The 226,474-nt window shown below is 37.5% G+C and overlaps 3 protein-coding genes across 19 annotated transcripts; 1 reads left to right on the top strand and 2 right to left on the bottom strand.

Moving 5' to 3' along the window:
- The first annotated feature begins 22,389 nt into the window (after positions 1-22,389).
- caska (calcium/calmodulin-dependent serine protein kinase a) lies at positions 22,390-221,268 on the top strand. Of its 17 annotated transcripts, none has more exons than XM_030125743.1 (30): positions 22,391-23,131; positions 91,978-92,090; positions 105,203-105,308; positions 111,466-111,543; positions 111,733-111,805; positions 135,503-135,605; positions 140,135-140,310; positions 140,557-140,679; positions 145,402-145,485; positions 145,659-145,758; positions 147,609-147,626; positions 147,797-147,918; positions 163,685-163,762; positions 172,092-172,139; positions 176,330-176,410; positions 184,195-184,383; positions 185,863-185,941; positions 188,655-188,740; positions 194,958-195,026; positions 198,442-198,510; positions 201,573-201,608; positions 205,550-205,591; positions 206,099-206,295; positions 208,063-208,178; positions 215,970-216,050; positions 216,133-216,213; positions 216,300-216,502; positions 216,587-216,670; positions 217,791-217,817; positions 219,665-221,268. In XM_030125743.1, the coding sequence occupies exons 1-30, from the start codon at positions 23,073-23,075 to the stop codon at positions 219,839-219,841; spliced, it is 2,898 nt and encodes a 965-aa protein (XP_029981603.1). In that variant the 5' UTR covers positions 22,391-23,072; the 3' UTR covers positions 219,842-221,268. The 17 variants fall into 17 exon arrangements, with proteins under 17 accessions (XP_029981612.1, XP_029981605.1, XP_029981614.1 ...); XM_030125744.1 differs by having other exon boundaries at positions 215,985-216,050; XM_030125752.1 differs by lacking the exon at positions 198,442-198,510 and having other exon boundaries at positions 22,390-23,131.
- Positions 117,990-125,774, bottom strand: gpr82 (G protein-coupled receptor 82). Its single transcript, XM_030125762.1, has 4 exons — positions 125,635-125,774; positions 123,018-123,868; positions 120,618-120,746; positions 117,990-118,866 (listed from the first exon to the last, which is right to left on the bottom strand). Exons 2-4 carry the CDS (start codon positions 123,861-123,863, stop codon positions 118,624-118,626), a joined length of 1,218 nt encoding a protein of 405 aa, XP_029981622.1. The 5' UTR covers positions 123,864-123,868; positions 125,635-125,774; the 3' UTR covers positions 117,990-118,623.
- gpr34b (G protein-coupled receptor 34b) lies at positions 129,716-133,253 on the bottom strand. Its single transcript, XM_030125763.1, has 3 exons — positions 132,907-133,253; positions 131,489-132,104; positions 129,716-130,476 (listed from the first exon to the last, which is right to left on the bottom strand). The coding sequence occupies exons 2-3, from the start codon at positions 132,100-132,102 to the stop codon at positions 129,927-129,929; spliced, it is 1,164 nt and encodes a 387-aa protein (XP_029981623.1). The 5' UTR covers positions 132,103-132,104; positions 132,907-133,253; the 3' UTR covers positions 129,716-129,926.
- Positions 221,269-226,474: the final 5,206 nt, after the last annotated feature.

The following is a 226,474-nucleotide window of genomic DNA, read 5'->3' on the forward strand; positions in this document are numbered from 1 at the left end:
CATTAAAAATGTGTCCATTACATTCCTACGGCGTGTTTTTCAACTCACCTGTCTGGAGACGGAGCACCGAGGGATAGATGAAATTGAGCAAACACCAAAAGATTTTTAATTTTTCAAGGCAGTACATTCATTGTGAGAGCGCTGCTGCAAGACTCTTGAAATGCACTCATGACACACATCAATGGAACAAAATTTGAATGGAGTTTTGAGAGCAATGCAAGCAGAAAGAATGAAATTATATAATATTCTACCATGGACGTACAATACGAGGCACACAAATAATGTGTTTTGAGTGTTTTATAACATCCTTGTTCTTTCTGTTTAGGAACTGATGACAAATCACAGTCAGATCATATTCATTCATACTCACATTAGTCAGTTTAATATATAAGAACAGACAGCTAGCAAAACAAATAATGATAATAACGTACTGCATGTATTTGGATGAAACTGATGTTGTTCTGCATTGCATTTGTATATATAAGTGATTAATTACATAAAAATGTTTGTTATAACTGTGTAACAGCACAACAGGAAAGAGAAAAACTAAGGATCAGGCTCTCAGGTTGTGTGACCCTATGCTCTCATTGGCTGGCATTCTATGACGCTGTGCTCTGACTGGCTGACGTTCTGTGATGTTCTGCTCTGATTGGCTGGTGTTCTATGACGCTGCACTCTCATTGGCTGATGTTCTGTGACGCTGCGCTGTCATTGGCTGGCGTTCCGTGACGCTCTACTCTGATTGGCTGATGTTCTGTGACGTGACGCTCTCATTGGCTGGCGTTCCGTGACACTGCACTCTCATTGGCTGATGTTCTGTGACGCTCTGCTCTGATTGGCTGGCGTTCCGTGACGCTGCACTCTCATTGGCTGGTGTTCTGTGACACTGCGCTCTCATTGGCTGATGTTCTGTGACGCTACGCTCTCATTGGCTGGCGTTCTGTGACGCTGCGCTCTCATTGGCTGATGTTCTTTGACGCTGCGCTCTCATTGGCTGATGTTCCATGACGCTGCACTCTGATTGGCTGATGTTCTGTGACACTGCGCTCTGATATCCTGGCGTTCTGTGACACAACTCTCTCATTGGCTGACATTCTGTGACGCTCCGCTCTGATTGGCTGACGTTGTTTGATGCTCCGCTCTGATTGGCTGGTGTTCTGTGACGCTCGCTCTCATTGGGTGCTCACAACAAATAAATGAATGAATGAAAAAAAGCCTATTTTGTTCAAAATCATGGCTTCCTGGTGCTTTTTTAAGGCTAAAAAGTCAAAAAAGACTGTTCTAGGTAATTTGCAAATGCCCATTTTCCTGTGACTTTAATAAAAGAACCCTCAAATCATCACAACTTTCACCGCAATTTTTTTAATAAGCTGCCGCAAAATCAAGCATTTTAGGCCGCAACAATCAAAAAAAAATCCTGCAAAATCCTGGAGGGACTGAATAATAAAACAACACATGTACTGAAACACCAGCACTGTTACAAACATCTTCATTCTTTTACCTATAGTACTACCTAAAACCCCATATGTGTCATCCATTTCCAGTTCAGGGTTTCTGCAGGTATCATCAAATGTAATTTAATGCTTTTTAATGCTGTTTTTAATGCCACTTTAAACAAATTTCATGCCCATGTCCAACTGCAGATACAGTTTTATGTAAGGTTTTATGACAGTTTACCATCGACAGGCTTTAACCAGGTTCTGAATAGTTCCTCCTCCAATCACTTCTGCTGAAACTTGCATTTTCCTATTTTTCCGACATTTGCTAATATTTCCTCCACTCTGTCACCACAGCATGAGTACACTCACAGCACATTGCCTTCCAAGTATCCTGTGTTGTGACTTCATGCACCAGCCATAAACAATAGCCAGTTAAAGGGTTCCACCTGTCAATCATCACACTATACTTCCAATCAAAATTATTAAATGTTTATAATGTGAATAACAATGCTTTTTTCCATCAAGTGTAATTAATTTTTTAATGCCTCTAGACATCGGATTTAATGCTTTTTAATGCCATTTAAGGCCTTCATTTTCAGAAAATCTTTTTAATGACTTTTAATGCTTTTTAATGACCCACAGAAACCCTGTAGTTACCCCTTGGCCAACCTCGAGCTGAAGGGGTATTGTAATTGTTTTCTCATCTGTCTGTCCTTCTGTCTCTTCATCTGTCTGTCCATTCAACAGCTTAATCACATTATCTGAAGAATGCATTGAGATATCTGCACCAAATTTATACTGTGGATGCATCTTGGCATGGAGCAGAAGCCTACTGAAAATTGGTGACCGTGACCTATTTTTTCAAGGTCAAATGGCAACATGCCCTTTCAACAACGTAATCAAATTATCTTAAGAATGCATTGAGATTTCCTCACCAAATTTACACATAGACAATCTAATGTAAATTATAGGGCAGTAACTTTCAACAGAATCTTACACTTCAGGGTGTATCAGAAAAAATAGACTCTCAGAAAAAACAACATAAAACCAAAATGCGAAGACATTTTGAAAATCTGGTCCACCAGTGTCCTGGGTCAGTTTTCATGCTTCAGTGAACAACACTAATTTGAATTGTGCACAATAAAAGTCTTTCATACATGGAAGTGTAAGGGTTAATATGAGATCTGTCCCCATCAGTGGCAGCTGCTCGTTGTTCAGACAGGGGAATGTCATTGTTGGCTTACATCAAAAAAATTGTCAAGTTATTTAAACATAAATTCGGCCCTCCGTTCCTTTTTAAGAAAATGGTCAGTGACCTTATCGTACCAAGTAAACAAGAAAATGTTGAAATTACGTTAAATTGAAACAAGGAAGTACATTGAGTGTGTTTTATTTACAATGCAAGAAATGAACAAGTAATTTCGTAGTGGTTTCTCTCTCGATTTCACAGCAGAATGTGCGACGATATTAAACTGAACTCTGTCAGTGAAGGAATAGATCTCAAACTAGCTGTCAATCAAATGGGATTCAGCCTTTCGACTGATCCTCCAATCAGCACGTGGAAGCCTGGCGTCCAGCCCAGCCGAGCTCCGCCCACTGCTCCATTCACCCCCAGAGATGCCGGGCGTCCGGGGGCGGGACAACATCGTGGAATTTATCCAATTACCGTCCAGTTTTGAGGCAATGAAAAAAACTGTTCCACTCAGTCCCATTGAAGAGCATGGATGCTGAGCGTCTACGGGCAAATGCACTGAGCAGAGATCGAATGAGAAAACAGAGCAACAGGAATGTATGAGAAGTGAACAACATCGAGTCTGTTGGTTTGTGATAAAGCTGATTCTGAACGAACTCGTCTGTGAGATGAACATGTTCTAACACATTTGTCGTCAATGAAATGTCAACACAACCGAACATATTTAACCATTTAATTTTCATAATTTTAGGGGAAGCCGAGCTTCCTTTGCAGTCTATGAGAAATCGCCTCTGGTCCCCATGGATTACAAGTTCCATTGGTCTTTTACTTGCATGCATAAAACAGGAAAAAATAATTACATGTTAACCCCCTCAAGTCAAGGTAAATGCACATGTACATGTCAAGGGAAAAGAAATAATTTTTTTTTTTAAATGAACTTTTTTCCATCTGTCTGGCAAAAAAGAAAAAGAAATCTTTGTAAGTTTTAGTAGACAGTATGAACCAAATCGGCCTATTTTTAATGTGATGATTAGTGGATTACAATCACAACAGGATACATGTTATATGACACTATGGTAACATCTTAGGAGAACATATTTCTTATGTCATCTATAATATCTGCACACTTACATAACAACTTAGCAGAGAACCAATATTATTTACCACACTAGTTCTGCATCTTTTCTGTTTATGCATATTAGGTGTAGCTTAAATAACTGTGTTTTCACTGCTTATGATATTCACAATGTGCTTACCTTTTGGCTTTTTTTCCCATAATTTTTAAGGCGCTGTCTTCCTGTAGTTTAGACTTTATTTCTAACCCAGCAATATTTATCTAATTCACTTTAATTAATAGTGTTTGGCCTCTGATCATTTTTATATTGTTTTTATTTCAACAGGCATATTGGATTTTCCTGTTTGGTAACAACAGATCCAATATTTCTAAATGAGTTGTCCTCGCCTTTGAGAAAGACCGAAAAAAAAATGTTGCGGATTTTCAATGCTAATATTTTACATCACCAATGGAGTGAACTACTTTTTTTTCTATCTCCATGGTGATGCATGGCAAGGTTACGTTTTCTTATTTTTTACTGATAAATATAAGCAAAATCAAATGCTTTATAAATGCTGTAACTCACCTGAAAGCTAAGATGTCATTCACACGTTACTTACCATCCTATATGTAGGGAGATGAAGGGCTTTGAGGAGAACGACAGCCGAAAAAATAGAAAACTAAAATCTGCTGCTGGAGAGACAAATATACAGGAGACACCTGAGGTGAAGAGTATGCTTATACCATCAGAGATACAACCAAGAAAACAGTCCTCATTCTGCCCAAGGCTAAAGTAAATATATATTTTCTCAAGCTTAGTAAAGATGGATGGGAAAAAGTAGAGAAAAGACAAACTAACACAACCACATGTGTTGCGTTCAGCCTTAGGTACCCACCTCTGAGCTGCTCCATGTCAATATTACAGGACCTGTTTGGTCTAAGGGGAGCGGGAAAAAAAAGATCAAATGCTTCTCTGGTGGAAACCAACGTTCAGTGTGTGTGACTGCATTTACAAAAGACAGGTTTTCTAAACTCAGACGCTCCATTTGCCATTCTTCTCATACCTCCCGCCCTCTTTCTCCCCATTGCTCAGTGTGTCTCTGATAAGCACTCTGCAGACAGCACCTTTGCTGCAGTCAGCGAGACAGATGAGCTTCCTCTTCCTTCCGCACACAACGTGAATACATGCACAAACACACACGCCACACCTTGGTTTTCATTCATTATGTCAGACCCACTAGTAACCAAATTATTCATCCATCCATTAGGCCATGAAGTTCATTGATCCAGTGCATGTTAACCAGCATTGATTTCTGCTTTATTAATAACATTAGAAGAGCCACTACTCAGGGTGACGACAGGTCTCTCTGTTACTGGACCGGGCAGGCTTATAATGATCACCCTCTGTGTGTTTTTGTTTACCTCTGGGACAACAGAGAACACAATTAGTCTCAGCTCCGTAGAAGAAAATTGACTTGCTGATGACCATTGACAGTCCTCGTCTCAGTGCAGGAATAACATTTGTTGGCATGAGCTTGAAAACAGTGGGGGGAAAATCAAGTGATCTCTAAATCAACGTGAAGAATGCACATTTTTAATCAAAGAGCCAAGTACTTAGGCATACCCCCCTAAAGTGGCTTAGTGGGAAATAATCTTTCAAGTTCAAGTCTTCATTTAAAAGTTAGTGCAATGCTGTTTTCTTCTGCCTCTTTGTTTCTCCACCTGTGGAACAACACTCCAAAACAGCCCATAAGTGCTAAACAGCTCACAGGTCCTTTGTGGCTGGGCATAAAACTTGGAGAAAGTGTTGAAAATTGAATAGAACGGAAAATAAATGTATTATACACCCCCACAGTTGTTTCTACAAAAACAGCTTGTTATAGTTGAGCCACATACTGTCAGAAATGTGACAAGTAGGGATGTAACGATATGAACATTTCATATCACGGTTATTGTGACCAAAATTTTCACGGTTATCATTATTATCACAGTATTATTGAAATTGTGCTCAAAATGTTCAAAAAGTACTAATATACACACTGAAATAATTTAACCAAGTTGTATTTTGAAGAAAAAACAACAACAAAAACACCAAATAAAATAACTGGCACAATATCCTCTCTGTTGCAGAAACATTCAAATATTAACCCTTAGTGGTCTGAGCCTATTTTGTCCATTTTTCAGTACTTCTGATTTTGCCTTTATATACTACATAAACAAATGTTTGCTATACCCATGTTTGGAATCTTTTTTTCAGCACAACTTCATCTATATCATCTGACAGTTATTTTTTTTCACTTTAACCTACTATAGCAACATAAAAGGACAAAAAAAACACCCACAAAATATAAAAATACAATTTGAAAAATGAATATAATTTATTGCATAAATAACACACAGATGCTTAACGAACCTTTTCAAAGACTTTAGAAGTGAATATTGGTTCCAAATATTAGGTATATAAAATTAAAATTGTAATAGATTAAAACTATACTCAAATATTTGACATAAAAGCAGATCTTTACATAGGCGTTTCTTCTGGAAAAGTACGGTAATCAAACACGGTTTTCATGATAATTAGAATTTAAACGGTAATACTAACCGTCTGCAATTTTACCGTGGTTTATCATTATACCAGTAATCGTTACATCCCTAGTGACAAGTAATGCAAGACTAATCATATAAAATTACTTTAACATCACTTTTGATTTCATGATGAACGCAAACAATTATGCGCAAATAAATATATAATAAAAGGGGAAAAAATCAGACAACTCCAACTTTACATATTTAAGAAAAATGATGAAGACAGCATCAGATTGTTACAGAAAAGACAAAAACAGCTCCTAAATGTATTTCTGCAGCAGCAGAATGATGCATTCTACACGCAATGCTTTTCCTAAAGCCTCCTAGTGGGTAGGTTCAGTTTATTCTGCTCTTGAAAAATGGAACAAGCTTTGCTTTAGACTCAGCCAGGGGCAAGACATAATATTCCAAACCCAAAACCAGCAGAGGATATCATTAAGCAACACTGTCATGATCTGCCTCTGATGTGTACATGTGCTTCTCAGGGCAAGATAAAGAGTGAATCACACATCAGAAGTAAAATTCAGCAGTGGGTGATTAAAAATAGTTTTTAAAGCAGGTAAGCGTAACACATCATGTTTACTGGAGTCTGTCTGAGTCTCAGCTTTAAGTATTTTATGCCTGACTCCAGGTACTTAACAAGTTAAAAGTAGAAACATTACAATAGATCCTGCAGGTGTTTATGAGCTTATATATAGTTTGTGTTAGAGTCTGTTTTTAAGGACATACGTTGATGGCTAACTCCAAGGCGTAATTTGAGCTGGATCGGGATCTGGCACCTCCAACGTCAGATCCCGAACCTATTTCATTAGGTCCGACACCTCTATGAAAAAATAAATAGCCTAAATGAAAAAAAAAAAAAAGTTTATTGTTATCTGTCTTATTAATCTTTACTCCCCATTGAAGTTGTACAAAAATCTTGTGTTCACATGCATTTTTAGGTAAATTTTAAGGGAAACATAGAGGGAGGGGACAGTCTAAAACGCTTTATGTAAAAAAGCTCACGTGGCTTAATGTCCAAAAACTGCGATCAATTACACTGGGTTACAAAAAAATATTTTTTGCAAGTTGTCTAGGTTTTTTCAACTGAATTAGGACCATTTTGCACCGCTAAATCCAAAAATGACATTTGTTTTTCTCAATCAGGTCAGGTTTTTTTGTTAATTTGATTTTGAAAAATTTGATCTTCTCACAAAATTGATTATATTTTTGTGACTTTATCAGTTGATTTTTTTATATAGTTCTCACCCAAAATAGGTTTTCAGAGAAAAAAAATCTTTTTTTAACGGGATTCTTGTTAGGTACAATGGTGTATTCACCGCAGATGTAGCAGAATACGTCAGGCTTATTTTTGCAAGATCTTCTAGTCGAAGCCATTTCATTCACCTGTAATATTAAAAAAACATTAATCATGAACTGGCAAAAGTAAAATCTTCAGAGCTCGTTTATTGCAAGAAATATGAAAGAATTTTGTATCATATGATGTGAAAATGCCCATAAATGTAAGCAAAAATGTTAAAAAGCCAATATGTAGCATAGTTCAGAAAGTTGACCTGATTGAGCAAAATTAATGTGATTTTTGGATTCAGCACACCAAAGTGATCCTAAATCAGCTCAAAAAACTTAAACAATAAATTTGTTGTTGACCAGTGTTATCACCAAATTTCGTGTGGACATCTCTAGTCATAACTACTTTCACCTCTGCAAAAATCAAAATGAAACCCTCACTTTTATGGATGCTATTTGCATTAAAATTTTCTTCTCCATAGGGGTACATTGTAAAACAAACAAAAAAAACCTTAAGGTAGGTTAATGTCTGAAACCAGAGATCAGTCATCACCAAATTATGCATAGACATCTCTGATCATGTCTACTATCACCTCTGCAAAAATCAAAACAAAAACCCCAATATTATGGATCTCAACAATTTGTATACGAGAGAGAGAGAGAGAGAGAGAGAGAATTAATTAAATAAATTTGGTGATGGTTGATCGTAGTTTTGGGACGTTAGCAACATTAAGTTTTTTTACAATGAGCATTTGAGACCCCCCCCCCCGCATTACGGCACCTCCCACTTTACAAATTAGGCACTGACTAACTCCTTTTCTAGCCTATAGAAACTACACACTTATTCCTATGTAGGGGACTCTTTTAGGACTTTTTCAGTCATACAGTTTTTCATTACCTTTCATGCTCTTCGACAACACTAACCATGTTAGTTTAAAAATAAAGTTACCCACCAATCAGTGGACAGAACAACACAGACTCCATCATAAAGTTCATGTAAGTAAACAGACGTGCGAATTTTACATATTGACCCTTTAATAACAGATGAAATGTTTATATTTTATGATGCGTTGGTTAGTAAAGATGTATCTCACTGAAAATGTAAACTAGAGGCAGACAGGTGTCAAACATACGGCCCGTGGGTCAAAACCAGCCTACCCAAGGTTCCAATCCGGCCCGTGGAATGAATTCATGGGATGCAGAAGTTACACTAAAGATGTTAACAATCAAGGATGTGAAAATCATTTTAGTTCAGGTTCCACATACAGACCAATTCAATCTAAAGTGGGTCAGACCAGTGAAATATTATTATAATAACCTATAAATAAGGACAACCCCAAACCTTTCTCTTCGTTTTAGTGTAAAAAAAGTAAAATTACTTGAACATTTTTACATTTATAAATTATCCTTCCATAAAAAAATGTGAATAACCTGAACAAATATGAACAACCTACAATGTCTTAAGAGAAGTAAGTCACCAGACACCTTATTTTGCTTAAGTAGAAACATGTTCTCCCCCTTCACACAAAAGCTAGCTTATAGAAGTCTTAACTCATATCAAACATGAACTGCGGGTTCTAGTAATGTTTTCAACAAAACCTGGTAGCCCTTCGTAGACTACTTAGATAGACTTACTATTCACTCAGAGAGTGCCTAGATGCGCCCCCGTCCTCTAGTTTGTTTTAATTACCTCTTTTAATTTCATTTATTTTATTTGTAAATCCAGCAGTGGTCATATGTGTGTGTTTTTTGTTTTTTGATTTTTTTTTTTTTTGGTTTGCTTTTGTTTGTTTGTTTGTTTTTTCTTAACCCTTTCATGCACAAATTATGAGAACCTTAATCAAAATTTTTTCCTGAGTGTTTTTATTCCTCTTTTGGCATGAAAAAAACAATGTGATTGAAAAATGTATTATTTCTTCTGAAATTTATTATTTTCTTCTGAAAAATAAATTTTAAAAAATTAAATTAAATTAAAAAAAAAAAAAAAAATGGAAAAAAAATCTTATGAACCTATTTTTCATGAAGTTGCAAAAATGTCCACTCAGCTGGACACCACATGTTTAATTTTTGACGCACAGAAACATGTATTTATTGATAAATTGTGTGAAAACTACGGGGAGGGCTTGTGATTCTGGGGGTTTATGCTCATGAGAGATCTACATAATGTTATCAGTTCATGTCAGAAAAGATATGTAGTGTCTTAAAACTTTAATAAAGTTGTGTGTAAAAAAAACAACAACAACGAAAAGAACAACAACAAAATCCATGAATATTCAAGAAAACAACTGTAGAATAGCTGTCCACTGTAGTGACCAGTATACATGAAAGGGTTAATAGTGGTTTGGGCAGGGATAACAGTTAGTTATGCTTCTTTCATAGAAGCCGTTCTGGCTTAGAATAAACCTGTTGTTGTTCTCAATATACATTGTATAAGACAACTTCCTATTACCTTTCAACCAGAACACCTGGAAACATTGCACATGTCAGATTTTGCTATGTGTGCACGAAAATCCAATAAAAAGATTCATTAAAAAAAAAAAAGAGAGAGAGAAAGGAAAGTAAGTCCAATTTTAACAATATTCCGCCTGTTATTAAATCTTCTGTGTATTTGTAGACCTGGTATGATCTGTAAATTGTAATGTAAATAGTAAACTGAGGCATAATATTGTTAAAATTGCACTTGTTTTTCTTAAGACTTTTTAGGATGTTTATGTCATTCAGATTTTTAAGCTAACTTTGTAGACATAAATATTTTCATAATGGGACTTTACTTTTTTCACTGTTGTTATTTCACTGGTCCAGCCCACTTGACATCATATTGGGCCCCTGAACTAAAATGAGTTTGACAACCCTGCCCTACAGGATAGAACGGTTATAGATAATAGAAGACTGGCTCAAGAATTACCATCTCACTGTTTTTTTCTTGTCTTTTCATTGTTTGTTTTAGTTTTGCCATCCACAACTTCACAAAACAAGAAAATAAAAAGATTGAATAAGGTTATTAAAAGAGAGTACAAGTGCCTTCCACTTTTACACAGAAGAGAAAAGATATAGAACACACAATGTCAACAGAGCCGAATGAGATTATGCCGCCTTTCAGCAGACGCTCCAGGGTAGCCGATAACTTCCATGAGATCACAGGAACGTGGAAGATTTGTACACTGTCTGTGATCGTCCTCCTCCCACATCAAAAGAATCAAGTCATCTCACAGTGGAGCACCCACTTTATTTTTTATACTTACCATCACTCATACTCACTTGTCACTTTATTGAGTCAGTGCTGTTAGAAGCCAACTACTGTGACGATATCTCCTATTATTATGTCATCCAAAACATTTGTGGTGTTCCTTACCTGTCGCACCACATTTGACAACTACAAAACTGGTTCGTCTTTGAAGTAAAACATAAAATAATAGTGTTTTTACAGCTACTATTGCTGTGCTGTGTCCCCGCAACATTAACTGGTTGTTAAAGCACAAGTGTCTTAGTGTTTCTTACTATTCTCCTGCCTCGGATAAAGAAGCACAATCCGCTAACTAACATTCTCACTGTTTACTGCAGTATTTATTTTTATGACAATGTTTTAACACATTTTCAAAACAGCTACTTTAATGCATTTGAGGAGAATTGCCAATTATTTTAATTTTAAAGCATTTTTTAAAGCTTGAATAGACTTTTCAATTTATTAACATATCGTGGTTTGATTAGCTTTGCACAGAAAGGACAAATTGTTCTTCAATGGACTGAGCATTTTTAATTTTATCAGTGATGTAGTGGTCCCTGGAGAAGTGGGTATACTCTCAATTTTTGCCTTTTTTTTAAAAAAGTGGTCCAGAAAAAAATGCCCTGCTGTAGAAACAGTGACAAGTAAAACTACTCTGTTCAGTTTACCCAAAAATCTGTCCATAGTATTTGCTCACTATTATAATATTATCATGACCTGATCAGGAGCAGCAATACACTGGTTACTCAAGCAGCTGCATGAATGTAAATGTATTCAACATGAGGAAAACATAGGATAACGTTAGCCTTTCATAATGTTAGCCTTTCATAACATTAGCCTACTCTCACAGTTTGACTACTGGTGACAACATCTCTCCTCTAAGTGTGCAGTCATATTGCCAGTAGTTTAACAGTGACTCATTCTGAAACCACCTTAAAACTTACCTCACAATCATCTATTCCTTTCTCTCGATACGTGTCACTCACTTGAAAGACATTTATTCTGCCTTTCTCATTTGCATATCCAACTAGAAGCACTCGGAGAGCGCAGACCTCCGCCAAGGCTGATCAGTGGCCCCCCCCGTGGGCCCCCCCACGCCAAGGAGGTTATGTTTTTGCCAGGGTTTGTTTGTTTGTTTTTCTGTCTGTCTGTTTGTCTGTCCGTTAGTGTGCAACATAACTCAAAAAGTTAAGGACAGATTTTGATGAAATTTTGTGGTCTGCGCCCCCCCTGTGGGCCCCCCCACCCCCGATCACCACCAAAATTTAATCATTTCTTCCTTATCCCATTTCCAACAAACCCTGAAAATTTCATCAAAATCTGTCCATAACTTTTTGAGTTATGTTGCACACTAACAGACAGACAAACAAACAGACAAACAAACAGACAAACAAACAAACAAACCCTGGCAAAAACATAACCTCCTTGGCGGAGGTAATAATTGCGCATCTTTCAACGAGACGTGCAGTGACTTGTCAGTCAACTGGGGTGGAACTGGCACCTGAGGTGTCCAATCAGGTTTGAGAGGTGGCTGGCTCTAGTTACCTCCGCCAAGGAGGTTATGTTTTTGCCAGGGTTTGTTTGTTTGTTTGTCTGTTCGTTTGTTTGTTTGTTTTTTTGTTTGTCTGTCCGTTAGTGTGCAACATAACTCAAAAAGTTATGGACAGATTTGGATGAAATTTTCAGGGTTTGTTGGAAATGGGATAAGGAAGAAATGATTCAATTTTGGTGGTGATCGGGGGTGGGGGGGCCCACGGGGGGGAGCCACTGATCAGCCTTGGCGGAGGTCTACGCTCTCCGAGTGCTTCTAGTTAGCAATATTTTCCTCAGCATGACCTGCCCTACTCTGCCTCTGATTGGCTCATCAGTCCTCACTAAAGTTAACCAATCTAATCAGTGAAGGCAGTGAGTACTAGCCAATTAGAGGCAGAGTAGGGTGGGTCATGGCTTCTCCATCCTAGGAGAAAAAAATTGGCAATTTGTCTTAGATACTACTGAATGGTGCACATCAGGGGGATTTAGAAAGCGCGTATATGCAATGCTGGCTGAAAAATAAGTAGGTGTATGTTGTATACCGCCGTACACCCTGGACTACACCACTGACTTTTTTTTATGTAAGGAATGCAATTCTTTACCTCTATTTTCAACTAATATCTCTACCTCTACTTGAATAAACTACTTGATCTATCTACTTACATTCTTATGAATAATAATGCTGAAATTGGAATCTATGATTTCATTTTATCTGCAGAGAAGAGTATTATATGTAATAATGCATGATTTACATACAAAGCCTCTCCATATGCCTCCACCTGTAAAAACAGTTGCATAATGTCTGTGGAAAACTGAGGAAATAACCCAGATGAAGTCATCTGGGTTATCTCAGGTTGAGTATATGTGACATCAAACCCCACAAGGTAAATAGGTCTGAGGTTTCTTAATGGTGGAGTGCACAGAGGTGGAAGAAGAAGTATTAACTAAACCATACAGGGAAAAGACTCCCCTGCAAGTAAATGTACTGCATTCAAAACCACCTTAGGTCGATGTTTGGAAGTGTTATCCACAGAATTCACTTGAAGTAAAAGTAGTCTCTGTGCATTAAACTGTTTTTGGATTCATTGTAATGCTGCATCGATTTGTATTTTGCATTTTACTGCTGCAAATGTTTAAAGCTGAGCTCATTTTGGCAGACTGAGGTGGCATCGGCAGTGATGCGACTAGTGTGCTGGGATGAAGAGGGAGTTGAACCAAAAACATTAAGCTCACAATTTACTGGTTAGTCGTTCCTACCTTCATTAGTTGTGGGTACAGATGGAGAGAACAACGCCACGGATACAAGGGAAAGCTGTTGTTGTTAATGAAAACTAACGAAATGGCGAAAACTAGAATTGAAAAAACATTTTCGTTAACTGAAATAAATAAAAACTACAATTAAAAGAAAAAACAATAACTAAGTGAAACTGTATTGTGTGCTTACAGAACTAACTAAAACATATAAAAATGATGGAGAAAATTCCCTTTGTTTTCATCTTTGTCAATGTCGGATTGATATGAAATCGATTTATATCGCTCGAGCAAGTTTAGCTGGCGGCACCATATGGCACTTCACCGCCCGTCACTTCGTGTCTCTTGTCGTTTAGAGTCGGCTTGTCATCTCCACTCTACCTGGTAACATGGAAACTAAAGTTGAGAGAGGGTGGCTGGGCTCTCCCACCACCACACTTCCACAATGGGAGGAGCCAGAAGAGTTGGTTTGGCTTTCTGGTCAGGATGCATCATGGAAACCTGGAGCCATACTGACCAGATGGAGGGATTATGTCTCTCAGCTGGACTGGGAACACCTAGGAGTCCCACCCCCGGAGGAACTGGAGGAGGGGGCTGAAGGGAAGGAAAACTGGGCTTCTCTGCTTTGGATGCAACCCTGGATGGATGGATGGATGGATGGATGGATGGATGGATGGATGGATGGATGGATGGATGGATGGATTACTGTTGGTTAGTTTAATCTACAGCTTCCCATCCAACCTTAGGGTCGTGAAGATGGTTTTCATGGGCTGTTAATAATTTAAAAAAAAAAAAAGGTAATACTAGAAAAGCACTTGAAGAGCACAGACCTCTGCCAATGCAGATCACCCCCACCCACCCCCCGATCACCACCAAAATTTTATCATTTGTTCCTTGTGCCAGTATCAACATTTCCTGAAAATTTCATCCAAATCCGTCCATAACTTTTTGAGTTATCTTGCTAACAGACAGACAGACAAGCAAACCCAGATGAAAACATAACCTCCACTGTTCCTTGGCAGAGGTATTAATATGATGCTCATTTTAGGCATGTTGTTCTTACCAAAACCATGTGTTCATTGTGAAAGATGCAACAAAACAAAAACGGCAAAAAAATATAGTCATATGTTCGGGATTTGTTTGCGTCTGAATGCACTGATGCCTTGATAATGTTACTTGATAAAAGCATCTGTAGATGTTATCCCACTTTCCCTGACTTACATCGCAACATTCCAGCAAAATGGATTCAACCCAACATTGTTTAGATGGTTGAAAAGTTAGGAAAAATGGAAACATTAAGGCCATTAATGACATGATTTTGTAACTGTGAGCCCAGAGGAGATGCAACATTTATCTTTTGAGTCTCCACCTGAAAAAAGTTTTGGAACCACTGATCTACAGCTGTGCACCAAGGTTATAATAGTTTTGGATTTTTCATTATAGTTTAGTTTTATTTAGTTTTGACTTTTTTTTCTCTAATTCAGTTAGTTTAAATTAGTTTTTAGAGCAGGTTTGCTAGTTTTTATTAGTTTTTGTTATTTTCTAAATGCTTAGTTTTAGTTTAGTTTTAGTTTCTTTATATCTTTTATCTTCTTCACCGTCAAATTCAAATAAATCCCAGACAGGACTCTGCTGCTTTCTCCCAACTTCAGTCTACATGTTTCCAGGTAGAGTGGGCACGAGAAGACGACTAAACGACAAGTGACAAGAAGTGATGGACTATTAAATATCCTAAGATGCCAGCAGCTAAAATTGCTTGAGGGAAATAAATCGATTTTATATCAATCCGACATTGACAAAGATGAAAACGAAGGGAATTTTATCCAGAATTTTTATACATTTTAGTTAGTTTTGTAAACATACAATACAGTTTCAGTTAGTTATCTTTTTTTTTCTTTTAATTATAGTTTTTTATTTATTTCAGTTAACGAAAATGTTTTTACAATTCTAGCTTTCGTCATTTCGTTCGTTGTCGTTAACGATAATAACCTTGCTGTGCACCATGTTCTATAATCTATATATCATCATATGTTTGTTGAGATGTACAGTGAGAGCCCATATCTCTAAAAATTCAACAAGAGTTCACAAGTTCAGCAGACAAGATCAGAATAACAGTCCTGGTTTCAGGTTTGTGGCCATGCATTTTCAAACTAAGACTGGCACTTTCTTGCAGAATATAGTGTGTGTTTGAGTGGAATATTACCACAGTCCCTTCTCTCAACAAACAGCTCTACAGAGCACTGGGGTTTTGATTCCTCACAATGATGACGGGGGATAGGAGCTAAGAACACCTGAAAAAACACACACACACACACACATACACACTCCACCGGCCCCCTGACTGAGACTAGAAGGGTGTGTTGGTTATAGATAAGATTTTCTCTGATGTCCTGATTTCTCTTATTTCTAAGCCAAATGGCCTCCTACTGCATCACATCACAACATCCCCGCTTCTTCAAATGCACACTCAACCTCACATGACCAGAAAGGGCACACGTTTATGGGCTTCAAATGGTACAAATAAAAGATTTTTGTGCCACAAAAGCAGGCAAAGTCTACCATGTCAGAACAATACTTACTCTCTGTAGCTGCTATGGGGCTTATTTAATTACAACAAATCCTTTTTGTTGAAAAGTCATAAATAAAAGAACTAGCTCATCATCTTGGGTTTACTAACTCTGCTTAATTATTCATCCAGCATTAATTAGGCAATCAGCTGGCAATGTATTTAGCTCAACAGAGCCCATAAAATATGAATAGCCATCACTTGTCTGTATGGTGTGGCTGCATATCTACACTTGCTCACTTACAGTGTTGGGATCTATTTTGTGAGTAGAAACATACTGTGAAAGATGAACACTTTGAAGAAAATTCAGCTTAAGAGACAAGATATATCGACACGCACAGACACAGGCTCACAATGCAAGCCTATTACTTAACCTTTATGGCAAGGATGTCAAACTCATTTTCCTTCAGGGGACATATTCAGCCCAATTTGATCTCAAGTGCACCGAATCTGTAAAATAATAGTATAAGAACCTAAAAATAATGACAACTCCAAATGTTTCTCTTTGTTTTAGTGCAAAAATCCCCCATTAAATTATGAAAATACTCACATTTATGTATATCCAGACAAAAAAGATGTGAATAAGCTGAAAAAACTGAAAAAGGACTGCGATTTTGACAATATTATGCCTCATTTTATCATTTATACATGTGCATTACGGATCAGATCTATAAAGACAAAAAACCTTTAGTAACAGGTAAAATTGTGCTACATTTTCTTTAGATATTTCAGGTTCTTATTTGTCGGGTAATTCACATTTGATTGTTACAGGATAGTTTGTAAATGTAAATATTTTCATTATTAGATGTTAATGTTTTTTGTACTAAAACAAAGACAAAAATTTGGAAATGTTATTATTTACAGGCATAATGTAGTATTCTTTTTTTCACATCAAACCAGGAAGAAAATTTGCAGCCGTTATTTATAGGTTATTATGCTATTATTTTACTTGAGATCATATTTGTCTTTATGTAGAACCTGGATTAAAACAAGTTCGACACCCTTGATAGTGTAATTTTTGCACTTTACAAATTCATCCTGCGGGCCGATTGGAACCTTGGCCCATGGCCCACATGTTTGACACCTCTGCTTTATGGTTTATTATCATTTGCTTAAATGTCAGTCAAATAAAAACACAATGTACTCAAATTTACAATTAAATATTAGCATTAATATCACAGTATGACCTAAACCAGGGGTGTCAAACTCATTTTAGTTCAGGGGCCAAATTCAGCTCAATTTAATCTCCAATGGGCCAGACCAGTAAAATAATAACAGTGAAAAAAGTAAAATTATATTATGATCAGGTTTATATCTACAAAGTTTCCTTAAAAATCTGAATAACATGAACTTGAATTGTCTTCAGTAAAACAAATGTAATTTTAACAATATTCTGCCTCGGTTTACCAGTTTATCATTTATAGATGTACATTACAATCGCACAAAACATTTAGTAACAGGCAGAATGTTAGTAAAATTGCATTTACTTTTCTTAAGACATTTCTGTTTGTTCATATTTGTTCAGGTTTTTCACATTTTATAAATATTTTCATGTAATTTTACTTTTTTACACCAAAAAAAACACACAAAAAATTTAGGGTTGTCATTATTTATAGGTTATTAAGATAATATTTTACTGGTCTGACCCACTTGAAATCTAATTGGACTGTATGTGGAACCTGAATTAAAATGATTTTGACACCACTGATTGTTAATATCTTCAGTGTAATTTTTGCATTTCATCAAATTCATCCTGCGGGCCGGATTGGACCCGTTGGCGGGCCGGATTTTGCCCCCGGGCCGCATGTTTGACACCTGTGACCTAAACCTTTAAAATAAAAAAAGTGAAAATGATTGCCTAATGTTTTTTTGTACATACTGTAACAAATGATCTGATATGACGTAAAATCACATAAAGCCTAGGAGTACCACAATCATAACCGTAAAATTAAAAAATCCCACCAGAGTATAATACTATCCTGGAAATAAGGTTGGGTTATCAAAATAGTGTAGACATGCAGCAAGGTTGAAGATTCATCCATGAGACCATACCTGCTTCTCTTATTAAAATCATTTTAATTCTGTTACCAAGTTTTTTTTTTTTACATGTTCATGAAAAAAAAATGTAAAAGGTCAATTCCTTACTATTTTCTTTTGGTATTAGGTGATTTGAACAATCATGAAAAAATTTGGTCCACAATTACATATTCCAGACATCTAATGATGAAAAAAAAAAGAAAAACCTCTTTTTCCCCATTGTGGCTGCAAAAAAAAAAGGAAAGTTCTTGTTGGATTCAGTGCTTCATTTATGGAGGGTCAAAATGGGATATACTGTACTTTATTACTTTATCTTATAATCAATGTATTCCCATCATGCACAGCAAATAACAGGAAGAGGCTTTATTTATAATGGTTTATGTTTACCGTTGCTCTAGTGGATTCTGGGCGTGATTTTTGTTGCATTTCAACATCTATTGTAATGGTAATGGTAATGGAGATGTTTTGGTGACATACTAACCAGTCACAAGAAAAAAATGTTGCCGTTATATTATATTATATATTATATTATATATTTCTCCAAACTACAGTTACATAGAATTTCAACATTTCCATGCTGAGAAACTCCTGTAGGTTTGGGGGTTTTGGTTTAAACAGGAAAGGTGCTTTGGTTAGAGTTAGGAAAAAAACTGTGGTGTACATATTAATAAATAAATGAGTAATTTAAAAAAAAAAAAAACATTCTCTTGTTTTCCATGTATCTAGTGTCTTTTGTTGAACTTAGCAAAGAGTCACTGCTTAAATCTGACCCTAAATTCATTATTTCCCATTACCCACTTAAAAACCAGAAAAAAAATCACAGGAAGATGCAATCAGTTCTGAGCATTTGGAGAAACAGTGCAACATGACAGACATTCTAAGGCAGACCTGGGCAATGTGAGGCCTACGGGTCACATACGGCCCAGTAGGTGACCCTGACTGGCCCTCATTGAGGTTATTGACAAATTAAAATTGGCAGCCATGGCCTACAGGGCTGGAGAGTCGGCTTGTGACTGAAGGGTTGTCGGTTCGATTCCACAGACTAGAAAAATTGTTGGCTGATGTACCCTTGAGCAAGGCACTTAACCACCCCATCTGATATGGCAAGCCTGCTGCTCCTAGTCTGTGGTGTGTTCCTGCATTTTCTATCAATAGGTTAAAAGCAGAAGTTAAATTTCAGTGTGTGGTGCATGTACTGTAAAGCGTTTTCCTTGATTTTTGTTTTTACTGTCATTTGTGATGATTTTCTTTTTTTTTTTTTTTTTTTATTATTTTTTTTTGCCTAGTTTTGATTGTGTAACTGTTTTTTGGAGTTCAACCAGATGTCAAAAAGCATCTGGACTGATTTAGAAAAAAAGAGCCCAAAAACATAAACTACTGGACCCACATTCAAATACTTGCTGTAGTTCAGTGTGTTCCAGTTCACAGTTCATGTTCAACATTCTAAATCTTTTATTGATGTATATTCTGAGTGCCTTATTCAGTAAAAACCTGTCAAACTTCAATGCCTCTTTTTGTCTTCTTGTTATTCCACCCTGTTTTGACCCTTAAACACACAGTAAAACCAAACCACTGAAGAAAAGGAACACAAGCAGCTTTTATGACACTGAAACAGACGCAAATCCACCTGAAATCATGTCTCAGGGGTTAAAAGGTTAATTAACAGTATGCTGTAACTTTAAACTGCAGATGGATTATTATTAGGTTATGTGCACCAGTACATAACCCCACCAGTACATGTACAGGTAAAAACGATACTACTCTAGTATTTCTGCAAACATGTTCTGTTTTGTTTTGTTTTGTTTTTCTCTGTACATCTATCAAATAAAGGCATACATTTTTAAAACTGTTTGGACATACAGTGAGTAGAGATGGTTCAATGACAAATAGATCCTTTTCCTCTAGTTTTACTCATTTTTTTTGCGAAAACAGTAGTGACTTATAACTATAATCAGACTAAGTTTTATTTATTTATTTACTTCCTTAATGGTTATAAGTTTTCACAATGTGACACAAAATGCTGACATTTTATTTATTTATTTAATTCTCATTTCTGTATTTATTTTCTTCCTAAATGGTTATAAGTTTTCAAAATGTGACACAAAATGTTGATATATTTTACTGTCATTTATTTATTTGTTTGTTTTCTTTAACGGTTTTAAATTTTTACAATGTGACACAGCATGTTGACATTTTTCTCATTTATTTATTTATTTATTTATTTTCTTCCTTAATGGTTAGAAATTTTCAAAATGTGACACAAAATGTTGATATATTTTACTATCATTTATTTATTAATTTACTTCCTTAATGGTTATAAGTTTTCTCGTGACACAAAATGCTGACACATTTTATTATTTATTTATTTACTTATTTTCTTCAACAGTTATAAATTTTCACCATGACACAACGTTGACATTTTTTCCTCATTTATTTATGTATTTATTTATTTTCTTCCTTAATGGTTATAAGTTTTCATAATGTGACACAAAATGTTGAGATATTTTATTTATTTATTTATTTATTCAATTCTCATTGATTGATTGATTGATTTTCTTCCTTAATGGTTGTAAGTTTTCACAATGCGACACAAAATGTTGATATATTTTATTGTCATTTATTTATTTATTTATTTACTTTGTTAATGGTTATAAGTTTTCACAATGTGACACAAAATGTTGGCACATTTTATTCTCATGTATGTATGTATTTATTTATTTTCTTCAGCGGTTATAAATTTTCACAATGTGACACAACATGTTGACATTTTTTCATAATTTATTTATGTATTTATTTATTTTCTTCCTTAATGGTTATAAGTTTTCATAATGTGACACAAAATGTTGACATATTTTATTTATTTATTTGTTTATTTAATTCTCATTGATTGATTGATTGATTGATTGATTGATTCATTCATTCATTTTCTTCCTTAATGGTTATAAGTTTTCACAATGTGACACAAAATGTTGATATATTTTATTGTCATTTATTTATTTATTTATTTACTTTGTTAATGGTTATAAGTTTTCACAATGTGACACAAAATGTTGGCACATTTTATTCTCATTTATTTATTTATTTATTTTCTTCAGCGGTTATAAATTTTCACAATGTGACACAACATGTTGACTTTTTTTCATAATTTATTTATGTATTTATTTATTTTCTTCCTTGATGGTTATAAGTTTTCATAATATGACACAAAATGTTGACATATTTTATTTATTTATTTAATTAATTCTCATTTATTTATTTATTTATTCATTTATTCCTTCCTTCATTCATTCATTTATTAGTTCATTTATTTACTTCATTAATGGATCTAACTTTTCACATTGTGACACAAAATGTTGGCAGATTTTATTCTCATTAATGTATGTATGTATGTATGTATGTATTTATGTATGTATGTATGTATGTATTTATTTATTTATTTATTTATTTATTTTCTTCAGTGGTTATACATTTTCACAATGTGACACAACATGTTGACATTTTTTCCTCATTTAGTTATGTATTTATTTATTTTCTTCCTTGATGGTTATAAGTTTTCATAATGTGCCACAAAATGTTGACATATTTTATTTATTTATTTAATTAATTCCCATTTATTTATTTAATTAATTCTCATTTATTTATTTATTCATTTATTTACTTCATTAATGGTTATAAGTTTTCATAATGTGACACAAAATGTTGGCACATTTTATCCTCATTTATGTATGTATGTATGTATTTATTTATTTTCTTCAGCGGTTATACATTTTCACAATGTGATACAACATGTTGACATTTTTTCCTCATTTATTTACGTATTTATTTATTTATTTTCTTCCTTGATGGTTATAAGTTTTCACAATATGCCACAAAATGTTGACATATTTTATTTATTTAATTAATTAATTCTCATTCATTTCTTTATTTCCCATTTCTTTATTTCACACATTTTTCATTCATACTCCTTCGCGCTTCCGGGTCGGAACTCCTCTGGGTTTGTATCCATTGAAAAATCCAGAGGAAACTGTGGGCTGAGTGTGTGTTTGCGCTGTGCTCCTGCGCCGCCATGTCGGCTCTAAGCCTGTTTCCATCCCGGGAACATCCTGGGAAGCGGCTCGGCGCCAGAATGGAGGCCGGAGCAGCAGTTTCATAACCCCCGTGTGGGAGGAGCCTGCTTTTCTGGAAGCTCCGTGGAGCTGCACGTCCGGGGCTGCACACGGGCGACGGTGGAGAGGAAAAACACGAGCCCACGGCTGGAAAGTGCTGAGGAAAAGTGGATAACATTTGTCGGTTGAAGACTTGAACCCCACGGGCTGTGGGAGGGGGTGGTCCGTGGGTGCATCCGTAGAAACAGCCCGAGTGTAACCCCGGAGCTGTTGGGGATGTGCGGATCACTCCAGCCCACCTGGATCTGGATCGGAGCTGTAACCGGAGCCTGATGCGCACCGTCCACGGGGCTTTCGCACATTGAAACAGTGTCTCCTGAGTGGATCCGAGGCGCGGACACGGCACAGGAGTAGTTTTCCACACTGTTGGGTTTGTTTGACTCGCTTTCCAGACGGGGACTGCGTGGAAGGCGGGGCCGAACCGGCGGACTCCCAAACTGGATTACTGAGCTCCCCCTGTGCCGATTCACCCAAAGCGACGCAGCGATTTTTTTAGAGGGGGGGGCGGGGGGTCGACGAAAGAGGCAACAACTGGGATTGAGCCCCTCTTCTTTGAAACTCTTCCCCCCACTACTACCCTTCTGCTGTTGCACAACAACAACAAGAAGTGTGTGGCATTTCATTTGTCAGTCGGTCAGCTGCGCGTGGCCTTCGCGTCTCCAGTTACGAGCGTAATAGAATCGGGTTTGGGACGCATATTTTTGGGGATAAATTCCCCCCTCAGCCGGGGTTTGGACTATGGCGGACGACGACATTCTCTTTGAAGATGTGTACGAGCTCTGCGAGGTCATTGGCAAGTAAGTGTTGCATTGCTGATGTGTGTGTGTCAGTGTTTGACGGCTACGGCTCTGGTCACGGGGGCTTTCCAATTAGCTCCTCATAATAACCTCAAGGTATGGCACGCGCGGCTCGTGCGCACGCAGGCACGCGCACACACACACACACACATATACAAAAACGCGTGGGGATATTTGCGTCTTAACTAATGGCGTGTCTGTGGCTGTACATACGTTGACACCTTCTACAGTTTATACCCTTTAATTCTGTTTTTAATATCTGCAACATGCGTGTTTTTAGTTTTTTTTTTTTTTTTTTTTTTTATGAGTGAGTGCATCCACGCGCAGCATTAGATGAGATAGAGTTTTACTGTGCATGCATGCATTCGTCATCCTTTTGCGTGTTTTTGTGTTTTTACAGTTGTTCAGACCTACTGGACTTGGTACAATGTGTGCGCTTTGACCTAGTGGCAGTTGGCAACTTGCTGCAGAGATTAAAGGGCAGGGCACAAACCAACATGAGTCATGCACATAGCACATCTGGACATGGTTAGCATTTGGAGGTCTCATCCAGGCCACTTGGAATGATATTCACTCCCAGAGTAAGATGATAGTAGGGTATGTCTCTGGATGGATTTGGAAAATAGAGGTCCTAACATTCACCCCTAGCAGTGGGTATCCCTCATGGAAGCAGAGCCTTACATAAACCCCACATACACACCCCTGTTTACTACACAAACTATTTCCTATGCTTTTTTTTGCTCATAAGATTTGAGATCAGAATAAGACTTTCCATGAAACCTTCTCCTACTTCAGAAAGATAGTTTTGTAATTTATCCTGTATCCCTACATCATGTTTATACTCATGGCTCTGTGGTATCGACTGGTCATTCAAGTCTTAAAATAACACCTTATTCATCTTTTAATTCATACTTTTTTTTTTTTTTATCTTTAATCATTGTGAGTCCAGCTCTTCTGTGTTAAAGTCAACAAATGTCAGTCTTAAACCTGATACTGTCTACCACAGGGGTGTCAAACTCATTTTAGTTCAGGGGCCACATTCAACTAAATTTGATCTGTAGTGGGCCGAACTAGTAAAATAATGACATAATAATATAGAAATAATGTCAACTCCAAACTTTTCTCAATGTTTTGGAGCGAAAAAAGTAAATTTACATTATGAAAAGGTTTACATCTGCAAACTATCTTTTCAAAAGATGTGAATAACATGAACAAACAGAAAAAATAAGTGTAATTTTAACAATATAATGCCTCAGTTTATCATTGAAACATGTACATTATAACTTACAGATCACAGTGGCTCTACAAATACACAAAACATTTAATAACAGGTAGAATATTGTTAAAATTGTACTTACTGCTCTTCAGACATTTCAGGTTGTTCATATTTGTTCAGGTTATTCACAATTTTTTATTTTTTTTTTTACAAAATTATACTTTGTTTTAGTGTAAATACATGAAAATATTTACATTTACAAAGAGAAAATTTGAAGTTGTCATTATTAATATGTTATTATGATAGTATTTGACTCGTCCTGCCCACTTGAGATTGAATTGGTCTGAATGTGGAACCTGAACTAAAAGGATTGTTAATATCTTCAGTGTAATTTTTGCATTTCACAAATTCATCCGACGGGCCGGATTGGACCCTTTGGCGGGCCGGATTTGGCCCCCGGGCCATATGTTTGACACCTGTGGTCTACCAGCTGGAAAAATTTACCAAAAGTCAATTGAATAATCATATTCCTGCATAAAACCTACCTTTCCACTGCAGGTATGCTGTTTACATTTTGATCAACCTTGAGCAACTTGACTAAAAAACAGATAATTTAATAAAAACTCACTTAAGTTTGGGTAAAATAATCTTAGATCTTGTATTATAAAACAATAAATCCTACTTCCTAATATGTGTTGACAACATGGGAAAAATGATTAAAAAAATGATTAAGGTTAAATGGTGATATGTTGCTGCTAGATACCTTTCTCTCAAGGCGGTGTTTTGACAGTTGACTTGTTAAGCTAACCCGTGTGAAAGTAAATATGGCTGTGAACCCTTTTTGGATGACTACCAACCAGAGCTGATCACAGAATGGTAGCAGGATCACTTGACAAAGGCCAACCTCCAATCCTCTCCAGTCATCAGCCCTTTGTGTTCTTGCTTTCACCTTTGTTCCGCTGGTGACTACCTGTGCCAACCACACCTGGGATTTTCCGACGTGAATTTGCTTAAAGAAATCGAGCAACTTGATAAGGGAAGCAGTAAATGCTGAAGAAACACCGTCACTTTAGCTGTCGCGTTGAATGGAGATCGCTGGAGAAAATCTGCTGAAGGAAAACTGCTTCTTCTCCTTCTTACCGACATTTCTTTCAAAGTGCTGCTCTTGAATGAAGCACTTCATTGGGCATCCAAACATAAGCTCCATGTGAATTAGGAGCTTGGCAGGCCTGACAGACGTAGTCAGTCAGTCATAGCAGGCTGACTAGTTATGGGACGTCTGCAGTGTCACAGAGATGTTGACTGTTTGACGGGGTGATAAGACCTGCGCTGTGTTGAACATGTTTAAGCAAGCCTGAAAAACAGTGTGTACGCGTTTTATCCCACACAGTCATAGACAATTTCTTCATCTTTCATTCAAGCACACAGGCACAGACCTAAAGAAATCCCCCTGCGTTGGCTCCTTGCCTTACCACAGCCATGTATAAACACTCACCTTACCACAACCGTGCATAAATATGTACACATACCAAATCACAGTTTGATATACACGATAAGCAGATGTGTTAAAGTATGTGTTTGGGAACAACACTGTAAAATCAGCCACACACAAGCACTTGAGTTCTCTGAATCACAGCCTTAGTCATTGTATTCGACAGATTGTCTACAGATGCTTTCACACTGGCTCTTTGAGGCAAGAATGTTGTGTCTTTACTCCGACTCGCCTTTTAGTATTAAAGGTACAAACATGGAATGGGAGGCCATTGTTGTTCTGCTTGTAAACTGGCATTGGAGATACTCAGAGATGAATTGACATCTGTGTAAAAGGTACTGTCAGTAATTGTCCGCCAACGATTGATTACCTTGAAAGATATTGAAATGTAAATAGGGTTCGACGGACTATATGTATTACTGCGAAAGAGATCTTTTTTTCCTTTTTTTTTTTAGATGTATACTATGTTTTTTACCATCTAGTTTACTAATATCAACCAAAAATTTGGATTATTTACAAGACACATTAAAGTTTTACAAAGACATACCCTTTACTACAGGCTTGCTCTATTTGTGTTGTCCATGTCATGACAGATTAATTAAGATAAAGACAACTGTGGACATGTATTAACTGTCCAGTACAAACTGATTTTGGCAGAAAATCCACTTGTGGGACAAGTGTACCGTACGTCAGACTGTTTGACGTATTTTCCATGCAAACTTAAAAATCTTAGGTAAGAAACACTTGGCTAAGGACATGAGATGCTGTTGTTAAGTGTCTGCCAACTGTGAAGTCAGCAAAGTCTGGAATCTTCTCTGAGCAAAGGACAAAATCAAACAGCATTACTGTTTAGAAAACAACTCTGGTGTGGACACATGTAAATCCTACTAAATTCCAACGCTGTTTCACACCCCTGCGTCTTTAAATGTAAATGACTTGATATAAAGAAGTAAAGCTGGTACGATGAGGGGTCTTCTTAATGGCAGTTTAGTGGCTTATGATTACCCCCAACAGTCTCTCTGTGATAGTGGGTTGCTCTAACTACTGTTTGACTCTCCCCTCAGTATTACAGCAAGGTCTCCATTTGGTATAATGGTAGGGTTATCCTGCAAGAGTGAAAATCCCATCCCTTTTATAAAAGTGGCTAAATGATAGTGATAGTCTTTTGTCTGCACCTTGAAGGAATTCGGTACACTTAGCCCAGTGCCCACGCTAAGTTCCTGAACCCTTTATTGAAAGCATTAGGAAGGACAGAAGTCACCTGGGGAGCCTATTGTATTTGACTGTATTGTACAATGCTACAATCCACCAGGATTTTGGTTTTGTACCCTCCATCTTGGGTCTTTTTTCACCTCTTGGTCTATTTCTGATCTTCAGTCACTTGTGGACATCTCAGTCAATGGCAGGCATATACACGCTTTGTCTGTGAGCTGGCACTGATTTGTTTTATTTTATACCACCCTCTCTTGCTTGTTTGTTCATTTTTCAGGGGTTTGTGTCGGAAAAAAGCAAAAAAAAAAAAAAAAAAAAGATCATATATAAAAATTTTAAAAAGAGCTATTGATTTGCACTTTGCAGGAGAGAGAGCGATCTTTTATCAGCTGACCTGCTGTTCTCCGTGTGTATAGAGCTGCTGCAGACACCGCTTCCTTTTGGGACTGCACTGAAGTAGCAATAGTGGGTTTTGATCCAAGAAGAGAGTGGATTAACCGGAGGGAAACCCAACCAAATGACAACACAGCAGTCAGAAAAAACAGTACTTTAAAAGCCTCCGGCCCCAGGTCTCTCTCAGGCATGAGTGTGTGTGTATGTGTGTGTTCTTTTGGGTTGGACTCGTGTGCCATACAAGCCTATATATAGGTCATACTGAACAGTACTTGGAAAGCAGTGTGTTAAACACTGCTCTCTGTGCATGTCATGCTGTAGGTGAAGGTGCTTATTTGCGCAGATATATCTTTATACGATGCTTGAATTTTTGAGCAACAACCTCGAACAATCCCCCCCTCCTCTTTATCCACATGTATGTTTGAATATGTGTAAGTTGTGTACATCAGTGTTGTTGCTGTCAGATTGATCAGGCCTGCTCCTGTGCTTCTGCATCCCGAGGCAAAAGGAATACAACAAAATGGAGTGAGGGTGGGAGGGAGTAAATAGATATGTTAGGACGAAGGCAAAAAGAGCTTGCAGTGGTGATGGGATGAGTAAGGGAGGAGTGAGGGAGCAAGAGAGGTCAGGGGCACTGTAGAAGGAAGCAGTCCATTAGTTTGACTCACACATTAAGAGACATCCCCTGCCTTTAGGCCATGCTCTTTTGTAGTTCACCCTTGGTAAAGAGTTGTGCATGTGCCTCTGTTTCTCACAGTAGGGGACAAAACATAGCGCTCTGCATAAAGAAAGCCTCTGTTCGCCTTTGTTTTTTGCAGTCCTTGCAGCTTAAAACTGTATTGCAGTTAATACTTAGTGACAACAGCAAATGCTAATTTCAGTGGATTAGACCAAACATGCACAGAGTCCCAGGCCACTTTGGTTCTGATGCAGGTAAATGTAATGATGGAAAGGTTATAACATTAGAGTGCAGTCTAGACGATGTTAACAATATTGATTCAGTCATAGGCCATTGAGAGGCTATACTGCAACCATAGTGCCCGTCTCAGTATACTGTCGTCTCCTCTGTTAATGGAGCCAAATATGGGGCCTAATATTACCAAAATGAATGGATCAATGACCTCCCTGTGCTGAACATTTGGACAGACTGTGGATTTAACTTTGGATAATGTCCTATAACATACATTGCTGTAGAGCTCAGCCGCTCCACTGTGAATAGAATGAATTATCCCCCATTTGCATACCTCATGGCCTAGGAGGAGACTCGGGGGTGCTGTACAAAACCTGAATGTCATTATAACTCATGGGCAACGGAAGTGTGCGCATGTGAGTGCATGCTTATGTGTTGGATGTGTCAGTTGCGTGGTCTATTTTGTCCCTTTTCAGGAGGCGACAGGGAATAAAAGCCTCGCAGCTTTTCATGTGCATGTGTGTTTGTTATGATCCCACTCACCTCATGGACTGAACTGGCATCGCTCTGATACACAGGGAGTAAAATATCTATTAGGTTGCCATTTCAGCGCTGCATTTTTCAGCTCTGTTCTGGCATTTCAAAGTCTGTTCGTGCTAAAACGTGGAGCACTCAGCTGGATCATAACTGGCCTGTAGGCTTGATTTGTTTGTGGTGGTTGGTAGGAAAGGCTTGTCTTTACTGCCTCATGCTTGGCATAGATAGTGGCACTTCTTACCTTTATGTAACTTACTAAGTAATGTGATTGTTTTCTTTTGATTCTTGGTTGTCTGATAGTTTTTTAATTGAGTAACAGAATCTGAAACATTACTGCATAGATGGTAATAGGTGATATTGGTGTTCGACCAGTCTGCAGATTTCTTTTCATTTCCAAACCTTATTCTGTCTCAGCTTGGATTCTCTCTGTTCAGATCTACACCGTTCTGTCACCTTCACTTGCTGTTTGCATCTGCATCAGTGAGTGTCATCCAAATGATGACAAATAATGCCGGAAAGAGTGTGATTTGTGTCACAATGAAATAAAAAGACAGCTTAATATGAAACAACTGACATTGTTCTGTCATCTCACTATGTCATTGTGACACACAGCCTTACATCCAGGCTGAGGCACCGCTGGGTCTGATTGATGTATTTAGTAGATTAAATGCTACTGCGTGCACATTATCAACACCTAAGTGTGTTGAGTCCTGCGTTACTGCCCATCACCGAACATAATAGCCGCTGTGTTCACTGACTCTTATCTTGAAAAACTATTTTTCACACTATATGGATCATTTTGCGTTCGCCAAGTGGTTGCATTTCCTGCCCTGCTGTTTCTTAAATACATTCTTTTTGACTCCACCCTCATAAATCTATTTTAATTAGGAGTCCGAAGCAGTTGCTATATAATATACAATTAAGAAATGCACATTTTTATGTCATAATTCATCAACATTGGCATAACTGTTGTGACTGAATCAGGTCCGAGGCCTTGAGGGGGAACCCACGTGACGCTGCCTCTGGGGCATTTGCCCGCGCTGTGTGTACTGCATGAGCTTACCCTGTGTGTTAGGGGGTGAAAATCTGCTGAAAGGCTGGTTCTGGCACGCACAATTTCACATAAATGATATAGCAGAGAGATCTCACACTCAACCACTAAAATATTTATCCATCCTCATCAAGCTGGAGAAAACACCGCTAGCAGACCCTGGCTGTTCTTAATGTGCAGTGAAAAGTGTAAATGCTGCATTTGGAGACTTGTCTTTCAAAAGCCAGTTTTCTCCCGTTAAAATTGTTGCCTGTTATTACTTCTCAAAAGGCACCTTTCTTTTGCACCTTTTGATTTTAAAGCCCTGAATGTCATGTCATTAGTTAACTCAGTCGGCCCTACTCAACACAAGCTCACCATGTTTTAAAGAGCTGCAGCACAGAATGTTGTGAAAAGGCTTTGACAAACCATGTAAGACTTTGAAGCAACGCCACATGATCCAGACCAGCGGTTTGGTTCGATTCAGGGCGCAAGCTGTTAGTCAACTTCAGGTTTTTGTCAATACATCTCTTGCATTGAGTTGCTCAACCAACAACCCAGGTAGTATATTACTGAATGAAAAACTGCATCTAAATGGCACATTTTAAAACTGTAGCGACCATGAGGATTGGGAACCAACATTCCATATGTGGTATTTTACTGATTTTCAGAAAATTCTGTTAAAAATTTGTGATAGATTTGGATGGAAACCTGCCTTTTAGATACAGTTTTATCCATGATGGTAGCCCAATCAGTATCACTTACTGATATTTATTAACATAGTTGTCATTCCTTTGTAGTATGAGTGGTGTTCTGTGCATTATCATTATTCTTTCTTTTATAGACTGTGCCAATCATTGGTTCCCTTTAGACCAAGTATTATGTTTTGTTTTTTGTTTTGTTTTTCTTAAAAACAATCTAAAGCTGTTGTGTATGCAAGGCACCGCTGCAGTGAGAGCAGTGTAAACAGAGCTGTTATCCTGGGACCTCCTCTCACGTTCTTCATTTCCATCTTCTGTTTACATAGCAGGGAGAAAAAGCATACGTGATACCTACGCTTCTCTCTAATGAAGTAATCTATCATGCTGATGAAGAGGGAAGGGAATTCCGTTTGATATTATCAGTTCTATCATTGTTTGATTAGGTAAATATTTTCACTTATCTAAGCAAAAGTAGCTTTTACCAGAAAACATACTCTTTAAGCCGTACCATAGATAAGTTTGTTGTGTCTTTCCTCAGGCATGGCTGGAATTTGATATGAAAATTCTTCCAGTTTCTGGAACCTGTGACCAATTTACAAGTGACAACAGCCTTTTGTGTTAACATGGAGGTTGATTGATCGATTGTTTATTTCTAGTATCAACATTTAAAACCAATACAAGGAAAATCTGTATGAAAAAAGAAAACATATTCGAAAAGGAGGATAAATTTCAACTTATACACTCCCACTCCCACCCCCTCACCCTATCTTTTTACTGACCATAAATTCCCATGTCAGCACCCATAAGCAAACTTAACAAGTCTTATACATATCAAAATAAATTCTGAATTAGCCTTCACAAAATACAAAATTGCTATACATATCAAAAACAAGTGGTGCCAGACACAACAAACCCTGGCCCTCGCACATATTTTTATTGTATTATTATCCATTATAAGGAAATGGGAAGATTTTAGAAATTCATAAAAAAATTGAACTTTGACCTGCTGTTCCCAAGATTTAATGAGATCCATTCAGGGTCACTGGTGATCTATAACATCAATTGGGTATGAATTTAACAAGTAGTTTTGCTGTGAAATTTCGCCCATTAGAAGTAAATGGAGGGGGGGGGGGGGGGTTTAAAAAATTAATAAAAATTTAAAATTTTGACCTACTTTTCCCAAAATGTAGTGACATCTGTCCTTGGTCACTGGTAATCTATAAACCAAATTTTGTATGAATTCAACCAATAGTTTTGCTGCTAGAGTGTTAACAAAGAAACCAAACCAAAAATAATACCCCTTGCCTCTCCTTCGGGGGCGGGGTAATAAACTCTGTCCATTTCACAACAGTTTTACACACGTTTGAGATGTCTTCTTTAAGGAACTGAGCTTTCTGTGGAGTTACTTAATTTGCTTGGCTTCAGAAGCTTACATAACAGCTTTAGGAGAAAGAAAGAGGCTCAAAAGCTGTAATCTTAGAAGCGTAATTCAAAATTTTATCCTTGAGTGTTTTTATTTTACTGTCAAATTCTGTAGGTTTTGCTTTGCTTTTTTTTTTCTACCATGACCAAAGAGGAGCCCAGATTTTCACCATCGTCTGTTTTTGTCATAGCTGCTCTGAGCTAGAAGCAACTTCTCATGAAGAACATGGAAGCAAAGCAGACAAACGAGGCTTATTCACCAGTTCTGTGCATTGTTTTTTTATGTGTAAGCAAGTGTGTCTCAGAGTGAGGAATGGAGTTTGTGGTCACAGCAGGTTTCTGTTGGCTAACAAGCTGATACACTACCATCATTAATGTATAATTAATGAATTCGTTTTCAGCTGACCCACTGTGTGTCTAAACGCTTCCCTGCAGAGATGTCATGTGTGTATAATTAGTCTGAACAATAGGATTGTAACACAGGCACACATATAAGTGGTGCCCAACACATATGACATCCATAGGGTTTACAAAAACACACAACAAATACAATGCATGATGGGAAAACACTACAGACCAAATCACTGTCTTCTTTTTAGACTGTGTTTTTTTTTTTAACCTCTGCCAAGTGAAATGGTGGAGGGTATGTTTTTATCAGGGTTTGACTGTCTGTCTGTTTGTCTGTCTTTTAGCAAGATAACTCAGAAAGTTATGGATGCATTTTCATGAAATTTTCAGGAAATGTTGATTCTGGCACAAGGAACAAGTGATTAAATTTTGGTGGTGATGGGGGGGTGGGGGGACTGATCTGCCTTGGTGGAGGTCTGCGCTGTCTGAGTGCTTTTCTAGTTACCTCTGCCAGGAGGTATTGTGATCCTTTGCTTTGTGTGTTTGCGTGTTTGTTTGTGTGTTTGTTTGTTTGTTAGCAGGATAACTCAAAAAAATATGGATGGATTTTCATGAAATTTTCAGGAAATGTTGGCACAAGGAAGAAATACTTAAATTTTGGTGGTGATCGGGACACACACACACACACACAACAGATCTGTCTTGGCGGAGGTCTGCGCTGTCCGAGTGCCTTTCTTGTTTTTTAATAGATGGATGGATGGATGGATGGATGGATGGATGGATGGATGGATAGATAGATAGATAGATAGATAGAGAGATAGAGAGATAGATAGAGAGAGAGAGAGAGATACTTTATTCATCCCAGAGGGAAATTTATAGGTTCCAGCAGTATCCACAAACTTTAAAAAAAAAAACTTAAAAACAACAATAGTAAAAACACTTAACATTTCCACAAAGAGTCGGTGCAAAGAAGACTGTTGTGTTAAGAGAGTCTTTGCAAAGAATAAGTAATAATATGTTCCATGTGGGGCTGATTTGCCAAATGTCATTAATTCAACTAATCCATTTTAGAGCTATTTTTGTCTTTTATTTTTTACTTTATTTTCTTTGTCCTGCTGATGTTCAGTTGAGGCCTTTTCAGTCTAAAACCATTTCCATTCTCCATGCCAAAGCACACACTGTCACCTGGGTTACAGCAGGGGCCTCCTGGAAAAACAACGCCCACCATGCAACACAGAGGGAAAAGCCATTTTCTTTTCAAGCCTTTTTTTTTTTTTTTTAGACTTTTACATAATTCATACCTTCAGCCCATATGGATTAACGTCTTACTGCTGTTTTGTGAAGAAACCTTTTCGCTTCACCCAAGTTTGAGGTGAACTGTTTGAAGTCCAGTTTAGATTTAATGACTGTCATTGGGAGCGACATGCTTCCAATGACAGTCAGTCCAGTTATTTCTGTGGCAAGAGGAGAGTTAAAAAGGTGGGTGTTGCAACCTTTCATTTCAAATGCCCCTGTGGTTGTGATAACAGGATAAACCCTGTTCAGACCTGGCATAAGAATGCATCTCCACATGAATCTCGAGTGACCACTTGTGATCAGATCTCACTTAGCTGCTATATACGCACATAAACATGTACATCATTTCCCTCATGTAAAGACCAAATTTGATGTTGTTTTCAGCCAGAAATAAGAAGATTGGTGCACTTGTGTTTCTCTCAGATCATTGTTCAGTGAATGAGTATGTACTTTGCTGATGGAGGGGACATGTGTGTGTGGCCCAGGGTACATTCATGTTCACAGCGCTAAAAGAATGTGGCCCAGATATCCCTGATTGAGGCCTGAGGGGTCAGATCTCAGTGTGACTTAAGTGCATCTTGGGTCCATCTCGGGTCCATTCACATCTGGTGTTAACACTTCCATCTCAGACACATGGTAACAGCAGGTGTGAACGGGTTATTTAGTCTCTGTTTTGCCTTTCAACAGACAGATAAAAACATCCGGCATTTAAATGTAGTTGTTTTTCAGAGAAGCAGAAAATTAGAACTGGACCTAAGAGGGGTCCTTGAGGCTTACCCAGGGCTGAGAAAGTGGATTGTGGTTTGATCTGTGTGGGATGTAGTGAGTGACTACGCCGATATCAGATGCAATTGGTCAGATTTGTTTTTAAGTCGCTGGCATCAGTCTAATTTTTTTTTGTCTCCCCTCACAGATTCAACCTGTTGTTTGCATTATGTGTTTTGTTACAGCAATTACACAGATCAGAGATGATGAGGTTGTGTACAATAAGGACATGTTCTGGTATCCTATCTGTTTTGCCCACTTTGGATTTATTTTAAATATAGGTGTGTCTGGCTCAGTCAAATGCATAATTATGTCTAGAAAATCATTGTGGGCCACGTTCAGTGATGCACGACTCAGTTGCTGAAGCAAAACAGCAATATCAAGCATCTCCAAAATGGATCCCTTTTGGTGTGATATTGTCTGTAACACTAAGTCTGTAACTCTTTTGGATTAATAGCGACATAATTTACTGAACTGGAAAGGAGTTCCATTAAAGCAGCAAATACTTATGATCATAATATCAACAAACATTTGTAAATAAGACATGTTTAGGTGATCAGGTGGGATGTTTCATTCACTTCTGCATGTAATGTATAATTTTTAAACCTTCTTAGTTTGCCTTAAAATTGAACATCTTGCCCTCCTCGTAGATTCTAAAGCTTGATGTATTTTATGCATAAATATAGGTATGTTTAATATATTTCAAGCTACAGAATCTACAAGGTGACCAAGAATGTTATTTTAGATTTTAAAAGTCAAACCTAATGATTTTGCTGTATTTTCCAACATGATATTCAAATGAGTTCAGGTCAAAGGTCATGTTTGGTCTTTATATGCAGCTGGATACTTATTAAAGGCACTATTTAAGTATTATATGCATGATAATATATAGCCTAAGTTGATAAAATTGCATAAGAGCTTTGATGTGATTTTTAGGAAAAATTACTGGTGCAAGGTGGTGTCACATGGGGGTGAGTTCAGCTGCTGCTGTAGCAGCATCTGGAGGTTTAGATAATCGGAGAAGATCAATAAATGGCATCATAAAATGGATCCTTCTTTAAATCAAAAATTCAACTATTTCTGAATAAGTCTATGAATGTGGGCCAGGTAGGAACAGAAAGGAAACAAATCCTTGAAGGCAGTAGTTCTCAACTGAGGGGGTGCGAGCACAGGATGGTAGGGGGAAAAAAAATCCCAACTCCCTGGCTATTAGTACAAAGGAGATGCAGCAGATTCCCCCCATGTCGAAATGCAAGGGGTGGACTATTACAGTGTTTGTAAACGGGGGTGGTACCCCCACGTAAAGATCCCATGTAAGTTTCAACATACAACAGAGGTACACGCTTTCACATACTAGAGGCATATCTGTCCACCCCCCGGGGCACAAATTAGTTTTCGGGGGGGGGGGGGGATGATGAGGTGAAGGGGACTTTATCTACAGAGCTCTATGACCCACCATGTCCTCCACATACAGGTTTGTTGAGTCACTTTTAGAACTAGAAGCACTTGGAGAGCGCAGACCTCCGCCAAGGCTGATCAGTGGCCCCCCCGTGGGCCCCCCCACCCCCGATCACCACCAAAATTTAATCATTTCTTCCTTATCCCATTTCCAACAAACCCTGAAAATTTCATCCAAATCTGTCCATAGCTTTTTGAGTTATGTTGCACACTAACGAACAGACAGACAGACAGACAGACAGACAGACCCAGGCAAAAACATAACCTCCTTGGCGGAGGTAATAACGTCCACCCCCCCACGGACTGGTTCCAAATTTTTTTGGGGTTGGGGGGGTGGCAGGAGGCTCATGATGCCGTTAGTGGGCCTGTTTTCAAAAAAGGTTGAGAAACACTGATTTAAGGCAAACCTTGGCTGTTTTTTTTTTTACTTTAATGTAAGGTTTCCAGAATCTTTCTGCCTGTCATTTATGTTTTTTATTTACACACTTTATTTAGTTTGCATTCCATTCTGTAGTCATAATATCTTAAATGCTGCAATTACAATGGAAATTCTTATCTACTGGAGAAAAATATGAGCCTATGTATTATTTGCCACTGTTCTACCAAAATGTATGGAGATATCATTTTGTGCCCATATCCCCCAGCCTGAGGCTTACCAGACGTAGCCTTGCTTAGTTACTGTAAAATGCGTATTGAAATGTGCAGGATGAATAGAAATGGAACTGTTCATTGCCTAAAGCTGTCTTTCTTAGTGGCAGGCCTATTGTTAATTGTAGCAGGCATGCATGCCTGCAGGTATATTGCTATAATGGATGATATTTTTATCACTCTGAGTGTAAAGCTCCATCAGAGCACACGCAGATTTTCATTACCCATAATAGTAAAATATCAGCCCATTTTCCTCTTTATCCTTTCTGTCTCTTGAAACATTCTCTATTCCACACTCTTATCTGATTGGTATGTGCAAAACATAATTTAATTAAGCTCTATTTATTAAGGTAGGTCAATTAAGAACAAATTTACTTACACTGTGTGTGTGGCCAGACAGGTGGAGGCACCGCACAATAGTTTTGTAGTTTTGTGCTGCATAGCAATTTTTTAAATGAATTCTGAACTTTAAAACTAGCCAGTGCTTTTGGTCTGACTTTTTAAAGCCGTCTTAACATTCACCTGATGTTGTGTTTATCCCCGCACTGCAGCACTTCAGAAAAGCACTTCGGCTTTGGTGTTAAAAATGCACAATGATTAAATTTGCCTCCATATTTCCTGGAACATCTATATGCTGACCGCATCTTATTAGTTTTAACACTGAGTGATGTGCTGTAGATGTGGGATTCATAGATCCTGGCCTGTCAGCTACTACTTTAGCTATTAATCGCCAGTGCATTATGAAAGGGGTTTTGCTAAATAACTGAATTATTAATATGAATTAAGGTAAACCATTTTTTTGCAATTTGATTATGATGTTTTGTATAGTTACAAGTAAAAGCTAAACACATACATGAACAGGCATGTTGAGTTACACCTTAGAACACCTAAGAACATCCATATTATGGGTCATTTGTCGGTCCAGGGTCAAATATGATCTAATATTCATGGATTGCCATAGATTGAATAGTTCATTGGAGTGTAGGGCCTGTTGATAATAGATTTAAATGCTGCAACATTTCATATCTGTCTGTATTGATTATTTTAAGGCTGATATTTAGGCCTGAGTGAAAGCTAATGAATAAGGGTGGTTTTAGACTGATCTTAATGGTTAGAACTCAATAAACACTTGTCAAATACTTTGTAAATTTAGAGTTAGAACATCCAAAGCAACTAGGATATATGGAAAATAAACCCAAAAGAAAATCAGTGGTAATTATTGCACTATTAAATTACATCACAATAATTGCCCTTTATCCCCCAGCCTTTATAACATAGGATAGTGTTGTTATATTTAACATAGACATTATTGTCTGTATTGTATAGATATTGTCACTTTGGTGCCATCTTTCAATGGATTATTGCTGAGTTAATAAGGACTAAAAAGGAAGAAAACATAATATGAACCTCAGTAACTATAACTCTTATTTACATGTCAGTAAAATCAGTTTTCCATCAGTAACAGAGGTTATTAAGCCCATAGGGAGTGTTTGTTGTGTATTTGTGCTCTCAGATGCTTCAGTCTGTTAATTCAGCAGGTAGTTATTTACTTGCCTATAAAACCTCCAGGATCTAACAAGGTATTAGCCCATTAAAACTTAGTGGCTGTTAATTGGAGGGCATCACACTCTACTACCCTTACTGTGGTCTCTCAAGACCTGTTATGTTGAAGAAACCTCAGGGCTAAATATATTTTCACATGTGAAACCTGCCATTTATTTTATTTGGCATATTTGTGATATGAAGGTGATTGTTATTCTTTCAGTGTACCATTGTCTATTTGCGTCACTATATTCTATACAGCTATAAACTGGTGTGCGGTGTGGCTGTTGCTCACTGAAGTACACATAGTTATACTTACAGGTCACGTTCATGTTCAAACCCATTCACAGGCACCCATATTTTATGACCGTATGTGCATTTTCAGCGAGTCTCATATATTTTGATGGCCACCCCTGGAGAAAACTTGAACAAATGATAATTTAATGCAATCTCTCATTATTGCTTTTGTGCTGAACACGTTTTTTACGGCAATAATGGGCCCTTCGAAAATAGTAAGCTGCCGTTGCATTTCTAGTGATAAACAGTGATCACACTCAGCCAACCTGCCTCTTGTATTGATTCAAAGAAGTCATGTGTACTGGGTAAGCTGATTTATAAAAGATGCACAGATGTTCACCGAACATGAAAGTGAAAGCAGTTCTCTGTTGATTTAATTTTAGTTGGAATGCTTTGGGGTCAATTTTATTTATATTTGCTTCCTGGATAAGCAGAGTGAACAAGGGCCTTATTAAGCTCCTTATTTTGATGCACAGGTTTGGAATATAGCTCAGCATAGACGGGAAATCAGTGTTCTGTTTATTTAACGCACATTTGAGTAAACTGTTCTTAAAATACCTAATAATACAAGTCCTAAGTAGTTTTGGGCAGAATTGTCATGATTTGGCCATAAGCCTTACCTGTACCAAATAATAATGACCCAGGACACATTCATCTGCACAGTGTTAGAAGAATGTGTGGACCAGACCATCTCTGAATGTGGTGTGAGGAATCAGATCAATATTTATCCTCATGCGTATTCTGTCCATTTACTTAGAGCTCACCTCTACTGATCAGATCACCCAGGATGCATTCTGGAGCCTGGCATGAAAAGCATCTCAGTTCAGGGTTTTCACAACTGTTAAACGGCATTTTGGCCTTTTTGACAGCATTTTTGACACTGTTACCCTTACCCCCCGCCCCAAAGGGGAGGCAAGGAGTATTGTTTTTGGTTCAGTTTGTTTTCTTTAACACTGTAGCAGCAAAACTATTGGTTACATTCATACCAAACTGGGTTTATGGATTGCCAACGACCCAGAATAGATCTGATTACATTTTGGGAAAAGTAGGTTTAACTTACAATTTGTTATAAATTTTTTAAAATCTTTCTTTTTCCCCTTTATTTATAATAGGCGAAATTTCAAATGTCTATAAAAACATCAATTTTGTTTCAATTTGCTTCAAACTTGGCACATATAGAGGCAATTGTTATACATCAATCTGGCATAAAGCTAAATATGTATTTTTTTCATATTTTGGGTAAATTTTTTTCAATTTTTTCCCCCACCATTTACTGAACATTGTGGTACTCTGCCAAAAAAAAGCATCCATGAAAAATGTGTCATTTCTAATGAACTCATTCTGGCAAAAACAAACAAACTTGTTTAATAAATGAATGCCATTGATGAACTGATTAAACTTGCTGTGGGTTAAAATTTTGAGCTCTGGGGGTGGAAGTTAGAGTCTATGACCTTGAAACAATTAAGTAATAAAAGTAAATAATATCAAAACAGAAAAAAGTCATGAAAACATACTGTGCATTTATTTTTTCAACTTCAAGTATATTATCACAACACAAGGGTGTATAATATGCTTCAATATGTGCGAGGGGAGGGGTTTGTTGTGCCTGGCACCGCTTGTTTATTTATAGTTTTTTGGGTTTTTTTGCTGATGTTGTAATTATAATGATAAAAATGATGAGCTTTGATCCTTTAATTGTTATACCCCAAATAATAAAAAATAGAACAAGCAATTGGTGTATGATTTATAAAATGGCTACTCTAGCTTGTAAAAATATACATGATGCTGCCTTTTTTTACGAAACCCCCTCCCAAGCGCAGCCAACCTGGCGAATGCAGAGCGTCTTAGCCCTCTGGGAAAACTGTGATGTGTCTTTCTGTACGTTTGCCTGATTTATGATCATTGTCTCACAGTGATTCATATCTGAATAGTATATGAAACGCTGTCTAAATATATATAGCAGGATAAATACTCATACTAAGACTTGAACGTTATGCTGCATCTATTCCTCTGTTTGTTAACCCATAAAGACCTAAACGTCCACCGGCGACCAAAACCATCTACTGAACTAAAATGTTTAATATCTTCTGATCCACTATTCCTATCAATGCATGTAAATAATTGAGGTGAAATACAGTTTCTCATCTTTTCAGGGTCATCAGATATGACCCTTTTGGATGTTCAGAGGCTCTGTAGAAGGTGGAAACACGTCATATTCTGCAATATTGATTCACCAGTAAAACCCACGTAGACTGACAAATGACTGTGGTTGTAAATGCTTGTTTTTAGGTTTAGTTGTGATATATTTTGCTGAAAAAGCCATGTTTTCTTTAGTTTTCTCTGTTTTGATAATGTCCTTTGAATTTACTTTGAGCAGTAATGAACATCTACATGATCAGTGAATTAAATATTGGAAAATACCTGATTTACACACAAAAATGCGAAATGCAGGGGATAATATTATAATAAATGTTGATAAATCACATAGGAAAGAAAAAAATTCATTTGGATGATGGGTCTTTAAGGGTTAAGTCTGTGCTGTGTCGTACAACTGGGCTTAAATCATTCATTGTGTGTGTGGAGGCGATTGGGTGTGGGTTACAGAGGTTTGGTCAGATTATTTAACAGCGTCCTACCATCAATGTAAAATATGAAGGATGAAATGTAAATAACACGGTGCGCAGACTAGCTTATGAAGCAGTAAATATTTCGGTGCTCATTGAGGTGGATGGCCTCAACGGGCCGCAGCCACATTTAGCAGTATGGCTGTGTTGACATATTGTCTGACAGATGGGTGACACATGCTCTGTGCCAGCCCCATTGTAAGTGCAACTGGGGCTTGGTGACAGAGGCATGGAGCAGGACTCGCTGTGGTAAGCTGGGTGGAAAACCACATTGTCTCACTGAAAGCTGCTACAATCTTTCAGTACAATGCACAATTACCACTTCACCTCACTCTTCATGCTTGTGTTCCACTCTCTGTCCTTTACTTTAGCTCAAGTCTTGCTTAAAATATTAGAGTATTAAGTGTTAAATCTATTATTTAACTTGATTAGTTCATTCAGGCGGTAAATGACAAACAAATTGTGCTTTGTAGCTATAACAAGTGATTTAGTTAAAGTCGTTTCCCAATTTTCTGGTTTATTGTATATGGTGGATTTTTATGCAGATTCTTATAACTGAAGGTAGAAAAAGTGGCACTAATAATATCTCCTTTATTTTTTTAGTGTCAGCAAAATACATTACAGACTTTTTCAGGTTGAAGTGGACTAATTAAATACGGATACACCATGACAGATTGACAGCTGATCAATGAATCATATTTTCACTATCATTACCATGTGAAAATGCACAATAAGCACATTGTAGAGGTGCACGACGAAAAATAATTGCATTTAACCCATCAGCACCCAGTGTGACATTTGTTGCAGTTCTCAAATGATTTTTTCTCTATATTTAACTGTCCTTTAAGTGGTTTATCACCATTTATTGTAACATTATCTTCTGTATTTTGTGGGGGTTTTTTTCTATGAAAATCAGGTATTTTCCAACATTTAATTTACTAAACCTGTAGATGTTCATAAAGCACAGAGTAAAGTTGAGGGTTATTATATTAAAACAGACAAAACTGAAGAAAAAGTGACTTTTTCAGCAAAGTCTATCACTAACTGAACAGAAACCCAGTGTGTCCATCCACTGTCATTGATCCAACTCCATGAGTTTTACAGATGAATCAATGTGTTATTTATTTATTATTTATTTATTTATTTAATTTTCATCTCTTCGATGAACTGGTGACATGTCTAGGGTGTACCTTGCCTTCGCCCATAAGTAGCTGGGATAGGCTCCAAGTGACCCCTGTGACCCTAGTGAGGATAAAGCAGGTTCAGAAAATGAATGAATGAATGAATGAACATTTAATTTTCACATAGTAAAAAACATACACATAATACATGTTAGTTAAAAATTGTGATGGATGGTTACCAACAGCCCTCAAGGGGCTTAACAAGTGGAAGCTTCCAGATTTCAAAGTTTATTTACAAATGCAATTAAAACTATAAAAAAAATATTTGCAAGCTGCATGAAAGTACATTTTCAACAAATAGAATTCCATGACATACCGAGCTTAGAAATGTATCCCATGTGGAAAATTACAGTCAGTCAGAAGCAGAGTTTTCATTGCTTTTTTAAACTGAATTTGAGGACGCTCTGTAAGAAGAGTTGGCAGATTATTCCATATTTAATGTTGTAGAAGATGACAGTGTTTCCACGGTAATTACGTAGCCTCTGAACGTCCAAATGGGTCATATCTGATGACCATGATAAGGTGACAAACTCTATTTTACACCAATTATTCACATGTATTGCTAGGATTAGTGGATCAACAGGTATTACACATTTTAGATCAGTAGATGATTTTGGTAGATGGTGGATGTTTGGGTCTTTATGGGTTAAAGACATTACACATTCTAGCTGTTGGGCTAGTCTGAGTGTATGTATAAGATTAGCTCAAGTAAATAGACTCATGATTATTATAGTGAAGTTGCAAATCACAGTATTGTCCACAGCAATCAAAATGTGACTTTTTCCCCCGTCATCTCACAGCCCTGGTTTGGTGATTGGCTTATCCAAAACTGACACGCTGCTCTCACCACAATCCACGTGGCGTTATTGTGTTTGCACTGACCTAACACATGCACAAACAATCCACGCAGCGTGGGCTTTCTGACTCTTTTGTGTCCCTCCTACTCGTGCCCTTGTGCAGCGTCTCTGCCTGCGTTTCATACTGTCAGTAGCTTAAATGGAGCTGTCATTACTCATCACTTCTAATCTTGTTAAGAGCAGCAAGTGTTGGTGGCAATGTCGTTGCAGAGAAGTTCCTTAAAGTTTGTGCAGCGGTGACAACAGGACTGAGGATGAATGAGGGAATGGTGTCACTGTCGCTTTTTTTAAATTGTTTTTTTTTTTTTTTTTTTTTGGCCTTCCTTGCCCTGCCATCTGGAGCACAGTGGGAAGCTGACGGTCTTCAACCACATATGTTCTGTGTCATTGCGTGTGGGTGTGTCGGACAATACGCTTGACAATATCCCGCTAAATCTGTCAGCTAAGGACACACGCACCGGCAGCCACATGACTCAAAAACACCCAGCTATCATAGCCGTTCACCTTCTCCCAGACTGAAGTGCAAAGAGCCACCAGTCCCCGTTGTTAAATCACTGCTTGTTTGTTCATTTTGCTCGGTGTGAACGTGTTTGTGCTTACCCAGCCAATAGTCTGCCAGAGATATGATAGAATGTGCGACTTGTGGCTGTTTACACACACGCTGCTACCCTCTCAAATATTTACCCTCTTCTTTTCCAATCTGTGGATACACCTCCTACCTGTTTGCTGCTGGGGCTGGATGAGTGGGAGTGATGAGAGGATCAGTTCAGATCAGGTGCTTTCGGAGGAGGAGGTCGTCGTAGGAACGTTAGGAAGACACATCGTGGTTGACAGTTACTTAGGATGGATAGAACATATGGGGAACAGTCACTAAACACTGTTATTTTCATCTGTGTAAAGCTGTAATAAACTGTGATAAACTGTGCTCCGAGTCCACAGTAAATATTTTATCAACCACCTAACCACATCGCCAGCTACAGTATATAGAATGGTCAAAATCATGAGGCAATAGGTGTTTTTCTTTGCTCTAAAATGCTGAAGGCGCTGTCACCACACCCAATCATGAGATCAGTGCAGTGTCAAGTGTCAAATGCCACAAAGTGTTGAAAATGGAAGCGTCGTCCAGCAGCTTTATTGGACTTCTGCAGGCGTAGATATCGGTTTTTGTCCTTTATAAGACTTAGGCATGTCTCCTAAGCTAAGGAAATAAACACTTGCTGACTTTAGCCGATATTAGCTGATATTTCTCACCAATAACCACATTAGCTGTGATAGGAATATGTGTGGGTCATCTGTTATGTCTGGTTTTAGAATCGCCTATTTACATGTGTGGGTAAATAAAGATGTAGAAAATATATGCTGGTTTCTAATTTTATTTTGCATAGTTATCAATACCATAATGATTTTGAATGTTATTTATTACTTAAAAAAACAGAAAAAAAGATGTGTATTAAATATAGTAATGGAACATATGTCACCAAAGACTGATAATTTTATCAGTATGTTGATAAAATCTTTGATTATTATGATTATTCTTATGGTGCATCATCCTGAACGAACATCTCACTCCCTTATTTTTTTGGATACTCACTCTCACTCTACCATGAATTAGTGTCTTTTAAAACTAAAATAAAAATGATATCAGTTTCATTTTTGGATATAATGTACTCTTATATATTAAGAAATGTGTGGCATGCTAAATATTTGCACTTTTTTTGAGGAACAGCACTTTTTGGCATTTTTTCCAAACCTGGAGTAACTCCTGTGTATTTTTCTTCACTCTGTTACTTTAACAATGATGATAAATTCGTGTTTTTATTAAATATTTGGTTATTATTCCTTCATGGTATGTTAAAGTACTTGCTTAGACCTACAATTTGAGCTATTATAGTTGCTGCTTAATTCATTTTTAAAAACACATATGGAATGGTTAGTATTGCTGCACAGTGCTTTCTCACTCCGTTACTCACTTGGCCACGCCCAAATACAGCAGTTCTACAGGACTGAAATAATTTTTATCAAACAATGTAAAAAATTCCTAGTGCTGAGATGGAAAAATTGGGAAAACCCTGTACATGTTAGAGCCACCAGGACCAGAAACCACTGGGACTTCATTGAAAAAAACAAACCTCATTTCTCTCAATCTGAGATGTTTTTCTGCATTATTTCTCACATGCAGGTTAGCAGTATGCATTAATGACAAACACAACCTTTCAGTATAACCACGTAGAACAACACATAGGCTGAACAGAACTGGAGATCATGTAGTTGCAGTAACTTCTGATCAACCAGGTTTCAGGGAAAAGTCATTCTAACTATAGCTCCAGTGTGTCACAGAGCTATGATTTCATGCCTTTCCAAAAATCCTGAGCATAAAAAGGATGAAAAATAGTTTCCACAACCCTGTAGTTGGATCCTGCAGACTCAACCGTCAAATAACTTAACAAATAAAATCTAATAATAACATTTGTGTGCATTTCTTTTTATAGAACAGTCCATTGTCATGTACATATTTGCTTGTTACTAAAGACCTTATGTGTTGCCAACTTCCATCCTGACTTCAGTGTGTTTATCATTTATCATTTTCACCACACCGTAAGGGTGTTAATCCACTGAAATAAATCATATGGCTGACTTGGCTTGTGGCGTTGTCTCCCATCTTTCTGGTCAGACTGAGTCATTGCTTCAGTGCGGCTTTTAGAAAGTAGGGCACTGCTAAGTAAGTGGTGTAAACCGTATATAAAAAAGGATGCTGCTGTACTGTAAACTGAAAAGAAAGGCAGTGCAGTGTCACTAATTTAATTTTCCAACAGGAAAAGGAAAGTCTTTCTTTTAATAAAATGACTAGAAGGATTTAGAACATTGTCTATAATTAAAGTTGAGACAGTAATAGTTCCGTGTAGCAGGTGCAGTATTCATAATAATCATCGGAATAAATGAAGAATTACGCACCTGTAGGGTTAGCTGCTTCCTTTTGCTGCTCACTCGCAGTCTGAGCAACAAATACATCCGATATTTAGCTGCATTCTGTCTAAATAAGGATGCGGAAAATATTCTTTGGATGGAACACCACTCGATAATTATAAGTGTGAATAATTAGAAAGGCTGGAAATTCAGAAAATGGTTGAAATACTGCAGTGTGTGATTACTCTTTGGTTAGGTGGAGACGCAACAAAAAACAAAATGCAATGAAGTGACTTTTTGTTCAGACAAAACATGGATTAGAAGTGACAAATATGGCGTATACACAGAGCCGTGTTTAAAGCAAAAGGCCTGTGCAGAATCTTCCATTTGCCCTGTCTATTATGTTCTCTGTAACCAGGCTTTCCGTTGTATTTTCCATTGCTAGAGGTTACGCTAGTGTGGGTGCCCGCTTTTCTGTAAAGTGTAATCAGTTTGTCACTTCATTTGGATTGGAACCTGACTAGTGTGGAGCACAGAGGATCTGCTGTGGCTGCACTGATTCTGTGAAGGTAATGCTCAGTGGGTCGGTGTGTGTGTGTTAGTGTTCCAGGGACAGTCGTGAAATTTCAACTTGAAGCATAGGCAGGAGAGAGGAGTTGAAATGCGGTGTTCTCCTGCACTTACACACTCATATTAGACACGCACACACACACACATACACACACACACACACACATAGACAGAGTAATAACAGCACCGTTCAGCAGTTTTCCCAAGCCTTTTATAAAACCTCTGGGCTCACCTCTGCCAAAGCAGCGGCCTAAGCCAAGCCCCTAGCTTGTTGTTCAGCCATGTACATGACACACACACACATACACACACACACACTTATTTTAGAGCGTGTTGGATTACTCTGTAGGGAAAGCTGGCCGAGGTAAACATAAAGTGAGTGACTTTTGAACTAACACAGGTTATTTAAACATCCCCTCTTTACAGCTCCTCTGTTTGGCAAACAAACAACACACATTCCACAGCCCACTGTCACACATGCACACTATGCTTACACACAACCCCATATGGTTGCCCAGACAGTATTGCAGTGTTACAGTTGGCTCTTACTGATGCTTTGCTGCCATATGTGTGTGTTTACATAGCACTTGACTAGAAGGTAGTGTGTGTTTGCGTAGTCTGATATCTGCAGCTCAGGCTCGTCTCCAGCCATGCCCACTGTGTGATAGTGTTTATACATGATGAACCAACACAAGTAATTGTATCTAAATAGCATCTAGCCATATTGCCATTACCGCATAAATCTGTCGGCGCTTGAGGCTCAAAGATCCTAGGAGAGTCTACAGTCTTGTGCAGACTGTGTCATTCAAGGCTCTGACTAATTATACACATTTAAAATCCCATTCGCACATTTACAAACGCATTCACAGTCACACTATACTTCATTACTTGACACAAATTATATATAAATCAGCAGCATTCATTCAGTTTTTCTGTCTCTTTTTCTCTCTTGTTCAAGGTAATTTAATCCAACATCTTTCCGTCACTGTGCAACAAGGTTTTGTTCTGTGTAAGCCTCTAGATCAGGGAAGTCAAGGCAGGCCAAACTCCCCCCCGCCCAAAGAGTCCAATCCAGTCTGCAGAAGGGGTGTTAGAAAATATCGGTTCTGCAATGTATCGCAATATTTCATTTCACAATACTGTATTGATATTAAAAAGTACTGTATCGATATTTTTAAGTATTTATTCAAATGCAGATATGGCAGAGGTTTCATTTTCTTTTTAATTTTTTTTTTTTGTTTATATTTTATTTATTATTATTTAACACTGTTTTAATAAATAATGGTTATTTGAAGCATCCTAAAAGGACTTTTTACTGTCTGAGAGGCAGATGGTAGTTCCTTTGTTGGGACAAAAATAATGTTCCAATGTCAGTTCTGAACTAATAGAATATGAACATTGTGAGCAGGATCTTAAACTGTAATGTCTGTAAAACATAATTTAAATTTTAACACAGGAACATTTTGTGATATAGCATTAGATCCTGTTGTGATCAAATAAAAATGTGTTTAGTATTTGTGCAGATTTCTGGTGTAATTCAATTCTTCAAGGAAATAATCTTTTTTTTTTTTTTAAATTGCCTTTTTAACAGTATCATGATATATTGTGATATATCGTATTGTGATCCTAGTATTGTGATTTGTATCGTATTGCCAGGTTCTTGGCAATACACACCTGTAGTCTCCAGGATGAATTTGGAAAAACCAAAAATTACACTGAAGATATTAACAGTCAAGGGTGTCAAACTCATTTTAGTCCAATATGATCTCAAGTGGGTACCACCAGTTATATAATAACATTTTTTTTGATATTCCATAAATAATGACAACTTCAACTTTTTCTCTGTTTTGTGGAAAAAAAGTCAAATAACATTAAAGTTTTTACATTTACAAACTATCCTTTAAGAAAAAATGTGAATAACATGAACAGATATGAAAATCTGAAATGCCTTAAGCGAAGTAAGTGCGCTTTTACCAATATTCTGTCTGTTACTAAATGTTTTGTGCCGTTTGTAGATCCACTGTAATCTGTAACTATTAACGTACATGTGTAAATAATAAACTGAGGGATAATATTATAAAAATGGCACTTATTTTTGTTTAGAAATTTGAGGTTGTTCGGGATTGTTCAGGATATTCGCATTTTGTTAAAGGATAGTTTGTAGATATAAACATTTTCCTTATGTAATTTGCCTTTTTCACTCTAAAACATAAAGAAAAGTTTGGAGTTGACATATTTATAGGTTATTGTGTTATTATTTTTCTGTTTCTGCCCACTTGAGATTACATTGGGTTGTATGTGGGCCCTGAACTAAAATGAGTTTGACACCCCTGCTCTAGATGAGGAGTGAAAGTTAAAAACAAAGTAAAGTTATAAAATTATTGACAGAAAATATACAGAACATAAATACACTGAAATAAAGTATAAACACCTTGGAATGAAACAGCACATGTAGTGTAATGTTTAAAGAAGTTCCAGTAGCATCAAAACTCTGGGAAAAAAGCCTCTTTCTTTCCATAGAAATTTCTAACTGATCCAGTAGTCAACTAACTTGTCAGTGTCATGTTTGAAAGAATTACTAGTCGTGTTTTGACTGTGTGACAACCAGCGTCTCAGCCAACAGTTCTCAGGCTGATGACCTGCAGCTCCAGGCATCACTGCCACGCACTGGTCTGATTGGCTGTCAGATCACATCAGGGAGTCGCTTGTCAAAAATTCTCAAGTGTCTGATTGGCTTATGGCAGTGGAGCTGACACCTATCTGTCAGTGTCTCCTTCAGACCGATGCACTGAAGACACTGTTAAATCTGCAGCTGTGTCGGTTGGAGGATAAAATGAAGACGAAATGCAAAATTCATTAACACTCAAAGATTAAGATTCTGAGGCTAAATGTACATAAAATGAGCTAAATCTGAAAAACATTTTCGTTACTCTCACAACAGCACTTTTGACTGTACTTGACTGAGAATTTATCACTAAAGTTTGGCAGTGTTTTTTTTTTTTTTTATTCCATAAAAGAAAGATTTGAGTCATTTAAGACAACAAAACAGGCCAATATATTCCAGCAACTTAATTTTGTCTTCTGTGGGAGACAAGAGACAAAAGGACATTACATTACAGGAGTGATATTTTGCTTTTTTCTTTTTAAATGGAATTATGCATTTTAAAACATTTCCCTGTGGTCTACATAAACTGTAAATGCTCTCCTTGGGTCTGAATTCTTCATTAATTCAACTCCACAGGTCCATCTTCAACCCTATTTCTGAGTAATAACACCAGAAAGGTCGTTTTCAGCGCTGGCCCTTTAAATGCACATGAGCCACTTTAGGCCCCACCCCCTCCAGGTTGTTGGCTGTGTTGTGCTGCTCTACCCTGTTCAACCACAAACTGAACATTTTAGGTAATCGACTCAGAATTTGGACATATTTTTATTATGGACTACAACCGCGACTGCTAACAAACAGTTATGTCGTACTCGGAGAAATGTTCGTCAGAAGTCTTGACCTTATATGTGCAAATGTCATGACATAACTTGTTATGAAACGTAACAAATTAAGAAGGAATTAAAACAGACTGTAGAAATCCACTTGATTTTTCCCAAAATGAATTTAAAGATAGTTTTGCAGCACCTGGAGGGTTCAAATTCAAACCTTATGAACTATTAGGGTCCAAATACAGAAATAAATGTACCAAAGACTAATAAAAGTGGGTTTAGCAAAATATGACCCCTTTAAGGAAAAAAAATAACAATGTATCTTAAAAAAACTATTGCATTATGTTGTTTCCAATTAAGACAGTTATTTTATGTAAAAACAGCCAAAACTTTTACCTTCCTGGGTCTCAGGAGGATATGTCTATTTAATTTTGAAACAAGCCATTTTATGTTGCATTAAAAAGTAAAAAAAAAAACAAAAAAAATATGTAAAATCATAACATAAGTTTAATTCAGCACATGCATAGTTATACATAGCACAATGCACAGTGAAATGTGTTTTTGTCACAGTAGCCAATTATAAAGTACAAAAGAAAAATTGACAGATAAAAAAAAATAAAAATTTAAATGTATATCTAAAACATGTAAACTTAAAGGGGGTCCTAAATTTACAGTATTGAAGAAGGGTTTGCAGATGAAACCGGTCTAATTTAAACTGACCAGAAAAAGCCCAAATCTTCTTCAGCTTGAACCGCTTCAGTCGACTGAGAGGTTCAGTTTGGAGGTTGTGACACTAGGAAGTACAACTGCATTGCCTCCTTTACTTCCAGCTGGGCCAAAATTTGCCACATGCTGTTCTCCATCTCTGTCCCCATCATTTTCTATGTGTGCAGAGCCATACAATACGGCTTCCCAAGGGGCAATTTTCTTCTCTCTAACCAAAAATGTGTGGCTGCTGTTTTCAGATGTATTTCTCAGTGAGACTTCCTTCAGTCTCTGGTTTGGTGTGTTTCAAGAAAAGGAGTGATTTTAATGTGGGTAAAGCACTAAAACAGAGAAGCAGAGAGCAGATTGTAATGAAACGACTAGATTATTTACAGATGACTACATGATAAAAACAACCTCATGGTAGTTCAGGGGCCACATACAGCCCAATTTGATCTCAATTGGGCCAAACTATTGAAATAATGGCATGATAACCTATAAATATTGACAACCCCAAGTGTTTTTTTTCTTTGTTTTAGTGCAATAAAAAACATTAAATAATTAAAATGTTTACATTTACAAACTATCCTTTCACAAAAAAGATGTAATTAACTGGAAAAAAACTGAAATTTCTTATTTAAACAATATTATGCTTTAACTCAGGGGTGTCAAACTCATTTTACTTCAGGGGCCACATTCACCCCAATATAATCTCAAGTGGGCCAGACCAGTAAAATAATAACAGTGAAAAAAATAAACTTACATTAGGATAATGTTTACATCCACAATGTTTCTTTAAAAATCTGAAAAACATGAACAACTTCAAAAATCTTTGGAAAAACAAGGGCAATTTTAACAATGTTCTGCCTCACTTTATCATTTACACATGTGCATTACAACTTACATGACAATTACGAATACATAAAACATTTAGTAACAGGCAGAATATTGGTAAAATTGCATTTACATCTCTAAAGACATTTTAAGCTGTTCATATTTGTTCAGGTTATTCACATTTTTTGTTTGTTAATATAAACATTTTCATGTAATTTTACTTTTTTTTGCACGGAAACAAAGATCAATTGCTATTATTTACAGGTTATTATCATAATATTTTACTGGTCTGACCCAATTGAGATTTAATTGGTATGTATGTGGAACCTGATTTAAAATGATTTTAACACCATTGATTGATAATTTCTTCAGTGTAATTTTTGCATTTCACAAATTCATCCTATGGGCCGGACTGGACCCTTTGGCGGGCCAGATTTGGCCCCTGGGCCACATGTTTGAAACCTGTGCCTTAACTTATCTGTAATACAAACATTTGGTAATCGGCGTAATATTTAAATTTGAAGTATGGAATTTTGAACTAACATGAATAGTTTTGACAATATTGTGTCAGTTTATTATTAACATAACTTAAGGATCAGAGTGGATCTACAGATGCACAAAACATTTAGTAACGGCCAGAATATTGTTGAAATTGCACATAATTTTCAGGTTCACATTTCATCATTCATAGGTTATGATGCTATTATTCTACTTTAGATCACACTGGGCTGAATGTGGCCCCTGAACAAAAACAAATTCAGTATCCTTGACTGTTAATATCTTCAGTGTAATTTTTGCTCTTTGTAAAATCATGCTATGGGCCAGATTTGAACCTTTAGAGGGCCAGTTTTGGCCCACGGGCCGCATGTTTGTCACCTGTGCATTATATGGTTGTTCAGCAGTGTGAGCGTGAAAGACGCAGCGGTGTAAGCCGTTCAACTGTCCTGACCCGTCCCACTGACTCCTATGTGTTGACCCCACAGGATGTCAGCCGCTCTCATTCATTCAGTAGTAGCATAGATTAAAGAGAAGACATTAAGTGCTTGTTGCTTTGAGCATGTAATTATGAGTGTGTATGTTTTCAGCCTGTTTATGTAAGCCATACATGACCTCCTAGTTTAAGAGTGTATGTGTGACCCCATGGTGTGTACGCATATGTAGGCTAATCTTAGCTTTAGCACTTGCTTCAGCCAACGATGAGGATTAAGAGACATAAGACGAGTGCAACTGGACGGCACTTTGTAGTAAAAGAAAATACAGATCATAATGTTGACACCAATCAAACGGAAAACCTGAAGTGGTGAGTAAAGGTTAAATACAGGAAATCTGTACTCACATCAATAAAACGCAAATATCCACATTATCCATTAACTGTAAAATTCTTTCTATAAATAAACAGATACAAGCAGGTGAATGGTAGAAAACACCACTGTCCCTGTGTTTTTGAAAAAAACTGGAGCACTTAGCGAGTCCCACCTCTAGCATGCAGATATGTATGTTTAATGACAAAGTGGAAACCACAGTACTATCTATAAAAGCACGAATATGAGCTGTAAGTGGGAGGGGTCCATGTTAATGTTTAACCATATATTCCCAAATGGCACTGAAGACAAGAAACAAAGCAACTGATAGGTGTAGAGAGACAAGGGGCAATGTGTAGGAGACAAAACGAAAGTGGCAGGAAACATACACACTTAACAGCCAACAATAACTGGGCATGTAGCTGTTATTACAAACCATCTGATTGCATTTATTTAGCAAATCATCACAGTGATTGGTGTAAGAACTGGACCTTTTATTTCCATCTGGACCAACAGATACACTTCATTCCTGAACTCTGTTTGTCCACTTCTATTATATAATAAACCTTATAGCACCACAGCATTGCACTGCAAAAAAGGAGTGTCTAAAAACAATATAGAAGCACTATATCTAAGGAAAAAGGTACTCAAAACAAGTGGAAGTATCTGTCCATGCAGCGAGATAAATTCACTTGACAAGATTTCTTGAATTAACATTGTTAAATCTAGTAATAAGATTATAGTGTAAAGCTGAACACTTAAAATAAGAAATTAGCTCTTAAAACAAGATCAATTTTCTAACACTTTTAGATCTAAGTTTGTTTGTTTTTTGTTTTTTTTTAATCTTGAGAAGAACCAAATAATTTGTAGTGTGCACATTGATGTTATATGCCAATTTATGAAGTATTTTTACAATCCTATCATGCTGAAATATAATGTTTGTTTATCAAATGCTAGTAATTAGCTCTTCTTTATTTGTATTGTTAGTTTCCCACGATCTAATATTTATCTGGTTTGTCTTTGTCCACTGTGGGCATCTTATGTAAGGGGATTAACTCACTTAAACATAATACGCGGTAGAAATGTACCTTTATACCAGATGCTACCTGCCTCTGTAAACAACAACTCAGCCCCTCTGTAAATATAAGCCAAAGGAACTAAAACACTATTATTCTTGCATGATTGTACACTAATAGAATTATAGTAATAAAGATTGTGCTCCATTTCTACAGTTAAATCCTCCTAAACTACCCTAAATGTTTACACATTTGACCTTTAAGCTATTAGTAGCACACTAAATGAACAGGATTAGATAAATTATCAATTACAGTTATATACATGAGTAATTCATTTTTTATGATCATGTCCACACTAATGAATAATGAGATTAAGTAGATGTTTGGGCTGCTCATCCACATATAAATTCCATTTTAGGTAAAAAAATAACAAATTTAAAACTGCAATTTGTGTGTGTCCGTGTGGACAGGAAAAACAGAGATGACATAATGCTTCATTTTTGTTGCTTTCATATGGACAGATTTTTCTTTTTTTTAAAGGAGGAAGAAGTTATCCATTCAGAAAAATATCCATGTCAGTGTGGACAGGACATAAATACACTTAATACTTTTAGAATGACTAAAATAGACTGTACTGAAACATCATACAAGCACTGTACCACAGAAATCGTTACTTCATACTTTTTTTTTTTGTAAATTTCACTTTCTATCGATATAACTAAACTGACCATTCTGCTAGAACTCAATCTTAATGTTGTGCAAATGTTAGCCAGTATTAGATAGCAGTCGTCCTGGCTGTAAGACTTAAGTCTGTATAAGCTGTGATACTGAGGCCTCCTGCAGTGTCATAGATTGAGAAGGTGCTCTAGAAAGATATATGGAGCACAGCAGGCATGATCATCAAGAGACTAAATCTTGCCTCGTGGTTTCATCCTCTGTGCACGCTGAGCGTTCAGCATATCATCTTGTCATTAGTGCTGTGCCCCCTGACCCCACCATAGCTACGGTGGGGGAGTGGATTGAAGGCCATAATGCAACTCACAGACACTGAAATGGGAACGGCAGTAGACAAGGTAAAGGTCAAAGCTTTTCTTCTCACTCAGAGGTCCTGCTGCGATAGTCAAGCGCTTCTGTCTGTTTCCAGAGTTGAGGGACGCAATGCATATGGGGGCTGTAACCACAATGCACTTAGGATCTGAGATGGCCTTTGCAAGCACGCAGGAACATATTGTGGTGAAGAGAAAGGCTTTCTACACAGTATTGAGTTCCTTTCCTCTGACCCACTCTCTGTCTCACACACAGTTTCTCGCAGACAATTGACTGTGTAGCATAGATTTAGTGTATTCTGTGTGGAGCGCTGATTGGAGCCGGAGCTCCGGAGAAGCATCTGTGGCATGTAGATCAATGCAGACTCGCACAAGAAATCAGATATAGGCTTCTGCTATGTGGCTTTGCCTTTGACTCTGAGATGGAGATCAGAGGTTGGAAGGGAACACTCTGAATCCTCCTGTAAGGTTAGGCTGTGTCAGGACGCACCTCCACCACCGCCGATGGTGCAAGAATAGCACGACAAGTGAGCAAGATGGTGTACAAGGTGGAAAGTAGTGTTTTACAGCGGACCCGGTGAAGATCGTAAGCAAGACCTGTCAGGTTGTCTGTTTTTTTTTCTGTAATGGAGCCATGTGTGCACACAGATGAGACACTAAGAGCTGACCGCTGCTGCCCTTGAAGCAGGAAACTGAAAAGAAAAATGGGTGACGAGCGTTTGCAGAAAGAAAGAGATACTTTTACCCTGGATGCCATTTTTTCGTTTCTTCAAGGTTAACCTGTGTTTCCTCTCGGTCACAGAGTAGAACACATTCTGTTCTTTGAATTACACTCTCTCTGTCCGTCACTATTTATTTTTCTCTCTCTCTCTCTTGTTTCTCTGTTCAGCCTTTAGGCCACTAAACTTCTTCTTTCTAGTAGAAAAGAACAGAGTAGTGATTGAGTTCCTTTGAAGTCTGTCTGAGAACTTGGCAGAAACTGGCGGACTGGCAGGGCTGCTGAGTACTGGAGAACTTGCACAACTGGCAGAAAGCTGGACTGAGAAAAAGCTGATGCTGTTCTGAGTGTAATGATAATAGGAGGACTCAGGCTGGTATTAAAAATCTAGCCCAAGCATTTCATTTTCATGATGAATGGCCCAGTGTTGTGTTTATACTCTTAAGGCATGAGTTAGTCACTCAGTGTCTTGTCTTTCATACTGATTAGCACAGTGAGTGTTTTCTCAGTCAAAATGTACTTTATATGAATGTGTTGTACAGTAATTCACATATGTGTAAACCAGGGACATTGCAGATTTATGTTCTGCACTTGTAGACGTATTTCAGACCAATTTAACTCATATGTAGCCTGGAAAGTAACAAAGTCTAACATACAAGAATGTACCTAATTAACAGTTTCACTGCAAGTTTTTGCACTAGTGAGTACTGGGCTGTAAAAAGTCCAGCTAAGAACATTTATTCTTGCTGCTTTTTTCCCATTCACACTATTCAGGGATTGACCAACTGTGGACAAATAAAAAGGCAGAGATTCCAGAATGCATACTGTTAATTGACCATTTGTATGATTTTGCAACACTGTCACTGATCTTAAGAACAGATTTTGTGAAAATGTTCATAATTTACTGAGATGTAAAACGACTGTATTATGGGAGGAAAAAGCTGATATCGCCTCACTTCCTCTCTTCATTAAAAATAGCAGAAATGAACTACCATGTAAAGATTTAGAGCAAACTCATTAATCAGTAACGCTGGAAGTGGAACATCAAACTGGCTGCAAAAACTCTAGACTGGGCCAAATTTGTTCTTTTTGTTTTTAGTTATTATCTATTATCTATCTTCAGCATGTATGATTCCAGTTGAAAACCCTACTATTACATAGTGGCTATTTGCAGCATTTTTCTAAACATTTGTTAAATTGGCCAAACCAATTAATCAGTCTAGTGTTCTTCTAAAATATGAAAGCGTTACTGTCTTCTTTTGTTTTGGTAAATGATTCTAAAGCTCAGTCGATTGGAAAACTGTCATCCATGTTTCATCATTTACATCTATCTTATGTGACCTTTTGGAAATGCACAAAAGCCTTTAAGTGTCAGAAAATGAGATAAAATTACACTATCCATCTGCTCATTGTAATTTAAACAGTCACTTTGACTGACAAGCGCATGAATAACGGTGACTGGTTTATGTTTGTGCAACTGGAGAGGTTTAGACAATAAGTGTACGTATAGACTCGTGTGTGTGTGTGTGTGTGTGTGTGTTGCAGTGCATTCACTCATCCAGTCAGAATTTGAGTGACAGTTGATGGTTGACAGCTTGCAGGGTTTTTCCTGCATAGAAAATTACAAGGCGCCGGCCTCCATCAAATTTCCTGTTGCCTCGAGGTCTCGACAGATCTCTAATGCGCACTTTCGTGTACAAGACTATTTTGTAACGAGCTGTGCACACTGTGTGTTTCTGTCATACATGTAGTGCAGTACTGATGCGCTGGTGGAATGTCTAAATGAACGCCGCACTGGAAAAGTTTCTTACCGTCCCAAACTCCTCAGGGGCTCATTACCTAACCAGGCTGCTACCATTAAATGCTACATGATCTCAACCAGTTGGTTCCTAATGTATCATAAAGTCTGTCTATACTTATAAGAGTTATAAGGTAGTAACACTGAGGCTGTGTAGTCTGAATGGGACGGTGTGTGTTATTGATTCACCCATGTGTCAACTGGAGCTTCATCTTCTGTTTACACACTTTACAATAAGACTAAACTTAAACTTACTAATGGCATTGCATAAAATGTCACATTGAAATACTTTATATTAAGAGTTTGGGTGAAACCCTACCGTGCACCCTACCCTGGTCCTGCAGACAATAGGATCTCCACCGGGGTCTGCTTAGTCTAATAAATGAGCATGAACATTTTTGGATTGTTTACTTGAGAAACACATGACTGCCATTTCCAAACTGTTTTCTATTCATATTTATACATAAATATTTAGAAGTTTTAAAATCCATGTGCCACTTTGGAAGAATATTTTTAGCAGCTGACTTCAGTGACATTTTAAGATCCCCTTTCTGACACTTTCACTTCAACGAAATGTTACTTTAAGTGGTGTCTAAACACTCATTCCTATTGGGCGGTTTAACACACTGATCTTTTTTTGTCAAGATCTATGAAAAATGTCTTTCTTGATCACATTCATTTTGCCATATTTTCCCAAAGTTTTGCTCACTTTGCATAAAAGCAGTGATTACCATAATATTTATCATTTTCTTTTATAATTATTAAAACTCGTAAACTAGGTGTTAACTTTAGCCAGTTGACGCTGCGGAACTACCTCCACCTCATTTTGAGCCAAGAAAAACCCTATCCTTTGCCAGTTTGCATCTGTGTTTGTTTTCATCGGTATATGAGTCTTTATATGTGCATATCCCGTCATGCTCTCCAAGCTGTTCCTGACTTCTAGGCATTTACAAAAGGCTTTGCATTAGCTAAGCCCTGCACAGGGGAGAGATACAAAGACAACCTATAAACACAACAGAAGAGTGAGTGCAAGTAACATAAAACAGAAGGGGGCAAATTAAAATAGATAAAAGAAAGGGCTTTAGAGAAAACGCTCCATGTGCAGAGCAGTAAGAAAGGCTGTCTTATGTACAGAGGGCCACGTTTTCACAAACTAAAATGTGTCTTTACTCTGTCCAATATGTCACTGTCTCCTTCCTCTGAGTTTTAACCTCTACTTCCTTTAGTTTTCAGTTCTCCTATTTTTATCCTTGGCTGTTATTAAACACAAATCCTGATTGTTCAGTAATATCTATCAGCCTTTTGTGTCATTATTCTGCACCGTCCTTCCCTCAGTGTTTATCGCACAGCATCCCTTTTCTCTTCTTCTCCTCTTCCATTCCCTCTCTCCCTTTGCCCATCCCCACAGTTACATAACCTTAATGCATTGTCAGTGCGAGAAATGAAACTATCCTTTTTGGAAAATATGTAAGGACTCGTTTTGAACATGGAACAAGAGACATGAAATTGCATAAAACACAGCTAAGGATTATATTAAAATGTACGACATAACTGTTGTTTTTAGGCTATGACAATGCTATGGGTGAGGTTTTGTTAGGTTTAAGGCTCATTTATGCTCGCCTTATAAATAGGTACGTCTGTTTCTAATGTTGTCATGCGTCACTGCCTTCATACTTCCATGCGTCCTGTTTGTTGGAATGAGCATTTCTCAATCAATCCACCAGCGGGCACAGCTCTTAATTAACATACTGGCCAAATACAACGAAGAAGAGTGAAGTTTTTTTGAGAAGAAGAAGAAAGTCAATAATAACAAACATGGTGACGACACAAGAGGTTTTACTAATGTGGGTACTAACGTTGATTTTGAGAAGGGTAGTTGTCATAAATATGGCGTAGTTTTTCACTAACTCACACAATTGCTCTTCAAAAAGTGCTGCTATTTATGGAAATTATTCTGTTCAAATCTCAACACTGCCTCCACAGTTCCTGGTGGTACTGCTCTGTATTCTCCGTCTGACTATGGATCCACAAGCTCCCTGAAAATGGACAGAATTACATATATAATGTACGCAGGGGACAGACAGAACGCTCCGTCTTTCATAAATGAATGGTTGGGATTAGGAAAAGATGTTGGTAAGGGGTAAAAGTAGTGTTATGTGATGGTTGTCCTCATGGTTACAGAAATAAACACAGTCTGACTTAAATATAACTTTAACTTCTGGTTTGAAACAGGGCACAAACATGAATCTTCTTTGACAGAGTTTTGTTACTTCGCCTCCTCCCACCAGCTAAACCAACAGTAGATTTAGGTTTAAAATGAACAAATCCACATTTAAAATCAAGCAGGGCTCTGTCGCACAATCAGAACATAATCTCAGTTAGAAGATACAAGTGTATCAGTATAAAATGAAACTAATGGAATTTTTTTAGAATTGAGACGCATGTTTACACAAATTGAGTTAAATTGCTTGTTAACTAGCTAAATTATGTTACTCATGGTGTCTCTGCAGAAAAGCTATAATTTCTTATCCTTTGAGAAAAACTTGCATGTCGAATTAATGGACCAATATAGCCATAGAATATTAAACAGTGTAGTGGAATATTATAACAGAATCACCGGACTAACCTTACTTTTCTTATCACATCATGTCATAATATGAGGACATGGAGTCGTCACTGAATGCTCAACTGGAACATGAAAAAGGCTGTAAACTTTCTGGCACTGAGAATTAAATGTGATTATTACATGTGTGGATGTTTAACCATTGGTGCTTGTCGTACTTTATGTGGGTCTAAAGTTTGTGGGTGTATTTTGCCACCATTCGTTCTCATTCCGTCCTTTCTTGTCTTCTTGTTTCACTTTCGGGCAGCACAGAGAATTAAAGGTTCAGGACGGCGGCGAGCTTAGAACAGTGATTACTGACCAGTGAAATGATCCTCATGGCCCAATGAATCATGCAGACACACACACACACACACACACACACACACACACACATAGAAATCTCTGGCACCGCAGCGGAAGTTTGGGAGCAGGGTTACGTAAGGAGACTTACAACTGAAGTGTGTGTGAAATTTGAGGAGACAGGGAGGAAACCTCCTGCCCCCGACTCATCTGAACATTAAAAGCCAGAACTGCGAGGCATTGTGAGTTGTGTGTGGGCGGAGGAGGATTAATTGTACATGTGAGCTCATTTACATGTCTCTGTGTTCATATCAACATTCAGTTATGTGTGAGTGTGTTTGCATGTGCATTTGTGCGTTTTGCGTGCCAAATCTCTGCTCAGTGGGCTCATTAACTTTTATAGACTGCAGCCTGAGCAAGGAGGAAATGGCTGAGCCAATATGCTGACCACTGTGCAGATTCACTTCACAGAGGACATAAAGTACACACACACCCACACACACCATTTTCTCGTTTGCGCTCTCCCCTGTCTGTCTCGATCTAGGACATGATTAATTGCTCTGAGAAACAAGATTGGACTCTTCATCAGTGAAAAGACAAATTCATGGTTCTTTTGTTGGTACGAATCCAGCAGCTTTTCTGTTGCGCTTACCTCACCCTTTCATCATTTAAATGCACTGCAGTGTTAATCAAAAGTTCGATTGATTGAATTGATTTCTCTGTGCCGAAGCCCTGCTGTGTGAGCTATGGTTTTGAGTTTGGTTTTGTACAGGGAGGATGCCAGGGGTGTAGTGTCAGAGTTTCCACTCCTTATTTCGGGGGATCATGATGGTTTGTGGGCAGCTGAGTGTATCCGAGCAGCAGAGGCCGATGGCTGTGGTTGGATTCCCAGCAGAGGAGCTACCGGCTTTTGGGAGGTCTGACTTGGTGTAATAACCCTTTAGGAATGAATATTTCTGTTCTGTGTATGAGTCTGTGGCGCTAACCGCTGTTTTGTGGTGCTTTGAAAATAGACCCCGTCTAACACAGGACACAGTATCCAGCACTGTCCTAAATCTGAACCCTCAATATGAGCTTTTCCTGCGCTTTACTCATGACTTCATGCAGCCATGACCACACGACTAATTTTGAAACGGCACTTTTGCTCTCTTGGTTTGAGATTTAGCATGGCTGGAGTAGGATTATATTTTTTGCATCTGAACAAAGGGATGATGGGATACCATTTTTACGCTGGTCTGTGATTCGGAAATGTCCTGCTCACAACACTACCTGTTTAGTTTGGTCACACATTTAGTTACAAACAATTCCAGTTAATTCTGAAATGAACTATTAGCTTTATTCCCTCCTGTTCATTATTAAAATCACCAATAAATATGGTTTAAATAATATGAAATTACTCTGTCTATACTTTAAAGGTTTGATGTGTGATATTAAGTGAAATCTCAAGGGGCAGTGTCAGATTGCACGGCTCTGCCCTCGCCTCACCCTCCCCTACAGTGGCCGCTAAAGTGCAACAGGACTTTTTTTTTTTTTTTAGAGACAGTGATTATTTTGTCTTTACTTGTTTTTTCTGGGTAATGGGATATTTATGGTGGGTGACAGTAATGCACCTTGATGCTGGATACCACCTGCCATACCACTGAAAAAATGGAGAAGTCTCTTAGGAACTAACATGGCAGCACAAAATAGTGAACTCTGTGGACCCGTTTCTTTTGTAGAAACGGCTCATTCTTAGTTAAATGTGGAACACTAGCTTCTTATTTTAAGGTGATTATACACTAATGAAAGGCTTTTTGTGTTGGAGTTTGTGTTATTTTTAAATTACGATTAATCTCCTTGGTTACTAATGATCTATCGGTATTCACCCTGAAAAAAATAACATACCAGTTGACCCCTAAACTGGAACACAGTGATTTGAACTGTGATAATAGTTTCATGGCCCTCTTGAGCTGCTCATTGTTGGCATACTTTATTATTTCCCTTGTCTTTGTTTCTGATGCAGAACTAGTCTGCACTGGGAATCAAGCCTGAGAGCTCCCAAATTAGAGCCAAATGAAAAACACAAAGCAGATAATCAGACCTTCTGTTTATAATTTCACAGCACTTTATTAATGAAAAAAATTGAACATTGCATCAATACAGCTGATTAAATTGATGATCATTTGCTTGCTTGTATTTGCTTTTTAGTGATATGTCTTTAAATCCCTATTACGGATCATTTATAAGTTTATCAGGCCTTTAATCTGTTAGTGCTATTAAGAGAGAGCCCACATTTTCCACAATATTTCTCTTGTTCGAATTAAAATCCTTCCTCTGCAACTAATAGATAATATTTAAGTTCATGGATGATCAGAATGGATGTTTTCATTATTATCTCTAATCTGCTGGATAGAAAAACTATGAAAAGTTTCAGTCTATGGTCCTGCTGTATAAAAGCAGACGTAAAATCAGTATTCTCCCATTTTTTTATAGATAGCGATTAGGGATGGGCGATAAAACGATAACAGTATATATATCATGAAATAACTTTTCCTCAATAGAAATATGAGACATGCTCGATACAATTTCGATATAATTCATTTGTCCATGTTTTGACAGACATAAGAATACTCAATCATAATTATGTAGCGCCGCACTGAACCAAACACGCTAGAGCCACGGCAAGTGAGTTTGACACACACAGTACAGGTGTACGAGCAGCTGCAGCACACACACTAATGTTTGGGCTGCAGCGGGAGGTAATGGGTGTTCCCTCAGGAGAAAATGTGACCGAGAACTTGGGCAACTGGGTTACTGAAAAGTAGAGTGCAAACCGTTTTGGTTCCAGTGTACAACAGAGGCATAGAAGCCAGGAGTCAGGCGTTGTTGTTAAGTTTCACTTTCGGTTTACGGCAGTTATGTAACGCACCCCCACATATATACCCCCGGCATTGTTTGGTGAAGATGGTCTGTCTTGTTTGTGTTCTCTTTTAAAACTTGAAAGCTTTTGCCTGGTGGTCAGAATTTTAGTTTAGTTTTAAATATATGTACCTGTTTTATTGATCTGAAACAGTTGTATAATTAGGGATTTAAGACAATATCGGTTCTGCAAAATATTGTAATATTTCATTTCACAATACTGTATCGATATTAAAAAGTACTGTATCAATATTTTTAGGTAATTATTCAAATGCAGATATGCAGAGGTTCATTTTAGTTTTTCTTTTTTTATGTTTTATTTATTATTTAACACTCTTTTATTAAATAATGTTCATTCCTTTGTTGGGATTGAACTAAAATACTGTTCTGATGTTAGTTCTGAACTAATAGAATATGAACATTTGAACAGGATCTTAAACTGTAATGTCTGTTTGTTCAGTTTGAACACAGGAACATTTTGTGATATAACATTAGATCCTGTTTGGATCAAATAAAAATGTGTTTAGTATTTGTGCAGATTTATGGCGTAATTCAGTTCTTCAAGGAAATAATTATTTAAAAAAAGAAACAAACAAAAAAATTGCCTTTTTAACAGTATCATGATATGTCGTGATATATTGTGACATATCGTATTGTGATCCTAGTATTGCGATTTGTATGGTATCGCCAGATTCTTGCCAATACACAGCCCTGTGTATAATGTTCTTCAGCACATCTGTCATGTTCAACCTCTGACACAAAATCAATCACATTTAAATCAAAAATAACCTTCTGATGTCTTCACAACTAACATATGAGTAACAGAAAATTTAAGCTTGACAAAAATAATGATTTGATTTATATTGTGATACATATTAATACCATCTGGTATGAAAAAAATTGGCATGATATGATTTTTTTTCCCATATTGTCCAGCCCTAATGAAGATATAACTGTGGCTTTGTTCTTCCACGACATTTTACTACATTATTAAGAAGAAGAAGGCATTTTGTATGCCTTCAGAAGTCTGTGTGTAGCGGCAGGCATCAACCCTAAACATGTTGTTTTCTCCTGGGGGAGAGTGCCCTTAAACGCTTTCTTAATGGGCCCCCTCTGATCTAGCAAAGGCCCTGCAGCTTATCAATGATTTAGCAGAGGGATGATGGCGTGGACCTAATGGCTCATCCACTCCATTAATGTTGCAACACATTACAGATACACACATACACGGCAGGATCATGACATCAGGCTGCAGCTGGGTCCTCTATTATCTGGGGACATCAAGCTGTATCTGTTTTATTTAATTCCATGTAAACCGTGCCGTCGAGGAAAGAATAATCCAGAATACCTGCAATGATTCAACTTCCCCCGAGTATTATAATCTTGTACAAATTTGACTATAAGAACGATCTTTTCATCATCCTTGCATAATGCCCAGTTCAGACCAATGATTCACAGTGAGACGAGCTGAAAAACCTGTCAATTTATACCAATGCGCCTAGGCAAGATGATGTACTGTTTCCATAGCAAAGACTGCCTTTCCTTCTGTTCTGTTCCGTCTGGTGGTTATTCAGGCTTTTCGTGAGCTGGATATAATTTATAGGGTCGTTAAATATGAATGAGGATAATGATTAGTGAGTTACAGCTACTGTTACATTTCTTGTGTTGATGCAAACATTAAATAACAGGATTAAGAATTTGTTCTCTGCACTTCTGTAGTTGTTCCATCCACATAACCACATGGACAAAGCAAACACTAACTGTTGTAACAGGACTTCAACAGGGGAGGGGCTAATGATAACAGTGGATTTTGAGGATGGGTGAGCTACTGCACATGGCTACTGACAAGAAAAAAACTCACTATACAGTCGCAGCAAAAAAACATTAGACCATCAGAAGTCATCAGAAACAATGGTTATGCAATCAAGTACTAACTGGGTTAATACTAAACAGTATTAACCCAGAGGCTTCAGCCAAGAAACGCACATTCACTGTGTCACAGCTTTGCTTATCCGACATAGTGTAAAGGTAAATAACATCACAGTAAACATGGTAAATGGTAAAAATGACAGAGCAGAATGGTAAAAATGGTAAAATTTAAATGGAAAAATGTGTGTACGAGTTTAGCTAATGTCTATTCCATACAGTATCGTACCCACTTTGGTAACACACAGTCGCAGAAAAAATTATTAGACCATCAAAAGTCATCAAAAACAATAGTTATGCAATCAAGTACTAACTCCTGTGTGCATCATGTGAGTAAAACAGACAGAAAAGAAAACATGGAATGCCTAAAAGCACTGTTTTTGGCAGTATAATGCCATAGATATTGATGTAAGAACTGATTTTTGGTTATTATCAAGAAAACAATGGAAATGGATAGATATCAACTCTTAGATTAAACTGTTATGAGCTATTTTTGTTGTTATCATTATTATATTTGTCCAAACAAATGTTCCTTTAGTTGTACCAGGCATTAAAATGAACAAGAAATTGAAGAAAACAAGGGGTGGTCTAATAATTTTTTCCTCGACTGTATAGGCTAACATTTAACCACTGGCCTGACAGAGCTGAACTGAAAACACTGCAGCCTTTCCTATAACATCCTCTTTTGTTTTGCCACAAATCTTAGGTCTGTCACATCACACAGCTGCAACGGGATTGTTGTTTTGACATATTTTTTCAGGGTTTGCAAATTCTAAGGAACAAAAGCAGAGAGCTATGTAACGTTCCTTTAGGTCAGCGTTTCTTCTTCAGTTTCTTTCTCCGTCTTGACGCTTTCACTTCAGAAATTTATCATTGCTGCTTTCAACGTACAGTAAAAGAAAGACATTTATCACTGAACTGATTGAGTGTTTACTCAAACAAGCCAGTTAATCTGGAGAGTGCCTCCCCTCTCTCTGCAGATAGTCCTGAAACAGCATCCGGCAGCAAATCTCACACTTGGCTCCAGACCCAAAACACTCACAGGATTGGACAGGGGGATTTTCTTTCCACTGGCATTTTCTGCTTTACTCCGACGCTCTCCCTCCCACATCCTCTTCATTTCTTCTCCAATCATTTGTTGCTTTGTCATGCTCTCGCTTTTCTGCCCCTCTATTAATTATCTTACCTATTAATTATTATAATTTCCTGGGGCTCCATTAAGAAGTTGTACCCTTCATTTGGGCTTATTCCTGTGCAGGGTGACATGCTTTTAAAATCCATGTAGCGTCGTCTTTATTTGCTGCAGGTCTCACCGTTTACATAAGACTCGCAGCTTAAATTCACATTAAGTTTACAGTCATTATAACTACATTTCTTTGAGTTCTTTGGGAAATCTTTGCAAGGCTGTCCAAGTTCAGGGTGAAAGCTGGGGACAAAGTGCAGAGATAGAGGTGAGGTCTCCTTCTACTTACCCATCTAGTAACTTACTGCTTAATTTTTCATCCATAGCAGCGTGGGAGGTGACAGGAAGACCCTCAGCTGTCACAGTTAATATTCTCCCGTGACCTCAATGGAAAATGCCCTGAATACAGTCAAGCAACTTTATGTCCTTTATTTCTTTTTAATTTTTGACATCAGTGCCCATCATTCTAAAGCACAGGTGTCAAACATGCGGCCTGGGGGCCAAATCTGGCCCGCCAAAGGGTTAAGTCCGGCCCCTGGGATGAATTTGTGAAATACAAAAATTACACTGAAGATATTAATAATCAAGGATGTTGAAATAATTTTAGGTCAATTCAATCTAAAGTGGATCAGACTAGTAAAATATTGTCATGATAACCTATAAATTATGAAAACTGCAAATTTTCATCTTTGTTTTAGAATAAAAAAAGTAAAATTAGGAAAAAAAAAAAAGTTACATTTGCAGACAATCCTTTTACAAAAAATATGAATATCCTGAACAAATAGGAACAATCTGAAATGTCTTAAGAGACGTATGTGGAATTTTAACAATATTCTGCCTGTTACTAAATCTTTAAGTTGTGATGCACATGTATAAATTCTCAACTTAGGCGTAATATTGTTAACATTGCACTCTTTTTCTGAAGAATTTTCAGGTTCATATTTGTTCATGATATGTTAAAGTACAGTTCGTAGGTGTAAACATTTTCATAATGGAATTTTATTTTCTTCACTCAAAAACATACTGAAAACTTTGGAGTTGACATTATTTATAAATTCTTATCCTATTATTTATATTATTTCTCTGGTCTGGCCCACTTTAGATCATATTAGGCTGAATGTGGCCCCTGAACTGAAATGAGTTTGACACCCCTGTTCTAAAGGATATCAATTTGTAAACTGATACATATTTTTACCCCCTTTATTTTTGAGGAATGCGGCATAGATTTGTGACGGGCTTAGGTCATTTATTCAGAGGATTTAAAGCTTTGTATTTGACGAAAAACTAAGCATTGCGGAATAAGAAAAAAGCTAAACAAATGTGCTCACTGATGAAATAAGTCAACACTTGTTTTGAGTTAATCAGTCACATTTTCTAACGGTTTAAAGTGACATGAATAATCTTACTGTTCAGAAGTTTGCAGCCACCAGTGGCTCACAGAGAATCGTTTACGCTGACGCTTTACAGTTTTCACATTGTTTCAGCTCATCATGTGTGACAGCTCGTAGTTTTGTCCGTTTGGCAGATTTACTCTTTGTTCATTTCTCTAAAAAAGACGTTGGGAGACGATCTGAACTCGTCTTCAAGTCATTGTGGCTTTATTTGTTCAGTGGAAACAAAACACTTTACATAGGCTCCTGCAGGTTAACGTAGAAAAAACAAACACCATTAAAGCGGGCACTAGATCAGCTTAATCTATTTTTACTTTAGAATAAGCATTGTTCTATTTAAAGTTATGATATATTTTTCCCAGAATGGTTAAGAGCTTCGTACTGTCTCTTATTCTTATGCACTGTGGTGTTAATTTTAGACATGTGGTGTTTCTTATTATAGACACTGTGTGGATTCCCTCGGTAGTTAGCCCGCTGCTTCACCCCTCACCTGACACTGCCCAGGTACAGCACACCGGAGCAATAGGAGGTTGAAAGGGAGAATAAGTAGGAATCTGTCAGAGGAGACCACAGTGGGACTTCCTGTCACAACTAATCATCTTCAACCACAACCCTTTGCCCTCGCTTTCTCTCTTTCTCTTTGGTTCGTTATCATTGCCTTTTTTCCTGCCCTTGCCGTTTCTCCTTTTTGGGACAGTGAGCAGGTAGTATATGCATATATCGAGTATGAAATTTGTGTTTATTGTTTTTGTGTTAACATCCAGTGTGTGACCCTCTTTTCTTTTAAACATGTATGTTTGTTGTAGGGCTGCATGCACAATATTGGAAAAAACTGACATTCTGATTTTTTTTTTTTAACCCTGCGATATGAAAAAGTACTCAGAAAGATACAGGGGTTGGACAAAATAATGGAAACACCTTCACCTCAAGATGATAATGCCCCAATCCATACAGCTAGAATTGTTAAAGAATGGCATGAGGAACATTCTAATGAAGTTGAGCATCTCGTATGGCCGGCACAGTCCCCAGACCTCAACATTATTGAGCATTTATGGTCAGTTTTAGAGATTCAAGTAAGACGTCGATTTCCACCGCCATCGTCTCTAAAAGAGTTGGAGGGTATTCTAACTGAAGAATGGCTTAAAATTCCTTTGGAAACAATTCACAAGTTGTATGAATCAATACCTCGGAGAATTGAGGCTGTAATTGCCGCAAAAGGCGGACCTACACCATATTAAATTATATTTTGTTGATTTTTTAAGGTGTTTCCATTATTTTGTCCAACCCCTGTATAACAGCTGTGTGGCGCTGATGTAAATGGTCAAACAAATTAGTTGTGTTTCCTCTCGTTTTGTGGACAGGTGCAAGACACTGTTGACGCAGAACAGTGTTTCAGTATCATCCTTCTTGTAGCTCAAATAATTCCAGATAACTTGCGTTGCTTTTCTTTTTGGCACCAAGTCTTCATTTTCGGTGATTTTCTCTTCGTTGCTCATTTTTCAGTGTCGTTACCAGCGACTCACTCCATGTGCAGGGACGTGGTCTGCTTCGGCAAACTTATTAAGAAGGATTGTGATTGGTGGATCGCTGCGTGCAGTGTGTGTCAGGTACCCAGGTTGAAATTAAATGAGAACATGTTGAGTTCATTTGCCTCCTACATTGCAGGGCCTGCGATATGACTATTGCGCACACGTACATCGCGATAACGATACTTAAACGATATATTGTGCAGCTCTAGTTTGTTGCAGTTGGTACACAACAGGGGGCAGCACCAAGATTAGACCAAATTATGATACATGAACAAGCAGCTTTTGCTCAGTCTTGAATATATTGTGGTTAATTTTTTACATAGTTCTGCAAATATAGAGCTTAGTCACGGTGGTCAGAGAGCTGAATAGGTAGGTGGTGAGGTGGAGTTTGATTCTCAGTCAACATAAAATGTGGAGTTTTTCTTTCCTGCATCAGCAAGTTCCTGTAAGACTTAAGTCAGGCTTCTTGAAAACCTCCACTGTGTGCATTTGTGACAGGATCCGGGTGAATCTGTTCTCTAAATGTCTGTGTTCAGTAGATAATGATCTTCATAGTCATACAGTGTTGGCGTAGTTTTAAAATGGGCACATATATATGATACGAGAGCACAGAACAGTATCCACAAGTGATAAAAGTTCTGTTGCACACACACCAATATAGTCCCTCGGGCAGAAGGGTGTGACGAACAAGTTGAACTTTGGACAGTGGTTGATGTCTCTGCTGTTTAGTCAGTCACTGTTAACGCCTACAGTCTCTCATCTGTCTCGTATCTCGATCCCTTTTATGTGTCAGAACCAAGAAGTTAAAAAAAAAACAGTAAGACATGAGCCAAGTTACTCAAAATCTGTTAAGTAATGTGTTAACCATGTGTCCAACTGTGTATTTTTTACAGAGTACTATAACCACAGGGGTGCCAAATATACGGCCTGTGGGCCAAAACCGGACCACCAAAGGGTCCAGTCCGGCCTGTGGGATGAATTTGTGAAATACAAACATTAAACTTTAGATATTAACAAAATATTCTTTCTATCCTTTCTTACACAATATCCTTTTACAAAAATTTGAATGGCCTGAGCAAAAATAAACAATGTGAAATGTTTTAAGAAAAGTAAGTGCAATTTTAACAGTATTCTGCCTGTTACCAAGCGTTTTGTGTTTGTGTAGATCCACTGGGATCAGAAAGTTGTAATGCACATGTGTAAATGATTGGCTATAGCTGTATATTGTTAAAATTGCACTTGTTTTTCTTAAAAAATTCCAGGCTCATGGTTTTTCATGTGATTCACATTTTTAAAGGATACTCTGTAGATGTTAAAAATTTTTGTGATGTAATTTTACATTTTCACTGGTATTATTTTACTGGTCCGGCCCAGGTGAGACCATAATAGGCTGTATGCAGCCCCTGAACTAAAATGAGTTTGACACCCCTGCAGTAGTATAATATAAAATACATCACCGATATTAGGTTTCATTACTAATAGAAGATAACAGGTAACATGTCGACTTTAATCATATTTACTTTTTTATGGAGAATAGTTCCATGAAATGCAAAGTGAGTTCCAGAGGGGGTACATCAGCTTATTGCTCAGGGGACGCAATTCTTTTTGTTCTCTTTTTGTTATGAATTACCATTTTAATATTGTCACAAACCTGATTCCATAAAGACATATTGAAATGGCTACATATGATGATGAGCCTTGGGTGTCAAACACAAAATACCGTGTGTCAGTGAATACTTAACCGTGATTGATTCTGAATCGTGACTAAGTGAATAGAGGAAACATCAGCCAACATCTCCAAAATCTCAATTTGCTGAGTGAGTGAGCTTTAACAGTTGTGAGTGCATGGAGTATTAACCCTGCATCTGTCACAGCCATGTGCCTCAAGAACCACATTTGTTCCTGAAAACTGAAATTGCCCCTAGCAAGGATGTCTTTGCACTCACAGTGTTGTATAAAGTACTGGAAAGTCATACTTGAGTAGAAGTACAGGTACCGTACCAAAAAATTACTAATTACTAGAAGTTCAAGTCACCAACTGAAATTGTTGTGAAAAATTTACGACCGCAGGTGGGATACATCTTTGGTCCCTTTGATGCTCTTCCTCACTGTACTCTGGCATGTTGAATTTATGTCTCTGTACTCCCATCTATGTAGTGGAGCTTCATCAAGTAAACGCACACAGAGTCAAGTCAAAGTTGGAGATCCAGCAGAATTGGAGCCGCATAAAGTGTTTATTCATGCATAAAATAAACACTGAGTTGACATCCGCAGAAGCAACTGACTTTTCAGCCCGGGAGACCATTTTTATATTGTCAGAAGTAGGTTGGGTTTAGCTACAAACCATACCCATTTTTTATCGTATTTTGAGCATCAATCTAGTCACGTCGGAAACCCCCCTTTTTTTTTTTTTTAGCTTGTCTCCGATAGGGTATGGTTTTTTTGGTGTCTGTCAGGATTGGTCAGAAAATACACATATGCAGCTAATTCCCGGTATTAATTTATCATATATTAATATTAAACTTTTTCCCAGAAAATGTAAAATATTTCCCAGAATGTCCAAAATTTCCACTCACGTGTACTTTTTTTGTATATCACATTTGCCGAAACTTTCCATGAGCTCACATGCTCTTTCTGCCCGCCCTGTTTTGTAACTTTCCACAATTTCACGTGTTCTTTCGATGGCTTCACGTGTTCGTTGTTTGGTGGGTCTCCCAGGAAAAAAAAAAAGTCAGCTACTCTGATGCAATCCACACATTACACTAAGAATAACTTCTGGCATGCAAATGAATACAGGTTAAATACTTTGGAATATAAATTGAATACTTTTGATTAAAATACAGATTTTTTGACACCACAAAAGGCTAAAGTTAAAGTCTTTAAGTTTCCACTATATACGTATATCAAGTAATCTACAATTAAATGTTAGGGATGCTCCGATATCGATACCAGTATCGGGCATCGGCTGCGATACTCAGTGTGTGTACTTGTACTCGTACTCATAAAAGTAATCCGATACAAATGCACCGATACCACTTATGGCCGTGTGACATTCACAGTTCAGTGCAGCAGGTACGAGGAGAAGGAATAATGTGTGAGGAGTGTGAAGAGTGTGGAGATTTTTAGAAATTAGTGACGGTGATAAAAGTAATGCTGACTGCAAGTAAAAGACACAGACAGATACAGATGCAGCGTTCTGTCCATCCTCTGCGTACATTCCATCCGTTTTCCAGGTGCTGGTGGAGACAGAGAATACCACCAGGAGTACGGAGCGGTGCGGACCACTGCCAGCGGAAGTGAAAACAAAACTTATCACTCATTTCTCTACCTGCTGAAGCTAAGCTTTTAACTCTTTAAGTGCCAGACAGTTAAGGGGATAATAAGCCTTAAAAGTGCCACAGAATTTGGCCGTGTTTCAGTATTTCGCGTCCTTTTTGTAATATTTGAAGAATCCTGCAGGAAACCGCTCGGTAACATCCGACCGATTGCTGATTAGATCCAAAACGCACCGGACACAGCCGATTCATTATTGATCGTAATTTGCATAATTTATAATAATAATAATAATAATAATAATCTTTATTTATATAGCACTTTTCATACATTAAAAACTGTAGCACAAAGTGCTTTACATATCAGTTTAAAAATCAGTACCGCCCCCCACCCACACCCACCCACTCACCCGCACACACACACACACACAAATACATGCAAACCCACAAGCTCACACATACTTAAGAAGACTGACTGAGCACGGGTAGACCAGAACAAAAATGTACAAGTAAAAGTAAAACATCAATTTAGGAGGCGCTGTCTCAGGGAGCCATCCGCACCAGGATGCAGCCGCCGACCCCGGCGACCAGGCACCAGCAACACAGCCCCGCATCCCAACTAGTGGGAGAGGGCCAACCCACCAGAAAGGAGCGGACCCCAGTGAGAGAAGGCGCCGCCACAGCCCCCGGAGTCCACAGCTGCCCCCCGGCATGGAGGGCTCCCTCTGATGAAACACCGGAGAATAAGAAACATTAAAAAGATATAAAAATATTATTCGGTCGCGTGACCTCAAATTCCCGTCTGCTTGGTCTCAAAAGGGGGACACAGAAAGAACGTCATCGAAATGTGAGAAAGAAATGGGGGTGGATGGTTTGTTTGTACACAAATATGGCGTGTTCTCCAAAGCCGATCTGATCGGCCCGTGGCACTTTACAGGTTGTTTTCGTAAAGCCGATTTAATCGGCCCATGGCACTGAAAGTGTTAAACCTTACCAGCGAAAACGTTGCAATATTAGTATCGCCTCTGTCGTCTCCGTGTTTGTTATTACTGACTTTCTTCTTCTTCTCAAACAAAAAACTTTACTCTTCTTCGTAGTATTTGTCCAGTATGGTTAATTCAGAGCGGCGCCCCCTGGTGGATTAATTGAGAGACACTCATTCCAACACATTAAATGTCAGTAGCAGCACTTTTTTTCCAGTCAGACTAATGACAATGTCAATAAAGCACATTTACAAAAGGAACTAAGAACTGGAATGGGATTATTAAGTACTCGTATCAGTACTCGGTATCGGCAAGTACTCAAATGTAAGTACTTGTACTTGTACTCGGTCTGGAAAAAAGTGGTATCGGTGCATCCCTATTAAATATACTCAAGTAATGAAAGCAAAAGCACAAGTAAATGTTAATAACTACCAAAGGCAGTCAGAATTTTGAATATTACACTGCTGTTAGGGTTAGAATGCTGACAGGTTGAGTATGGACTGTCATTTGCACTTGCATATTACGCGATTTGGCCCAATGGCAAATCAGCCTCCTGACTTTGTTGCAGTCGCCTGTAATCTCAGCAGTGAAAACACCAAATTTCCTTTCATTTACTTTTTATGAGTATTGATACTGTGCATTAAAAATGTATTTGAGTCGAAGTATGGAACTGAGTTCGGAAATTTAGTGAAGTAAAAGTGAAAATAAACAGAATAAAAAATACTCAGTAAAGTACAAATTCTCAAGTACAGTAGTGAAGCATTATTATTTAGTTACTATACAGCACTGCTCACAGACTCTGTTTTGTGTTGCATCATGTGCATCTGCTTTATGTGCTTGGATTGTAACTAAATCCTGCAGTTTTAACTCACTATTGTTTCTACAAAGCTCCTGCATATGTGATAAAAAAGTCAACTAAAAGCAGGAGAATAAATGGATATAACTTCTGGAGAACAGTTATTCTTTAATGGTGCTGGACTTGACCAACTTGTTTCTTTCCTCTTGTTCTCAACGACTGCCTTACACGAGCAGAAGTAAAACAGCTGAAAACCCTTGTGCATCACCTAAACTTTGTTATTGCTCACATCATTTGAACTGACACATATGTCTTGGCCTGTTGTCTTAAGCCTAGTTTATCTGTCTAAGCCCGGCCGCCTACTACTGCTACTACTGCACGAGTACATCAAAGCACATCCTACCATGAGGGGGTTTTAGGGAAAGCCTGTCTATTCTGCTGCAGTGCCGTCCGTGTGTGTGTGCGTGTGTGTGCGTGTGTGTGTGTGTGTGTGTGTCCGTGCATAGTTGAGGGCTGTCAGTGAGCATTGCAGGTGCTGGCATGTCCAGGGTTTTGCCTAATCCCCATGGGAGCGTAAATAAGCTGCCTAGCTCTGCTAACTTACATAACCACCCTGCCAGAGAGAGAGGAGGGAGAGATGATGGCATGGATACAGAGGCAGGAGAAGGTGAAGAATGAGGAGAAAAGAGAAGTAAAGGAGGCTGTGGAGGAATGGGAGATGACTGTGACTTATCTCACATCCTCACACATGTTGACTCTGTTATGAAGTGGAGATGTGTGTATCGGCAGCAGATCTGTGCAATATGACCAAACCCCCATGTGCTCATATAGCTCATTTCATATCCAGATAACACTGTAATACATATGATACACAACCTTCTGTTTAAATCCAGTATATAAATCATTTAAAATGTCGACAGGGAAAGGCCTTTTTCTTGTGAATTATAAATGAAAGGTACTTGTTATTGTATTTCTTGACTCGTCTTGTGTTATTTAGTGGATTTGTGTACAGTTTCAATGAAGCATGTAAAAAAAATATAAAATATTAAAGGTTCAGTGGACATTAATGAGAGGAAGCAAGACTTCTGCACTTCCCAGCGACTCTGTTGACAAGCTTTTTTGGCCCCAGTTTTCCATAGCGGCATAAAACAATATCATTCCATCTATCTTTATATTAAGTTATTTATTAATGTATGCTAAAAATAAATAATTCCGTACATGCATTTATGTATAAATGCACATATATATGTATTTGTCATATTTTGTGTTGGAAAGCCCAGCCTTATGTTAATTTGAACTCACTTTCTTATCTCCGTAGGGAAATTCAGCCTTATGGTCTTTGCCCATCGTTATACACAAACAGTACGGAGCATTAGCAATTAGCTTTAGCTCACAGTACACATTTGAAGCAGTGAGATGCTATTTAAGGCACTCTGGGACCTACTCTAGATCTTCATCAGTATTCTGGTCAAGGACATTTAAAGGAGAATAAACCTATATATGCCTATTTTTATAGTTTTTTTTAGACACATAAAGGAATGATCCCAGTCTCTTTTATGCAATGAGTCATATTTGTCATTAATGAAGCACATGTATTGAATTGCTGCCCTGTATAATCTGATGCCCAAAAACTGGAAATCGGTAACAGAATGGAAGAAATTGAAACTGAGTCAGATCACATCATGTGTCAGATGAAGCTCCTCTTTTGGTTATGAGCTCTGCGTGTTGTATGAGCTGGTCACAGCCATTCTCCTGTTCAGAATTACCCTGTTTTGTGTCACGCTGTGTCCATGTTTGTTTTGTCTCAATAGAAATTTTCCTCACAATAGCATCCCTGCTGTGTTAATGAACTCTGAATATTTCCATATGCTTGCAAAGTGTGTGATCTGCAACTCAAACTCTATATTAATTCTGTACGTATAAAATATATAAAATCCAATTGTGCTGCCCTTGTGAGACGAGGCTCACACAAGATCCATCACCACCAGTGTTCATTTCAGACTATCTAAGGGTGTTTTATGCATGGAAGAACTTCCCTAGCCCAGCAGCAGAGGGTTGAAATCAGATAAGATGCTAAAAGGAAGCTGGGGATATATTTATAAGATGGGTTATCACTGTGTCAAATAAAACGCTGAAATTACTGAACTAATAACATCATAAACTCTTCCAAAGCTCATCCGTTCACTGGCTGTGGCATTTCCTTCTTTTCCTTCTCTCGCTTTCAGAAATTATAAGCTCTTACTGTGAGTTATGGTTCTTAAATGCATTCACTTTTGTTAATAATCTCATCAGCAGAACGGAATAATTTAATAGCCTACAAAAAAGCCTACCTCACCATTTCAGAAATATGTGAATGATTTGTTAACGCTCCAAGTCTCAACAACCCTATGTGATAATGGCTGTTTCATGACAATGTAGAACTTACACAACCTACAAATAAACACTTCATCTGAATGTGCATCAGATCAGTGGCGATTTCCCATAGACTGCAAGGGAAGCCCGGCTTCCCCTAAAATTATGAAAATTAAATGGTTAAATATGTTCGGTTGTGTTGATATTTCATTGACTACAAATGTGTTAGAACACGTTCATCTCACAGATGAGTTCGTTCAGAATCAGCTTTATCACAAATCAACAGACTCGATGTTGTTCACTTCTCATACATTCCCGTTGCGCTGTTTTCTCATACATCTCTGCTCAGTGCATTTGTCCGTAGACACCAGGCGTCTCTGGGCTTCAATGGGACTGAGTGGAACAGTTTTTTTCATTACCTCAAAACTGGACGGTAATCGGATAAATGCCACGATGTTGTCCCGCCCCCGGACGCCGGGTGTCTCTGGGGGTGAATGGAGCTGTGGGCGGAGCTCGGCTGGGCTGGACGCCAGAATCCCACGTGCTGATTGGAGGATCAGTCGAAAGGCTGAATCCCATTTGATTGACAGCTAGTTTCAGATCTCCTCCTTCACTGATACAGTTCAGTTTAATACCGTTGCGCATTCTGCTGTGAAATCAAGAGAGAAACCACTACGAAATTACTTGTTCATTTCTTGCACTGTAAATAAAACACACTTATTGGACTTCCTTGTTTCAATTTAACATGATTTCAGCGTTTTCTTGTTTCAGTTACATAATTTAATCATTTCTTGTTCGAGTTTAATATCGTTTTGGAGATAGTTAAATCAATCAAACTGTTGGCTAGGTCGGAGTGAAAGGAGCATCTTTTGTTTAAAAAGGCTGAAGTCTTACACTCGCAACACAATGGGCCAAGGCCGTCTAAGCAGTCCAGCTCTGCTGGACATTGAGAAGACACTGGTCCAGTCCCTGGAAAAGACGCCTACTTGGTACGATAAGGTCACTGACCGTTTTCTTAAAAGTGAACGGAGGGCCAGATTTATGTTTAAATAACTTGACCATTTTTTTTTTTATGTAAGCCGACAATGAGCTTCCCCTGTCTGAAAGAAGAGCAGCCACCACTGCATCAGATACATGTCACAGGTTTTGGCGTGTTGGTGCTTTTGGAGCCCCATAATCCAGTGTTATACAGATATTCTGAGTAATACTTCAGTATTTAGGACTGCTTTCTCCCTAGCAACATATTATGATTGATAATAATTCTCACGTCTGATTTAACCTGCGGTGAACGGCGTATGTGTTGTGTCCACCCTCAGGTCTTTACTCGTTTCTCTTTGAATCTGTGCATTTGTATTCCTCGACCTTCTTCACCGTCTTTGCTTTTGTGGTCTTGTTCACTTCTGGGCCGTCAGGGTCTTGTACTTTTTCCAATTTTTTTTTTCTTTTTTTTATATTTTCTCTGTCTGTGCTTTGTTCGCTTTATAAACTGCAGTCTCATGAATTTTCCCTCTACACTACCAGAGCTTGTGTTCTCTGCTGTCCCCAGAGTAACAAACTGCATTTCTCTAAGATGTACATCCTTTTTGCTGCAATTTCTGTCACTTCATTACACTTACATTTATTGGAGATTAAATTACGCCACAGGTGGGTCAGGTCATAGAAGTTAGCAGTTTTGGGAGGTTGAAATAACACATCATTATTGAGGAAATATTAATTAGATCTGCCCCATCAGAGTATTTTCCATGTTGATAGCCAACTAGAGTGTTTCATCAAGTAATATTATTTTTATATGTATCTAGTAGGGGTGTAACGGTACAGAAAAAATTCAGTTTGGTACAGGGGTCTCCAGTTTGATACATTTTTGATACGTTTTTGTTTCAGTGAAGGAGACCAATTTCATTAAAAAAAAACTTTAAATATAACCGATCTTCACAAAACAGTGCCAGCACACTGCTCTTGTTTTGTCGACTTGTCTCTCTCCATTGACATAACGGACTGGGAATCCGAAATACTCCCAAATCACAGACCTTAGAGAAGACAGAGGGTCTTCCAACTCTGGCTTTGCACCTGTGACGCTGTTCTGAGCTGCCATGCTGGTTCACCTTCAGCATGTGTATGGTGCATGTCACTGTTATTCATCACAATATATAAGTATCAATATCAGAACAAACTTTGTCCATTACAAATAAGATGAAGTATGTATTTTGGGCGTGTGTAGAAATACCAACGCTGTGTCTCCCCCAGTCGCAAATTTTTTGGGGGGAGGGCAGGAGGCTGAAGATGAGGTGAAGGGGCATTTGTTCAAAATAGGTTGAGAACCACTGGTCTAGGATATCAAATATTGCACATGGGTTCCACCCTGCTCATACTGTGTGCGTTCCTCTCAAGGCTTGTGTGGAAACTTAAGGCAAGTGTTTGTATTCTTCACATAGGCTACTCTACACTGGCTCCCTGTCTCTCAGAGAACAGACTTCAAAATTCTCTTGCTAGCATATAAAGCACTGAATGGTTTAGGCCCAAAATACATCAGAGACGTTCTAGTCCAGTATGAACCATCCAGACCACTCAGGTCGTCTGGTGCAGGTCTGCTCTGTGTTCCAAAAGTCAGAACTAAACATGGAGAATCAGCGTTTAGTTTCTATACTCCGTATATCTGGAACAAACTACCAGAAAATATCAGGTCTGCTGAGAGTCTGAGTTCTTTTAAGTCGAGGTTAAAGACTCACCTGTTCACTGCTGCCTTTGACTAAAAGGATTTTTACTTTGCAAATTTTTTATTCTCTTTCGAAACTCTGCGCTGCAACTCTTACTTTAATATGTGTGTTTTTATATGTGTTGTTTTCTTACTTGCTGTTTTTAATCACCTTTTACATGTTTCTTTTATAATGTTTTAAATGTGTTCCTTTTTCCCTGTTGTTGTATTTCAGTATCCTGTGTGAAGCATCTTGAATTGCGTTGTTGCTGAAATATGCCATACAAATAAACTTGCCTTGCCTTTTCTTACATGTATTTGTTAGGTACACCTCTGTATTGTATTGAACGCCCTGAACTGAAACAGTTCAGTACAAACAAGTGCACCGTTACACCCCTAATATATATCATTTGTGTTATTTACAAAATCCAAACAGTGTAATAACATTTAATTTACATCATAAAATAACAATACAAAACAAAAACTCCCACAGACCTAAACATAAAATGCTTGACACAAAATGATTTGCTTAAAAATATACACTACTACCTTAAGTTTCAGCCAATTCAGATGTGATATCCAAAGGAAGAAAATTCCACAGTCTATAACCCGCTTCTTTGAGGATCTATGCTTAAAGGCTATATGTAGCATTTCTACTTTCAGATATTAAAAATAATCTAAAATTATCCTTGGAGTGTAAACGAGTTATGAAGTTATTTGAACAGGGGGTCGGTGGATTTATGTGAGGGAGTAGTGAGTCACACTGTGTCTCATGGTGAGGAAAACAAATTTACGATTTTAGTAGTTGTAAGTGTGTTCTCGTATAAGCCTTCCTCCTGCTGTTAAGAGTTTGGAAAAGAGGATAACAACTCAGTGGTGTATCTTATAATTGATCCAATATTTGATGAGAAGTAGGTGAGGAGCTGCTAGAACTACAGTGGTATCGTCTCCATGGCTCCAATAACCCCCTGATGCATGTGTGAAGGACATATAGTGTAAATTATGCTCTGAATAGACCTCTTTTCTTAGGCCACAACTTCATGCTTATTTCAGATCAGATGCAATGGGCTAAAACATCCATATAACGTGTACTGATGGTTAACATGAGTAAAGCTGAATGACTTCACTTACCCGGTGACGTGGGAAGACAAGCCACAAATGTGCTCCTTTTTTGGCACCACACTGTCATAACACGTGTCCTAAGGGGAGCTCGCGGCTACAGGAAACACTGAGAGGGTCTAAAAGTATGAGAAAATAATTTGTTCGTGGGTGGTGGGTGGATGATTTTTGTGTGTATGAGGATTCCATTGACACCCCTGGTCACAACAAGTTAAAAATTTCCTGTTAATTTCTTAAAAAACAAAAAGAAAAGGAAGGCATTTGAAATTGCCCTAGTGTGAATAATGTAGGTATCCTCATAATGATAGTGAGATATGACTGTGTTTCTGTGATGAAAGTAGAGAATTAAGGAAACCACCAGCTATTAATGTCTTAAACCTTAACCTCATCATCATCTCATAGTTATTCATATCTGAACAGGATATGAAACATTGTCTAAATATATATAGCAGGATAAATACTCATACTAAGACTTGAACGTCATGCTGCATCCATTCATCTGTTGTCTGTTTGTTAACCCATAAAGACCCAAACATCCACCGTCGACCAAAACCATCTACTGATCTAAAATATTTAATAATTCTTCATCCTCTAATCCGATCAATATATGTAAATAATTGGCGTAAAATGCAGTTTGTCATCTTTTCATAGTCATCAGATATGACCTATTTGGACATGTAAACACCATCATCTTCTACAACATTGATTCACCAGTAAAACCCATGGAGTTTGACAAATGATAGTGGATGGAAATGCTTGTTTTTGCATGTAGTCATTGATTTTTTTGTTGAAAAAGTCACTTTTTCTTCAGTTTTCTCCTTTTGATGTAATAATCTTTGAATTTACTGAGTTTTCAGGAACATCTATATTAAGTATAGGACATTAACCCTTTCATGCATGAATTATGAAAACCTTAGTCAAGATTTTTTTCCTGAGTGTTTTTATTCCTCTTTAGGCATGAAAAAAACCCCAAAAAAACAATGTGATTGAAATTTTTTTTGATGAACCTATTTTTTATGGAGTTACAAAAATGTCCGTTCAGCTGGACACCATGTGTTTAATTTTTGAAGCAAAGAAACATGTATTTAAAATGCAATAACAGAAAGTGATAAACTGTGTGAAAACTATGAAATAAAAACTGTTTTAATGCAGTTTATCTAATGTTTGCTCACATTTGATCATACTCTAATACTAGTTATTACTCACTTCATGGAGATAATATGCAAAAAAAAAAACCAACAACTTTTTGTTTAAGAAAACGTTTAATTACAGTCTAATAACAACTAGCAATTGATATACACTCAAACATGTTACTGTAGATCAGGTTTATATAACAACTGTAAGTGTTCTATCTGCACTTTTCTCTTTTATTTTATTTTAATTGATTATTATTTATGTTTATTGATTATGTTTTAATTGTAATTGTGTTTTTAACCTGTCTTTTTTCCATTTTTTTTAAAGCATGTGTATAAATTGTACAATACGAATAAATTTGCCTTATCAACAACAGCAAAGTTACAGTAATGGTATGAATGTCAGTGTATGAGATGATGCATAAGTGAACACTGCGTTGGCTGATATGGAACTAAAACAACAAACCCATGAATATATTGGAGAACAGATGTAGAATAACTGCCCACTGTAGTGACCACTGTACATAAAAAGGGTTAAATATATGGAAATACATGATTTACAGTGGACAATACAAAATAATATTATGATAAATGATGATAAATCACTTAACTAAAGGTTAAATCTAGAGAAATATTCATTTGGAAACTGCCACAGAAGTAGTACTGGGTCTTCATGGGTTAAACATGTCAGACCCAACCACTATTTGTTTACAATCCGAAAAGGCAGCAAGTGGTGATTATAGTGAGATATCTTGACAACAGTTGGTCAGATTGTCATGGATTCCTACTTTTTTCCATCCTCTGACCTTTCATTTACAACCATCTCTAAGTCAAAATTTCCTCCTGACAGGGATTGATATCTGGCTGGACTTTTTTTCTACCCCCACCTGACAGGAATACTGTTTGCACTAATGCAATTTTTACACTCAACACAATGTGGTGTCCATTAATGCTGGACGATATAATGGATGAATAGCAGAGCTGAAACAACAGCTGTAAAGCATCAGTAAGCAGGAAATTATATCATATTATTCAGTGCTGTAAGAGCTACAAAGCACTGTGCACTTACCGAGAGGGCTGTGTGTCTGTACCCTTCTTACTAATAGTCATAAAACAACAATTAATTACCCACAACTTACTCTCAAAGGCAGTAATACACCTGCAAGGACATGACCACACTGCAGACAGCCAAGGTTCTATAGTTATACTGTTGGGATATCTGTTGTTTATTTCTGTTAGGTTCTGTTTTACATTGCAGTTCACAAGGTAAAAATAGAATTAGTTACAAATATATAGGATGTGAAGGTCCATTTGTGGGAGAAAAACATACTGTGATATGCTTCTTCGATAATACCATTCTGTTCCAAAAGATACTTGACACCCTGCATTGTAATAAGTATAGAGAAAAACAAGTGGTGCCAGGCACAACAAACCCCGCCCCTCGCACATATTGTAGCTTATTTTGGCATCGATCCAGCTGATGTCAGCATATCAGTTGCCTCCATATATGTGCCAAGTTTGAAGTAAATTGAAATAAAATTGATGTTTTTATAGACATTTGAAATTTTGCCCATTATAAGTAAATGGGAGAAAAAAAAAGATGTAAAAAATTGATAAAAAATCTGAACTTTGACCTACTTTTCCCAAAATGTAATGACATCTATTCTGGGTCACTGGCAATAAACCTAATTTGGTATGAATTTAACCAATAGTTTTGCTGCTACAGACATGTGAAATTTCACCCATTATAAGTAAATGGGGAAAAAAAAAGATTAAAGAAATTCATAAAAAATTGAAACTTTCACCTACTGTTCCCAAAATGTATTGACATCTATTCTGGGTTTTTTGCAATCTATAAACCCAATTTGGTATGAATTCAACCAATAGTTTTGCTGCTACAGACACGGGAAATTTCACCCATTATAAGTAAATGGGGAAAAAAAAAAAAAAAAAAGATTTTAAAAATTCATAAAAAATTTGAACTTTTACCTACTGTTCCCAAAATGTAATCAGATGAATTCTAGGTCACTGGCAATATATAAACATAATGTGGTATGAAATGAACCAATAGTTTTGCTGGTACAGACATGGGAAATTTCACCCATTTTAAGTAAATGGGGGAAAAAAAGATTAAAGAAATTCATAAAAAATTGAAACTTTCACCTACTGTTCCCAAAATGTAATGACATCTGTTCTGGGTTTTTGGCAATCTATAAACCCAATTTGGTATGAATTCAACCAATAGTTTTGCTGCTACAGACATGGGAAATTCCGCCCATTATAAGTAAATGGGGAAAAAAAAAGATTTTAAAAATTCATAAAAAATTTGAACTTTGACCTACTGTTCCCAAAATGTAATCAGATCAATTCTGGGTCACTGGCAATGTATAAACCTAATTTGGTATGAATTGAAGCAATGGTTTTGCTGCTAGAGTGTTAAACCAAGAAACAAACATACCAAACCAATAATAATACCCCTTGCCTCTCCTTTGGGGGCCGGGGTAAAAATAAGTGACTCTGACGCAGTATTCGTCTTATGTCGTGACTGATGTGTGTTTGTGTGCTCCTCCTCCTCACTTATCTCTGTCTGGCTCCCCTCTTTTCCTCTGGCTCCCCAGGAGGTGTAAACATGTTAATGACATTCACTTAGTGCCGATTTTCTTTAATGTTTTCTCCGGGCTGTCATTATGCTTTCATTATTCCTTCTGACACCATCGAGTGTGTTACAGTCTTGAGCATTTGCTTCATATCAGTCTCCTTTTATCTGTATCTGTATGCTCCTCAGACATCAGCTGTTTATTCTTTTATTTATTTATTTTTTTTTTTTTTTGAGGATAGTCTTGTTGAATTTTTTTTTTTTTTAAACATCTCCTATACTTAAGAAAATTGAACAAGTCACTCAACCGTAACATCAGCTGACATGAAGTGGCAATCTAATCTAATACAAAATGCGACTTATCTCTATGAGGAGATAGTGACAACAGAGTCTGGGATAGAGCAGCTTAGTGCGACTTCCTTTGTTGTGTTTTCCATCGACCTGATTGACACACATGTGCGCAGGTAGGGCCGTCCCCGTCTGGCGTGTTCAGAGTACGAGTGATGCGGCGGACTTGCATGTGTCGTAAAGCTGGTGACATTTACGGAATGAGACGCAGTGTGATTCATGTACTGGTAAGTTGGGACGGGAGTACGGACGGCAAATCACCTTTTACTGCAGCAACACACACAAAGACGCAGATAGATGGCGTGCAATATAGAGCACCCTATCTTTTTGATGTTGTAGTAAATTCCCATTGGTTACGGTGACATGAACTGCGGGAAACGCTCCTTTCTGCAAGCCTCCTCCGACGCCCACTCTCGGGGTCAGTTATACTATCAACAGATTAACGTCCCGAGTTATAGCAACACCTCCTGTTTGTGAGGTCAGTTGAAGCGCAGAGTTGAAAGGTCAAGCGTTGCTGTGGGGTCATTAAGAGCTTATAGATGTAAACTGAGCGACTAAAGGTCACGCATGTTTACCTTTGACACCGTCTTTACTCATGTCTGTATTTAGTTCATATGTATGAGGTTTAGTTTAACCCGTAGGTTGAATAAAACTGCAGCACTACAGGCTTTCAGCGTCGTCAGAAACCAGCTCCAGGGTTTCTATGAGGTTGTATATGCTGGATTTTGGACAATATCATGTGTAGTTCTAACAGTTGAAAGTAACAACAGCAAACGTGTCCAGTGGGGAAATAAATAAATACATACATACACAAACACTTAAAGGAATCATGATGCTTTGTTTGTTTCTTGTAATGACAGCAGTCAGTTGTATTATAAATTACATATATCTCAGAGGTGTATGGGTGCACTCTTTTGTACCTTCAATACAATATGGAGGTGTACCGAACAAATACACGTAGCAGATGAGAAAAACGCAAGCAGTCTGAAAGCAGGATGGACTCATGTGCAGGGTTTCCTCTTTATACATTCAGCAGCAGCAAAAAAACCCAAAACATGACAACAGAGAGTATAACAGAGGCACAGAAGCCGGGCCGGACGTTCGAAGCATGTTAAGTTTCACTTTGAGTTTCCACGGGTTCCTTAACAGCAAAAAGGTTTTTATTTTTTCAGTTCAAGTTGGCAAAATTGAGTGAACCTGCTCCTCTTCTCCTTCACCGTGCCTCTACTGTGGTGTTACTGTGGGGTCACGTTCACAGCACCTCAGGGAATACTGTGAGGCGTTCAAAAACACTCAGTAAATTACAGTGTTTGTCATAAACGAACGTTGAACATACAAAAATACATAACATGTGGGGTGCCTGTTAATGCACAAATGACTGAACAATATTTTGTAGAAATGTCCTATGTCCCACAGGTAGTTACGGAGTGTACCCCCCATACCCCCCCTTCACTGGTCTCCTTCACTGTACCGAACCAAAATTTTTCTGTACTTTTACGCCCCTGAAATATTTAATCTATCCATCTGTCTAGTCCACCTATGTATTTATATATATATTTACACAATAGATAGATAGATAGATAGATAGATAGATATTGACATTTTATAACAGTTCATGATTCTCTTTCAGAAGGTTGTCATGATGTTTTGGCCCCAGTATAACATTATATAGCCTCATCTATAAAATACATCATGGTGACAGCTTATATTACACAATAACACATCCGCTGCATGCTTGACATTGACATAAGATACATATATGATCAAATATTAAACTTGTGTGCATTCAGAAGCCTTCCAGTCTGAACTGTTACTAAAGAAGACACTGTGTCACAATTGAACGGTCCTAGAGCCATCAACAATGGTCTAACTTTTGACAGCTCTAATGTAAGTTGTGGATTTGGTGCTGTGATAAATCTAGTGTGCACTGAAACCCCTGAAGTGCTACACCCCAAACTGGGGTTTACCGTTTCCTCACAGCCATGCCTTTCTCTTCCTGTCCATACTTCATTTCTTCTTTCTGTCTCCCCACTGCCTGCTTCCTTTTTGTCTTTCTCTTCCTGTTTTTTTTTTTTTGAGGATGTCTAAAGTATAGGAATGATCAGACCAGCCCATGTGCAGCTGACTTCCATTCAGCGCTATAATAGCTGATGCTTCGTGCAGCTGAGGCCCCATTCAACACCAGAATGGCTGCTCGTTGCCCAGTTCCGCCACTTGAGTTGTCTGTGGTTCAAAGCTGCTCGCTCCTCCATCAGGCTCTCCCTCCATCTGCCATCCGTCTTGGCTAATTTCATGGAGTTAATCCTCCATATTTTGTAGTATTGTACAACTGATGCATGTGAGGGATTGTGCTTCTTAATGTTTTTTTCTTTAAACTTAACTGGGCTGAATCTAAAGAAGATGCTCATCTACTCCAGACGGTGTCGTTTCTGAACAACCACCACAGATACATATATTTTATTTATTTTATTATGTTTCTCTTGCCAGCGTGTCTGTCAAAATCAAAGCAATTTCACACAAGATAAAACCGTATCATATCCAGTCCACATCTTCTATATTTCTGACCATAGAGAGATAAACGTCCACCATTTTCCCTTTTTCTGAAAAAATAAAAACTATGGTTAATAGTTAGAAATAAATCATTTTTCGATACCATCTAAATTTCATTAATTTATTCGTTTATTTGTTAGGGACAGTGCACGTTAACGAACATCTGTATTGAATCATGCTGGATTATAGCAAAAATACTAATTTGCTTACATTGTCACTTGGCACACAAGAAAAAAAACATACAAATAAGACTCAATAAAAGTACAACTCATTCAAAATACAACACATCATCAGCTACACATGTTGTGTTTGTCTATTTAAAATAGAATTTTACATGTAAAGGAACTTGTAGGTAGGACAGTGACATCCAGTTTTGTGTGAAACTGCTTAATGGACTGCATCTCTCAACTCATACAATATACAGCAGTGACACCAAAACAACCATTATCTCAGCATATTTCACCTCATTCATTACATGAGGTGAAAGTCACTACACATCTGGTCATACTGGAGCAGCAGAGACGTCTCCAGTGACTCTGAACAGACTGTGGAGACAGTTATGATGACATTACTTATGTGTCTTTGGGGCACATAGTCTTACATTTGTGTTTTGCACCAAACTATGACTTTGTAGACTTGTAAAAATTATCTTATAAATCAAAACATCATGGCTATGAATGATGGCATTATTCAAATTTTATGAAAAATGTACATGTCTCATGCTAAGTACTGTAATATGTTTTTTCCCTAAAATGACGTCTTATGTGGAACAACAGGAATGGGCCAGTACCAGCTCTATTGTGGGATATAACATGTATTAACATTCATTACCTCAGAAAGAAAGACAGCTCTTGCTCTGAAAAAAAAAAAAGAAAAAAAAAAGTCTGTGCCATAATAAATCAACACAACCATCATGATCTGCCAGATACTTTGTCCACAGTCTGTTCATACTCCATCTAATATCAGTACTAGCGATAATAACAATGATAATATGAACTCCACTCCAAGTAACAAATCCGTTGATGGAATTAATAGACTGAATAGAAGAATCCAGTCCCAGGAGGATATAAAGATCAAGGAACTGATTAGAAATATACATATTTGTATTAGTTTATTCACAGCAGAGTTGAGTTTCTGAGTGTGATGGATATGAGGGGGTGTTTTTGTGTCTAATTCCTGCTTCTCTGGCAGTAAACCAAACTAATCTTCAATATATGAACATAATTTAAGAGTTTTGAAGTCTTGAAGCCCTTCAGCATAATGTATGAGCAAAAACGAAATCATACAAATTTATGAAACAACCATGAATATGACTCAACAGATAAACATCAGCCACTACCATCTGTTACTGTCATGTTATTTGCCGAAAGCTGATGGCAGTCAACAAGGCCGATGTTGGCTGATATCAGTGTTTCGCAACAGCAAATTATGTTTCAGCCAACAGAAAAACAAAACACAATTTCCTGATGATGGTCCAGGTTTCGTTAAAAAGAATTTCAATAAGCTGTAGCACTTACCATCAAAACAGTGTTCAGTTTTTTAGTTTAAATAAATAACTAGTATGTAAGGTTACATTCAGGCTGTAGGAAAATCTGCTGTTTTTACTCATACTATCCTTTTTTTTTAATCCCTTAAACATTGTGGACAGGACAAATCACAATGCAGTGTCATCTGTTTGATTCACATTTTGGGCTTTCCGAACATACACCAGTTGCCGTTTTGCGCTCACTGGGTGAAAATGATGTCTGCCTTCCCTGTGTTTGTCCCAGCGCCCCGAGGGCCTCGTGTTCATTGTTGTATAGAGCGCAGACTTGAGCAAAGCCTGACATTTGCTGAACTGCGAAGAGGCCACAGAGGTGAAGTGACTGGACTGTAGCAAAGAGTGAGATAACGGTGAAGAGGAGGGCTCCACTGCATTACTAATGAGGGCTCTTTGACCCCGTGTACCTGCTCCAGCAAAACTGAAACACATTCCTCCTGGAGTTTGGAGTGTAATTTCAGATTTTTGTCTGGCTGTAAGTGCAGACTTTGTCACAATGACAAATTCATTGTTTGCGAGCTGGAGTTTTCTTTGAGTCGGAACGTTAGATTTCCCAGTGGAGTAGACAATATAAAGGACTTTGCAGAAATTCTGACGCATTATCTATTTTTCACACTCCCTCCTTCTTTTACAGACATCAGTAACCAAGAAAATGCCCACATTATACTCAGAATTTACTGTTTTCTGTCTGTGTGTGATGTGTAGTTGTGCTTAGAGGCAGTTTCTACAATAGGGAAACCCAGGAATGCTTCTGTTGTGTAAATCCGTGACCCACTAGCCTCTGTTTGTGCTGGAGAGCTACTGCCGGCTCCGCACATGGCTCAGCGTATTCAGAGTGTTCGATCTATGTTTATACCTTTACATGTGAGTAGAAGTGTGTGTGTGTGTGTGTGTGTGTCTGCTGCATGTTTGGGCATGGTGCCGTCCCACCTCACCCTTCTGACGCTAAGCAGCTTTTGCTTGATCACCATCTGTTCAACCAGTCTGTGTTTGTGCACCGAGGATGCCTCACACTCCTCACCCACTCGGGCGTATACACACACACACACACACACATCGACACACACATGCACAGTTGAGCGATGCTGTTTGTGTTCATCCCCAGTCAGTATTGCACTGTCTGCCTTAGCCAGGGGTGGTGTTTTGTTTAGCTGTGAAGTGGATGCGCTCACATTATCACGATGGTTGAGCTGAGTCTAATTTGCTGTGGGATGGGTAATTCACAGAAGGCTGCAGGTAGTGTCGGAGTTTGCGGCGCGTTTATGTTTATTGGATGGTTGCCGTGTCTCTGAGCAAGTTAAAAGCTGCTCAGCTGGTGAACCCAGCAAGTGGAGTGTGTTTCAGTTCACCCACAGGACACAGACAGATGTGAAAATCCACAGAAGCATACGATCTAGCAGCACACTGTTTCTTAGCTGTAATTGATTTTCTTGTTTTTTTTAACCCTTTGTAAGGTTTTAGGCTCTGAGATGAACTGGTGACATGTCTAGGGTGTACCCCATGTTTACCCATTAGTAGCTGGTGTAGGCATCAGCACCTCCACAATGCTCCTGACGATTAAGCAGTTCAGAAAATGAATGAATTAATAACGAATATTTTTGCTTTTCTGGCATTGACATAAAACATCATCAAAATTTCAAGCCCCAAAATGGTCAGATTAATGTTAAACATTTAAGAGTGTGTGGTTTTTATGCTTTAGGTCGGACTCTGTAGAGGTGTCAAACTTTCAAGCACCTCTGAACATTTACACACTTAATGAAATTATAGCAGATAGCAGCATTATATGCAAGGTAAAAAAAAAAAATAGAAGGCTGTAGGACGGAACATGTCATATATAGAACAGAATGTGAATCCACTTGAAACAACTTTGTGATGTGATATTGGGCTGTATAAATAAAACTTGACTCATGTCAACCTTTGGTGTCATATTTATCAAAGATATGTGTAGACAGTGTGAAGCAGGTCAAAAATTTCTATATGCTTGATCAGATAATGTAATGTAAGTAATAATAATAATAATGTAAGTAATAAATAGGGCTGGGTGATACGGAAAAAAATCATATCATGATAATTTTTTTTCAAATTGCTATTTTTGTCAAGATTCAATTTTCCGTTACTCATAAGTTAGTTGTGAAGACATCAGAAGGTTATTTTTTTTTACTCTTAATCCATTGGATTTGAGTGATTTTTTTTTTTTTTTTTGGTAGGTTTAAGGGCTGCCCTAAGACTTTCAAGGCCACAATTCTCATAATTTTCATCTTATTACACTTATTTGAGCTAATTATTTTCAGCTGATATTCATCTGTAGTTATCTTATAGACAACATCTGAAAACCCACATCCAGCTTCATCTCATTGTACCTGCATCATCTTGAGAAGCATAACCTTACCTTTCATATCATTGTCAGGTTTTTTTGTATTTTCCATAAATAAGCTTTATATATTCAGGGCATTTCTGTCAAATCTGTCCTCCTACAGTAATATTTATTTACCAAAGCATAAAAGGCAAAAAGTAAAGCAGTTTGTATTTCTGTGATTCAGTAGGTCAGTGCTAACTTTGTTGCACCCCCCCATCCAGCCTCCTATCCAGGGAGCCTCCTATCCTTTCACCCTCTGCATGCTGGGATCCTGGGACAGGCTCTAAAAATAAGCAATATTTATTTAAAATTATGATCCAGTATGCATGTTGTGATTAATTTATTTATGTTGGTGCTTCTGCCCTTGGTTCATCCTCACCTATCCAACACATACACCTAACACAGATTAATCCACTGTGTGTTACAAGTCAGTTCATGCTCATTATCCAACTACTGTGCAGTTTAGCTTGGAGCTTTATTTAGGAAGTATCCTCCCGCCCTATTGTTGTAACCCTGACCTCTGCTGGCTTGTTGGTTCTGACCTGCAGCCTTTCAGCAGCAGACCTCTGTTTATCCCATTGACTGAATGGGATGATACACTCGCTCCACGGGAGGTGTAATTCAGTGTGTGAACTCTTCAGCCTCAGCGATGAGAACGAAAAGAGCAGCCCGGGCGTCTCTGTGTGAACCGATATGCTGCTACACAAAACTGGTGTCCGTCGGGAGCAGACATAACCCACGCTCTGCTGCTGTGTACTCTCTGCTCTTTGTTTATGCCTCTGGGGTTAGAATTTTAACTTAACTTTTAAGCTTTAAGTAATAAAATGCAGAGAGGAAATGTAGTGCATTGACTTTTTGTCTTTTGAACATCAGTTCCTATGATAAGCTGTGGCATATTTGGAGAAAAAAAAATAGAACTGAATGATTTAGTATTGATTTTAGCCTCTAGTTTCGAATGGATATACACTGGTGCAGCGCAAATTAAATGACTGTTCTTTTTTGTTGGTGTTTCTTTGTTGTTTAGGGGCCCCTTCAGCGTGGTGAGGAGATGCATCAACCGAGAGACAGGACAGCAGTTTGCTGTCAAAATTGTGGATGTGGCCCAGTTCACCTCCAGTCCTGGACTCAGCACAGAGGGTAAGAGATCACAGTGCATTGATGTCAGTATAATTCATGTTCCACGGTGTGTTTTTTCCTCTTATCTTTTTAGGTGCTCATAATCATTACTAAAGAACATTACTTTTAGTAGCTTTTTAATCATTATACTCAGAGATTACAACAGAGGAGTCAAATATTTTTGTGTCTCATCTCAGATTTACTGTTTCTCTTAAAACTGCACTGAGAAATTTCCCTGCACTGTTTGTCTTTTGCAAATTCCACTGAAGATGTGTTAAACCATGCCTACAGCACTGGATCAGCACTTTTGTTTACATGAAACGTAAAGTGAATATGAAGCAAGTTTTGATCAGTTACGTGAGTAAAAGGTTCGCAATGCTAGAATTTACTGAAAACAAAACAAAAAACCATGTCCATGTACCATTAAGTGCATTAACTCTATGCTATAAAATGCAAAAATGACCTCAGGGAAGTGTTTTTGTGAAAATGGGATTTTTTTTTGTGTGTGTGTGTGTGTGTGTGTGCAAAATACATGAACAATAGCACAACTAAAAACTGTGGAAGCCAATGCACATAACATGGATTTTGCTGAAGTTTCGCTCATTAGCAGTGTAATTATTCTCCAAATCAATTTTTAGATACTCTTAGGGCTGGATTTACTAAGATCCCAATTTGCATGTACTAGTTTGCGTGTGCAGTCTAGAATTTTGTATGTGGGGTTGTTTGTGGGTGATTTGCTGAGAGTGATTGCGTAAATGGCAACAGGTGCAAACATGTTGGAGACATGACTATTTAAATGAGGGTTTTTTGTGCTTTTTGTTGGTTTGCAGCGTGGTGAGTTTGGAGAGATGAAAGCGCAATGCTACATTCGGCCCTATAGAATTAGAGGTGTTGGTAGAGGAAGCAAATAAACACTTAATGGAGTTACAGCAAAGAAGCCTTGTTTGGTCTCATTCAAGGAGTCCAGAGTGTGGAAACCTAATAAACCTGGCCATCTGGCACGACATGGCATTTAGGACTTCAGGCAGCACATCTGAAAAACAGGATAGGGAGAGCCCAGCTGTAATAGGTGCCGTACACTGAAATGACCCAGATGCAAAAAAATGTAAACTTTCCAGGAGTTTTGTCACTGCAGGTATTGCATGACTCCTTCTCATGTCTGGCTCCAAATCTGCTCTGACTTCCTCCGACAGCTCCAAAATGACAAGGCTGGATAGGCGAGATGTTTTAATGAGTGTTTCCTCATTCATTCCAAAAATGTTCACACAAGGGTGAAAAATGCCTTCTCTGCGTCTTGTTTCATCGTTTCGATGTCTCCTACTTGTGACAATAACCGCAGCCATGTGTGCGCAAGTACTCATACAAACCGCCTGCACCTCCCTTTGAGACGGGTTTAATATCGAGGCAGTTTCAATGTGCAAAATTGATTTTAAGTTTGATAAATCACTGCTAAATTAACCCTTTCACGCATGACGTCCACATTTTTCAACACGTAGTTTCAGCTCACTTTCCAAAAGGTTCTAAAGGCAATATTCTCCAAACCACATGGGGGCAGTCTATGTAGACCTGAAGCAATACAATGAAAGAAGGATCATCTTAGTTTTAGAATGTGGACTGATCTGTGATCTCTCAAAGTTAACCTCCTAAGACCCAGCCATGAGTTTACTGTCCACGTTTATGGACAAGAGTGTAACAGCTTTATACAACCCCCCCCCACAAAAATTAATAAATAAATAAGTCCACCGCAAAGGACATTCCATAAAAAGTCTAAAAAATGCATCTGAAAAAACTGTTGCATCATGATGTTTCCAATATAGGCAATTATTTAATTAAAAAAAAGGAAAAAAAAAAAGCAGAAACTCTATATCTTCTTAATTAAACCATATTTTAAAAAATGTAAATAAAAAATTCCAAATGCATTTCAACTTTAGCCTAATTTTGAGTAATAAAATCAATCTAAACAAAAATCTAGATACTTTTTTTCGTAATTCATGCATGAAAGGGCTAATATATTTACATTTTCTCCTCCCAGCACACGCACAACTGTGTGTAAATGCCCCATATTACATATTCATTGTGGCAAAAATACTAACTGGATGCAGACGCACTATTTTGAAAGACACAACCCTTAGTGCGCAGTTAGTAAATCAGTCGGTACATTTTTATACGCACAAACCTTTAGTAAATCCGGGCCTTACACCCTTTTTTGATACTTTATATTGTTATTGACAACTGTGCAGATTTCTCTCATACTTGTGGCGTGTGTTACTAATGTAGAGAAAGGCGGCTGAGTGTCGTCTAGACGAGTCGGCCTCAGGTCTTATCACATATCTCCCACTGGCAGAAGCTGCAGTGGAGGGGAGGGATGGGTAGAACAAGAGAGGTGGGGAGATTGAATTAAAGATATTTGAAAAGGTGGGGTGGGTGTTAGAAGACAGAAGGTGAACTGAGACGGCTGAAACCGATTTAAAGACAGGCAGATCTTTGTTAGAAAAAGAGAATGTGACCGGTGCGCTTGGAGACAGGTTTACTACAGTCTATATATCAAGCATGTATTGGGAGAAAATAATGAATGGCCCAACAGTATGTCACCCTTTCCTCCAAGTATTCATATATCTTTGCATGGACAGTATGTTTCACCTGATACGGCACAGCAACAGAAAACAGCACAAGTTCAGAAATTCAGGATTTTGTAAAAGAGAGCAGTTTATAGTGATTCTTTACTCAGTCAGCGCTTAATCTGTTCAGATAGCTCAAATGAACCTACACAGATTTATCCAAGTCAGAAAAACCGACTTAAAACACATTTAGATCACATTCTCCTGCCAGTGGCTGCAGATATGTGGTGTTTGGTCTGGTTTTATAAAGCTGCTTGGCTGAAACAACAATCCACAGAGCAAAAATTTACACATAATTATCTGAAGTGTAAATGTATAACTGCAATACAGTCAGAAAAAAATATTAGACCAACCTTGTTTTCTTCAGTTTCTTGTTCATTTTAATGCCTGGTACAACTAAAGGTACATTTGTTTGGACAAATATAATGATAACAACAAAAATAGCTCATAAGAGTTTAATTTCAGAGCTGATATCTATCCATTTTCCATGTTTTCTTGATAATAACCAAAATCACTTAAGTTCGTACATCAATACCTATGGCATTGTACTGACAAAAACAGTGCTTTTAGGCATTCCATGTTTTCTTTTCTGTCTGTTTTAGTCACATGATACACACAGGAGTTAGTACTTGATTGCATAACCATTGTTTTTAATGGTCTAATAATTTTTTCCATGACTGTATATTACCAAAAGTGGGTGTGATACTGTATGTAATAGACATTAGCTAAACTGGTACACACATTTTACCATTTAAAGTTATGTTCTGCTCTGTCATTTGTACCATTTACCATGTTTGCTGTGATGTTATTTACCTTTTACAGTATGTCGGATATGTAAAAGCTGTGACACAGTGAATGTGTGTTTCTTGACTGAAGCCTCTGAGTTAATACTGATAGCATGTGGATTAAGTGATGCTCCACTCACTGTGGAAGGAAAAGCTCCATGTGACGGGGATCTGAATTATCTCTGTTTCTGTAACACTTGACAGCAAAGCCTCCATAAATACCTTTCGACATATTGTAATTTAAGTGGAATAAAAGGGCATGAGACTTCTGCATGTACTCCTTGGGTGGGAAGCTGAGATCCTGAGCTTTTCGACATTATATAACAATTTACAGTAAAAATGTGATGTAGAAACTTCCACACAGGGTAAATAACACCTGGAAATAACAAAAAATTAAGCCATAATATGGATACTGAATGTTCAAGACCAGAGAGCATGTCTGATTAGATGGAAAATAGTTGAAAGTTTATTTCTGCTATCTCAAAAAGTTTTGTTATAGACATTTACAGTTCTTTCTGATAATAAATATGCTAAAAACTTAAAGTCTGTTCTTTTCTTTTTTTGCTAAAACGCACTGTTTTAAGCATTGAATTGCAAGAATTGGCAAAAAAGACATTTTCTGATGCTTTTCCATTGACCTTCAAATTGTGCAATTATAACTTGTGCATAAAAATTTACCTAATGGAAAAAATGACAATTTTACCAAAACACTCGTTTTTCAATTAAAAGTTTTTGCGCTGGCAAGAGGTGGTTTTTCAGACGTAGTGCAAATGGTATATCACAAAACTGCAATGGTTGAAAGACCTTTTTCTGCAACTAGAGTAACGTAAATAAAAAAAAAAAGTGGGATGTTGACGAATGTTACAACAAGTAAAGAAGAAAAGTTTTAAAAGAAACACGGAGCAGTATGTGTGGACACACCAGGAAACAAGAAAAGCACTCGGAGAGCGCAGACCTCCACCAAGACAGATCCCCCCCTCCCCGATCACCACCAAAATTTTATCATTTCTTCCTTTTGCCAGTATCAACATTTCCTGAAAATTTCGTGAAAGTCCGTCCATAACTTTTTGAGTCATCGTGCTAACAAACAAACAAACACGCATGCACACAAACACACAAAGCAAAGTGATCACAATACCTCCTGGCGGAGGTAATCAAATAATTTTTTAATTTAGTGCAGGATAGAGGGGTAATATGTAATAATAATGAATATATCTGTAAATCAACATGATATTTATGTTTGTCACCGTGCTTGCATTTGCTGTACATATCTCTTTTATTGTGTTGCTTCTGTTTTAGGGTCTTTACTTGCATCTTGTGTCCTGCTGTTGTGCCCTTCTGCTTTGTCTGTTAGAGCACTTTGTAAACTTCGTTTTTAAAGCTGCTATATAAATAAAGCTATTATTATATTATTTTTATTATGTTTATGGAATTACTTCATGTGTCATCTCATGATAATAAATAAGCAAATCATCGCGTTTGTGATTTAATGGAAAAACTGACATTACGCACTTCTGTTTTTTCGACATTTAGTAAATATCAGTAAAGTTTTCTACAACTGTCCAATGGAAAAGTGACTAATGATTGCAAAGAAAACCTGAAGACACCTAGGCGTCTTTGAAGGGTTAATCAGAAGAATTTTTTTTTTTTTTTTATACATGCACTTGTTGTACAGGATCTAGTGCGTCATAATAGTTTTTATCAATGGTTCTGAGAATTGTAGTTTCATTCATTCATTCTTTCAGTATCTTAAGAGCAGCACATTTTGAGTGTTTGAAGGCATTCAATCTTTCAAGGACAAAAAGCATCAACTAAGTCATGGTATTATGATGCTTTATCTATAGAAACATCCTTGGGAAACAGGAATCCCCATAAAAGGTTAGCCTATTATCTTAGAAACTGACTTCTTCTTCACCTCTGCTCTAATAAAGACTACTCCTTAAAGCTATACCTACCGATGTGGCATTTCTCACAGCACTCAGTAAAAGTTTGAACATGAACAACCCGCCTCCCTCCAAAGCCCCGCCCATTTTCCCCTGCTTGAGTTCTGAGACTCTCCTCCTCTCACCTGATGCGCTTGGACGAAGCAGAAGCGTAGGCCTGGTCCGCTTCGGTGTGTCCACGGACCCCTCCCTCAGTAATCAGATACATCATCCACCTGCCGCGGGCCCGCGGCCCCTGTTCCATCAGTAGAACCTGTATTTAAGGGTCTGGTCTGTGCAGTGCTGGGTCAGTGTCTTCACTGCACCACAGAGATGAGGTGTCCAGGCAACGGGCGCGCGCACTGTGAACGCGTGGCCTCCGCGAATTTTCCGTGGGCATTTGAGGTTTCATAGTCCATACAATTATCATCCTGCATAATCCTACATGTGTGACACCATGTACATGTACCTGTATGAGTCCCACCGTCATAAAAGCTGAACTTCCTGCAGACCTGTCTGTTTAGTCCAGTACAGCTGACTTCCAGACTTTTATCTCCATCCTTCATTCATCAGACTCCTGTTTGTTCCCCTTGGTTGTTGTTTCTGTTAATAAATCCGTTTTTTCCCTTCCACATGTGCATTTCAGTTTTATCCAAACACATCCTAGACAGTAGACTGTGGTCAGTGACAAGAGGAGCAGCACCAGTGAAGTGTCAGATTCAGAGGAACCCATATCGGATGCGGGGATGGCGATAATGGATGATTGACAGGAGGCTCAGCCAGGTTCGGCCAATTATTTCATTCAGACCGAATAAAATGATTGGTCAGACTTTTATCAGAAATATATGAGAATTAAACATTTGTGAATTTCAGTGCCTGGTGGATTTCTTTTACATGTTAGTTTGACATGCGCTTATTAGGAGCATTTTAAGATGACAAAAGAAAAGTGTTAAAATGCCACATCATACGGTATAGCTTTAAAAGCTGCCCTGAAGGACTATAGCAAACCTTGTAGCCTAACAGTAACATCGACTCCAAGTGCCAGTGTGTATGTTAACATGCATACACTAATTCATCTGTGCCTGTGTGTGTGTGTGTTTGCATGGTCATTAAACTCCCTAGTCACTTCTATCCTATCGCAGTCACTCCTCTGTAGCACTCAGAAATCCATCAAGCAGCACACTCTCTCCAGACACCAGCCGGCTGTTCTCATTATTAATTTGTTTTTATTTTCCCCCTTTTTCTTCGCCTGTAGAAAACAGAATAGCTCCACTTGAGTGGGTAGCTATAACGCGGCACCATAGCAATAAAACCAGTGCACACATAACGCGGATCGGAGTGGGGGAAATGGGTCAAATGGTTCACGTCTCGGCAATCAACTGACCAGCAGGGGCCTGGCACACACAAATACACACAGACACACACAAACGCACACAGACACACATCCGCTTGTTTCTCTTTGGCCTGTCCGGAGGTCTGTCTGATGAATAGGTCAAGCCGCTGAGGGGATGAAACAGAAAAGCTAACCAGAGAATGAGCAAAATTCATCATGTGCCATCGCCTACTCGCATCCCTCCCTGATTCCCTAACTCGCTCATTTTCTTCGCTGTTTCGTCTTTACCTCTTTCGTTTTTCACGCCTGTCTACCTCAAGGCTTATAAAAGCTATAGCGCTGATTGCTTTTGTGGTTTTGTGACTCTTACTAGTAGATTGTTGTGACATCTTGTGCTGACTGTCTGCGAACCCTCTTTCAGATCTCACACATAACACAAGCACACAGTTCTCTGCGGTGTAGCTGTGGTAGCAAGACCTCCTTCCACCGCAGACTTCGACTCCCAGCAGGAGTTACAGGGATCACTGCAGAGATCACATCTGTTTTCACCCCCCACCCCCTCTGCAGCTCGCTTATCTTTCACTCCGTCTCTTCCTCTGTCTCTTGAATTCTTCCAATTTTACACACTCAATTTCTGTCTTCTTCTTTTTCCGTTTTGTGTTAACACCTTTAAAAAAAAACATCTGTAGGACTAGAAGCAGTTGTCACTCCACATTAAGACACTCACAGCTGTAGAGGACATTCCCCATAAAGCACGATGGTATAAATAAACACTTGGAAGGGGATACTTTTGGCACCGTATTCACCAATGTATCATCAACATGAATACATGCCTGGATTCTTTTGCTGTTGGTTTATCATGTGTTTACCCAGTACCAATGTAGTACATGCACAATAGCAAAATTAGTCATATGCAAAAATACTGGATTCTTTTATAAGTTAATTGGCTTGACATTTTCAAGATGTATCAAGTAAGTGCAAAGTTGGACGTGACACGACAGGAAATGCTTCTTTTTTGTCTGTTTTTAAAAGCTAAAAGAATTAATAGAAATTACAACATCTCCTGGGCTGAAGATGACCCTCCCATTTCAACAAAGATGGGTTATGTGACTTCTTGGGCTTCATAAGGATAAAAAAAAATATTAAAACTGAAAACTGTATGTCTACGTTCAGAATGAGAATGAATATTTTTCTGATTTCATCTACACACCACAGTTTCAGTAGCATCCTGTTAGGTTTTACTGTCCACAAACAGATCAAATTAAAGATTTCGCTACTGCATGTTTAGAATTTATATCTTTATATAATGATGAACAACCAGACCGCTTATTCAGTCCCCTGTTTCTGTAACAGAGATATTGTGGCAGAAAACAGTGTTGCATTACATTTGTTTCCAGTCTAGTTTCATGAGCTGTAAACTAAATGTTAGGACTGTTCTGTGATACAGTCTGGCAATACTGGTGTTAATACTTTTACTGAATTTCAGGGGTTGAAAATGGTTCAGTATACCATCTACTGTTTTAAACTAATATCAGTTACACTTCTACACTTCTACAGATCTATTATACACTACTGACACTTTCTGCACCGTCATATTTTTTCCTACATAAATCTCTTAAACCACGTCGCCTTTGCTCAAAACTATCAAACGTTCTATAATTTTCAGGATTTTAACACTTCAAATCATCCTCAACTTTGAGGAAGGGCCTAGACTTAGAGATATTTTTACATAATGAACTTTACATATGTGTATATATATATATATATATATATATATATATATATATATATAATGAATGCTGACACCCTCTTTTAAGAGGTGAGTGTCCCACCTGCCTCAGCCCAGGGGGAGTCTGTCAACAACACTGAGCCGTATATGGGAATATCAATCCAAAACCAGTTTAACTTTTGAGTACAAGCAGTGTTTTTCACTGTATGGACAGGGATCCTTCTGTATTTTAAATGTAAAGCAACATCAAGTTCAACTCTAAAACTACATGTAACAAATAAATACATAAAATCATGTGAAATTAAGTCACATGTTTTAATGATTAAGTTCTGATGTTATTGTTTTCTGTCTGCTTGCTTGATAATTCTTTAAATTGATAATATAGTATGCACATAGATTTGTGCGACATAGATCAGCCTCTGGATCCGAGCCACTGTCACTGATACTCGATCCATGAGGATTCAGCATCTGACCAATATCCGATATCAGTTCAGGATCGGTACATCCCTTCTAACCTTAGAGATCTATCTAACATCACCGCTCAGGGATTTCCCCCATCCTTACTTGCACTTGCATTGATCCTCCCTCTCACTAACATCCACTTCGGGGGATTCTAAATGAAGAAAACCTTCCACTTCAAAAGAGCCCTCTGTGGCATACGTGCCTTGTGATTCTCTCTTTTTCATGTCATGTCATGAACAACTCCAGACGCGCGCGCGCACACACACACACACACACACACACACGGTTTATCTGTATATATATATAAACCATCCACAGCCCTTGTCCTGTTTTAAACCTATCTTGAAATTATGCAGTGGATGGAGGGTTCAGAGCTGAAGTTATACTAAAAAGCACAGAAAATTCTTCCCCTCAGTGTTTTTCTGAGCTGTGCAGATTTGCTAATTTGCTTCTCATCCTTTGAAGTATCTTTCATAATCTGCAGCAGAAGTTATAGTGACTGACACGAGCTGCAAGCTCACCAGATGACATTAAATATTGCACACTGCAATGCCCTTAAGGTAGCCACTTATCCGGGCTTTAGCAGCATTAGCATCATGTTAAAGCTAGCCCACGCCTCATGCCTGTCCTCTGAGGATTAGCTTAATGTTAGCACCGAGGCTCTCAGCACCACAAGTGGCCCATGGCTTCGACTTGGAGCTTAATTAAATGTCACTGCAGACAAAGCAGAACAATACAGTAACTTATCATTATAGTTCACATGGATATGTGTGTGCGTGGCTGTGATTGCACGCTCCTCTGATATTGTTGCGGAAACATCTATTAAGTCTCGCCTTTTTTTCCCTTCAGTGTTCACGTTCATGCGTTTATCGGCTCCAGGGGAGTGCCTCTTGTCATTTATACTGCACATGTTTATTTGAGCTGTGTGGCGATTTCAGCTGGAGTTGAGGACATCTGAAGTTAATGCTCTTTAGTATTTTCTGCAGGGTTTGATGTCTTTTTATGTTGCATGGTTTAGGATGAGTCGACGTCTGTTCTTTCCTTAGTCCCCTAAGACCCTCAGCTCAAAAAAGGCAAAGGAATACAATGGATTTGCATTAAATATGAATTCATATATCACAATAAAGAGAGACTGGATGGAAGAAAGAAAAGTGTTTCTTTTTCCCTCCGTTCCTATCATCCCTATCAGCACTCCAGCACTCAAATCATTGCAAGTCACCTTTTACTTTTAATATTAAAATGGAAGATGTACTTTTCTTTTAGTGCCATTTGTTGAAGGCTTTGTACAGTTTTTTTCCTGGTTTGACATGCTGTCTGTCAGCTCTCCCCTAGTGATTTCTCTGAACACCCAGCACGCCTTGTTCTTTTCAGCTTCAGTAAACCCCTCCATTAACCCTCCTGTTCATTAGGAACCAGTTTAAGTGGTAGATGCTTATTGGCAGGCACCAGATGCAGATCGACAAGAATGGGAGGGATACAAACAAACATCACTGAAGAACAGTGAAGACTTGTTCTCAATTTGCATATGAGACACTCCTGCAGATGAGTCATCATCACGGCTTTTCTGGAGCGCGGCTCATATCCAAGACTATGCTTTTTGCTTATCAGTTTCTGCTAACAGTAAGAGCTAAGCTGTAGAAAACCCCTAAGGCAGGCAGGATCATCTGAAATGGCAAGATGTGAAGCCGCAGGGGTCAAGTACTTAGACTGGTGCAGAAAGATTCATGTAAGCGTTTCAGAGATGAGATGGCAGAGGTACTAGAGTGGATGTCTTTTAAATTAGGAAGGTGTTGCCAGATTTGTTTCATTATGTTGAACATCAGGGCAGTAAATGGACTGTCCTGTGACATGACTGTGCCAAAGCAGATCAGATTTTTATGACTCAGAACATTTGATAGCACTGTGGTTGTACCCCCAAATACACAGTAATGGTTGACTTCACTTTGGGATTAGTGGGACCAGCATAAGGCTGTTCGATATGACCAGTATGTCATATCAAAACAAGCCTTTAGACTTTAGATACTTACTTATTCACTTAGTATTATTCATCTTGTAAGATTTGTATGAATTATTTTACAGGGTGCTGAGGAATCCTTAAAGGTCTTAATTGTGATTTTCCTAAATTAAGGCCTTTATTGTCCCTAAAACTGACCATGAATCCCTAAATCTGGGACATATTGGTCTTACAAATTCCACAGACACAATAAATGACATCGCTGTATTTGCTTTGGAAATCCTTATAAAGAATTTGTCAAATTTGTGGTAAGTTTTTATCATAACAGAGGTGGAACTGAGTAGACACCAACAATCGTTAAGGTTTACAACCTTTAGCTTTAGAAACTTAAACACCACTAGCAGAAACATTAGTCACAGTTAAACGGAAATGTAACGTTAACTGGATTGAAACATGGTTAAGATGGTTCAAAGCAATAACTATAAGAACTGTTGTACTGTTATGTAAGGTCCTAAATTTGATCAAAAGGCTTCTTCAAACTTACACATACCCTGTTTTAGTATTTGTCTTGTGAATATAAATCACATTCATTCCTTTAGGGTGTGTGCTGTTGTTCTGTGTCTTTCATATTCTGTGTTTTTAAAGTGTCTTTCTTGATAACAATCATACAACAACTTCACTGTAACTTTTTTTGATTCCCACATTGTGCTTTTTAGCTCTCAAAGTCCTAATTGAAGATTAGCATGAACTTTACTGTGATCCTATGCATGTATAATGAGGATTTATGTATTTGTAGATATTTGTGTCAAGAAATTGTGAATGTTAGTGAATACATGGGTAGTGTAGTCTCTTGTAGTTCTCTCATTATACTTCCAAGCCTTGATATCTTCAATAAAAAAAATTAAAAACATGTAACAGTTTGATATAGTTTTCATGGTGGCTATTGATAAGTAAAAGTATTATGATGATATTTTTGGCCTTGTCATTCAGTTCAATGCAGATAAACATGGATTATTTTTAACTATATGTATTTTTTTTTTCTTGTTGCATATACTAACCATGACTGTTAAACTCCATCTTATAACCTCATAAGACTGTTTAACTAACTTATGTATATTTCTGTAATCATAAAATTGTTAAAATATTGTCTAGTACAGGCTTTCTCAAATGGGGGTACGTGAAAAATAAAACACAATAAATACATTTAGTAATAAAATTAACACTCCTGACCTTATTTAATTTCAATATTTTTAAAAACTCTGAGGCCCCCTTACCCCCGATGTCAGAATAGTTTGACCCAGTGTGAAGTTACACCACATTTCAATCATCATCACTTGTCAAGCGAGTGTCAGGTAAAACTATGGACTTGTGATCAAAGCAACATGGCAACAACACGCATGAAACACCAAAGGAGGCCAAGGCAGAGCCTCAAAAGTTTCACCATTATATCAAGGATGCTGAAGCTAGAGTTGGGGGTACTTAGCTCAAAAAATGTACTTAAGGGGTTACTCAATTGAAAAAAGTTTGAGAACCACTAGTCTAGTACATATTGTACAAATTAGTTTTAATTTTGTGTCTTAATACAGTGTTTTAATGTATATTTGGTATCAATATTAGTGCTGTCAAACGATTAAAATTTTTAATCAGATTAATCACAGGGTTGCTGTGGATTAATTTTAATTAATCATGATTAAATATCATTCATTTTTAATCTATATTAATGACATTTCATTTTGCATGAGCAAACAGACTCAAGAAAGAAGGGAATATATATGTTCTTAATATGTTTATTAAACACCTTCAGCAATTTTCAACAAAACAACTTGAAATGAAACAACCGTTCCATCTTGGGTTTTTTTTGTCCTCATATTTCCCATCCAGAGGACCAACGTGCTTTTTATTGTCCTCCATCTTTATGGGTTGGTTCTGCTGCCTGTCACTACTGGATCGACTGCATATTTGTGCATGTGTGACAGTAACTCTACTTGGACAAACTGCCCAAAATGCGTTGGCAGAGACGTTTAGTCATTCTGTGCTTCAGATGGGTTAATTGTATTAAAATTTTTAATCAGATTAATCATGATGATGGATTAAGCCACGTTAACACCTTCATTTTGACAGCTCTTATATATATATATATATATATATATATATATATATATATATATATATATATATATTTTTTTTTTTTTTTTTTTTTTTTTTTTTTGTATTGAGAATTTCTTACACACTACTTTTATTATGCTTGAATGGAGTGACTGTACCACCTAATAATTTCCCTGAGATTAATAAAGTTTTGTGATACTGATTCTGATACTGTGTATTTGCAGATCTGAAGCGGGAGGCCAGTATCTGTCACATGCTGAAACACCCTCACATCGTGGAGCTACTGGAGACCTACAGCTCAGATGGGATGCTCTACATGGTTTTCGAGTTGTAAGTCCAGCGTCTACCTTTGAATACACTCTAGAAAACCTCACAACAACGCAGAGTGTTAAGGGAGGAGAAAAAAAAAGGGTGTGCCAGCATGAGAGGGTGGAGGTGCATGGGAGAAAAGGTTGGAGTTGGAAGAATGTGAGTTGGTGAAGTGGGCATCGAAGTAAAGAAGGAAAAAGACAAAAAATAGGATGACAACGTTGCAGGTTGAAGCAATAGCAGGACGGAGAGAAAGCGAGCCCTGCGGCGGTTTTATATAATCAGTGCTGATATGAGAAAGCTTGTTAGCTGAGGATGGGGGTGGGTAAGAATAAAGAAAACGGGGAGTACTGTGTGCAGAGGGTGAGCACATGACTGTATATACGAAGGGAAGGAGATGAGATTAAGATTTCACACTTGCTGCTACCTCTAGCTTTTCTCAAAGCTGTGCTTTCTCTCCCAGCCTGCTCTGTATCTTCATCGTTCTCGTTCTTCTGGAACTAATTCCTTTATCATTTAATTCTGTTATCACTGAACAGGCAAGTGCATAGTTATATGGCTCGATGCAGGGGGAAAAAAAACTTTCAAGGAAATGTGAGCTCCTGGGGATTTTCATGGTTTTGGTGTTCATTTGTGCAGAAGCGTCTGTTTATAGTGTGCATGCAAACACACACTAATGCACATACAGCATCGCAGGTAGATCTGATACGGTGCTGAACAGATACCCGGGTAAATAGGTAGATAAAGTCAGACAGCGTAATGTGTCTCACAGGTCTCACCACTGGTTAATCAAGCTGGCCTAAATGTAAGGAAATGAAATAAGACCTATATAAGAGCCCTGTTTAATTGGTGCAGAGTTTTGGTGGTGATAAAGAGTAGGTTTCAGTAATTGGGGGAAGAATGGGAACAGAATCTGCTGCAGCTAAATGGCTGGGTCAGTGGGAGTGAAGAAATTCTCAGGATGTGGTTGTCAATTAATTCATTATGTATGTTCAGTATGGTTGTATAAGAAGCCAGGGTCAACAGGACTATACAATAGCAGTGTTCAGGAGCCCAATGGCCACATCTTTAAGGTCCGTCTCCAGTGGCGTTTTGATGGTAAGACTTTTCTGTGCTTTGAGACATGATGTCACCGCTGGCTCGAACCTGCCTTGTAACCAGGCTGAGAATCTGTCATTGTTAGAGCTGTGTCTTTATCATAAATTACTCCGGAGGGATTGTCTTAAAAAATGCAGAATCACTAAACATCACCGCTGCTGCAGCAACAACAACCTCCCATCCTGAAAGCTAGCTCAACCATGTGCAAATATTCACGTTTTCTGAAAAGCACACATTTGAGCTCGATTTTTACACTTCAGATTTGTTTGACACGAACTCTTACTGAGTTTATTAAAAGATTAGGTGATTTTATTCACTCTTTTATACAATCCCAGAGATTCATTCTCAAATGGGGGGAGCATAGTGTGAAATTATCTCACTGCCACTGTCTCCCGCTTTTAAATTAAATTCCAGACAAATCCAGGTTGGCTCATAGATTCTCAAAGGAGAGCTCAATTCTTTCATTGTGTATCTAGATTTATAGTGTGTTGAAAATGTGGAGGTACTTAAAGTTAGGTGTCATAAAGTCGGTAGCTCTCTCTTGTATGAACAGTATGTGGAGTCCCTAACTGAAAGTTTTTCTGTGATATGAAAATTGGGGATGTGACAAATACATGGCATGAAAACCTGAAACAATCGCCTGTGAATGTTTCATATCAGACCACTGGAGATGTAAAGTTGCAACATCTGTTCAATAAAACGTCTGAATGGATTCACACCAGCTCATCCTACAGAGGATGCTAAATTCAGCATCATCTTGAGCATTGACATGTGTATACCTTAGTGTCATAGCCTCTTAAGCCCCTGGTACTGGAGGCTGCTCTGTCTGCGTTGCCGTGGTAATGCTACATGATGCTTGTAGCAATATGCACATGCTATTATGTCCACGTAACAAGAAGAAAGTCAGCTAAAAGCTCAACAAAACCAATTCACAGACAACCTAAAAAAACACTTAAATGGGCAAATAATAGACCGGTATCCAGAATGTCCTGAATGGTTTCATAAAACAACAAACCAATGTGACGCTAAGAGCTAACAATAAGCAGATCCAACAGTACAAGTATTATTTTTCTACCACGAAAACTTACTGAATGAGCTTAAGAAGAGTAAAATTAAAGGTTGCATTAGGAAGTGATGACGGCAAAATTTTCTTACCCTTGTTGTTTTATGATCATAAATTGACTTCATATGAAGGATACTTCTGTGATTGGCTAATAGGGCTGCAACTAATGATAACTTTAATAATTGATTAACCTGTAGATTATTTTAAAAATTAATCGATTCATCGGATAAACACAGAAGACAAAATTCTCAAAGATCAGTATTTAACCCAAAGCAATATTAGCTTCAGACAAGTCACTAATTATTACATCCCTGCAGTGGTTTTGGGTATAGTTAGCCTGCAACCTAGACTTGTTATGGCTAGAGACTAGCATGCTATAGTCTTCAACCAACTCTGATTATAGGCTATCAAGCTAGCATTGTATGTATTAGTTCCTGTCAATGATAAGTAATGTTAATCTGGTGGCCTGATAAACAGAGGTGGATGAAAATGTTATAATTACGACAATAGTGTCTAACTAGCTAGTGGGCTAAGATAATCACGGCACGTAGGCTATCTTAAACTAGGTTTACATTATGTTCCTGTGGTCATTGCAGTGCGATTTGCCTGAAACGTAGAGCACTGTGGGATTTTGGCCATTTTTTTTCTCCATTCAAGTTTTGTTACGTAAACGGCACACTACATTTCAGCCAAACGGGGCTGCTGTGGCCACCGTGAACATAGTGTAAACCTAGCTTTAAAAATCTGGCCCGGTATCTGACGCCTCAGTTCAGTCATGCTGCTCTGTGTTTTCCTCTGTTATACTACACGGCGTGTGGGTATGCCTGAATACTGACGTGCTAAAGACCCAATGAATAGACTGCCGAATTCGTTGCCAACTCTTTTAAAAACCCTTCCACTGCCTTCCACATCCACATCCCATAGACGAAGGCAGTGGAATGGGATCAAATTGACCCCAAGGAATAGAATCAATGTGGATCAACTTAACTGATTCATTTTTGCAGCACTATCAGCTAATCCATTGTTTTGTGTTACACTGAAATGATTCCGACGAGAAACAAATGGTCCAGGGTTTAACAGGTTACTCTGAGTCCTCTTTGTCCAGGTAAAATGCTACACAGAGCGGCTCCCTCCTGTAAGGTAATACATTATTTACTAAATAATATATGATAGCAGAAAGCTCAATCAGCTGACCCACCATTGTTACAGTGACATGATGTTCATTTTCCATAACATCGTTGGTCAATGTCTTTTTTTTTTTCTTTAGTGGTAAAAGAGCTCAGAAAAAATGGGCATTGTTAAGGCAGAGACTTTCATACTGGAGTATTCCATTATGTGTGAAAGGACCCATAACATAAAAACACAGTATGAAAAAAAACATTAACACCAAAGGCTATCTAAAATGACTGGGTTTATGTGGTGTATTTTTTTAGACTTGTGCATTTAGAGTCAGTGTTTGTAGTGATGGTTAAATTCAGAGACATCTGTATTCTTATTCAGTATCAACAGCCTGCTTTATTTGGTAACTTGGCATTGATGTCATCTTCACTGAATAAAAGTTATTTTATTAGAATGAAAACAGTCATAATGTGAGTAGGCATCATTTAATGTGATCTGAATAAACCTTTAATGCATTTCCACGCTTGGAAATATGACTTCTGCCTGAGTAACATCAGAGAGTTTCATTAGCACTGAAAGCAACTCTAATGATCCCACGCTACTTCACAACTTTTGTCATAGTTTCAACTGCGAGTCAGTGAAATGACATACTGACATTTATCAGGAAAGAATGAACTCACTATTAAACAGCTAATGTGTAAATTTTAGGAGAATTGGAACTTGATGTGCATAATAGTTTCATTCATGTATAATCACACAAAAACAGAAATGGTTTCGTTGGCGTGGAATGAGTCACTTCTATTGACAGTGGGTTGCCTTCCACAGATTTTTTTTTTTTTTACTCCAGATTTGAATGGACTTCCTCTTCTGTTTTAAGCCTCACAGTAGGTGGTATATGGCAGTAAGGTACATTAAAGTCATCTACTATTTTAGTGTGGACTAAGGGGTAAGGCCTCAACTCCAAAATGGAGCTTATGTTGGAGCAGCGGTGGGCAACTCTGGTCCTCGAGTGCCAATGTCCTGCATGTTTTTGATATTTCCCTTTTCCATCACACCTGGAAGCCATTACATCATTATCAGGCTTCTGCGGAGGTTGATGATGAACTGATCATTTATTGAACAAGATGTGCTGGAAGTGGGAAATATCTAAAACATTCAGGATACTGGCCCTCGAGGAGTGGAGTTGCCTCCCTCTGTGTTGGAGTATACTAAAGTTGTAATACCACTTATGGCCACTAGAGTTAGCTCACATACATTTACATTGAATATCTCTCTTTAACTGTTAAGTCAATGATTTTTTTCCAAGACTTGTTATCCTTGTTCTTTTGAACCTGTAATATGTGATCTATTGGTCTGTCTTTAGATCATAGCTCCATCAGTAAGATCTCAGATAGAATAGAAGGCAATGACATCTGCCATGTCAGGCTTTGATTGACAGGTTTGTATTACAGCTTACTTAACCACTGGACTTTCAGAGTTTCGGTTTATTCAACAAAATGCATTATTTCCTGAAAGACACCTCGACTGTTGTTGTGGTTAACAATGAAGCTACCATTTTACAGAGTCCGTAAGCTAGCGTTTAGCATTAGGCAAGGCAAGGCGGGTTTATTTATATAGCACATTTCATGTACAAGACAATTCAAAGTGCGTTACATAAAATATTAAAAGCATTACAGCATGGAAGCAATAAAAAGTATAGGCATGAGAAAAAGAAACAAACAAATCAAAACAAAATTAGGTAAACAGATAAAACAGATAAGCAGATAAAACAGATAAAAACTTTAAGCTTAAAAGAATAAAACTGTATTCAAATGCAGCTGAGAACAGGTGGGTCTTTAACCTGGATTTAAATAAACTCAGTGTTTCAGCTGATCGGAGGTTTTCTGGAAGTTTGTTCCAGACATGTGGAGCATAGAAGCTGAACGCAGCTTCTCCATGTCTGGTTCTGACTCTGGGAACTGACAACAGACTGGATCCAGATGACCTGAGGGGTCTGGTGGGTTCCTACTGAGTCAGGAGGTCACTGATGTATTTTGGTCTTAGACCATTCAGAGCTTTATAGACCAGCAACAGAACTTTAAAGTCTATCCTCTGACGGACAGACAGCCAGTGGAAGGACCTCAAAGTTGGACTAATGTGGTCCGCTTTTCTGGTCTTAGTGAGGACTCTAGCAGCAGAGTTCTGAATGAGCTGCAGCTGTCTAATGGGTTTTTTAGGTAGACCTGTGAAGACACTGTTACAATAATCAAGCCGACTGAAGATGAATGCATGGACTAGTTTTTCCAGGTCCTGCTGAGACATCGGATCTTTTATCCTTGAGATGTTCTTAAGGTGATAGTAGGCTGATTTTGTGACTGCTTTGATGTGTTTTTCAAAATTTAGGTCAGAGTCCATTACTACATCCAGATTTCATTAGCTCACCTCTGACCCTTGGAGATCATATAGTTACTCCTCTTTTGTCCAAATATGGTTAATTCTGGCTCCAACAAAAAAAGCAACATATTGACAGCCAAATCACAACCTACTGGCTTCAAAACCTCAGTCCGGACGATGCAGTCTGCATTTTCACTGCTAGATGAGACTAAATATCACACATTGAACCTTTAGATTCCTATTCAGTTTCAGTACTCTGCTGTCAGCATCTTCACCAGCCGTACTGATATAGCTGTTTCCACCTCAACTCACAGAGAAAAGACATAATTACAGCCTCTTTTCTACTGGCCACCACCTTCCATTTTACCTCCTCAGCCAATCATCGAGACGACCAGCGTTGAAGTTTTAATAAGAATGACCTTTCCCTCTCACCAAGATTCCTGCCCTGACCTTTATACCACACTGATCCTCATCTCTCTCTCTTTCTCTCTCTCTTTCTTCAATCTCTGCCTCTGTCTTTATTAGTATGGATGGAGCAGACCTGTGCTTCGAGATTGTAAAGAGGGCAGATGCAGGATTTGTCTACAGCGAAGCAGTGGCCAGGTGAGCTTTTATGCACTTGATTGATTTATTTATTTATTTGAAGATGCTCAATCACGCTGTTTTTTTTTTTTTGTGTTCAATACGACTCACAGCTTCGCACTTACACAAACACCGTTCAGAGTTTTATTTATTATTTGCTGCTGTCGTATTTCAGCAACACAACAATAACTGTAATGTGTTCTTTTATAGTCACTACATGCGACAGATCCTCGAGGCACTTCGATATTGCCACGATAACAATGTCATCCACCGAGACGTCAAGGTATTTACGACTTTAAATGCATGGGATAGTACCCCCAGTGTATGTAAAATATATTCTAAACATACCCCAGTAGAAAAGCAGAGATGTAAACATTAAAAAATTAATGATAGCTGAATTGCACTTGGCTTTAAGGTCTGTCTCTGACAAGACAAACTGTCTGCTGTGAAAGTTACAGATCTGCAGCACCAGCAGTTTCTGACTTGGAGTTCAAGTTCACTTACACTCACAGCCGCACAGCAACAGATGATATTTAATGTCATTTCAAGGGAAAAAATGGTAAAGCTGCTGAAAAAAAAGAGTCACCAGAGCCACATTCAGGCAGCCGTCCTAATGAATGTATGGGTTTTTATTATTAATAGTTTGTGTTCACTGAAAGCACACTGTGACAGGATAATGAGTGGCTTTCTATTGGTGCTCTGTAGGTGTTGGTTTGTTACCTCATGCGTGACAGTGTTCAAGTAAAACCTTGAAAACGCAAAGAAAAATCACAGATGTAGCTCTCACTGCCTGTTCTGGTGCACAGTCTAAAAAACAGCTGTGTTTGTGTTGGCCTCTATGTTACAACCAATTCACTGAGGTCATTTGCATCTAAAAATGTTCTACCGCTGAGTTACTTCATAAAAGCTGATTTCTAGAGTTGCAACGAATCAGGTGTTTTGTCTTTGTCATTGACTTTTAACCCATAAAGACCCAGTAGTTTTATTTTTGTGGCGGCTCCCAAATGAGTTTTTCTTAAGCAATTTATCACCATTTATTCTAATTTTATGCTCAGTATTTTGCATTCTTTAGTGAAAATCAGGTATTTTCTTATATTTAATTTACTGATCATGTAGACGTTCATAAAAGCTCATACTAAAGTTGAGGGTTAATGTGTCAGAATCAGAAAAAACTAAAGAAAAAGTGACTTTTTCAGTAAAATATATCAATAACTGAACAGAAAAACAAGCATCTCCATCCACTGTCATTGATCCAACTCCATGGGTTTTACTGGTGAATCAATGTTGTAGAAGAAGACTGTGTTTCCACAGTAACTACGGAGCCTCTGAACGTCCAAATGGGTCATATCTGATGACAATGAAAAGATGACAAACTGTATTTTACATCAATTATTTACATGGATTGATGGGATTAGTGGATCAACAGGTATTAAACTTTTTATATCAGTAATTGATTTTGGTCACCAGTGGATGTTTGGGTCTTTATGGGTTAAACATTAACATTTTGCAGTTTCTCAAAAGATGCCCCAGGTTAACAAACTTTCTTTTTCCAACAAATCTCAGTATAAGGGCTCCATTTTTTTTTATTTTTTTATTTTTTTTTTTTTTACAAATTACTAACAGCTAAAAATAGGATGAACTATGCTATTGCTATATGAATACTATATCAGTAGCAGATTTGTGATCACTTGTGGCTCAGTCTGACCAAAACCACAGGGATGTGTTATATTCATTTGACAAGTCACCTCCACTAATTAGATTCTATGTGCAGTGTTATTCACTTTCAGTGACGAATGTGTGTATGTATGTTAATTATTAATCTCTTAGGTGTTTGTATGCTCTTGTCATTTCCTTGTTTACTTAGTATTTGGAGTGTATAATGTAGTTTTTATGGCTCATTATCACAATGTTAAGGCTTTTGTAGAGCCCTTACAGGACAGTTGCAGCATTGTTGTAGCTCAGTGGTTCCCTTTTTTCAGCTCAACATTCATAAAATCAACTTTTTGTCTCTTCACGACCCAAATTTACAAAATGCATCATGAATTTCCCTAATATTAACACTTCTACTGACTTGTTTCTAACATTTTTATGTCATTACCTCTGTTACGCCAATTCCATCTTGTTAAAGTATGTTTTTTTTTTTTTTTATCTTGTTGCATCTATTGTAGGTCGATGCGTCTTTTACGTCATTTTTGTTTCATACCACTGTCTCCATTCACATACATGAACTTTTCTGCAGAGCATTCTTGTACTATTTCAAATAAGAAATTGAATTCACATGTAATATAATTGTTCTATATTTTACTGTTGTTGTCCTGTAAATACAGCACAACAACACATTTTGTATCCTGAGTTCTAAATTTGGGAAAATCACCTGTATGCAATTGGGATTCTATAAACTAAACTAAACTATTGTTCCTAATTTCATTGAACACACAATTACAATGAAGGGTGTTCTGTTCTAAACTAAATTTTATGCAGCTGAGCCAGTGCAAACTGACGTATATCCAAAACTGAAAACTGTTAAAACAATCAGTACATCTCTGACCATTTCCATATTTGATATTTTGATTTATTTATTTTTTTTATATCAGTTTTTTTTGTTAATTGTTATGTGATTCATTCATACATTGTCATTCATTTTGCATATTTTACACAGTGCTTCTGTCTGCTTCATTATCCCTGAATCCAAAATATCACACAAGACCTTTAAATGGCAGCCTTTTGTGATTACCACGTGTAATTGCAGGGGTTGACATTGGAATTGTGCAAAAATTGTCACAAAAAAACAGTTTGTCATCTTTCAGCTTGACTCTGTCATTACTCTGTCCTGTGTAGGATCCACACATTTCACACACTCACTCACTGCTTTCAGTACCTCACCTTCAGGCTGTAGATATTTGGTTACATGCTTCCCTATGTGTGAAATATGCTTACATGTTAATCTTTATTCTGTATTTTTTTTATTATTATTAGTTATACCAACACTTCCTGTAATAAGCAGAGCCAGTCAGGTTTTATAGGAGGAAAGCATTTTATGCAAACTAAGGCTTTGCATTCAAAGTGGATTCTCTTGTCTGCTCTATCGCACTCTGCACATTCACAAACAAGCATTGCAAAACACAATTCCCTCTGCAGCCTCCCCAGTTGTGAGTTTAATGGTTTTTATGTGATATTCACCGAGCTCAATTGCAGCACTTCTTTTTATATGTGTTTTACTGCCTTTTCCGAGTTGCTCATAATGCATATTTTATTGCCACAGTCAGTTCTGTTCTCAGTTTAAGGATTACAATCTGTCTCCCCAGTATTGTGCTTACGTATTAGTCACAGTAGCCTATACGTTCATATCTGTCCGTCTTAACTCTGCCGCTTGGCTGTGCTGAATCCCCGCTGAATAACAGTCTCATTGTTTACATGTGAGTGATAGCTAGCCTGTCGGATCAGAGGAGCATACGATTATATAGCTACTGTTTACAGATACGTTATGTGTATGTGTGTTTTCACTGACTCTTCTCCTTATGAGAGTGAGGTCTCTATTTATTCCCGATCTTATTTCCCCAGGAAATATCTACAGCAGTAAATAACATTTTCTCCCTTTTTAGTAAAAACAGTAATCATGATGTGGCAGCCAGTTTTCCCTTGTCTGGTTATGCTATAGTATGCTGAAAACTGGACGTTGTCTTCCAGATCTGCTCATTTTAATTCCTTAAATGGCTAAAGGTTTCATTAGCGTGTGTATAAATATATGTATATGCGTCCCTGTTCTCGTCAGCCGTACCAGTGTGTGTAGCTTGTCTCACTGAATGTTAAATTACCTCAGTTTTATCTCTGCATAATAGTGTTAATGTGGGGGCAGCTAAAGCCAAAGGCTTACCCACATTGAAAAGATATGGTTTCTTCAACTTCCTCATAGTTCATATCAGCATTTCAGCACAAATACACAGCCCTATCTCTCACTTTTCAGTACATTTACTGGAACTAAGAATATATTTAGAACCATTGCTTCATTGTTTTAGTGCAGGGTTGTCTGACCAACTGGTTTTCGTTTAAAGTAAAAAGAAATGAATCAATGAACTGATTATCCAGTCAACATTAAAATAATCAACAGGCACTTTGACCACTAATGTACTGTTTAAGTAACATTTGAACAAAATACCTTTTTGTCTTGGTCTGTTAGTCTGATAAGTAATTGTAGACACTGTTATGGAGCTTAGAAAAAGATATTCTGTTATTCACTAAGTACAATACTCAGATTACTAATAAGACTATGTCATATATGACTGACGTCACAAAAAAAAAAATAAATAAAAATAAAAAAAAATATATATATACACACACATGCATGAAGAATAGAGTTTTTTCATGGCAGGAGGAAAACAGTTAACAGTTGAAACACACAAAACCGAGGTCCAGAGTCTGAAACGGTTAAATGGTAGTAACTTTTAATACTTATATCAAATACACTTGTGTTTTCTTCCACAACAAGTCAAAATGTGTTTTGTGTAAAAGGTCAATAGACCATAAATCAGTGGAAATGAAACGTGTCTGTCTGGTGTGTGAGCCACAAACGCAGCTGTGACATTGGTCCGGGTTTGTGTTCACTTCCATTATCACCTTTTAGCGGTGACTCTGTGAGCTCCTGTCTCTGGCTTATCTGATGTACCCTTTACTGAGACGCACACAAAACACAACATATACGGCAAACGCATGCAGCACATCAGTGACAAAGCTGTCCTTGTTGAATATGGATTAGACTGAGAGTGTACCACATCTTTCCATGCATGAAAGTCACTGAATTCATTTCAAATTCCGATGTACATAAATCACCATGATGTCTCAGTATTTATCTTCCTCCCCACTTCAACAAAGACCTCCAGCTGTGACAGAAGCACCGATTTGTTTGTGTTTGTGTGTCTGTTTCTGTGCATCTGTGTGTGGCCTTTTGCCCTCCCGTTGCCACAGACGGTGTGAATGCAGATGCACCACAAAGTGATAAAATTGGTTTGCCCATCTCTGTTTTGAATATGCAAGACTGAGAGCTGAAAGCCAGTGCAAAGTCTTTCCTGAAAATACTTGTGCATCCGATGTTTGTGCTATAGCTTTCTGCTCTGAAGTTGAGGTGATGCTGATTTTTTTGATCTGCAAGGCAAGGATCCTGACGTGTTGAGAATCTTGAGGAATTCATAAACATGGTAAAAAACGTTTCATGTAAACATGACACAGAGCACACCTATAGCTTCCCTTACAACAATAGTATGACTTTTTTTCTCCAGGTATACTAAGGTGAGGCAAACTGAAAGACAGCAGGTTTTACCTCTATGAATTTTATAGTTGGCTTTCTAGACTATAACTGCATCTCTGCACGAAGATTGAAACTTTTCACAAACTTCAGCTTTACCTTTTGGTGGCTTTTCTGTGTGTCGTGTTTGAACTCTGACAGAGTACAGAGTCTGTGTGTCTTAAACTGGTTTGTGTGGGTGTGTGTCACGTTTCAAGAAGCTGGTGTTGGTCAGATCTACAGCAAAGATACTAAAGATAGACTGACAAGTGTTTCAGAACGCATTTCAGGTAGTATAATTCTGTTTTAATTAGCATAATAAACAATTGGTTTCTTTGTCGTCTGTCTTAGCATGCAGATGCAGTGAGTTTCCCTTTTCCTTTGTACTCATAAATGATGAAACCTGATAGTAATCTACTCAGACTTAGTCTCAGTGCACAAAAACAGACTAATGTAATTGTCAGTGTCTTTGTCTATATGTCAGGGCTGCAGATGAAATGCCACATTTTACAAATGAAAAGGTAAAGGGGAGATACTGGAGAACAGCCTCATTCCCCACTGACTACTTGAATGTCAGCTGTTTTTACAAGGTAAAACGACCACAGTCCGCTTAGGCCTCTTTGTAATACACACAGAGGACTATAAGTAACAGCACTAAGTGCTGTTTCTGTAGTGATGGGTGGCTTTATGGCAGGGCTAACTGCTTCTTTAATGAGATCGCATGGGCCCTTAAGGTGTCAAACAATAAAATTTTGTTATTGAGGTTTTGCAGTCAAACACACACAAACACTGCATATACACTCGCATACACAGATCTAAATTCTTACACATACTGCTGTTTATAAATGCTCCTCAGCTGTCTGGGATTGATGCCATAATTACATGTTTGTGTATTACAGAGTTTGCCACATGGTGTCTTATTTTTTTGTGTTTTTGCTGTTGCTTTTGTTGGCACAAAAAGGACACAACTTAAAAAAGGAAGTACATAATGCATGCAGTGTTCCATCTTTGCACATCTAGCGATCTAGCGTCACCTTAACCCAGCAGTCAACTCAATAACTTCCTCTTGTCAGATGTCTCACTTTATCTTTTCAATGCAGCTTTAATAAACAAAGTAAAAATACAACTACAGTATAGCTTCTGCACCAGCTGGTACAAATGACACAGGCTATAAAGGTAAATGTGCAAGTAAGTGAGTTTATTTTAGTCCTAACAGTTTCATACAGGATGTTAATGCGCATTTGTACAATACATACAATAAAGCCACCTCACTTTAAAGAATAGTGCTTCCCATGATGCAACAAACAATCTGTTTATGCTTATACACACAGCAAATAAAGGACGGCACAGAAGCAATTAAACTTTCTTTCTGGAAACGTAATGTTTTAAATCATCTCTCCATCCCTGACATTGTAGTTTGTGATTTATTAAAATGTCTCAGATCAGTGACTCCTGGCAGAAAACTCTGTGCATGACCTTCACAGTTTGTTAGGGTAAAATAATTGAAGTTTTAAAATACAGATGACAGTGTGAAGTTGTAATACTCTCATGCAAAATTGATCTGAAAAGCTGCTGGACTCCTGGGAACACACAGGCCACATGTAACAAAACAGTGTCATCTTGGAAACTCAGTTCTGTGTCACACATCTGCACAACAACACCATAGTCTCTGCTTAATCAATTAACACTGTAAATAAAGCTCATATGTACAAAATACTTATATCTAGCTGTTGCTCATGGTTCATATATTATATCACAAAGTATCAAAAAGCATATATCGAAACAAACCAAAACCCTAGCATTAGTTTGATTCTTAAAAATGGCTACAGGACACTTTCTCGACTTGAGCCCATAGTAGCAGTAGGTTCATTCCCGACCCCCAGCTGTCCAGGTCTAGGACTGAGACTTCCTGTAACTGACCAGCACGGTTGTTTCTTTACAGGAGCATTTTGGTCAAATCCCAAAAGTCTGAAGGTTTGTTGGCGGAAGGTTTTGTCCAGGAGGAAATACATCACAGGGTCGGTTGATCCCCTCAGTGCAGCGAGAAGAAGGAGGCCATTCTTTACCTAGACAAGATGTGCACTTCAGTGTATTTTTCTATGATGAATGAGTTTGTTAATATGGCTAATACTTTTTGGATTTTAACATTAAGCAAATGACATCACATAGCACAGTGCAAGCTAGTTTAATTTTTTAGCTCATCTGCATTTTTATACACTCAAAGAAGTTTCATCGCATTAAAATAAACTCATTTATCACAATATTCTCCTGAGACCAAGCAATGCATTTTTGTCCTCTGTAGGGGACAAGAGTTTCATGGCTTGATTAAAAATAAATAAATAAATGTTGTCCACTGCGAAGGACATTTCATAAAAAATGCATCTAATAAAACTGTTGCAAAATGATGTTTCCAATAAAGGCAATTATCTAATTTTAGAAAAGCCAAAACTTGTACTCACCTGGGTCTCAGGAGGATATGTTTAACTTAAGGGGTTATATATAGTATTGATATTCCAAACTATTAACTGTAGGAGGAAATCATGTACCATAACACACTTAATGACTAAAAAAACCCCTATCAAATATACGCTATGTATCCACAGACTGTATCACTCACTGAATAAAGTATAAAGATCATTGTTTACACACATCTGTGTTATGGAATCATCAAGTTTTGTTCTTCAAACTAAAATTCAGACAATCAGTCAAACTTGCACTGTTATAATCTTCACATGTTGCATCAGATGATAGTTTACATTATAGCTGTTAGCTTAGCTCTGTTTTTTAGCCACAATAAAACCACAAATCACCCCTGTTTTCTGTGCACTTTGTACTGCCAATAACATCAAACTCCATTCTTTTCATTTACAGTTGTGTCCATTAGCGAAAACAACAACAGTGGTTCTAGCTTTTAGCACTTCGTCATTTTCTTTGACTCTAAAAGTTGTTTTTTTTCGGTTCTCATCCCATATCGTCACTTTCTGATGTTTTGGTCTCGTGGTCTTAATGGCATTAGTTTTCCTCCCCACCAGCAAAGACCAACAGACTCACTACTCCCTCTAGTGGTCACATAAATCCAACGGCCCATAGTTACCCCACCCCCCGAAGGAGAGTCAAGGGGGTATTGTTTTTGTTTCAGTTTATTTGTTTGTTTGTTAACACTCTGCAAACAAACATCTGTACATCTTTTTTTTCTCCCATTTACTTATAATGTTACTTACATGTCTGTAGCAGCAAAACCATTGCTTGAATTCATATCAAATTGAGTTTATAGATTGCCAGTGACCCAGAATAGATGTCATTACATTTTGGCAAAAGTAGGTAAAAGTTCAAATTTTTAATGATTTTTTTTTTACATCTTTTTTTCCCTCCTATTTACTTATAATGGGTGAAATTTCAAATGTCTTTAAAAATATAAATTTTTGTGCGAGGGGCAGGGTTTGCTGTGCCTGGCACCACTTGTTATGAATAAATTCAGTTCATATCGCTACAATCCAATGCAGTTGCATCTAAACTTCACCGCATCTTATTCTCAGCACTCTGACAATTGTAGGTTATTTTTTTAATATTTCAATTAAAATTACTACATATAGTCCCTTTAAGTTGTCTGCTTCAGCTCTTTAGTTTTATGTTGGTACCATATAAAAATATACATACATTTTTTTTTACCTCGACTTGAAGTTGAACAAGAAGTCAAGTACTCTATAGTATTTGTTCCGTGCCTTTAAATATGCAAAGGTGTGCGTATCAAGCTCAATAAAACTCTTCAGTGTCTGCTTCAGTTTATATTTGTGCTCGGTGGATGAAATGTAATCACCTCAACGTGGGTGGAGAGTGGATGGCAGTGGGTGCCGGGTTCAGGTGAGTGGGCCGACTGTTGATAGGCCAGAGAAATGAAGATGGGTTTGTAGATGTGATACGGCAGCAGACATGCCGAAAGGACAACCTGAGAGCAGATTAATAACATAGGAATTATATGAGGTTCATGAGATTAATTTATGTTTGATCCATGAAATGAAATATTTGTGGTTACGGTTAGGACTGTGTGATACGAACCAAACTTCACATCCTGGTATCGGCCTTTTAGCGATAAATATGATGATAAAGCACATTTTCTTTAAATTCCATAATTAAGTGGTTTATATAATATTTGTATAATATACTAACAAATACATTTCTTTTCTCCACTTGATATTTTTGCTCCTTTTTTCCATTTGTTTTGGAACCATTTGCGCAAATTTCAGTTACAGCTTCAGGAGCCAGAAATTAGAGGAAAAAACCTTGAACACCTTCGTTCTTCAGCTCTCTCCTTTCTGTCCAAATTAAATGACTAAATATATCAATAAACAACTGGACATTGCTTTAAAGGAGTGATATTTTGCTTTTTTAAATGGAATTATGCATTTTAAAACATTTCCCTGTGGTCTATATTAACTGCAAATGCTATGCTTGGGTCTGAATTCTTCATTAATTCAACTCCACAGGTCCATCTTCAACCCTATTTCTGAGTAATGACACCAGAAAGTTCATTTTGAGCGCTGGCCCTTTAAATGCAAATGAGGCACCCCACCCCCTCCCTGCTGTTATGTCCTCTTCAGCCACTTGTTTGTTAATATAAAAAACAACTGAACATTTTTGGTAATCAGCTCAAAGTTTGCACATTTTCAGTTTTTACTACAACTGCTGAGGACAAAGAATTATGGCGTACTCAGAGAAATGTTTGTTGGATGTCTTGACCTTAAATGCGCAAATTTTGTGACGTAACTAGTTATAAAACATAACAAAGTAAGAACAAATTAAAATGGGTTGTAGAAATTCACTCAGTTTTTGCCGGAATGAATATAAAGATAGGTTTGCAGCACCTGGAGGGTTCAAATTCAAACCTTTTAAAATATTAGGGTCTAAATACACAAATAAATGTACCAAAGACTAATAAAAGTGGGTTTAGCAAAATATGACCCCTTTAAATTTTATGTTTGTTGCAAAGCAGAACTCTCATTTCCTCTTAGATTGCTTGAATTACGTTACCCTGAAAGGGAACTTTGGATGCAAGTTTTAAACATGTAACATAATACATAAATACAGTGCCAACAAAATAACATAAGTCATGTTGTTTGAGCCTGTCTGCAGCATTATTTATAAAGTATGGTTTTCATTCCTGAATGAAGCTGTTTTTATCATATTCACCCAAAAATGGATGCTAGTGATGACTTTATCTTAACTATATAAGATTCAGTTGTTCATCTTTGATTTCAATTCCATTTCCTCTGTATTCTTAGACCTTTATAAATTTTAAGCTAAACAGTCGCTTGATATTTTGCCAGTGACTAAGAGTGATCCTGTATTGAAAGAGAACATTTTCCTGTCAGAAGTGAGAAACTTTCAGTAGTTGAAGTGATTCACACATACATACTGTATCTTTCTCACACTCAGGTGGCTTTGAGGTTAGGATTTGGTCGTGACGTAATCAACAGACTAGATAAAGGAGTGATATATTGGGGTTTTTTAAATGGAATTTTGCATTTTAAAACATTTCCCCTGTGGTTTACATAAACTGTAAATACTATGTTTGGGTGTGAATTCTTCATTAATTCAACTCAAAAGTTCCATCTTCAACACTATTTCTGAGTAATGACACCAGAAAGGTTGTTTTGAGCGCAGGCCCTTTAAATGCAAATGAGCCACTTTAGGTCCCACCCCCTCTGGGTTGTTGCCTGTGCTGCTCTGTCCTGTTCAACCAACAACTGAACATTTTAGGCAATCGGCTCAAAGTTTGGACATATTTTCAGTATGGACTACAACCGCTGTTGATAGACAGTTATGTCGTACTCTGAGAAATGTTTGTCAGAAGTCCTGACCTTATATGTGCAAATGTTGTGACGTAACTAGTTATAGATGTAACAAATTAAACAGGCATTAAAACAGGTTGTAGAAATCCACTTGATTTTTGCGGAATGAATATAAAGATAGCTTTGCAGCATCTGGAGGGTTCAAATCAAACTTTATGAACTATTAGGGTCCAAATACACAAATAAATGTACCAAAGACTAATAAAAGTAGGTTTAGCAAAATATGTTGATGATATGATGATGAAAATATTTGGGAACAGGAAGAAGGACTTGAGCTTTTTACTGTTGGTCGTATCACATGGCCCTAATTACAATACTGTCAACAGAGCAATCAGATAGTTGAAGGGAATGATGAGATTCATAGCCACCTGGATGACTATGATGTTTCGCAGCACTCTTCCCAGCAGACTCTGCGAGGTGATGACATTGGTGCTGCGGCGTGAACGCCAGATATGCTTCAAGACCGACATGTAGGAAAGCAGCACCAGCAGATAGCACACAAAGAACACAGTTATAGCAGACACATTACAGGCTGCAGACAGACCTCCACCTACTTCAACTGCGGGGTTGTAACACATTATATCCTCCCCAGTTTTAGTAGAATCCCCACTGATCACTTCCCTCACTGAGTAGAAAACTGTCACTGGCACGATGCCCCCTACTGCTAGCAACCACACTGCACCACAGACCTTTCTGGCAAAGGAAACCCTTTTGAGGCGGGTGAAGAAACTGTGCGGCAGCAGGGTGATGCAGGTGTTGGGCTTGGAGGCGTGGGTGTGCTGCACGAGAGCTGCAAAGCGACTGAGGGCCACCCAAGTGAGGATCATGAGGCCTATGTAGATATTAATGTGGAGCACCGGGGTGATGAGATGCAGGACAAGCTGGCACAGGACGCTGCTCAGTGTCCAGAACGAACCACAGGCAAAGTAGGCAGCGAGGAAGGGGGTGGTGAGAGACAGCATCAGGTTGGAAACACTGAGGTGGGACAGGTAGACATGGGTGGGGGATGTGGTGGAGATGCGCCGCAGGAACACCCACAAAGACAGTACGTTGCCTGGGACGGCGGTGAGGAAGAGGATTGTGTAGACGGACGGAAGGAAGAAGAGCGTGGCAGCTGTGGGACAGAGGGAGAGAACATGGGAGGGAAGAGATGGCGAGGCAGAGAACTGGCGGGAGGTGTTGATTGGTGGAGAAGTGTGAGCTGTATAATCCATTTGATCTGTGAGAGACAGGAGAAAGGTTAGAGAGAGGAGGGCTGAACTAATCTGCCTTCCATATAATACAGAACATTACTGCACAGCTTTGTTGAGTTCTTGAATGAGAATGGTCTGGTCTGACATTCTGCATTCGGTTATTTGTGTTCAATAGTCCACTGCTATGCTACATACAATGATTAATATTTTTGATAGCTGCTTAAAATATTCCATACTACGAGGGGCGACTGAAAAGTTTTGAGCCTAACATGGAAAGGATTAAGATATGAAAACCAAATTTGGTCCATGACATCTTTCACATATCTCAATCTTATCCAGTAAATTTCTTGGTCATAGCAATCTTTTTCCCTGTTTTCCAGGTCCCTGAACTTTCTGTATCAAGTGTTTCCTGAAAAATGGACAAACTGGAGTATGGGGCTGATTTGTGACTATGGATGAGACTTGGGTCCATCAGTATCAGCTTGAGACCAAGGAGCAGTCAAAACAGTGGAAACATCCCATGTCACCAACCCCAAAGAAGCCAAAGGTCGTACGCGTACTTGATGACAGCCCCATACTCAAGTTTGTCCATTTTTCAGGAAACACTTGATACAGAAAGTTCAAGGACCTGTAAAACAGGGAAAAAGATTGCTATGATCAAGAAATTTAGTGGATAAGATTAAGATAGGTGAAAGATTTCATGGACCGTATTTGGTCTTCGTATCTTAATCCTTTCCATGTTAGGCTCAAAACTTTTCAGTCGCCCCTCGTATCTTTGACAGTAAACATAAAGAAGAGAATTCACAGACCAAACTACTCAATGTGAGATTAATGTCAGTGAATATTAGTTTCAGTCTTTATGTAAAAACTGTTTTAAGCAGTAAAATCATTTTCACATCGATTACATAATTTTGATGTCACTGTTTTTTGTTATCAGTGTGAAGAGTCTATCTAATTCAGACCTGAATCATTCTGTTGGAGGTTGTTTCACAAGAACACCCGGCTACCACACACTACCCATTTTATTAAACAGTTTCTATGTGTGCACCAGTGTGGTAGGTAACTTCCTGCTGTTGCTTAACACTGAAAATAGGCATCAACATACTTAATATGTTCTAATATCACATGAACAGATAACTGTAGAGTAGAACCTTGAAATGTATTTTATGATGACAGTGATGAAAGCTGTAACCTGATACGCATCGATCTTGACTGGAGTTTGAACCTATTTCTTATTAGAAGAATATTATATTAGAAGAATATATACTATGAAGAATATTATAAATTTTAATGCCTGATACAGATTAGTGAAAAGAAAATGTATAATAGATAGATAGATATTAGCTCTTCTTATATTGCATTTTTCCCCTTCTGTAAAACCTGACTGTTATCAATTGTCATATTAACATAAACAACAAACAGTTGTATGCAAAAGAAATCATATATTTTTTTGTAAACAGTCTCTGTAAGATATGGAGGAAAAAAATCACATTATTTCCCATAGATAGATAGACAAATACTTTATTCATCCCATAGGGAAATTTACAATTAAAATCAAAATATTATTCAGTATTTTAGAATTTTTATGTTGCCATTTTTAGTTATTTCTCTAGTATTCCTATATAATGGGTCATCATGTAATATTAAAAATGTCAGCTCAGTCACTCAGTCTACCTGTAGTATCATAATCTTTAACAGAAATTTTTTATTGTAGTCATTTTGTTTTGATGATAAAAAAGCACATGTTCATATTAGTATGATTCGCAGGTTAGTTAGTTTATTTTATACATACCACAGAGAGCAGCCCTGATGAGAGATGACACAGTCAACAGCAGCAGCAGCAGCAACACTCCGGTAAATAAAACGTCTTTAGATGAAACTAAAAACAAAGGTTAATGGTAAGCTTAATAGCAATACGCAGCCTCCGCTTCACTTCCCTCTTCCTTTAACACTAGAGGGGGAGGAAATATATGTAAACATTTGAGTGGGTGTGAGGATACTCCCTCACTTCTATATATATTGCTTTTGGCTTCCTTAATGACATTAAATGCTTTATGCGTGGTTTACCACATGATTATAAGGTGTGATGCTGCGTACCAATGTGGTTTCATACGTAATATAGCGGGGGGGTGCTTGATTTTATTAGGAAGTGAGCAGTTAAGAAGAATGTCTTTATTTTTTCTATTTTTAAGGGACAATGGTTTGTTGTTATAGATAAAAATGTCTTTTTTATATACCTGTTTGTTCAGCTCCACCTACTTTTATATTAAAACTCCCCTATATTGTTTTTAGTCTCCACACAAAAGGGATACAGTAAATTGTGAGTGTTTTTTCAGACATGAATTCCTCTGTAAATGCCTGTACTAATTCTGCCTCAGGGTGGCGCTGTAGTTCTATTTGAGCAGCAAACTGTGGGTCGTGTTGAGTTTCTAGTGACAGATACAAGGTATTAATCATTTTCTGAACAAAACAACAGGCACGGCCACAGCAAGCACTATGTTTGATGGACAAAACTAAAAATGTGGCATGTTTTTGGTTTTTTCCCCCATATCAAAAGCTTTGACATTTTATCAGTGAAGCCCTGCGCTTTCATCTCAGTAAACGGTCCTCTGGGTGCTCTATAAGCTTGTCATCACTATCTCAATTTGTCATGAAAGTTCTTGCTTTGATGTAGATAGTAGAGTTTCCTCTCGCCTCTACTTTTGTGAGAAAGTCTCACAGTTGTGTTGAAATGTATGAGATCTCTTCATAAGCCTACACATTATTTTGGTCTCAGCTGCACTTGAAGGCAGAATTTAATACAGTCTGTAACACTGCTTACAGCTTCTTTAATTTTCAGCGTCACTATAAGTATATATGTTTGAGTTTTGTTTGGACCTTGAGCGCTGAAAAAACTATTGTAATTTTTTCTGACCATGACTGTCATTCAAAATAATCTGATAACGCACTAAGAGCTTCATTAAAGGAGTGATATTTTGCTTTTTTAAATGGAATTATGCATTTTAAAACATTTCCCTGTGGTCTACATAAACTGTAAATGCTATGCTTGGGTCTGAATTCTTCATTAATTTAACTCCATAGGTCCATCTAAAACCCTATTTCTGAGTAATGACACCAGAAAGGTCGTTTTGAGCGCTGGCCCTTTAAATGCAAATGAGCCACTTCAAGCCCCACCCCCTCCAGGTTGTTGACCATGCTTCTCTGCCCTGTTTAACCACTTGTGTTTGTTTAGTACAACCAACAACTGAACATTTTATGTAATCGGCTCAAAGTTTGAACATATTTTCAGTATGGACTACAACTGCTGCTGCTGATAAACAATTATGTCGTACTCGGAGAAATGTTCGTCGGAAGTCTTGACCTTATATGTGCAGATGTTGTGACGTAACTAGTTATAAAATGTAACAAATTAAACAGGAATTAAAACAGGTTGTAGAAATCCACTCCATTTTTGCCAGAATGAATATAAATATAGCTTTGCAGCACCTGGAGGGTTCAAATTCAAACTTTATGAACTATTAGGGTCCAAATACACAAATAAATGTATCAAAGACAAAGCAAAATATCACCCCTTTAAGTGTCTTGTACGTATTATATATTGTATTATGAGGCTGTAGGACAGATGGCATCACAGTCACTGTTTTCACTTTTTTTTTTCCTCATGACATACGTCTTCATTTTTGGTGTTTTTGTTCCCTGCTGTCCTGTAAAATGACTTCCACCTCTGTGTGGTTTAAGTCGACGTTGAGGGAAACCTTGTGAGCCATGGAAGCAAGTTAGAAAAGAAATGTCATCCTCTGTTCAGGTGGCAGTAAATCTAGGATCCCACACAGTTTGGAAACATAGTGGAGCTGTTTTTAACAATAACCAGGACTGAGTATGTATGGGGAAAAAAGAGAAAAGGTATGGGAAATGTTGCATTAATGCACTATTTCAGGGTTTTTCATGTACATTTACAGTACAGAAAAAACACATCAAATGAAGAATCTCACCTCTGAGTGCTCATTGTGGATCCCATTTATGCTGTTCAAAAGGAAATTGACTGATTTCTGTCTTTCTAAAATAATCCAAAAATAATTTAAGATTCCCAAGCACAAATATCCATCAGTTTTCATTCCTTGAAGGTTAATTACCTCCACCAAGGAGGTTATGTTTTTGTCAGGGTTTGTTTGTTTGTTTGTTTGTCTGTCCGTTAGTGTGCAACATAACTCAAAAAGTTATGGACAGATTTGGATGAAATTTTCAGGGTTTGTTGGAAATGGGATAAGGAAGAAATGATTAAATTTTGGTGGTGATCGGGGGTGGGGGGGCCCACGGGGGGGGGCACTGATCAGCCTTGGCGGAGGTCTGCGCTCTCCGAGTGCTTCTAGTTGTAATAGTAATGATAATAATGTAATACCATATATGATACCTTTATTCCAAATTATTGCCCCTATTCTGTTTTCTTATGTATATACACATCAGGAAGAATAAAGTGATCGTGCAAGTAGTGTTTTTTGTAGATAGCCACAGTCTGGTTGTGCCCTATTTGATCCTATTTCAGGAAAAAGTTCTATAAAAGTAATAGCAATAGTAAATGACGAGAGGCGAGAAATGTTTTCATCCCCTTGGAATTGTGCATCGTTTACACCACAGGTGTCAAACATGCAGCCCAGGGGCCAAATCCTGCCCGCCAAAGGGTCCAGTCTGGCCCTTGGGATGAATTTGTGAAATGCAAAAATTACACTGAAGATATTAATCATTTTAGTTCAGGCACCACAAACAGACCACTTGAATCTTCATTGGGTCGGATCAGTAAAATACTATCTTAATAACCTATAAATACTCACAACTCCAAATATTTCCCTTTGTAAATGTAAACCTTTTCATGTCATTTTACTATATTTACACTAAAACAAACTAAATTTTCACAAAACCACAAACAACCTCAGCAAATATGAACATTTTGAAATGTCTGAAGTGTAATTTTAACAATATTCTGCCTGCTATTAAATGTTTTGTGTATTTGTTGATCCACTGTGATTTGTATGTTGTAATTTACATGTGTAAATGATAAACTGAGACATATTGTTAAAATCGCACTTAGTTTTCATAAGAAATTTTCATTTGTTCATGTTATTCACAGTGTTTGAAAGGGTAGTTGGTAAATATAAACATTTTCATCGCATAATTTTACTTTTTTGCTCTAAAACATAGAGGGAAGTTTGGAGTTGACATTTTTTATATGTTATTATGTTATTATTTCACTGGTCTGGCCCACTTCAGATCAAGTTTGGCTTAATGCAGCCCCTGAACTAAAATGAGTTTGACACCCCTGATTTACACATATGATTGTTAATATTAAAGATAATTTTACAAGTCAAGAATGTTGCAGTTTCCTTTAAAATTGCGGAACAATGACACTGTGAAGAAATGTTAATAGAAAAACGACACTCCGAAAAGTTGCAGAAGTTCTGTCATCTTAACTCTTCTTTCCACTATCTGGTCGGAGCTGCTAAAGCTGTCTCTGCAGCTTTAACATGACCAGAACTAGGGTGATTTTTCACCTCGTAATACTTTTCCCCTCGCTCTTAAATAATGTCAAATGTACCACAGCAGTGATCATCTTGATGGCGATGACGTGTAACATATGCAATTAGAAATGCAGTCCATTCAGCTGTTTAACGCAAAACTACATGTTTCTTTTCATGAATTGCAACTGTTTCTTAAATTAATGAACATCATTTCTATAAATGGTTCCAACAGGATATATATATAAAAAAAATTCTCTCACCTTAGACCACCATTTCCTATTGTCTTTTGAGCAGGCGCCACACCAGCCAAGCAACAGTCCTATTACAGTCATTTGGCAGTAACACAAAGGACATGTGAGCTGTTGGATTTTAAAAGCATTTATTTACAGATAAAAAAAATCTAGGTTTGCACTCGAGCATCAAATATCTAACAAGAAGTCTGGAAAATTTGCTGTAGAAAACATGCAGGAACCCTCTGTTTACAAAAAATGCTGAGCTACCATCATGTTTACACAGGAAACAGTCAAGGGTGTGAAACTTTACAGCTCAGTTAGGCTTCATTTAGATACATTTATTGCTTGAAAGCGCTGACGGAGCTGATGTTAGTCTCTCCTCTGTCAGTCCTTCCAACTCTGTCTTCCAGCTCAACGGTGGAGCTGCTCCCATGAGCCGTGGCATCGTCTCGCACACAACACATGCTTCCCGCCATGCGCAGCACCTCCTTCCTCACCGAGGACGATATCAGAAAGTACATAACGGGATCGAGGCAGCTGTTGAGCGCAGAAAACAGCAAAGCGATCTCATTGGTTTTATCCGCCACGCCCATCCAGAAACATGACGTGTCCGTGATCTGGGTTTTGATGTAGAAAATCCTAACTAAGTGATAAGGCACGAAACAGACGGTGAAGACGAAGAGGATGAAGAAGGACTTCTTGGCCGTTCGAGAGTAGCGGGATGCATTTGGCAGGTCTGGCTTCTCCTTGGATCTTTTCAGAAGATTCAGGGCGATTTTCCCGTAAGACGCCATTAGAGAGATGAAGACGAGCCAGAAGATGAGCAGCACGAAGATGTTGATGTACGCTTTCCACTTTGCATCGTGAAGCTGCTTGTAATGGAAACACCTGCAAATACCAAACATGTAGCGTTAGCTCGTCTTGATAATATGACACACTGAAAGATAAAGGGTAAAACTTTATATGAACATAATAGTTACCGACATACATATCATCATTTTGGCTCCTCATTATGAACCCCTTATTACTGCTTTAATCTGCATGAACATGCTCAACAACTACCAGGCCATTAACTCACATATTGCCTCATTAACATCATCATAATTAGTGATAGTAACCAAGGAAAATATTGTACATAAATTAATTTGTTTATCTCAGTTTTAACTTGAGAAAGTGGTGCCACAAGAATGTTCCCTTAATAGCACTTCAAAAATATTATCTATAACAAAATACAGAACTGCAAGTGTTAATTGTGTCCTGCAATTGTGTTAAGTTTTGATGTGTATTTAAAATCCACATCATTTGGGGGGGGGATGACCTACCTATGAATTACGGAATCTTCCCCTGGCTGTAAAATCTAAGGCATTTACTTAATTCTACCCAGACCGCTACTAAAACCCATACAGGCAGCAGTACAACAGTTTGTACATCATTTCTTTTTTTACATTTAAATCATGCATGAGTCTTGTTGTGACTTGTGTTTCTGTTTCACTCTGAACATGATGAACAACAACATGCTTCAGAATCAACTGCACAACACGCCGCCTTCATTTTGCTGCTTTTAAGAAGATGCGCCTGGGACCAGTTTAATGAAGATATGATATGCAGTGGCATTTTAGGGTTTAATAAATAAAGAAAATCCAGCGCTTACTCTGTTAGCTTACGTTATCCATACTGTGCAAAGCATATGCAGGTTATAATTTATGCACTGCAGTTTCCTTTCTGAATATAAATACGCAGTAATTAGGAGGTTATTGAAGGAAAACTATCATGCAGAATAAGTCATTAACTGTTTTATGAGCGCCAGTATGTGTGTTCATAAACGCCTCATTGACGGTGAAATATATACCTTTTTAATATAAAGCGTTACTGCATTTTAATTAATAAAACTGTCACTAACTTGTCCCATGGTGGGTGGCTCTTTGACGTCACGATCACCAAAGTCATGGCAAAGGCCACAATCCAGACGGCCGCACAGATGGCGGCGCTCCATCTTGTAAACAGAAGTCTAAGCCACATCCCTGCACCATGATGGATCTTCAGATAGCGGTCCACGCTGATCATCCCCAGCAGAGTGATGCTGATGTACATGTTCATGTAGAAAAGGGTGCCCACTGCTTTACACAGAGTGGGACCCAGGCTCCAGGTATTGCCTCGACTGTGATAGAGAACCCTGAACGGCAGACACACCATCAGCAGCAGGTCGGCAAATGCTATGTTAATGAGGAACACCCGCACTGAATTCTTCTTAGAGTGCACAGAGAAGAAAGCCCACAGAGCCACCAAGTTTCCAACCAGACCCGGAACGAAGATGAAAGAGTAAAGCACAGCTAAAGACGTCTGCAGCGGGTTGTCGTCCAAACAGTCTTTTGTTTTGTTAGGAGTCGGGGTCGTGGTCAGATTCATGTCGCTTGTTTTTGTGCTGATTAGAAAAGGGAAAACATGTGGCATCTGAGAGATAGTTGTGGCAGCTGTGGCGATGCCTTTTGTCACGATGGTTTTTGTGATGTTCATCTCTGCAAAGAACGACAAAGATTTTAGATTAACCATAGTGTGTTTGGGGTTTTTTTGGTTTTTTTTCAGTCATTCTCTTGTGGGCTGTTAGCCAAGGACCTACACTTGTGGAAAAAATTATTAGACCGTCAAACATAATCAAAAACAATGGTTATGCAATCAAGTACTAACTCCTGTGTGTATCATGTAACCAAAACAGACAGAAAAGAAAACATGGAATGCCTAAAAGCACTGTTTTTGTCAGTACAGTGCCATAGCTATGGATGTAAGAACTGAAGTGATTTTGGTTATTATCAAGAAAAACATGGAAATTAGTCTAGGTGTCAGCTCTGAAATTAAACTCTTATGAGCTATTTTTGTTGTGGTCATTATTTTTGTCCAAACAAATGTACCTTTAGTTGTACCAGGCATTAAAATGAACAAGAAATTGAAGAAAACAAGAGCTGGTTGAATCATTTTTTCCACGACTGTTTATATGAATCATGGACTCTCCTCCTGGCTGTAAAATATAACACATTAACTCAACTCTGCTCAGATCATCACTAAAAACCATACAGGCAGCAACACAACATTTTATGTATTTACTTTTTTACATTTGAATCTTGCAAGAGTCTTATGTTTTTGTTTTAGAACATGCTGAAAAACATGCTCTGCCAATTCATAGGAAATTCTTATCAAGAAAAGTAAATGAAAGACTGATAACCTTTATTGCTTTTTCCCCTCCCTGCTGTTCTCATATTAATTGCTTCAGAAGCTGCTTTCATTTTGCTGCTAATAAGAAAAGCAACTTGTCAGAATACTCACCCAGTCGCTGAAGTCCATCAAAACTACTTTGCGTTCATGTTTCTTTGTGGCCTGTACGGCGAAAATTAATAAACCTCCACTCCTGCACTGTGCACCAGAGAGTAGCTGCTCACTTGTGGTTTTTCAAGTCCTTTTTCTTTTTGTCTGTGTTGAATCTGCAGAAAAGACCACAAGCCTTTGTTGACACGCACAGTTCAGTTTCTTTTTCCTCTCTCATTTGTCTGTCTGATGCTTTCCATCCTGCAGTGTCTTAATAATCAAAGTTCAACTGAAAAGACTCCTGTGCAGAGTTTACTGCTTCTTTGTGCGGTGTCTCTTCAAATGTGAGAAGTGTGGCCTCCTCAGCTGTGCTGTCGAACGTAAAGAGAAAAATGTTGAAGTTCACAGAGAAAACCTCATGCTGTGGTCAGCCCCCTCGTTCCTCACAACCACTCTGCAAAAGTCTGAGATGCGTTGAGAGGAAAAAGGGTTGGGCTCTGCTTCTGAACACACGCAGACTGATCACAAAGCTGGCACTGCTTGTATATACAATAAGCTTACCACTCTGGGCTCTTATTATAGTATGTGTGTGTCTGCTGAGTTTAGCTCACTGTGAAAGAACAAGTCACCCGAAATACCAGTGTACGTCTACATAATGATAAAGTGAAACTCACAGCAAATAAGATCTGGTTTACTTTAAAGGAAGAAGGATTAAAAGTTAATTATGCCATAACTTTCTGAAAAATTTGATCAGTACAGCAGAAAACACTGACACCTAAAAATATATATATATATATATATATATATATATATATATGTGTGTGTGTGTGTGTGTGTGTGTATAAGGAGAAGAATACAAACACACAAACATGTATGAAAAGGGGATGTGGTCAACCTGGGGTGAGTGGTTCCTGTGGATGGGGGGTGAGGGACCTATTTATTTATTTATTTATTTATTTATTTATTTATTTATTTGACAGGAACAATGCAGTCAAACGTACACTACAAACAAAAATTTAATAATATTTCTTTTTTTTTTTGTCTTTTTTTTGTTATTTTTGCCATTTGTTAATAAAACTGTCTGGTCATTGAAAAAATGTGTTTCAATTCAATTCACACATTAAAAAGTAAAAATCGCTGAGCAAGAATCCCAACTGAAAAAAATTAGTCCAAAAATTTAAAATATCCTTAACTTTTTGTTTGTAGTGTAGTTGCAGTTGATGTGATGCATATACTGTTTATAGCTAATGCTAATTCTCAACTCCAGTCCCTGGTTGGGCTCTTCCACAACATTGCAGTACAATATAAAATATACATCATTCAGAATAATCATAACATACAATTCAATAATCCAGTGTTGCATTTATATATGAGGCATTCACTCACTCACTCACTCTCCCACACAATATACACAATATTTACAGATGAGAACAGTTGTGTTTTGTCTTTAACCAGTGTTCTTCTGGCAGGGGCCTTATTACATTGTTATTGTTTTTATGATCACTATTGTTATTATTCATGCACACACAGCCCACATGATGCTCAGAGTCAGCTAAAACATATGGCAATATCCATATCATTTATATAAGTACATTGCATTTTGTGAATCTTGTAGGTGATAAGTCCTTTTTTTTCCTCTCTACTTTCTTTTTTCTTTCCTTCCTTAATGCACTCCTTTGTCTGATATAACACACTCAAATAAAAATGTACACTTGTCACTCACTTGCATAAAAAAGAGGAGGAAAAAGTCACCCAGAATAGCAGCGTCCTCATAATAAGAAAGCGAAGTTCAGAGGAAATAAAGTCTGGTTTATGTTTAGTTACTTTTGGGATGATATTTATAGTAATTATGCCACAACTTTATGAAAACAGCACAGATATATTTGTAATAGAATACAATGACACAAATTGAGGATGTCGCATAAAGTTAAAAATGAAGAAGTGAAGCTTGCAAAATTGTGTTCAAATAGTATAAGCCCCTCTAAGAGTAAAAATGTATGTGAAGACAAATGTCCCGATTCAAGTGCTGCTGCGTATTAAACAATCTATAAATTACAAGTACACATCTGCTGACAGTAGATGTATATGTAACTGCCTGTGAAATTCCATGTATGTATAAATATGTTAAATAAAGCACAAGAGGATTTCTGTGCACATGTAAGAGGATATGAAAAAAAAGTGTGACTGTACACTATATTAAACCTGAAAGTTCAAGGTCGAAATGTTTGTTCTGAGAAAGTTGAAGCAACCAAACCCTCTACCCTCCTCCATGTGGTTAATTACTTCTGCGTTTTTTTTTTTTTTTATTTCCGTTTTAGCAGTAGGCGTTTTGCATAAGAACACAACACAACACACAACAAACACAACAAACACAACAAATTTAAACATATCAGTCGTGGGAAGAAAATAAATCCGGGCCTATCTTAAAGCTGTAAATGTGCAGTATATCACTCAGCTGCTTCTTATGATCCTCCTACACTGTTGTGTTTTTTTTTGGTGTGTGTGTGGCCGTGGTGGGCGATGGTTTGGGTGTGTTTGGGTTTCCTTGTTTGTGGGAGGTGTTGCTCTTTAATTAACAGACAAATCATTAGTCTCTCCTCTCTTTTCTCGTTCTCAGCCTCACTGTGTGCTGCTGGCGTCCAAGGAGAACTCGGCTCCGGTAAAGTTAGGCGGCTTCGGAGTAGCCATCCAGCTCGGAGAGTCAGGACTGGTTGCAGGAGGTAAACTATAAATCACCACGAACACAAATCAAATCTACCAATTCACCTGCCTCCAACTGAAACAGACAGTAATATCAGGACTATAAAGCTCAGAACAAAACCACTGACAAGGGTTGTTTCCTCTTTATAGTAGATATGGGAAACAATTCTCTTAAATCCTTAATATATCTTGCAGTGAGGTGTGTGCATGATAATTGTACTGGGTTATTAACCCTTTTTTCGGCACTCATAGAAATACTCTGAAATTCAACCTTAGTGTGTTACTGGAGGACATACCAAGACTTTATTACTTCTGAGAAATTTTTCAAAAAATGTGTATTATGTAGAAAATCAAGGTCAGTGAAGTTACCATATTTGCTTCCTTACATGTAAGTGGCAAAAAAAAATAAAAATACAAGAAGTAAATAGAAAAAAATACATGTAAGGCAGGGGTGTCAAACTCATTTTAGTTCAGGGGCCACATTCAGCTCAATTTGATCTCAAGTGAAGAACCAGTAAAATAACAACAGTGAAAAAAGTAAAGTTACAGTATGATCAGGTTTACATCTACAAAGTTTCCTTAAAAATCTGAATAGCATGAACAACTTGAATTGTCTTAAGAAAAACAAGTGTAATTTTAACAATATTCTGCCTCGGTTTATCAGTTTATCATGTACAGATGTACATTACAATCGCAGAAAACACTGAGTAACAGGCAGAATATTAGTAAAATTGCATTTACTTTTCTTACGACATTTCCGTTTCTTCATATTTGTTCAGGTTTTTCACATTTTATAAATATTTTCAAGTAATTTTACTTTTTTATACTAAAAAAACAGAAAAAAATTGAGGTTGTCATTATTTATAGGTTATTATAATAATATTTGAAATCTAATTGGACTGTATGTGGAACCTGAATTAAAATGATTTTGACATCACTGATTGTTAATATCTTCAGTGTAATTTCTGCATTTCATCAAATTCATCCCGCAGGCCAGATTGGACCCGTTGGTGGGCCGGATTTGGCCCCCGGGCCGCATGTTTGGCACCTGTGATGTAAGGTGAAAGGAACATATATGTTAGAACAATAGAACAACATAAGTGCTGACCCAGACACCTGTCAATATACATAGTATCACTTTGAACATCATTTGTTACATTAGTACCATTACTTTTAGGGATGTCCCGATCTGATCTACAGGTCCATATTGGCTACTCCAGACCCGGTTCTGGGGCAGGGGTAAACACACATCCTGCTCCCTCAAATTAAAGTTTCCGAAGGTAGGGGAAAGGAAAATTAGCTGCACAACAGCGGGAGGCTTAGAGGAATTAGTAAAAGGTGGGGCTTTTGTGGAATTTCTTGACCCGCCCCACAAGGAACCTGCTGATGTACGCATCACTAACGTACGGCGCAGAACGCACCCCCATATAATACCTGGATGGACTGTCCATAGACCTGCTACAGCAGTGGCAAACATACGGTCCACAGGTAAAAACCGGCCTGCCAAAGGTTCTAATTTGTCCCACAGGATGAATTTGGAAAGTGCAAAAATAATGCTGAAGTTATTAAGAGTCAAAGGTGTCTTACATGTTTTAGTTCAGGTTCCACATTCAGCCCAGTTGTGATCTCAAGTAAAATACTAGCATAACCTATAAATGATTTCAAATTTAAATCAAAATTTTATTGTAAAAAGTCTGTATCGGATCGGTATCAGATCGGTATTGGCAAAACTAGTCCTAAAAAAAATCGGATCGGAAGCAAAAAAATCCAGATCGGGACATCACTAATTATTTTATGGTACCTAACAAAGCCATTACACTCACTGTTCATGCAGAGGTGGACCTTACAGACCCTGTAGACCACATTGGACCTGAGATTGTTGCCTCACTATTACTGTCACTGTCACTGTCTTGTGATATATGCTGAAATTACCAATAATAGTCACTTGCCCGATAAAGGGTTAATTAAAGACATTTCCAAAATTCATATCAATACTGATGACAGATTTTGTCATCTTTCAGACAGTCATGACTATATATGGTTCTAAGTCTTAGTCTGAAGGTTGGGCTCAGTTCTAGTTTAATTCATTCATTCAGTTAAAAAATATGTGGGTGCTTTATATAAACCTTGTCCTGACTGTGTATGTGGAAAAGCTACTGCTGATTTTTACTTATTTATTTCTTTCTAGCTTTTTTTTTGTTTTACTTACACTTATTCCCTTTGCTCTGTCTCGTATTTCACTGGAAATTTCTGCCTAAACAAAGGATAGACAAGCCTTTTTTTCCTGCATGAATACTGATTGACGTTATAGATTAACTGTCTGTGTCTGTTTAGCCTACATGTTACTTCTATTTACATGTAAATGTTGCTAAGGCTGGTCAGTGACGTTTGCCTTATTAAGTAAGAATGCAGCTGTGTGATGGATGTTGTTGCTAATCTCCTCCTTTCCTGGGAGGAGACACAACAGAGGATCCGTCTGACACATCACAGCTCATTCCTACAGACAATATCACAGCGCATATCCACACACATCCATTAGCATTTAGTACAGAGAGATAACATCTGCTTTTAAAGGCTGTTATTACCCGAAGCGCTACCAACTTTAACAACAATTTTATCTGTATTCATTCACACATTGCACATTTCAGATTCAGTCTAATCTGTTTATCAAATCTGTGCTTTTACAATGTTTTTATTACCACATGTGCACAATCCTGTCTACACTAATACACATATTTGACACAAAAACATGAAGCACTTAAGGTCACCAAAATGGATGTTAAGTGAAGATTTTTATTTTTAAGAATAAGAGATTAGAGAACAATGGCGTCACAACCCAGTTGTCACACATGCTTATTGTTGCTTTGCGTAATGAATATCAAATATAGGTCTTGTAGTTGTATAAGTAAGTAAAATCAATCACAGCTACCTCACATATTTGAGAGACAGACATATGTACCAGTGTCGTGGCTAAATCTTTACAATATAAACAATACACTTAAAAAAAATAAACTAACATTTTCAGGTTATTTAAAGGAGTAATATTTTACTTTTTTTTTTTTTTTTAAATGGAATTATGCATTTTAAAACATTTCCCTGTGGTCTACGTAAACTGGAAATGCTGTGCTTGGGTCTGAATTCTTCATTAATTCAACTCCACAGGTCCATCTTCAACACTATTTCTGAGTAATGACACCAGAAAGGTCGTTTTGAGCACTGGCCCTTTAAATGCACATGAGCCACTTCAGGCTCCACCCCCTCCAGGTTGTTGACCGTGTTTTCTGTCCCATTCAGCTACTTGTGTTCATTAATACAACCAACAACTGAACATGTTAGGTAATCGGCTCAAAGTTTGGACATATTTTCAGTATGGACTACAACCGCTGCTGCTGACAAACAATTATGTCGTACTCGGAGAAATGTTCGTCGGAAGTCTTGACCTTATATGTGCAAATTTCAATGTGCAATAAATGTACCAAAGACTAATAAAAGTGGGTTTAGCAAAATATGACCCCTTTAAGGTTGTTACTTCACTTGTCATTGTTGCTGAACTTCTCAGAGTAAAAATTTCAAATATTGTCAGACAGAAATAAAGGTTTGTCTGAATGTTTATTGTGGTTAAATGTGTGCATATATATTCTGTAAAACAAATGCTGGGGGAAAATATATACATTAGTGCTGAAAGGACATAAGGGATAGTTCAACTACACCGAAAATGTACATTATTTTTTATTTTATTTAACCAGGAAAGTGTCATTGAGATTAAGAACCTCTTTTTCAAGGGAGTCCTGGCAAAGATGGGCAGCAGCAAGTACAAAACAAAGTTACAAAATTACACAGTTAAAACATAAGCATAAGATAAAATGGATGCTATAGACATGTGATCAATGAATCATCGTATCTGTAATAATGTATAGTAGAAAAGTGACCCTTGCAGAAAACACCTTAACCCTTTATAGTTCAGTCATAGAAATACTCTGAAATCCAAAATTTCAACCGTAATGTGTTATTAGAGGACATAACAAGACTTTATTACTTTAGTGAAATTTTTCAACATTTTTTATTGTTATGTAGAAAGTCAAGGTCAGTGAAGTTACCATATTTGGTTCCTTACGTGTAAGTGGCACAAAAAAAAAAAAATACAAGTAACTATAAAAAAAATACAAAAAAAAAAAAAACCCACATGAGGTGTTACATTAGTACCATTACTTCATGGTACCTAACAAAGCAGGTACACTCACTGTTCATGCAGAGGTGGACCTTACAGACCCTCGAGACCACATTGGACCTGATAGTTGCCTCACTGTCCTCACTGTTGCTGTCACTGTCTTGTAACGTATGCTGAAATTTCCAAAAATAGTCACTTGCCGAAAAAAGCGTTAAGCAGACTTCACTACAATAAGAAAAACTGGTTCAGGTTTTAAAGCAGGAAATCTAAAAACAGGTCCTGTTTCATGCATGGAACATTTAGAATTCATCTCTTTTAACTGTGCTCAGTAACTCCCTTCACAAGCTGCTCTCCCACACCACTCTGTCTTTGTAACCCCAGGTCGGGTGGGAACTCCACATTTCATGGCCCCAGAGGTGGTGAAGAGGGAGCCTTATGGAAAGCCTGTGGACGTGTGGGGCTGCGGAGTCATCCTCTTCATCCTCCTCTCGGGGTGTCTGCCTTTCTACGGCACCAAGGAGCGGCTCTTTGAAGCCATCTGCAAAGGCAAATACAAGGTCAGGAATTTATTCACAGTTTCTAAGCCGTAGATTTAAAAAGGCTTAAAAGGTGTGGATTCGTTCATTCATCATCAGAGGCACAAAGAATGTCCTCCCTTCTTTTGTTTTAAATTCTTTTTTGCAGTAATTAGTCTTCTTATATTAAGCTCATTTTTAAGCAATGTTAGCACAGAACACCACTGCAAATTTATCAGACACGTCACATATTAGGTTTTCTGTTAAAACAAGTGTTTGAATACGTAGATGAATCCACGCCAATGGGGCCACATCTCCGAGAGCGCCAAGGATCTGGTGAGACGCATGCTGATGCTGGACCCCGCTGAGAGGATCACCGTCTACGAGGCCCTGAACCACCCTTGGCTGAAGGTACAGCACCAACTTCACATCATGTCTTACTTTTTTCTGACTTAGTTACCAGCGGTGGAACCCATGCATTTGTGACACATTGTGTCAACAGTCACTCTTAAGTCAGTGAACTCTGCCAAGTGTTGTGTCATCCTCCAAACCCACATGCTTCCTTCTGCATGTGCTCTGTTCCGTCGAGGTCAGAACCGGATGTTTCAGCAAGATAATGAAACACATCCGTGACACGACATGTTGAAACTGGCAAGAATTTAGTTTTATTTTTTTTCTTGTTAACTATAAACAAAAACATTATTTGCATTTGTTAGTGTTTGTCTGATGTAGCTACATCTTTTGAAACCCCAAAATTTTCTGCAAATATTTCATGATAATATTTCAGACTAAAATTTTAAGGATGTACGAGAACATTTTAGCCACTATATGATTTAATGCGTTCATTCGGCCCTATTCAGACCTAGTATTCACATGTGTCTTCTTTGATCTACTGTACTTGACTATACCTGGACTATAAGCCACCTGACTATAAGCCGCACCGGAGTATAAGCTGCACCCACCAAATTTTAAAAGAAAAAAATATTTATACATACATATAGGCCGCACCTGACTATAAGCCGCAGGTGTCCACATTGTAACATGAAATATTTACACAGAAAGATGGTAAACAGAAAGATTATTACCTCTGCCAAGGAGGTTATGTTTTTGCCGGCGTTGGTCTGTCTGTCTGTCCGTCCGTCCATCTGCCTGTCCGTCTGCAAGATAACTCAAAAAGTTATGGATGGATTTGGATGAAAATTTCAGGAAATGTTGATACTGGCACAAGGAACAAATGATTACATTTTGGTGGTGATCAGAGGGGGGGACTGATCTGCCTTGGCAGAGGTCTGCGCTCTCCGAGTGCTTTTCTCGTTTAAATATTTATTTCCATAACTTAACTGCTTTATTCCAAACAGTGCCTGTAACACAGCAGTAGAACGGCTGGTTAAACAACCCAGAAAAGTCATTGATTGCTATCTTCATCTTCCTCCTGCGCACTGAAACCACTGAAGTTGTCTTCTTCAGTGTCGGAGTTGAACATCCTCAGAAAGGCTCCGTCACACACACCTTCTCAGTCTCTTTTTCGTTGTCACTCTCAATGGCACTTTTGTGCAGCAGCTCTATTTCCTTCTTGGACAGCCAGATCAATTGCTTTTAACTTAAAAGCTGTATCATATGCATTTTTTCATGTGTTTTCCATGATGAGGATTTGTGCATGACACACAAAATGATTGTTAAAAGTTAAGCTTAAAACTTCTTCTCTTTGCATCACCTCTTCCACCTGTCTGTCTCGCTTTTGCACTTCCTGCTAGATCACCCCCTGGAGGCCGTTAGCCCGTAAAAATCTATACTCGAGCCGCATCGCTGTATAAGCTGCAGGGTTCAAAGCGTGAGAAAAAAGTAGTGGCTTATAGTCCGGAAAGTACGGCAGTCAGAAATGGCCACCTCTAATGCCAGGCATGAGATCCAGTCACTTAAACCACATTCAGAGGTGGTCTGGGACACATGAGGCCACATGCTGTTAGCGCTGTGCACTTGAATATGTCCTGGGAGGGATTAAAGGATGACTTACTCAGCTGAAGTCCTCTGTGTAAGCACAGCAGAGGCATCATGTTAGTGTTATAAAGACGTCCCACAGTTTCCCACTGTTCTAAAGTTAACTAGCAAAGATGAAACAGCAGCGAAACATCCTTTCAGTCATTATTTGCTCCTCTGATGATTTCTTCATTGCTGATGCATTTACACAGAAAAATGACAAAGCTGACTTGCTCAATATCCAAACTGCAGGTCTGAACAGGGTTAGGGTTTCCTTTCACTTTAACCCATTTCAATTGTACTGTCCACTAGGGCTGCACAATTTATCAAGAAAATATCATTATTGTGATAATAGTGTGCAATATTCATATGGCAAAGACATGCAATACATTTTTTTTTTTTCATTAACTTTCCGTTTTACACACCTTGGGGTACCAGAGTGGTTTTCTCTATCACTCTAACATGCTAGTTTTTTGTGCAAAAAAACTGAAGTAATGCTACTGCTGCTGGTTGAATGCAAGTTTACATGTTATTAATGTTGAAAAGATGTGAATATTTTCAGAGCACAACTTTGGGCAAGGCCTGAACAATTATATTTAAAGATTTTATTTTTATCTGCAGTATTTACCAAAATAGGTAAGCAATGGATTGGTGTTTTGCTAAAGCTCTTACATGGTGGTACTCTGGCACTTTTGTTATTATGAAATACATCCATGTCATTTACACATGGTTATATGTGAATGAAATGACAAAATATTTGACTATATTTGTGTCTGAAGGTCTGTGGTATCAGCATCACTAGGTTCTTGGACAGAATTGTGTATTTGGTTGTACTAGTACAGTGTTTTGTCTTAAATTGTAAATAATTGAGTCAGCATACAAACAATTGGCTCATTTTAACATTGTTAAGGAACATTTTTCTTAGATTAAATTGGTATTTCTTTAGGTAAATGAGAAATATCACAATATTATTATCGCAGTGCTGTACACTAGGGCTGTATGATATTAGAAAAAACTGACATTGTGATTTTTTTTTTAACCCTGCGATATAAGAAAATACTCAGGAGGATATAACAGCTGTGTGGCACCAACATAAATAGTCAAACAATTTAGTTGCGTTTCCTCTTGTTGTGTCGACAGGTGCAAGACACTGTCAACACAAAACGTGTTTTATTATCATCCTTCTTGGAGCCGAAATAATTCCAGATAACTGACGTTGCTTTTCTTTTTGGCACCAAGTCTTCATTTTTGGTGATTTTCTCTTGTTCGTTGCTTATTTTTCTATGTTGTTACCAGTGACTCACTCCATGTGCAGGGGCGTGGTCTGCTTCAGCAAACTGATTAAGAAGGATTGTGATTGGTGGATCACTGTGTGAAGTGTTTGTCAGGTACCCAGGTTGAAATTAGATGAGAACACATTGAATTCATTTGCCTCCCACATCACAGGACCTGCGATGTGACTATTGCGCACACATACATCGCGATGCAGATGCTCAAACGAGATACTGTGCAGCTCTACTGTACACCCATATCGCAATTTTTGCCAATATCGTGCAGCCCTACCGTCCACAGGAATCAAAGACACATATCCATGCAACTCTCCATGTAGGTTTATTATCTCATTAAATATTTACGAAGTATGGGAGGCATCTAAGACGTGTATCCAAAGTTTTGACTTTTGTGAAACTTTATGCCAAGTCACGTATCCTAAAGCCATCAGATAATCATCAGTCACTTTCTGCTTGGTTTGGTGGCGCACAGGAAAACAATGACAGTGAGTGGTGGCCCAGCGGTGTCCCTGCTCATCTTATACTGTCAGCAAAAGCTTTTACTCTGTCGTCTTTTGCGGACTGTGATGGCGGCGAACTCGACGGACTTTTTGACAGTTCATCTGGGGGACCGGCGGTTTGTCTGGGGGCCGCCTGACACATCACTCAGATCATCACATTTGAAGGAACGTGTTCGGCTTAAATGCTACATGCTCGACCAGAAATGACTCTTCATAATTTGATGTCTGGTTTAGTCACTTTACAAGCAGCATCATACCACTCCTACTCTATCTGTTCAGGCTTAGTACTTTAATTCATGTTCGTACAGAATTTTATTTACTTAACACCAACTGTATCGTTTCAACCTAGGAGTCACAACTGTATTTCTATGTTTACATACAGCAGTAGTCTTAACAGGCGGTGCTTTCTGCACCACTGTCATGTTATAAAACCTCAGAGCAGCCTTTCTCTGGCTAATGGCACAGAGGTGTAATAATGCAACACACAGCAGTCTGAAAAAAACAGATTTCCTCTAAATTGAAATTGCAGTACTTGTTGTATTTCTGTCAGCTTCAGTGTAATAATGTTGATCTTAACAATACTATACATCATTGTACGACACAGTGATTTAGGATGCTGTTTATTTACAATAAAGCCAGCTGTTCTCGCAAAATAATCACCATCTGTGCATTATTTTGCTTATTACAGCTGTTTCCTAAATACAGTAGCAGAAAAAATTATTAGACCACCCTTGTTTTCTTGAAGTTCTTGTTCATTTTAATGCCTAGTACAACTAAAGGTACATTTGTTTGGACAACTATAATGATGACAAAAATAGCTCATACGAGTTTAATTTCACAGCTGGTCATTTTCCATGTTTTCTTGATAATAACCTAAGTCACTTCAGTTCTTACATCAATATCTATGGCATTGTACTGCCAAAAACAGTGCTTTTAGGCATTCCATGTTTTCCTTTCTGTCTGTTTTAGTCACATGATACACACAGGAGTTAATACTTGATTGCAAAACCACTGTTTTTGATGACTTTTGATGGTCTAATAATTTTTTACATGACTGTACATTGATAACTTGAGAAAAATGTGTGAATTTAGTTTCTTCTATATAAACTAATCTATTACATTTTTTGGTCTGTTTTTTTTTTTTTTTTGTTTACATATAGGTTAACAACAGTCTGTAATAAAAACAAAAAACAACAAAAGCATAACTGGAAAATAATAAATAACTGACGAAAGCCCCTAAATCGGAGCTGAAAATTCCCCCACACTTTTAAGGGTCATCCCACATGCACAGTTGAGTTGAATGGACTTTATTTTGACAGTATTCTGCTGGTGTAAGACATTTATTTGTGCTTAATTTGTTTTCTAAGGAAAGGGACCGGTATGCCTACAAAATCCACCTGCCAGAGACTGTGGAGCAACTGAGAAAGTTCAACGCCAGAAGGAAGCTCAAGGTTCGTATCAGTACACAGGCATCGGCTTGCGCGATAACACGCTCGCATTATCTCATTTTGTAAAGTCGAGATGTGCTGCGGCATCGCTAATATGTGTCTGATGAGGAGATATTTTTTGGCAGATGTTGATGTTTGTCTTGCCCGCCGCTGCCGGTGCTCTTGTGTCGTTTCAGGGAGCTGTGCTGGCTGCAGTGTCCAGTCATAAGTTTAATTCCTTTTATGGAGACCCCCCTGAGGAGCTCCATGACTTCTCTGATGACCCCACTTCCTCAGGTACACCAAACGAAACATTCTCATATCTCACATTTGTTACATATCTGTCATGCTTCCTCACTCAGGTTTCCTTCCTGTAGTGTCTCTGCACTTCTGTTTTCTCTGTCAGCCTGTTATTACCTCCAGCTGTAACTGTCTCCTATATAACATACATAAATTATACATTTAGGACACTGTTATTCCTCCAGACAATATCACAGCGCATATCCAGACACATCCATTAGCATTTAGCACAGGAAGCTAACATCAGCTTTTAAAGGCTGTTATTGCCCAACACGTTACCAGCTTTTTAATGATTTTATCTGTCTTCACAGTCACATGCATATCTCAGTTTCAGTCTAATCTGTTTATCAATTATGTGCTTTTAGAATGTTTTTTAACCACATATGCACAATCCTGTCCACACTAGTACACATATTTTACACAAAAACATGAAAATGGTGCTTTAGGTCATCAAAATGGTTATTAACCCTTTCATGCATGAATTATGACAACCTTAATCAAGATTTTTTTCTGTGTTTTTATTCTTCTTTAGGCATTAAAAAAACAATGCAATTGAAATTTTTTTTGGCGTACCTATTTTTCATGGAGTTGCAAAAATGTCTGCTCAGCTGGACAACATGCATTTAATTAAATTTTTGAAGCAAAGAAACATGCATTTACTGATATACTGTGTGAAAACTATGAAATAAAAAAAAAAATTTAATGCTGCAAATCTGATGTTTTCTCACATTTTAACATACTCTAATACTAGTCATTACCCACTTCATGGAGATAATATGCCAAAAAAAAGTTTTTGTTGTTAATTAGTCTAGTAACAATAACAAGCAATTGATTTACACTCAAACATGTCGCTGCAGATAAGTTTTATCAAGAACAGCAAAGTTACCGTAATGGTATGAATTGCAGTGTATGGGATGATGCATGAGCACCCAATGTGTTAGCTGATGTGAAATTAAAACAACAGAATCCATGAATATACAAGAGAACATGAAAGGGTTAAATGAAGATTTATGCCTATAACGCCTAACATATCATATTTGATACATGAGTTTTGAAGCCCTCTACATGATCAGTGTGATATTTTTTTCTTGAAAAACCTGATGTATACAATTAGATACATGCAATACACAGATAATCCACCAGGGGGAGGAATTCGTTCACCAGAGGCCTTTCCAGTGACACTACAAGACTGTCATTAATGTGGAAGGAGGCAGAACTTTGCCAATTTTGAAAAGGAATTACCAATTTGTCAGGCATGTTTTTGTTATATTATGTTTTTGTTTGTTCAAAAATAATAATATTTGGGCATTGAGACCCGATGTATCAAATATGATACAAAATTGAAACTCACACATGGAAATAGATACTTGAAAAAAAATTTTTGGGGGGTTGTTCAGAAGGACCAATAAAGGCTCCAGTTTCAAAGAACTGGAATTTTCTGTCAATTATTTAAGGGTTCAGGCTTTACAGGGTTAAATTTGTTAAGATATCCTTTTTTTGTGTGTGTAACTATATAAACAGGAAACACAGAGATTAGAAAACCCGATCTTCACACATGCTTATTTGTTGCTTTGCATAATGAACATCAGATAAAGCTGTTAAAGCCTTCACAGGAAGTATTTTTTCAGATGTATTGATATTACAAAAAGTTGCCGTGTGTTAACTGAATTATGTAAGAGCACAATTCTGTTTGTATCTAAGTGCTCAACAGTATCTGTACTTTTAATCCAACCTCCCACTCAAGCCACGAATACCGGAGTTGATTTTAACACCTCTGTTCTTGCAGTTTTAATATGTCAATCTGTGTATTTATTTGTCTGTTTCTGTTAATGCTTCCCACCTGCTAGGACTACTGGCAGCAGAACGTAGGTATCCCATGGGTCTTTGTGTGTAGTGGTGCGATGTGATGCATCTACCGTTTGTGTGTGTGTGCTACAGTGAAGAGTTTTCATTTTGGTAGCTTTTATAAGATACATAAAGCTGATGTATTTCACAGTCAAAGGGACTGAAATGAATGTGACTTTGTGTGTCGTAGGGGCTGTGTCTCAGGTCTTGGACAGTTTAGAGGAGATCCATGCTTTGACAGACTGCAGTGAAAAGGATCTAGATTTCCTCCACAGTGTTTTCCAAGACCAGCATCTACACACACTGCTTGATGTAAGTATCAAACACAGACATCAGTAATAGTCCTGGAAAAAGAGCCGGCCTGTTCATTTATAATCTCAGGATGGTGTTAAGTAACTTTGGCTTTTCTCTGAACACAAAAAACTGGATGATATACACAAAAATAATGTCTCAATTATATTTTTGGCAGAATGGCCATGTATGATATTGTTAATTTTGGCCCCGTATCCTCAGTTTTAAGCCAAAACTATACAAGCTGTTGTTAGCCTGTTTATCAAAGTTGAAGTGCAAGACAATTTAACATGTTAACATCAACAACAGAGGAGAGGTGTGACACTATGAACCTGTAACAAGTACATGCAAGGTTTCCATAACATAACACTGCGCACACTCTGACAATGACTCTGAGCTCATCATCTGGGATCTGTGTTACTTTGTGGTGTTTATACTGCTTTTATGATGTCCTAGTGGTACCAAAGTACACATTACATAAACACCTGCGAGTTGAAATCGATTAATCGAACACTTACCGCGAAAGAATACATGGAATAGCTGGTTTAGCAACATTAATGCTATAAGCAACCCATGATGCAATGTTCTATTGGAAATTCACTAATGCATTTTAAATGAATGTGTCTGTGAGAGGCTGAGATCTGTAGGAGAGAGCAAAGAAAGCCAAACTCTCATGACGGCTGCTTAATCTGTGATGCATCAAGTATTCACAATGTTACTTTAACTTTGGCAACAGTTTACTTTAACTCCCTATTAAGAATTTATAGGCAGTATCTCAGTTTATAGCTCATTTTAATGCCTTTGTAGCCACGCATAAGAGTATTTGGTCATGTTTTTGTTCCTCCTCCGCACTGACAAAGCCTAATGTATGAACAGGACAATTGTGTACTATATAAACAAGCAAATGTGACATAAAAATATATGTCAATGCACAGATAATGCTCATAAATCGACCCTTTTAAAACAGGCCACCTAGGTGTCTTCATGTTGTCTTTGCAATAAAAGTATCAGAAAATGTCTTTTTCCCAGTTCTTTTGGACCTTTGTTTTCAGGAAGAACTTAACTTTCAATATTTGGCCACTAATTATTATTATTATAAATAATAAATGCTTAGAACAGTGTGTTTTAGTAAAACAGAAAAAAACAGACTTGAAGGTTTTAGCATATTTTTTTAACAGAAACAACTGTAAATGTCCATAACGAAACTTTCTGAGATTGCAGAAATGAACTTTCAACTACTTTATATCTGCTCAAACATGCTTTTTGGTCTTGAACATTCAGTATCCATATTATGGCGTTTTTTAGCCTGTGTGAAAGTCTCTGAAACAGTTCCTTTCTACTTGTAATAGAGTCCCACGCTGCTGTAAAGTCTATATAGTGTCGGAAAGCTTAGGATCTCAGCTTTCCGTTGCCGTTTGAATTTTTTGGATAGTGTAAACAGTTCATGAGTTGTAGTAACTAGCGGCATTGTACCTGTGGCTAAAACGCCCTCCGGTGGTGCAACAGCGGCATTGCACCCAGACGCCTTCCCGTGTCCCGTCTTGCAACATCGATTGGACGGATGGACAAAGATGAGACAGACACGGGGCGGGGCTGAAACGTGCATTATACAGTAGGATTTGAATGCACAAAATGCAGTGCTGGAGAAATTGTCGTTGTTAAAGGGTTAACTATAGTATAATATTAATATATCTATATATTAAATCAATCTGTGACCCCGCCCCCCTGAAGGGGAGGCAAGGGGTATTATTTTTGGTTTGGTTTGTTTGTTTCTTTGTTTGTTAACACTCCAGCTGCAAAACTAATGGTCGAATTCATACCAAATTGGGTTTATAGATTGCTAGCTACATTTTGGGAACAGTAGGTCAAAGTTCAAATTTTGTATGAATTTTTAGAATCTCTTTTTTTCCCCATTTACTGATAATGGTTAAAATTTCACATGTCTGTAGCAGCAAAACTATTGGTTGAATTCATACCAAATTGGGTTTATAGATTGCCAGTGACGCAGAATAGATGTGGTTACATTTAGGGAAAAGTAGGTCAACGTTTAAACTTTTTATTAATTTTTTAAATGTTTTTTTCTTCTCCCAATTACTTATAATGGGCAAAATTTCAAATGTCTATTAAAATATTATTGTAGGTAATTCATTTATCAGACAAAGGTAGTTGTTTGGTTGCCTGCTTTACTAGTTTCCGCTACTTCCTGTAGCCTTCGTCAGAATCATCACATGATGTTGCTGCGACGTGTTTTATAGGCTGCTCAGGAGGACTGGTCACCTACAATAATTATATGTGGAAGACATATAACCTTTACCAGGTATTAAAACATCAATTTTCTTTCAAACTTGGCACATATATGGAGGCATTTGATATGCTGACGTCAGCACATGCATAGACATGATGACATCAGCTGGACCGATACCAAAATAAGCTAAAATATATGCGAGGGGTGGGGTTTATTGTGCCTTACACCACTTGGTTTAGAACAGTGTTTTTCAACCTTGGGGTCAGGACCCCACGTGGGGTCGCCTGGAATTCAAATGGGGTTGTCTGAAATTTCTAGTAATTAATAAAAATAATAATAATAAAAAAAAACAACTTACTAATAAACAATATATGGTGGGTTGAGAGAGACGGTCACATACATAAAAGACCTGACAAACTGTGAAGCTGAAACTGAAGCACTGTGGTACTGTTTATCGGTCAAATGTTCATTGTGGTCAGTTTCAGATGCTGCAGCTCTTTCATAATTCATAGTTTGAGTTCTTGTTTGTTCAGTATTAATTGTCAGCCTTGTAAATCCAAGCTGGACTGACTGTACATATCCTGACCAAGGAAAATGAAATTCTCACTTTGTGCAGTAATCTACACCTGGCTTTTCTGCCTCCTTCCATAATGATATACATTATATAGACTAAATGTCATCTGAAATTAATATTTATTTGCAACATAGTATAGCAAACTACTGTATAGTCAAAAACAAATTAATTTTATTAAAAAAAAGTCTCTGTTTTGAATGTCTGGGGTCGCCAGAAGTTTGTGATGTTAAAATGGGGTCACGAGACAAAAAAGGTTGGGAACCACTGGTTTAGAACTTTATTTCAGTGTTATGTAGTTACTGTAATTTTGCTATCTCAAAAAAAATTACCAGATGCACAAAGCAGATGTTGCATAAATCTGCAATATTTGACATTGTTCGTTTTCACTGAGTCGAAAATTTCACAAACACAAGAATCATCATTCAACCTGCCAGTCACCGAACAGCGAACATCTGTATTTGTAGTTACAGCTGGAACCGATGCACAGAAAACATAATATAGTGTGTATTTTAATATCACACACACTATGCAAAACAAATTGTTCACCTCTTTTAAAACTGTAAAATGTACCAGAGTCCGTTTGCTGTCAGCTGTAATGGAAAAAAGCCGTTCTGACGTCTATGCTGGTCGATGCAGAACCCCTTATGTGTGAAAGCAGAGCAGTAGGTGTGCTTTCCTGTTCTCTGTACGCCGCTCAGCTCTTTGCACTGGTCTTTTCTATCGCACCATTAAAAGCAGACACACACTATGCACACACACAAGGCCCCTTATTGCTCTATTGCTCTGGACGCCCTTGTAAAAGGGTTGTTTTTAGACGTATCATTAAATTATTCCCCCAGTTTCTGCGTGTAAACAAAACGGCGGCAGAAAGCAAGTGATGAACTTGACTAATGGCCGACTTCTGCTTGTTTCTGTGGCTCAGGGATGTTTACAGACAGAGATGTGCTGTGGGTCACGGCAGCAGCTTCACAACATGCTTCACACATCAGCACCATATTGGGTCAAAATACACCAGTTCCAACGGAGACGCCTGACAGCATTTTAGAATAGTTACTCCAAGAGCGTCGTTTTGTGTTTTTATGTTCCTAGTAGGACATCTGTTTTCATATCCCATAATCCATTTTGTTTATTCTGCACTCTCTCACTCTGATTTTTTTTTTATACAGATGTCTTTCTTTGACAGATCTGATTCCAATCTATTGGCAGGACATAACAGGAATGTTATTCAATGAGTGGATAGTAGCACATAATGTATAGAAGCACAAATACAGATGTTTTTTTAGATTTTATTTTTAAAGTTAACAGACTAAATATAAAATTGGAATTATTTTGTTTTCTGACACATTCCTCTTTTTATCCCTATTTCTACACATCAGTAATCACCTTTGACCATGTGCAATGATTACATACTGAGTCCCAGTTATACTTTATCTATCAAGAATAAATCACATTGTGACAGTCATTTCATGAGAAGAGATAAAAATATTTTATTCCAACTTTATGGGTGACGGTGAATAAAATGTAAGGTAGAAAACTAAACTTGTAGCGTTCTCCTTAGTGCTTTAATAAAAACCTAACAGCTGTAATGCTAAAATTAATAATTGTGACAATCTTTAACACTAATATGTCACAGAAAAGGGACAAACTGTATTTGTGGTAAATGTGAAGGTGATAAACACACCTAAAATACTTTAGGTGCAAAACTCACACACACAGTTTCAGGCAGGTTTCATTTGCATGTGTAAAACCACACATAGCAGTGCTAATCTGTGTCAGGATGTTATTTAAAGAGAATTTTCTCTCTTCTCATTTCCCCTTTTGGTCTTGGTTTGTCTTTGTCATACTTTGCAGAATTACATGTTAGCTGGTGTTGAATATTATGGTGAAAAGCTGATGGGTCAGTACAACAACAGTGCACAGAGAAAATAAAATCTAATACTCATGACTATAATGTTGCTTAACTTCCTGTTTCTGCACTTGAAGCGCTAGCAATATATCACACACAGATCTCACAGAGGCTCACAGCTGTATGTACACAGCTAAAAATAACACTCATGTAAAAGTATAGTGCTCTGTAAGTTGTCCCATAGTCAGTCCTCAGTTACTGCAGTGGCACCTAGGTTATAGTTTAATACCTTTAAAGCAGTGTTTTTCAACCTTGGGGTCGGGACCCCATGTGGATTCACTAGGAATTTTAATGGGGTTGTCTGAAATTTCTAATAATTGATAATTTAAAGAAAAACAAAACTTACTATTAAAAATATATGGTGAGTTGACAGAGACAATCACAATCCATAAAAGACATGACAAACTGTGAAGCTGAAACTGAAGCTCTGTGGTACTGTTTATCTGTCAAATGTTCATTGTGGTCAGTTTCAGATGCTGCAGCTCTTTCATAATTCATAGTTTGAGTTATTGTTTGTTCAGTATTAATTGTCAGCCTTGTAAATCCAAGCTGGACTGACTGTACATATCCTGACCAAGGAACATAAAATTCTCACTTTGTGCAGGAATCTACACCTGGCTTTTCTGCCTCCGTCCATAATAATATATATTATAAAGACTAAATTAATGTCTATTTGCAATACAGTATAGCAAACTATGACATGATCAAAAACAAATTAATTTTAGCAAAAAAAAAAAAAGTCTCTGTTGATGTTAAAATGGGGTCACGAGCCAAAAAAGGTTGGGAACCACTGCTTTAAAGGCATGCCGCCCTATTCACACAACATTATTATTTGTTTATCGTTCATTTTATTAGTTAAGATTATTTTGAATTATCAACCATGTGAATAATTTAATTTGTGGTTTATTGTTTTTTCTTTTCAGAGGAGGATAGAGAGACTTCTGTAGTTGTTATTCTTTTGAACTACGGACATTTATGTTTAGGTGGAACTATATGTTCTGTGTATATCAGCAGAAATTAAGTTGTATTGTCCTTTACTTCATGCTGTGCTCATCCTTCCATTACCTGTGCAGATGGTAGGTTCCATGTAGGTGAGAGTGCGAGAGCATAAAGATTAGTGATTAAAGATAAAGGAGGGCACAACCTGCTGTGAGGCTGCAGTCAGTGTGTTTTTCTGAATTCCCCTGCGTGTTTTTTCCATTTTCTTCAGAGTTTCTGTTAATAAAACACCACTTTTGTGCTCTTACTCATACCTGAAAGCCTGCTTCATTCAACAACAGCAACCTTGAACCCCCTGATCTGACATCTCGGCGTAACACCAACATATTATTAGTAAAGATCATTTTGAAAAATAATAATTATAATTTTCACGACATTTATGACATGATGCTATCTGTGAATCTTTGTCCAATTATGGAGAAAACTATTAGCAGTCATAGTGTAATGCCCGTCCATGTCAGTGAACTGCCCAGCCACACATTACTGACAGATATTTTCCAGTTACCTACAATTTTATCTAAACTATGACAACATTCTTGGAGCCACAAGGAATCCTTTTGGAAATTGTAGCAAGAAACACAGTTCCACAGATAATTACACTTAAGGATTCTTTGTTAGCATGAATACACTAATCTGTCAGTAATTATTTTAATGTGTTGTTTTTCTAATCCACATAACAGACATTTATTCATGGTATTATGGCCCCATAGATTACTGCATGTTATGTTTAAGACTCAGCACAATAGTATATGTGGTATAGGGTCTCAGCTGAATCCTCTTACTCTCTTAGGGGTAAATTAAAAATAATAATAATTAAAAAATAAATAAATAAATAAAGGACATCCCATTAAAAATGCATCTTGAATCTAGGGCTACACACTACAGGAAGTTTTGTTCCTGCTGTTACTTCTCTTTTAAATAAGCCTTGATGCACTTTGCTTTGTTTTAATTCTTGGGTTCTGGCTTATTTTAACGTGGTCTTAACTTATTTATCATTTATTTAGCTATTGTCCCTTGTATTATATTATATCATTATATCATGATATTTTTATCATGCTTTTTACAGGTTTGATATTGGCATTTTTAGTGATATCTGATGACTTTTACTCATTTTAGTCTGTTTTAACCATGATCAGTGAACTGCTGAGAGTACCTGTCCATGTCTTTTGTCTGTACTGTTTTTAATCTGTCTTCTGCATGTGTCCTGTGGTTTTAATGTTTTTTGTGTTTGAGATACCCTCTCCAGTATGCAGAACAAATCTACGTACGGGTATTAATGAAGGAACCTTAAACCTGGAAAAACTGTTGCATCACACTGTTTCCAATCAAGACAATTATTTAATGTAAAAAAAAAGCCAAAACTTTTACTGTTCTGGGTCTCAGTGGGTTAAACTCTAACAAAGTGTGTCTACCCAACATTATCTGCATGAAAACAACAAAGTTTACAGAGTAGTTTATTTTCCATTTGTCCATTTTTTGATAATGTCATGAAGGCAGCAGGAGATATCTAATGTTTTTCCTGCACCAAGAAGAAAGAACAAATGATGTTCTGCGAAAACTGGAATACACTTTTACTTGCAGGTCATTTATAATATTTCCTGCGTTAATGTCACAGGCTTTAAAATATATTTAGTTGGGTTTAATGTGTATAAAATGAGTGTGTATTAACCCTCAAAGACCTAAACAGCCACTGGCAACCAACTCAACTGATCTTTAATAACTGTTGATCCACTAATTCTATCAATACATGTAAATAATTGAGGTAACATGCATTTTCTGAGCTTTTCATCATCATCAGATATGACCCATTTGGACGTTCAGAGGCTCCACAGTGAACGTAGAAACACCGTCATCTTCTGCAATATGGATTTTAAGTTCAGTCAGTGATATATTTTGCTGAAAAAGCCAATTTTTCTTCTGTTTTCTCTGTTTTGATATAATAACCTTTGAATTTTATCTACGTTTTAACGAACATCTACATGATCAGTAAAGGAAATGTAGGAAAATACATGATTTTCACTGAAAAATGCAAAACACAGAGGATAATATTAACATAAATGGTGATAAATCCCTTTGGAAAGGTTAGATGTAGACTAAAATGCAGAATTTAGAAGTTGCCCCAAAAATAGTTCTTGTCTGTAAAGGTTAACATTGATCATCACATTGCACGTTATTTCATCATCATCATAACACACGACATTGCACGCTATGTGGTTATGTAATGCACAGCAGCTTTTTGCAGAAGGAAATTTTGCGTGGGTGTCATTTCCTAATTAATTAACAATAGAGCTCTGCCTGATATAGCATACATGAGACTTACAGGTTCTCCATGCAGAGTGAACCATCAGCCACAATTTGTCTGGGCCAGTTTATCAAACAACTAAAGTGGAAGGAACATGATAAAAACTACGAAAATGGAAGATTTTATTCCAAAAAGTAAAGCAACATCACCAGAAATGTTGGAACCAATTGGACAGCATTAAAGTTGAAAAAGGAACACTTTACACTCAACAAAGTCTTCAGAGTAAAAAATTTATTTTTCAGCCTTTATTTTTATGTCTCATGCAGATTAATTTCTCTGTAAAATAATCCCAATCATTCTACAACTATTTCTAAAGATAAGTTATTCATCATCTGGTGAAAATGTGTGCATTTTTAAAGTTGAAATATAAACAACAGGATAAAAAAACAATGCAATATCAATATTTTTACAACATTGTGAAACTCTAACATCCATTTCACTTGTGTCTCCTTTGTGCTGTTACGTCTGGTAAATTCCAGTAAAACAAGAACAATTTAAAGGGGTCATATTTTGCTAAACCCACTTTTATTAGTCTTCAGTACATTTATTTGTGTATTTGGACCCTAAGAGTTGAAAAAGTGTGAATTTGAACCCTCCAGGTCCTGCAAAGCTATCTTTATATTCATTTTGGCAAAAATCGAGTGGATTTCTGCAACCTGTTTTAAATCGTGCTTAATTTGTTACGTCTATAACTGGGTGCTTCTATGAAACTGGTCCCTGAAAATAGGACAGAGGGGCTAAAAATTCAAACCAGATGTAGAGTAATGTTATGAAGCAAGTTTGGAGGCACTTTGGGTCTATGGTTACTGGTTATGGTTACTGATTACTATGGTAATGGTTACTTACTGAGATAAAAGAGAAGCTATTTTTCAGATAAAACACATTTTCATATTATTTTACATTATATTTAATTCAAAAATCTGCATGTAACATAGTCAAAAGGACACAAAAACTACGTGCTACTATTTTTTTTAGTATCTCTTTATTCTCTCACAGGTACATTTTGGGAATTGAACTAATTATGCAAGACAGAGTGTTTCACAAAAATGACCGCTGTTGCAAAATCGTTCATGATTATATGCGTTTAAATGGGCAGGTTCTGTATGTAACACCAGTGGACACGATGGGTTACACGCAAAACCTGGAATGAGACTAATTCATGAAAAACCCTCATGTTTGAATTAGAAGAACCACTAGGATCATCAAATTTAACAGTGTCTTTATTTATAGCGGTATATACGATCATTTAAAGACATGTTTTCTAGATCAAACGCACTGACACCTATTTTCCTGTCCCAATTTTGGTCCTATTTTTGCCCCCAATATTTTATTAAAAATTCATTAATTTTGGGATGGCTCAGAGCAAGAGTATATATATATATTTTTTTTTTTTTTTTTGCATTTATCTGAGGTTATCATTAGGTACATCCTGGGGGGAAATATGTCTAAATTTCTCTGGCAGGTTGGCAAAGTGGCAGGTACCAAAATGAACCCAGGTTCATAGAAGCACTCAACTAGTTATGACATTTGCACATATAAGGTCAAGACTTCTGACGATCATCATAATTGTTTATCAGCAGCAGCGGTTGTAGTCCATACTGAAAATATGTCTAAACTTCGAGTCGATTACCTAAAATGTTCAGTTCTTGGTTGTATTAACGAACACAAGTGGCTGAACAGGACAGGGCAGCACAGTCAACAACCTGGAAGGGGTGGGGCATGAAGTGGCTCATCTGCATTTAAAGGGCCAGTGCTCAAAACGACCTTTCTGGTGTCATTCATCAGAAATAGGGTTGAAAATGGACCTGTGGAGTTAAATTAATGAAGAATTCAGACCCAAGCATAGCATTTACAGTTTATGTAGACCACAGGGAAATATTTTAAAATGCATAATTCTATTAAAAAAAGAAAAATATCACTTCTTTAAGTCTCTCTGAGTTTGTCATACAATTTATCACGTTGACAGCAGTGTGTGTGTGTCACAGTTCTGCCACAAACCATCTCTGAACTAGTTGTTTTAATTATAATTTCACTTCCCCTCTCCCTTTTTGGAGCTGGTTCTGTGTCAGAACCTCAAACATTTGCTTGTCTCATTTCCAGTGAATGTAATAGAAATATTTAAGTTGGCTCCCCCTGAAGGAAGTGGTTTGCAGAACAGGTGTGTGTATTGTTTTAAAGGCCGTCCCAGTTGCTGCAGGCTGAATAGGTTGAAGTGGGTTTTCTAGAGACTGAGTGGTTGTGCCAAGTCTGTGTGTTCAGCAGTGTCAGTGTGAGCCTGGGGCTGCAGATGTCTCCCTTTCAGCCTCAGCTTCACACCCCTGCCCTGTCTCGGGGAGGAGGGGGAAACAGAAAAGGAGACAAGTGTGTACATGTGAACAATGGCTTCTATTGTAAGACCTCAGTGCCATTCACAACAAGCGCAGCCTCCATCACTATCTGTGTGGCTGAGCGCTGCATCCACTTCACTGAAACACACACAAACAGGCCGGAGGAAACCAGAAATCCAGTCTACAGCCAACGCATGGATCCTTCTGGCTCCGATACGTTGGGTCTGGTTTACTCTCTGCGGGCTGCGTTTTTCCCATGAACCACTTGCTGACTCTGGGGTGAGTGTGTTTTCATCCCTTTTTCTTTTCGATGTGTTCGCGTTTTGTTTTTTTGTTGTTGTTTTTTTTATTTTCAAGACATGCCTCAAGCTCATTTGAAGTCACCCAGGCATCCCCTCTGTGTGTTTTGGTGTTTGACATGTATAACGAGGCACTTTATCCAAACACATTTGTATTTCCGAGCTGGTTTCAGAAGCTCCTTTGGCTTCTCGGTTAATGGAGGTAGAGCAACAATAATAAGTTGCCCTCAAGGAAATTACGTCTGCATTTTCTTGACAATAGAAAATGAAGACATCATATATTGTCTTAATAGATGTAGCTGTTTAAAGTTTAATGTCGTCATGCGCTCGTCAGGCGGATTTTTAAACCGTGGCGTGTGCTTGTCTGCATATTACAGTGCGCTGTTGTTGTCATCCACTTCACAGCATGTGATGCATGTTTTAGCACTAAATCCCAGAGGTCAAACCACACACAGACACACACAACAGAGTACAATACAACCCACAGGCGGTCTGGTTTGTTTTCATGGTTTTATGAGGATTTCCTTGGCAGTGTCAAGTGTGTTCTTCCAGTATTTTACATCAAAGTACTGAACTTAGAAAAATAGATAATCCGACTTTACTTTGACAGTGTTAATATTAGCATCCTTATCTAATTTATTGCAAAAAAATCCATATTTCATGAGTGAAAATAAAACCATTGTGAATCATCTAAGGCCAGTGCTGATATAGTCAAACGTCTCTGACATATTTGACATCAGAGGTGACCTATGCCCCCCGACACACGAGTGGATACCCCCATTTTTAAGTATGAGCCAATCAGACTTATTTTTCATGCCTTCTTTTGTTTTGAAGTATTTGTCTCTTTAGTTTTTTGTAGTTTGACCACTCCTCTTACATTTCATTTGTTTTCATCTCTATAGAACTATTATTTCCGCTACTGTTGACTAATTTCATATAATTATTCACTGCCTTATCCTTTATCTTATCATCCTGAGACCCAGCAATCTGTGGTTTACCTCTGTATGGGGACAAGAGTTTTACAGCTTTATTAAAAAAAACCTCCAGAGACATTCCATACAAAATAAAAAAAATATATGCAGTACTGTGCAAAAGATCCAATCTGGATATATGGGAAGTATGTGCAGCATTAAAAACCAAAGTTTCAGGGAAAAACACCTTCTATAAACCAAAGTGGCAGTATTTAGTCTTTTGCACTTAACATGTCTTTGACCTTTTTTTTCCAGACAATATGAGATTTATTGCATTCATTTTCTGATGTTTTATACCAGTTTTCATTCAACACATGTCAGATGTTTCCAACAGTTTGCGCTCCTTCTTGTTTTGGGGTCAAGGGTCACATTAAATAGTGACAACCTATTTAGTTCAGTTTTTGTGCATCTGTTATGGCTGTGCATGCATTTCCTGTAGGTTCTTGTCATATTTGAAGAAATCCTGCAGAAACAGCAAACCTAGAGGTAGTCAAAGACTTTTACACAGTACTGTATGTGTATATAATTATATATAGAAAAAAAATGTTGCATCACGCTGTTTTTAGCAAGGCAATTATTTAATGCAAAAAAGTAGAAACCTTCCTGGGTCTCCTTGTATTGATCCTTTTATATGTAATATTCATGTACTTCTGTGTCGATATCTGTAACTACAGAACTTGACATCTAATTTAATGGACTGTAGCGCCGCATTGTGGTGCGATATGTAATAATGTAACTATTTTTCACCTCATTATGTAATAACGCCGCATTTTGTGATAATGTACCGCATTTTGTACTAAAATTCTTGAATGCATTTTGTAATAAACTTTGCTGCATTTTGTAATAACTTCCAGAATCTAAGTGCACCAGTAAGTTTCTTGTCAGTAATACTTAATTAGTGCAGCTTTAGTCTGTAGCTCACAAACACATTCTCCATTAGAATGAATACAGTTACATTTAGGTTTGACCAATGAAACTTTCATTAAAATGTGAATAAAACTTTTTTTTTAATGAATTCTAATTAAGCTGGAATGCTTAATGTTGTTCGGCTGATATGGTGGTTTTACCGATTAAGGCATCAATTTCAATGGTTTTCTATGGTTTATTACACAATGCACCAAATTATTATATTTTCTTTAAAAAAAAAAAGTGCTACACACGCATTTTGTAATAACTGTTGCAATATGTAATAAGTTATCACAAAATGTGGCAAAGTTTATTACAAAATGCATTCAAATATTTTATTACAAAATATGGCGATATTACATAAGGAGGTGAAAAATTATTACATATTATACTGTTATTACATATTGTGGCACTACATGGACATACATGCTTAAAACAAAAAACAATATCACAGAACCAAAGAATTATCGTGATGAATCAATGAATCTAAAATTGAAAGTTAAACCCTGAAAAGTTTATGCAATTCTTCATGTGAATTTCATTTTTTTGAGCTGCTAATGTTAGCCTTTTGCCAGTACAGAACCAAAAATCTGCTGATGCACTAAAATATCATTTCAGTGATCAGTCTTATAAACCCATAACTCAGTGCATCTCTAATTGAAATGGCATGTGCGTCATTAACATTAAAAGTGTTCATTCAGGTACAAACATGTTCAGTTTAGAGTTAGAGCATTGACGTTCTCTGCACACATACTGAAAATCAGTAGAGTTTTGCAGTTAAAACTAATGCACAAAGTCAAACTATTATCAGTCTTTGTTAAATCAAACTGCTGTTTAATTCATGATTATCACATGAGTGCTGCTGCTGCTGCTGCTGCGAGCCCAGTCTTAGATCTCAGAGCTGCATTGAACTGTCTGGTACAGAAGCGCTGTTTGTCTGCGACTCTCTGTGTCTGTCTCTGTCTATTTCCTATGTGGAGAAATGGAGGAAACTCTCCTGCCTCTACACTGTAGATCAGGTTCAGCTGAAAACACATCAAACACCACATGGTTGTTTTGAAGTGTGTGATAATAGTCTTTTTAAGATGATGCTGGTTGGTTTTTGTTTCCAAGTCTCCCTCTGCTGTGAATTGAGCCACAGCTGCTGCCTTTGTTCTGGCTCGGATTCAGGGACATTTAGTCCGCTGACATGTCTCTGACTGGGCCCATACAAGACGGTCCAGTTGGTGCAGTTTATGGGTCAGCTGGTGTTTAATAAACAGAGCTGTTGTGTCTGAAAAGATGAGAAAACAGATCATTTTTGTCAACATTTAAAGGGGAAGGGTAAACAAAGTATTAATATTCTGTAACCACAACAAACCAAAAATATGGTGTTTCAGCATTTTTTTTATAATGGTGTATTTTCTTTTATTGATTGATAATCCATGTATTCTCTGCACGGTTCAATTTATTTATTTATTTTTTATAATCTTTTTTTAGTAGGACACATTTTCAGTATACATATCCTCTCAGTACAGGAATAAGCACCCCCAGTTTTCCAAAACCCAACTAACAACAAAAACTTCAACTGAAAAAACAACCACACACACACACACACACACACACACACACACACACACTGGTCCACATTCACTTCATTAGGAGTATTATAGCTATTCTGTTGTGTTTTTTATAGATGTTTTATCAAAGTAAGAGAGGAAAGATTTCCATGTAATGTGAAACTTCTCAGTTCATCCTCTGAGAGAAAATGTTATCTTTTCCAGTTTCAAGAAAGACATTACGTCAGTTATCTAGGCGTGTTCTGCTGGAGGTGTAGGCGACTTCCAATGTAGGAGGATACATCTACGGGCCATCAAAGAAGCAAATGTTAACACATTTAGTTTCTGTGTGGTGAACTTAGGGGGACTTCAAAGATGGCAATAATTGGGCAAGGTGTTATATCATTATCTATAACTGTAGACGTAATCTTAAAAAAAATTCCTCCAGAAACCTGACAACCTTCAGCAGGACCAAAAGGTATGGGCAAGGTGCGATGGGACAGAGGCACATCTATTACATGCTTCATTAGTACCAGGAAAATATTTTGCCAATTTACCTTTGCATAAGTGCATCCTATGTAGAGTTGAAATTATTTTGAAATATAAATTTTTCTTTATCTTCCTCAGTTCGGTTTGTTTAGTTTCATCAAGCACTTCCGGAGTGTTGTTTTTAATATTTTGAGTGTTTGCTAGTTTTTCAGTGTGAGGAAAGACTTTAGAAGCTGAAAATGGGGGATGAAGGAATGTTTGGCATCGAGTATGATTTACAAAGCTTTTGTTTATTAAAGGTCTCTTATTGTGCAAAACTGTTGTATTCTTGTACATCCATTAACATGTGGAGGAATGAAAACAAACTTCAATTGTATTTCACGTGTGTATTTAATTTTGACTGACACAAATTTTGTTTTTGAGATTAAAAAAGAGCTCAAAGCAAAAATAAATAGGTTCTTGGTTATTTTTTGTTTTCAATTTATGTACTGCCTAAGTAGTTTTGGACAATGTGAGTCATAAAATACACTGTTTAATAATCAGAATCAGAATAATTTATTAATCCCAAAGGGGGAAATTATTGGGTGTTACAGTTGCTCCAATCAAGTATAATAAAAAGTAGCAGGAAATAAATTATCAATACAACAGAAAATAAAAAATATACATATATATATATATATATATATATATAGATATATATATATAGATATGTGTGTGTGTGTGTGTGTGTAAAGCTCTAAATATACAAACATATATTCATATATAATGATGTCATTTGTAAAGTCCTAATATTGTTTGTTGTATTGTGCAAAATATGCCAATAAGGTAAGCAAATTCATAGATTTCATAAAAACAATATAAGTTTAGCCACTGAAACACCATAAAACAAGAAAAGTTGCTCCCATTTAAGCACATTAAACAGTAAATGTAACATAAACACAATAATCCCCGGATGGGATCTTCTGCAGACCTTTGTTTCAGGTTGTTACTGGTTAAATCTTGCTCAGTATTGGCTGGAATTTCTTCTTAGGACAAAGCTGATAAAAACTTCTACGAATAGGGCTAGTTTTTTGAAGAAAAACATGCTTGACTGTTATTTTTACTTCCTTAAAATGCATTTTTTGCAGTGTAACAATACGTGCATACTCCATGTGTACATAGAGTCACATTTGTTCTGTGATTGATTGATTCATTAACTGATTGATTGACTGATTTCTACCTGTTGTTGCAGCTCTACGATAAGATCAACACCAAGTCGTCCCCACAGATCAGAAACCCGCCCAGTGATGCTGTGCAGAGAGCCAAAGAGGTGAATAAACACACAAACACATACATCTTCACTCTAAGATTCACATGTGCGTTAGTGTGTGTGTGTGTGTGTGTGTGTGCATGCGTGCGTGTGTGTGTGTGTGCGTGTGTGCCTGCTTTTGTGTGTGTGAGAGTAATGCTGACAATTAATAAGGTGTAAAGTCTGGTTCTTTTTGAATGACTTTCCACTAACAGCTCTGTCACTGCTCAGACTGTTTTCCTCTTTCATTACTAAAGCGCTAACGTCTCACTGCTGTGGTTCAGGCTCTTCTGCTCTGTCTCTTCACGTCTGTCTCGGAGTGTGTCCAACTATTAACTCTTAAGGGATTTCTTTAGAAACACGCGTGCAGATTTTGGTTCCAGATAAATGCAAACGGAAAATGAATACTGCATAAATAAATCATAACACAAGATAAGGGAAAGGAAGAAAAATATATGTTGAGTAGTAAATCTGTCTCACACTGGCGTGAGATGTTCTTGAGCTGTCACTACAGACACTCATCTATGTGAAGGGGGTGTTTAAAATGTCATATACACCTTTTCATTTAGCTTAACCCCAGGAAAAATGTCATTTTCCAGTATCAGACTCAATGAAAGTAAAATCAGCTTTGTCAGTTTCTGATCAACCATAGTGAAGGAGTAAGGAGGAACTTTTTTTTTTAATAGTGAGAGACAATGCAGGAGGACTGAAACTGGGCAGATGTAAAGTGGTTTCAGAGACCCACATGGTGTGTTAGCATCACAGACATTAGATGAGGTAAACTACAGTGGAATTTACCTCGTCTAATCAGAGAATAGGTGGCTCATGTTGCTTTTGTGGAGAGTTAATGAGAGAACTTCAATCAGTCAAAGTCAATCAGTATACGCACCAGATACTTCAGGTAAAAGGCAGTTCATGCACAGGGCAATTCACAGTGCTTTACAAAAATGGAAAAGAGACTAGTTAAAAGCAGAATTACAATTAAAACATTCATTCGTTCATTATCTGAACCCGCTTTAGGGTCACAGGGGTCACTGGAGCCTATCTCAGTTACTTATGGGCAAAGGGGGGGTACACCCTGGACATTTTGCCAGTTCATCACAGGGCTGACATATAGAGACAAACAATCACTCTCACATTCACACATTTGGGCAATTTAGATTAACTGATTAACCTATCAGTGCATGTCTTTGGGTGGTGGGGGGAAGCCAGAGTACCCAGAGAGAACCCACACAGACACAGGAAGAACATGCAAACTCCACACAGAAAGGTCCCACCCCCATCGACTGGTGTTGAAATCAAACCCAGGACCTTCTTGCTGTGAGGCACAAGTGCTATCCACTGCACCACCATGTCGCCCCCACAATTAAAACATAATCAATAAAACATTACTATAAATTAATTAAAATAAAGTAAAAAGATAAGAGTGCAGATAGAACCCTTTCAGTTGTTCTATGCACAGTTGAACACAGCCGTTTTCAGCCTGAACTTAAACATTATCAGAGTAGAGGCCTGTTCCAGAGTTTAACTGCATGGAACTGAAGCACAGCTTCATCAAGTTTAGTCCTGACTCTGGGCACCAGCAAAAGACCAGTTCCTGAGGTTCTTAGGGTCCATGATGGTTCACATGGGACCAACGTGTCAGAGATGTACTCTGGTCCTAGACCATGGAGAGAATTTTACACCAGCAGAGCTGTTTTAAAGTCTATTCTCTGGGTGACGCTGAAGCCAGTGCAGAGACCTGAGCACTGGACTAATATGGTCCTACTTCCTGGTTTTAGTCAGAACCCAAGCAGGAACATTCTGAATGTACTGCAACTGTCTTACAGCTTGTTTCGAGTCCAGTGGACTAAAAAAAAATGCACTAAATTCTTTGTGTCATGTCTCTGTCTGATGTAGCTGTGATGTGTAGTCCAGGTTTTAATCCCTTGGAAAACCAATGTAGAAGGCATCAGAACTAACAGAGATCTAAATGGAGCCCTGTTTTTATGCTTTTTGTGTATTTATTACCTGTTCTAGTGTAATTTTCCATCCATCCATTCATTCATGGTAATAATAATAATCATCACAGAACCTCCAGAGTCCTCCAGAAAGCTTTTGAATCCCTGGTATTCACCTTCATGATATCACCATCAGCTTTTAGCCTGAGCTTAAAAGCTCCTGTCCAGCCAAATGCCTTGGCAGTGACACAAATGCACTCTCACCAATAAAAGTCATTGTTTATATTTGATATAGTTGATCAGTGTATTGCAAAAACACCACAACAGCTGAAGCAGCAAAGCTTGCAAAAACAAAATTTGTGTCACTGCCAAAGGTTTTAACACTATTAATCACACACTGACACTACCAGTCAAAAGTTTGGACACACCTTCTCATTTAATTGACATGAGATGGACCGCAGATGGCCAACAAGTGCTGAGCATCACTGGGAACTTCTTCAAGACTGTTGGAAAACATTTCAGGTGACTGCCTCATGAAGCTCATCAAGAGAATGCCAAGAATGTGCAAAGCAGTAATCAAAGCAAAGAGAGGCTATTTTGAAGAATCTAAAATATAATCTACAATCTAAATAGTCATGAAAATAAAGAAAAACCAGGTGTGTCCAAACCTTTGAGTGGTAGTGTGTATATTTGGTGAAAAACCACAGCACAGAACCAACATGTGTACTCTACAAACTACAGCAGGACTGGGTGACAAGGCCAAAGAAGTGAATCTTAATTGGGATTTTTTTTTTCTGTTTGTTTTTTTTCTCCATCATCTTGGAAAATTTAAAATTTCAATCTTTTTTTCTGTCTTCATAGATTTAATACAACACATGATTAAAAACTAAATATAATATACAAAAAGGTTACGTTTTGCATTTTTGCTGAGCAAGAAATGTCATGAAAAATGTCATAACTTGTGATTTTCTAAGAGTGAAAAACTGTTTAATCAAATGATCCTGTTATATTTCCCAGCCGTACCACAAACCATGTATCTACTATTCTCAGTTCTCACTGACTATTGGCTTGTGTAAAATGCTCATCAATTAATTCAGAAACACACAACAGCTCCATCTTATAGTTTCTGGACATGAATCTGCAGTAAGAAAACCAGTCTTCTCTTGTTTATTGTTGTTTAATGTTATCTCCAAACAGTGAACATTTACATTATAATTATGCTAAATATTCACTTAGGAGTGTCCGGGGCAGGTAGCTCCAGGGGTTCTGTGTTTCTTTCTTTAATTTACAGCTCCAGAGAAATTACACAGACTGAATTATGCAGCTGTTTACAGTATATTATGTTTTGCAGTCTCAGTCGGCTTCCCTCAAACTGCAGTGACCTCTTCAGGTTCCTGTGTTTATGACTTAGAGTCGCTGTCAGAGCGCTGCACCACAGGCCTGTTTACTCTGAGCTGTTTTAATAAAGATCTCTGGTTTCTCTGTTTGACCTTTCTCATTAGAGATGCTACTGGATCTCGCAGACACACACACATCCCAACAGGGCATTTGTGGGCTATTAGTGTGGGTTTTCCTGCTAACAGACACTTGCAGTGTGGTCTCCAGGGTTTAACTGTGATGGATTCACATACACACACTCTTTAGGCTGATGTGTATACCTCTCAGTGTACCAACACTTGAACAGGATGCAGACTGCAACTGCTTAACAAGGAGTGTGAAAGCAGAGGGAGTGTGTTTGCTAAAACGCAGATCACTGATGTGCATTGTGAGTGTATTTGCGTGCGGGCGGGTACGCAACATGTTGCCATGTTTACATTGTGTGCTTTGTTGAGGGAGCAATTAAAAAGTCTGAACAGTAAAGGAGTGGGTGAGGGCTGGCGTCTCGAGTCCCAGGGCTGTTAAGACAGGGAAAGCCTTTTAGGAGAGCCCAGCGCTGTTTTATGTGGCTGTGGTTCATGTCAAAGGGACCTGGTTAATTAACACAGCTCTGGAACACTGTGTCCAAGAAGTCTGCTTATAGAGCCTGTCTTGGGATTTCTACTTAAATCAGCCTACATGGAGCTAGAGTTACAGATGGAACCACAGCAGATGCAACAGTGACTGCATGGGCTCAAAAGCTGCAGAGTTTCTTTGCTTTTTACTGGTTTGATGGATGTTTCTACTGAGAAAATGCCCTCTGTATTAAAACTTACTAAACTGCTCTAATAGGAAGACCAGGGCCCTGGTCCTGCTGCATATTTACTCCGATTTATAGACACAGGAATAAAGTCATTCTGTTGGCATTTTTCATCTATTACAGTAATTGTATCTGCATCAGTGTTTAGAAAAGTTCACGTCCAGGAGATGATAAAAATGTGACAAATTCTGTGAGATGTGAGAATACAGAAAATGTAATTGTTTTTTTCTGTTTGGGATGATGTTCTTTACTGCATCTGAGCCGGAGGATGTTTGTTTCTGTTCCCATTATGTTCCAAATTCAAGTTAAAGTGGCAAAAAGGAAACAAAGCAGGTAGAATTGCAACTTTTAATGTTACTCACTCCTGTGACAGCTTTTTCTTTCTTCAACCCTCAAAGACTTAAACAAATTAACTGACCAACCTAAAAGGTTTAATAACTTTTGAGCCACTAATCCTATCAATACATGCAGTTTGTAATAGTTTTCTCCAACACTAGAAATGACCCATTTGTACTCTAATTGTAATAAATGTGGAAATACTCTGGTTTTCTGGTATATTGATTCACCACTAAAACCCATGTAGTTTGATAAATGGTAGTGCTTGTTTTTTATAGAAAAGATATATATTCTACTGAAAAAATCACTATTACTTCAGTTTTCCCTGTTCTGAAATAATAACCTTTGAATTTACTCTGTACTTTCATTATAGAAATTCATTAAAATACCAGATTTTAACCAAAAAACACACATGATGAAGTAATTCATAACGATAAATACATTCGTAAAGGTTAGGAGTGGAGAAAAAAATCATTCGGAAGTCATAAAAAAAAACAACTCCAGGTCTTTTAGGGTTAATTTAGCTGATAAACATGATTAAATGAATTAATGCATTTGTGAATGTTAGCAGAACTCGCGTAACATAACAGTCTCCGCAAGTATAGATTCATTACAAATAAAATGATTAAAACACATTATTACTGCAACTGAAGCACGTTTATTTTATTTAAACTAGTGAAGACTTGTTAGAAACATGATTAAAGTAGGTCTCCACAAGATGCAGCGCTGAATTAAACATATCTAATAAACAATGGGTTTGTCCTGCATCGAAAACCTTTGAGGCAAGAGAAAACACACTTGATTTATAAAGCACATTTTATAAGCACAATGCATGGTGAAGTTGCACCCACAGGGCTCTGCAGATATTTGTAATAAAATGTTAGACATGAGCAAACACAATCAAGACAAATCCATTATAAAATAAAATATGAGCGCGAAACAACCAGTAAAAAATTAATAATCCATGTGAATCAAAACCATTAAAATGTTTAAGTAAAATAATAATAAAGACCAACGGTAGACTAATAAAAGATAATAAGACTGCCGGTTCAAAGCAATAACAGAAGTAAAAATAAAGCAGACGACAAAAGGAGTGTTTTCAATTTAGTTTTAAAAGACAATAGCGTCAGAGCATTAATCATATGTGTAGGATGTTCCAGCTGCTTGGAGCATAAAAGGCAGTTCCACCAGGAGTCCGGAGGAAAAACCAGATGGTCTGGTCCACATGACCTGAAGGAGTCCAGCTCACAGATGGGCAAAAGACAGCCTGAGGGCCAGAAGTGGTCCACAGAACATCTCAGTTCAGCCCTCAACATCCTCAAAGGAAATCAAAACAACTCCCACAAAGTCAGAACGAGAACACATCTCTTTCTCTTATGTTGAATTTTTTAGAGAGCGTCCATACATAATCCAGTGTGTTTTCATCAGTGACCTTTGCAGCGAGGCACATCAGACAACTGGCAAGATGGAGACTCACTTAAAAGTTGATGCCACCTTTAAGTTTGATGTAAGTTTTCTTTTCGGTGTGACCTCCGAGTACAGAAGGTTGACTTATACAGCTGCCAAAAAAAAAAAAAAATCACAGTTACTGTTTTGGAAGAATGGATCTAAGCCTTTTGTAAAGCACTCATGTTTACCAAATGCATTTATAAGAATACAAGCAGTGGTGTAGTGGTCCCTGGAGAAGTGGGTATACTCTCAATTTTTGCCTTTTTTAAAAAAGTAGTCCAGAAAAAGAACCGCATGTTTTGAATGTTTGTGTAAAGCTTAAAGAATTGATGTCGGTTTCAAGTCCATGTGTTACCGAGCAGTAATTTGACATTTTTCACCTAAACATTTTATCTCCCCAAATTTTGTTATATATAATGTTAAACTGCTCATAAGTACCTACTCAAATATGTATAATACATGCATATAAGTTACTCTGCTCACATGACAGAGACTGTTGAACACCAAATGTGTCCACATGTACCGCTTGATCGGACCCATAGTCAGACTGACTGCTGTAGAGGAAACATGTTGATTTCAGTATCAAACTCCATTTTTTTCATTTAGAGCTGTGTCCAATGGTAAAAATAACAAAGTGAGGCAAGGCAAGTTCATTTATATAGCACTATTCATACACAGGGTGACTCAAAGTGTTTTACAAAGGCATAAAAAAAAAAATCACAAGTAAAAAAAAAAAAAAAAAAAATGACATTGAAATTACATTATAATCAGAAAAAAGACATTAAAATAATCAGAGATAAAATGTCATTTTAAAATGCATTCCCAGAAGAAAAGAAAAACATTAAGTATATTAAAATTAATATTAAAATTAAGATAGAGTAAAGCAAGACATTAAAAACAAAGAAGTGCATTTAAAAGACAAGATTGAAAGGAGTTTACTCCTAAGCAAAAGAGGAAGGTTTTTAACCTGGATTTAAAAATGTTCACATTTGGGGCTGATTTCAGTTCAGTTGGTAGCTTGTTTCAGTTGTGTTTATTGTAACAGTTAAAAGCTGCTTCATCATGTTTACTTTGAACTCTGGACTGGGCAATGTGACCTGAGTCAGTCACAACAGTGCGTCTAGACTGTATCACATTGTCACTTTCTTTGACTGTAGGAGTTGTTTCTTAGCTGTTCTCATCCCATCTCCTTACTTTTGCTGCGTGTCCACTACGTGGAACCAGCTCGGCTCGACTTGGTATTCCTGGAGACCGTTTCCATTACAGGATACTACTGACTTTACAGTACCTGGACGTCATAGCGATGCGGCGCGTTACTTCTGTGTCGTCTGTTCAGAGAGTTGCTGAAAACTCGCTCATTGTGTGTTGTCTCATCTGAATTTTTACGTCGGCCACCAAAGACTGAATCTCCTCAATCGACTTTGGTGTAGTTTTGGGCTATTTACTGTCCACTTCTGCATCTGTTTTTTGTAAAACGACGGGTCACAGAGAAAACTGACCAATCAGCGGTCTGCAGTGTTATACGTCACGGTTTAGTATTGCTTAGAACCTCGGTGGAGGTGATACCAAAACATTAGTACTTGGTACCAGATTCCAGGTCCTTTATCGTAATGGAAATGCAAAAAGGCCGAGTCGAGTCGAGCCGGTACCATGTAGTGGAAACGCGGCATTTCTGACCTCATGGAGTTAGTTTCCCTCACCATGAGACACCGACAGTGACTCATTACTCCCTCTAGTGGTCACATAAATCTGACAGACCGTGGGTGTGAATCTATTCAGTGCATATCTTCACAGGTGTCTTTGGTTTGACTTCTGATACTGATACTTTCAGGTCGTTTTTTTAACCTTTGAAGTAGAAATGCTACATATCGTCCCAACAGAATACAAAAACTAGCATATTATTTAGTGCTTTAGTAAAATGATCCATGGGCCTGTTGTGTTGCAGCCTGTGTTTAACCACCTGACTGGTTTACACAGCTCTGCGGGGAATAGAGGTTTAATTTTTTGTTTTTCCTGGTTCATATTTCAAAAAGACAGATTCTGAGACGCTTGACAAATACCGGCCTCGGTCTGCTTCACGACAGTCCCTGCTGCAGATTACTCATCGTTTTTTAATCTCCGTTGTGTGTTAAGGGACTCCTCCCTCCTCCTCTTCCTTCTGTCTCTCCTGATTGAATCTGAGATGCTTTGAACCAATCAAACCGCTGATAAAGTGCTTGGAACTTTTCTCTGGCTGCACTAATATACTTTCTTCTGGAGGGAACTTAACCTGCATTGGCTGTAGATACTAATCTCACAAAACTTCCTAATACTCAACCCATTTTTAATTGAGGAGCGCCGGGGTCTTTCCCCCCCCTCCGACCTCTATCATCACTGACCTTTAAACTTTCACCTGTAGTGGAGTCGACAGCCTGTATAACCATTGTTCCTGTGTCTCCCTCCACTTAAGAGTTCCTCCCGAGACGAAGCAAGTGGCGCTTTGAAACATCTGGAATATGTAAGACCTCATCACACTCCTGCTATGTTTACAGTGCTGTATAGGATTTGTCGGCGTGGCTTTAAAGGGTTTTAGAAGCGGAGATTTTTGACCGAGGGAAGGTAAAAATCAGGATCTATGAAGGTTATTGCTGTTTAACTGCTGTATGTGTCTCTGTTCGTGTATTTTCTGGAGTGGAATTTGAATGAGTAAATTAATCCGACGTACAGCTCTGGAATAAATTAAGACATGAAGGTATTAAACTACAAAATGACTCTCAATGTCTCTGCAGTTCCAAATTAGAACATTGTCATTTAGTGCATTTGTTCACAGAAACTGTTGATGAACATAGTAAATGCAGTGTTTGGCCTCAAATAAGAAAACAACAAACACTTTTGGAAAAAACATAATGACGAACCATTATAAAGGAACGCAACACAGTATTAAATGGGAAAACATTTGTTCCAAAAAGTCTAAAAAGATTATTCCTGACTGTGTTCTGTCTGGTGTTCAAATATATTTCAGCTCTAAATGTATTGGTACTAATTAGTTGAAATTCTGAATCTGTTTCATTTGTTATTTTTACTGTATTCATTTATTCTTTTGTTCAATTGTTTGTTTTCCTCATGATATGTTGCCATGTCAGTTTTCTCAGGTGAAAGTTCCCCAGAATTAATAAAGTAACCAGCAACAAGACACTAAATTATATGGGAAAACAGGACTTGATTGACTGAAAAGGCATAGGTTGAAACTATAGATCAGGGGTGTCAAACTCATTTTCTTCCGGGGCCACATTCAGCCCAATTTAATCTGAAGTGAGCCGAACCAGTAAAATAACAGCATAATAGCCAATAAATAATGACAACTCTGAATTGTTTTGTTGCAAAAAATAACATTCAATTATGCCAATATTTACATTTACAGGGTGGGGAAGCAAAATTTACAGTGAACATTTAGTTGTTTTTTTCTCAGCAGGCACTACGTCAATTGTTTTGAAACCAAACATATATTGATGTCATAATCATACCTAACACTATTATCCATACCTTTTCAGAAACTTTTGCCCATATGAGTAATCAGGAAAGCAAACGTCAAAGGGTGTGTGATTTGCTGAATGCACTCGTCACACCAAAGGAGATTTCAAAAATAGTTGGAGTGTCCATAAAGACTGTTTATAATGTAAAGAAGAGAATGACTATGAGCAAAACTATTACGAGAAAGTCTGGAAGATACTATTAAAGAAGAATGGGAGAAGTTGTCACCCGAATATTTGAGGAACACTTGCGCAAGTTTCAAGAAAACGTGTGAAGGCAGTTATTGAGAAAGAAGGAGGACACATAGAATAAAAACATTTTCTATTATGTAAATTTTCTTGTGGCAAATAAATTCTCATGACTTTCAATAAACTAATTGGTCATACACTGTCTTTCAATCCCTGCCTCAAAATATTGTAAATTTTGCTTCCCCACGCTGTATAAACCATCCAAACAAAAAGGATGTGAATTACCTGAAAAAAAAAAAAGAAATTTGTTAAGAAATATAAGTACAATCTTATCCATATTATGCCTAGACTTATCATTTATACATGTGCATTACAGATCAGATCTACAAAGGCACAAAACATTTAGTAACAGGCAGAATATTGTTAAAATTACCCTTAATTTTCTATAGATATTTCAGGTTGTTCATATTTGTTCAGGTTATTCACATTTTAATTGTTAAAGGGTACTCTGTTAACGTAAGTATTTTAATAATTTCATGTCTTTTGCACTAAATCAAAGAGAAAAAAATGGTGTTGTCATTATTTATAGGTTATTACGATATTATTTTTGAGTTTGATGCCCTAACTTGCACTTGCAAATTCATCCTGTGGGCCAGATTGGAACCTTTGGCGGGCCGGTTTTGGCCCCCAGGCCACATGTTTGACACCATAGATTATTACACCAACCCTTTGTTTATATGAAAACAAGCAGCTCTTATGGTTAAAACATTATATCATTGTCATTATACCATTGTGTGTGTGTGTTATTTGTTCTGTGTTAAATATGTAAATTAATATAATGTTTAATGAGAACTTGTGAAATTCTGGGTGGATTTTGACAAAATGTAACCAACTGCTGATACAATTGTGTTTTTTTTTTTTTTTTTTGCTTTCAGGTTATTCTTTAAACGAACACAAATCCAACAAATATGATTATTACAAAATGGGCTGCCACCATTTGGTGAACATCATCTTATATACTGATAAACTGTTGGCAGTCAACACAGTATAAGTAAATATGAAAATTTTAAAGGGGTCATATTTTGCTAAACCCACTTGTATTAGTCTTTGGTACATTTATTTGTGTATTTGGACCTTAATAGTTCATAAAGTTTGAATTTGAACCCTCCAGGTGCTGTAAAACTGTCTTCATGTTCATTCCGGCAAAAATCGAGTAGATTTCACCAACCCTTTTTAATTTCTGCTAAATTTGTTATGTTTTATAACTAGTTACGTCACAACATTTGCACATATAAGGTCGGTTGTATTAACGAACAAGTGGCTGAATGGGACAGAGCAGCACAGCCAACAACCTGGAGGGGGCGGGGTGTGAAGTGACTCATTTGCATTTAAAGGGCCAGTGCTCAAAACGACCTTTCTGGTGTCATTACTCAGAAATAGGGTTGAAGATGGACCTGTGGAGTTTAGTTAATGAAGAATTCAGACCCAAGCATAGCATTTACAGTTTATGTAGACCACAGGGAAATGTTTGAAAATGCATAATTAAAAAAGCAAAATATCACTTGTGGAGAATGCAGAAATTAATATTTAGTGGAAAAATCCTTGTTTTCAGTCGTAGATTTCATGCGTCTTGGCATCTTTTGTGTCTCTCCTGTATCTGTATCCATATTATCTTGGCCTTGTATCCTCTCGGATCACATTCCAGATGTTTTCAATGAGGTGTTTTCTTAATGTTTTCGGACCTGTACTGTGTGTGTCTTAGTTGAAGTTTATTTGCATATGGTTTGGATTAGGGATGTAACGATTACTGGTATAACGATAAACCGTGGTAAAATTCCCGATGGTTAGTATTACTGTTTAAATTCTAATTATCACAATAACCGTGTTTGATTACCGCACTTTTCTGGAGAAAACGCCTATGTAAAGATCTGCTTTTATGTCAAATATTTGAGTATAGTTTTAATGTATTACAATTTTAATTTTCTATACCTAATATTCGGAACTAATAATCACTTTTAAAGTCTTTGAAAAGGTTTGTTAAGCATCTTTGTGTTATTTATGCAATAAATTATATACATTTTTCAAATCAGATTGTATATATTTTTTCTGATTTCTGGCCCTTTATGTTTATATAGAAGGTTAAAGTGAACTTTAAAAGAGAAAGAGAGAGAGACCTGGTCCAAGCGCACAGAGAGAGAGAGAGAGAGACTATCTGTCTATGAAAAAGAAACTAAAACAACTCAAACTTGATATGGAAAATGGTCAAACAATGGCCAGAAGGTGCCATCTTTAATGCACATTTGTGTGTTTGATGTTTACATGTTAATATTTGAATGTTTCTGCCAACAGAGAGTACATTTTGCCTATTATTTTATTTACTTTTTCCAAAATACAACTTGTTACAATATGTCAGCGTGTGTATAAGTACTTTTTGACCATTTGAGCACATTTCAACAATACCGCGATAATAATGATAACCGTGATAATTTTGGTCATAATAACCATGATATGAAATTTTCATTCGTTACATCCCTAGTTTGGATGCAGTTGTTCCAGTTAATAGAGATACCTTTAAAACACACACACACCATTCTGATGGACTTGGATAAGAGAGTCTACACTCACTTCTGAGAGGCCTCACCTCTACAACGCCACATTCACCAGTCAGGCGCAACATAACTGGAGCTGACATCAAACCAAGTCATGTCAAAAAGGCAGGAGGAGGGGCCACAGCTTGACCAGATTCCTTAAGTTGCTGAGTGGCGTCTGGTGTTGGTGTTGCATTGGCTGTAATGAAGTGGGAGGCGGGGTCAGGGAAAGTTAAGAAAGAGGGACTGTGAGGTTGTTGCATTGGTCTCCATACGCTGGCGGAGGTGCAACAGGTAGGGCTGGTGGGCTGATGTGGGTTTGGGCATAAAAGAGTAATGATCACCACCAAACCGTTGTGATGTTTTTGTTTTTTTTTTGTTTTGTCTCTGTGGGTCCTCAGGTACTGGAAGAGATCTCCTGCTACCCAGAGAACCACGAAGCAAAGGAACTCAGACGGATACTGACGCAGCCACATTTCATGGTGAGTCCCAAAAACACACATCTACTGTACGTGCACAAAGCAAAGGGGTTCTTTTACGTCTCAATGGGACTCTCAGACCGATCCACTTAACAAACATGGAGGACCACTGATGAGACAAAGCATCACTGAAGCCTCATCGACCCCTGCATTCATTAAATACGAACGTCAAAGTCCAGTTAGTTACAGAACAGAGGCTTGTTTTGCTATTAGTCAACTACACACTGAGTGGTTTAGGCCCAAAGTACATCTACAGTCAAGGAAAAAATTGTTAGACCATCAAAAGTCATCAAAAACAATGGTTATGCAATCAAGTACTAACTCCTGTGTGTATCATGTGACTAAAACAGACAGAAAAGAAAACATGGAATGCCTAAAAGCACTGTTTTTTTTAATTGATGGAAGAACTGAAGTAATTTTGGTTATTATCAAGAAAACATGGAAAATGGATAGATATCAGCTCTGAAATTAAACTTTTATGAGCTATTTTTGTTGTTCTCATTATATTTGTCCAAACAAATGTACCTTTAATTGTACCGGGCATTAAAGTGAACAAGAAACTGAAGAAAACAAGGGGTGGTCTAATAATTTTTTCCATAACTGTATATGTCTAAGGAACATAAACTGAGTAGGACTTGTACATCTATAGACTCAGGTCAGATAATCGAGCCCAAATTAAACATAGAAAAGCAGCATTTAACTGATGAGCTGCAAACAAACTTCTAGTAGAGATTAGATTTGACCTCAAACATAGATATTTTTATATCCAGGTAGAAAAATATTTCTTTTCTTGAGCTCTATAACTTCCACTTTATTCTTATTGTGCTGTTATTCTTAATTAATTTGTACTGCTATACAAGTCTGGGGACCGTATATTCTTTTAATCACTTTAAGATAGACTTCAGGAAATTCTGTTGGTTTTTTTATTATTCTTTTATTTATCCTGTATTCTCTTCTCATCATATTTTTTTTATTCTGATCTTTTATTAGTTTAACCCTTAGTTTTTATGTAAAGTACATCAAATTACCTTTGTGTATAAATTGCGCTGTATAAATAAACTTACCTTGTCTTGTCTGTAGCGTGAAATAATATAATAAAGGTCATTAATGTCTGAAAATGTAATAATATTTGCAAGTAAACTGATCAAAAATTCCAGTAATGAAATAAGTCAGTCAATAATTTTTGCTTGGGGAGGTATTACATGGGCCTTTCTGGCTTCTAACCTCTCCTGCACAAAGGTGTTTCTTGCATAATTCTTTTTTTATCTTATTATTGTTTGTGATGTGCAAATAAATAAATAAATAAATAAAGTATTAGAATTTCATGACTGATGTTATAATAATATAATAGTTTTTATATGGTGCATGATTGTTTAACAGTATAAAAAACACTATTTTTTGTTTGGCAGTACATAATTGATCAACTTCAGAGCTAATTGTATCACATTTTTAGGAAGTTATTACATTGTTAGTCGTTATATGTTTAATTAAATGGAAGAATGTTAAGGTACAACAATGATTATTTTCATTATTATTTAATCTGCCGACTAAGAATTAATCACTTATCACATGAAGGTAAAACTTTTTTTTAATTTTTTACTCAACAAACACTTCAAAATCTAGTTTTCTATTAGATTTGATTAAAAAAAAAAGCATCAAATATTCACACTTTTGAAGCTGAAACCAGTGTAAATTTGGTTGTGTTTGTTCTACTGGAGTGTTTGGGTTGAAGGGTTTGAGTTAATCCTGTCAAAGGAGAGTCATTCTAGTTCTGTCAGCGCCCTCCACTGCTAATCCTATCACATTAATGCACCTGATAAACGTCTCTGATCAATGAGCTGCTCCATATCAGATAGTCAAAGGGAGGGGAGACGCTGAAAGGAGGACGACAAAGGAATGATAAGAGGAGTAGTGACGATGAAAAGATCAGTGATGAAGCGGGTGTGGATTAGATATGTGGATTGGGGGGGGGGTGCTGATGGAGGTCAGTAAGGCGTGTCTGATGCGATGTGCTGTGTGGGGTCAGAGGCCCAAAACCCCTCATACTGACGTAGGGAGGCAGAGGCTCCGTCATGTCCTACATTCCAGCGGGTTCAAGTCAGAGTCAACACAGACTGAACTCTGCCAGGGTTAGCGCTGTGTTTACGAGTGTATTAGTGCATTTGTATACTTCTAAGAAACGGATATCCCCACAGGAATAGAAATTATGCTGCGCCGAAAATGTTATTCAGCCCCGCGTCTTTAAAGGAAGAGTTCAGCATGTTTGGGAAAAGGCTCATTTACTTTCCTCTGAGAGTCTGGCTTAAAATGTAAACCCATGGAAAACTGCAGGCTTTTTACATATAATACGAACCATTAGCTCACTAATTATCCAGTATTAAAACAGTATTAACAAGCACATCTCGAAATCAGAAAAACATCAAGGCCAGCAATTTAAGCAGGATATTCATGCTTTAGTTTACTCTATTAATATATTCGCTAATTTGATGAACGTGAATTCTTACAACCATATTCATCTTAGAATATTAGAACAGTGCATGTAAGTATTGATCCTTAAAGCATAACGGGGCAAAGCCAACAACTGTCTGGTATACAATTATGGACAATAAGATGAAAGTCTCAGGTCTCATCGACTCCTGACTCTGTTTACCTCATATGAATGTTTTGTCAAACTTGTTCTTTTTCATGATTTTCTCCTGGCTGAACCAACTAAGTGTTAAAAGAATGCAAAAAAAGCAATTATTTGTTATATATAAAGTGATACTAGACATGAAAAAGATGTTTTTTTGAGTGGAATTATATGACTTAATTGTGATAAAACATTAACGCTGGAGAAATCAACAAAAACAAGTGTTCAGAGAACGCAAACCTCCGCCAAGCACTCCGAACGGTGTGCATGTGTGGATCGACTATTTCTTTTTAAATTAAACAGTTTCAAGGTTGTTCCATACAGCAGAAGAAGTTGAAGCTTGGTACCAGTCTTGTGTTTGTCAAATTATATTAAATTCCAATCAATTTTTGTTGCGTTATAATGAAAAATGTGTCGTAAATGGGATTTTCAATGTTAAATTGAAATGTCTACAGAGTCCACATTCCACAGTGGATTTGGACAATTTTGTGCCCGTTACAAGATACTGTTACAATCTATGGTTGTATCAAATTGGAGGCTAATTGGAGTCATTTTGAATTTTTTATGAATTTTCGAAAATTGCTCAATGATGAGAGATAGGAACATTTGAGATTTTGTGACCTTGCTGTGACCTTGAACTTTGGCCTACTTGGCCCAAAATTGAATGGGTTGGTCCCAGGGCCTAGGCCTATCTGTGGGTACAATTTGGTAAAGATGGTTGGAATAGTTTTCCCGTAAAGTTGCTAATAAACAAACACGCAAAGCAAAGTGATCACAATACCTCCAGGCGAAGGTAATAATAAAATAAACACATGTATAAAATTCTATATTTCATTGGAAAAAAACACTTTACTTGCCACTTCTGTTTCAAAATTATCTTCATCTTTTCCACTGTAGCGATGAATGATGCTGATTTTCCAACTCCTCATTTCCCATTGCTTTGAAGCTCTATTCAGAGCCTCCGGATACACTCAGTACCTTGTAAAACTGCTGTTTCTATCGGTTAATTTGTTTTATTAAATGCACCTGAAAATAAAACCTGGTAGTGACTCAATAACACAGTCTGTAGAATTGTTGGGTTTTTTTGTCAGGGAACAGTAGTAGGTTTAAGAAACTTCAGCAGCAGGACTCCAGTTCCCCACAGGAAAGGAGAAAATATTCACACTCAGAAGGATATTGATTTTTTTTTTTTCCTTTGCCTTTCTCAGGTGATAAAACCACTACAAAAACTCAAACGGACCCTTTCAGAGCCTCATGTGGTTCTGCATATGTGTCCAGTGTCTCACATCCACACCTGGACCTCCACATTCAGTCTGTTTTGGACATTTTAGGAATTATCAGAAGTGTTCATTAGGTGGAGTTAGATTAGAAAGGTAAATATTAGTGGGAGTTGTAATGCATTTAATTTTCACTGGAAAAATTAGGCCAGAGTCTAAACCAAAACATGTTCTTGTGGCATCTCTGCAGAACCACAATCCTTCAATCCTTTATTTATTGCAAGACATTTAACCCTTTAACAATGACAGTTTTTCCAGTGCTGCATTTTGCCCTTTACGGCATTCAAATGACTGTGACTCCTGAAGTGTTTGCAGCATCAGAAAGCTGAGATCCTGAGCTTTGCAACACTACATAACACTTTACGTCAGCAAGTAGAAAGGAACTGTTTCAGAGACTTCCACACAGGCTAAAAAACGACTGGAAAAAACAAACAATATGAAGTCAGTAATATGAATACTGAATGTTCAAGACCAAAAAGCATGTTTGAGCAGATGTAAAATAGTTGAAAGTTTATTTTTACAATCTCAAAAAGTTTTGTTATGGACATTTACAGTTGTTTCTGATAATAAATATGCTTAAAAACTTAAAGTACTTTTTTTTTTTTTTTTTTACTAAAACACAGTTTTAAGCATTTATTATTTATAAAAATGAAAATTAATGCTAGATATTGAAAGTTAAGTTCTTCCTGAAAGCAGAGGTGCAAAAGAATTGGCAAAAAAGATATTTTCTGACACAACGAAAACATGAAGACACCTTAAAGTCTTAAAAGGGTTAATCTTCATTGAGAAAGGCAGTGTCTGTCTTTTGGTTATTGCATTGGCCATATTCCATTGAAATAATGATCACAAAGAGATGACAGGAAATGAAAGAGAAAGAGAGATGTAGCGTGAACAAAGGTCACAGGAAGACTCTGTTCCACACTGAAACTTAGTCTGTGACCACTTTTTTTCCTTTCTGCGCTATAAATAATCATGTAAACTGCAGTGTTACACATACATTTTAAGTGCATCTTCAAGTGTCATCACATGGACTCACACATCTGACATGAATCATTAAAAATGATCTTTGCAACATGTCAAAATGTCTGAAGTGAAAAGGCCAAAGGCAGGTTATTTGTTCCCTGTAACATTTGAATATCTTTACTACAGCATCCCACAGACTAGAAAGTCCATGTCAGTAACACTTATTACTACAGTATAAACAGTATTCAGCACTAACGAGTTCCTTATTAGAATATTTACTAGAACATTGGTTCTTCATTAGTAATTGTGCAGTCGTGACCTTAAGTTTTGACAGTGACAAAGTTCTGATTTTGTAAACTTTGCTGCTTATCTTTTGTTTTTTGGGGTTTTCTGTGTGTTTGTTTTTTGGGGGTTTTTTTTGTAAATGTGTTTTATTGATTTTAGAAAAAGAAAAGAAAGAATCGCCCCTCAGTTTGGAGGGATACAGTACATCATGGCATTTTACATGTGCACAGTCATCCCCGAAGTACAGAGGTCCATTTCCCTCAGGTGCTTTGACACATTGAATTTTGTTTGTTCTTTTTTTTTCACTTTATTTTTATTGTTTGATTTCTGTACAATACAAAACAAACATAAGGGACATTTGGGATACATTGACCATAAGAAACGTTTGTAACTAACAATTGGTTTTAGTAATGTGACACTGAAATGAAAATTGTCCATTTCTTCCATTTATCATAACACTGCTCTTCTTAAGTCCTTAATCTATGGCTCAGAATCTCCATCTCAAATTTTCCATTTACAATTAATGTCCAGTCGTTAGTTGTAGGTGGTTCTAATCTGCACCGTTTTTTGGTAACAGCCTTTTTACAGGCTGCTAATAGAATTTTAAACAAATATCTATCATTTTTTCTAACATTATTACCAATAATACATGTTTGCTCATTTTTTGATAATTTTCAAAGATTCTCTTTGGCAAAAACACCATATGTGTATGCAGAGAATCAAGTTATATCACGGCTAAAACCTTTGGCTATGACTGTAAATTATCATATCAGTCTCTCTCTCTACATATGTATATATCTAAAATATAGATGTAGTCATGCTACTAGTTGAATTAGTAGTTTTGAGCAAGACCAGACTTCAGAATGAGGAAAAAACAGTAATGACATGAGTTATTCAGACATGAGTAAAACTTGAAGTTTGAGTTTTCTAACATGAACATAAATGACATTGTAAGTGCTAGTATGCGTAGAGGGACTCCTGCGGTACAGTGAGGGTTAAATGATACGACTAAAAACTTCAATCTGTAATTATTCAACACTACTACGAACAATCCTTAATTTTGATAGACTTGTTTGTTATTAACTCAAGATAAAATCTGATTAAAATTCATTCATTTTCTGAACTTCTTAATCCTCAGGAGGGTTACGGCTAACATCCCAGCGAACAATATTATACCTGTTACTAAATATTTGTATTTGCATATTGTTATATTTGTATACTTATTATTGTATGTCTGTATTTGTAGACCCACTATGATCTGTAAGTTGTAATGGGAATGTGTAAATGATAAACAGAGACTTTATATTGTTAAAATTTCACTTATTTTTCTGGTTGTTCATTGTCGTTCAGATTTTTTGTGAAAGGATAGTTTGTTAATGTTAAGATTTTCCTTATGTAATTTTACTTTGTCACAGAAAAACAAGGAGAAAAAGTTGGATTTGTCATTGTTTATATCTTGTTATTCTATTATTCTACTGGTCCGGCCCACTTGAAATCATATAGGTCTATATGCAGCCCCTGAACTGAAATTAATATGACACTCCTGCTTTAGAAGAAATTATAAAGAGCCAGTATTCCACTAAAATATGTAGTAAAAAGGACCTAGTAGAGTGTTACCCAGATGTCTTATGATGGTTGCTACAACTGTGTGTCAGCGTATGGCATCATCAAACTCCTAAACTGTATACTCTGTCCCCTCTCACTTTACTTTTATCGTCTCTCACGCTCTATTGTACTCGTCTTTTCTTGTGCGGGTCTGATTTCTTGCTTCCTTCCAGTCCCTCCGATGATCCCACACCTCACAGAGGGATTAGTTAACCCTTTAACCCCGTCCTCATTAGGGTACAGTCGCACAGGCTCAACCAAACGTGCACAATCTGAACTTCCTCTGTGTCTTGAAACATTAACTTTCTTCAGTGTGTGATGTGGTTTGACATGAGAGTTAGAGACGCTGCCTTCATGTCTCTGCCTCTCTGATGTGTGTGTGTGTGTGTATGTGTATGTGTGTGTTTGTGTGTGTGTGATGCTGAAGACAGTGACAGGTTTCTCCTTTGTTGAGGTTTGATTGCTGTCTTCTGAAGTTCACACCAGTTTGTTAAAGTGCCACTCGAGGGCTTCTGCACTTGTCACAAGAGTGGAGTCAAACACTGTGGCTGTGAGACACCAGTGGGCTCTCCACAAAGACCAGACATGGTGCTTGAACTAATGACTGCTCTGACAAAGAAGGCAGAATACCTGTGGAAAGCTAAGGCTGACTACAAATTGGATATGATGGTGTAAATCCATTAGTGTAACTGTACATATAAAGGTGTTTTTCCGCTGCATTTACATATTTATCAGAGTTTTGAAGGCAAAATTATACCAGAAGCCACACACATTAATTATAACAAGGAATATGGTGAATCAAGTGTGCTGTAGGTGTTAAAATAATCATCTTATTATCTCCAAATGTCATGTATCTAGACTAAAATATTCAGAATCCACTCCCAATTAGTCTTTCTTCTGTCCAGTCGTACATAATTGCATCTTTCCTTCAGTTTCTCCATGTACCTTCCAGCGATGTCAGTCTCCTGTTTGATATTTTGCACCAGACACATCACGTCACGCCTCTGTTTTTGTGCATCCCACCGCAGGCTTTGTTGCAGGCGCACGACGTGGTCGCCCACGAGGTTTACAGCGACGAGGCCCTGAGGGTAACCCCGCCCCCCACCTCACCGTACCTGAACGGAGACTCCCCAGAAAGCACCAACGGAGACATGGACCTGGAGAACGTCACCAGAGTCCGCCTGGTCCAGTTCCAGAAGAACACAGATGAGCCCATGGTATGTTCACTGCAACCCGTTCAACACAGTTTGACCGCCATGTATGCACCACGTCCGCTTTATATGTCATTGGGTTCATAGCATGGTTGTCTGTCAGTGGTTCCCAACCTTTTTTGGCTCCTTACCCCATTTTAACGTACAAATTTCTGGCGACCCCAGACATTCAAAATTGAGACATTTTCTTTGCTAAAATTAATTTGTTTTTGATCATGTAATAGTTTGCTATACTATATTGCAAATAAACGTTAATTTTAGATGACATTTAGTCTGTATAATGTATATTATTATGGACGGAGGCAGAAAAGCCAGGTGTAGATTACTGCACAAAGTGAGAATTTTATTTTCCGTGGTCAGGATATGTACAGTCAGTCCAGCTTGGATTTACAAGGCTGACAATTAATACTGAACAAACAAGAACTCAAACTATGAATTATGAAAGAGCTGCAGCATCTGAAACCGACCACAATGAACATTTGAAAGATAAACAGTACCACAGTGCTTCAGTTTCAGCTTCACATTTTGTCATGTCTTTTATGGATTGTGATAGTCTCTGTCAATTCACCGTATATTTTTAATTTTATTTGGTTTTTTGTTTTGTTTTGTTTTGTTTTTATCAATTACTAGAAATTTCAGGTGACCCCATTTGAATTCCAGGCAACCCCAAGGTTGAAAAACACTGGCATAAGTCATACACTATATAGACAAAAGTATTGGGACATGTTGAATTCAGGTGTTTCTTTTCTAACAGGAGTCTGGGATAAAAAAAAACAAAACAAAAAAAACAGTAATGACAATTGTCATCATATAGTTTTACATTGGGATAAATATCATTGCATTGCATTGGTCAGTTTGGTTTCAGTTGTTATCTTTGCTTCCAAAATGCCTCAGAGATGGTTTTTACTTAATATCTCTCATCATTGATTTAGTTTGGGTTTTTTTTGTTGTTTTTTTTTTGTTTTTATCTATGGCTATGATTTTAAATGTTTTACCTTTTCATGCTCTGACTGTAAATAATAACCATCTACTTTCTTCACATCTCACTTTGAAAAAAAGATCTCCATATAAACTTAGAAAGGAAATATTGATGTTTGTAAATTATATGGACAAAAATATTGGGACACATCATGGCTGCAGCTTGTAAAATGTCCTGTTCATGCTGATTTGAGAAATAAAGATCAATATTAATAATTAATATGATATTTATAATAAAGTAAAACTATATTATGACATTTGTCGTTATTGTTTTGTATCTCAGACTCATGTTAGAAAAGAAACACCTGAATTCAACGTGTCCCAATACTTTTGTCCATATAGTTCATGACTAGGGCAGTTATGCTATGAGCCTAATGATATGTATTTACTGTGATGTTTAGTTTGTTTTTTACTGATACATATTCACTTATACATACTATGTTTACATCCTGCACTGTCATCCACTGACTCCAGATCTGCATGTGTATGTTGTGTTTATTCATTTAGGGTATCACATTGAAGATGAACGACTCAAACCACTGCATTGTGGCGCGGATAATGCACGGGGGAATGATCCACAGACAAGGTACATGTTGTTTTCTAGCACCAGTGACATTTCTTCTACACCTTTAAACTTAGATTTACTGTATAATGATCATAGAACCACAAGTGCACAATGTTACAATTTACATACATGTGGACGGTCATGTTCTGCAACCACCACAGAAGAAGACAGTGAATGACTCCATAAAATACAGTATGACACATGTAAAATATGGCACTCTCAGACATCTCCACAGCTGCTTTGTCTCCGTTCCTGTGGTTCACAGTAATACTCGGTCCACTGCTTTGTTTTGAGTGCAGCATAATTAACCCCCAGTTGATTCATCATATGACAATTTTAATGCCACGGTAATTAGAAAAGAAGCTTTCATCCACGATTCGTTGCAGCTCAACCTACCATCTCGGAGCTGTGGTGAGGGTTACCGCGCTGATTCATCAGTTGTTTTATGGTTTTACACAGTGTTTCTATAGACACGCTAGTTTAAATTGGGTTAAAAGTCTTAAATTGTATAAACATTAGTCCTCAGATGTGATTAAATGATTAATTAGTATTAAATATTTATTGAAGCAATCTTAGTTGGCATAAACATTTGATCTATATTAATTTATCCATCTTTTTAATTGTTTTTGTCAGTGTTCAACAAACATTTGATGTTGGGAAGGTGTACTCCCACCAGTGAACCGCCTACTCTCTTGTTACTTTATTTGCACCTTTTTAATCGGCAAAATCTAACTCACTCTAATAATTATTTGCAGTACGTCTCTACTAATGTAATGCTCATCTTCATATTTACCTCTGCCAAGGAGTTTATGTTTTTGTCGGCGTTGGTTTGTCTGTTTGTCTGTGTGCAAGATAACTCAAAAAGTTAGGGACGGATTTGGATGAAAATTTCAGGAAATGTTGATAACTGGCACAAGGAACAAATGATTAAATTTTGGTGGTGATCGGGAGTGGGGGGGTTGGGGGGGCCACTGATCTGCCTTGGCGGAGGTCTGCGCCGTCTTTTCTAGAAAAGCACTCGTAGAGCGCAGACCTCCGCCAAGGCAGATAAGTACCCCCGATCATCACCAAAATTTAATCATTTGTTCCTTGTGCCAATATCAACATTTCCTGAAATTTTCATCCAAATCCGGGGTACTGATCAGCCTTGGCGGAGGTCTACGCTCTCCAAGTGCTTCTAGCTTATTACTGTTATTATGCAGACACTCTACAGCACAGGTGTCAAACATATGGTATGAGGGCCAAAACCGGCCCACCAAAGGTTCCAAGCTGGGCCACAGGATGAATTTATGAAATGCAAACTCAAACACATTTTAGGTCAGGGGTCACATTCAGCCCAATTTGATCTCAAGTGGGTCGGACCAGTCAGATAATACAGGGTTCCCACACATTCTGGAAAACCTGGAAAATGATTGACCAATTTTTCAGTCATGGAAAACACATGGAAAATGAGAAAAAATGTCAAATGTCCTGGAAACGGTTAAGTTATCCTGGAAAATTATTTATCCTCCCCCTGCTTTGTGAACATGTGTGCCTAAACTGAGATGAAACAAGGGAAATAGTTTTTCAGTGATTTATTGAAAATATACAAAATATTTTTAGAGGAAGTGCAGGAGAAGAAAGTAAGAGAGAGGAGAAAGCTGTGTTGGGAATTGCCCAGTCGAACATTGGAACTCCAGTTTGTCAGGCTAATGAAGTGCTGCGCTGTAATCTGTGGGTGTGTTTGTATTATTCTATGATACATTTGTCCTAATTATTTTTCATAGATAAATTCTAGCCATAGACTGCATATCAAGTGTCTGAGTAATAAACATAGAAACAATCTGAGTAAATGCAAGTGACAACAGTAGAAAAGAACACTTCCAAAGAATGAGGGGGACAGCGGGATGTATTGGTGTATGACGTGATAACTTTTCTGTGTAGCAGCTGAAAATGTCCTGGAAAATAATTTCAGGGAAAGAGTGGGAACCCTGTAATAATATGATATACATAATGACAACTCCAAATTCTAAACTCCAAACTTTTAACAATATTATGCCTGTTAAACTAACTAAATCCAATCCAACTTTAAAGTAACAACACAATTAGCAAAAGTGCAACACAAATAAAACACTTACAAGGTAGGAACACATAAAACCAAATATAAAACTAAAGCAAAACAGTTAAAAAAAAAAACATAACGTGCCCACATTTGAAAACCCTCAGCCTTCAGTCCACGCCACAGTTTTTGCACATACGGACGGACAGATGGACGACAAACTAATGACAATACCCTGCAGCGGGGGCTGAGGGTAAAAACAATAAAAAAACATAAAACACAATAAAATGTAAATGTTTTGTGCATTTGTAGATCCACTGTGACCTGTAATGCAGATGTATAAATGATAATTTGAGGGATATTATTGTTAAAATGCTTATTTTTCTCAAGAAATTTCCAGTTCACTTTTATGAAAGGATTGTTTGAAAATCTAAATATTTTCATACAGTAATTTTACGTTTTTGCATTAAAATAAAGAGAATAGTTTGAAGTTGTCAATATTTGTAAGTTATTATGGAATTATTTTACTGGTTCAGCACAATAGAGATCGTTTTGTTGTGAACTAAAATGAGTTTGACACCTCTGCTCTACAGTATTCTGATGATTAAAGGTATCATATGCTGCTGAGGAGAAAGGTTTCATCACTTTGTTTCCTCTGTCTTGATTTTTATTTATTGATTTATTTATTTTCCCCAGGAACGTTGCACGTAGGAGATGAGATCAGGGAGATCAACAGCATCAGTGTGGCCAATCAGACTGTTGAGCAGCTGCAAAAGATGCTGGTGAGTGTGTTATTATGTGTGTAAAGCAGTGTGAACATTAGGCTATTTGTCCCTTTGATATTTATCCATGTATGTACGTATTTATTTTCATGTCTCGCAATCTTAACCCTTTCATGCATGAATTATGAGAACCTTAATCAAGATTTTTTTTCCTGAGTGTTTTTATTCCTCTTAAGGCATGAAAAAAACAATGCGATTGAATTTTTTTATGAATCTATTTTTCACAGTTACAAAAATGTCCACTCAGCTGGACAGCATGCATTTGATTTTTGAAGCAAAGAAACATGTATTTAAAACCTATCATCATAAAGTCATATACTGTGTGAAAACTATGAAATATATATTTTTCAATGCAGCTAATCTCATGTTTTCACACATTTGATCATATTCTAATACTAGTTATGGAGATAATACGCAAAAAAAAAAAAATTGTTTGAGAAAATTAGCAGTTGATTTACAATCAAACATGTTAGTGCAGATTTGTCAAGAACAGTAAAGTTACAGTCATGGTCTGAATGTCAGTGTAGATGATGTATGAGCATCCACTGTGTTGATTGATATCCTCCTGAGACCCAGGAAAGTGAACATTTTTAGCTTTTTTTTTTTTTTTTTTTTACATTAAGCAATCATCTTGATTGGAAACTGCATAATGCAACAGTTTTTTCTGATACATTTTTAAAATTCTTTTCATTTACTTATTTTTTAATGGAATGTCCTTTGCAATGAACAGCATTTTTTTTTTTTAGTGAAACTGTCAAACTTTTGTCCCCTACAGAGGACAAAAATGCATTGCTGGGTCTCAGGAGGACATGGAACTAAAACAACTAAACCCATGAATATACAAGAGAACAGATGGAGAATAGGTGTCCACTGTAGTGACCACTATGGATGAAAGGGTTAAAATCCATTTGCAGAAGTTTCAGGGAGTATTTTGAAAACATAAATGCAACATAGGACGATAATAATGAGTACTTATGAAACAATAAAGCAGCTGTATATGATGCATCATCAATGTCTGTTCCTGACCAATTATTAACGGGTTTGCATCAATTAAATAAGCATAAGGAAATACATGAGGAGAAAACAGTGGTCATGCATTAGGCAGATGTCCTTCACTTATACATCAGGAGGTTATATACACTGTTTGCTTTTATCCTGAGGTAGGACTGGTAGGTTTAAGGCCATTTCCCAACGATTCAATTTGAAAATGTGGCATAGAAAGAAGAAAAATCCGCCTGGGAATTTCTCCACATGACAACTATGCACACTGGGTCCGGTGCAAATTACCCGCATTGCCGTGTTCCATTTTCATTAAAAAAGGAAAAAGGCTTGCTTTGTGAAGAGGAAATAGTGTCAGGTAGCAGCAGTAGTGGGTCAGTCCAGTTTCGGGGAGGTGCACTGAACACGGTGAGCTCCGCCTGTATCAGTCTCTAAGGTTTGTTGTAAAAGCCTTATTCTGAACACGATCACACAGTTGTGTCAGTGCAGCTACAGTGATGTTACGCCTTGGAGATGGTTGAATCCAGACCAAATGTGTGAATAATAACTCACAGAGCCTTTTGACATAGGATGGTTGGAATACAGTGATAACATCCGTTGGTCACATATACAGCTGTGCTCCTAAGTTTCCATACCCTGACAGAATGCTCATGGGGCGGTCTTAGATGTTCCAACATGACAATGACCCAAAACACAAGGCCAAGTCAATCTGTCATTGGCTACAACAGAAAAAAGTGAAGGTGAAGGAGTGGCCATGTCAGTCTGCTGACCTCAATACCATTGAGATCATTGAGCCACTTCGGGGAGGTCTCAAACATGCAGTTCATGCAAGAAAACCCAAAATCTAAAGGAACTGAAGGTGTTTTGCCAAGAAGGATCGGCAGCTTTACATCTGAGAAAATAAAGAGCCTCATACACAATGTCCACAGAAAACTTGAAGCTGTCATTGATGTTAAAGGGGCCAATACAGAGGATTAACCCTCTAAAGCCTGAACCATTAAATCACTGACAGAAAATTCCAGTTCTTTGAAACTGGAGCCTTTATTGGTCCTTCTGAACAGCCCCAATTTTTTTTTTTTCTTTTTTCAAATATCAATTTCCATGTATGAGTTTCAGTTTTGTATCATATTTGATACATCGGTTCTCAATGCTCAGATATTATTTTTGAACAAACACAAACATAACTTAACTCAAACATGTCTAACAAATTGATAATTCCTTTTCTAAATTGGCAAAGTTCTGCCTCCTTCCTCATTAATGACAATCTTGTAGTGTCACTGGAAAGGTCTCTGGTGAATGAATTCCTCCCCCTGGTGGATTATCCGTGTATTGCACATATCTAATTGTATACATCAGGTTTTTCAAGAAAAAAAATCACACTGATCATGTAGAGCAGGGGTGTCAAAGTCATTTTGGTTCAGGGGCCATATTTAGCCCGATTTGATCTCAAGCGGGCCAGACCAGTAAAATAATGACTCAATAATCTATAAATAATGACAAATCCAAGTTTTTCTTTTTGTTTTAGTATAAAAAAAACTCAATTAAATTATGAAAATATTTACATTTTACAAAAAAGATGTGAAAAACCTGAAAAAAGAGAAATTTCATTTGAAAAATTAATGCAATTTTAACAGTTTTATGCCTCGACTTATTATTTATACATGTACATTACACACAACGTTACATAAACATTTGGTAACAGGCAGAATATTGTTAAAATTTTGGAGTTTGGAACTAAAATTTGAACAATTTCTACTATATTACATCTCTTGTTATTAGCACAACTACAGATCACAGTGGATCCATAAATGCACAAAACATTTAGTAACAGGCAGAATATTGTTCAAATTACACATTTTGGGTCATTCATCTTTGTTTTTATTTATGTATTTATTTGCATTTTATTGTGAAAGAATAGTTTTGTAAATGTAAATGTTTTCACAGTGTAGTGTTACTTTTTTTTCACTTAAATTTTTTCCACAATTTTTCACAAAGACAACTTGTAGTTGTCATTAATTATGGGTTATTGTGTTGTTATTTGTACTTGAGATCAAATTGGTCTGTATGTGGAACCTGAACCAAAATGATTTTGACAACCTCAACTGTTCAGGTTAATTTTTGCTCTTTTCCTGTGGGCCGGAATGGAACCTTTGGCGGGCCAGATTTGGCCCCCGGGCCACATGTTTGACACCTGTGATGTAGAGGGCTTCAAAAGTCATGTATCAAATATGATACGTTTGGCGTTATAGGGTTAAGAACTAGGGTATGTCAACTTTAGATCAGGGTCATTTGGATAGTTTCTGTTGTCAGTATGATTTAAAAAGAACAAACAGATTTGTTTGATCATAAATGGCTTCACCCAACCACTAGCCACAAGTGAAAGAAAAGTTTTTGTATTATCATTCATATTCTCTGAAAAATGGCCAAGAATCATAAATTCTCCTAGGGTATGTAAACTTATGAGCACAACTGTATATTTCCACATGATGAAGTTTAGGTCCGTCCAAACATTTCCCCCCCACACACACAAACTTTCTGTGGCGGTGTGTAAGCATTCAGAAGAAGCCAAAAAAATCAGGTTTTATGTATTTCTGTGCAAATCTTGCAAGGAACAGTTTTTATACAGGTCAAAATTGCATAAATAAATGAAAGGGTGCATCTGGAGAGTCAAAAAAAACTCTTCTCTACTTTACTTCAACTCTTTTCCTTGACCTAACAAAAAGGTGAAAAGGAGAATTCATAAGTATTTAGGAAAAGACATTTAGAATCAGGTTACGTTTACACTAGACGGTAGATGTTGGTCGGTCAGGGTGAAACTATACATTCTGAAGATGTTCTACAAAAAGTGTGTCTTGGTTACATCCCTTGGTGTATTCTTACCGAGCTGTTTAAAGCAAGATGCAAAGGTGAAAATGTGACCTCATTACTAAGGTTGGAACAGAAATAGGCCTAAATAAAGGATAAAGTTACACTAATAGTCAGACTCATCCTCCTGTCCACTAGTATCTGTCAGTCCTGAAACAGCACCATCATATCAAAATATAAAACTAAGCAAAATAAACATAAAATTATGAATTAGATCTAAATCTACTAGCCTATAGGAGGTTATTGTTCAGTACAATTAATGAATTAAAAACATTCTCTGTACATTTACGGTAACTTTTCTCTTCCTACTGAAGATCCAGTTCACAGTTTTCCATTTACAGTTAAGTTGTATTAAGTCGTGTATGGCTGAAGGAACTGAAAATGAATCAGTGCTATAACTACAGGCTGTGAAGTTCCAACTCATACAAACTGAGCCCATGTTCCGCTGCATTAACTTCACATTTCACACCAACAACTGTTAAAAGTATAAAACATATCAGTGTATTAGACAGCTGGGGGCATCCTGTCTGTCATGTTGATCGTCTGTTTTCGCGAAATGTCGGGTCGGCCGATGTCACCACTGCAGTGCATTGTGGGACGGCATTTTCTCCACTCCTTGCATAAAAGCTGGTGGAGTGTATCCTGAGCTAAAGGAAGCATGGAATCACTTTCATTTTGCATTGTGGTGCTTCTATGAAACTGAGTTCATTTTGGTACCTGGCACTTTTCCAGCTTTTTAGACCCAATAATAAAAGACAAATTTAGACATATTTCCCCCCAGGATGTACCTAATGATGACCTCAGATAAATGCAAAAAAATTACACTCTTGCTCTGAGCCATCCCAAAATTAATGAATTTTTAATCAAATATTGGGGCCAAAAATAGGACCAAAATTGGGACAAGAAAAACTACCTATTTGTCAGTGCATTTGATCTGGAAAACATGGGTTTAAATTGTCTTATACAGGGTGGGGAAGCAAAATTTACAATATTTTGAGGCAGGGATTGAAAGACAGTGTATGACCAATTAGTTTATTGAAAGTCATGAGAATTTATTTGCCACAAGAAAATTGACATAATAGAAAATGTTTTTATTCTATGTGTCCTCCTTCTTTCTCAATAACTGCCTTCACACGCTTCCTGAAACTTGCGCAAGTGTTCCTCAAATATTCGGGTGACAACTTCTCCCATTCTTCTTTAATAGTATCTTCCAGACTTTCTCGTAATAGTTTTGCTCATAGTCATTCTCTTCTTTACATTATAAACAGTCTTTATGGACACTCCAACTATTTTTGAAATCTCCTTTGGTGTGACGAGTGCATTCAGCAAATCACACACTCTTTGACGTTTGCTTTCCTGATTACTCATATGGGCAAAAGTTTCTGAAAAGGTATGGATAATAGTGTTAGGTATGATTATTACATCAATATATGTTTGGTTTCAAAACAATTGACGTAGTCCCCGCTGAGAAAAAACAACTAAATGTTCATTGTAAATTTTGCTTCCCCACCCTGTATGCGGCTATAAATAAAGACACTGTGTTAAATTTGAGGATCCTAGTGTTTTTTCTGATCCAGACATGTGGGTTTTTTATGAATCTCAGTCTCATTGCAGGTTTTGTATATAACCCATCGTGTCCAGTCGTGTTACACGCAGAACCTGCCCGTTTAAACACAAATAAATCACGAATGACTTTGCAACAGCGGTCATATTTGTGAAACACTCTGCCTTGCATAATTAGTTCAATTCCCAAAATATACCTGTGAGAGAATAAAAAGATATTCAAAACAATAGTTGCATGTAATTTTCGTGTCCTTTTGACCATGTTACATGCAGATTTGTATATTAAAAATACTGCAAAATAATATAAAAATGTTTTATCTGAAAAATAGTTTGTCTTTTATCTCAGTAAGTATTCATTTTTAAAATAGACCCAAAGTGTTTCCAAACTTGCTTCATAACATTAGTCTACATCTAATTTGAATTTTGAGCCCCCATGTCCTGTTTTTAGGGACCAGTTTCAAAGAAGCACCCATTCAGAGAATTAATGTTTGCCACTCAGACACTTCAGGGTCTTTTCACTCTCAGTTAGGAACCTTCGATCCTCAGCGTCGACTACAGCGTCTCCCAACAGATGATACAGATTTTAAAAAGTCCTCGTCGGTTGTAGTCATGTGGGATTGGAGATGACGCTATTCTTTCCTTGTATTGTTTTTATTTGTTTTTTCTGGTACTTTAGGGTCCTTTTTATAATTCTTTGCAAAAACTTTACTTTATAAGGTTTTCTTATTAGTGTTAGTATTTATTATTATTATTTCTAACGTGTGTGTGTGTGTTGTTGTTGTCTTTACAGAGGGAGATGCGAGGCAGTATCACCTTTAAAATAGTGCCAAGTTACAGATCACAGGGTTCGTCGTGTGAGGTAAAAACGTCTTTCCTCTCCCTCTGCTTCTCCTTTTTACTGCTGACTGTGAGCTCCTGATCTGGTTACTAACTGCTTGCCTGGTTACTGAGCGTTTGTGTGTGTGAGTGTGTGTATGTTTGTGTGCGTAACCCAAGTGTGTGGTGTGTATGAGATGTACTACATGCATAATTGTGTGTGTGTGTTGTGTGTGTGTGTGTGTTTTGCTGTGTTTTGCTGGGGCTGGGTCCGATGTTCAGCACACCAATTTTAAAACCAAGATACCGGAACCTCCCACCCCCCCTTGTGGTCCAGGACTGAGCCACACCTCTCTGTGTGATCCTCCGCTGCGACTGGCCACACACCAACCAACCGAACCAGCGTACACTAAAAACACACACACACACACACATACACACATAAAACAGGCAGCCAAAATAAATGAAACCTGGTACAGTTCAGTCTTAAGGTTTGGCCTTTTCTTTCTTTCTTTCAAAGGTCTTTTTATTGATGACAGAACATGAATAAAACATTCACTATACAGGAAGATCATTTTTGATTTTCCGAACATCCACCCATGACACAATACATAACCCTACCCAAACACGGTCAAACACAAACAACCACTGAAAAAAATGTATGAAAAGTTTTTTAAAAATATTAACATGAGAAGAAATAAAGCAAGGTCCGCACAACCAATGAGCTCCCAAACCATTTAATCGTGACGTTTCGGGCCAAGGCCCTCAGTCCGATGAAGGGCCTTGGCCCGAAACGTCACGATTAAATGGTTTGGGAGCTCATTGGTTGTGCGGACCTTGCTTTATTTCTTCTCACGTTCTACTTTTTTGGGATCCAGCACACCTCTAATTTTGGATGTGCGTGTCGTTCACCTTTTTTCAAAAAAATATTAACAACCATGTTTAAAAAGTATAAATAAATAAGTGCAGTATAAATGAATAATAACAAAAAAAAAAACAAGACAATAGAAAATAAATAAAAGATAAGAAATTTTAAAATATATATATATAAACGGGGAGGGGGGGGCTACTGTTAGTACTTAAAAATGTTACTAATTACATTTTCATATATTGTTTTAGTTTGTTGCTTTGAAATAAATACAGTTCAATCTTAATTCAAGTTCCACTGAGGAATATTTAATAAAAGTTTGACCGTTTTCAGTGTGAAGTTTATATTTTTACATAAATATCTGTAGAAGCATAATCAAAGTTAATAAATGACATGACTTGATTTAATTAAAATAGTTACTAGTAATTATCCCTCTAATCACTGATTGTCACATAATGAGTCTAAAGCGGTGAAAAACATTATTATCATGTTAATCTATATTCTTATAGGGCTACATTTAAACCTTTGTAAGTATCTTAGACAGTAAGTTTAGTCAAAAAATTAGCTCCGTCCTTGTCAAAAATCCTGATTTTATTGGGTTGTTTATGTGTTGAGGGTTTTCTATTATTTTGCCTTTTCTTCTATAAACAGCTGTTGACTCTAGATACATAAAGATACACATGCAACACACACACTCAGACACATTTCACCCCAACAATGACGTGTGTCTATGGACGGACCAAAAGACTTGAAATAATGCTGTCAGTTTGATGACAGGAGCTGAGTTCATGTAGATAATTCATACTTTTTTTTCTAATGAAAGGTCAAGATGTAAGAATCTGTTCTTAATTGCTTGCCTGGGTAAATAAAGGTTAAATAAAAATAAAATAAATAAATGTGCTTTTCAGAGTAACAGCACTCTGGATTATGTCTGATGACTGCGTGTGCAGATTACACCAAAGCATTCTTTACAAATCAACACCATCTGAAACCCAGCCTGAAGCCTCGTTCTGCTGATGTGGCTCAGGTTCTAGGGCACTAAGGAGTTAAAAGTTCACCGTAATCTGATGCTTGACCACATAAAGTCCTGTATGTAATTAGTCACTGTTAAAAATGGATTTGTAGACAGTGGAAACCAGTGCAAAGAACCTAAAAATGGGAGAATGTGGTCATATTGTGGCCGTCTCTGACAATAGGCCGCCGCTGGAACACGACAGAACTTTAACTGAAAAATCAGGAATCTAAAAAAAATAACACCAAGATCTGTTTTTAACTGTTTGTCTTATTTATTTTTCTGAGAAAATTTTACTTTCATTCTCTTCTTTTTAAAACAAATATTTTATATTTTCTTCTCCTTACATAATGAAGTTATTTAAGTTTTTATATATTTTAATTATGAGACTAATTAACAAATATTTTTACATTTAATTTTTAGAGAATTTTGAACAGAATAATAACATAGAAATTTTTTTTTACAGTAATGTAATATGGTGGAAATAAAATGTGCAAAAAAAAACAGACAAGAAAGGGAGAATGAACTGTGGAGAAAAGGCTTATATTGAGAAGTGATGAGCAAATGGGACCAAAGTCATTGTTACTGAAGTGGATTAGCGCCACTGGGAAAAAAAAGGTGGAATACATACATACATACATACATATATATATATATATGTGTGTGTATATATATATATATATATATATATTTTTTTTTTTTTTTTTTTTTTTTTTTTTTAATTATTATTGCTCTGCGAAAAAAGTCGGAATTCTGACTTTTTTCTCAGAATAATAATAAAAAAATAGATAGATTGGACCTTTTTTTTTCTTTTCCAGTGGCGCTAATACTCTTCCGTGCATTGTTCATTATTGCCCTCTTTTTTTTTTAATGTTCGAAAGGTATGGCGTTTAATTAGCTTTGCCCAAAAACAGCAGCAGAAATGCACCTTAAAGGGTGACTTCTTATTTTAATACATTTCAGAGCTCGTACTTTTTTACAGTAGTAAAGGACATAAATCAGTGCTTCTGCCTCTGTTTATGTATCCCATTCTCATTTCTGTTTCAGATCATTATTTTAAGATTAAATCACAATATCAATCTTTATTTAATGTCCATAAAAACCTTTAGTGGGTTCCTGTTTGTAATTTCATCTCTTTTGGTCCTCCAAACCCAGCAGCTGCTGTGTGAGCAGATAAATCCTGTGCAGTGCAGGCTTTCAGCTCTGACAGTCTGTTAGAGATGACCTCATGGTGTCGGCTGCAGATTTGTATCTCACGTTGGTCTGTCGCCCCCCTGTGGTCAACAGAGGACATGCAGGAGAGAGAGAGCGAGAGAGTGAGAGATGCTGCTAATGTTGTCTCCCATGTCATGTTGACGCATTTCATTACGTCAACACTGTGGTGGGTCTCTATTGTGTTTTACAAATTGACCCTCTTCATCTCCTGAGATCACAACCCGGAAATGTGCGAGTGTTTGCATCTGTATACAAACCTGCCGCTGTTCCCACGCACACACACACACACACAGCGGGCCACCTGAGTGTATGAGTGTTTGTGTGTGGTGGCTGTGCGCTGCTGACCTGTGTGTCTTATTTCAGAAAGAGTCCCCCACCACCTCCAGGCAGTCCCCTGCCAATGGTCACTCCAGCATTAACAGTTCTATCTTGGTAAGAACCCCCAACACCCCCCCCCCCTCCCAGAGAACCCCTCCAACCACCCCCACCCACCCACCCTCCAGGCAGATCCAATATTTGCCTCTCCTGTGGTGGGTCTCATTTGTCCCATTGATGTCTCATGGTATTTTTACATGTCCGTACTTGAGTTTTTCCCTCCTAGTCCATGTGATGTGTGAAAACTATGTCCACTTTTTCATAAAAGCATGAAACTTGGTGCAGTTTGAGGTTCAGACATGGAGTCGCTGCATGAATACCAAAAATAAAACCAAGATAAAATGACAGTTGTCATGATAGATATGATGTGGATCAAGGTTAAATGCTGATGTTGGTCCTGAGTGAAAATTAAGCCAGATGGTTTAATGTGATTTTAACATATTCTCTATTGTCAAACACAAAGAAATGTTTGTTCAGTGTTTCTTCAACATCAAACAAATATGTATGAATATTATTCATGAAATTATGTAAAACAAAATATCAGCACATTTTCTAATCATATAAACAAATGAACCTTAAAGACAAGGAAAAAGCAGGTCACAATATTTATTCAGTTTATTTTACATTATAACACAGAATGTGTATGACCATTTTTCAAAGGTTAAAGGTTATAATGACACCATATGAAACATCAGAACTGTGCAGGTGCAGAGATACTGGTGAGAAGGACATCACAGTATCTGAGCAAAAGGCGAGACTTTAGATCATGTCTGCTGCTCGCGTTTGGTGTAGAATCAGAATCAGCTTTATTGGCCAAGTATGTGAACACATGCAAGGAATTTGGCTCCGGTTTTTCTTTGCTCACAACGTACAAATTCAACATAAACACAAACACACCTAAACACAGACCTAATATAAACAAACATTCGACAAGAGACAAGGATCAGAATGGGTTGAGAATAGTTAAGATAAATGTGAATAACTGGGTAGATGTGTACAGAGAAGAAGTCTATTAAGTTTTCTCCAGTGAGTGGATGTGTACAGTATCAAACTATACTGATTTACAGACACTGTGGAGTGAAACAATGCTCAGTGTGGCTAAAATAACATACAGTAGGACTTGAACATTTATGATCTCTTTTTATGTATAAATATGAACTCTTATCCGATTTTCACAAGTAAACAATTAATAAAACTTTGTTCAACTCCTGTTAAAAGAATAAACAAAAACATTACATCTGTTCAGTTCTTTATTAACAAATATGATCCAGTCTCATTTATTTGTGTGTGGCTGAAATATCTGAGCCTCTATGATTTCAGCTCATTAAAATCTCCTCCATTACTGAACCTCCTGAGCCGTAGAATGGTACAGAGTTTCCTGCTTTTATAAAAAACTGTACATTTCACCACAAAACTGTCTCATTTCACTTGGACTCCTTATAGATATCCATTGCTCATGGGTTGTGTGTCAGTGTACCTTAGCGTTGTGACCGTCCTCGTAGTAGCTGTAGATGCAGGCGTAGGCGGGTCGCGCTGCAGATCTCCTCCGTGGATCCCGTGTCGTTGTCCCTGTTCATCTGTTTGAGCCAAAGGCCCCGTGTCCGATATCTCAGTTAACAAATTGGTGTGCACCATGAAGCCTGCTGCGTGCTAACACATAAGTGCAGGGGACACACACTGTGCTCCCGCTGTGCGAACACTAAAGCCAATCAGGTTGTGCAGTCCCTTTGTCTCGACGCCAAGGCTCCAGACAGACTCTGTGGTGGCGCTCATGCTGATGCTGATGCTGCTTTGCTTGCTCTGTGCTTGCTTGGTTGCTCTACAGCCACAGCCAGATCAGCTTTAACAGATGAGAATCAGTCTGTTCTCTTTCCCCCTTTGCTTTCACTGTTCTTTGTTGTATTTTTTTTGTGTTTTGTTTTTTTTATGCAAAAGCAGTAGCTAGTTTGCAGTTGAATGTGCTTGCATGATTTAATTTCCAGTGTTAAGAGGATAAGTGAATCTAGTGCTGGGTGATATACCAGACAAATAGAAACCAGCATTAACTTAAATGGGCAACAATTTAGTGTATTGTTATATAATTCACTGCTAAACGCACTACCGAGTACTGTGTGGGACTGTATTGGCAAGAATTTGGCAATATGGTAAGTACCACATTACAGTTTTAATGATTCAATAGATTGCAATACTGTAAACAAGGCACTGTTTAGCATTTTTTTTCCATTTAATTTTTAGACAAAAAGACATAATCTGTCAAACCTGAGTAGGAAGAGTTCATTTTTTTAGTAATGAACTGAAAAAAGTCAAAATGTGTAAAATCTTCTTTATGTAGTCTGTATATATATCACTTTTTAATTTCTCAAGTATTAACATCATAGGAATAACGTTTGTGTAATGTAAACAGAGAACTAATCTTTGTCTATATTAGTAAAATAAAATGCACTGTTGCCCATAAAGTTGGAATAATTTTGTTTTCAGACAAATACCTCTTTTTATTCCTATTTACACACATCAGTAATCACCTTTGACCTGGTGTAATGATTACATACTGAGCTACACTTTATCTATTCAGAAGAAATCACATTGTCACAATCATTTCATGAGAAGAGGATGTGGAAATATTTTATTCCAACTTTAAAGGTAACATTGTATTTATAAGATTCCTTGGGTAAACAGATCTGAAACCTGCTACATATGTACTGACAATAATACTTTTAGATCCTGCATAAAACATGAATTAAATATTGACAGTTTTAATCAATACAGTATTAATAAATGTAATATTGCAATATTAAGTGTATTGATATTTTCTTTAACCCCTGGTGCTATGTAGAGTATATTAATAGAGGATCACTAAACTCCTTGTGTAAAAAGTTCTTATTTTTATTACATACATTCTTAATCCCTATTTGCTCATTGACTGCTCATATAATCAACTATTTCAATTAGCAGAAGCAATAAAACAGCTATATTTCATGTGTTCCTGACACAAACCTGTCATTTTTTGGTCATACCGCCCAGCACTGGCCGTATCCTATTAGTGCTTTGGTTTGTTTCTAGTGGATCTGTTGTGTTTCACTAAACCATGTGTCTTTGTTGTAAACGCTTTCCTTCCACAGGACCTGCCGTCTACCATTCAGCCCAAGGGTCGACAGGTGAATACAAACCGACGCTCACTGTCACTTTACAATCACTACACAATACTCCCATCACTCCCTCTAATTCACTTGTGTCTGTGGGATTCCGTTTCCCTTTCCTGCTTTTTAAAACCGGTTCACTAATACAAAATGGAGGTCAGCCCTTCAGCAGCACTTGGAATAGTATAAAAGGGAATTTATTTTAGTTGTGGACTGGCTGCAGATGATAATTTAGGCTGTCACTCATGTAAATAGCTGAGGGCTGACCTGTTTTCTAAATCAGGGTTTTTACAGGTTTCAAGATTTTTTTAGGCCATTATGAATGCATTTTAAGATCTAATTTGTGTCAAACAGCAGCATAAACGGACCCTTAACGTGTGAGATGAGACCTCTCAGTGACACTGAATAATGTAACACAACATGTTCTGTCCACACGGGACTAATGGGTTCAGACTGAAATATTACTAGAAATTAATGTCACATTAAATGTAGTGTATTGTTACTTATACACCTGCATTATGTAGATGTGAAGGTAAGATACCATCTGATGAATATTTATCCAGTCATATTCATAGAAACTTATATTTACATAATATACATCTATAACTATTTAACACATTTCACATAGTACTGTTAGCATTTCAGTGCAAAAACACTGTGGATTAGATTCCACATTCCACTGACAGTAAATTTGCACCTATTGTAATCTAATAAAATCAGTTAAATTTCATACATTTTAGATTTCTGAGTGTATACAGTCACGGAAAAAATTATTAGACCATCAAAAACAATGGCTATGCAGTCAAGTACTAACTCCTGTGTGTATCATGTGACTAAAACAGACAGAAAAGAAAACATCGAATGCCTAAAAGCACTGTTTTTGTCAGTACAATGCCATTAACTATTGATGTAAGAACTGAAGTGATTTTGGTTATTATCAAGAAAACCATAGAAAATGGCCAGATATCAGCTCTGAAATTAAACTCTTATGAGCTATTTTTATTGTTATCATTAAATTTGTCCAAACAAATGTACCTTTAGTTGTACCAGGTATTAAAAAGAACAGGAAATTGAAGAAAAAAATGGTGGTCTAATATTTTTTTCTATGACTCTAAGTGTTAAAGACCTGCCCAAACCCTGTTAAGTAATGTTTTTAACTATTAATTTAGAAACATTGCATTTTGGATCCAGTAGAAAAGTCATTATATCCTGTAGTTTAACAGAAATAGGAGGCATCTGAGCAGACAGACTTCAGCCGTGTTGAAATTAAAGTTATGGTTTTGGGAATTTAGATTTTATTAATATATAAGAACATAATCCTTTCTGTAAGTCCAAGAAGAAAACAGAGCACTAACGTTACAGATTCACTTACTTCAGACCTCATGAGCCACCTGACACTCAAACACCTCCAGAACTCTTCCATTTCCTCTGAACTCCCCTAACAACCACAATCCACAGACGAAACCAGGTCAATGTCTGAAAACAAAACACCACGTCACAGCAGTGGTCACCGTTGTACATCTGCAGTATTAATGATGACGTCCAGCAGCAACTGTTGGGTTGTTGTTCAGAAGCTCTTTAACAATATCTGAAATCAGGAATAGTAAGAAAGACAGTTTAATTTATAGGGGTTGGACAAAATAATGGAAACACCTTAAAAAAATCAACAAAATATAATTTAATATGGTGTAGGTCCGCCTTTTGCGGCAATTACAGCCTCAATTCTCCGAGGTATTGATTCATACAACTTGTGATTTGTTTCCAAAGGAATTTTAAGCCATTCTTCAGTTAGAATACCCTCCAACTCTTTTAGAGACGATGGCGGTGGAAATCGACGTCTTACTTGAATCTCTAAAACTGACCATAAATGCTCAATAATGTTGAGGTCTGGGGACTGTGCCGGCCATACGAGATGCTCAACTTCATTAGAATGTTCCTCATGCCATTCTTTAACAGTTCTAGCTGTATGGATTGGGGCATTATCATCTTGAGGTGAAGGTGTTTCCATTATTTTGTCCAACCCCTGTATTTGACGTGTGTTTCATACATATACAGATTACATGTAGATTTAAAATACCGTACAGAAAAAAATAAAATGACACAAAAGAAAGTCAAAAAGCATAGTTGAAAATAGAAAAGAACTGTTAAAAGCAGTTTTAACCCTTTCATGCATAGTGGTCACTACAGTGAACAGCTATTCTACAGCTGTTCTCTTGCATAGTCATGGGTTTGGTTGTTTTAGTTCCATATCAGCCAACACAGTAAACACTTATGCATCATCCCTTGCACTGCAATTCATACAATTACTGTAACTTTGCTGTTCCTGATAAACCTGATCTGCAGTAACATGTTTTAGTGTAAATCAGTTGCTAAATGTTATTAGACTGTAATTAACAGTTTTCTTAAACAAAAAGTTTTGGGGGTTTTTTGCATATTATCTTCATGAAGTGAGTAAAAACTACTGCTAGAGTATGCTAAAATGTGAGAAAACATCAGATTAGCTGCATTAAAAATGCTTTTATTTCATAGTTTTCATGCAGTATATCACTTTCTGATGATGGGTTTTAAATGCATGTTTCTTTGCTTCAAAAATTAAAGGCATCGTGTCCAGCTGAGTGGACATTTTTGTAACTCCATGAGAAATGGGTTCATAAAAAAATTTCAATGTCATTGGTTTTTTCATGTCTAAAGAGGAATAAAAACACTCAGGAAAAAAATATTGACTAACGTTCTCATAATTCATGCATGAAAGGGTTAATAAATGATAAACAGGTTAAGTATAATTCAGTCATGATAAAGTTTGGAGTTTTATAAACATTTAGTTAAAAGTACTTGAGGAATGCAAGGTTTTCAGTCTGTATTTAGAGAAAACACTAAGACGGTTTAAACATTCAGATGCAAACAGCTAAAAGAGGAATTTCAATAAAGTTAAAAGTTTTGTTTGTTGAAAATGAGTCATATATTTCCTAAAATAAAAGATTAGATTATCAGTCAATCAACTTTCATTTACACAGGGCCACATCATAACAGAAGTTATCTCAGGACACTTTACATTTGGAGCTGGTCTAAACCAGACTCCAGATTAGATTTGATTATATTAGTTTAGATTGAATTTTATTAACTTTACATTAAGGTTCTAGAAGCATCACAACACCAAATGTACATACAGGAAATATTACAAGACAAAAGAAAAAAGTATATCTAATTTTATCTTAAGAGACTCCAGCCAATAATGAACTAGACTCAGAATATTTATTTTAAAATAACTGTTTTGTGCGTTTGTTGTAATAAACACACTTCCAGATTTGGTAAATCTTTATACAAGACACTGGTTTTATTAGATAAAGTAATGTGTCTTCTTTCTAGTGGGGCTGTTGTTGCAGTGGCAGGTCAAAGGTTAAGTTTTATTGTTGTTGAACTAAACAGAGACATTTGTTGTGTAGTTCAGATGGAACATTAAAGACACTGTAGACTGGATCAGTATTAATGACCACTGCTGTGTGTGTAGCTCCAAACTGCCTTCATTTACAGTGTGTTACTACGTGGTACTAATGGCACAGGCACTGTTCAACCCTGCACACCCTGGAGATTAATACGTAACCACCGATCTGTCCAATATACATACACCTGTTTTACACTTGGGGGTTATTAATCACCATGTTTGAATCTGCATACACTTCCATCACATGCGTTTTCTCAAATGTCCCAACATGGATGTAGGTGATGCTATGGTATTTCTGTCATTTTTAGAGGAAACGTAGCATCATATGTTCATGTAAATGCAGTAAGAACAGATCTCACCAGCAGAGGGAAGTCAAGTCCATGCACCCTCAGCTTAGTCCTACCTCACCGTCATCCCCCCCTCCCCCCCAGCCCCTTTAACCTCCACCAACCTTATTCTACTGTGTAAACTTTGCATAGTTTTACTGCATGATGTATGTGATGCTTTCAAATCCTAGATTGTATCCAGACCTCCAATCAAGGACAAAATGTCTGTCAAGGTAAGAGAGACAGAGAGCGTCCCCCTCCCCTAAAGAAGCACCAGGAACACATGATGTAAATGTTAAAGCCAATGGTTGTGTGGTTAAAAATGCTAAAAAAAACTAAATGTAAAAAGCTGGTTATGGCTGTTGTTTAGTATTAAAAGGGCACGTAAACACTGCCTGTGCCATAATTACCAGTGTGTTCAGAGGCTCATTAACGGCCCTACAGTGTCTGGGTTGATCTCACTGGAGATGACCCATCCTGGAAATATTTTCCAACCTGAGAACCACAACATGCTGGTCTCTGATCCCTCTGAGTCCACAGCTCATTACCTCAGTATCACATGCACTGAAATCACTCCACCTACTCACCCTTTCTTCCTTTCTCTGTATGTTCTTCTGCTCGTCACTCTTTGATAATCCACCACTCACATCAGCCAACCTTTTATTTGATACTCCACTGTTTTTTTTTTTGTTTGTTTTTTGTTTTCTCAAACACTCTCTGCTTTTCATGCATTATCACAGATTTACGTGAGGGCTCAGTTCGAGTACGACCCCTCCAAAGATGAACTCATCCCCTGCAAAGAGGCCGGCATCCGCTTCCGGGTGGGCGACATCATCCAGATCATCTCCAAGGATGACCACAACTGGTGGCAGGGCAAACTGGAGAACACGAAGAACGGAACGGCGGGCCTCATACCGTCACCAGAGCTGCAGGAGTGGTGAGATGGAAAGCACATACATTCAGAGACAATTAAAAGCTGGTTCAGATAGAAGCAAATGTTAGACATCTAAACTGGAATTATTAACTACTAGTGGCATTGTACCCGTGGTGCCATTGTACGATAGCATGATAACTAGAACTTGTCTGCCACCACGATCCATTTGTAAACTACCATTTAATCATGCATTGTGCAGGTAATAATTTGAGCCAACGTGAGGCATGAAGGGAAGAACATGTATTTGTTTGGCCTGTCAAGCATAATTAAATTCATACAGCAGGAGTGAACTGCAGCCCTCACTTTGTTGCATCGTCTGCTAGCAGTAGAAATTTCATGAACGGCAGCATAACCACTTCCGAAAATGGAGTATGGGGGCAGGGATAAAGAATTCAAAGTAGAGAGAGGCTAAAATCGCCCAGCATACCTCACAGCATTTGAATATGGACATAAAATGGTGCCAAGTAGGTAGTCAGGTAATGTTTCTATTTATTTGGCGAGTTTGGCGGCGATCAGGCCTGTGAAGGCTGAGGAAAATCCGTACAAACGCCCTCCTGTGCTGCAACATCGATCGGTCGGACACAGAAAGTGCATTATATAGTAGGATGAGAGAAAATAAGAACTCAGAACAGCTGGCTTCCATATTTATCAAGTTCTTAGAGTTTGATGTTCAGCGATACTGATTTATTTATTCATTCAGGTATCTATTGCAGCTATTCCCTTTAACCTCCTCAAAACTATGTTTACTCAGGGTGCTTGCTCTTTATCCAAATAAAAATTCAAGACTTTTTCCAGAGTTTTTCAAAACTGCTATTTTTTTCCCCAAGACCTTGACTTGACGTACTTTTATACTTGTGTACCTGCTTTTTTGGTTGAGACTATACCTGTCGTGTGTAGTATGAATGATTGAAAGAATGTATAATTTGCAGTAAATTGTGTTTTACTGACAGGAATATTTTCAAAACACATGAAACTCACAAAAGTGCATGGATATCACACAAACAAGTTTCACTAGAATCATTCCAGTACCGACCAGTTATTGAAATCATATCAAGTTTTTTTAGATGGTTTCTTCATATATTCCTTCTCTTATAAGATTATGTGCCTTTGAGCATACTCTAAAATTCAACTATGAGACTTTATTAAGACTTTCACAAAAAATTCCAGCCTTTTCAAGGTCTGGAAAACATCATTTCAAAATTCCCTGCTTTTTAAGACTTTCAAGACCTGTGCAAGCACCCTGTTTCCATTGTTGAAAATCCACTCCATCAGCTTCTAAAACAGGAGCAGAAATATCTCCAAATCAGAATTACATTTCCACTTTCTCTCCACAAGTACAGCTCCTCAGGCCACGACTTAACAGCTTCTAAAAACAGGAAGCCACTAGAGCTGTGTAGTGAGACTAAAAACCTCACATCCTGATGCAGATCATTACAAATTTACATAATGATGTGTATCACCAACAGTTCTTATAAAATGAAATCTTTCCTTTTATTTAGAACCAATCTGCAAAATTTCAACAAAAAAATTTGTGGAGTATAAAAAGGGAAATGTAGAAAATAAACATAGAACTAAAATGTGATTATAGACAGTGTAAAGTGTTCTGGTTTATGTCAGTTTTCATATCCAAACCACCACAACATGCAAAAAGTGTGTGTAAAGGGTGTGATTTGTGATCCAGTTAAATAAAGGATAGAGGGAAGATTATTTACCGTCGTATTGTGCAGACCCTGAAGGCACTAAATGAAGGTGTTTGTGTGTTTTCGACAGGCGTGTGGCATGTATAGCCATGGAAAAGACCAAGCAGGAGCAGCAGGCCAGCTGCACCTGGTTTGGCAAGAAGAAGAAGCAGTACAAAGACAAGTATTTGGCAAAGCACAACGCAGGTACATGACGCTCACATACAGCCCACATGCATGTCCAAACAAGCTCCAGATGTCTGTTATTCAGCTCACATACGCCTCACATGCATGCTTTTTACATGAGTGTGTAAAGTGTCCGTCAGTCAGCATGTTTGTGTAGGTGAAAGTGTGTGTAACGGGATCTGTAACGTTAATCTCTAGTAGCAGAACCGAACCCAGGTCAGGCAGGAAAAGATGCCGGTGTCGCAGAAATCCGATATGAGCACAGAGGGAAAGTGAGTGCAGCATTTGGATACAGACACCAGGTTTGAGCCAGCACATACATTCACCGCTCGGATATCACTGCCATGTGTGCGGCTGTGTGACTCGGCCTGAGTGTTGTGGGTTTAACCTCATCACACGTGTGGGACCGAAAAGTCAACACAGCAGACAGAAGAGACAAGTCAGGGGTTAAGGGTGGGACATTAAAGAAGACGATTCACTTCCAGTCAGATGTTCTGTGAGGGAAACATCTATATAATCCATCTTGGTAACTGCCATGTTCTTGGCTTTATAATAATAACTAGAAAAGCACTCGGAGAGCGCAGACCTCCGCCAAGGCTGATCAGTGGCCCCCCCCATGGGCCCCCCCACGCCAAGGAGGTTATGTTTTTGCCAGGGTTTGTTTGTTTGTCTGTCTGTCTGTTTGTCTGTCCGTTAGTGTGCAACATAACTCAAAGTTATGTACAGATTTTGATGAAATTTTCAGGGTTTATTGGAAATGGGCCCCCCCGTGGGCCCCCCCACCCCCGATTACCACCAAAATTTAATCATTTCTTCCTTATCCCATTTCCAACAAACCCTGAAAATTTCATCAAAATCTGTCCATAACTTTTTGAGTTATGTTGCACACTAACGGACAGACAAACAAACAGACAAACAAACAAACCCTGGCAAAAACATAACCTCCTTGGCGGAGGTAATGATACATTTTATTTGAAAAGCACCTTTCATGGAACCCAAGGACACTGTACAGCATAGAATGAAAGACAATGAATAGAATACAAAGAATGTGATACAGGTAAGATGTTAGGGAATTATTATGGTGAGTAGGCAATCTTGAGCAGGTGAGTCTTGAGTCTGGACTTGAACAACGAGAGAGAATCAATCAATAAATCCCTTGTCTGAATAATATTCTAGGCGTAGTGACACAGTCTGCATCTTTTAAGCTTTAATTTACTTCCTTTGCTACAGAAAAGCCTCTTACTTTATATGAAAAACCTCTGGTAGTGGTTAAAATAGTTCAGATTGCATAAAAAATAGAAAAATAATATATAGTTCAGGCTTTTATATGGAGCAGGTGATGGTTTATCTTCCATCTTTTCTGTTATCAATCATTATGTTGATGTGAATTCCTAAATATTGTGTCTTTTGATAATCCCTTCTGTGGAAAAGCAGTGTTAGAGTGTACTTTAACTACACTGTGCATTATCTGGACATTACACTGCAGAAAGTAACGCAAGAAAAAGGCTAAATTAACACAAATGTAAGTGTAGCTCTTTGTATTAGAGAAAAGTAAGAACAAAACTTTAGGCCTAGCATCACAGTTCTGGGTTTTCTATGGACATTAGGCTGTTTTTTCTACTTTCTCAAACTGTTTCATCTCCAGATGTTGACTCATTCTTCCCCCTTCTCTGTATCATCATCATTCAATTCTCAGGGTTCAGTTTTATTTATTTTTATTTTTATTTTATTTCGAACATGCAAAGAAAATAAAACAAAACAAAGCAAATTAAGACATAAACAAAATAACATTTAAATGGACAGAATCTATCTTTCAGGCACATACAAGTCTGAATTTTGCATGGTCGAAAAGGAGTAGGAGGAAGTATAAACTTATTTAATCCTACCCCTCAGTGCTTTTACACCTTTATCGTTAACTTTATACAGCAATCAGCCTATACTATTTCCCTAGTTTTAGCATCGTACCACAGCAATTCATAATGCAGTAACTGAATTATCCACAACAGTATGTTCATGTCAGTATAGTCATACAAACAGACTCAACAAATCAAACATTTTCTTCAATAATTACAGCAGATTTATCAGTACAACATAATTCATAAACAAACAAGCCTCATTGTCATTATTAAATACTGGACCTCTCAAGAATCAATTCTTTATATCTTTTTTTAAACTGAATTATGTTTGATATTTGTTTTATCTCCACACACAATTTGTTCCACAGTTTTACTCCACAAATGGTGATACAGAAACTTTTTAATGTAGTGCATACTTTATGAATCTTTAAATTTAATTTTCCCCGTAAATCATAGCCTCCCTCTCTTTCACAAAACATTTCTTGAATATTGCCCAGATTTGTCATCCCGTTCTGACATGAGGTGGTGTATAAAGCCTAAAGGCGGATGCTGTCTCAGAGTGGGAGTTGTCCGGTGTCTGATGCTCGTGTAGTCAGAGCCGTACACCCCCTGTACAGTATGTGCTCCGTGCAGCGAATGTTTACGGTGGCATGTTCTCCCGGCATGTGCCCGCCGATATAAACATTACACAGCAGTAGAGGGTCACATTGAACCTGGAGCCAGAACGGCAGCTGGTCTTTGTGACGGTCTATGAACCTGACCATCAGACATATTTAAGCGCTAATGATCGAAACTGAGAGGAGGCTGAGGGACATGGCGTCTGTCCACATGCACGTGTTAATACAGTATGTTTGTGTGTGTGTGTGTGTATGATTATCCACTCATAAAGCATGCACTGTACATTCAGATGTGTACCAAGACGTCAGCACGCAATGGAAATTATTTCTATTTCTCTAGCATGTCACATAGATCATAAACGTCAGTCTGTGCAGGATTTTATGTTACGTACACACTGCTTTAACCATCAGTATTTCAACTCAAGCCTTTCAATAACATAACTTCACCATGACTCCATTCATTCTTTGCATATTAAAAACAAAGTCATGCCTTAACATACAGTTTTATATCATTAATCATCAATAATATCTGAGGGGGAAACAGATTTATTTGATTGTGCATTGAAGTGTATAATTATTATTACCCTGGTATTGTTTTTGGTTTGGCTTGTTTGTTTGTATTTGTTGTTTCTTAACACTCTAGCAGCAAAACTATTGGTTGAATTCATACCAAATTTGGTTTATAGATTGCCAGTGACCCAGAATAGATCTCATTACATTTTGGGAAAAGTTCATCAAAGTTTAAATTTTTTATGAATTTTTTTTATCTTTTTTTTCCCCATTTACTTACAATGAGCCGAATTTCAAATGTATGCAGCAGCACAACTATTGGGTGAAATCATACCAAATTTGGTCTATAGATTACCAGTGAACCAGAATGGATCTCATTACATTTTGGGAAAAGTACTTCAAAGTTTCATTTTTTTATGATTTTTTTTTTTATCTTTTTTTTCCCCCTATTTACTTATAATGGCCAAAATTTCAAATGTCTGTAGCAGCAAAACTATTGGTTGAATTCATACCAAATTGACTTTATAGACTGCCAGTGACCCAGAATGGATCTCATTACATTTTGGGAACAGTAGGTCAAAATTGAATGAATGAATGTTTTTTTTATTTCAGTTATGTACAAAACACATACATATTAAAAAACAAACAAACATAAAATTAACACAATTATTAACTGAAAAAGGAAGAAGCTGAAGCCAGAGACTTATTTCTGCTTCTCCTATTCCCATCCTTTCTCCAACTCCGCACCTGAAGTTACAGCAGATTAAACATGAACACAAATTAGTTTACATTCGGTTTCTTAAGTCACTTTGAAATCATATTACTTTCATAGCCGTTGAGAATTAAATTAAATTAAATTTTTTTATGATTTTTTTTTTTTTTTAATCTTCCCATTTACTTATAATGGGCAAAATATCTGCGAGAGGTGGGGTTTGTTGTGCCTGGCACCAGTTGTTAAATCAAAGAATTGGTCTTTATGTGACATTGGTGGGTTATTTTGGGTAGTTTGACACGGGTTGATATGAGTCGTAGAAATGAAGAAATGTACTGTTGTGGATGGAGTCGAGCCATATGTGCACTCATGGCCAAAGGTTTAGAGAATGACAGTGTAGATTTCCTTAAATTTATCTGAAACCTACAATACCTATAATGCTTCTGATTGTTGTTCAGTGTACCCCAGAAATGTGGGGGGAACAAATAACATTGGCAGCAAATTTTGTAAAAACAAAAGTTCCTGAAACCTTTGACCATGTGTGTAGCTATTGTGGGGAAAAAAAACAGTTAAATTGTACTCTATGTTACACCATTGCACCTAGGATGGGCAGTATTTTGCATTAAATTCATTAATGATTTTTTTTTTTTCTCTGGAGATATTTCTTGGTCGACAAAAATGCAAAATGCAACCTGTTCACTTATTATAATATATATGTTGTGAATATGTTTTTTTTTTTTTTTTTTTTTTTTCAGTTTTAGTTTGCATAGTCTTAGTACAGGTTTATTTGTTGAGTTGATCTAGACAGAAAACAATTAACTAAACTCATGAATCATGCAAGAGACTGAAAAAAAATGTCATCCATCCTTAATTGCACCTTACCAGAATGTTTACACACTTACCTATAATATATCAACACATCCACCATGTTGAAACAGTCAAAACTGACCTGTAAACACATACAAGTAAACAGGTAGCTGTGAATGTTAACATAATGTAAAGCAGCTCCACAGAGGCAGTTTTTCAGGATATAGCATAACATTTACATGATATTGCATTTTTCATAACAATGCATTTTAATGGAGAGTGACCGATTAATTGGCACCGACGGGTCTCTTTTAAAACTCTCAGTATCAGCAGAGTCGTGCTGTGGCCAAGGCTTTGAGACCAGTGGGAGAATAATAGCTCAAAAACTGCTGCAGTCCACATACAGTTGATATTCAGTTCTGCATTTACTGAGGAATTACTTAAAGTTCAACATTTATCCAGTTTTGGGCTTTTCCCTGCTCCAATTACATTTGCCTTTACAGTTTACAGGCCAGTTTTGACCAGTCCAATATGGAGGCAACACTGATGTTCAATGCAGTGACCAGTCTACGTATATATAGTCACGGAAAAAATTATTAGACCATCAAAAGTCATCAAAAACAATGGTTATGCAATCAAGTACTCCTGTGTGTATCATGTAACCAAAACGGACAGAAAAGAAAATACTAAATGCCTAAAAGCACTGTTTTTGTCAGTACAATGCCATAGCTATTGATATAAGAACTTAAGAGATTTTGGTTATTATCAAGAAAACATGGAAAATGCCTAGATATCAGCTCTGAAATTAAACTCCTATGAAATATTTTTGTTGTTATCATTATATTTGTACCTTTAGTTGTACCAGGCATTAAAATGAACAAGAAATTGAAGAAAATAAGGGTGGTCTAATAATTTTTTCGACGACTGTATGTCTTCGGGTATGTCATTCTCTTCTGTGGAAGTTGCTGGTAGTTATGTTCTTATTAAAGTTAAAATTTTTAGGTGAGATAGAAACATTGGTTTTCCCACCTCTTCATATTTAGCAGTACATTTTTTAAGCTTCTTTTTCTCCACTCCTGGACTCTTCTGAGCACCAGGATTATACACTTAACCTCATACAACCCCAGATCAAAAACCCCAAACCATCCCTTTAATTCAGCCACACAACCTCGGTGTGCACTGACCTTGACGTACTGCTGCTGCTGCTGGGATATAAACTGGACGGGCTTTTCACCTCCAGCAGCTTCTTCCAGTTACAGCGTCAATAATGCAAAGTGCAAAATCTGTACTAAGCAGGCAATTCAATGACAGGCTCAAGCAGACGTGCAGGCCCCCTGGGAGTGTCAAACAACACGCCACAGGGGCTGCATGCAACAGATTTGCCTTTGCTGTGACTGCATACTGGAGTAACCACAGGGCAGCGCTTCACATACTGAAACGGATTTGTTTAAAAGGGTCACTATGTGTTTGGTCGTCTGCAACTTTTTTTATGTGATGTCAAAAATCACCTGTTCAGTGCATGATTTCACACATCATTCCACATAACCGACTGTACACGTTGGTGAGTAAACGTCCCACAGCAACAACAACAGTACAATGTGTTTTGCACCTGTTGGCGGCGCTGTGCTCAGCTGCCCGGCTGTTGTATCTTGCTGTTTGTGTGTAACCTTTTGTAATTCTGCTGTTGTAATTACCCCTCCTGTTCATCTCTCTCGCTCTCTCCTACTGAACGGCCTCTGTGCATGTAAGTAACAGCCAGTGACAGCGCTCCACTCTTCTTATACCCTCACTCTTTATCTCTACCCTTTGTTTTTATTAACTGGAGTAGATGAAATCAGCTGTCACTGTAAATGTTTCAGTTTTGTTTCTGTTGACAATGGCCAAAACAACAGAAAAAAAACCCAAACAAAACTGAACCTGGGTGTGCCTGTGTTAAGACCTAGTGTGCTGTGATGTTCTCCCTAAGCCAGGGGGGTCAAACTCATTTTAGTTCAGGGGCCACATGCAGCCCAATATGGTCTGAAGTGGGTCAGACCAGTAAAACAATAACATAACCTATAAATAATGTCAACTCCAAACTCTTCTCTATGTTTTAGGGTGAAAAAAGTAAAATTACGTTATGAAAATGTTACATGTACAAAGTATCTGTTAGAAAAAAATGTTAACATGAACAACCATGAAGAACCTGACATTTTTAAAAAGAAAAATAAGTGGAATTTTGAAAATGTTTACATGTGCAAAGTATCCTTTCGAAAAAATGTGAATAACATGAACAACCACAAACAACCCAACATTTTTAAAAAGAAAAATATGCGGAATTTTAACAATGTTTTGCCTTAACTTATCATTTACACATATGCATTACAACTGACAGATCACAGTGGATCTACAAAGGCAGAAAACATTTAGTAACAGACATAATCTTGTTAAAATTGCACTTATTTTTGTTAAGACATTCCAGGTTGTTATTTATAAATTCTTAAATTATTTTACTGGTCCAACCCACTTAAGATTACATTGATCTGTATATGGCCCCTGAACTAAAATGATTTCTGACACCATTGATTGTTAATAACTTCAGTGGAATTTCTGCATTTCACAAATTCCTCCCACGGGCCAGATTGGACCCTCTGGTGGACGGGTTTGGCCCGCGGGCCGTCTGTTTGACACCCCTGCCTTAAGCCATTCAATCACTCCACTATCCTCCACTCGTACCTTAAAGAGTCCAAGTAGCTGCTCACAAACACAGACAAGCTATGACCGCATGTTGCTCAAGAGAACCCGGTGACTTGTGAGTATTGTATTTCGCTTGTCAGCTCCCTGAAATGGTGGCTGCAAAAAAGTGTAAGGTTACAGCGCCTCAGAACACATTGTACAGTGAGTGTGATATGCCCTGCAGCACAGACATCACACAACCTGCACTTTCACCCGTTTATTCTTAACTGATTCACAGAGAAATGTTGAAACCCCACCACGACTACATTAAAGTGCAATTGGTATGGAATCACAATAATATGAATCCATTATATTATGACAATGGAACAGATGGAAGAACCTTAAAGTTCTTTCCACCACTTTTTTGATAATCATCAGTGTAGCTTTTAGTCATTTCATAGAATCTCACGTTTTGCCTGTAAGACTTTAGTGACCCAGCTTCCTCCTCCTTCACCTCGTAGTCACCAAATGTTAAGTTGTGTAGTTCAGTAGTACACCTCGCTCCCTCACTCTCCAAAGAGCCTTGGTTGTTGTTTGTTCATGTTCTCTCCTCTACTTTCTCTCATTCCGTTTGCCTTTCCTCTATCCCTTCCAGTGTTCGATCAACTAGATCTCGTCACATATGAAGAAGTGGTGAAGCTTCCTGCGTTCAAGAGGAAAACACTAGTTTTGTTAGGTGAGCACCCCTCAGTGAGTTGAGTCAACAGAGAGCCAATGGGTTCTATCTTCATAACTGACTGTGTTTACGTCCTCATCAGGTGCTCATGGTGTGGGCAGAAGACACATCAAGAACACACTCATAACCAAACACCCCGACAGATTCGCCTACCCTATCCCACGTAAGACACACCACCCACGTCCTCTAAAACACACCGACCTGAGCCGGACTGTACGGAGCGTAAACACTGTCTCCTCTGTCCCACAGACACAACCAGACCTCCAAAGAAGGACGAGGAGAATGGAAAGAACTACTACTTTGTTTCTCACGACCAGATGATGCAGGACATCAGTAACAACGAGTACCTGGAGTATGGCAGCCACGAGGACGCCATGTATGGGACACGGCTGGAGACGATCCGGAAGATTCACCAGCAGGGACTGATCTCCATACTGGACGTGGAGCCTCAGGTGTGTTCGCCATACGAGTCTGTGAACATGGTGTAAGGACAGATTCACAAACAAGCCAACATCTAAAAACCTGTTCTCCCTCAGGCCCTGAAGGTCCTGCGGACTGCAGAGTTCGCCCCATACGTCGTGTTTATTGCTGCGCCAACTATCACACCAGGCATCAATGAGGTAGGAATCAAACACACACCCATGATGCACTTCAAAGGAGCAGGACGGGAAGATTTTCTTTAGATGGACAGACACTGGATGGGGTCTGGATGTATTTGTAGCAGTTCAACACTAAGAAGAATCTACTGACACCAATAATCATACTATTGATTCTGTTAGTTGGACTCTTTCATTATAGATTCTCTCACTGATTCCTGATCAGTTTGCACTGTGAAAAAGAATGTCTATGCAGTTTTCATCATCACAACCATTTCAGAGTTGGGCGCTAAAACAACTATCGGAACATAATTCATGTATTATATTGTAATAATTGGAGATGTGTGACCATGATCATCATTCTGGTTTAAGAAAAAATGAATAAAAATAAGCAGTAAATCACCAAAATTAAGCATTACAAGTTTGTTTTTATGTCAGTCTTCTAGATTTTCATCTTGTTGCACATTTGACAAATTGTTTTAAACCACAAATCACATCTGGTTTCTTCAGCTTTTGCTCAATGATCAGCCGATAAATGTACGAATTTTCAACAGTCATTGTGACCAATATTTTTGAACTGTACTGAAATGAGATTTGTTTTTGTAATAACATTTGTGGCCGTGTCACCCAGCCCTGTGATGAGTCTGCACTCAAAGTAGAAACATTAAAAAAGTAGAAGGATGTTTTTTCCTTCTACTGCTGCTAAGTTTCTCTTTATCGCTGTAAAACCCTGACCTGGATTCCATAGATAACTATGAAGCTCTGAGGAAAAACATCCAGGCATCAGTAATAAACAATACACACAGTGCAAATGGACTGGACAATGTGAAGGTATTCAGTAATATTTTGTAAGTGTTGTGTAGTATGCATTTATCCCACTTTAACAAACCCTTCTCAGTATAAGGTCTTAGATCCCCAGTTGCTTGAAGCCTTCCTCATTCCTGACAGATTCAGTCACTCAGATCCTCATTGTGTTATGAAAGCAGGATTAATTACCCACCAGTCTATGTAAAACAGTCAGATCATGGGGTCATGCATTGACCACCAGCCCCTTCCTCACCTCCCCCTCTGCCTCTCTCACTCATCTCTGCACTCATTTATTTTTGCATGCTGCATGTGTTTGTTACTTTGGCACTTCCTGCAGACGCCCAGGTGGTGTCGGACTCTGCCAGTAAGTACAACCCGACAGGATAGTGACCATTAGTTTTAGTTTATTCTGTGTATGTGTGTGTGTTTTGTATGCCTAAAGGTGCATTTAGGAGTATAACTTGCCCGTTTTATTTTCTGCTTTGACATATCAAGGCCGCGAAACACTACAAGTTAACAGTGGTTTTTCAGATTTGTTTAGTGTCACAGTGTGTAGGACAGGACTGAAAACACATGTCAAATAGTAAAATAAATCCCTGGTGATGTATGCAGAAGATAAAGGTCAAAAACATCTATGCTACTAAAAATGGGTAACTTATGTTGAAGTGCATTTAGTTTGGTTTACAAATGTGGCCTGAATGTGAAGCACATTTAAGGTAAGTTGTTACCAGTTAAACTCAGTGCATCTAAAACCACATCCACATCAACCAGACATTTCATTTCATCTCTCCTATGATCACCAATTTAAGACCATGCCCCCCCCCCCCCCCCCCCCATGACATGGTGCAAGTGCATCTAAAAAAATTCAAATAATGTGAAACATAATTAGTTCTGTTATTCACTCATTCCTACAATGTTGAAATAAAATGTGACAGATTACAAGCAAATTTGTGAAATAACTGGCCTCAATATTTCTAATTTTCTCCAGATTTCATGGCAAACTTGATTTCTTTAGTTGTGGATAAGACTAACAGCTAATGTCATTGGATTAAGAGAGAAAGATGCAAAAGGTTATTGCTGATAAAGCTGACTGCATCTACAATGTTTGACTGGAGTCACTGCTGAGGCTCAGTCCACCAGTCCTTGAGTTTCCAGACTCTAGACTGTTTCTGTTAATCTAATAATGTGAGTCAAGGTCATTCATACATTTGCTTGTTACACATTTGCTGCTTCAACTTTCTGTGGGAATATCAAGTCCTCCTATGACTGCACATCTTCAACCGTTCATTGCTACTGTAAAGACCAGGTCAACTGGTCTGAGGCATAGGAAGCCATACCTCAGACCCATATCAGACACTACTGTCTGTCCATGAGGTGAAGGATTCTGGCAGTTAATGCTACGTACTGTGTGTGTATAAGGATGGGTTTGATGCAGACGCTGAATTTCCCTACATGGATAATAAAACAAGTTAACCTTAACTCCAACATTTAATGAGCCAGCACAGACATTTGTCTCAGACATTTGTCAGAATTTGAGAAAACGTTCTTGTTCTTGTGTGACTAGTTTAATAAAATGTGTTAGAAAGACCCTCTTTTTCTGATACTGCAGTAACACAATACAGATTCATTTATGCTTTCCAACTTTTAAGTCCAACAATTAAAAAAAATCTAACAATTCATTTGTTCCTTTTCAGATTCGATTAGTATGGTTTTATTTTCTATAGTAGTGAAAAAAAGTTTTCAGAGATTAAATTAAATTTTGCACAATCTCAAATATTATGACATTTGTGGAAAAATATTTTGTTTCAACATGTGTGGCTGCATCAGACAGACAAACAACAGCAATTTTTTTTTTTTTTGTTTATTGTTAACAAGAAAAATGTCAACATGTCATGCCCTGGTTGGGTTTGAAGGGGCATGTGGATTTTGAGAGTGGCCCAATGCTGGCAGAGTTCAATCACTTAAGAGTGACTCCTAATGCAATATATCTCAAATGCACAGGGTATCCAAAAACGTTTTTTCAGCACCAGTATCAAAACCAACTGAAACACTACCACATCCAAAGTGCTCCATTAACATTGTATAAAACAACTAAACAGTTTACGTTTCTATCTTCTTCACCTTATTGAACTGTTTTAGATGCACTTGTATACAGAAGCCTGACAGCAATAGGTTTCTGTCTAAACTCCCTCTGTTTATACTTTCCTGCAGGACGAGTCCCTCCAGCGGCTGCAGAAGGAGTCGGAGATCCTGCAGAAAACCTACGCCCACTACTTTGACCAGACCATCATCAACAACGAAATAGACGAGACCATCAGGCACCTGGAGGAGGCCATCGACCTGGTGTGCACAACCAGTCAGTGGGTGCCGGTGTCCTGGGTCTACTGACCCCCGCCCCACCAACCCCCTCCTGCTCCCATCCCATCGCCCATCCTCTTCCTCCCTTAACTCTCTGCCCTCCTTTTCCCCAGCAATGACAACATCTTGTCCCATCATCTTCCTCTAAAAGAAGAATAAAGAAATTAACAACAATTAACAGAACTGATGGGGAGACTCTCTCTACACTGCACTTGATGGAAAACACTCAGCGTACTGTGAAAATAACCACAGCATTCAACTGAAATCCTCTCAAACGCTGCAAAAAAAATAAGAAAAAAAAAAAAAAACACCTGCAGCCAGTCGGACTCTTGCCCTTACAGACGACCTAGTCATAGTGTTGTATAAAACAAAGTAAACAAAATGAATATTGTCATGTCTGTACTAGCTAGGAGGCAACATTTTTGTAGATGTTTGTTTTAAAGAGACAGTACTGTGCCCCATCCTCCCATGTTGCTGCACTGTTAGCTCTCCATATGACCACTCCCATCACATTATTGGGTCTTGTTATACTAAAACCATCCGTTAAAAGACACTGTCGGTGGGTATCCCGAAGTAAAAGCACACAAACACACTGCGTTGTCTCTCATCTACACATTTGCACCAGCCCTCCTCATTATTTATGCATTCCAAGCAGTAACACACCCTCCCGTTCACCCCTCGGTACAGTAATAGCATCATAATGCACCTTTCTACCAACCAGGTACTGTCTCTTCTAAATAAATCCATACATTTTGTAGAGATCTGAATGAGGTTATCATGCATGTGGACATTTGCAAGCTTCCATGCTGTCAGTCAGTGTTCCCCCGTGTCCCTCTGTAAACCTCCGAGAAAGAAAAGCAGAAAAACATTTTTAAACATTCCAGCTGTTTGGAAGACTGAACTCAAGCCAAGGGACGCAAGACGGGGCAAGATAAAAAATAAAAATAAAAACAAACAGCGACGGAGCCAGGCGTTGACTTGACACCTATGCACATCCCTTGCATTTTGGGTGACATTTCTAAACCACAGATTTATAAAGATCGACCATGTAGTGAGATGTGTTTGTAAGAAAAAAAAATAAATCAAATAAAAGTCTTGTTTAATTTTTTTTTTTTTTTTTGTCATAAAAGATGAAGTTCAGGGGGAAGAATGTCACCTTATTCCTCATTCTGCCATTTCAGAAATGTGATGTCTAGGAGTAGTAGTGTTCCAATCAAGTCTAAAATCAAAGAGAGATGACATGCTGATTTTTATTCTGCAACTGTGTAAGTGTCTGCAAAAGGATGTGTACGCCATCCAGTCTGCGAGGGAAGAGGAGGCAGTGTGTGCATCTGGATCACAATGTATATGAATATGACATACAACTGCCCTTGTGTAAATGACTCTGCAATGATAAAAGTTCTTCAGTATGAACAATTTTTTTAAATATATTTCCTTTTATGTGTTGGAAAAATGAACTTTAGTGTGGCTCTTCTTTTCTACTACACATCACATCGCATCACATACGGTCACATGAGGAATAATGGTTGTGTCTGAGACCTGTAGCATGACAACAGATCTGTAAGTCTTTACATTTACAGAGGTGCTGTCCTGTCCTGTGGCCGTTTTAATTAAACTCCCCATTTAGGTCACAATATGACAGAACTTATGCTGACCAGTAAGTCATTTTATGTATCATGAAATGCAGCAATTATAAAAGTGTTATTTCCCTGCATTTATGCTGCAAGGTTGTAACTTGTATCACTATTGCAGTATTGAAGAGTAGCTGTGTGTCTATAAAATGTTAAGCAAATTTGACAAAAACCTTTGAAAATTAAAATATATATATATATATACAGGGTGGGGAAGCAAAATTTACAATGAACATTTAGTTGTTTTTCTCAGCAGGCACTACGTCAATTGTTTTGAAACCAAACATATTGATGTCATAATCATACCTAACACTATTATCCATACCTTTTCAGAAACTTTTGCCCATATGAGTAATCAGGAAAGCAAACGTCAAAGAGTGTGTGATTTGCTGAATGCACTCGTAATACCAAAGGAGATTTCAAAAATAGTTGGAGTGTCCATAAAGACTGTTTATAATGGAAAGAAGAGAATGACTATGAGCAAAACTATTACGAGAAAGTCTGGAAGATACTATTAAAGAAGAATGGGAGAAGTTGTCACCCGAATATTTGAGGAACACTTGCGCAAGTTTCAGGAAGCGTGTGAAGGCAGTTATTGAGAAAGAAGGAGGACACATAGAAGAAAAACATTTTCTATTATGTACATTTTCTTGTGGCAAATAAATTCTCATGACTTTCAATAAACTAATTGGTCATACACTGTCTTTCAATCCCTGCCTCAAAATATTGTAAATTTTGCTTCCCCACCCTGTATACAGTATATACAGATTACATATTTCCATAAACATGTTTGGAGACAATCCAAAATTCATCATTAGGTGGAGCTGTAGGGGATGCTACTCATTACTCTAATAAACAAAAGAAGAGCCATTTATATTACTCTTCAGGCATATTTAATTTTTTCAGCCACCTGAGGGTCAAGTGGTTCAGAAAATGAATGAATGAAATAAACTAAGGCCACGTTCAGACTGCAGGCAAATGTGGCTCAAATCCAATTTTTTTTTTGCCCATATGTGACCTGTGTCCGATCTGTTAAAGACAGTTTCAACAGTACAAGTCCGACCCAGGCCACTTTCATATGTGATCCTAAATCTGATACACATCCGATATTTTGCAATGCGACTTCAGTCTGAATGGCCAGGTCGCATTTATCTGACCTTTACGTCACTGAAATGTGTCAAATGCAGAGGTGGGTAATCCCAGCTCCATAGAGTAAAAGTCCTGCCATGTATTTGTTCCAACCACTCACTGAACCAGCCCAGTTTGATGAGCACAACTCCTCATCCAGGTAGATGAAGGGATAATTAATGGAATCACCTGTGTCAAGTGAACAGGTAGAACCAATTCATGGCAGGATTTTTACTCTTTGGAGCTGGGATTACCCACCTCTAGTCAAATGTCACAATTCTGCGTCCCAGGGGGAGGAGCGGATGGAAAAACACATTTACTTCCATAAACACAGTGCCATGCCTGTCACATATTACATCAGGACCTGTTTTGCGCACGCGGGTCACTTCAGGGTCACATTCTGTTCATACTCAAAACTGATAGAAGTCACATTTAATGTGTAATGTGAACAAGCACACCAAAAAAATTGGATTTCACCAAAAAAATCCAAATATTGCATGAAGACCTTCTGTCTGAACATAGCCTAAGTGAAGTTGCAGGAGCTGAAATAAAATGAAAAAAAAAAACTGTAAACACATACCTTCGTCCTGCAGTTGTCTCTTTTCAGTCCAAATAAACAGACTGTCCATCACATATTTAGTCCGTCTGTCTGGAAATGCCTGATTAGACAAAATCTGCATCACATGGTAGATCTTCTACAGCCTGAAAACGAACACACAAATGAATGTTAAATTTGGTCATTTTAATAAACATTTTCCAAACAAAACTTCAAAATACAATTATGGAAACACTGATGGACTTTCCTCAAGTCGTGCAGGCCTTGATTGAACTGTGTTAAAACTATAACAAATCAGAACCTGACTATTTTTACAATTTTGGAGAAATTATCTGCATTTGACATTAAATGTGCCAAATCTTACATAGTTACTAAAATTAATTGGAAAATAAGTGACAAAAAGCTAGTAACTGAAGTTTTCAATGTGTATGATAAAGTGTTATTACACATATAGAGTGGTTTATGTAAATTTACACAACAGATAAATAAATGTTCCACTAGGCAAGGCAAGGCAAGTTTATTTGTATAGCACATTTCAGCAACAAGGCAATTCAAGGTGCTTCACACAGGACATTGAAATAAAAGAAACAAAAAGAAACACATTTAAAACATTATTAAAAAAAAAAAAACATGTAAAAGGTGATTAAAAACAGCAAGTAAGAAAACAACACATAAAATAAAAAAATAAAAAATAAAAACACACTACAAAGAACCTGTGAGGTGAATGTATTATAATGTGCGGACAGTGTTTTGAAGCAGATCTGAGACAAACAGTCCTTTTGAGTAACACCTATTTTCTCATTAATTTCACATTTTAACCACATGCTGTCTCAACTTTTCTTTACAAGTGACTCAAACTTGGTAAACTTTTCCTAGTTTTATTCTGGAGGGATTTTTTTACCCATAGACCAGTGTCATCCATACAGTTATTATTAGATGTTCAGCATAAATTTGAATACGCTGCAAATTAAAATAAGCAGCTGATGAGCACGGAATCGAAACACCGACCTGAAGGTAAATCAAGGCCATGAGTCCAGTGTTCTGGTCCGTTGGTGGTTCCATTTATCCTAGGGCTCTCCGGTACCGCTGTATTATATGGATCTGAGTTCATCCTCGGCACAAGTCCTACTCATCCACCAGCTTTTATGAAGATTGGTGCAGTCGTTTTGCCCCACAGACTGGACTGATCACATAACCCCATAATCTGTCAAGGAAATGAGAAAATGTACCTTTTAATTTTTACATAACCACCATAGTATTTGAAGTATTTGGGTATCAGGATGCCAAAAATGCAAAACCATATAATATATTAAAACAGTGTCCCTCTTATCGTTGTAATGTTACTGAAGTCTAACCCACTGTGGTGAAACAGAGTGACGCTCAGGGCAGAGAGGACACAGAGGGACAAACAGTGGAAAAACAGGCATGGATTATTCAAAGCAAACAGGGTCAGCAACTACAGTAAATACACACAACAAAAAAAAACAATACACAACACAAACACACAAACCAGATCAGGTTCAATCTATACTGTTTCAGGAGAATTTGTTTCCGGACTAAAAGCTTAAACTGATGGTTTAGATGATGAAAAAGAAATTTTGTTACTTTTTGGTTAAAAAAAAAAAGTCTTGGGGTTTTTTAAGCAAAAAAAAACCTTGAATATTCTTAAGGCTCTATTTTCTAAAGAATTCCCAGTCTTTAACCCTTTCATGCACGAATTATGAGAACCTTAATCAAATTTTTTTCCTGAGTGTTTTTATTCCTCTTTAGGCATGAAAAAAACAATGCGATTGAAAATTTTCTTCTGAAAAAAAAAAAATAATAATAATAATAATAATAATAATTTAAAAAATGTAAAAAATACATTACAAAAACAATTATATAAAAAAAAATCTCATGAACCTATTTTACATGAAGTTGCAAAAATGTCCACTCAGCTGGACACCACATGTTTAATTTTTGACGCACAGAAACATGTATTTACTGATTGATAAATTGTGTGAAAACTATGGGGAGGGCTTGTGATTCTGGGGGTTTATGCTCAGGAGAGATCTACATAATGTTACCAATTCATGTCAGAAAAGATATGTAGTGTCTTAAAACTTTAATAAAGATATGTGTAAAAAAAAACAAACAAAAAAACAGCGAAAAGAACAACAAAATCCACGAATATATAAGAGAACAGCTGTAGAATAGCTGTCCACTGTAGTGACCAGTATACATGAAAGGGTTAAGTCATGGAGCTGTTTTTATTAACTTACAAATTGTCAGAGTAAAATACAAAATTAATAATATTCCTAATTAGAGTAGATGAAGAATGTTCTCTGTAAGAGTTTGTAAATGTTGACCTCAATAAAGAAAGATGTGAAAAACAGAGACAAAGAAAACAAAAACAATGTAACAGATGTAACAACACAAAACTTGATGTAAAAGACGCAACAAGACAACAATGACATAAAAAAGATAAAACAAACACGACAAAAGACGCATTAAGATGAAAACTTCATTTAAAAAAAAAACCCGTTCTTTTCAAAAGTATTTGCTGTTACATACTTTAATGTATTTTTAGGGTAAAAAAAACAAACAAACTTAAGTCTGTTTTGCAGATTTATCAAAGGAGTTTCATCTTCCTCCTTCTCACTTCTTTCATTGTCTACAAATTAGACATTGTGCTAAATCTATATTTCCAACTTTTCCCTCTTCACCCTCAAACCAACTATGCGATGAGTTCCTCTCTTTGGACCCCTCACAAAAGTCATGGATCTCAAAGATTTAGAATAAACTTTTGTCTGCAGACAGCTCAACTACCACTAAAATGAAGACTGCTTGGGAGGGTGAGTTAGGGCTTTCTTTACAGGACGATTGGTGGGATTCCGCTCTTAACAGAATTCATACCAGCTCAACTTGTGCTCGACTTACGCTTATTCAGTTGAAGGTGTTATATAGGGTTCATTTTTCTACGTCGCGCTTGTCGCAGATCTATCCCACCATTACTGATAGCTGTGATAAATGTCATACTTCACCCTGCAATCTGACCCATATGTTTTATCTGTGCCCAGCGATCTTTTCATTTTGGCAAAAGTACAGGGTGACACAAAAAAACGGGAACTTTTTAACAATCCAATAAAACCAAGAGTGATGGAAGAAAAATATTTTATTCATAGTAATTGAAACCTTAAAACATGCCATTTAAGAAACAATGATGGAATTTTCATTTTTTTAAAATTACTTCCTGTAGATGGCGTCCTCCTGTACGAATGCATTCTCGAAATCTGCTGTTGAGATTCCTCATTGACCGCTGCAACATCTCAGCTGGGATACTGTGAATTTCATCCTGAATTCTCTGTT

This window comes from Sphaeramia orbicularis, chromosome 21 (assembly GCF_902148855.1).
Source record: "Sphaeramia orbicularis chromosome 21, fSphaOr1.1, whole genome shotgun sequence".
NCBI lineage: Eukaryota > Metazoa > Chordata > Actinopteri > Kurtiformes > Apogonidae > Sphaeramia > Sphaeramia orbicularis.

What these genes read in the sequence shown, in the direction of transcription:
- caska (XM_030125743.1), top strand. Translation starts at nt 23,073, where the DNA reads ATGGCGGACGACGACATTCTCTTTGAAGATGTGTACGAGCTCTGCGAG. An exon ending in TCACCAGAGCTGCAGGAGTG is followed by an intron (nt 206,296 to 208,062) that starts GTGAGATGGAAA and finishes TGTTTTCGACAG; the next exon opens with GCGTGTGGCATGTATAGCCA. An exon ending in ATTCGCCTACCCTATCCCAC is followed by an intron (nt 216,214 to 216,299) that starts GTAAGACACACC and finishes TCTGTCCCACAG; the next exon opens with ACACAACCAGACCTCCAAAG.
- gpr82 (XM_030125762.1), bottom strand. Translation starts at nt 123,863, where the DNA reads ATGGATTATACAGCTCACACTTCTCCACCAATCAACACCTCCCGCCAG. An exon ending in GAAACATCATAGTCATCCAG is followed by an intron (nt 120,747 to 123,017) that starts GTGGCTATGAAT and finishes ATCTGCTCTCAG; the next exon opens with GTTGTCCTTTCGGCATGTCT. An exon ending in CACTCTCCACCCACGTTGAG is followed by an intron (nt 118,867 to 120,617) that starts GTGATTACATTT and finishes CATCTTGTCTAG; the next exon opens with GTAAAGAATGGCCTCCTTCT.
- gpr34b (XM_030125763.1), bottom strand. Translation starts at nt 132,102, where the DNA reads ATGAACATCACAAAAACCATCGTGACAAAAGGCATCGCCACAGCTGCC. An exon ending in AGCCACCCACCATGGGACAA is followed by an intron (nt 130,477 to 131,488) that starts GTTAGTGACAGT and finishes TGGTATTTGCAG; the next exon opens with GTGTTTCCATTACAAGCAGC.